Genomic DNA, 249,692 nt, shown 5'->3' with positions numbered 1-249,692 from the left:
CGCATGACTGCTGAAGGCAGCCAAAGCCAGAAAATGTGAACTTTAGGACTGAAGAAAAGGCGAGGGAAAACCTCACTCCTCCCTTGCAATAGGGACACCCTCCTTCTCCCCCCCCCCCCCTCTACAGCTCTAACTATGTACCTCACTCCTGCTGGCCCTAGTGCCCTCCATCACACACAGATCTACTAATATACCCCGTTCCTTCCTCGCAGTGCCTTCTGGTACTCACAAACACACCCCCCCCCCCTCCAGATGGCTTCACATGCAGAAAGAAAGTAGGGCGTCTCATTATTTCTCCAGTGCTGGTGCCAAGAAGCAGACAGAGATTCTGATGTACTAAGGAGCACTTTCTCAGAAGCAAAACCTCCCCCTTCCCCAGGAGTGCAGAATTTGGTTTGAGTTGGGTTTGAACTTGCCAGGGCTGGACAAATTTCTTTCAGTTTGGTCCCAGGTATAGACAGAGCGTCTATTGCCTTTTAACTGGATTCCAAGCCTGAAAACATGTTTCCAAGGGTCGGTCCTTGAGGGGGTCGGTCGGCACGGAGACGGAGAGGTATTAGAACTGGGTCAGATCCCCGACCCACCCCGAAGGACCATTCGCCCCCCTGGCCTCCCCGCACTACCTATGAAGCAGCCGCAGCAGGATCGCGACGTCAGCTATATTTGCGCTACTTAGGAGCTGCTTCCTGCGTCGCGGTCCCGCCCCCTCCTCTGACGTCAGAGGAAGCAGCGCCCAAGCAGCTGAGGGATTGCTGACGTCGCGATCCTGCTGCGGGCTGCTTCATAGGTGTGCTGGAAGGTCAGTGGGGCGAGCGGTCCTTCGGGCGTGGGGGGGGACTGAGCGGCAAGGCCGGGAACACCCCCTCAGGGCTGGTACCCGGGGCGGCCCGCCCCCCCCCGCCCCCCCCTAGGTACGCCACTGTTAGGGGGTCTTTTACTAAGGCACGCAAGCCAATTTAGCACGCGCTAAATGCTAATGGGCCCATTGTATTTTATGGATGTGTTAGCATTTAGCGCACGCTAATATTTAGTGAGCGCTAAATCAGCTAGCGCGCCTTAGTAAAAGATCCCCTTAGTTTAAAGGCAACTATGACTTTCATACCGACCGTATTACCAATAATGTGAAGCCGATAGACCTATCACCAATGAAATCAAGCAACAAAAGAGTTCAACACTTTTACAAAAGTTCAACACTTTTACAAGAGTTCAACACTTTTACAAAAGTGCGGAAAAGGCTTTGAGTGCCGGCTAGCACGTTGAATGCTCTGCGCGGCTCCAACGTTCATAGGAACGTCGGTGCAGCGCATTCAGAGCACTGGCTGGTGCTAAAAACCTCTTCCGTGCTTTGTAATAAGGGGGAGGGGGTTGTTAAATCTTTTTGATTTCTGGGACCATCAGAGACGTGGAAGGGAATAATAAAAAAAAACGTCTAAGTCCCCTTTTGGCCTAAGGCCTTAAACGTTGAAAGTAGAAGCAGGGAAAATATCCATTATAAAAAAAACGTCCAAAAGGAGGGTTTTTTTGATAATGGCTTGCCTCTATGTTCAGCTGTTTAAACACCCAGAACACCACTACGTCTACACTAACAACATATCATCAACCTAAAAAGAGCCTAACTCCCAAACACCCAAAACAAGAGCTTTTAGGTGAAGGAGGAGCCAGTCCTTCGCCTAAAAGCTGGATTCTGTAACCGGTGTCTGTCAAAAACAACACCAGTTACAGAATCCCCCCCCCCCAACATCGGGCCATTAGAGAGCCCAAGCCCTCCTGGCCCCATCGATCCGATCGGGCCAGGAGAGAGCCCAAGCCATCCTGGCCCCACCAGCCGCATCCATCCCCGATGAAGATCAGGGCAAGAGGGAGCCCAAGCCCTCTTGCCCTGCCAGCCACAACCCTCCCCGACAAAGATCAGGTCAAGAGGGAGCCCATGCCCTCTTGCCCCACCATCTGCGACCCTCCCCGATGAAGATGGGGGCAAGAGGGAGCCCAAGCCCTCCTTCCCAGGCAAATCCCCTACCCCCCACCTGCACTAAGATACGGGCAGGAGGGATCCCAGGCCCTCCTGCCCTTGACGCAACCCCGTCCCATGATCGCCCTCCCCCGAATCCCCGATTGCCCCCCCCGCCGACCCATGAGACCCCCTCCTTCCAACCCCCCCACCCCCAACCCCCCTCCCCGTAAAAGATGTCCAGATGGATGGGTCCCAAATCCGGCCGGCAGGCCAGCCATCCCACGAATGGCTGGTCTTAGGGCCTGAGACATCTGGGCCAACCAGAATCGGCCCAGTAGCCTTAGGCCCCTCCTGTGGGCGGGGCCTTAGACACATGGTCCAAACGCTTTGGGAAAATCCAGACCCATGGCCATGCCCCCAAAGACTGTCCAGTTCCACCTCTTTCCCTCCCTATTCTGCCCCCCAGCCCTGCCCCAGATGGCATCCGCGCATGTGCGGACATGATGCAATGACATCATGCGCACGTGCGCATGATGTCACTGCACTGCATCCACGCATGCGCGAATGCCCCTTCCCGACGCAATTATGTCAGGAAGCTTTTCAAAACCCAAAGAGCCCCCCACACACACACACACATGTCCTCAAAAGGAGGACATGTCCGGGAAATCCGGACACCTGGTAACCCTAATCATTACTTACTGTAATAAGATATTTTTGATTGGAACTTAGGGAGGGATTCTAGACTGCAGCTTTGTAGATTTTTATATTTAAATTTTTAATGGGGGGTATATTTGTTTAATCTTGTGTTTTTTTATCTTTTCTTTTGTTAATGGAGTTCCTTTTCTTAGCGTTTAAAATTGTAAACCGTAGAGGGGAGGGGAGGATGGGAGGGGAACTGATTATATTGTTGAAAATGTTATTTCCTGAATGGTACTACTGTTTGTATTTGCTTCTTACTGCTGGAATAATAAAAATCATTTAAACATAAAATTGTAAACCGCTCTGCTGTTATTGCGAAGGGCGGTGTATAAGGACTAATGAACATCAACTATCTTGTTGCTTCGTATGTTTTGCCATGCATACCCAATTTCATTCCCATTTCAGGACTTTGCTTTCTCTTCAGCGCTCTGAGCCCTGCACTAGGTCCACTCTGAGGAAATGGTGGGAAGGAACAGTCATTTCGGCGATCCACAGCAATTTTTTTCTAATCAATAAAAACAAATTCTATTTCTACTTCTCTTGGTGAATATTAGGTTGCTGATGTTCTTTCTGATTACACATCAGAGTTTTCATTAAAGCTGTTTCAAGCACTACTTTATTATAGCTTATGTTGTGAAATCTACTTGCTTGGAGAATTCATATATATATATATATATATATATTTTTTATCACAGTGCCTCAGCATATGGCATCTGTCCGTAAGGGACATGACTGAAATACGCTTTGGAGGAAAGCTACCTGTTCTCAGTAAATCAATGTGTTATTACAGTTAAGAAGTCAGGTTGACAGAATGCAGAGATGCAAGAAAGGGGTTGATTAAGAGAAGTACAGTATTTCTTCCTTTGTGTAGGATCTTTCTCTGATCCCAGCTTGAACACTGGTTTCAGCTTTAGTCTTCTTAGGAAGGGAGGCTGAAGAATTGGAAGTGGAGGCTTGGGTAAGAGAGACTTTTGTTTTCTCTCAACTCGGCAGATGATTTCCGATTTCTTTCCAAACCCTTCCTTTTGTAGTTTCCCTTAATTGTCTCATTTTCTTTCACTTATTGTATTTTTACCTCAGCCTCCTTATTGGTTCTGTCTTGTCCAGTAAGTCATGTCTTTGGAATTTGAACATTGTTCCCCTGTACTGTGTTGTAAATTATTTTAGAATGGTGCATCGCCTTGAATGTATGATTAGGTGGATCAATCAAATTTTAAATAAACTTGAAAATTGAACTTGAAACTTGAACCCAGTAAGAGAGCCATGGGGGGAGGGGAGGAGGCAGTAAGGTGCAGGAAAGAGGCCAAGAAGGACTTGTATTAGGACAAGATTCTAGGGAAGAGGAGGAGAAAGATCACAGGTCAGGACTCCACTCTCAAATTTCTGCTGTGGGCTGTAGCGCACGTGTCCAACATTGGCCATATCATTCTTTAAGTCACTTCTTTACAAATCCAGCTTTAGGTTGGTGCCTTGGGTCCTACAGTAATCACTCCACTGCACTGAATTAGAGACAGATCTAGAACTATGTGGGGCTGATGGCTGCCTAGTCTTGCCTAATGGTTAGGCCAGCCCTGGAGATAGGGGTGAATAGGTAGGGACAGAGTAGAGGGAGAGTTAAGAACAAGAGGGGCCGAGGAAGGAGAGACCAAAGGGCATGAGGGAGTGAATAGAGTAGAGGAAGAGTAGAAACAGGAGAGAGAGATGAGTAGGAAGGATTGAGGAAGAAAAGGTAGGTTGAGGATGAAAAGAATGAGTAGGAAAGAGAAAGAAATGAGTGTGATATTCTATGTGGTGAACAGGAAAAGGAGCAGTCAGACATACCTGGTGTGAGAGACCTTGCATTTCATTACTGTACAAAGTACTGTATGTCTGTTCCTGTCTAGAGATGATATAAGAAGGTAGAGGGACCTCCGATAAAGCTATCATTAGCAGATGGAAAAGGATGCCACACTCCCCACTGGCGCTGCTGTGAGGCAACACTGAAGTGAGATAAGATGACCTAGCAGCAGAACTGGATGTTATAGAAAGGATTTCTGTAGCATAAACCCAGTAATAAAACAACATAACAGAGCATTCATTGACTCAAAGAAATGATATCAGAAAGGTTGCATATGAACAATTATGACGCTGATTTAGTCAGGGTTCAAGGGTAAATATCCAGCTTTAAGCCCATCAGTCTGAGATTTTGGGGGGCTAATCCTGGACTGTGTGATTTGGAGTTGATTTATAAAGTGCAATATGGCACATAGAAATAAAATTCTGAATTTGCATAACTGAAGACTCCTCAGGAGGGACCTTGTGACTGAACTTTCTCTCACCCCTTATCTCCATCTGATGGGGGAGGAGACTATTGCTGGGACAGACAGCATGAAGAGGAGTGAACGGTGCTGCCCGCTGTGCTATGTTAGAGGAGCCCAGTCAGCACATCCATCAAAGGCATAGATGTCCATTTCTCCCACAGAGAAAAATGGGAATTATGGTGTTCACAAAAGAAAGCTAAAGACAAGAGAGGAGAAGGGGAAGGGAGGGGGAAGAAGAGGATAGAATGATAATATAGAAGTGTGGGGAGGGAGATTCATGCACAGTAAGAGAATAAAACGAGTAAGGGAGGCAAAGAGAGGATGGGAAGAAAGGAAGAAAGACAAGATAGAGGAAATGGAGAAGTTAAACATGAATGGAAAGGACAGCACTAAGTTTCCAGCTACAGGTATCTGTGGTCTGTAATGCAAGCCTATTGCATCTTCTGTACCTTTTCTGAGGCAGAGAAACTCCCAAACATAACGGGATATTTTTTTTACAAAAGTTTCTTACCCTGAGCTCTAGAGATCATGCCGTAAAAGAAAGTTCCAAACAAATCTTTAAAATATGACAATATTTAATCTTCTGTTAGGATTCATAGATACTATGGGGCTCATAATCAAAACTTAAACACATCTAAAAACCAGACAGGTGATGAAGGCTAAATATAAATATAATGAGATATGCTCACAATTGGCTAGGAAAGATTTGTTTTGTCAGTGGGCAGTATATTATGGAAACTCGGATAAAGCGGGAAGAATATTGGCTAAGAAAAAAAGAGTAAAGTTTGTGGCTATTACTGATGGAAAAGGAAAAAATTTTACCCACATTTCGGATGTTTTAAAGCAATTTCTGGATTATTATAAAGCTTTATATTCTTCTGAACTATATTCAAATAAAGAAAATGAAGGAAGATAATTTTTAAATTCAATTATTGGGCCAAAAATTCCAGAGCATATAAAGGAAAAACTTGAGGTGCCTATATCATTTACAGAACTCCAGTCAGCATTGAAGTCTCTCAGAGCTGGATCCGCTACAGGTAGTGATGGATTCACAGTGGAGTTTTTCAAATCTTTTCAAACCATACTGTTACCTCATCTTTTGAAATTATATCAATCACAACCGATGAAAGGTCAGATATCAGGTACTATGGCAGAAGCTTTAACAATAGTTGTGCCAAAGCCAAACAAAGTAGGCAGACTAGTTAGACGGAGGGTTCTCGAGTAGGCAGACTTGTTGGGCCATTGGCCCTTTTCTGCCGTCATATTCTATGTTTCTATGTTGGTATCAAACTACAGGCGTATTTCTTTAATCAATGCAGATGGAAAAATTCTAGCTAAACTATTGGCTCTAAGGTTAGCTAAGGCTCTCCCTTACATGATTGGAATGCACCAAACGGGTTTCGTTGCTCATTCTTCAAATAATACCAGATTGGCATTTCATATGCTAAATTTAGCCAAAACAATGGATGATCCGGCCTTCTTTGTCTCTTTGGATACATAGAAGGCCTTTGATCGTGTAAGAACATAAGAACATAAGAAGTTGCCTCCGCTGAGGCAGACCAGAGGTCCATCCTGCTCAGCGGTCCGCTCCCGCGGTGGCCCATCAAGCCCATTGCCTGAGCAGTGGTATATATATATATCTATACCCTTCAATCCCTTTTTCTTCTAGGAATCTATCCAAACCTTCTTTGAAACCATTTAATGTGTTCCTGTCTACCACAGCCTCTGGAAGCGCGTTCCATGTATCCACCACCCTCTGAGTGAAGAAGAACTTCCTAGCGTTTGTTCTAAACCTGTCCCCTTTCAGTTTCTCCGAGTGCCCCCTTGTACTTGTGGTGCCCCTTAATTTGAAAAATCTGTCCCTGTCTACTTTTTCTATGCCTTTCAGGATCTTGAAGGTTTCTATCATGTCTCCTCTAAGTCTCCGCTTTTCCAGGGAGAAAAGTCCTAGCTGCTTTAATCTGTCGGTATATGGGAGATTTTCCATTCCCTTTATCAGTTTAGTCGCTCTTCTCTGTACTCCCTCTGTCCTTCTTGAGGTGCGGCGACCAGTACTGGACACAGTACTCCAGATGCGGCCGCACCATTGCACAATACAGCAGCATGATGACTTCCCTCGTCCTGGTCGTGATACCCTTCTTAATGATACCCAACATTCTGTTAGCTTTCCTTGAGGCCGTGGCGCACTGCGCCGATGCCTTCAGTGTTGCGTCTACCATCACTCCCAGGTCTCTCTCCAGGTTACTGACCCCTAGTGGTGTTCCCCCCATTTTGTAAGTGAACATCGGGTTCTTTTTCCCCACGTACATGACCTTGCATTTCCCTACGTTGAAGCTCATTTGCCATTTTTCGGCCCACTTTTCCAGCTGCGTTAGATCCTTTTGGAGATCTTCGCAGTCTTCCCTCGTTTGAGCCATGCTGTATAGTTTGGTGTCATCTGCAAATTTTATGACCTCACACTTGGTTCCCGCTTCTAGGTCGTTTATGTAGATATTGAACAGGAGCGGTCCCAGCACCGACCCCTGTGGAACTCCGCTCGTGACCCCTTTCCAGTCCATTAGAGACATTTGTTAACTTAAAGACTGACTAATTGATGAGCCTTTAATTCCTTGATGATCTTTATACATATCCAGGGAGGGGGGAATAAAATATTTTATTTATTATCTGTTTGAAGATAAGTGCTATTTATATGTTATTCTTCCGATTGTCTACTTTGTTTGCGCTTTGTATAAGTTTTGAAAATGAATAAAGATTTAGGGGGAAAAAAAAAAAAAAAAGACAGGTCGTCCAAGTGCCAATAATCAAACTGAATTTCTGGACGTATCCAGGGACTTTTTAGGCCTCTGAATGCCAATGTGTGCTCAGAGCTGAAAGGGGCGTATCTGGAGGAGTGGTTAGGGAGGTATTTGGGTGGGAAGTGGACCGACCTAGTCTTAGTCGTCCTGCAGGGATAATTAAATGTTTCATGAGACTTCCTGGACAAAACTTAAACGTTGTGACTTGGACGATGTAAAAGCAGGTATAAGTGGCAAAAAGGTATCCAAAGTGACTAGAGAACCGCTGCAAAGACAAAGACAACGTACAGATCCACACACACTCCCCCAGCGTGGAAGACCCGTTTCAGAATAAAAAAGTACATACCTGTCTCTGGAACATCAGCACCAGAAGGATAATTGGGTGTATAAAGGAGGTGAAAGTGCCTCTGCATAAGTTTCTAGTGAGACCTCATTTGGAGTTCTGTGTACAATTCTGGAGACCACACCTTCAAAAATATACAAACAAGATGGAGTTGGTACAGAGAGTGGCGACCTCCAGCGAACAGCAAACAGCCTCCACCTGGAGACAGTGCAAAAGCTATCATATTCCTATGGCATACCTAAATTATGAAATCAACTTCCTCCTGCCATTAGGGCAATCGATAACCTACTGCCCTTCCGGAAAGCAGTACAGAGACTTCTTTTTGTGGACCAGGTCAATTCTGGTCTCAAACTTTAACAGACCATGCTTTGACATACCGTACCTCAGAACACCTGAGCCTACCAACCAGATATGTTAATACCCATTTGTGACTCTATGGTTATACTTTCTTAGATTCTGCAAAGCATGTGTTTCTTAGTCACATTCTCTAAAAGTTTAAAATTATTGATTCTTTAGCTTTGTGTCTTTGATTCCTGTAGCATGTCATTGACTCTGTAGTATACGTATCTCTGTTCCTGAAAACTCTGTGTATGTATCCTTGTAACCCTTAGGCTCCTGGGGAGGACGGACTATAAAAATGAATAAATAAATGGTTAGTGGTCTTCATCACTTGAGATCTCTTAGAGAGAGGAAGAGGAAGAGATAATGGTTACTGCAGATGGCCAGACTGGATGGGTCATTTGGCCTTTATCTGCCATCATGTTTCTATGTTTCCATCATAAAGATATGGGGACAGACTTAAAGATCTCAATGTATACATACCTTGGGAGAAAGGTGGTTGAAGGACATATGATAGAGTCATTTAAACAACTTCATGGAATGTATGCACAGAAAGCAGTTCTCTTCAACTGGAAGGAATCTCTGGAATGAGAGAGCATAGGATAAAGGTGAAGTCAGGTCTAATCTAAGGAAATGTTTCTTTACACAAAGGGTGATGGATGCATGGAAGGGTGTCCCAGTGGATATGGTGGAGATCAGGACTGTATCTGAACTCAAGAAAATATGGTACAAGCACAGAACAACTCTGAGAGAAAGGAAGGGACCGGTGAGGGTATGGATGGGCAGACTAAATAGGGTTTATGGTGTTTATCTGCTGTCATGTTCTCTGTTTTTATGTTTCTATGGTAAAACCATGGCACCCTGGATCCTGGAACTAGAGAGTGATGAGGAGACATCCTTTCACCAACCCCGCAGTGATGCACATTTTTCACCATCCCATCACTTTTCATCCTCGTCCACTCATTGTCCCTATAGTCTTATTTTTTCCCCCCGCATCTCCCCACTCAAAGCAGAAAGATGATTTTATGCGTCTAAAAGTATAAGACTTAAACTAGCCACCAAATGATACATTTAAATAGAAAGTGTTGAGAAAACTACACTCAAGTTCCTCAGTTTGCCACACAGTTTTTGACGTATGGTAGCTGTCCTCATAGGAACCGGTTAACGTGTAATTTTGTTTTTTTTCTTTTTTTTGTATATAAATAAACAACTTATAAAGTGCTTGTACTTATTTTTTCATGATATAATTGCAATAGTAGCAAAAGTAGCAATTACTTATCTTTTTTATGTATTACATAGCAACTGGGTCTGGCTCAATCCCCACCGACGCGTTTCATTATTTCATCAGGGTCGGGGAAGGAGTACGCAGAGCAGTTGAATATCTTAGCAGAACGCTAAATCCATAGGTATCAATACCTATGGATTTAGCGTTCTGCTAAGATATTCAACTGCTCTGCGTACTCCTTTCCCGACCCTGATGAAATAATGAAACGCGTCGGTGGGGATTGAGCCAGACCCAGTTGCTATGTAATACATAAAAAAGATAAGTAATTGCTACTTTTGCTACTATTGCAATTATATCATGAAAAAATAAGTACAAGCACTTTATAAGTTGTTTATTTATATACAAAAAAAAGAAAAAAAACAAAATTACACGTTAACCGGTTCCTATGAGGACAGCTACCATACGTCAAAAACTGTGTGGCAAACTGAGGAACTTGAGTGTAGTTTTCTCAACACTTTCTATTTAAATGTATCATTTGGTGGCTAGTTTAAGTCTTATACTTTTATAAATTAAGTTTCAGTGCACTATTTTGTCATTGAGTTTTTATGCGTCTAAGGCATTGCAAATAAATGATTTAAACCTGTATTGCGTTTTTTCTACTTTTATTTTTATTGAATGAACATAAAAGTACAGCTTGTGAGGCATGCTGGGTTCTGCCTTGTCCACAAAAAGCCAAAAGATCAACTCAATACCAGTGATATTTTAGTTCAGACAATAATTGTAGTTCTAATTATTCATGCGCAAAACATATCAAGAGGAAAAGTACATAGTCTGTTATTGAGAAAGGCATGGGGGAAGCCACTGCTTGTCCTGAATCAGTAGCATGGAATATTGCTACTCTTTGGGATTCCAGAATCTTAATATTCTTTAGGATTCTGAATGGAATGTTGCTACTCCTTGGGTTTTGGCCAAGTACTAGGGACCTGGATTGGCCACCGTGAGAACGGGCTACTGGGCTTGATGGACCATTGGTCTGACCCAGTAAGGCTATTCTTATAATAATAATAATAACTTTATTTCTTCTATACCGCCAAAATCTTACGACTTCTAGGCGGTTCACAGTGAAGAGAGCTGGACAGTCAGCGAATTACAGAATATAAATCAGTGAATTAAAGATTCCAATTAGTAAAATACAATACGATACAATACAGTTAGTACAGTACACGTATTTCTCAAGTTATCAGCATGGAGTTAACGTTTAGAACTGGTAACTGATTAGGTGATAAATCTGTTGAATAGCGCTGTCTTAATTTCTTTCCGAAATGCGACATAGGTCAGCCTAGCTCTGTTGATGTAGTTGCCTAGCCAGATCTGCTGTTTGCTAGCTTGAGATTTTTAAAGTTCTGTCCATAAAGGATCAATCAGTGATCCTTGGGTAGGCAAAAAGATTGGAGTTTCTGGTTGTCCTACTGGGAATGTGTAGCTTGAAATGTGGTAAGAGATAGGTAGGGGCCATTCCCCACACCAGTTTAAAGCATAAGCAAGAGAACTTGAACATTATTCGTGCCTCCATTGGTAATCAGTGTAGCAGTTTGTCATAGGGGCTAACATGCTCGCTTTTCTTTAGTCCAAAAATTAAGCGGACGGCCGTGTTCTGCACTATTCTTAATTTTTTAAAGTTTTTTTTTAGGTATACCCACATAAATGATGTTGCAGTAGTCCAGTGTGGAAAGGACCAATGACTGAACCAGAAATCTAAAAGATAGAGGGTCAAAATATTTTTTAATGGTCTTCAATTTCCATAGTGCATAAAAGCACTTTTTTGTCACCAGGTTTGTGTGTTCAATCATGGTCAGGTGGATGTCTAATGTGACTCCTAGTATTTTTATGGTTTTTGTTATTGGGTAATCGTGACCATTTAGATGTAAAGATGTTCTGGTAATTTTATCCTTTGGGCTTGCCAGGAAAATGTTTGTCTTGTCTGTGTTTAATTTCAATTTAAAATTGATTGTCCACTGTTCGATTTCAGTCATGATATGGGTAATGTGTTCTAAAGTTTCGTTGGTCACGTTATTCAGCAGAATTAAAATAGAGCTATCATCAGCATATATGTACTATTTTAGGTTTAACTTTTGTAATAGATGACCTAAAGATGAAATATAGATATTAAATAAGGTGGGAGATAGTGGAGAGCCTTAGGGCACCCCCGTAGGATTTTTCCAAGAGCTGGAGTATTTCCCATTGCAGACTACTTGATATGATCTTTTGGACAAAAAAACCTGAACCAGTTCAAAACTCTTCTCAAGAGCCCCAATGCGTCCAAGCAAAGTAGCTTTATTTCATGATCCACTAGGTCAAAAGCACTGCTGAAATCTAGTTGTAAGAACGGCTTGACAAATTACAGCTATACTCACTCGAGGAGCGCAGAGAGAGGGGAGACATGATCGAGACGTTAAAGTATCTTACGGGCCGCATCGAGGCGGAGGAAGATATCTTCTTTTTCAAGGGTCCCACGACAACAAGAGGGCATCCGTGGAAAATCAGGGGCGGGAAACTACGAGGTGACAGCAGGAAATTCTTTTTCACTGAAAGAGTGGTTGATCGCTGGAATAGTCTTCCACTACAGGTGATTGAGGCCAGCAGCGTGCCTGATTTTAAGGCCAAATGGGATCGGCACATGGGATCTATTCACAGGGCAAAGGTAGGGGAGGGACATTAGGGTGGGCAGACTAGATGGGCCGTGGCCCTTATCTGCCGTCTATTTCCATGTTTCTATACATTAAATGATGTATCATCCAGAGTCAGATATCGTGTAACAATAATCTTTTATTGATCATGACGGGAGTTGCCATTCAACATATTACTAATAATTGGAAAGACCATAGCAGACTTAGTTTTAATTTTTGGTGGAGTTCGTTATGTTACCTGTATAAATTGGAAAGATCAATAGTGGTACAAAATGGTAATTATAAAAACTTTATTAAAATATGGGAGCCATTAACATTGTTTTGTCATGATTAGATGCCATTTTTCCTATGGATTTTTCTTAGCACTTTTAATATGTGATGTGTCACTGGTATTTTCTTTTTTCTGTTGTTCGGCAGTTTTCGATCTACTCTGTTTCAAAGGAGAGGCCTGATGCCTCTTCTAGCATATCAGAGCATATAATAAGGGGACTGTGAATATATACTCTCAAACTAAACAGCAGCTGAAGGAGCAAAGTTGCTTTGGCTGAGGAGTGAATAGCACCTTTTCTGGATTTTAATGCAGGTTTTCTGATTTACCCCGTGGCTTCCTGCTGCTAATGGTGCCTTCAGCTTACGGGTTCTAGCCCTGCCTCTTTAAATTGTCCTAAGCCTCCCCCCTCCCCCTTTGCTACCTGTACTTGGGAATCCCTATCTACAACTTTAACTGTAACGCAGGCTGTTTGCTTACTCGAATTTTGTATTAATTATCGTGATTATATCTGATGCTCATCATGGCTTGCTCCTAGGCTGTTTGTATTTGTACCCTCACCGCCTATGTATGGTCTTATGATAATTTTTGTTAATCCCATCGAATACGGTGTATTGCATTATACAAATACATTTTTTTAAAATATATATATATTTTTATTAACTTTTTGTTTTTTACAGAAAGCAACCCAAAAAGAAAATACAACAGATTCACAAAACAGCAAACAATACAGCTAAATACCAAAGAACTTCACATAAGTATACATTGTGAATCTCCCTCACCCAACCTCCCCATCCATTATGGGCAAGCTGTAACATCTCTGTAAAATGCTTTATTACACTTTAATAGTGATGTCACTACACGTTATGACACCATTACTAAACGTGAATCGTTCTGACAACCTTTGGCTTGGCCACTGATTATCAAGAAAGCAGAATCCAATTAAAATTATTTTTCCATATGCACATTGTTCAAAAATGTAAACGAGTAGCCAACACTTGTTAAATATGCTGTCAATCTATCACATAAATACAACAAAAAACAGCATTTTATGTGTTTCAAACAAGTTTTTATAGATGCGTTTATATGTATCTGTTTAAAAATCTTCAGAACATGCCAACCACCAGCCAAACGGTTCTTGGGCCTGTTTTTTCAATTGGCTTGTATATCTTCATCAGACTTGGGTATTATTTTTTTTAGTATTTTTTCTTATAAATATAAACAGAAGATCCCACTCACTATTCACTCACCCATCATCCAAAGATGTCAAACGAAAAAAACTTTATGACAACCTAATAGCCTCCAAAGCAGCTAAACTGGACAGACAAATCACCACTCTGTTATCTTCGACTACAGACTACAAAGCCTTCAGGAGAGATATTAAAACCAAACTCTTCAAAAAACACATAAAACCTATCCAGCACAACCAATCCCAACCCAATATCCAACGCTCTATTTACCCTTAGATCTCTCTAATACTCTTCTATCTACCAAACGTTATCTAAAACCCATAATTTCACCCTATTCTTATCTCCTAAAGACCTCCACTTCCCTTTGGTAACTCTTTACCCAACATATATTACTTTAAAAATTCTATGTCATCGCTTATTCTATTCCTTCAAATTTTGAATGTAATTTTTGTTTTAGTTTGGATGTAATCCGCCTTGAACCGCAAGGTAATGGCGGAATATAAATCACTAATGTAATGTAATAAAGTGCTCTGTGCAATTCATGTGTACAGGTGAAATCACTTCTAAGCTTATAAATAATTCATTGAGTTGCATAGAGCACTTTATAAGAAAAAAGTACTAAAAAAATATAACCCAAGTCTGATGAAGATATACAAGCCAATTGAAAAAACAGGCCCAAGAACCGTTTGTTCTGAAGACTTTTAAATAGATACATATATATAAAACGCATCTATAAAAACTTGTTTAAAACACATAAAATGCTGTTTTTTGCTGTATCATTGTACAAAAATGTCATTTTGAACAAGGCCATTTGAGAGCGACCGAAAGACGATCCATAGGACCTTATACAGCTGTTGGAGCTCAGTCTGTTGCAGAGACAAGGATGTTCACAGGAGTAGGGTAAGACAAGCAAAGCACTATCTCGCTAACCAAAATTAAAACTTTTAGATGAGAGTGTGTGAGCTGGAGGGAAACAGTGGGGGAGGGGAGAAAAGTGAGGCAAGAGAGCCTGCGGGGTTACAGGAGATGAAAGAGAGAAAGGCATATGTTTGAAACAGAAACAAATTCAAAAAGAGTGCATGGTGGAGAAATACTAAGGGAAAGAGGAATGCTAATTAGAAAACTTCAAGGGAAAGGGATAGAGTGGGAAAGAATATGGATACAAGAGGAAAGGTGGTAAGAACAAATACAGAGAGGAAAGAGATTTTAATGAAAATGATAAGTATAGGCGACAATACAATTAGACGATTTCTCAAATTCTTGTAATGTCAGAATAGTTGACCCCTGCTTTCAATATGTTCTATGATGTCACAGCAAGCATTAACAGCCTTTTATATTTTTATTACACACAATGGTGGTATAGTATTGAATAGAAAGGTGTGTAAATCAAAGAGCAGATGCAATTCAAGGCAACCCGCAGAGCAGCTGTGACTACAGCTTGATAATGGGCGTTGGAAATGGAACCAAGCAGAAACATCAAAAGACAGATATCCAGTGCAAAAGAGAGAAAAAAAGAAAAAAAAAATCAAAGTATTCAGATTGAACACGAGCTTTTGCAATTAAGATAACCTGGAATCAATTAATTCCAGTAAATCCATCAGGGAGTTTAAATGCACATCTCAGCCCCTGAACAGGTACTGCAATCTCCTCTGTGTCCTCCAGCAGGAAATGCAGTAACTGCAGCATTCATGGAATGGTTTATCACAGTCTTGCAACATCTCTCTTCATCCCCATGGATTCTTTCAGATATTGATTGATTTATTCAACATTTTCCTGCCAGGCGAACCTTTGGAGAATAAACCATTTCATCTGTGAGGCAGGGGATGGGTGGGGTTGAATGGGGGGTCGAAGATGCTAACAATTAAGCTGGCTGAAGCACATCTTGGCTGTGTTCTCACACATTGCTACACCGGGGGACTAGTCAGCCCTGTCAAAGCTCACATATATTCTCAGTCAGTCAAGAGTCTTCAAAGATGCTGCAACTGGGAAGAAAGGGTGAGGGGCCAGAAGTAAACAAGTGGCATGGGGAATGGAAAGAAGCCTCCAGGAGATGTAGGAGAGGCTGATTGCCTGAGCAGAAGGAAGAAATCCTTTGGCCTGTACTGCCTCCTAGAGGTCTCCATACATACTACAGTTTCTCATGTAAGCATAAGAAGTTAAGGCTTTCTTTACAGCCTAATAGCCATATTGGTCTTGACCAATGGGGAGATGCACAGAACTCTGGTGCTACATCGGAAAACACTGGCTTTCCAGTGATGCTAAATTACCGGCTAATGCTCAAAACTAACAGCATGCAAATTATATGCACACTTATATGTTGAGCATTGGAGGTAAAAGGAGGGGGAATGTGCCTGCCACACGCCCACAAGAGCTCAGCAGTTAGCACAACTCTTGTGCCCCTGCCTAGTAGAGGGTACAACTGTGGTTTCCGAAGCTGCAGAACAGAAGTATTACAAAAGAGCAAAAAATATAAAAATAAAACTGCACAGAGTTGCAACTGAAACCTCTTGTGGTGGTAATAATTTGGAAGTTTGGGGGTGTTTGTTTGTTTTTTTTGTTCCATGACAACTTTTGACACAACTGATACATGTGGGACACACACACATACAACACATTTCCCATTCGTACATGCAGATTTAAAGAAATGCAAGCAGACTGCTCCACCAAGAAGTTGCCCTCACACAACAGCACCTCCATAACCTGCTGGAAAATTTTGAACACTAAAGGTAGGCGCTCCTCTCTGTGCATTACACAAAATGTTCATTTTGATACTAATGAGCTCGTTGTAATACATTTGCTTAGGATTATCGGTAGCTGTTGCTGTGAACGGTACAAACCACACAGAATCCCTTTGTACAAAACACTGCAGTCTGCCTATGATAAAAACTTGTGCATCTGTGACCACGTCACCCAGGCGCTAGCATCTGTTCACTGGCTGCCTATCAAGAAGCGCTGTATCTTCAAAGCAGCTTTGGGCAGCTTGTTCCAAGCATATGGCGAGCAGGGCAGAAGGAACGGAGTCTGGAATTGGCAATTGAAGAGAAGGCACAGATAGGAGGGACTTACCAGCAGAGCTCACGGGGGGGGGGGAGGGGGAGGGGGAGGGGGAGGGATCACAAGGGGAGAAAACCAAAGAGAGATAGTGAAGGGCAGCTGAGTGAGTGCATTTGTAGGGCAGTAAGAGGAGTTTGAATTGTAGTCTGAAACGGATGGGAAGCCAATGAAGTGACTTTAGGAGAGGGGTAACATGTGTATAGTGGCTTTCCCGGAATATGAGTCGTGCAGCTGAATTCTGGACGGATTGGAGGGGAACAAGATGACTAAGCGGAAGGCCTGAAAGTAGCGAGTTGTAGTAGTGTAAGTGCGAGGTGATGAGAGCATGGATAAGTGTTTTGGTAGTGTGATCAGAGAGAAAGGGTCGGATTTTGGTGATATTCTAGAGGAAGAAGCGGCAGGTTTTAGCAGTATGTTGTATCTGGATGGTGAATGAGAGAGAGGAGTCAAAGATGACCTCTATATTGCAAGCAGACAAAACAGGAAGGATGAGAGTAATGTCCACAGAGATGGCTAATGAGGGAAGCAGAGAGGTTGGTTTAGGTGGGAAGATGAGCAACTCTGTTTTAGCCATATTCAATTTTAGATGGTGGTGAGACATCCAGGTGGCAATGTCAGACAGGCAGGCTGAGACTCTGGTCTGGGTTTTAGTAGAGATATTTGGCACAGAGAGGTAGATTTGGGAGTTGTCAGCATAGAGGTGATACTGGAAGCCGTGGGAGGAGATCAGCACTTCAAGTGAGCAAGTGTAAATTGAGAAAAAGAGTGGTCCCAGGACAGACCCTTGAGGTACACCAATCGATAGTGAGAAGGCTGTGGAGGAGGAACCACCATTGCATACACTGAAGGTGCGATGGGAGAGATAGGCAGAAAACCAGGAGAGGGCAAATCTCTGGAATCCCAACAAGGACAGCGTTACAAGGAGTAGGCGGTGATCAACAGTATCAAAGACAGCAGACTGATCGAGAAGGATGAGGATAGAGTAGAGTCCTTTGGATATGGCCAAGAACAGGTCATTGGAAACTTTAGTAAAGGCCATTTCTGTGGAATGCAGTGGACAAAATCCTGATTGAAGCGGATCCAGAATAGCATGGGATAAGAGGAAGTCCAGGCAACAGCGGTGAACAGAATGGATTGAGAGATCCGAGTTTTGCTTTCAAGGCAAGTAAAACCCAGATGTTTCAATCCGTCCTCCTTTTTCTGGAGCCAAATGGTAACCCTATACAAAGTTATTAACAGAATTGAAGAAATGTGACCATGTGACCACTTCTTGCAATAGGAACACTGGTTGCCAGTATCTGATAAGATCTCCTTCAAAATCATCTCACTAATGTAAGATAAACCACTTTGGATCCCCTTCCTCCATATCTCTCCCATTTCCTGAAGCGCTACTCTCCATCCAGAACTCTCAGATTCTCACGATTCTCTAATTTAAGATACTTGTGCTTCGACTTTGTCAGAACCAGGATTTTCAAGGTTATATGTCCCACGTTATGGAACGCTGACTCCATTCATCTTCGTTTGGTGAGGTCCTTTGAGAAATTCAAAACTGAACTAAAAATGTACTTTTTAGATACATTTTCCCACTGAATTTTCAGTTCTTAAGTTTTGGAACCTGACTGGGAAGGTTTCAAAGAGAGTGGTCGCTGGATTGGCTTTATATTAGTACTGCTTTCCTCCTATCCTATCCAGATATGTATTTCTCTTTTTTTCCCCTCCCTATCAGCTTAACTCTCAAATGATCCTTATTAACAGCTCTTAAAGGCTACTCAAGAAAACAAAACAAATCCTTAACTGAGAAAACAAAAAAATCCTTTTGAGGTTGGGGATAGAAATAGAAATATTAGAACAACAGATTCTTAAGACACTGAATACATTAAAAATCAGAACTGCCAGAGTGACTCATGCCATGATTTAAGCAAGCACAGAATGGAGGCAAGCGGTTTCCTACAGCTTTTTTGCTTTTTTTTTGTATCTCATTTCTTGTTCTCCTTTCGAGACCCTTAACGTGAAATTCCAAATTGATATTCAGCACAGAGATTCAAACCTCTCAGAATTCCTGCTCGTTTGTAGGACTGAGTGTTATATGCGTTTCCATCTGGCCATTCATGCATATGCATAAGTCAGACATGCATACATACAGATAAACAGAGATGGAGTCTGGGGGATTACAATACATGCTCAGAGGGAGACTGGTAGTGTGACCACCTCAACCTGGGAGCACAGCAGATACCCAGCAGTGAAGCAGAGATCGACATTTTGCCCCCACAGTTGTAAGTGCATTTGCATAATATCAGTCAAGCTAGCATCAAGTTCCTGGTAGGACTTGTAATCTGTTTTCATAGGTCATCCTATGTATGCAGCCCATTTCTTACTGTCATTGAGAAACCTGCCATGTTCATGGTTCATCTCTCCAAGCATATGCTCAAACCCTATTGGTCATTACCTCAGCCCCCGAGCCTTAGTGGTATTCTCTGCACCCCTCCTCGATGAGCAGAATTCTCCATTTTGTGCTTGAGGAAGCTGTCCTCAGCTTTCTGTCACTCTCCTCTAGAGAAAGCATCCTTTTTATTTTTTTTCACCAAAGAGGTCAATATCCTCTTCACAGATGCCCTTCACCTTCATGAAATGAAACCCGCATCTATCCAATCAACAGACCTCTCTTCCCACTAAAATTTCCCGCCTCTGCAACAATTCAGACTCCGTCTCTCCAGTCACCCAAACTCCACTTCTTCATTCTGGCAGTCTAGTTGTCCAACTGATCAGCATCCAGCCTCAAGGAAGCTGTTTTTCACTAATTTGCAATAAACAGTTGGAAATTTTTTTAAAAAGCAAGTCTTCCTGTGGCTGAATTCAAAAGGGCCTGGGATAGACACATGGGATCTCTTGGAGAGAGAAAGAGATAATGGTTACTGTGAATGGGCAGACTAGATGGGCCATTTGGCCTTTATCTGCCATCATGTTTCTATGTTTCCTCTGGACGTTGTCTTGATTTAACTGGCTGTTAATAACTCTATGACAACAGCACAATTTGATGAGAGGTGAGAGAGAGACGCTGAGGGAGAAATGTGCCTAATTTATGCTACACAGGGAGCCTATATTTTCTATCTACTGTTAATCAACTTGTAGTGGGTTTCTTAGTATTGGGAATTCTCATGGGCTACAATGGGACTCTGTGCTTTATGTGCATTCCCAAATTTTTGGTCTGAAGAAACATGAGCATGTCAGTCCTTACTATCGACAACTACATTGGTTACCGATAGAGGCAAGAGTCTTGCATTTCCTTCAAATCTCTATTCGGTTTGGCTCCAGTTTAACTTTCCTCTCACTTTGACTTGCCTCCCACCATCAAATCCACGCGAAGGTCGTATTTATTTGCCTATCCAACATTAAAATTTTGTCGTTATAAGAGATTTTTGACAGAACACTTTCATTTCAAGCAGGTAAATTGAATGCTCGGCTAAGTCAAACTATTTTACATGCTTCATCCTATTATTCTTTTAGAAAATTGGTGAAAGACTTATTTTTGGTAAATTTGTCATTTGATTTCCCCCTCCCCCCCCCCCCATCGTTTGTATTTCTTCAATATCTGTACTATTCACCGATTGTTCAGTTCTCTTTTTTGTGAACCGCCTAGAACTGTGTGGTGTGGCGGTATACAAGAATAAAGTTATTATTAATATTATTATTATTATATGGCTGCGGTGCAATTATTGTAGTTTCCTTTAAACATTATCTCACATGCCTGTGCCATCATTTTTGGTCGTACTTTTGTTCTCTGGTTTATTCTGATTTGCTCATGCTGTAATTGTAGAAGTGCTTTTTTTGCCTTCTGGTTTAAACTCATTTTTCCTATGCACATTACTCCTGCATATTTTATCTTTTAGATTATTTTTAGCTTTGGTTTTAATTTGTTTAATAGTGGCACTAGGGGCTCCTTTTACTACGGCGTGCTAGCATTTTTTTAGCGCACGCAGGAAATTACCGCGTGCTGCGCTTCTAGAAATAACGCCAGCTCAATGCTGGCATTAAGGTCTAGCGCTGGGCAATGTAACGCATGCTATTCCGCACGTTAAAGCCCTAACGCGGCTTAGTAAAAGGAGCCCTAGGTCACAGTATATTGCATTCTGTTTTTAATTCACTTTCTTTAGGCAGGAGTTAGATGCCTGAATTGTAGGCATTGTTCGCCACATCGATTTAAAAAAAAAAAATAAAAAAAAAATGCATCCCGCCTACCGCTACCATGGCACACCATTTTGAGAATCAGGCCCTAAGTGTTTTTCATTTTTTAGGAGCGTGTCACGAGCGGAGAATGGGCATAAGAGGGCATTTTCTGGTTATTGCGCTGCAATACCGTGCTCTAATCAGCACCTTTGCCCTTAGCACAGGACCACTTATTGCTGTGCATCGCAAAACCACGTGCTGTGGCACACTAGTGTGCTTCGGCAGATTCCATGTGTACCGCGGGAGGCGCTGGCCGACTGCTTACAGGATGTGCCTCTCGTGGCGAGAGGCATGCTCTGTAGTCAGTCAGCCGGCACCTCTCCTTCTCACCAGCGCCTCTGCTCCTTCTCACCTCTCCTCCTGCAGCGCAGCACACCCCCTCCTCCTACCGGCGGGGCTCAGGGCTGCGGCTGGAGGTCATCCGTGCATGCATGGACTTTGACGTGATGATGTCACGCCCCCCCCCCCCACCCTTACTATGCCGCAAGATGAAGCACAGTAATAGCTAGGAGGCCTACTTGAAATGCAGGATTTCATACAATCGGGCCTGTCTAGCAGCCTGCCAAGGGAACATACGAGGCCAGATGCTAGGGCAATGGATGGCCTGATATTACTAGCTATTTAGATTATTAACAATCTTTTTAAGGGAATAGAGGGATGCCAAGTATGAAATAAGTCAGAGAACTTATGAGGAAGAAGACAAAAATCATCCTGGATAAGGGGAGATATTTTGCAGGTGTTTGCAGCTGGAATACATCCTTGCAATGTTGATAGGAATAACTGGATGGGACAGGCGGAGTCAATTAATTATTTTCTGCTGTCATCTACAGTGTTACTATATTTTGTTTTCCAGCACTGGGAAGCAAGTGTACAAAAGGGGTATGTGGTTTTCTGTCCATCTATCTGGGGATAAAATAATTCTCCAAAGAAGGGGTGAAAAGTCACCCGATTTGATAGCTGGAAGAAAAAGGGGAATATCTCAAGACATACTACAGATTGTGAGGTCAAGATTCAGTCAGTGAAAAAGGAAACTGAAGCACACACCATACAGCAACAAAGAAAAGAACCAAGGGCCCTTAAGTATGAGACAAAGGAATTTCTTTTTATTGATGAACCTGACATGTATTTTGGCGCACCCACCTTCATCAGGGGTCAACCTATGTAGTCCATTCATAAATCTGACAACATCCAAAAACAGAATACAGTGCTAATAATAGATATTCCTACTAATGACTGCCCAGAAAATCCGTCAGTGTTTTCAGACTTGGTGGGTCCATCAATAAAAAGAAATTCCTTTGTCTCACACTTGAGGGCCCTCGGTGCTTTTCTTTGTTGCCACTGAAGTCAATATTCAGCACACAGAAAATATACGAGATAGTATCAAATCATACTTTCAAGCACCACTGAATATCCACGATAAGAAGAAGGAGCAAATTCTATAATAGGCGCCTAAAGTTAGATGCCTGTCTTAATTAGTAAGTTGGCTTCATTTATAAGCTTTAACAAGCTCATAATTGAAAAAACGAAAAATTAATTGGGCAATAGGCTCCTATCTCCTTAGGTGCGATTCTACCAAAGATAGGGGTGAAGAGTGACATAGGAGTCGCTAGGTGTGATTCTCTAAAGGACTTAGGCAACCTATAATGTAGGCCTTTAAAATCCTGACCTACATTACAGGTGCCTAAGGGCTATATTCACTAAGCTTACCGATCGTGTACTGATCGGTTTGCGACCCCAACCCGATTCACTAACCTCGTGGCCGATCTGATTCCGATCTGCACATGCAAATGAGGGGAAATGGCATGCACATTAGGAAGGACGTGATTCACTAAACCTTTTTAGGAACACCGACTGGGCTGGCCGATCAAAAAAAAAGCGACTGATGGGAACCAGTCGCTCACGACCTTTCCTGCTCTCTGCTCTGGATTAAAATAATTTCTGCGCAGAGATTATCGTTTTAATCCACAAGTTTGTCTATAGAACCAATAAAAACATAGAAACATAGAAATAGACGGCAGATAAGGGCTACGGCCCATCTAGTCTGCCCACCCTAATGACCCTCCCCTACCTTTGCTTAGCGAATAGAACCCATGTGTCGATCCCATTTGGCCTTAAAATCAGGCACGCTGCTGGCCTCAATCACCTGCAGTGGAAGACTATTCCAACTATCAACCACCCTTTCAGTGAAAAAGAATTTCCTGGTGTCACCTCATAGTTTCCCGCCTCTGATTTTCCACGGATGCCCTCTTGTTGCCGTGGGTCCCTTGAAAAAGAAGATTTCTTCCGCTTCGATGCGGCCTGTGAGATACTTGAACGTCTCGATCATGTCTCCCCTCTCTCTGCGCTCCTCGAGCGAGTATAGCTGCAGTTTGTCTAACCGTTCTTCGTACGGGAGATCTTTGAGTCCCGAGACCATCCGGGTGGCCATTCTCTGAACCGACTCCAATCTCAGCACATCTTTGCGATAATGTGGCCTCCAGAATTGCACACAGTATTCCAGGTGGGGCCTCACCATGGATCTATACAATGGCATAATGACTTCCGGCTTACAGCTGACGAAACCCCTGCGTATGCAACCTAGGATCTGTCTTGCCTTGGATGAGGCCTGCTCCACCTGACTGGCAGCCTTCATGTCCTCACTGATGATCACCCCCAAGTCTCGTTCTGCTACCGTTCTTGTTAGGATCTCACCATTAAGGGTATAAGTCTTGTATGGATTATGGTTGCCTAGGTGCAAGACTTTGCATTTTTTGGCATTGAAGCTAAGTTGCCAGGTCCTAGACCAGTGCTCCAGTAGGAGTAGGTCGTGCATCATGTTGTCGGACATTGAATCTTCGTCCGTTGTGCATTTGCCCACTACATTACTTAGTTTGGCGTCATCAGCGAATAATGCTATTTTACCTTGAAGCCCTTCTGCCGAGTCTCTTATAAAGATGTTGAATAGGGTCGGGCCCAAGACCGAGCCCTGTGGCACTCCACTGATCACCTCCGTCATTTCTGCGAGGGTGCTGTTCACCACTACCCTTTGAAGCCTACCACCAAGCCAGTTCCTAACCCATTTCGTCAAAGTGTCACCTAATCCTATAGAACCCAGATTGCTCAGCAACCTACGGTGTGGTACGCTATCGAATGCTTTGCTAAAGTCCAGGTACACGATGACCAGGGACTCCCCAACATCCAGCTTCCCCGTCACCCAGTCAAAGAAGCTGATCAGGTTGGATTGGCATGATCTCCCCTTAGTAAATCCATGTTGACGGGGGTCCCGTAGATTTTCCTCATCCAGGATCTTATCCAATTGGTGTTTGATTAGAGTTTCCATTAGTTTGCTCACTATTGATGTTAGACTCACTGGTCTGTAGTTTGCTGTTTCCATCTTTGAGCCCTTCTTGTGGAGTGGAATGACGTTAGCCGTCCTCCAATGCAGCGGGACGCAGCCTGTACTAAGGGAGAGGTTGAAGAGCGCTGATAGTGGCTCCGCCAAAACATCACTCAACTCCCTAAGCCCCCTGGGGTGTAAGTTGTCAGGCCCCATTGCCTTGTTAATCTTGAGTTTTGACAGCTCATCGTAGAAACTGCTTGGCGTAAACTCGAAGTTACTAAACGGGTCAACTGAGTCAGCCCTTGTCTGTAGCTGAGGGCCAAGCCCCGGTGCTTCACGGGTGAAGACTAAGCTGAAGTATTCATTTAATAGTTGGGCTTTTTCGGAATCCTTTTCCACATAGTCTCCGTCTGGTTTCTTAAGACGTACAATCCCTCCTGAGTTTTTACTTCTGTCACTGATATACCTGAAGAAGGATTTATCTCTCTTCTGGATGTTCTTTGCCAGAGACTCCTCCATGTGGAATTTAGCCTCCCTGACTGCTGTTTTGACTGCTTTTGACTTGGTCAGGTAGTCTGCTCTAGAGTCCTGTTTCCCTGATTGTTTGTAAGAGATGAATGTCGAAACACGGACCGTGTTGGGTCCAAATGTTTCCAGTGGTTCAGGCCCTAGATGTTTTTATGTGGATTATTTATTTGTTTTAATAAAGCCATCATCTTGGACATCAACTCTCCACAAGCCTCTTGTTTCTTGATCATGTCTTCTTTGTGGAGGAATCAGGGTCAATTTCCTCGTTGCTCTGTGGTCAATTACCATGCCAATAAAAAAAATTGTATGGAAATTTAAGTTAAGCTTCCGTAATTAGGGGGCCCACTGGTGCCTAACCTAGGTGGCATTTATAGAATCAGATCCTTTCTGATTAGCAGAATGGAGAACAATTAACCCTTCACTGCTCAGTTCTGCTTCAGACAGGAATTCTTCCATGTTTATCACTTACCCCCCCCCCCCCCACCACCACCACCACCACCTTTATCAAGCTATGCTAGAGGTTTTTAGCATGGGCTGGTGAGATAAGTGCTCAGATGGTTACAGGAATTATTTGAATATAGGAACGTTTTCCACGCCGGCTTGTACTAACAATCTCTAGCCCAGCTTGATAAAAGGGGCCCTTAATTTCTGTGCTATATGTATGGAGCACATATACATTCCAATTTAGTCTATTTTTATATGAAGGCCTACAGTGTGGCTCCCGAAAATCTTCATGAATAACACAACAATGCATCTATGGGAAAATAGTAGTTAGGTTCCAGCCATACGTGTAATTCCTCAAAACTGCAGAATATGAATAAAGGATCCTATAGGAAAAACAGGGTTAGGTTCCTGCACGGGACAGCATTTGACAAAAACCATAGAGAATGTTCCGAATGTTGCAAGCATTTTTTTTTTTTTTTTAAATTTGCCCATACCTCTTCTCTTCAATTACACGTGGAAGGCTGATTTTTAAATGCGCGGGCCCATTGATATGCGAACGCAGCAGCGTGAACGGCGAATAGCGGTCGCAATTTGCGCACCCACGGGCATGCGAAGTGGGCAAATGTTGGACGCACGAATAGCAAGAATGCACTGCAGATGTGCCCCCTCCCCCCCCCCAGCTGCAGTTCAGCTGCTGTGTCTTTTAATGTCACCTCATGGGTGAGCACTGAAAGCAAGTGGAAATGTCCAATAAGAAAAGGTGCAACAAATAAAGATGTCTTTCAACTCATCTGGACAATCAGGTTATCCTTTATTCTTCCAAAAATACTCAACCCGACATGTACATGTTTCGGCCCTACGGCCTGCATCAGGAGTCTATAGATAATGTATAAAATCATATAAACTCTAATGATAAAAGCATTAAACACATTCGTGATATTAAAAATATTAAAAAGGAAACAGCAAAATACATATAAAAGTTTCTTTAACCAATGTAGAACAACATATACTTTAATAAAACGATACATAAATACAAATATATAATAACTAATATCGTATCAATTTATCATATAAATATCATATAGATTTAAAATCAACCATATCAACAAAAATATCATATAAATTTAAAATCAAACGTAATTTAGATATCACAACAAAGCAAATTGAATATTTTGTATATTATTAATAGAAATCAATATATTATTACTAGAAAAATTATATATTGATAACGAATCAATGCAGGCCGTAGGGCCGAAACATGTACATGTCGGGTCGAGTATTTTTGGAAGAATAAAGGATAACCTGATTGTCCAGATGAGTTGAAAGACATCTTTATTTGTTGCACCTTTTCTTATTGGACATTTCCACTTGCTTTCAGTGTTCTGTTTTCTGTGGATTTGTTTCCCCTGTGTTTTGCGCACCTCATGGGTGAGCACACTCTGAAGAAGGCACAGCTTCACTGTGGGCTTTACCAGGGGATGGAGGTGGGAGGAGAGGGCCTGAAAGGTTGACGTGTGGACTGAGGAGATAGCATGGCTTCAACCCTAAAGCACATCAAGTCGGAAAGGCTTTCCTACTGCAAATGGTAGGTGTAGGCATGATGATGTAATTAGACAATAGGGAGAACTGTTGAAAGCCTGTCTGAGGTTAGGTTGCACTTTTTTTTTTTTCACAGCTATGAATGCAAGGCACCTTCCTTCACTTTCTCCAGGATTATCTTATAAAATAAGTGATCTCTTCCCCCCCCCCCTCTTTTACCAGCTCTGCAAACAGCTCCCCAACCCTGCTGCTGGTCCAGCTGGCTGACAAAGAGGCACAGAGATCACAAATCCCCCCCAGCAAAGTTATAAATCCGAGCAAATCAAACCCTTCGGAGAGAAGCACACAGTACATTAACCGGCATCCTGCTGGCCGAAGCCTCTTTCTCTAGCAGATTAGCAGCTAATGTTTCCCCTTGCATGCAGGCAGCGGCACACAGAAGCAGCATGGAGACAGATTTCATCCAGCAGCCCCTGGTCCCTATGGTGGCGGTGGAGAGCTCGGCCTGCATGCTCGCCATTCTAATCTGGGCCCTCCCGTGTCCCGCTCGCCTGCTTTGCATTCACTCCTGCAGACGGTAATAGGAGAGAGACACTGCTCTATTTCCATATCAATCCTGGCCTCGCTTTTCAGCCTGAAATAAGAAAAGATTAATTATACGTCGAAAGCAGGAGGCCCCCCCCTCCTCATCCGTGGAGTTTCTTGCAGCCTTCAGTTCTTTGGCAGGTCACAGAATTTGACAGATACTGTGTCTGTCTGTCTCTCTGAGCTGCTTCCTAGCATCCTACTCAAAATATTTATTGCAAGCAGGAAGAAAGAAGACACACACAAAATGTACCCATATTTCTCATCCTACTTTACAGGATTCGTCCCGCTTCCCTTTTGCCCTTTTCTCTGCTCACCTAGGTCATGAAGTATAAAAAGGTTTTCACCCATAAGCGCAGATCGGGAGAAACTCAATAATAAATCAGCCCTTGTGAAAAAATAATGTATTCACATCTATCGCCCTTCGGTAATATTTCTGCATAATTTATTGACACTGTCATCGCCGAGAGAGAGTTTGACACCTTGACTGCAGGAATCGGATTCAGTGTGGGACTGGCTGCCATTCAGGAATAGGTCTGCTTTTAGCCTGTAATCTATTTATTTATTTAGTAAACAATATTTAGATGCCACAAAGTCCCTCCTCGAGGGCCGCAATCCAGTCGGGTTTTCAGGATTTCCCCAATGAATATGCATGAGATCTATTAGCATACAATGAAAGCAGTGCATGCAAATAGATCTCAGGCATATTCATTGGGGAAATCCTGAAAACCCGACTGGATTGCGGCCCTCGAGGTGGGACTTTGACACCCCTGCAGTACTGTGTTGCGATACAAAACATAACAGACCCCCATCTCCCAGGCTCTGTTGTTGGCTCTTCTTAGCCAAACGTGTCTTCGAGGGCCTGATGCTAGCGTTCAAATCCTTGCACTACGTGGCGCCAGGCTACGCGACAGCCAAGCTTCCTCCGTACGTGCCGAACAGGCCCCTCCGCGCCCAGGATGAAATGCGCCTCAGAAAGCCCCCTGGTCGTGCCCTTCAGCTGCAAACCGCCAAAACAGCATTGCTACTCCCTCTTCATACTGAGCCGGACTCCTCAGCTTCAGGAAAGTAATAAAAACATATTTCTTCACCTAACTCCCCTGCCCTTAACCCATGGATTACAAAGAAATGTATATTGGTACCAGATCCTGGTATGCGTTACGTTAGGAAAAAAACTTACATTGAAAAATCTTGCACTATAACTTTGGCAAATTTAACCTGTAAACTGTATATTATATATATTAATATTAGACCCCTAATATGGATCATGTTAGGATAAAACTTGCATCCCAAATTTGTATCCCTCTTCTGAGCTCTTGTGGAAAACAGGATAGAAAACGAAATAAATAAAATAAATAAATAACAGATATCTACTTCAAAGCCACTCCTTAAGCTGATTTTACATAGTAACATAGAAGATGACCGCAGAAAAAGACTTGAATGGTCCATCCAGTCTGCCCAACCTGATTCAATTTAAATTTTTTTATTTTTTTCTGCTTAGCTCTACCCGGCACTGTGTTTAGGTTCCAACTCCTGAATTCTCCATCAAAGCTCACTCCAGCCAAAAGGCTTTCCTATTATTTTCCGATTCTAGATCCTCTGTGTTCATCTCACACTTCTTTGAACTCCATCACCGTTTTCCTCTCCACCGCCTCTCTCGGGAGCGCATTCCAGTCATCCACCACTCTTTCCATAAAGTAGAATTTCCTAACATTGCTCTTGAATCTGCCACCCCTCAACCTCAAATTATGTCCTCTGGTTTTACCATTTTCCTTTCTCTGGAAAAGATTTTGTTCTACGTTAATACCTTTCAAGTATATGAACGACTGAATCATATCTCCCCTGTCCCTCCTTTCCTCTAAGGCAGGGGTGGGCAATTTTGGTCCTCAAGAGCCAGAGCCAGATCAGGTTTTCAGGATATCCACAATGAATATGTATGAGATGGATTTGCATGCACTGCCTCCTTGAGATGCAAATCTATCTCATGCATATTTATGGTGGATATCCTGAAAACCTGACCTGGCTTCGGCTCTCGAGGACTGAATTGCCTACCCTTGCTCTAGGGTATACATATTCAGGGCTTCCAGTATCTCCTCATACGTCTTCTGGCGCAAATCTCCTATCATTTTCGTCGCCCTCCTCTGGACCGCTTCAAGTCTTCATACATCCTTCGCCAGATACGGTCTCCAAAACTGTGGAGCCTCACCAATGACCTGTACTCTCCGTGGATGCTGTGCAGCTACTGATACCCGTTGAATCAAACTTACCACAGCCATGGATAAACTGACTGCAGTCAATTGGCATCAAAATCTCTATTGGGAGCTACAAATTTCCCCTCTGATCACAGGTCAAGAACCTTGGGGTACAGCTAGACTCAACACTTACACTGATTCCCCCAAATCCGAGTAACTCTCGATAGCGGCCCATATCATCGGTGAAAAATTGGTCGTCTCTTTCCATACATCGAGAAGGCAAATCTTGTCCCACATCAAACATACGTAGCCAGTGACTCGGACATCTGGGGAGACTACAGAGGGGCGGGACCGGGTGGGGGCTAGGTTGAAGGGATAGGAAGGGCCAGAGTGAAGGATGACACTTACATCAACAGTAAATGGACAGGGTCACTTTTGAACACAGCAGAGAAATACTCTCCACCAGCTGCCTCCCTTTCTGTATCTTTGTTACTGACGGTAACATGTACAATACTCTCAAGGAAATTATGTGTAAAAAAAAAATCAAAAAAAAAAAATCAAACAATGCATTAAAATAATGCAACATATTAAATAGAACAACATTGAAGTATTCTGGAAATATGTGCAGATATTTTAACACTTGACTCCCAGTCAACCCTAGCCCCCCGCCCAACTCCCCCCCTCCCCATCCAACATCTTCCTGTTGGCCATGTTAACTGTGATGTTCAGCAGCACTGTAACAGAAATCCTGCGGTTATTGGCAACTATAACATGATTTGCCTATTAGTATTTTTGGTAGGTTGCCAAATGACTACCAGGCTTCAGATTTATTGTTGAGCTACTCTCAAAGTTAGGAGCATAAATCCTTTAATTATTGAGCCTTAAATTTATACACTTCTCCCTCCGTATCTGCAAATACAGAAAAACCGCAAAAAACTTTTTCATATGTTATTCGCTGTTTTCTATTAAAAACCATCGTGAATATGGTGAAACCGCAAATAACATGGTGGGAGACCTGGCCTGTTCCTGAAGGAGAGGCAAAACACATAAGAACATAAGAACTGCCTTCTCCGGATCAAACCCATGGTCCATCGAGTCCAGCGATCCGCACACGCGGAGGCCCAGTCAGGTATACACCTGATCAGTGTTCCCTCTAAGCGGGCGGGTGTTGTGAGCAAACTTTTTTCACCGTGAGCCAAAAATATCGGGCGCCAGCAAGTTATGAGCCAACTCGCCCGATTCTCCTCTCGCCGCCCTGCCATCTGCCGTACGCCTCTTCCGATCGTGCGCTGTGACGAGAAACGTGTGCGCTGCGATGTAATATTTTGTGCGCCAGCGCACGCCAGCGCAGCTTAGCGGGAACACTGGTTCAAATGGTTTTATTTATTTCCCCAAATTTATTTTTGTTATACGCATTGAAAATATTTGATATTGCGTTTAAATCAAAATCTCAATAAACTTGAAACGAGTGCCCGTGAGATTGTGGGAGGGTTAAATACTCAAAACTTAGAAGTTTTTGCTACGCCAGCTTTCTGGTATCTTTACATACAGTGGCGTACCTAGCATATGTAACATCCGGGGCCCATCATTTTTTGGCACCCCCCCCCCATCTGTAAGAAAAACATGATTTTTAGTAACAAACCACACGTCACACATGAGTACCTAGGAAAAGGCAGCATCTTACATATTGCAGTGAGCAGTACATCAATACACCCATTGTAAAACTAAACAAGCCAGACCAGCACAGATCAATCCTACACCGTCAATCCTAACAGAAAACCATGTCTTTCGAACACACAGAACACAGAAAACACCTTCGCCTAGTAAGGAATATGTAATCACAAACTAACCCCTCCCTCTTTTACAAAACTGTAGTGTGGATTTTAGCTACGGAGGTAACAGCTCTGATGCTCATAAAATTCTGAGCATCAGAGCTGCTACCACCAAGGCTGGTGCTAAAAACGCTTCACAGTTTTGTAAAAGGGGGGATAAAATAAAAATACATAGACAAAGGTTAAATTGAACCAGCAAGAAGCTGGACTCTGCATACAATGCTTCACAGAAACAGTGACACATGTCTCCTAAAGCAATAAATAAATAGAAATTTTTTTCTACCTTTGTCTTCTGTGGTTTCTCCTTTCCTCATCTTCTTGTAACTCTCTTCCTTCCATCCACTGTCTGCCGTCTCTCTTCCCCTATATGGCATCTTCTCTCCTTCTATGCCCCTTCCAGAAACTGTATGCCTCCCCCTTCCATCTCTCCTTTCACCCCATTGGTCTGGCATCTCTCTCCTCGCCTTCCCTCTCCCACACCTCTCCTCATAGTCTGGTATCTCCCCTTCCCTGATTCTCTGGCATCTCTCTCCTTTCCTTTTCTTCCATCTTTCGCTCCCCCTCCATGCTCTCACATCTCCCCCTTCCTTTTCCCTTAGACTGGCATACCTTCCTCCTACGCTCCAAGCCCTGGCATCTCCTTTAATTCCCTCCCTCCTCTTCCTCCTCCCTCCAGCTGGGTACCGCAACACTCTTCCCTGCAGCTCTGCACTTCCCCACAATTGCCATGCTTCGGTTCCTCTTCTTCCTTCCTTCCTCCCCCCCCCCGCGGGACCCTGCGGCACCATCAACTCTTACTCCCTCTAATGTCGGCCCTGCAGCTCCAGACTTCCTCGCACCTTCTCCCCGCCCCCTTTGGATCGCTATTATTTTAAATGTTATAGCCGCGGAGCTGTATCCATCAGTGGAGATGTCTAACCTCGGCCTGCCCCGGAACTCTTACTGCAGCAGACGCCCGTCTAGGCAGGAACAGGAAGTCACTGTTGCAGTAAGAGTTCCGGGGCAGGCCGAGGTTAGACATCTCCACTGATGGATACAGCTCCGCGGCTATAACATTTAAAATAATAGCGATCCAAAGGGGGAGGGGAGAAGGTGCGAGGAAGTCTGGAGCTGCAGGGCCGACATTAGAGGGAGTAAGAGTTGATGGTGCCGCAGGGTCCCGCGGGGGGGGGGGGGGGAGGAAGGAAGGAAGAAGAGGAACCGAAGCATGGCAATTGTGGGGAAGTGCAATCCCCCCAATGCGTCCCCTTACCTTACCGACGCGTGTGTGCGCTGTGAAGAGAAACTTTGCGCTGCGATGTAATATTTTGTGCGCGAGCGCAGGCCAGCGCAGCTTAGCGGGAACACTGCTTGGGACCTGGGTTGGCCACTGTTGGAAACAGAATACTAGGCTTGATGGTTCTTCGGTCTGTCCCAGTATGGCAAATATTATGTTCTTCATAACTGGTTTTATTCTAACTGGCTGGTTCACTCGTACATTTGAGTTCTCTTTGTTTTACTTATTTTGATGTTTCAGATATTGTCAGCCATGAGTCACATAGACATCATATTAACATTAAACCAATGTATTCTTTATACGGGAATGAAGGAAATTTTCGTTGTGCAATAATATCAGTTTTCTGACTGAATGATTTTACCAAGCAATCTGTGTGAATATTGACTGATAGTCACTTAACCCCTAGCCAAACCATCAAAATTCATTAACCATTTCCAGTTCAATGAAGTAAATCGTAATGAATCAACTAAATATTTGTCTCAAGGTGACCAGAAGGTTTTTAAAACCCCATAACATTTGTTTCACTGAGGAACAGTAATAAATTGTTATGCGTCAGCCCATGTTGGATGTGATTAAAATGGGCCCGGAGGGTGAGTTGCAGTGAATCTTCTCCTTCCAAAGCAGATTGTAGGATTGTTTCTGGAAAGATTGTGTTAGTGCTTTGAGTTATTGGGGACATTTATATATTAGATTCTTGCTCTCCATAACTCCATTTTCTTCCCACTCTGTGACTCTCTTTCTCCCATTGATCACCACATTCTCTGTTCATTACTTGCCCTCCAAATGCAAGCTCAGGGGCCATAGATATGAAACCAATACTTCCAGGTTCTTTGTTTGAGGACTGGTCAATGAATCTGCCCTATAGTTTTTGACTCTGTTCCCTTCTGTAGCTTCCACACTTGATGTTCAAGAGTTTGTTATGCCTTTTGATATCCGTAAATGACTTACACAGACCTGAATTTTAGTGGGTGTTCTATAGTGATCTGGGGTCGCTGAATTCAAAACTGACCTTAATTTTTCAGTATAACCCTCTGATTTTTGGCAAAAGAGCTTTATAATGCAAAAATTAACATTTTCACTATATTTTCTAATGCTTGGAGTAAATGTTATTACAATCTCTGAAATATTAAAACAGTTTGCCTCAAATTAGATTTTTAACCCTTTCAGGACCATAAAGATCGTAGGCCAATTTTTGTGGTTTTGACGACATTTTTATGATAAAAAGGGCTTGCAGATGCCAAAAAATTGATTTTTTTTGTGAAATATCATTATTTTTTTTTAAAAAAATCACACTTCTGGCTTATGGACAGTGTGGCAAGTGAATCTTCTCGTCAATCTGGCAACGATGCTAATGAATGAATGTCGGAACCAGTTTGTTTACATAAAGGCAGTATCATATGGAATCCGTACATATCAAATTTAGAACTGTAGACTATCCCAATCAAAATTTATAGGATTTTAAAGTTATGGGACAAATATGTCCCTTGGTCCTGAAAGGGTTAAGCTAAAGCATTAATTTTAATGCTGTAGTGTTAGCGATGAACACAGGGAAAGGTTTCACCAGGACATCGCTACAATGGAGAAACGATATCAGGGCAGATGGAATTCGTCAATTCTGGCTGACTATTGTTGGACATTAATTAGAGGTGCTCCTAATCTCGTTTATAAACGCACTTGAACAGCAAAATGATTCTAGAAAATAATATTTATAGGAACTCTTAAATCGGCGCAATGCGTTACATTATGACTTTTCATGCTATAAATATTTGCGATTTGCTCAAAGACTATACGTGATAGGAGAAAACTGAGGCTATTTTCGTACACAGGAGGTCAGATTCTATAAAGTAAACCTCGTTTTCTTCTTGCTCCAGAAAAAATTTGTTGTGCAGTGTATTCAGCCCACGGCAATAAGAGGCTGGAAAGCCACTTCCAGACACAGGCTGAATTAACCCCAGACATCCAATGCAAGGACATGCGAGGCTTCCACCACTGAATATTCAGGTATGACTACCGACCTGACTAATATAGACCAGTGCCCAGTAAAATCATCACATAAACTCGGGAGAGCTGGGGTTGGTATTCAAAATGATTTAAATGGCCAGGAGAGAGTTCTGGGGATAATCAGAAACAAACAAAAACCAACTGCAGATGTGTACAAGATGCAGGCAGAATTTATTGTGACAAATATAAATTTATAAAAACCTTTTTACCAAACAAGGGACCCGACACGGTCCGTGTTTCGGACAAACCTTCGTCAGGGGTCCAATATGCAAAAAGGTTTGAAAAATATGCCACAAAAAATATTGAATAAAAAATCATAAACCAAAAGGTCCAATACGCCGAGAATCGCCAACTCCTGTAAAGCGTCACACAAAGTAATAATCAGAGGCATTTCACTAAATAGTGCCACTGAATATGACTTTTGATCACCTACCAGGTAGTTTGTGGGCAGTCCAGGGACAGAGTTAGGGTGGGTTTGCCAGATTATGTCCTAAAAAAAAAGAGGATGTGTATTTTTCCTGACATTTATAGAACCACACAATTGAGGAGACAGGCTTTTTTTTTTTAGCTTTTAAATCCCAAGTGTTGGCGCTCAAAGGAACTTTTTTCCTGCAATTCCCATGTAAATGTATTATTAAGATTTCAGAGAAAGCTTATTTTTCTAGACCCAGAACATTTAAAGAATTTCCTGAAATCAAGGCAACCTCCAACTTCTATCGCTGTATCTACTCCCTTAGATGTATAATTTAACACGGATGTAAAATGGCTTTCCGCCTTAGTCCAAGTAAGAATTTTCCTTTATAATTTCTTACCCCCGAAAGAAAGATTACTTGTAAGTCTTATCTTCTCCACCTTAGGTTATTTCTTATTTACCTTGGGGTTGCTGACTGTTTAGTCCCACGACAACAAGAGGGCATCCGTTGAAAATCAGGGGCGGGAAACTACGAGGTGACACCAGGAAATTCTTTTTCACTGAAAGAGTGGTTGATCGCTGGAATAGTCTTCCACTACAGGTGATTGAGGCCAGCAGCGTGCCTGATTTTAAGGCCAAATGGGATCGGCACATGGGATCTATTCACAGGGCAAAGGTAGGGGAGGGACATTAAGGTGGGCAGACTAGATGGGCCGTGGGCCCTTATCTGCCGTCTATTTCTATGTTTATGTTTCTATTTGGCATGTGGGATCTCTTCATGGAGGTAGTTAGGGGGGGTGGGCCATTAGGGTGGGCAGACTAGATGGGCCGTGGGCCCTTATCTGCCGTCTATTTCTATGTTTCTATGTTTCTATATATTTCGGGAGGGGGAGGGGTTCCAATGTAAGAATCTATTTTCCTTGCACAAGTGATATGCTTGTAATTTGTGAAAAATGCATAAATAAAAACACATTTTTAAAAAGAGGATGTGTGCCCCCGCCTCATTCCACCCATGGCCCTGCCCCATTCCGCTCCCTAACCCTGGCCCCAAACAAACCCCACCTCTTCGGGGCCGCATCTGTGCGTGCGCATCATCCCATCACATCCGCACATGCCCTCCGGACGCGGCCCGAGCTCAATGGTTTCCAAAACTTGGACAAAGTGCCGGGTTCTGAATACCCATCCAGATGCCTGGCCATAACCAGTTAGCAGCAGCTTTCAGTCTGCTAACTGGCTAGATAACCGCTTAAAGTCAGAACAAAACAGCTGTCCTAATTTTATGCACGAACCATTTAAATACTTGAATGGTATTAATGCAGAAACAAATCTTTTCCAGAGAAGAGAAAATGGTGGAACTAGAGAACATGAACTGAGGTTGCAGGTTGGGAGACTTAGAAATAACATCAGGCATTGGTCTCAATATTGCATACTGCCCGGTTAACTTCCGGGTCAGCAGTCATACCTGGATATTCAATGACAAGAGCTGCTCATGCCTCAGCATTGAATATTGTATATTGAAAGCTTCTAAACGAATGACTGGGGAGTCAATTCAGAGCAGTTTACATGAGCTTCTCTAATGGTGTCAGTATTTTCTAAGATGGTTTTCATTTATATAATAATCAATCATTCTACATATATATATATATAATACTAGTATCGTGTACTGTGTTCATACTAAATCCTACTTATAATACCTACATAATACCTGTATCGTGTTCCAGGTGTGGCTCAAGGCAATCTGCTGCCTGAGGCAAGGGATGAGCTGGCGTCCCCCCTCTCCCCGAGCATCCAAAATGGGGGTAGGGCAAGGGGATGCCCCCAACTATTAGGCAAGACTGGCCAACTGCCTGTGGCAGCAGCTTCTTAGAGGGTAGTAGCTTCAGTAACACAGTAAATGACAGCAGAGCCTCGCACACCACTCCTTTTAGGCCCAGATCACCAGGGTCTGATTTAGATGAAAAGAGGCCCTAGGCTATTCCACTTATGAGGCCCTTTCACCTCCCATTTTTAAGTTTGTAAATTACATGAGAGATAATAAAATACATCATTACTGTGATATATATCAATATGTTAAATAAAACATGTTGTTCTTGGTACTAACCTTTATAAAAAATGTGACACGGATAATAAATAAAAAAAAGTCGAGAACACTTATTTGGACATTTATTCTCAGCACCATATATGGTACTTGTAACAATAACTAATCAAACATAACACACAACATTGCCCCTTCCTATGTCCATAGTGCTCCCAGTACGTCCTTCCTCACCTCACCCCCCCTCCAATGCCCGCCTGCCTCCCATCCCCCTTCCATTGAACACCCCCCCAATGCATCCTGCCTGCCTGCCTTCCATTAAACCCCCCCCCACCCTCCCTCCGATACCAGCCTGCCTGCCTCCCATCCCCCTTCCACTGAAACCCCCCACCTCCGATGCCAGTCTGGGCCGCCCTGTCCTGATGGATCCACATTTTGCCTCTCTCCCCGTGGGGCTGGGCTTTGCCCAGCTGTTTCCGGACTGACGTCTTTCCCTCCCCAATCCTCCTCCCAGGGCGAGAAAAAGAAAGGGAGAAGCCGAGTCGGCGCCCCGTTGCGGCCAGAGCCGGTTCCGATCCCGAAGTGTAGAATTTCTCCTTATTTTCGGTTCAGTGTTTTAGTGTTCACTGTTTTTAGAATAGTGTAATTTTAATTTTGCTAACAATTTGAATGTAGGCCCCTCTTGATCTTGAGGCTCTAGGCTGAAGCCTAGTTAGCCTATAGGAAAATCCGGCCCTGCAGGTCACCCGTGTTTAAAGCAAACCAATAGATCCTGCCAGACAAACTCAAAGAACCATGTTTCTCTCCATATATACTTTCAACAAAAACACAAAGGAGATAGACGAAGCTCAAGAAACAAGGAGCAAAATGAGAAAGAAAGCAAAAGAAAAGCTCGTTTAACACACTATAATAAAATTAGATATATGGGAGCTGATATTCTACCTCCCCACGACGTGCGGATCAGAACTAGAACATATCTCCATGGAAGTCACCATACCAAAAAAAAAAAAAAAAGAAAAATCCTGATTTTCATGTTATCTGAGCAATAGCAACACAAAGCTCTCCACTACCAGACACATTGTGAAATACGAGCACCACTTGACACCTCAAACACTCACATGCAACCATTTAAGGTTTGTTTTTTATACCACTCATTTTCTAATTAGAGATCATCTATATTCATTCCACACCTCTTTGAAAAGTGTCACCATTTTCATCACCACCTCCCTCGGGAGAGCATTCCAGGCATCAATCACCGTCTCCGTGAAAAAGAATGTCTTGATATTACTCCTAAGTCTACCTCCCTGCAACCTCAATTCATGTCCTCTAGTTTTACTATTTTCTCTTCTCTGGAAAAGATTTGTTTCTACATTAATACCGTTCACGTATTTAAACGTTTGTCCAACTCTCTCTCCTTTCCTCTAGAGTATACATATTCCAATCTTCCAGTCTCTTCTTGTAGGTCCTTTGGTACAAGCCTCATACTATTTTTATTGTCAACCACGTCAAGTCTTTTTACACCCTTAGCCAGATATGGCTTCCAAAAACTGAACATAATACTCCAAGTGGGGCCTCACTAACAACAACTTGTACAGGGGTGTTAACACCTCCTTTCTTCTGCTGGTTATGTCTCTCTCTTTCTACAGCCTAGTAACCTTCTGGATATAGCCTTGTCTCTCTGTTTCGTCATCTTCAGATCCTCAGACACTATCACCGCAAGGTCCCTCTCTCTCTCTCTGTGCATATCGGCCTCTCACCTCATAGCACATATGGCTCCTTTGGATTTCTGCTTCCCAAGTGCATCACTCTACACTACTTTCCATTGAATTTTAATTTTTAACGGTATGGGAGTCAACAATGAAACTACTGTGATAATATTAACAATACCACTCAAATCACAGTTTATTTTATACTTCCTATATTCTATTTCAAAAATAAAATAGCTAAAATTATAAAGTGAAGTGCTACCACTAGTGCTAAACATGATATACACCAGCACGGGTTGCCACCAGAACCATCATTCTCTTGGTGGGGTTGATATAATACTTCATACAAGGGCATATAATACAATATACCAGTGCCATCGGTTCACAATTGGCTTATATTTCCTACCATTCGATTGTGAAATATCCACACTATCATCATGAAGTACATGTTTGCGGTACACCGGGAGAATGATTACATCTTGCATTGCTGAGCACCGTAGTAGTCGTGTAATGGCCCCCCTGAAACATAGAAATAGATGGCAGATAAGGGCCACGGCTCATCCAGTCTGCCCACCCTAATGACCCTCCCCTACCTTTACCTTGTGAATAGATCCCACGTGTCGATCCCATTTGCCCTTAAAATCAGGCACGCTGCTGGCCTCAATCACCTGAAGTGGAAGACTATTCCAGCGATCAACCACCCTTTCAGTAAAAAAGAACTTCCTGGTATCACCTCGCAGTTTCCCGCCCCTGATTTTCCACGGATGCCCTCTTGTTGCCGTGGGACCCTTGAAAAAGAAGACATCTTCCTCTGCCTCAATGCGGCCCGTGAGATATTTGAACGTCTCGATCATGTCTCCCCTCTCTCTGCGCTCCTCGAGCGAGTATAGCTGTAATTTTTCTAACCGTTCATCGTACGGGAGATCCTTGAGTCCCGAGACCATCCGGGTGGCCATTCTCAGTCAAACAACCAGGGGATGTGTCTCAATATTTATTTCTTAAAAATTAATATTTGCGACACATGCACATAAAAAATATAGATGGGTCCAATGACGAATGGGAGCGTAAAGCCCCACACAATGAGATGGTTTGAGTGTGTGGTGGCCCGCTGAGGACCTTAAAATACTGTGAAGTCATACAGAATGAAGTTTGGTAAATCAGTGAGATAACATCTTACTGAAACTGGCTATTACATGAGAATATTCTTCATTCAAATTGATTATATTTAGTGCCTAGCTTTTCAATATTTATTGACAAAGGAGCAAAAGTTTTTTTGTTTTGGTATTTTTTTATCAGCACACCTTGCACCCTTTGGGGTTGAATGCAGGGTGTTCATATAGAGCACGGGTGTGACAAGAGATAAGAGTGGTTTCAGCTCTAGGATAGGCTGGGAGTAGAGAATGGCACGGGGACAAATTTATCCCTTAAAAGATCCCACTCAACTGCCGAGCTCGACTGCCCAACTCTGCTGATGTCACAGTGTGGAGTGGCAGTTAGAGCATTCAGGTAGATCGGATAATATCAGTTTGTTTGTTTTTTTAAATTACCCTGCTGCTCCCCCTGCCCCAGTGTTTAAACAATCCTGGCTAGTACCCAGATATTAGCACCCCACACAAGTACTCCTCTGGGTAACAGCTACCTGCCAGTACTTTTCCAGGTATGGCCAATATTTATTTAAAAGCAACAAAACAACAAAAGAACATAAGAACATAAGAACATAAGAAGTTGCCTCCACTGGGTCAGACCAGAGGTCCATCGCGCCCAGCGGTCCGCTCCCGCGGCGGCCCATCAGGTCCATGACCTGTGAAGTGGTTTCCGACTAATCCTACAACCTACCTCTGCTTCTATTTGTACCCCTCAATCCCCTTTTCTTTTAGGAACCTATCTAGACCCTCCTTGAACCCCTGTAGTGTGCTCTGGCCTATCACAGCCTCCGGGAGCGCGTTCCATGTGTCCACCATCCTCTGAGTGAAAAAGAACTTCCTAGCATTTGTTCTAAACATGTCCTTTTGCTAGGAAGTTCTTTTTCACTCAGAGGATGGTGGACACATGGAACGCGCTCCCGGAGGCTGTGATAGGCCAGAGCACACTACAGGGGTTCAAGGAGGGTCTAGATAGGTTCCTAAAAGAACCAGAGGTCCAACTTCGTCTGCAGTGAAAAAACAGACCAGAGCAAACAAACCAAAACTGCAGACTTGTACACGGTGCAGGCAAATTTTATTTTGACAAATAAATCTTAACTAAAAACCTTTTACCAGACGGGGGACCCAACACGGTCCGTGTTTCGGACAACCTTCATCAGGGGTCCATGGTAATAAAGGTAAAAAGAAAAATATCACAAAAAGAAGCCTGGAAAAATAGCGTTTGGTAGCACACCAGTGAATCTCCGAAATGCACTACAAGTTCGTCACAGTGACGAACTTGTAGTGCATTTCGGAGATTCACTGGTGTGCTACCAAACGCTATTTTTCCAGGCTTCTTTTTCTTTTTACCTTTATTACCCCTGATGAAGGTTGTCCGAAACACGGACCGTGTTGGGTCCCCCGTCTGGTAAAAGGTTTTTAGTTAAGATTTATTTGTCAAAATAAAATTTGCCTGCACCGTGTACAAGTCTGCAGTTTTGGTTTGTTTGCTCCAATATTTATTTAATTCATCTTCTATCCCGATTTCCCCAAGAGCTCAGAACGGGTTACGATTTGCCATAATTAGAGTAGAAGTTTACGATACATGTTTTATCCTTAACAGGATACATACTAAGGGCTCCTTTTACGAAGCCGCGTTGGCGGCTTTATCGCACGTGACTTTTTATCACGCGATAACCCCCGCATTAGCTGAAAAACTACCGCCTGCTCAAGAGGAGGCGGTAGCGGCTAGCGCAGCTCGCAGTTTAGCACGCACTATAACACTTCATAAAAGGAGCCCTAAGTGTCTAATACACAATTTATTTATTTCTTCAGTTTTCTATACCGTTCTCCCAGGGGAACTCAGAACAGTTTACATGAGTTTATTCAGGTACTCAAACATTTTCCCTGTCTGCCCCGGCATGCTCTTTCTAATGTATCTGAGGTAATGGGGGGATTAAGTGATTTGCCCAGGGTCACAAGGAGAAGCACGGGTTTGAACCCAGAACCCCAGGGTGCCAAGGCTGTAGCTTTAACCACTGCGCCACACTCTCCCCCCAGGTTAAATGTGCCAAAGTTATAGTGCAAGATTTTTCATTGCAAGTTTTTTTTTTCCCTAACTTGACACATACCGGGATCTGATACCAATATACATTTCTTTGTAATCCATCGGTCATGGGCAGGGGAGTTAGGTGAAGAGGTATGTTTTTATTGCTTTCCCTAAAATTTAGGAGTCCCTCAAAGGATCTGATCTGCGGAGGCAGTCGATTCCAGTGGCTCAGTATGAAGTGGGAGAAGGACGTTGTTGTTGGTTTGCAGTTGAAGGGTATGACCAGGGGGCATTTTGAGGCATATTTCATCCTGGTCGCGGAGGGGCCTGTTCAGCACATATGGAGGAAGCTTTGCTGTCATGCAGCCTGACGCCATGTCATGCAAGGATTTGAATGCTAGCATCAGGCCCTTAAAGACACGTTCGGTTATGGGCAGCCAGTGAATCAACAACAGAGCCTGGGAGACAGAGGTCACACCATGGAGTTAGAAGTCTAATTACAGCATTTTGTACACGCTAGAGATGTCGCACGTTCTTCGCCGTGGGACCGTTGAATAGCATATTGCTGTAATTCATGCAGGAGAGTACTAAGGTATAGTGAAGTTAGAAAAGTAGGTCCTTATTTTTTGAAGTTGTTGCAGGTAGTAAAATGAAGAAGAGACCATAGGCGATTTATCAAATTTATTAATAAACTTGAAACCTGAGAGATATGGTTGGAAAGCGATAGGTTGCAGTCGAGGAATATTCCTAGGCTGCGCGCTTGGTCTTGTGCAGTTATGTCAGGGGTGTCCAATGTCGGTCCTCGAGGGCCGCAATCCAGTCGGGTTTTCAGGATTTCCCCAATAAATATGCATGAGATCTATATACATGCACTGCTTTCAATGCATATTCATTGGGGAAATCCTAAAAACCCGACTGGATTGCGGCCCTCGAGGACCGACATTGGACACCCCTGAGTTATGTGATATTCAGCAGTGGTATCTGAATATGTCCGGCTCCGCCCCCCCAACCTCCCTAGTGCCATGTGATTGAGCTTCTGGAAATCAGTGGCTGGCCTCGTGGACTGCAGCTATTTGAGCAGTGGATTCTTCTACCCAGATAAATGCCGCTGAATACAGGTCTTCTTTGTTTCGGGGTTACTTTTTTCAGTCAAATCAGAATTTCAAAAGATTTGGTAACCTGGGATTTGGAAATAGCCTAGAGACCTCTGTTTCATTTTCTCTGCTTGTTTAAAACTCTTTCAGTGCAGCACTCCAGGCTTAGTGGATTGTACGTTATTAAGAGTACTTTCTGTAATTGAAGCAACACACCCAGGGAGAGCAATCATTACAGTAGGCTACAGAGTCGGCAGGGTTGTGCCTTGTGTAACTAAGTCTAAATAAATAGACATTTCCTCAAGCTTACATGACGCATTAACCTGCTTTTTGCGCGCCAGGGAGTCAAACATGTTAAAAGGTGTTCTGTAACCCAAAATCACATAACCAGAACAGGTCACTGGCCATTATGTTTTTAAATGTTATCAGCTCTATCTTTGATTCAGTCTATTCAGACAACCTGGGGTTCGCTGTCTTTTGTCACTGTTTTGTAGTTAGTTAATTGTATGCCGACCTGGGTATAATTACTCAACACCAACATTTTTGTGTCACTAGAAAATGGAAAAAGGAAATGAAGAGGCAGGGAAGGGGAAAACCGACAACATTCGATCCACAGGTAGCTGAAAAATAGCCTTTTCCTGTAGGATGCACGGACCTGCAGCTTATCAGCGCTGTTTCTGGAAATGCTTAGCACAATACAATGCAAGACAGTTTGCCAACAAATAAAACATATATAATTAAATAAAATCTTATTTTACAGGATCATTAGAACCCAACAAAAGTAACCACCAGTGGGAACTGAGTCTACTTCAATAATAAAACGAAAGAATTAATAAATGTGTCGTGTAATGTTTGTTATTGTGCATTAAATTGCATAATTATAATCCTATTAAATAAGATAATTATAATTCCATTTAACTATGAATTAGTCCACAAAAGAATGGGTGGCATACAGAAACGATCACAGTGTGTATAATTTAATTTCTGTAGACAAAACACAATAATAATTTTGCAGCTCTGAACACACCACTGAGGAGCGAAAATGTAACCACTTCTCGCAAGAATTCTTGTAGAGAGCCTCATTGGCATTCTTTTGCTCCGCCTCCCATGGTCTGAGCCCTGAAAATGGCAAGCATGGATCAGAAGCAAGCATTCATATTTTATACCAAATTCATATTGTATGAGTGCAGGTCTTGTATATCTCAATGGAGGAGGAAAAAACATCTTGTAGTAGAACTTAGCAAGTAAAATGTAATAATAATACTGGATTGTTAGTTCAATATTGCCTTGATAATGAATATTACTGTTGGGAAAACTGAACGGACCTCACAGGTCTTTATCTACCATCATTTACTATGTTACTATGATTTCCACTGCAGCTCCTTGTGACATTGGGCAAGTCTCTTACAGGGATGTAGCCAGACACCCAATTTTGGGGGGTCCTTGACCCAGGTTAGGTGGGCAGATTTCTCCCTCTCCCACCTAGGTGATCGAGCTCTCACCCCAGGCACTCTGGTGCATCAGGCTGCCCATCTCCCCCTCCCCCCTCCTTCCGGATGATCTGGCCACCTGGCGTCTCAAGTCACCCCTCTCTCTCTGGGCTGTCCTCCATTTCCTCAGCCAATTTAACTGGGCACACATCTTGGCTCGGAGCCCAAATTTGCAGGCCATTTATAGAATCTGGGGGGAACATAAAGGACTCCTTTTACAAAGCCATGGTAGCAGAGCTGCCGCAATAAATGCACTTAAGCCCATTCAATTCCTATGGGCTTTGGTGCATTTACTGCAGCAGCATTGCTACCGCAGATTTGTACAAGGAGCTCTTTATGTTCCCCAGATTCTATATATGGCACAGAAATTTGGGCTCCGATCCAAGAGATGTGTCCAATTAAATTGACTGAGGAGCCAATTAGTGTCAGTAATTGGATACTAATTGGCATGGCTAGGCACCAGTTTGGAATTGGGTGAACATTTTGCTATGCTATAAAAATGTGCAACCCAAAAAGGGGCTTGGCTATGGGATATGCACGGGCTAGCCAAAGGCGTTCCTAAAAGTTATAGAATATCAGGGTTCTACACTCAAATTGGGCACCAGGAATTGCACTTGGTTTCAGCAGGTGTAAATCATGGTGCCTACATTTGGGTCCCAAAATTGGCACGCAATGTTCATCTTTAAGTACCCATTTGTAATAGCACGAGCAAGGATTGAGTATGGACTTGTGCAAACACATCCAGATGTGCTCATAGAAGGTTAAAAAAAAAACCCTCTTTATTAACTCAGAACCCTGAGTCCTGTCACTTCACAGGGCCAAGTACTTGGTGTCTTTATTCAATAGGCAAAAGCCTTGAGATGGGTCTGTGGCTGATAGGACCCAAGACGCTCCATGCCTCAAACATAATCTGCAAAAGTCCTTCTCTAGTCAGGTAACAAGGTGTTGTCCCAAACAGAGTCAGAACATGGCTCACAAGTTTTCAGCGAAAAGATGTTTGGCTTACCTCAGCCAAGCAGAATATCTAGATGCTATAGTCAAGATGTAGGGTTACCAGATGTCCGGATTTCTCCTTTTGAGAACCTTTCCGGGGGTCCAGATGGCTTTTCAAAACCCGGCACTTTGGCTGGGTTTTGAAAAGCCTTCTCTAAACTGCGTCGGGTAGGAGGAAATTCACCCACCTTTTGAAATCTTGCCGGCAGCAAGCAGCACCTCTTCCCCACTACTCATGCCAGCCTCAGCTCTCTCTCTCTGACATCACTTCCTGGTCCTGTGTCCAGGAAGTGACTTCAGAAGGAGAGCCAAGACTGTCGTGAGTGAGCAGAGAGGATGAGTGCCAATGCTGGCTCCCCCACCCAGGCGGCACCCGGGACAGTACGCCCACCCACTCCTCTCACTACGCCACTGAGAGGCCCAATGCAGGTATCACCGAGTTAGTGAAATGTGGGTGGAGGGAAAGAGGTGGAGTCATTATGGGTGCGAAGAAGAGATGGGATGATGGTGAGGGATGGGACTCATAAGAGGAAAGAGAGAGGACTATTGGAGGAGGAGAGAGATGGAGGGGTAATGCATCCCTAGGATTTTAACTTGGCCCACTGCACTCCATATCGCCACGCCCTAGCCACATCGGCCCCATCTAACTTTAGCCTCCCCGGACATCTGAGCCATTGATCGCCCGTGCCAAATAGGTTTGTAAGAGTATTCTGTGGCACACTGGTAAGCCCTTGTGGTGTGACTATGCCTTTAAGAAAAATGGAGCAACGTGCTGTCATTTAATGTAAGTGTGGGAACTTGTGGATACAGACACTGAGCTCTTTTAGACTAATGCCAAATGAAGCAAGCCACAAGATCTCATCATAAAAAAAAAAAAAAAAAAATAGAACGTACGCTTCATTTTCCTTCTGAAATGATCTGTGAGAGCTAAGCTCTTATATGGCATCTTTAGTGATCTGAGATTGTCTAGTGTATAAATTCTTTATGTGAGTGCCTGTTTGATTCAAATACAGATTGTTAGAAATCCTATACTGTACTTGGATGCTGACTTGTATTAAACATTCTGCAGACCATGTTCATGTCATTAAATACTCTTTATTTCAAGTCTAATCCTGTGCAATTGGATTTTTATGATATATATTTTTTCAAAACAAGAAACTTTGCAGTATTAATTATTCATTTGATATTAACAGGAGTTTCCATCCAACAAATAACACATAATTGGAAGGACTGTAGAAGACTGAATTATTGTTTTTGGTGGTCTTCAGTTTGTCATGTGTATAAAATGGAAAGAGCGTTGGCTGTTCAAAAAGGTTATTATAATAAATTTAAGGATGTGTGGGGACCATTATTAAATTATAGTAATGAATAAGTTACACTTTTCCCAATCTTAATACACATGTGGATTTGGGGGGGAAGATTTCTTGTTTTTCCATTAAGAATATAAAGATGATTGTCGTAAGATATTATTTTTATGTGGTATATATTAGTTGTATATGAATTTGGGAGAGGGGTGGGGGTTAAATCTTCTTGGTGTATGATATTGAAAATTTTTCAAGTGATGTATTATATTTGGTTGATATTTACTGTACACTTGATGTAAGTTTAAAAATGAATAAAGCAATTATATTACAAAAAAATTATTCATTTGTTTTGAAATAAAGACTCCATCTTTTAAGATAATAACATTTATTATTCCTTTAAACATATCACAGACTAGCTCTACTTAATATATACGAGATTGACTGTAGATTTGATTATATTTAAGAACACAACCACTTCTTTAAAAATACAAAGCAGACCAACTGTATAAACAGAAATCAATCCATTCTATTTATTTTTTGTCTTTGAAACTCGCTGGAGTTATGAATTTTTTTTTTGCATTTTACCTCTCATCTACTGTACCCACACAGTGAGATAGGTAAGAGTGCGCTCCTGAGAGAGGTGGTGGAGAGGAAAACGGTGACCGAGTTCAAAGAAGCGTGGGATGAACTCAGAGGATCTAGAATTAGAAAATAATAGTAAATATTGAAGCATGGCCAGTACTGGGCAGACTTGCATGGTCTGTGTCTGTATATGGCCGTTTGGGGAGGATAGGCTGGAGCGGTCTTCAATGGCAGGGAGGGTGTAGATGGGCTGGAGTAGGTTTTAATTGAGATTATGGTAGTTGGAACCCATGCATAGTACTGGGTAGAGCTTTGGATTCTTGCCCAGAAATAGCTAAGAAGAAAAAATTAAAAAAATTTAAATTGAATCAGGTTGGGCAGACTGGATGGACCATTTGGGTCTTTTTCTGCCGTCATCTACTATGTTACTATGCTCGAGAAAAATTGTTTTCAAATACAATAGATACTTCTCTGTCCCTTTAGAACATTCAGTCTGTTTTAGTTGCAAAATTAAATGACCCCATTGAGAAGTACTAACAATCAAAATTATGAAAATGAACTTCTAAAAAATAAAATAAAAAACTCTAATGACACCTAATGACAAATATAACCTGATCAGCAACCATATGATAACAAGAGTCCCGAATCCTAGAGGAATCAAATACAAAACTATTCACTAGGGCTGGCAGCAAATGGTAGAATCATTTACTAGCACAATTAAGGAACAATCCCTCCTACCAAAATTGTCTTAAAGGCCTAAAAACCTATCTATTTGGAAAAAAACCTAACCCCCCACACACACACACACACAACAAACAGGCTATGACCACCAGAAACCAAACAAGACACAAACCACCTCTCTTATCTTGATAGATGACCAAGCTCCTTACAAACTGGGAGACACCCATACTATAAAGACTACAACACCAGATATCGCCAACCTTCTCTCCAAACCATATGCCATAATCATACACCTAAGTCAGGGGTGTCCAATGTCGGTCCTCGAGGGCCGCAATCCAGTCGGGTTTTCAGGATTTCCCCAATGAATATGCATGAGATCTAATTGCATGCACTGCTTTCAATGCATATTCATTGGGGAAATCCTGAAAACCCGACTGGATTGCGGCCCTCGAGGACCGACATTGGACACCCCTGATCTAAGTGAACACAAACCAAGTTATCTGTGCCATGAATCCTGATGAAATAATGTAATCCCTGAATATTACCAGGCTCTTCTAAATTGTAAAGCGCATTAAACTCCTGGGGCATATTAGCGATCCAGCGGAGGCCCGGATGTTTTTCAAGTTGGGATGCTTATATTACAAAGTAGCTTTTGGTGCTGCTCCTTCATATCTTGTTGATAGATTTGTTATTATGGCACATGAGAGGAGTAGAAAATCTCAAGCCCTATTTACGTTCCCTTCAGCAAAGGGCTGCAAAGTAAGAAACACCATAGGCATTGCCTTTCTTATCAGGCTGCTTCTTATGTCAAAGATTTCCATCCATTGTTGATTAGATCTATATCTTATAAACATTGCAGAAAGCTTTTGAAGACTTTTCTTTTCTCCAAATTCTTGGCTAGCTAAATTTCTTTGCATTACATTATTTTTGTATTTTCCCATTGCATAATCTTTTGTTAACCACATTGAACTAATGGTTATGAGGTCTAGAAATCTGTTGTTATGTTATGTTAAATAACTTGTACCAATATAAGTATATGTCAGCAATATGTACTTTATGCATATATACGCTGCACAATTAACAAGCATGCATTCCTGCAAATTTGGGGAATTCTATAAATGACTCTACAAAATCAGTGCCAAAGTCACAAGAAGTAGGGATAAAACGTTGGATGTGTCCATTGAAGTCTTGACTATATCACACAGAATAGATCCTTTTTAAATTTTCCTTTGAGCTTTATTGTGACACATCAATTGGACCCGACATAATCCATGTTTAGCAACAATGAGCCTACCTCAGGGGTCCTTGTATCTGTATAATTAAATTAGAACTGGATTTTCCCCTGTAGAAGGCTATGCAAGGAGTTCAGTCCGCAGGCAATCGTTCAAACATCAGTGCCAGAAAGAATCAAAGTATAGGTCAGGAGCAATGATTATTCAAAGTAGGTCTTAAATTTCTTATTGTTAACATTTTTCACATAGTTTGCTGACCCATAAAAAGGGAGGCAAGCTCGTGTTAGGTTCCTGTAAGTCTCAAACCAGTAGAGATCCGGCCCAAAATATTGCATGTTTTTGTTTGAGACCCTAGGGAATATTAACATAAAGTTTTGTTCAATTTGGAGGAAGTCGAGTGTGGATGTTTTTCAAAATTGGTCCACTTGACATGGAATGACCCACCTGTCTGAAGATGTTTGTTGGAAGATGTTTGCTGGAAGGTCTATGGTCTAAAGTTCTGCACTAGACTAGTATGATGATTGGGGTGGCGGGATTTCTGACTGTAACTGTGAATCTGTGCACTTTGGTCATGATGAGAAAAGATAAAGTGGAGGTGTTTTGCAGTCAACTAGAAACTGTTCCCTCTAAGCCACTGTCTCACAAACTTTGCGAGCCGCAGCACACTAAACTGGCGGCCATGGCTTGAGGGCACCCAGAAGTGCACTCACGTTGACATGATGACATCATGCACATGTGTGATGTCATCCCATCGACATCCACACATGTGCGGAGGCCCTCCAGACGGGGCCCTGAGCCGCCTGTGTGTGTGTGTGGGGGGGGGGGGGTGCAGAAAAAGAAGAGGCAGGGAGAGGAAGAGAGATGCCAGAGAGGAGGAGAGGCACTGGCAGCATCTGACTGCTTACAGCAGGGGTACGCATAAGGTCGATCGCGATTGACCAGTAGATCACAAGGGCAACGTGAGTCGATCGCAGGTTGCCTTTGCGTTCTCCCTGCTTCCCCAATGGCGTAAAAGCCAGGCACGTGCAGCCATTGCACAAGTGCCGGGCCCACAAGCCTTTCCCCCACCAGCCCCCCCCAACATCAAGAGGAAGTTCCAGGCCAGCCAGCCAGCGATTGGCTGGCCCGGAATTTCCTCTCGATGTCAGGGGGGGGAGGGGGGAAGGCTTGTGGACCCAATGCTTGTGCAGTGGCTGCACGCGCCTGGCTTTTACAGCTTCGGGTATGCAGGGAGAAATCGGCGGCGGTGGCTTGGGGGGGCAGGGAAAGAGAAAGAAAGACATGGAGTAGGGAGGAAGAAAAAAAGACAAAGAAAGGGGGGCAGGGAGAAAGAAACAGACAGAAAGAAAGGGGGCGGGGAGAGTATTTTGATAAGCATTTTATCATATTTACAATAAATTTGGAAACTTGGAAGAAAAAGTTGGGGGAGAGAATGGAGTGTGTCAGGTGGCAGGCAGGGAAAGAGGAAGAAAAAGCTGAACTCATAGTTGGGGAATGGAATGAGATCTGGAGGAGAGGAAGCATACACGAGGCAGAAAGAAGGGAAGAAATATTGGATGCACAGTCAGAAGAAAGTGCAACCAGAGACTCATGAAATCACGAGACCAGAAAAGTAGAAAAAATTATTTTTTCAATTTATTGATCAAAATGTGTCCATTTTGAGAATTTAGATCTGCTATCTATATTTTGCACTATAGTCATCTTTTACTAAACTGCAATAGCGGGTTTTAGTGCAGTGAGCCTATGAGCGTCGGGAGCAGTGCAGGGCATTCAGCGCAGCTCCCTAGGCCAAAAACCACTATCACGGTTTAGTAAAAGGGGAGGGGGTATATTTGTCTATTTTTGTATAGTTGTTACTGAGGTGACATTGCATTTTTTAAAGTCCTCTGCCTTGACCTCTTTGAAAAAACCCTGAATATAAATTATAATTAACATTTTCTCTGCATACAGTGTGCTTTGTGGTTTTTTAAAATTTTGTTGTTGGTAGATCATTTTGACTTGGTCATTTTAAAAGTAGCTCGCAAGCCCAAAAAGTGTGGGTACCCCTGGTAATTTTCAAGGGTAAAACATTGCTTTATCTGCAGAAAAGAGCTTTTATAAAATCACAATGTATGTCCTACATACTGGTAAAAATAAGCATATGACTGCTCATGCTATAAAGCTAAGAACATAAGACCTAAGACCTGCTATACTGGGACAGACCGCAGGTCCATCAAGCCCTGTAACCTACAATGGCCAATCCAAGTCACAAGTAGCTGGCAGAAACCTAAAGAGTAGCAACATTCCAGAGCTGAGATTGTGATGTCATAATGCCTCATTCCACCAATGCCTAAGAGCCAACCTCATCAGTAATGTCACAATGGCTTCATTATCCTATACTTAAGAACATAAGAACATACTTGACTCACATAAGAGTTGCCATATGGGACAGATTGTAGGTCCGTCAGGCCCAGTATCATGTTTCCAACAGTGGCCAATCCAGGTCACAAGTAGCTGGCAAGATCCCAAAGAGTAAAACATATTTTATGCTGCTTATCCTAGGAATAAGCAGTGGATTTCTCCACATTTCTCTTAATAATGGCTAAGATAGCCTGTAAGAATTAGCACTATCCAGAAAGTGCCAGGGTGATCAGTAAGAATTTTTCCAAAATTTCCCAAAGCTGCTTGGCTTGACCAATCAAGGCTTTAGGCTCCTCCCTCAGCATCCTGGATACAGAGGGAGGTGCCTAAGGCCTGATTGACTCAAGACACCTAAGGTCTTTGGGAGGAGCCTTATGTGACTGAACCAATCAGGGCCTTTGGCCCCTCCCTGATTGCTAAAACCCCCTTTTTTTTTTTTTTTTTAATAATAGCCAAGCCACGTTAGTGCATCAATTGCTTAGCTAATTTGCATGGCTGGATCAGAAAATGGGCTATCGAGAGATGGGCCGTTTTGTGAATTGGGTCAGTAAAAACGATTATCACTAAAGCTGTGAAAACAGGTTTAGAGAAAATCACTGACTTTAGTGCATCTAAGCCAAAATGGCTGCCAAGACTTCCTGTGAATGTTGTAACACCCATTTTGCGATTAGAACCAACAATGGCAGAAGCGAATTCTCTGCACATGCTGGTTCCACTCGGAAAATGACTATTAGGACCTCCCACAGCAGTCATTTAGAGTGGCGCAGGACATGAGGCGGAAATGAGTGAGACTCATTCCTGTCCCCAAAGAGTCCATTAGACCACCAGGGCTTCACTAAGGGCCTACGGGTGGTCAGGCAGTAAGGGGGGGGGGCATGAGAAAGTAATTGAGTGCCGCCTGGAGGGGAGCTTTTATGGTTGGGGGAGGATGGAGTGGGGCGAGCAGTTTACAGTTTCAGACTATTTCAGTCGCAGATTCAGTTTTGGTTGAAAACAAAGATCCTGGGTTCAGCTGGACTCCACCATAAATGTACTAATATAGCATTTAAGGAATATCGTATTCTAGTAGACTTCCGGAGACAGCCAACCAGAGCCCAAGAAGGGAGCCCTTCCAGGATCAGGATATACCTGCACAGCTCTTATGCAATATGGGAACCATGTGGTTCAAACTGAGCCATCTAAGGACCCTTGAATTCACTCAGGCCTCACACCTCATGCTTCATGTCATCAGAAAGAGGACCCTTCCCTGGAACTCAGCACTGAGAGCAGGATATCACCCCCCCCCCACCTCTCATAACTTGGTAATGAAGAGTTAGAGGGACATGCCAAAGCCTAACTGCTCTGCCACTGCATGAAGTCATTCAAAAATCAGAAATGCTTCCCTGTAGGAGTCCAGTACCAGTACCAGCACCATCATATTATGTTATGTATGGTCTGTGGAGACAAAAGCAGCTTCCTGTAAAAAAAAAAAATTACCTTCTTTGACTCTCTCGGTGACCTCTGATTCCATCTGCACCATGTCAAAAAACAGCTTACAAACTAATAATTAGTGTATATTCTGCATTCCTACCAATGACCACTGGTTTTAGTATTTTATTTTGAATAAGAGCTTCAAAAGGAATTTTACTTGCTATAAAATGCAGAATCCATGTCTGAGTCCTGCTGTACAATGAACAGATGACCAATCAAAAGCTGCCTGCTGTACATTACAGCAGCCTTGTGGCAAGCCTTTTCCCTCCGACGGCAACAGAGCCATCAGCAAGGGAAGAGATCAAAGCACAGCTCTATGTTCTGTTTCTCTCTTCTGAATAGCTCCTATGTTGAACATTCACTTTATTTTAAATAAAATAAATGCAGCGCCTGTTCATTGCAGGGTTGTTTTTTTTTTTTTTTTTACACCCAGACCCTAGAACAAGAAATTGTTCTGAACCAAGCCCATAGTGTTAATTGATAGCCTGCTAAGAGTCTTTGCTAATTTTAAAAAAAAACCAACTACTACCAGAAAGTGTTGCTATAATGGTTGCAGCAGCTAAAACAGAAAATTTCACCATATGTTCTGCTCTCTTGAGTTACAAATATAAAAAGTACAAAATTTCCAAGCCATATGTCACATATAATGTCAACTAACACATTTTTTTCCTTATACTGAATCACTAAGAGTGCACAGTGCCCTCTAGTGTAGCCTTTCTATACCACAAAATACACTATTCTATTGTAGTCTTTATTTTTATTCTTATTTATTTTATTAAGAGTTCCTTTTACAGAGCAGGGGTTTCTACCGCGGGCCGGCAAGGTAAATGCTTCGACGCTGAGTGTTGGAGCATTTACCTCGCCAGCCCGCGGTAGAAACCTCTACCAAGGTTTTGTAAAAGTCAGCAAAAATATTTTTTTAATCACCTTTTTGTACAGCTAGAATAAGTCAAACATAAGCAGCAGACAATTATAGCAGTAAAAATATTCAAATTACACCCTCCACAGCTTGAAACTTAAGTGCGATACTATTGTTTGTTGTGGATATTTTTATCCCTTTTTGAAAGAGAAACATAGAAACATGATGGCAGATAAAGGCCAAATGGCCCATCCAGTCTGCCCATCCGCAGTAACCGTTATCTCTTCCTCTCTCTGAGAACCCACGTGCCTATCCCATGCCTTCTTGAATTCGGACACAGTCTCTGTCTCCACCACTTCTATCGAGAGATTGTTCCACACATGTACCACCCTTTCTGTAAAAATGTATTTCTTTAGATTACTCCTGAGCATATCACTTCTTAACTTCATCCTATGCCCTCTCATTCCAGAACTTTCTTTCAAATGAAAGAGACTCGACTCATATACATTTATGCCATATAGGTATTTAAATGTGTCTATCATATCTCCCCTCTCCCACCTTTCCTCCAAAGTATACATATTGAGATCTTTAAGTCTGTCCCCGTACGCCTTATGATGAAGACCACACACCATTTTAGTAGTGTTCCTCTAGACCGACTCCATCCTTTTTATATCTTTTTGAAGGTGCAGTCTCCAGAATTGTATACAATATTTTAATGAGGTCTTTTTCCTTCTAGCCTTACCTCTCCCTATGCACCCTAGCATCCTTCTAGCTTTCACTGTCACCTTTTCAACCTGTTTGGCCACCTTAAGATCATCACATACAATCACACCCAAGTCCTTCTGTCGTCCACATAAGTTCTTCACCCCCTAAACTGTACTGTTCCATTGGGGTTTTGCAGCTTAAATGCATGACCTTGCATTTCTTAGCATTAAATTTTAGCTGCCAAATTATGGACCATTCTTCAAGCTTTGCTAGGTCTTTCATGTTATTCACACCATCCGGGGTGTCTGCTCTATTGCAGATTTTGGTATCATCCGCAAAAAGGCAAATCTTACCCAGGACTGTGGAGTCGGAGACAATTTTGGGTACTGGAGTCGGAGTCGTGGGTACCAGAAACTGAGGAGCCTGAGTCAAAGGATTTATCTACCAACTCTACAGCCCTGGAGTCGGAATTGTGGCTATCAGAAACTGAGGAGTTGGGTCGAAGGATTTATCTACCAACTCCACAGCCCTGATCTTACCTGACAGCCCTTCAGCAATATTGCTTATAAAAATGATAAAAACAGGCTCCAAAATAGAACCTTGAGGCACACCACTGGTTAACATCACTTTCCTCAGAGCGATCTCCATTGACCAGTACCCTCTGTCGTATTCCACTCAACCGGTTCCTGACCCGGTTTCTACCTTGGCTCAGAGCACTAAATACTCCGATGCTCACAGAATTCCTATCAGCGTCACAGCATTTAGTGCCCCAGGTCGTGGTAAAAGCCTCTACCATGGCTTAGTAAAAGGAGGGGGTGAGGAGGGTTTCTATAAAGATATTATAATAAACAGTAAGAAAATTAATAGTGCTCATTTTACTAATATTTTTTGTGGATAAATTTGTTGGTGTTTCTATTTATTTGACCATTGTTGTTTTAGATACTTATTGCTTAGAGTAATTGCATAATTTATACTCCTACCTTTTTGATTTTTGGTATGTACTCTGCATAATATTTATATACCATCTTCCTGAAGGGAATCAGTCAAGATGGTGTACATAAATAATACAACAAAGAAGGAATAAAAAAAAAAGAAAAGAAAAGCCATTCTGCAAAGCACATAAATCAGTGGCTGACCACAAATCAACTGGGAGCTTATTCCAAGCCACTGGCCCGGCAATACCAAAAGCCTTGCCCTCCATTTAATCAACTCCATTTCTGTCACTGCAGGGAGGTGCAAATAATCTTGAGAAGACCCTCAAGGTTTTTGACAGCAAATGGTAATTTTCTGTGTAAAAATAGCTGCTGTCCACTCAGCTGCGGTGAGAAGGGAAGGGGTGAGGGTGGGATTGTGAAATAGGATGCGATTTGGTAGGATTTAGTTTACATTACTACTTTGATGGTCATATGTAATGAGTTAATTTGACATTGGATTTGTATGGTTCATTAACCCCCCCCCCCCCCCCCCTTTTACAAAACCATGCTAGCGTTTTTAGCACTGGTCGCGATGGCTAACAGCTCCGATGCTCACAGAATTCCTATGAGCGTCGGAGCTGTTACCGCTGTGGCTGGCGCTAAAAAAACGTACTACGGTCTTGTAAAAAAAAAAAAAAAAAAAAGGGGGTGGGTAAGTTTCAGGCAACTGTTTTATTATAGACTCTCCTTGTACTATTTATGTGTTTATGTACAATAAAAATATTTTCAACATAAACTAGTTTTTTATTATTTAACACCTTAAAAACTAAAACAATAATATAAAAAAGAAAGTGTTCCTTAAACAAGAGCCAATGCAAAGTTTTCAACAAGGGATGTGCTTCTTCCAATGTCTCCACTTCCAGACTCAACCAAGTCACATCATTTTGCACCATATGAAGGTTCCGGATCCACTGTAGGGACAGACCCAAACAGAATGTATTACAGCAGGTGACTTAGCACAAGACCATACTGTCACCCTCAAGGCGGTAACATCTAAAAATTGACTTTGTTTTACTAATTTCTATTAAAAAATATATATATTCTTCAAAACAATCAACAACTCCCAGTGACCTAAACAATTTCAAACCTGGGAGGTCTATTGCCCTAATACTAGGTAGCACTGGTACCTATAGGGTGGAAAAGGGATCGGATTTGATATACCATATTTTTATGGTTACAATTAAAGCAGTTTACATATTATATGCAGGCACCATGCCACTAAAAGATGCTGTGGAGGCAAATGGAAACTGCTCAGGGGTAAAACATTTGATTTAGCCAGATGCTACAGACCCCCCCCCCCCATCTAAAAGCACTAAATTTGCACAATCCTGGCAAGAATTCACATGAGGAGAGCCCAAGGATTTTCTAGGCAAAATTCAAAGTTTTGAAGAAGTAGGGAGCTGAAGAAAAAAAAAAAGATTGCTAAAAATCCAAGATGGCTGCCAGCACAAAATTCACGCCAAAATCACGATTTTTTTTTTTCACATTTCCCAAACTTTAAAAATGGCGATTTTAGGATTTTTCAGGAGGGGGAACACAGGGGAATATCCAGAAACAGTCAAAACCCCACTTTTCCAACCTCCCCCAGTGTCTCTCATATAGGGTTACCAGATTTTCCTTTGGGAAAACCTGGACCCATGGCCATGGTCCCAGGACTGACCAGTTCCACCTCTGCCCCACCCTGTTCCGCCTCCATCCCCACCACAAGACGGCATTCGTGATTGCGTGGATGCCCCTTCCTGTCGCGATTATGTCGGGAAGCTTTTCAAAGCCCAGACAAAGTCCCGGGTTTTGAAAAGCCGTCCGGACCCCCGGACATGTCCTCAAAAGAAGGACATGTCTGGGGAAATCTGGACATTTGTTAACCTTACTATCACAGGCTGTCAGCGCTCTCACAGTAGCTATATGAGAATTTCACTGCCACAGTGCCGGGAATATCTTCAGGCTGCCAGTCAGACTCCTCTGTCTGACTATACTTCCACCCTTGTGGACCACCGGATGTGCACCATGATGGGCAGAGGCACGAAGATGCAGCTGGCACCCAGCGAGACACCACTAGGCCTCCTAAGGGTGCCTAACAGCCTGCGCTCGACCTCTGCTTAACAGCAGGTGAGCCACTTCAGGGATGACCCTGAGTTCCAGAGAAAACTATGCAGGCTTGCCAACAGGTACCCAAAAAGGGACCGGCCTGTTGGCTCAGACCGAAGTCTATGAATTCTCAAGCAGTCGGAGCCTCAAATTCCCTTCGAGCACGAAATTACCTGAATAGGGTACAAAATTACATCAAAATAAAACAATAAAATGGGGAGAGCAGCACACACAAAACTGCAGTCATGCGTGCAGAAGGTAACATCGGGATCTGGATAGCCCCTTCTGCCTTCCCCCAAACCCCTAAACCCTCTACAATAAATGAAACCACACCAAAATGGAATTTAGCCGCAGCTCAATTTATTATAAATTATATAATATAAACAAATTTATCTGCATAAATTAACATCTTTAACACAATAACTTCATATAACAAATCTGCCAGCTCCTCCCGAGCTACCCGGTGTGACCATCCATAAATGGCCCCCAACCCCGCCATAAACAGCAAGAGTCTGAGGGGTGGCATGACCTCATGCCCCTTTAACCATGTCAATATCCCCCAGACACGGCTCCCAGCCGGTCCTCCGCTCATCGCCGGATGAGCCCCAGCACCCAGTAGCTCGGGAGATCCGCCTCCCCAAGCTACAAAAACCACTAAAAGAGGGCGGGTGGGCGGGAAAAGCCGCCCTGGAGGACCAGAAAAATTCCAGTCCTCCAGAGTCCCGGCTTTAAAACCTCCTCCCTCTCCACCCCCTCTTCCCTAAGCCAATCGCGCACCGTTTTCTTTGTGCGCCTAGCAACCCTGTTTTCTCTTACCCTCCCCCCCCCAACCCCTCTCCTAACTCGTAGGCGACACGGGCTCCCAGCCCCGTGTTACCTTGCGCCCTTCTAGACGGGCTCTCGGGCTACTTTTAACATCGGGATCTGGATAGCCCCTTCTGCCTTCCCCCAAACCCCTAAACCCTCTACAATAAATGAAACCACACCAAAATGGAATTTAGCCGCAGCTCAATTTATTATAAATTATATAATATAAACAAATTTATCTGCATAAATTAACATCTTTAACACAATAACTTCATATAACAAATCTGCCAGCTCCTCCCGAGCTACCCGGTGTGACCATCCATAAATGGCCCCCAACCCCGCCATAAACAGCAAGAGTCTGAGGGGTGGCATGACCTCATGCCCCTTTAACCATGTCAATATCCCCCAGACACGGCTCCCAGCCGGTCCTCCGCTCATCGCCGGATGAGCCCCAGCACCCAGTAGCTCGGGAGATCCGCCACAGGACTGTATAAATACAGGCCCCCCCCCCCCCTTTAGGGAGCTGCGGCTCTCACCGCGAAGACAATACTCTTTCACACCCAGATGTAAAATCATTAAGGAGGAGATCCCAACCCACATCAGACAAATGAACCCCGTCGTTATGAAATAATCCGTTACACGAAACATCCACCCAGTCGTGCAGCAACTGCAAACCTCCCTGACCCATAACCCATTTTCCTACCTGACGATTAAGCTTCGCCAACCCACGAGTCCAGCGACGTGACGCCAAACAACGAGGGCGCGGTATGATGTCCGACCAAATTAACAAAACCCCAGGGAACCAATCTAAAACCACCCGTAAATCATCTTTGATGGTGTTAACCAAATCCTTCCCGGAGCAGGAATCTACATCATTGCCCCCCAAGTGAATAATCAATATGTCCGGATGACGTGGGCGAGATCTTAGTCGCTCCATCAACAACAGTAGCTGAGTCCATCGCATCCCACGTTGGCCCCACCAGGAAACGCGGAGACCCTGCTGACACAAACCAAGATGACGACCACCCGGGCGAATCAACGCCCGCTCCGCTGCCCAGTGGATGAAAGAGTGACCAACAATCCACAAGGAGTAACTGCGCCCACTGGAATCTGCAATACAAAAAACAACAAATGACTACAAACTACCAGGATATAGATCAGGCCTCCCCTCCAATCACCGCGCAACCCTCCCACTGCCCGACTTTGAACCCAGACCCCCCCGACGTATATAACCGCGAAAAGCGTCCGAAACCCAACGTCCCAAACGCTGTATACCTTCGCCAGACATGCCTGCGATGCTAGCACTTGTGGCCGCACCAATTCGAAAGGAATGAGTCCCATAAGAACTCGGGTCCTCACCACAAAATCTCAAAGCCAAGCGCAACACCGCCTGGAATTGATATCGTGTAAGAGGAGAACCATTACCATGTACAAACAAAATGTCACCTTGTTCAGGGCGAACCGCCAGATAAGCCCGTAAACAAGAAACAGGACAAGAAATACTATCCAATACCGCATGCAAAACCACGCTATGACCAACCGCCAATTGATCCGTCTTAGAACTGACTATGTGAAGCCGCACGGTTGATTCATGAAAAGTGACATTAGAAACCCGAAGTCCACGAAGACCGAAGCGCGACGCGGGACATACTAGCAATTCGCTAACTCGCAGCGCTCCAAAAAATGATGTGACAAAAGCGGCCCGAAACAAAACCGCCTCATATGTCGAACTGGTAACCGCCGACAAAGCCGCAAGCAACCGCAGCAAAAGTTCGTGAGTGATAGGTAAACGAGAATCAGGGGGAGAAGGGTGAACACGCTGCATGGCTCTCAGCATACGCTGCACCAGAAAACTTGACAACGGACAAGCCCACCCCAAAGCCCTGCAAAAGAAGGCAAATCCTGCTAAGCGGCCACGAACAACTCCACGAGACAACTGGGCTCTAAACGATGACAACACAAAGTCCGATAATAACGATTCAGACACATCGCCCGGGCACCAGCCCCGAGCGGCCAGAAAAGCTGCCACTGTCCGAAATCCTGCGTTATAATGGGACCATGTGGAAGCAGCTACTGACAGTCGGAGCATCTCCCAGATTCCTTCCTGACCAGGGTCCATAAATGTGCTGGCATCGGCAAACCCTCGACTCGAGCTTCTGGCGCCAACCGGCGAAACTGCAAAAAATTAAAGCGAGACAAGGAGTCAGCAATACCATTTTGTAATCCTGGAACATGACGCGCACGCACATATAAATTTAAACGCAAGCAGCGCAGCACTAACTCGCGCATCAACGAATTCAAGGCTAAACAACGCGCGGCCTGCCTGTTGACAACCTCCACAACTCCTAAATTGTCACACCAAAAAACTAAGCGCCGATTACGAAACGCATCTGCCCACAATTCACATGCTACCACTAGTGGGAACAATTCCAATAATGTGATGTTTTTTGTAATACCGGAAAGGACCCACTCTTGCGGCCAGCGCTCAGCGCACCATTCGCCACCACAGTATAACCCAAAACCCACACCACCTGCCGCATCTGAATACAGCTCCAAATCCATGCTGCTCACCTCCGGCATCTGCATGGGAAGCGTTCCATTAAATTCACGGAGGAAGAGGGCCCACATATGAAGATCCGCACGCACTCCTCCCGATAGCCGTACAAAATGCCTCCGATCGCGCACGCCAGAAGTAGCCGCAGCCAAACGACGAGAAAAAGGCCGGCCCATAGGCAAAACCCGACACGCAAAATTAAGGGAACCCAACAATGACTGAATCGCCTGTAGTGTGGATTTAGGGGCCGAAAGCGCCTGCTCAATACGCGTAAGCAATTGCTGAACCTTCCCGTCAGGAAGCCGAGTCACCATAGCATCAGAATCCAATTCTATCCCTAAAAACACCAGGGAAGAAACCGGACCTTCCGATTTTTCTGATGCCAACGGAACACCGAACGATTCTGCTATATTCTCAAAAGTCCGTTTTAAACGCTCACAATCAGTACTGTGACCTGCTCCTACAAACAAAAAATCGTCCAAGTAATGAACAACCGAAGGTAAACCCACCTGCTGCACTAACACCCAATGCAGGAAAGTGCTAAACTTCTCAAAGTACGCACAAGAAATGGAGCAACCCATGGGCAAACAACGATCATAAAAATAAGAACTCTCAAAACGAAAACCTAATAAAGGAAAAGACTGTGGATGAATCGGCAACAACCTGAAAGCCGATTCGATATCCACCTTCGCCAAAAGAGCTCCATTCCCTGCCGCCACTATGTGTCTCAATGCAGTATCCAAGGACGCATAACGCACCGAACAAAGGTCGCGCGGAATGCCGTCATTAACTGAACAACCTAAAGGTCGCGACAAATTGTGTATGAGACGAAACTGACCCGGAACCTTCTTAGGAATGACTGCCAATGGGGATATAATCATCCGGGTAAAAGGTGGTTCACGGAACGGGCCAGCAATACGACCCAAACGCAGTTCGTCCAATAATTTAACCCGCACTACTTCACGTAACTGCGAAACTGAAACAGCATTTTGAACTCTCTTCGAAACCATAGACCCTTGAAAAGGGATAACGAAACCGGACGTGAAACCCGATTCTAAAAAAAACAGCTGCCTCCCTAGGACGATACCTCCCAAGCCAAGGGCGCATGACATCAATCCGTATAGGCGTCGGCAACAACTGACCGCCATTACTTCCCAATCGGTCCTGATGGGATACTACTCCGTTTAGGACACTTAAGGGCAGGGTGGGACTGGCTGCAGACGGAACATGCATGTCTGAATTTACAATCCGTAAATGGGCAGGAGGACTTGTTAAATTTCCAACACACGTCTGAACCTGGCGTTGATCCACCCCCACCACTCCCGCGAAAGGGCCGCCCACTGCTAACCGAACTCACCCCCATCCGCCCCAACGTCCCCGCCGGAGGTTTGGAAGCCATGTGAGTAAGCCACAAGTTCACGTCCTGAGTGCCCCAGGACATGAACTTGTTTTCTTCCATTTTATCCCGAAACGCCTCGTCATAGTTTAACCAAGCCCATCCACCGAACCGCTGATAAGCATCGAGCACGGTATCCGCATACGACAATAATAGGCCACACTCCTGTGGGTTGGCACGCCCCCACACGCTTGCCAGTCTCAAGAAAGCCCTCATCCAATTAAGAATAGACCTCGCAACTGGGAAAGATTTAACCTCTTTACGATCCCGTTTAGATTTTTTATGACCCCGCCTCTGTGCCCTGCCTTCCATAAGGCGAAATATATCCAAACAAGACCGTTTGCGGATTTTCCGACGCAACGTCCTAGGCACTTTCTCCCAAAGCTCAGTGAGAGCCACCAACGCAGGCGCCCCCCGCACACCACCCGCCGCTACACCACCCTCCCCGCCTGTGGAAGCCTCCGACCTGCCAACACGACCCGCAGACGAAGACGACGAAGCAGTCGAGTCGGACGAATAGGACCCCGACGACGAGGAAGACGACTCGCGGCGCTGGCGCTTACGTTTTCCTTTCTTACCCCGCGCCCCCCCTGTATGAGCAACCTGCATAGGCGCCACATTACCCTGAGAAGAAGACGGTCCAGGATCACTACTTCGGGCTACTGAGACGCCACCGTCAGCAGCCCCCGCTGTGACAGCAGAACCAGAAGTGGAAGCCGAGACGCCTTGAACAGCAACCCCAGGTAAAGCGGATGAGAGAAGAGTAGTCCCAGTAGCGCCACCGCCAGCAGCCACCACACCACCGAGCGCCGAACTGCGCTCCGAACCGGCACCACCAGAACGCTCCGTCACTCCTCCGACGTCCAAGGCTCCAACTTCACGACCGCCAGAGAAAAAGGGGGGCACCTGTGGAAAACAAGGAAAAAAAGAGGCAGGACCAGGCAAAACACCACTAGCCATACCCACCGGAACTCCCCATCCCGGGCCATAGGGGCCCGCGGGCATAAAGCCCATGGCCATCGGACCAGGACTCCCTCCCCAGTGAGACGCAGAAGGCCCTAAGCCACTAACAGAGGATCCCTGTCCCCAACCCGTAGAACCCCAACCCGGACCCCAGCCTGTAGGAAAAACCCCGGACCAAGATCCCGAGGGCCCTGCTACCGGAACAGACCCAAAACCCATGCCATCTGTCCCTCTCCCCAAACCCACCAAACCATGAGCCGACCCAAAACCCGAGCAATCTGACCCTCTCCCCACTCCGGCCACACCAGGGGACCCACTGACCGACAGCCCGCCGAGAACCTGTGGCATCTCAGCAGCAGCCTCAACCTGAAAATGCCCCGATCCAACCTCGAGACTCTGAAAAGCAGAGGACTGTGCCTCCGCTGTCGCTGACCCCCCCCCCGCCCGAAAGTCGCGGCTGGATAAAAGCAGGGCTGTTTGCAACAGGCAAAGCAACCGTTGCCGACGCCCCGCCCACGCACGCGGTACCCGAGCTGCGGCTTGCCGAAACAGCTCTGAGAGAGCTGTTCGACGCTCCCGACTTGCGCCCGGCCTTAGCCGTCGGGACCAACACATTGGGCCTGCCCCCCCGAGTCCCTAAAACACCCGACCCAGTAAGCGCCGACAGCGCTACAACTTTTGACCGGCGCGACGGACGGACCCGCTCAAGTTCTTGCTCCTGACCCACCTGTTCTTCCGTCTCCGCCAAAAAAGAATCACCGGCCAACAGCGAGATCTCCGCCATCTCATCTGCCTCACCCCCACTAATACCGCCTTCCGACTCCATCCCGACAGCAAATCTCAGATGAAGGCCCGAAACAGCAGGAAACCGTGAGGAAAAAACCGAAAAAGCCGCCCTGGAGGACCAGAAAAATTCCAGTCCTCCAGAGTCCCGGCTTTAAAACCTCCTCCCTCTCCACCCCCTCTTCCCTAAGCCAATCGCGCACCGTTTTCTTTGTGCGCCTAGCAACCCTGTTTTCTCTTACCCTCCCCCCCCCAACCCCTCTCCTAACTCGTAGGCGACACGGGCTCCCAGCCCCGTGTTACCTTGCGCCCTTCTAGACGGGCTCTCGGGCTACTTTAAAAAAAACTCTAGAGGAAGCTAAACAGCACAATGAAGTACACCAGAGACAGTGACAAATCCGGAGAGGATGCTTTCTGAAGCATGCGGGTATGGGGAAATAACCCAGCTATCTAGAATGTCTCACCTAATGCACTGGAAACACTTGTTCAAGCACTCCACAACGGAACTGGAGTCACCCATCAGTGAAATTACCAACCTATCATCTGCATAAAAGAAAAATTCAAATTGCCACACCAGTACCTCAAATGGCTGTAAATAAATGTAAGATGATTCCTGAGCAGCAGTCTCAAACACCCGGCCCACGGGCCGCATGCAGCTCTCCATGTGTTATTTTGCGGCCTGCGGTCTGGATGCGATGATCAACTGCTCCCTTGCTGTGATCGACTAAGCAAGGGAGCCGGCCAGACACGCTGCTGCTCCACAAGGAAGGGGAGGGGAAAGAGAAATACTTCTGCTGCATAGGAAAGGGGGACCCTAGGGAAATGCTGCTGTTGCTGCACAGGGAAAGGGAGAGGGAGGGAAGGGGGAAGAGAAATGTTTTTGCTGCACAGAAAAGGGGGAAGGGAAATGCTGTTTCTGTTGCTGCTGCACCCAATTGGGGAAAGAGAGGGATGGAAGTAGAAGAAAGACAAGGGAGAGGAGAGAAACAAGAGATGCCAAGTTCATGGGAGGGAGGGAAGGAAGGAAAGGAGACAATGGAGGGGGAGGAAGAGATGCCAGGGCATGGGGGGAGGGAAGGAGACAGATGCCAGACCAGGGGAAAGGAAGGAAGGAAGGAGGGAGAGAAAGGAAGGAAAGAGATGTCAGACCATGGAAATAGGATGGAAGAAGAGAGAGATAGGAAGGGAAGGTAAGACATGGAAACGTAGATTTTGAAAAGAAAGCATAAAAAATTGAATATTAAGTTAATGCCAAAGATGGATGCAAATAAATTTCCTTTAGAAAATACAGGGGTAATACTGGTTGGAAAAAGAGGGAAGTCAGAAAGTGCTTATATCAAAAAATATGAATTGACCTCGCTTAGAATTAATGACCTGTCTATGGAGAGTGATCAAAAAAATTGTGAGTTGCTCAGAGACGTGAAACTCTACAAGGAAGGTATAGACCCTTCTAGTGTTGGTACAGAGTTTACCTTCCAGTCATTGCAGCTATTTCAATGATGATCACGCTCCAAGCCAGAGTTCAAAAGGAGTAGAAAAATGTCACAGTCTTTCAAAACACTTTAAAAAAATGATGGCGTTCTTTCTTCATATACTTCATCAAACGAACATCACTTGAACTAAATACGTTATGATACTGTAACTTAGCTTTATAGAAGGTTTTGGGGTCCCAACGTGGCCCCGTTTCGTTTCCTGCTTCAGGAGACCCGATTTTAAATGCAATGAAAATCTTTTAAGGCTTTAAACAACCGTTCTGAAATAGTGATGTGTAAACACACCTAGAAAACAAAAAGATATAAAGGAGTCGAGTGTGAGTAAAAGATTCCACTGCTCACACTTCGACAAAGATCTTAAATTAGCTTGTAAGGCTATACTAAAGGGGAAACCGCTGTAGAGTACATACCACTGCTGGAAACCGCTACCAATACAGGAGATTTCAACTGCCAGAAAGACGCCGCGGCTTCTTCTCATTTTTTAACCCTTTCAGGAACATAAGGATCATAGGCCAATTTTTGTGGTTTTGACGACATTTTTATGGTAAAAAGGGCTTGCAGATGCCAAAAAATTGATTTTTTTTGTGAAATATCATTTAAAAAAAAAAAAAAAAATCAAACTTCTGGCTTATGGACAGTGTGGCAAGTGAATCTTCTCGTCAATCTGGCAACGACGCTAATGAATGAATGTCGGAACCAGTTTGTTTACATAAAGGCAGTATCATATGGAATCCGTACATATCAAATTTAGAACTGTAGACTATCCCAATCAAAATTGATAGGATTTTAAAGTTATGGGACAAATATGTCCCTTGGTCCTGAAAGGGTTAAATCAGAGGGGGAGGGATGTTCTGTGTGCGCACTGAGCGTAAGAACGCAAAAAAACATAACTGACGTCAAAATGACATATGTCTAATTCAACTGTTTGAGACTGAGATCGAATTATATGGTGTCAGGGCAAGTGGATACAAAATTCCATTGTGGCTAAGATACTTATATCGCCACAAAATAGCAGACAGGCTAGACACTCAATCCTATTATAATGGGAAACATTGTAGCAAACTATGGTGTTGTAAAGCTTGTATCCTGCCAATAAAGTTACAAAAAGGCTACCCACTCCATCTCACTGTTAAGTCCATGTGGATGTAAAATGTTGAGAGTGAAAATCCATTTTTGCTCTTGTTTCCACAGTATGTGAGCAATGTCTCCTCCTCTAGTGGTGGCTATAACATTAACAGCGGGATCTGGATAGTCCCTGCTGCTGTCCCCAAAAAACCTTTCTTCCATACCCTCCCCTAAATAAAACCAACACACTTATTATGGTATAATAGCCGCAGCTCTTTATTAAATGAGAATAACCAATAAATTAACTTTGCATAAATAACATCATTAACATAATGACTCTTAACTTGAAAATCAACATCAGCAAGCTCCTCCCGAGCTACCCCGTGTAACATTACCATTTGCCCCCGACCCCGCCACCAACAGCAAGCGTCTGAGGGGTGGCATGACCTCATGCCCCATTTAACCCGGGTCACCTGACCCCAAGGCAAGGCTCCCAGCCGGCCCACCGCTCATCGCCGGATGAGCCCCAGCAACCAGTAGCTTGGGATACCCGCCAGCCAAGCCACTAGAGCCACCAGCCAAGGGTGGGACAAAAACCGCCCTGGAGGACCTACAACAACTCAGTCCTCCAAGGTCCCGATTTCTTGTGCCCCCTCAGACCGCCCCTTTTCTTTAAACTAACCTATCCAAAAACCGCTTTTAGGCGCGAACCCCTCCCCTGTACCTATTCTAAATTTTTTCTTCCAACGGTCCCCCCCAGCTTGCCTTGCGGGAAGCACGAGGCCTCCCAGCCCCGTGTTACTATCCGCCCGTAAGACAAGCTCCCGGGCTACTCTTAAGTATTGAAAAAGTAAGATCCGTAACTGCATGTTGATGTTCTTGCCGGTGTTGAACTAGGGGGGGGGGCCTCCTTTTAACCTGTGCGAATCCTGCCGATGTGTTCCCCTTTCCGAGTCTTGATACTCCTGTACTGGTAGCGGTTTCCAGCAGTGGTATGTACTCTACAGCGGTTTCCCCTTTAGTATAGCCTTACAAGCTAATTTAAGATCTTTGTCGAAGTGTGAGCAGTGGAATCTTTTACTCACACTCGACTCCTTTATATCTTTTTGTTTTCTAGGTGTGTTTACACATCACTATTTCAGAACGGTTGTTTAAAGCCTTAAAAGATTTTCATCGCATTTAAAATCGGGTCTCCTGAAGCAGGAAACGAAACGGGGCCACGTTGGGACCCCAAAACCTTCTATAAAGCTAAGTTACAGTATCATAACGTATTTAGTTCAAGTGATGTTCATTTGATGAAGTATATGAAGAAAGAACGCCATCATTTTTTTAAAGTGATTTGAAAGACTGAGACATTTTTCTACTCCTTTGGAACTCTGGCTTGGAGCGTGATCATCATTGAAATAGCTGCAATGACTGGAAGGTAAACTCTGTACCAACCTTCCTTGTAGAGTTTCACGTCTCTGAGCAATTCACAATTTTTTTTGATCACTCTCCATAGACAGGTCATTAATTCTAAGCGAGGTCAGTTCGTATTTTTTGAAAGATGGATGCAAGGCAGAAAGTGAAGACGGAGAGAAAAACAGTCAAAGGACAAGAAGGCCCTGGAAACATAGTTAAAAGCACAGAAAAATAAAGTCACCAGCCAACAAAGGTAGGGAAAATGATTTTATTTTCAATATAGTGATTGAAATGTGTCAGTTTTGAGAAAGAAAAGATATTAAACTTTAAATGTGAGGACTGCAGAAAAAATAGAGTACTTGGAGGGCCGCAGAAAAAATAGTTAATGTCTTATTAAAGAAATGACAATTTTGCATAAGGTAAAACTCTTTATAGTTTATATATCTTTCCTTTTAACTGTTAAAGGAAAGTTTTATAAACTATAAAAAGTTTTACCTCATGCAAAATTGTCATTTCTTTAATAAGACATTAACTATTTTTTTCTGAGGCCCTCCAAGTACCTACAAATCGAAAATGTGGCCCTGCAAAGGGTTTGAGTTTGAGACTAGAGAATGACACGGGGAAAAAATCTGTCCCCGTCACCGCCCCATCCCCGGCCCACCATCCTCTGCACCACCCCGTCACCGCCATTCCCTTCACTGCCCCGTCACCGTCACCGCCATCCCTTTCACCGCCCCGTCACCGCCACTGCCATCCCATTCACCACCCCGTCACCGTCCCCGCTGCATCCATATAAGCCTTAGTACTGTAATATTTAGCTTATTCCTTTCTTATAAATCAAAGTTCCTGCTGCTGAACTAGAGAAAGAGATGTTCAGCTGGCAGGGCTTTGTTTATAAATTTTTATCAACACAACTAATATACTACTTTATCCTAAAGCAAAAAAATAAATAAATAGAATTTTTTTTCTACCTTTGTTGTCTGGTTTCTGCTCTCCACATCTTCTCATTCAATTCCTTCCATCCACTGTGTGTCTTCTCTCTGCATCTTCCATTTGCTGTTACTGTGCCTCTCCCTTCACCCCCCCCCCAATTGGTCTAGCACCCATCTTCTTTCCTCCGTTCCCCCATAGTCTGGCATCTGTCTTCTTCCCATTCTGTCTTCCACATTTCCCTTCAGGGTCTGTTTCTCTCCACCCTCCTTCAATGTCTGTCCTATTCCTTACCACCACCACCCTTCCCTCCCTCCTTTACCATCTATTCCTTTCTACCACCCTTCAGCTCCTCTCGCGTGGCCTATCTATCTACCTTCCTCCCTCTTATTTTCATGGCACGTTACAATGTAATTTGTGCAAGCCACTGGAGCCTGCGAGCTCGGTCCCTGTCCCATCCCCACAAACCATCTCGCTTCTGTGCTCCTATTTTCCCCGTTTCTAATATCTTCCCTATGTATCTGCCATTGCCCCCCCCCCTGTGTCCATATACCATCCCCATGGCATGTCCCCTTTATGTCTCTGTCCCTATGCCACATGCACATAATTTCCCCTCTTTCTGTTACCTTCCTGTGTCCAGATTTCCCCTATCTTCCTCTTCCATACCAGTGTGTCTCTTCTTTTCAACCCCATCTAGCTTTTTTCCCTCTTTCTTCTTCCCCCCCTGCTTCAAGCATCTGGCTCACCTGCCTGTCCTTCCCTTTCTTTCCTGCTGTGGGTTTTTCTTTCTGTCTTCATCCCCTTGGCCCAGAATCCTTTTCCCTTTCACTCCCTCCTTCCAGTTTGAGCCGGGAACACGGGCGATCGCACGGTCCCCGCAGCCCCCACCTGCCTGGACCGCCCCCCACCCTCCCCCACCTTGGTATGCCACTATCTGAACCTCACTCCCTCCCTATGACCAAAAATTCTCCTTTCTTCTATTCCCCGTGTACACTACCATCTCTTTCCCTCCCTTCCTCTCTCCCAAGTCGATGCCTTCTGTGCCAAAAACCCATTCCCTCCCCCACCTCAGCATCTCTTTCCCTCCCTTCCTCTCTCCCAAGTCCATGCCTTCTGTGTCCAAAAACCCATTCCCTCCCCCACCTCAGCATCTCTTTCCCTCTCTTCCTCTCTCCCAGGTCCATGCCTTCTGTGTCCAAAAACCCATTCCATCCCCCACCTCAGCATCTCTTTCCCTCCCTTCCTCTCTCCCGAGTCCATGCCTGCTGTGTCCAAAAACCCATTCCATCCACCACCTCAGCATCTCTTTCCCTCCCTTCCTCTCTCCCGAGTCCATGCCTGCTGTGCCCAAAAACCCATTCCATCCACCACCTCAGCATCTCTTTCCCTCCCTTCCTCTCTCCCAAGTCCATGCCTTCTGTGTCCAAAAACACGTTCCCTCCCCCACCTCAGCATCTCTTTCCCTCCCTTCCTCTCTCCCAAGTCCATGCCTTCTGTATCCAAAAACACATTCCCTCCACACCTTAGCATATCTTTCCCTCCCTTCCTCTCTCCCAAGTCCATGCCTTCTGTGTCCAAAAACACATTCCCTCCCCACCTCAGCATCTCTTTTCCTCCCTTCCTCTCTCCCAAGTTCATGCCTTGTGTCCAAAACACACTCCCTCCCCCCTTTTGTGTTCCGCGTTTGCCTCCCAGCCCATCTTTGCAATTTTCTCAGCAAAACGGAGCTCGAGCCGCGAGGCTTGTCTTCTGTTTCCTGCCTGCCCTACCGCGCACAAATAGCCGACCGGAAGTATTCTCCAACGTCAGCGCTGACGTCGGAGGGCAGGCTTTGCTTAAGCCCTCCCTCCGACATCAGCGCTGACATCGGGGAACACTTCCGATCGGCTATATGTGAGTGGCAGGGCAGGTAGGAACAGAAGATGAGCCTCGCGGCTCGAGATGTATTGAACTCCGCGAGTTCACCGTCCAGCTCTCTCCTATGCACCTGGGGCGGCCCGCCCCCTCCCTAGACTGTGGCCTAGGACCCTGGGGAAGCCCGGGCCCCATGTCAGCTCCGGGCCCCTGAATGCAGGACTGGTAGTACTGCCCTGATGGCGGCCCTGTCTCAGGGTACACTCAGCCAGTCATTTTCAGGATATTCACAATGAATAATCATGAGATATACATGCACTGGGTCCTTAGTATGCAAATATCTGTCATGCATATTTATTGTGGATCCTGAAAATCCCCCTGCCTCAACATAACCCCAGTATCACAGAACTTAATCTGACATAGCTCGTGATGCTATATGGTTGATCTGTGCTAAAAGACCTTTTGTGATTAATTTATTATTAACTGCAGTGACCGTGATGAAACTGTCCATCGGTGACCCATCGGTCTGTCTGGCAGATAAGGATTGTTTATGCAGCCCCACATTTTGGGGGCATATCTGGAAATGACCCGAGAGACATTTCTGTGGCTGGAGACACTTATCAGGCAATAGAAATAGAGGCTGAAGTTGGACCAGCCTGGATAAGATTGCCTAGGAGGGACACGCTAAAAACAGAGGGCTCCTTTTACAAAGCCGCGTTAGCTGCTTTATCGCACGCGCGTTAAACCGCTAACGCGGCTTCGTAAAAGGAGCCCAGAGAGACAAACACAGTCCTAAACATCTCTCCCTCTCATCCTCTATAATGCATGATCTTTTGTTCTCACGTCTAGTTTTGTGCCTTTGCCTTTCCTTTTCCTCTTCCCTCGCATGCCTAATAAAGTTGTTTTTGAAATCCAAAGATCGTTTCCGATTGGAGGGTTCTATTTTTCTTTATGGGGGAATCAGAGAAATAGCTTGGCAACATTACAGTAAGGAGAAGTAGCAAATGAAAAGTTTACACAAACGCAAAGTACTGTAATGACGGTTGTAATAAAAAATATGCCGTAATGCTTAACAAATATCAATCTACCGAAGCGTTAATGTGATAAATGATATATCCCTACACGCCCCTTCGTAAATTTGTTCGCAGTGTCGATTCATTCTCCAATTCTCGAAGCGCTTTAGAGAAGTTTGCGTTCAAGATTCTGTAGCTGGAACTGCCTCTCTACGGAACTGACGTAGAGGCTCACTTGCTGTGTGAAAAGCCAGGCAGTTTACGGGCCGGCGTGCGTTGTAGGTTTTACGTAAACGTCGTAAGGGAGAGTGTTTGAGTGGTCGCGCGCGGGCTGGTGCCGGGGCCTCGTTTCATCTGTGCCCCGGAAAGCCTGGCCAGGATTACCCGCGTTCGCTCGAGCAATTTCCTCTGTCTCCACCCCCGGAGTTTTCTCTCCTGACGTGAAAAGGGCAGCGAACAATTAGAACCGTATAATTCTTGCAGTGGGCACCGCGCAGCTTTTTAACATTTTAAGCTGTCTTCTTGCATTTTCTTAATACCAACGCCGTCAGCTTTCTAACCCTGTCATGTGGTACAGGGCGCTCTGCGTGGCTCTCTGTGCCCTGACGTTGGGGTTTCTGGTTTACCGGGACCCGCAGTTACCCGAATCTGCATTGGGGTTCTTATCCGCCTTTCTGCGCCCCCTCCAGGGGGCGCCCTCCATCGAGCAGACTCTGGCTTCCGCGTGGGATGCTGCAATTGTTGCCCCAGCCAGGCAGTGGCGTAAAGTTGCTGTGGGGTAAGTAGCTATAGGGCACGATTCCAGATTGTTCAGTTTTGATTATTGACTGCTATCCCGGGGGGAGGGTCAAGCTATGAAAGCAATCGATGCATAGCAGTAGAAGCTGGTTCGAGATTTTGGATAGTGTTTCTTAAATAGTCTAATGTAAGCTCAGTAGTGCCTTCGGCTTGTTTGCAGACCGTCCAATTTGGTTTTCGAGTTTCTCATGCATAGGGTCCTTGGCATTTGGAAATGACTGAATTTCACTTAACGTCTTCTGCTAACACGGCACACTTTTTGCATCATGCGTTACATTTTGATCCATTCACTCATAATTTCAAAAATAGATTATTGCAATTCGCTTTTAAAAGGTATATTTCACAAAGATTTGAAACGTCTGCAACTAATTCAAAATACGGCAATTAAGTTAATTTACAGAGCAACAAAGTATGACCACGTTACTCCTCTGTTAAAAGATGCCCACTGGTTACCTATCTCACACAGGATAACTTACAAAATTGCCCTTTTGACATTTAAAACTATGCAGACTAATTCCCCAGCTTTTATTGATCGAATATTGATTCCCTATGATCCACCAAGATCTTTAAGATCCATAACTCAATCCAATTTAAATATCCCCTCCTTAAAAATAATCGGTACACGTCGAACCTCTATTTTCTCTGTAACAGCTCCTACTATTTGGAATGCTCTTCCGCTTTATCTAAAAACAGAAAATAATTTAAAAACGTTTAAAAGTAGCTTAAAATGTTTCCTTTTTAAAGATGCTTTTAATTGAAGTTGTGATTTCATTTTTTTTATTTTTTTTTTTTCTCTTCTTTTCTTTTCTCTTTTCTCTCCTTCTTTTTTTCTCCATTAAGTCCTGCCCTTTTGTTTTTTTCCCTTAATGTCTCTCTCATTTACTATAATTATTGTATTTCCTCCCTTTTTCCTTCATGTATCGTTTGTTAGTGCGTCCTTATTTAACCTAGTACGTGTTGTAGTTCGTCTAATAATTTTGTATTTTCGTTTTGTTTTTTTTTAAAAAAGTTTGTTTTAATGGTAATTCTGTTTGTTACAATGTTATTTTATCAAGTGCTTTGTACAACGCTTTGCAGAATCGATAAAGCGTTTAATCAAGAAACTAATTAAACAATAAACAATAAACTGTGTACGATAAATTAGAGTGGATCTGAGAAGCCAGTGTCTTTATATGTAAAGCAAAGAGACTCGGTGCTAAAGTACTACCTGTAATATGGCTCAGTCATAATCTGATAGTTTGTGGAGTTGTTGGTTTATGTGTTGTTTAGCAAATACCTTTGCTAACTATTTTTGATGAATAGGTATGGCGGAGATTCACAAGGATGTGTGACTATCTGCATGAGTTGTTCCTGGAGTCTTTCTTTAATATTTAGCATTAAGGGCCAGCTACTTTTGTCCTTGATTAACTCTTGGTGCAAGTTCGGAAGCTGAAACTCTACCTCAGAGTTCAAAGAATTACCATGGGCAGAACTGATACTGTTTTTGTTAGATGTCATGCATTCCACCATAGGTGCCAACATTTCAAAATGATTGGGGTGCCAAACACGATATAAATTGCACCTCCCTGAAAGGTGTCAGGTCAAAAGCGTGCCGGGACAAAGGCGCGAGCAGACAACTGAGCGCAGCGCGGAGGTGCGTGCCGAAGAAAAAGACTGTTTTTAGGGGCTATGACAGGGGGTATGGGGGGGAACCCCCCCCCCCACTTTACTTTATACAGATCGCGCCGTGTTGTGGGGGGTTTGGGCAGTTGTAACCCCCACATTTTACTGAAAACTTAACTTTTTCCCTGTTTTTAGGGAAAAAGTTATGTTTTCACTAAAATGTGGGGGGTTACAACCCCCCACAACGCCGCCGCGATCTGTATTAAGTAAAGTGGGGGGGGGGCTCCCCAACAAAAAACCCCATCGCAGCCCCTAAAAACAGTCTTTTTCTTCGGCGCGCGCCTCCGTTTTGCGCTCAGTTGTCGGCGCGCGCCTTTGTCTTCCGCGTTACTGTCTATGAATCCCCTGAAAGAACTTGCTCAATATTGAGGGTGTTCAGCACCCACTAGTAACCACAGAGCTGGTCCTATGTGTTCAAATGCAATACCAGCTTAGAAAGGTGAATGTGAAAGCTAGAAGGAAGCTTGGGTGCATAGGGAGTGGAATGACCAGTAGGAGAAAGGAGACACTGATGCCCCTATATAAGATTCTGGTGAGATTTCATTTAGAATATTGTTTACAATTCTGAAACCCGACCTTCAAAAAGATATATAAACAGGATGGAGTCAGTCCAGAGAAAGGTTATTAAAATGGTCAGTGGCCTTTGTTATAAGGGGACAGACTTAAAGATCTCAATATTATACTTTGGAGGAAAGGCGAGAGAGGGAAAATATGATAGAGACATTTAAATATCTATGTGGTACAAATGCGCATAAGGAGAGTCTCTTTCAGTTGAAAGGAAACTCTGAGGGGGCATAGGATCAAGGTGAAAGGGGATAGATTCAGAAGTACTGTATTTCCCCATGTATAGGCTGCGGCCTATACATCGATTTTGCGAATCAGCCTAGTTGGGGCGGTTTGCTGAAATGGGGCGGCCTATACATCATCTCCCCCCCCCCCCCTTAAATACCTCCCTTGCCGGTAAATACCTTCTGGACGGCCGCGCCTTCCTCCTCCAAACACGCTGTGCAGGGCAGGAGTGATGTTTGCAGTCTCAAGCCTCGCCCCGCGCCCTTCCTGATTGGCTGCCGTTGCGAGAACTGACGGCAGCCAATGAGGAAGGGCGTGGGGCAGTGTTTGAGATCACAAGCATCACTCCTGCCCTGCACAACGTGTTTGGAGGAGGCAGGCGCGGCCGTCCAGGAGGTATTTACTGGTGAGGGAGGTATTTAAGGGGGGGGATGATGTATAGGCCACCCCATTGTATAGGCCGTTGTAGGTTTTAAAACTCTTAGATAAGCCATGGCTAGTAACATGGGGGTGGCTTATCTAAAAGTTTTAAAACCTATATCGTCATTTCCTGTGACCTATACATGGGGAAATACAGTAACCTCAGAAAATACTTTTTTCACAGAAAGGGTGGTGAATGTTCAGAATGGCATGGTGGAGACAAAAAGTGTATCTGAGTTCGAGAAAGTTTAGGATCTCTAAAGAAGAGGAGGGGATAGTAGATAGACTATATGGTCTTTTATCTTCCTTCATTTTTCTGTTTCTATGTTTAACCTCATTGTCTATGCCAGAGAACTTTACTTTAGTCTAGGTTGCTTTTCTACATAATGGTTTACAATTTATCAGTTCATGTATCTGGACACTATGCTATTTGTTTATTGATATACAGTACAACCAAAGTTGTTTACATATTACAGGTACTTTCTTTGTGCCTAATGTGCTTATTACAGTGGCATTCCTACGAGTGTTGGAGCATTTCCCCCACTGGCCCGTGCTAAAAACCTCTAGTGCCATTTAGTAAAACCCTCAACTCTTTAAACTTTTGGAGTCGGATGACGGCGGCGTACCTTGGGAGACCCTTGAGAAAGCACGTTATATGTGCGAAACATGTCGGGTCTGGCTCCCTTGGTTGGCTGAGATAAGTATTATCTAATATATTGAGTTACCAACAAGAAATGAAGTTTGATAATCAAGTTTTATTGATAAAAATTTAAAAAAATAAAAAAAGATTGTTAGAAGAATTACCTACGTACAACAAAATAGTGAAGACAGCCAATGATGAAGCACCACACGTTGCTTCCCGCGATTTAAACTAAAGTTTTTGCGGTGGAGTGGTGGGGCTGAGGCGTTTTCTCTATAAATTATATGAATACAAGCATTAAGGTGATATCCAGTCGATTTATAAGAGTTGATGATTGATCGCGATCCTTTTGGGCTGGATAAAGATTGAACTTTATAAGTGGCCATTATTATTTGATTTAGTAAAACCCAGCATACATTTTGTACCTGGGGCATTGGAGGGTTAAAATGACATGCCTTCTTTTTTAAATTTGTAGTCCTTATATATCTCTGTCTTCTAGCCTTGGTGGTGGTGGTTCTCTAACGGTTTTCTGTTTTCAATGACTGTTCCGTGTCTTCTCCACCAATTGTGTTCTGTAATTCCCTGGCTTTCCAGCCCCTTTAATGTAACATGTTAAGATTATACTGTAACCCATTAATATCTTTTTCTTGCTATTGTGTACTCTACAGTCACTGACTGCTCAGTGACACCTTCACTATTTGTACGCTGTAATTCGCTGATTGTACAGCTCTCTTCACTGTGAACCGCCTAGAAGTCGCAAGATTATGGCGGTATAGAAAAATAGTTGTTATTATTATTAAAGGAGCTGTATGTGCTCCGGCTGCTCGTTCTTGCCTCTCCAGCTGTCCTCTCCTGGGTTGGTGGTTTCCAGTTGGAAAATACCATGAATGACCTGGACCGTGAACCGCCGATCGCGAATGACCAGGGGAACACTGTATTGTTAAAATTAAATTAAAACTTTAAAATTAAAAAAGGAAACAAAAAAAAAGAAAAGTGTGTGGGGGGTATGACAAGACATATAGACATACTGGAATAAAAAGAGAAAAGTGGGAGATGGGAAGAGCTTAAATACAATGTGAGGTTGCTGCCCGTGTTGGCATTGGCACTCTCGCTGACGTCACTTTTGGGACCCGTGCTTAGGAAGTGATATCAAAGGGTGAGTCGATACCTACATGGCATGTTTCTCATGCCAGAGAAGTTAAAAAAGGTATGGGGAAAGGGAATGGGGCGTGCAGGGAGGGGGGTGACGGGAGAGGAGCGCCGCTCACCCTTACTACTAGAGAATGACACGGGAACAAATTTTTCCCTGTCCCCGCGAGTTCTTTTCCTGTCCCTGATCTATTCCTGCAAGCTCCGTCCTCATCTGCACAAGCCTCAAACACTTTAAAATCATAAGTAGCAACATTCTAGAGCTCAGACTGTGATGTCATAATGCCTCATTCCACCAATGCCTAAGCTCTGTCCTCCTATGCACAAGCCTCAATCACTTTACAATCATAAGTAGCAACATTCTAGAGCTCAGACTGTGATGTCATAATGCCTCATTCCACCAATGCCTAAGCTCTATCCTCCTATGCAGAAGCCTCAAACACTTTAAAATCATAAGGGTTCAAGGCTTGTGCGGTTAAGGCAGAGCTTACAGGAATGGGGCAGTGACAAAACTTGCGGGGATGGGAAGGAGAAATTGAGTTCCTGCAAGGTTGGGGACAAATTTGCCCCATTCTCTACTTATTATGCCACTGGTTAGAATATATTTGCGGGGTGCTATTTTCATAATTTTATATCTGTTAACTTTTTGTGTTTGCATGCTATATAAATTCTGAAAACTGTCAGTTGGTGGGGTGTTGGGTTGTTTGTTTTTTTTCCTTTATGTGGATTTTTGGTTCAGTATGTCTGAATATTTATTTTTCTTTAGTGTGGATGACTTCAAAAAGCAATGTGCTAGCAATAGTGCTTTTTTTTCCTTGGGTGATACCTCTCTTTATGTGCTCTACTAATATCCTTTTTCTCTGAGGACCTAGCAAACAGGCCTTAGGTTTCTCTTGTTTTTGGAGATGGACAAGAAAATCACAAACACAAGTCCTCCAGATCTAGCCAGTTCCTGTAAAGGATGTGCTCTGACAGGTAGAAATGATCTGGGACTAAATTGACTTCTGGATAGGACTAGTGCAATGTTTGATCTTTGCCCATTACTGCGTTCCATTTTCTATGGGATCCCGAGGTACCTGCAGTCTCCTATTCAAGTAAAGCAGTTCAATGAGCATTTTTGGAGGAATAACCTAATTGCTGGAGTAGTGGGCTGAGAATCAGGGAGGTCAAGAGTTCATATCCTCTTTCACTAATATTGCTTACAACTTATGATGTATCACTTCATTCTCATAGAAACATGACTGCAGATCAAAGCCAAATAGCCCATCCAGTCTGCCCATCCTCGACATCCACTATCTCCACCTCTCTCTATAGGCTAAGGCTCTTTACTCCTGCCTGCATTGTGAGGTCATAGAGCATTATGGTTATCGAAACATGAAGGTAGATAAGGGCCAAATAGCCCATCCAGTCTGCCCATCCGCGACATCCACTTTCTCCTCCTCTCTCTATAGGCTAAGGCTGTTTATTCTTGCATTATGAGGTCATAGAGCATTGTGGTTATCGAAACATGAAGGCAGATAAGGGCCAAATAGCCCATCCAGTCTGCCCATCCTTGACATCCACTATCTCCTCCTCTCTCTATAGGCTAAGGCTGTTTATTCTTGCATTATGAGGTCATAGAGCATTGTGGTTATCGAAACATGAAGGCAGATAAGGGCCAAATAGCCCATCCAGTCTGCCCATCCTTGACATCCACTATCTCCTCCTCTCTCTATAGGCTAAGGCTCTTTACTCCTGCATTATGAGGTCATAGAGCATTATGGTTATCGAAACATGAAGGCAGATAAGGGCCAAATAGCCCATCCAGTCTGCCCATCCTTGACATCCACTATCTCCTCCTCTCTCTATAGGCTAAGGCTCTTTACTCCTGCATTATGAGGTCATAGAGCATTATGGTTATCGAAACATGAAGGCAGATAAGGGCCAAATAGCCCATCCAGTCTGCCCATCCTTGACATCCACTATCTCCACCTCTCTCTATAGGCTAAGGCTCTTTACTCCTGCCTGCATTGTGAGGTCATAGAGCATTATGGTTATCGAAACATGAAGGTAGATAAGGGCCAAATAGCCCATCCAGTCTGCCCATCCGCGACATCCACTTTCTCCTCCTCTCTCTATAGGCTAAGGCTGTTTATTCTTGCATTATGAGGTCATAGAGCATTGTGGTTATCGAAACATGAAGGCAGATAAGGGCCAAATAGCCCATCCAGTCTGCCCATCCTTGACATCCACTATCTCCTCCTCTCTCTATAGGCTAAGGCTCTTTACTCCTGCATTATGAGGTCATAGAGCATTGTGGTTATCGAAACATGAAGGCAGATAAGGGCCAAATAGCCCATCCAGTCTGCCCATCCTTGACATCCACTATCTCCTCCTCTCTCTATAGGCTAAGGCTCTTTACTCCTGCATTATGAGGTCATAGAGCATTATGGTTATCGAAACATGAAGGCAGATAAGGGCCAAATAGCCCATCCAGTCTGCCCATCCTTGACATCCACTATCTCCTCCTCTCTCTATAGGCTAAGGCTCTTTACTCCTGCATTATGAGGTCATAGAGCATTATGGTTATCGAAACATGAAGGCAGATAAGGGCCAAATACCCCATCCAGTCTGCCCATCCTTGACATCCACTATCTCCTCCTCTCTCTATAGGCTAAGGCTCTTTACTCCTGCATTATGAGGTCATAGAGCATTATGGTTATCGAAACATGAAGGCAGATAAGGGCCAAATAGCCCATCCAGTCTGCCCATCCTTGACATCCACTATCTCCTCCTCTCTCTATAGGCTAAGGCTCTTTACTCCTGCATTATGAGGTCATAGAGCATTATGGTTATCGAAACATGAAGGCAGATAAGGGCCAAATAGCCCATCCAGTCTGCCCATCCTTGACATCCACTATCTCCACCTCTCTCTATAGGCTAAGGCTCTTTACTCCTGCATTATGAGGTCATAGAGCATTATGGTTATCGAAACATGAAGGTAGATAAGGGCCAAATAGCCCATCCAGTCTGCCCATCCGCGACATCCACTTTCTCCTCCTCTCTCTATAGGCTAAGGCTGTTTATTCTTGCATTATGAGGTCATAGAGCATTGTGGTTATCGAAACATGAAGGCAGATAAGGGCCAAATAGCCCATCCAGTCTGCCCATCCTTGACATCCACTATCTCCTCCTCTCTCTATAGGCTAAGGCTGTTTATTCTTGCATTATGAGGTCATAGAGCATTGTGGTTATCGAAACATGAAGGCAGATAAGGGCCAAATAGCCCATCCAGTCTGCCCATCCTTGACATCCACTATCTCCTCCTCTCTCTATAGGCTAAGGCTGTTTATTCTTGCATTATGAGGTCATAGAGCATTGTGGTTATCGAAACATGAAGGCAGATAAGGGCCAAATAGCCCATCCAGTCTGCCCATCCTTGACATCCACTATCTCCTCCTCTCTCTATAGGCTAAGGCTCTTTACTCCTGCATTGTGAGGTCATAGAGCATTATGGTTATCGAAACATGAAGGCAGATAAGGGCCAAATAGCCCATCCAGTCTGCCCATCCGCGACATCCACTATCTCCTCCTCTCTCTATAGGCTAAGGCTCTTTACTCCTGCATTATGAGGTCATAGAGCATTATGGTTATCGAAACATGAAGGCAGATAAGGGCCAAATAGCCCATCCAGTCTGCCCATCCTTGACATCCACTATCTCCACCTCTCTCTATAGGCTAAGGCTCTTTACTCCTGCATTATGAGGTCATAGAGCATTATGGTTATCGAAACATGAAGGTAGATAAGGGCCAAATAGCCCATCCAGTCTGCCCATCCGCGACATCCACTTTCTCCTCCTCTCTCTATAGGCTAAGGCTGTTTATTCTTGCATTATGAGGTCATAGAGCATTGTGGTTATCGAAACATGAAGGTAGATAAGGGCCAAATAGCCCATCCAGTCTGCCCATCCTTGACATCCACTATCTCCTCCTCTCTCTATAGGCTAAGGCTCTTTACTCCTGCATTATGAGGTCATAGAGCATTATGGTTATCGAAACATGAAGGTAGATAAGGGCCAAATAGCCCATCCAGTCTGCCCATCCGCGACATCCACTTTCTCCTCCTCTCTCTATAGGCTAAGGCTGTTTATTCTTGCATTATGAGGTCATAGAGCATTGTGGTTATCGAAACATGAAGGCAGATAAGGGCCAAATAGCCCATCCAGTCTGCCCATCCTTGACATCCACTATCTCCTCCTCTCTCTATAGGCTAAGGCTGTTTATTCTTGCATTGTGAGGTCATAGAGCATTATGGTTATCGAAACATGAAGGCAGATAAGGGCCAAATAGCCCATCCAGTCTGCCCATCCGCGACATCCACTTTCTCCTCCTCTCTCTATAGGCTAAGGCTGTTTATTCTTGCATTATGAGGTCATAGAGCATTGTGGTTATCGAAACATGAAGGCAGATAAGGGCCAAATAGCCCATCCAGTCTGCCCATCCTTGACATCCACTATCTCCTCCTCTCTCTATAGGCTAAGGCTCTTTACTCCTGCCTGCATTGTGAGGTCATAGAGCATTATGGTTATCGAAACATGAAGGTAGATAAGGGCCAAATAGCCCATCCAGTCTGCCCATCCGCGACATCCACTTTCTCCTCCTCTCTCTATAGGCTAAGGCTGTTTATTCTTGCATTATGAGGTCATAGAGCATTATGGTTATCGAAACATGAAGGCAGATAAGGGCCAAATAGCCCATCCAGTCTGCCCATCCGCGACATCCACCATCTCTTCCCCTCCCTATGAGATCCCATGTGCATGTCCCATGCTTTCTTGACCTCAAACACACAGTCTTTGTCTCTACCACCTCTACTGAGAGCCTATTTCATGCATCTACCACCCTTTCTGTGAAAAAGCATTTCCTTAGCTTACTCCTGCGCCTATCGCATCTTAATTTCATCCTATGATTTCTCACTTTGGAGATTCCTTTCAGTTGAAAGAGACTTACCTCAGGTGTATTTAAGCCACGTAAGTATTTAAAGGTCTATCATATCTCCCCTCTCCCACCTTTCCTCCAGAGTACTATAAAGTACATGTTGAATTTAAACTGTAAACTCTTTGGTGAAGTGAAAGTAACTACTTTACCTCAGGTATACCTTGCCTTGAGCTTCAGTTGGAAAAGCAAATAATTACATTTAGGAAGAGCATAAACATTGCAGAATTTACATCCTCAGAAATTATTCGCTTGTATAATTCTGCACATAATCACATTGCATTAGTATTTATGGATCAATAATATGCCCCAGAAGGAGTTCAATGCGATTTTCAATTGCCATATCCAGGGATTTCATTACTTATCAATATTATGGCACCATATACAGAAGCAGCCCCTGGATACCAACCATAACAGACTCTATCTACCTCATAATATAATTCATGAGACAGTATTGGCTCATTTCTCTGTATTACACCCCTTGCCCACATGGTACTTCCTGTAACAGCCCTGAACTATACCAATTATTTCTTTAAGTTACTCTCTAATACAATCTTTACTGCATAGAATATCAAATAGTTTATAATGTACCTCTGTTGCACCCTTGCACTGTACTAAATTGTATCTCCTTAAATTATACTTGAATCTTCTTAGGCATAGCGTGATTTATAAGGATTAGATTAGATTAGGGTTCATAACACTGTACCCTCTCCCCCCACCAGCGCTGAAACATATATTTGGAAATTGATGGTGTTGGGTTGCAAAGCAAAAACGCCATTGTTTATGGACATAGGAAGTAGAGAATGACACGGTGACAAAATTCATCACCATTCCCGTCCCTGCGGTTAACCACGGTAAACCATTTTCATGTCATTCTTTAAGGAGAGAGGGAAGAATCAGAGTATGAATGGCCACAACCACTGACTCGCAAGCTTTGCTTTGCTTTGAAGAATGCTGGTGTAGAAGGACTGAGGCTGAAATAGACACTAAAAAATGATATGGGATTATTTCCCGCGGTTATCCGCGGGGACGGGAACAGTGATGAATTTTGTCACCGTGTCATTCTCTAATAGAAAGGAAGAAGGTGGTGTTGACTTTGCAGCCAGAAAGAGGAAGCAGCCTCAGATTGCACGGGCTGAAGAGAGGATGTTGCCAGCCTGCGCAGGATGGGTTGGAAATCAGTTACAGCAACCAGTGGTTGACAAAGAGGCAGAGAGAGCCTGAAGACAACCGTAACAGCTTCAGAGTTTAGGATTACTACTACTTCTGCTAAAAATAAGCACTGCTAGATGTACACAGCGCCATACATAAAAACATTCAAGAGACAGTCCCTGCTCAGTAGAGCTTACAATCTAATCAAACAGATAAACAGGACAAGTAGGGGGTTAGGGAGTTTCTCAGGCGTGGGTAATATACAAGTGAGTGCGGGTTAGGAGTTAAATAATGTCATTATTTGTGCCTTACTTAAAGAAACAATTAAAGCTAGATTTATATTAAAAAAAATAAAAAGAAAGCCAACTATCAGGAAGGTTAGGAACTTGGAGAGGGGAGGAGGGACAAGTGAGGTTTTGCTTGAGGGAAGGAAAGGAAAAGAGAGAATATAGGAGTCTGACCAGGATTGATAATAGTCAATATGGCATTTCAGGTAACAGCTGTTAGCGGTCTTCGCACCCTTCAATGGCAGTTCCTGTCCTTTTGCCCCTGGCAAGCTGTGTGGTTCCCACATACATGCGTATGCACTCAGGATGCTCCAAGACAGCGTTTTCAAATTCTCGCCTAGTTAATACAGGAGAGGTTATTATTGTAGTAATGCTAATTGAAGTACCGAAGGACTAAAATTACAAGAGCATAAGAGTAATATAATATAAATCAGTGATTCCCAACCCTGTCCTGGAGGACCACCGGGCCAGTCGGGTTTTTGGGATAGCCCTAATGAAAATGCATGGGGCAGATTTGCATGCCTGTTTCCTCCATTATATTCAAATCTCTCTCATGCATATTCATTAGGGCTATCCCAAAAACCCGATTGGCCTGGTGGTCCTCCAGGACAAGGTTGGGAACCGAGGATATAAATGACCTCCACAAAGATAAATCAAGTAGCACGTATACAATGAAAGTAACTTGTACACTTGGCATTAAGCTTTTGATATAAGATTTTATACAGTTTTCTGAATTCCGTACATAGTGTTTAAAAAAAAAAAAATTATACAAAGCTTGTTTTCTGCATTACTCTGTCAAAATTTGACCAATTACAATAAACTTTGGGATATATCATCCTGAATAAATTTGCAATAAGTCTACACCTAAATGGTATTCAGATGCCATCTTGCTCGGGGTGCCAGCACTCTTCCTCCTCCCCTTCCCACTCCTCCCCCTGTCGCGCACACCCCTCCCCTTTCCCCCATACCTTTTAAACTTTGGTGCGAGCAGCCACCAACTTCCAGGCCCGCATCGGCTTCGGCGCTCTCTCCGACATCACTTCCGGGATCCGCACCTAGGAAGTGGCGTCGGAGAGAGCGCCGAAGCCAACGTGAGCCAGCAAGTTGGTGGCTGCTCACACCGAAGTTAAAAAGGTACAGGGGAGGGCAGGGAGAGGCACCACTGCCCCGGGCGCTGCTCACCCTCGCTATGTCACTGGGAGGATCTGATATTTATTATGCGTTTTGTAGCAGGAGAAAGGTTGCAGTTCTAATAGACGGGTGCAAGTGTATCTAGAAAAGAGGTGGTGGAAGAGGGTAAACATAGAATATGTTTTGAAGAAATTGTGAGACATGGGCTCAGCTGATCGCCAGTCAGGATGCGGCAGGGTCCGATCAGTTTGCATTGAAGAAAACATTGTGATAGGTGAACAATCAGGTAATGAAATGGTGGTGTTTAGGTGGGGTGGCCGGTGTGAGTGTAGGCTTCTTGCATATTTGTTCAGGATGATATATCCCGAAGTTTATCGAAAGTGGTCATGTTTTTGGCAAACTTATGCAGAAAACAAGCTTTGTATAGTTTTTCAAACTCGGCGTAGTACAGAAATGCACATTGGGTTTTGCCTGAACTTTCTTTGAAATTTTGGGGAGTATCAATAATGGAAGAATGCTGGGTTTCAGTGTGGCATTTCACGGGTTGCCATTCCTTTTCAGAGTGAACGCCTGCGTGGATGTGGTGGTCTCTGGTGTACAGTTGCTGCAGGCTCTGGGCCTTGCCCCTGGCCAGGGGAAGGATCATAAGGTCCTCCGTTCTGAACAGGATCTGATGGAGACCTTTGTGCATTTCATGAAGAGGGGCGCGGCTGCCGAACGCTTTTTTAGCGAGAAGCAGATCTTTCAGCAGATTGCAAGAGCAGCTGCGCAGTACCCAGGCGCTGAGGTAAGATGACTTTGGTAGCGCTTTTCGTTGGTGCCATGGGCAGTACTGGTAGCGGGGAAAGTTTCTCATTGCTTGCAGGCTGGTTTGTCAGGTCCAGAAATAGATCCAGGAAATGCCAGATGAAACTTTTTCAGCAGAATATATGCAGGCCATTTACCCTCTGTCTCGGTGCTACATCCAGAAATGTTTGAAGCGATTCTTAGATTGGTGGTGGTAATTCAGATGATAGAATGAAGATTTTATTTAGATTAAAAAAAATATTTTTGGAGTCTATCGGTTTCCTCTTCCTTGCCCTTCCACTTCAGTCAGAACTGTTGGATTATAGCACCCTAAGGTTCATAAACATATTTTTAAAAAATATAAACTTTTTTTTTTTTTTTTAAATCATATTAAAAAAAAAATAAAAGTATATACAGTGGTGCCTCACACAACGAACTTAATTCGTTCCAGGAGCAAGTTTGTTATGCGAAAGGTTCGTTATGTGAAACGCGTTTTCCCATAACAATACATGTTAAAAAAAATAATTCGTTCTGTAGCATAAAATATGCTAAGATGACATAAAAAAAGATAAATTTTTGGTTATTAGTTTTATTTAGATACATCTAACAACATAATTGTTTTTTAAAACAACACACATTTTTTAAATTTAAAGACAGACTAAGTAGAGTCTAATTTTACAGTGAGAGAGGGCAGAGTCTCAGCGGCAAAAACTGGGACTGTTCATTTTTTTTTTTTCTAGCATCGGGGAAGCGGCGAGAGTAGCTCCGCCCCCCCCCAACGCATCAGCAGTAGGCGCCGGGCCCCTGCGAGCCGACGGTCCGCCACTGCACAGGGAGCCAGGCGGAGAGAGGGCAGTTAATAGCAGTGCCTGCGCGGAAGGATGCAGCTCGGGCGACTTCGTTGTGTGAAACGAAGTTCGTTGTAGGAAGCAAGACATGAAGTTCGTTGTGCGCAGCGTTCGCTGTGCGAGGCGTTCGTTATGCGAGGCACCACTGTATATATATATATATATATATTTTTTTTAAAAGCACCCTAAGGACCTTTTTTGCAAGGCCACAGTAGCGAGTCCCAAGTGGCAAATGCAAGGCAGTCTATTCAGTTCCTATGGGCTGCGTTACTTTGCTTTGTAAAAGGGCCCTAAAACTTACAGCCAACTCTGTTTTTAACCCTTCCCCTGCTCCTTGTTATTCCAGTGGCACTACTTGGAAAGACCACACAGATTGCTTCTTTTTGTGGAACCTGAGTCAGGCTTTTAGGTTTTGCAGTTGCATTGGACTCATTTCCCTTTCAGTCTCTGGGTCTTCCACAGGAACAGAATGCCTATCTCACATGGCACAGCACTCCCACCATCAGAGTACCCTAAAAACACTTGTGTGCCTCACAGTGAGAAGACTTTATAGAATCCGGGTTTTAGTCCGCTTCTAAAATGGGAAAATAAGCATTCTATGAACTTGCCACACCTTTGTCCCATCCCAGACCCTTATCTCCTGGTCATTTGCACATACAGTGTTCCCCCGGTCGTTCGCAGTCGGCGGTTTGCAATCCCGGTCATTCGTGGTATTTTCCGATCGCGAACCGCCAACAAGGAGAGGACAGCTGGAGAGAGCAGCCGTAGCGCCGGCGAGTGCAGGAAATCACTCATTGTATGCTCCAACTGCCTCTTCCTGCACTAAGTCGGACTTTACCAATCAGGAGCTGCTTTGACATGCAGCTCCTGATTGGTAAGGCCCAACTTAGAGCAAGAAGAGGCGGTCGGAGCATACAGCGAGTGATTTCCTGCACTTGCCGGCGCTCCAGCTGCCCTCTCCTGCCTCTCCCGCTGCCCTCTCCAGTCTCCCCCAAGAAAAACAGTATTCACGTTTTTTCAAGATTCGCGAGGGCTTCTGGAACTTCCCCCCACGAATATCGGGGTAGTACTGTACTTGGGTTTGATACATGCATATTCCAGCTTTGTAGAATGGGGGCTTGGACATTAGTCACTTTCTCACAGCAATGGTCACAAGTCACCAAAAACAAAAAAAAATGTAGGTTTAATGAATTCTGTTAGAACAAACAATTTGTAATGCAACTGTCCAAACCCCCCCTCTTTGTATGTGAAAAAATAAAAAAAAAGTTACAGAAGTTTAAATATGGAACTTTTTCAGACTGCTTAAGGACATGAAGAGTCAGTCATTCTCAACATTTTGGATCTGAGACTTCAGTCACCTTTTCCCAGAGACAGTTACATTTATGCAAGAGAAATGTTTAAGTGCCGCTCATGCATGTATTGAATGCAAAAAGGTCTTGGGGCAAAATCGTGTTTTAGCACAAGCTTGTCAGAACTCAGTCCTTGAGGGCTGCAAACAGGCCATTCATATTTATTAGGAATATCCTGAATGCCTAATTTGCTTGCAGCCCTCAAGGACTGAGTTCTGACAAGCTTGTGCTAAAACACGATTTTGCCCCAAGACCTTTTTGCATTCAATACATGCATGAGCGGCACTTAAACATTTCTCTTGCATAAATGTAACTGTCTCTGGGAAAAGGTGACTGAAGTCTCAGATCCAAAATGTTGAGAATGACTGACTCTTCATGTCCTTAAGCAGTCTGAAAAAGTTCCATATTTAAACTTCTGTAACTTTTTTTTTATTTTTTCACATACAAAGAGGGGGGGGGTTTGGACAGTTGCATTACAAATTGTTTGTTCTAACAGAATTCATTAAAGTTTGATCCTGTATTGACAACGAGGAATCAAGTGCGTAAGATGGTTGGTGTTTTCTTCAAGCTGAAACTAATAATGGTTTGAAATATTATCTTAATGTTGAGAATTTTAGATTGCTTCTCCAAACACTAGATGAACAGTGTGAGGGGCATAATCAAAAAAACCGTCGTAAGTCCCTTTTTGGCCTAAGGCCTTAAACGTTGAAAGCAGAAGCAGGGAAAGTGTCCATAACCAAAACAAACGTCCTTGTGTTGGACGTGTTGGGCTTATGCGTTTTTTGGTTCATTATGGGGTATAAGTGTAGATGTCGTGGGAGTGTACTTGTAGACGTCGTGGTTGGCTGGGCATTTAAAAAGCTGAAAGTAGAGGCAGGCCATAACCAAAACAAACGTTTTTAGAGACTTCTGTGCAACTCTACTAGGCATTCCTATAGCAGGTGCTGATGTTCCAGAGACAGGTATGTACATTTTTATTCCAATTTTTATGGCGGTGTGAGGGGAGTGTCAGTGATCACGGGGGGAGTGTGTGGGGGGGGGTGTCTTTACTTTGTGTCTGCGGTGATTATCTGGTCACTTTCGATACCTTTTGGGCACTTAGACCTAGTTTTAGATCGCCTAAGACACAGTGTATAAGTTCCGTCCAGGCAGCCTCGTAAAACTTTCAATTATCCCTGCAGTAAAACTAAGTCTAGGTTGGCCCACGTCCTGCCCAAATCCCACCCTCACCACTCCTCCAAAAATGCCCCTTTCAGCTCTGGGTGCGCAGCGGCATTCAGAGGCCTAAAATGTCCCTGGATACGTCTAAAAAGCTATTTTGATTTATCGGCACTTGGACGATCTGTCTCTTAGGTCGTTCAAGTGCTAACTTGGGTGTCAGGTCAAAAGCGCGCCGGGACAAAGGCGCGGCCAGACATTTGAGCGCAGCGCGGAGGCGCACGCCGCTCAAAATTACTGTTTTTAGGGCTCCGACGGGGGGGCGTGGGGGGGAACCACCCCACTTTACTTAATAGACATTGCGCCGTGTTGTGGGGGGGTTTGGGGGGTTGTAACCCCCCACATTTTAATGAAAACTTCACTTTTTCCCTGTTTTTAGGGAAAAAGTTAAGTTTACAGTAAAATGTGGAGGGTTACAACCCCCCAAACCCCCCATAACGCCAGCGCGATGTCTATTAAGTAAAGTGGGGGGGTTCCCCAACAAAACTCCCCGTCGGAGCCCCTAAAAACTGTAATTTTCTTCAGCGCGCGCCTCCGTCTTGCGCTCAGTTGTCGGCGCGCGCCTTTGTCTTCCACACCGTTGTCTATGAACCCCAACTTAGACGGGTTTTTAGATGTATTTCCATTTCGATTATGAGCCCCATAATATACAGTTAACAGGTTACATTTGCCGTAGTTACAGTACAAGTTTTTTCAATGCAAGTTTTTATCACACAAATCAATCATCAGTTAAAAAAACCTCCTATAATACGTGCACAGTTTAATAAATTTAACTTGAATAATTAAAGTCTGTACTTTAGCTTATCTGCACTTGGCAACAAGGTAAACTATATTGTAGAAAAGCATTAGCATCGTATCTCTGTTTGAATGTTCTTTTTTTTATTATTATTATTTTTATTAATTTGCAATATAACACAAGTAAAACACTTGTTACAGAGATACAGAAAGTAAAATTGTCAAACTAGGAACAATTATTAACAGTGGAATTCAAATATTTTCTTTCTTAGACCACCATTAGAGAAGGGAGGGGATGCAATAAATCCATGGAGAGGAATACAACAAAGAAATTATTTATAAAGAAAGCTGACTACGAACAACAAACCCATTCAATTATTTTATCCAGCTGATCATCTAATCTATAAATCTCCAGAAATCTTTTTAAGGTCTAGAAAGGCTCTCAATCGTGATGGTAGAAAAAAGGTATATTTAACCCCCAAGTAGCGGATCAAACATTTACAGCAGTGGTTCTCAACCCTGTCCTGGGGGACCCCCAGCCAGTCAGGTTTTCAAGATATCCCTAATGAATATGCATGAGAGAGATTTGCATATAATGGAAGTGACAGGTATGCAAATCTTTCTCGTGCATATTCATTAGGGATATCTTAAAAACCCAACTAGCTGGGGGTCCCCCAGGACAGGGTTGAGAACCACTGATTTATAGGGATACGCTAATAAGTAGGAAGCCCCAACTTTTTAGTTTCATCATAAGAATTATTTCCTTCGGTCTTGTGTAATCTTTGATATATCCGGATAAATCCAGATTCTTTGCCCAGAAAAATCTTGATGGGAATTTCGGAAGTAAAGTTTCATTACTAAATTCAGGTCCTGTTCAAATACAAAGGAGACAAGGAGTGTCCCCATTCCAACATAGCAGATAAAGTCTTTCTCGATTACCAAATTTCCCTCCTCAGCAGCCTTAGTAACAGCACTTGGAATATAATATATCTTATTAAAAGGAGGAATAGCTTGTTGAGGAATTTTAAGGATCTCAATTAGATATTTTTTTTTTAAGTAATCAACAGGATTTAAGGTTGGTGATTTAGGAAAGTTCGGTACTCATATATTGTTTGAATGTTCTAATATAGGCTCTTTAGGTGTTCCATTGCTAGTACAGTGGTACCTCGGTTTACGAGTGCACCGGTTTGCTAGTGTTTTGCAAGACAAGCAAAACATTTGCAAAATCGGTGCCTCGGAAACCGAGCATGGCTCGATTTACGAGCACCCCCCCCCCCGACACGATCCGAACACTCCCCCCCCTCCCCCGACACGATTGGGCACCCCCCCCGCCGCTTCTTACCCTCATCTGGGCACTCTTGAAGATCGGCCCTCGTCTGCTGGGCCTTGAGCATCTGAGCATGCTCAAGGCCTGCGAGTTCACGTTCTGAATGTGAACGTGAACTCGCAGGCCTTGAGCATGCTCAGATGCTCAAGGCCCAGCAGACGAGGAGTCCAATCTTCTAGAATGCCCAGATGAGGGTAAGAAGCGGTGGGGGGGTGCCCAATTGTGTCGGGGGGGTCGGTTCGTGGCGGGGGGTGCCGGATCGCAGGGGGGGTGCCTGATCGCAGGGGGGGCCTTCGAGGGGAGCAATGTCGGTTCTCGGTGGGGGGGGGGGGGAGGAACGCATCAAAGCGAGTTTCCATTATTTCCTATGGGAAAACTCGCTTTGATAAACGAGCATTTTGGATTAAGAGCATGCTCCTGGAACGGATTATGCTCTTAATCCAAGGTACCACTGTATATTGAAGAAGCTAATAGTATGATTCAGAGATCAAGTATTGTCCATACTCACAGGGGCAGAGCACATTCTTTGTCTGCCAGTAGGAGAGGTTAGACTGTGAATTTTCCACAGGAAGATCTTTACCTTCATATAGTATATTACTGCTTGTCTTGCTCTGTTGTGAAATATATATTTTTGTCTGTGTTTTATTCTGCAGCATTACGTGGGAGGAAATGCTGCTCTGATAGGACAGAAACTGGCATCAAATCCCAATCTGACAGTAAGTATCCAAAGGGCTTGATTCTGAAATGTTGGCTGATAATACTCGGTAGGACAGCCAGGCATGGGTCACCGCCTAGCCACTGACCAGGATATTAGAGGAAGCTTGAGGGAATGGGGCTTGGTACCTAGTATAGCCAGGGTTTTGTTATTGCAGCAACAGAACTTTGCACATTCGCAGTTGGCAATGTGAGTTTTGGCTAGAGGTGCTCATAATCTAATCCAGGGGTCTCAAAGTCCCTCCTTGAGGGCCGCAATCCAGTCGGGTTTTCAGGATTTCCCCAATGAATATGCATGCACATAGATCTCATGCCTATTCATTGGGGAAATCCTGAAAACACGATTGGATTGCGGCCCTCAAGGAGGGACTTTGAGACCCCTGATCTAATCTGCATCCTAACCCCATCGTATTGCTACCATCCCCTCGCCTTTCCCGTTCCCACACCCAACTTTGTATTTAAAAGGTTTGCAAATTGAAATAATCATGAAGAGGTAAATTCTGCTAAGGCCTGCCTAACTTAATTGTTTTAATCAACTTTACGTGGCACGATAATTGGTTATGCCATTAAAAGCTGCTTTAAACCAATTAAAAAAAACAAACCAAAACCTAGGTGCCTCTAGCTACTTCCTGGAACTGGTGGCTAACACCTTGGCTCCTAGCAGCGCTTAGTGATGCCGCATGCCTAAGTAGGCATGTTTATGGGCAGAGGTGACCTTAAGTGTCACTAAGTACTGCTAGCTGCAATTCTGTGATGAACCTAGGTGCCGGAAATGACCTGGCCTACATTACCAGCGCCCAAATTCACTGTTAGGCATCAGTAGCTATGATTCTCTTAAGTGATGCCTGAAGGTAATTGACACGCAGCAGACGCCATTTTTCTAGCTGCCACTTATAGAATCGGCCCCAGAGTTCATCCTACAACATGTTAAAATTTAACACACAAAATAGGCTCTTATTAACACTGACACCTCTCTGTTTTTATTTTCTTTTTTTTTAACACGATGGGTTGGTGTTTCAAGTTTCTAAATTCAGATGAGCATGGGCCCCCGTCTCCTCCTGTTCTCATTCACTTCTGATCCATCCTTTCCTATCCTCACAGTATTAATGGATTTTATTTTTTTTTTGTAACTAATACCGTGAATTCCCATGGGATTCCCATTGTCCCTGTCCTTGTGCACACTTCTAGTGGCGACATCTTGTGTCACTTAACAGTATGTGGTTTTAGTCTAAAGATCTTTCTATGTTTTGTTGCCAGGTTCTCCTTTGTGGCCCGATTGGTCCTAAACTCCATGAACTTCTTGATGAGCGCATTGCTGTCCCCCCAGCATCTCTGCAGGAAGGAGATGAGTTCCATCTTATCCTGGAATATAAAGCAGGTACTGCCAGCTTGAGATCACAAAATATCTTTCCAGCTGCAGTGTAGAATAGAAACATAGAAACATAGAAAGATGACGGCAGATAAGAGCTATAGCCCATCAAGTCTGCCCACACTGTTGACCCACCCTTTTAAGTCTACTGACCCCCTTGATTATAATTATACTGCCATTCTATTGACCTGCTCTTTCAGGTCTATACCCCAGTGACCCTATTCCTTTGCTTGACCCTCGTAGGGATCCCACATAGGTATCCCATTTATTCTTGAAGTCTGAGATGCTGCTGGCTTTGATCACCTGCACTGGAATAGAAACATAGAAAGAATCCCCTAATGTGTTCAGTGACGGACTTGAAGGAACTTGTCCTAGTTATGCGATGGTGGAGAAATGTATTGATAGGAAATCTATGCCCTGACACTTGAAGAGCTGCCTGTATAGCACAGTTCTAGCGACTGCCAGTATGGCTGTTAAGGAAGCTGCATGTGTGGCACAGTTTCAAACCTGTCTGTGTGACATCAGATGTTCCAGCTGTCTCTGGTACATTGGATGAACATTTGGAGGGAGTGTGTGGTGCAGTGGTTAGAGCCAGAGCCTCAGCACCATGAGGTGGAGGGTTCAGATCCCACACTGCTCCTGGTGACTCTGGGTGAGTCACTTAATCCCCCATTCTGTATCGCCTGTTAGGCTGGTATAGTCCTTACGAATGGGTAATATACCTCACTGCTACCAGCAGGTGGAGACTGAGAACCAAACTTGTATATTAGGATAGACTCCCCCCTAGCAAATCCAGTCTATCTCAGTCTCCATCAGCAGGTGGTAAGACTAATTCAGCTCCCCTCTTAGTACTGTTGGAATTTGTTTTGGACTCCTGGGGTTCCCCTTTTGTGCCAGACGGAGCTTGGACGGGTCCTGTTTGGGGATCCATTCGACCTCGGGGGGTGTTAAACCCGGCAGGTCTCATGCTGGGTCCCTCCCCCACCTTCCTCCACCTCCCCCTAATTTTTGTAAAGGTGCCTCAACATAAGTGCATATAAATCTACATATACAGACGCAGATAGTCCCCAAAGGCACTGTCACTTAAACAAAATACAGCTAAAAAAATACAAACGTTTGGAGAGTTACCGTGGTCTTTATTCTGCCTGACTGGTCTGATGCTTTCTTATTGCCAATTCTTTAAATTGATCACCGCAGACTATCTTTTGATGTTTCTGCTTTTTCTTTTTATATGCCCTTGCTCCTGTTCCTGATGCTTGCCAGCAGGGTTGTTCAGGAACATTTCTTTGGATGCTGAATAAAAGCAGCATATACACAATCACTTGCAACAGAGATGTTCTGGTCTGTTCTATAGAAAACTCAGTACAATTCATTTGTGAAGATCAATGATTCAAAAGTAGTGGGCAGCTCATCTGAAACACCGAGCCTTCAGACGACTTTGACTTTATATTTAATGATATGACCCAATTATGCCCATAATTCAGTGTACAGTAGGTACATTCTTTGCATTGTGCTACTTTGTACGCAACCTTATATTTTTCTTGTTGCCAGGTGAGAACTGGGGAGCAGTTCATGCTCATACAGCTAACCGCTTTATCTTCTCCCATGATATGTCCAATGGAGCCATGAACATGCTGGAAGTATTTGTGTCCAGCCTGGAGGACTTCCAGCCGGATCTTGTGGTCCTCTCTGGACTGCACATGATGGAGGGCCAGAGCCAAGAAATGCGTGAGAAGCGCCTTAGAGAAGTAAGTGCTCCATACAGTTGCCTCCTACAGATTTCATGTAGTCTACACAGCAAGATTAATCTCTCATTGAAACAACCTAGAGTCTTCATTTTCGGAAAGATTTCCATCTTACTGCAGGGAGAATTTAATCAGCAATCATCTAGAGCAGTGGTATTCAACCCAGTCCTCAGGGACCACTTGGCCAGTTGGGTTTTCAGGATATCCACAATGATTTTAAATGACATAGACTTTGAAAACCTGACTGGCCAGGTGGTCCCTGAGGATTGGGTTGAATATCAATGATCTAGAGCATGGATAGAATTCAGGCCTCGAGTGCTACAAACAGGTCAGGTTTACAGGTTATCTCTGAAGAATTTTCATGAGAGAGATTGCATTCAATGAAGGTAGTATCCATGCAGATCTCTCATGCATATTCATTAACTCAAATTCTTAAAACCAGCTATTAAATATTTAATACAAACAAGTATTATCTGAATCAATTCAATTTTAATCTTATCTCCCACAGTTCATTTCATTACAGTACTTTTACAACTTACCAATACTTAATTTATTAATAAATATCAGAATAATTTAGTCACTGAACCCAATCCCCATCACTCACACTCACATCCCAACTTTCACACACATACTACAGTCATTGTGATTACTTTTATCCAACACTGGATCTTGGTTAGTTCATGAGTTCATTAGTCCATGATCATCTAGTCAGAGAGGCTTCAAACTGAGTTGCACAACAGTCTAGCACATGAAAATCACAGTTTCTTAAACACAATCGGCAGGCCTCCCTGTCCTCATGATGGTCCTGTTCTTCAATTCATAAAGCATTCAGCTCAACACAAGACTGTTTCACCTCCTGGCGTCTTCAGGAGCTGTGTGGGCAAGGCTCACCAACATCTCAACTTCACCAGTAAACTAAGCATGACTCGAGCAGGGACCCAGGGTTCGGCACAAGCTGATTTCCTGGTAGACAGTGTGTTTCCTGCTTGAGGCCTGAATTTCTGATCTATATTCATATCTGTCTAAACCCACTCTTCCCATGTCCCTTCCCATTTGGTGATTGTCCAACCTGTGTATAGAGTGGCTCCATCCAGACCATCAGACCGCCTAGCAGTGCTATAGAAACGATTAGCACTAGTAGTAGAACTCTCTCACCTTACTCATGTATCTTGAGACATGGCCATTTAGTGTTACATGCCATTCATATCTGTCAGCAACACAAAAACTAACAACATTAGAATAACAGGACAACAAAAGAAAAGTCAAAAGTATTTATACCAAGCCCTGTGTCAAAAATGGTTTGGAAATTTATGTATATAGAAACTATTGTGGGGGGGGTTTCAGTCATCTTCAAAGGGCAAAGTTACTCTGTTTTTGATTTGGATAACATTTAACGGTTCATAGACAAAACCGCCGAAGACAAAGGCGCTCGCCGACAACTGAGTTCAAGACGGAAGTGCGCGCCGAAGAAAAAGAGTGTTTTTAGGGGCTCCGACGGGGGGTTTTGTTGGGGAACCTCCCCCCCCACTTTACTTAATACAGATCGCGGCGGCATTGTGGGGGTTTGGGGGGTTGTAACCGCCCTCATTATACTGGAAACTTAACTGTTTCCCTGTTTTTTAGGGAAAAAGTGAAGTTTTCAGTAAAATGTGGGGGGTTACAAACCCCCAAACCCCCCACAACACCCCCACAATGCGGCACGATCTGTATAAAGTCGGAGCCCTTTAAAACAGTCATTTTCTTCGGCGCGCACCTCCGCGTTGCGCTCAGTTGTCTGCACGCGCCTTTGTCCCGGCGCACTTTTGACTTGACACCCATTTAACACTGGACAGAAATTTTGGAAAATGTAAGTGTTCATATAATGGAGGTATATTTTAGACCTGTGATGTTCTTGAGCGTGACAAGGAGTGTAGTTGCTGACCTATTAAAAAAATGAAGTTTCCTTTCCTCCTATTATTATTTAATTAAAAAAAAAAATTTATAATGAAGTGCAGGAGAATTCTATACATGGCACTTAAAATTGTGTAAGTAATTTAATTATCCTATTCGCGCTAATAATTGGGTGCTAGCATTGGTATTAATTTTCAACAATTTGGATTTACACACAAGCATCTTGCTAAGCACTATTCTAAAAAGATGTGTGTTCAAATCCTTTAGTGTGCAACTGAAAAGGGATGTGGCTAAGGGAGGGGCTTGGGATGTACACTGGAGTTCAGTTGGTGTAAAACCTTGCACCAAAAAGTTGAGCACGGATCCTGGCATTTTGCACTGTTCTATAAATGGTGCCCAACTTGGGTGTGTAGTTTACAGAATAGCAAATCAGTCACAAAAAAACAGCATATCTGCCTAAGCAACAAGAAGAAGTAAGCAGCTGACATGCTTATATCTGAGAAAATCTTTCTGAAGCTATTGGCCGTTTCTTGATTATTTCTTTCATCCCTTTAGGCAGTGATTTCTCTCTCTGATATACCCAGCAGCATCCCTGTTCACTTGGAATTGGCCAGTATGGTAGACCATGACCTCATGAAAAATATTATGTATCAGGTAATGACAACCATTCTGCTGTATCTTTTATTTTCTCTCCCCTTTCACCTTAGACAATTTTGATTCTGTATGACTTGGGTTTCCCTCTTTCCAAGGCAAGGTTATAGATAGGTCCCAGGATATCTTTTAGAGTTTTGTATATTAGTTTCTCCCAAATGTTTTACAGTACTCCCCCGATATTCGCGGGGTTCCGTTCCAGGAACCCCCACAAATCTCAAAAAACCGTGAATATGGTTTTTCATGGGGGGAGCTTGAAGAGGGCAGCGGGAGAGGGCAGCAGGAGAGCAGCCGGAACGCCACGAGTGCAGGAAATCACTTGCGGTACGCTCCGACCGCCTCTTCCTGCACTAAGTCGGGCCTTATCCAATCAGGAGCTGCGTGTCAAAGCAGCTCCTGATTGGATAAGGCCCGACTTAGTGCAGGAAGAGGCGGTCGGAGCTTAACACGAGTGATTTCCTGCACTCGCGGTGCTCCGGCTGCTCTCTCCTGCTTCTCCCACTGCCCTCTCCTTGTCGGTGGTTCACGGTCGGAAAATACCGCGAATGACCGGGACCGCGAACGACCGGGGGAACACTGTATACTGGTGTGCATATTCAAACCTTTTATTTTTTTCTATTATCCAATATTAAACAGATATAAGGTGCATGTAATCCTATGTCAAGGATTATAGTCTGAACCAGTGTTGTGATTTTGTTGATGAGCAGGATTCCGTCAGTCACAGAGGTGGGCAATGCCTTCTGGTGCTGAGAACAGAAATGTTGTCCTAGAGCAGTGTTTCTCAACTCAGTCCTAGAGTTTTTGACCTAAGGGCCACCGCGTGGGCGGACTGCTGGGCACGACGGACCACTGGTCTAACCCAGCAGCAGCAGTTCTTATGTAGCCCCTTGCCAGTCGGGTTTTCAGGATATCCACAATGAGTATGCATGAAAGAATTTTGCATATAATGGAGGCAGTGCATGCAAATTTATTTCATGCATATTCATTGTGGATATCCTGAAAACCTGACTGGAAAGGGGGGCGGGTACTCCAGGAATGAGTTGAGAAACACTGTCCTAGAGTTCAGAAAATAGTGTGAAGTTTCTGAGCATGTGTGCACCATCCTGCACAGCAGTCTTTTGAGTTCTACAGTTTTGTGCTTTCCACTCTGTCAAAAGTATTGAAAACAAAGCTCTCACTGTTTTTTATTCTTTTTGACCACTCTCTTTTCTCCTAGTCGTTATCTTGTTCTTTCATTGTGTTTGGAACATTTTCAGAAAAACAGTTTGAGTTCTCTCCCTGCCTGCAGATTGGAGGATTGATCTAGAACTGATGTTTGATTTCTTTGGGCTCGGGTCATAATCAGGCAGACGGCAAGCATTGCTCTAGAACAGTGATCTTTGCTCATTTTTAAGTGAGAATCGTTTTGGGTCCAAAAGGGCTGAAGAAGAGCCGACAAATATCTTCCTGCTTAGGGCCATGACGCCAATTATGTTGCTTGACATTCATTCCTACTAGAACACCTGGCCTCAGTCACGTGTAGAAAGAGCTACATCAGGAAGCTGAATTTTGAAGTCATTTTTTGTTTGTATTTTTCTATTGCTGTTAGTGCAGTGCTTAAGTCCTCTGACACTGCTTGGGGGCGTCTTTTTGATCCAAGGGGTGGTCGGAGGACTTAGGCACTGCACTAACAGCAATAGAAAAATACAACCAAAAAATGACTTCAAAATTCGGCTTCCTGATGTAGCTCTTGCGAAACACAGACTGTGTTGGAGCAGAGACACACTGTCTCGGATAAGTGCTCAATCTTTAAATTATATAGATAATGTAGCGCTCATGTAATGTGCCATGATTAAGAACTTAAGCACAGTGTCGGCGATTCCGTATCGCTGTTAGGCACCTTTTGAAGTATTTATGAGCATATTTAAACTCAAGAAACAATTCAAAAAGTCAGCCATACAGCGGTTCTAAGTTTTGTTGATTTAAGAGTTTGCGATAGGTAAAGGGCTTTTGCATTTGTTCTACATCCATCTTTGGCATTAACTTTTAACATTCAACTTTCTTCCATTTTTCTGCTTCCTTCTATAATTTATCTACTTTTCCATGTCTTCCCTTCCCATCTATCCATGTGCACTATCTCCTCTCTCTTCCCTTCCCTTTCATTGATGTGTTCCTTCTCCTCCCTCCTTCTCCCCTATTCTCATCTATCCATAAACAGCATTTCTTCCATCTCTCTTATCTTCCCCACCCCTACCATCCTTGTGCACGCTGCTTCCTTCTATAATTTATCTACTTTTCCATGTCTTCCCTTCCCATCTATCCATGTGCACTATCTCCTCTCTCTTCCCTTCCCTTTCATTGATGTGTTCCTTCTCCTCCCTCCTTCTCCCCTATTCTCATCTATCCATAAACAGCATTTCTTCCATCTCTCTTATCTTCCCCACCCCTACCATCCTTGTGCACGCTGCTTCCTTCTATAATTTATCTACTTTTCCATGTCTTCCCTTCCTATCTATCCATATGCACCCAGTCCAATAGTTCTAACATTCTTCAGAGTGGCTAGACTCTTATGACCCCCCATCCCAGGTTGAGTAACAATAAACCCCCCAACACTCCACCCCCTATCTGTTAACTAAAATAACATACCATACCATAACCATCTATATCGCAGAGTCTGTTCTACTTTTATAGAGTATTCAAAAGCAAGCTGCAGCCTGAGAAAGGATGTAGAATCGTAGGCACCAACTGGGGGCTGTAGTGACGGGTATAGGCTTGCAGGCTGTTCAGCCAAGGGATCGGAATAGGAGTTCATTGCACAGATTTTAGCATCCAAGCATCCTTGTAAGCCTTCAAAAGCACTAGAGAAGCAAAGGCACCTAAACACTGATCTGAATTAAAGTGCTACGTCATATATCTTGATTTCCAAAAAGCCTTCGACAAGGTACACCATGAGCGCCTACTGAAGAAACTGTGGAGCCACGGGGTGGAAGGGGATGTGCACAGATGGATCGAAAATTGGCTGGCGGACAGGAAGCAGAGAGTGGGTGTAAAGGGACACTACTCTGACTGGAAAGGGGTCACGAGTGGTGTCCCACAGGGGTCGGTGCTGGGACCGCTACTGTTCAATATATTCATCAGGATATTGGAAACAGGGACCAAGTGCGAAGTTATTAAATTCACGGATGACACAAACTCTCCAGCAGGGTCAGAATTGTTGAGGAATGCAATGAACTACAGAGAGACCTGAACAAACTGAGTGAGTGGGCAAATAGATGGCAGATGAGCTTCAATGTAGAGAAATGTAAGGTCTTGCACATAAGGAAAGGGAACCCCATGTATAGCTATACAATGGGAGGGAGGGTACTGGGGGAAGGCAACCTAGAAAAAGACCTGGGGGTATTGGTGGATAAATCAATGAAGCCGGCGGCACAATATGCAGCAGCCTCGAAGAAAGCGAACAGAATGCTGGGCATTATCAAAAAAGGTATCACTACCAGAACCAAGGAAGTTATCCTGCCGCTGTATCGAGCAATGGTGCGCCTGCATCTGGAGTACTGCGTCCAATACTGATCGCCGTACCTTAAAAAGGATATGGCGATACTCGAGAGAGTCCAAAGGAGAGCAACAAGGATAATTAAGGGCATGGAGAACCTTTCATATGCCGAAAGGTTGGACAAGTTGGGGCTCTTTACCCTGGAAAAGCGGAGACTTAGAGGGGACATGATAGAGACCTATAAAATCATGAAAGGCATAGAGAAGGTGGAGAGGGACAGATTCTTCAGACTAGTGGGGACAACAAAAACATGAGGTCATTCAGAAAAATTGAGAGGAGACAGATTCAGAACAAATGCCAGGAAGTTCTTCTTCACTCAGAGGGTGGTGGACATTCTAGAGCTCAGATTGTGATGTCATAATTCCTCATTTCACCAATGCCTAAGCTCTGTCCTCATCTGCACAAGCCTAAACACTTTAAAATCATAAGTAGCAACATTCTAGAGCTCAGGTTGTGATGTCATAATGCCTCATTTCACCAATGCCTAAGCTCTGTCTTCACCTGCACAAGCTTCAAACATTTTAAAATCATAAGTGTTCAAGGCTTGTGCAGCTAAGGCAGAGCTTACAGGAATGGGACAGGGACTGTGACAAAACTCACTCGGACAGGGAAATTGAGTTCCTACGGGGATGGGGACAAATTTGTCCCCGTGCCAATCTCTATCTGCTATTTCAATAACAATATGCAAAAATTGTGAAACCACTTGTGCACTGCCTGGGTTGTGCCCCTGAGTCCATCTACATGTGAGTAACTTAAAAGTACATGCATAATTCCTGGGGTAATTCTATAAACACCCTTCCTTATCCTTGAATTTTTTTCTTAAAAAGATTCCTGTATATATTCCTGGTAGGAAGCTCCAAAGAGGAGAAATCTTTAGAAAAGAAAGCTGCATGGTGAGTGAATTCTAAATGGCTATTCTATACAGGCTGGATCCTCATGAATTGTGCGCCCACTGATTGGATCCGGCGCTCGAGGTTTCCGTGTTGCTTGCATTGTGCGCACATGTCACCACGTGCACTCTACATCTTGAATATTCTAGTAAAGTTCTGGGAGTCATCATTGACTCTACACTTTCCTTCAACGACCACCTCAACTCCCTAGTAAAAAAATGTTTCTTCAGCCTTCACATGCTGAGAAAAGTGAGATCCTGTTTCCATCAAAAACACTTTGCCGTCCTTGTCCAATCCACCATCCTTTCCAGACTGGACTACTGCAACTCTATCTACCTTAGCCTAACAAAGAAAAACCTTCAAAGACTCCAGCGGATTCAGAATGCCGCTGCTAAGCTTATCTTCGCAAAAAAAGCAAATTCGATCACGTCTCACCGCTTTTATCCAAGCTCCACTGGCTTCCGATTATCTCCAGAGTCCACTTCAAATGTGCCTGCCTCACTTTCAAGATCCTACACGGTATTCTCTCTTCCTTCATTCCTCTTTCTTGGAACTCCTCTAACCCCAATTCTGCCAGATCCACCCAAAAACTAAAACTTTCCTTTCCTTCTCTAAAAGGCGTTTCACTTGTAGAAAAATTAGGTTCTTCCCTCCTTTTCAGAATCACTCAGCTCTGGAACAACCTTACCTCCCCTCTTAGGAATCTGAGCTCCCTCCAACTCTTCCGTAAACATCTGAAAACCTGGTTATTCTCAAAAATGTAACTCCTCCTCCCTCTCTGGTTATTCTAGTCCTCTAAATTTTCTCTTCATTTTGCCTCTTCCCTCTACTGGAGTTCCTTTCTACCCTAACTCTTGTTAACTGTGTCGAGCTTTACGAATGTAGAGATGATGCTGTATAGAAACCTAAGGTTTAGATTAGATTAGATTAGATTCTCTTGGCAAAAATCCAAAAAGCAAACCATGAACTTTAGAAAATTTTGTTAACTTCTTGTATCCAGTTCTGTTTAAAAAAAAAAAAAAAAAGAAGGTACTTTTCCAACTAGAAAAATTCTCTTAAATCTGCCTTGCCGGATACGATATTCAAATCAGCAATTCAGACCTCTTTTAGCCTGCTAATTGGACTAGTCCACAGTCGGTGACTTCAGTTGATTCAGCTGTGCCAGCTAACTTGTTTTTGTAATATTGGCAATGCATACTTTCTTCTTTATAATTGTGCTGCTTCTGAACAATGGATAAACTATGGGTAAACTCAGCAGCTCAGCTTAGGAGTCACCCATTTGTGTGTCTGACATAATCCAGCATGTCAACAGGAAAAGCATTGTTTGTCATCTGTAAATGGATGTTTTCCATAGACAACAGGACAGATGAGGCACACAATCCCTCTTACCTCCCTGAGATCTGTATTTTTTTTTCCCCTACAGCTATGGAACTACACATGCTCAAATATTATACTCTGGGAGAGCTGTTTCATCCAAGTTTCCAAGTTTATTCAGGTTTTTGATTAAACGCTTGTTCAAAATGCAAAGCGATTTACAAAATATTAAAAAATAACATATAGACAAATAAATAGTTTGACAAACTGAACATACTTGGCCAAGATAACAAATCTACTAGAGATCAGACAAATAAGACGTACATGACCAATAACAAGAACATACTGGGTAGGTGGAACTGTAGAGCCCCTAGGAACAAATAGGAAGGGGGGGGGGGGGAGAAATACAATCGTTATAGTAAGAAAAAAGAAACAATTAAGGTAAATACAAAAGGGAGTTGGTAAGATAGGAATAAGAGGCAAAAAAAAAAAGAAATTGTGGCACTTTCCCCGGAGGTGTATGTAACCATTCAACATTATTAAGAATCATGTGGTCAGCTGAAGGCATCTTTAAAAAGAAAGCACTTTAGGCTGCTTTTAAATTTTTTGCATATCTGATCAGTTCTGCTGGCTGAAGAGCTTCTGTCACGGGTGAAAAACAATGCTTTTCTTTCATTCTCTAAGACATGGAATTATATAGTCATTCTATAGTCCTAGAAATCGAATATATAAATTTGTATGATTTCTTTCTCTAATGCAGAGTTTCTCAATCTAGTCCTCGGGCCATGCCCAGCCAAGCAGGTTTTCGGGATATCCACAATAAATATACATGAGATAAATGTGCATGTACTACCTCTACTCTATTCAGATCTATCTCATGCATATTCAGTGTAGCTCTCCTGAAAACCAGACTGACTAAGTGTGTCCTGAGGGCTGGGTCGAGAACCCTTGCTCTAATGGTTTCTCATTTGGGGGGATCTGATTCAGACTGAATATGGATTTCTAGGCTGGATAGTCTAAAATGGGCCTTCAAGAATGACATGGGACCTGAATATCCACACCCCGTCCCTACAAATTCTGTCACTGTCCCATTTCTGCAAGCTCAGCCTTAACTACACAAGCCTCAAACACTTATGATTGCAAATTATCCGAGGCTTGCGGGAATGGGACAGAGCTCACGAGGATGGGAATAGAGAGATCCTGCGGGAATGGGGACAATTTGCCCCCTTGTCATTCTCTAAGCTGCCATAATTGTGCTCCAGGAGAAGCTGTGCATGACACTCCAGATGTCAGATTTAAAGCATGTAGGCCAGAGGTTGGCAGCATCTGGTATTTCCCCAGCATGGCACTCTGGCTGGATTGTGGGCTAAGCAGGCAGTGGCTGAAGGCAGACTTGCTGGAGGAGGTCCTTTCCCCAGGCACGTCAACAACTCTTTGGAAAGCGTGAGGTTTGTTTGGTGCTGCCAAAAACATTGGCCCACTGTATATGTTTTACTAGGGTTGCGCATAGATGTATAGGCTGCAACCCAGAGAGGGATGAAAATCTAAGTGAGTTCTTGAGATGATGGCACACAGTGACTTAATGATTTATGATTTATCTTTAATCTTATCTATTGTTTTGCCTTTTGTCTTTGTTTTGTTCTATTTCTATCATTTAAATTTCTCCAGAATTCTACTGTTCAACGGCTCCCCCTTCTGCTTCTATTCCTTTCTTTCCTCTCTTCTACCTTCCAAAGTATTTAGATCAATGCTGTCTTGTTAAAATGTTTATTTTATTTTTATTTTTCCTCTAACTCTACTTTTCACTTCTCTATTACCCTCCAGGTACTTTAGTTAGATTGTGAGCCTTCGGGACAGTAAGGGAATTTTTCAAGTACCTTTCTTATTTCTAATCTTAATGTATATTTTCTGTAAACCGCTTAGAACCTAACGGATGTAGCGGTATATAAGAAATAAATTACATTACATTACATTACATTAATGAAAAGGCCGAGTTACAGAAGTGTGATTGAAATCCTGATCTCTTAATTCCCGGCCTTTTACTCTAATTTAAGGCTTCTTAAGCCTATCTTGGGATCTCCATAATGACTAAGGGCTCCTTTTACTAAGCTGCGTTAGGGCTTTAACGCGTGGAATAGTGCACGCTAGACCTTAACGCCAGCATTGAGCTGGCGTTAGTTTTTCCACGTAGCAGGCGATAATTTCCTGCGTGCGCTAAAAAACGCTAGCGCGCCTTAGTAAAAGGAGCCCTATGATTTAGATAAATTTACATGTGCTGCATCTGCAGTGCATGTGGAACTACTTCCTGTGTATTTATTGTGGAGATCCCGAAAACCTGCCTGCAAGGTACTTGGGGCAGGTTTGGGGAAGCCCTGTTCTCACCATCTCTTCGTTATATCTAGTTTGTGGGATCCTCATTCAGCCGTATGGGTCTCGTTACTTGCTGCTTCTCTTTAAGACGCTATTCTGTAAAGTGGAAGAGTAGCCTAATGGTTATGGTAGTGGGCTGAGAACTAGGGGAGCCAGGTTTAGTTCCCATTGCCAGTCCTTGTGACTCTGGGCAAGTCACTTAACCCTCCTTTGCCCCAGGTACAAAGTAAAACAGATTTGAGCCCACTAGAGACAGAGAAAGTGTTTGTATGTAATAGGTTTATATTTGAGCATATATGGTACATATCTTAATATTAACAGATAAGTTTTCCTCAAAAAAATAGGGAAAATGATTAACTCAAATATAAACTGTGGGTTTATATTCAGGTGTTTTTCTCCTTCCCCTCTCCTCCTCAGTGGTATCCAGCATTTTTCTCCTTACCTTTCTCCTGCAGTTGACTTCTCTTAGGGCATAAGCATGCAGAGGTGCTCAAGGCCCCCACACTGGCTGACCACAATGCTGTCGGCGCTGTCAGTTGTAACACTGGACTTGGTGTCATTGCTGACTTAGGGGACTCTGCTCTTTCTTCCTACGACATCGGCCATGGGATGGAAGATAAGGAGAAAGGCGACATATCAAATTCATGACACGTACTCATATGTTTCTCACTGGGAAGGGCCAGGCATTGAAGTAAAAACAGCACTTTAAAGCACTCTTGCACATTATATTTTCTGTTTGCACTATTTGCACTAGTTGCACAATCCATTAATGCTGCTATTAACGCTGCTATTGACTTTTTGCACTTGTTCCGCCATTTTGTATGGCTGGAGTTAGAAAAAGACAAGAAGATTTATCATCTACTATATGAACTATTCAGCGTTATTGGGAACTGAATCAATATATTATTGTGAAAGATAAGCGTTTGCTTTTTATATACAAGTTGGATAATTTTAAAAAAGAGCTGTGATTTAATAAAGAATAATAACTGGGAAGGGAACATATTAGCTGTATCAGCATTTGGATTGAACCCTATCATGTGTAGGCGCTATTCTATAGAGAACACTCATCCCGGAGCACAGATTTTTCCCAGCGCCTCATTTCACCACCATTTACTGAATCCGGTGCAAAATGTATGAGTGTTTGTATGTGAATGAAGAAGGAAATTAGAGAGTCATTTTGACCTGTGTGATGTATTTATTTATTTTTTCTTATGCAGAGAAACACTATTTCATTTTCTGTTTTGTTAGCAGGTGTTCCCTGTGTTGAACTCTATTGGACTGAATGAACAGGAGCTGCTGTTTATCTCCCAGTCGGTCTCTGGCCCACACTCTTCCCTGGCCTCGTGGAATGGAGTTCCAGATGTCGGCATGGTCAGTGATATAATCTACTGGATCCTGAAGGAGCATGGAACATCCGAGGAGGGCAAAGAATCGGATCTCACGCGCATTCACTTCCACACGCTGGCCTACCATATATTGGCTACTGTGGATGGCTTCTGGGGAAACCAAATAGCAGCCTTGGCTGCTGGTGCTCAGGCGGCCAGCACTCAGGCCTGCGCCACCGAAATTGTCAACATTAACCAAGTCTTTCTGAAAGCACCCTTAGAGTTTGTAACCTCTTGGACAGATGAAGCTTTAAAAATCTCTTTGAGTGCTTCTGAGCCAGTGGTTATCTGGCACAGAGGAGATATTTCATTCCATTTCACTCCTGTCTTAATATGCAAAGATCCGATTCGGACGGTGGGCCTCGGTGATGCTATCTCTGCACAAGCACTTCTGTATACAGAAGTGACAGGACAGTAAGGCATGAAAGCAGAGACCAGCTGTTCTTCCCTGGAGAGCGACCAGAATTCCCATGTGCGCATAGTGGAAATGGAAACCTGAGTGTAGCAGCTTTTTATAAACAGATCAAACTTCTAGTGCAAAAATGTAGAAATATGGAGCATGGCAGTTGCTTGGGGGCAACCCAGTGGTCTTGGCTGGATTTTAGAAAGCTGGGAAATAGGGGTAGTAAGTCTTTCAGTACATAGGCCAAAGATAGCATGATAGACTTCACACAGTCTTGTAAGCTGAGTGGTATAAGCAAGAACTTTGGATTTCAGGTATAGTATTTAAAATCTTGAAGCTGTATTTTTCTCTGTTTTTTTAGGCATTGTGTGCTTCTGATTTTACTCTCCAGTTTCATCTGTGGCAGCTGACAAGAAGTAGGAGGAAGTACTAATTGTACCTCTGCCTCTTTTCACCTTAAACCATATGGCTTTTTAATTAGATCACCTATGTGCAATGAATACCTCGAATCATGATCTCCTGCAGCTTAGAACTACAGGAGCAAACATGCAGAACACTCCTTACTCCTTATCAAGAACTGCTGTAAATATGGGATGAAGAACATACCTTTACATCTTTGCTTGTGTTAAAAAAAAGAAAAAAAAAAGTTGCTATAGATGGCTGCTGTAAGCATTAGCATTAATGCTTGATGCATCCTGCTTGCCACTCCAGTGCACTGATTTGGTTTAATTTAAAATGAAAAACTGTACAGAAATAGAGCACTTAATGCCTTTTAAGGCTAAATAAGTAATCATTCCTACACTTATCCCAAGTAATCATTCCTATGCTTATCCCAGACTGGAAAGTTGTTGCTGCATACTGTGCAGGATTTGAAAGCATAAGACTCGCTGAGCATTAATTGTAAATTGTGGTGTTGAAGAATTTCCAGTTTATACATTCCCTCCTCCCTCATTTCTCTTTCACATCCTGGAGCAGCTGCTTTTCCATGAGTAGCTTTCCATTACCTCCTGTGCAAGCTGGTGTCTATTACCTTATAAATGAGTGGAATCAATCTGGTACTTTCTCCACATGAATTACCTGGTGATACTGCTCTGATCAGGGTTGCACCCAAAGAAATGGAGAGCTGCTAAAGATCTTTTTTTAATGCAATTCATATCTCCATTATTTGAACATCATCATGCATCGTAATTTGCAAATCTTGTACATGGACTGTGCTACAACTTTCTATAGCAGAACTGCAATGAATTCAGATGTTGTAGAGGACATTAGCAATATATAAACCTGTCACAAGAAGCTACTCAAATACAAGCACATCTTTATGACATATACTAAAAAGTAAAATGAGATGAAACATGGGTAGCTACAGTAAAAAGAAAAAGCTGTAAATGTCAGGTTTTTGCTCACAATACAGTAGTAGATATGAAGCGCCATGTAAGTTTTCAGCTTTGCCTTGTTGCCAGGCTGAGTCTGACTTTTAATGTGGAATTAAGATATGGCGCAGTTCAGCTCTCTCCTTGTATTCATTTTGTTGATCATAGAGTGCTGGATGGGACTTTTGAATCCTATTTGAAGATTGCTATCACTTTCAAAATGTGGCTTCATATAACATGTTGTTTTATTCCAGCCTCTTGCAATCAATTTACATTTCTTTTCTGTGTATAATACTTTAGAGTGAGCAGGGGTTCTCATCCCAGTCCTTGGGACACACCCAGCCAGTCAGATTTTCTCAACACCCACCATGAATGTACATAAGAGAATACATTATCTCCATTGTATGCAAATTTGGTTCATAGACAAAGGCGCGAAAGACAAAGGCGCGACAAGACAATTGAGCGCAGCGCGGAGGCGCGCACCGCTCAAAATTACTGTTTTTAGGGGCTCCGACGGGGGGTTTTGTTGGGGAACCCCCCCCACTTTAATTAATAGACATCGCACCGGCGTTATGGGGGGTTTGGGGGGTTGTAACCCTCCACATTTTACTGTAAACTTAACTTTTTCCCTAAAAACAGGGAAAAAGTGAAGTTTTCAGTAAAATGTGGGGGGTTACAACCCCCCACACCCCCCACAATGCCTCCACAACGCAGCGCGATGTCTATTAAGTAAAGTGGGGGGGTTCCCCCCATGCCCCCCCGTCGGAGCCCTAAAAACATTAATTTTGAGCGGCGCGCACCTCCGCGCTGCGCTCAATTGTCTGGGTGCGCCTTTGTCCCTGCGTGCTTTTGACCTGACACCTGCAAATTCATCTCATGCATATTCATTGTGGGGATCCTGACACCTGGCTGGCTGCATGTGCTCTGAGGACTGGGTTAAGAATCATTGTTTTAGAGGATAGTTGTCAGAGAGCCATTTTTGCAAGTACTGTATTTTTCACTCCATAAGACGCACTTTTTCCAACCCCCAAAAAGAGAGTAGAAATGTGGGTGCGTCTTATGGAGCGAAGATGACCCCCCCGCCCCGCCCCACAGTACCTTTTTAAATGCCCCTTAAGCCTAGTGGTCCAGCGGTGTATGGGCCGGCAGGAGCGTGCTTTCTGCGCTACTGCCTGGGCCCGCCCCGCTTTCTGAATGTCTGCGTCACTTCCTGGGTGTGTTACTCATATAAACCACACCTAACTTTAAGTGCAGTTTATAGAATAGTGCTTTTTTAAGGTGCAATATATAGAATTCAGTCCTTAGCATTCAAAGTTGAACACCCAATTTATAGACTAAGGTTGATTGCTTGTGCAACTTAATTTAATCGGCTGTTAATTGGAGTCGGCAACCAATTGGCTTAAATTGGTGTTGGTGTTAATTGGCATCAGTTGGTAGTTGTGTGCGTAACTGACCTTCGTCACTACGAGGGAGTGCTGATAAGTCTTTGGCTTTTCCTATTTCACCTACTTTTAGACTAATAATGCATCTATCTCCAAGTTTCATCCATAGTTACAAGACAGTTCAAAAATCCACAGGATCCTGCCAAAATTGGTCCAAAATGGATTGTGAGGCAACCAATCGATCACACTTCTGATCAGCAGTGAGACTTTTGGAAACCCATTTGGCTAAGAGCATTCTCATGTCTAAAATCTTGTGAATAATGCAGCCTATTCGTTCTCGAGATATCTCCAGGTTCTCTGCTGTCTTTTTAGCAGATATTCTTTGATCATCTAGGATCATGGAATGAATGGCATCCACGTTTTCTGGAATTGTCACTAAAGTTGGTCTCCCAGAACATTCTTCGTCTTAACATGCTCCAGTGATCCAGAGATAAAAACCAATCCAAAGAATGGAGACAAGGTGGTTCCCTATGTCCCAAGAAGATCAAAACACAGAAGTCATCAAGCAAGATTCTGGCATCTATCTTCTGGGACAAAGATGAGAGTTTTGCTTTTAAAGTACCTGGAAAAGGGTGCAACCATCATGGCAAAGTACTACGTTGCACTTCTCAACAAACTGAAGCAGCAACTGGTCTCCAACTGTCGAGGCAAACTTTTGAAAGGCATCTTGTTTCTTCGAGACAATGCCGCTCCTCACAAGTTGGCCATTACAGAGCAGAAATTGAAATCTTTAGTTAGAAATTGTGAAACAACCAGCCTGCTCATCTGATTTGGCTCCTTTTGTACTACAACCTCTTTTTCCTAACCTCATGAAACACCTCAAGGGAAGAAAGTTTTCATGCATTGAGGATGCCACATTAGCTGCGGATGAGTGGTTTGCAGCTCAACCAAAAACATTTTTCTTGGATGGGTTAAAGAAGCAAGAACAACGAAGTCATAAAGCTCAATAGTAAATATGTAATAAGTTCTTGTGCCTAAGGCTAGGGGTGAAACTGAACTTAAGCTAGTAGTCTATAATAGTAATTCTGTGTTTTAGAATTTTTGCTCTGCACGCATAATCATAGCATTTAAATATTGGTGCCATTTATAAAATTTGTCCTTAGGGGTGTGGCTTTCTTGAAAAGCTAACCTCAAAGGATAGGTACTTGCACCTGCAACAAGTTTCAAATGGAAAGTGCATGTGTACTTTCACTTTAAAAAATACTGCAGGATCTGTAAGTAAGTGGACGTTAGGCCTAGTTTGAAAATTGCTTCCAATAAATAATCCAGCTAACATAGGAGAAGACATTTTTTTGAATTATGAGTCCATTGATGTCGTACATTATGAAGGTCATTTTAGAACCTTTGTGTGATAATTACATGTTGGGGTTTTTTTGTTGTTGGTTTTTTTTTTTACAATATCGCTGCTTACTCATATAGATCCTTTAGATTTTAAGATGTGTGGTTTGGGCAGTGCATAAAACTATATTCGCATGCCCCATTTTATAATGACAATACACTTATATTTTAAATTTCCCATTGGCATTTAAACCTGCTGTGAGGCATGTGTTTGAAAACGGGGTCTCCATCAGTGACAAGAGGGGGGGAAGTTTTGTTTGGTGGTGTCTTAACACTTCAAATTTTTTTTTACATGGCTCTTTAATTGGTTACCCTTGAAAGTGCATCTTGCAACTTGATACTTACACTTAAGTGTGTAAAAGCCCCACTTGATGCCAGTTTATTTTTAATCTTGTACAGCAAATCAAACTTCCAGTGTATTTAATAGAATCACGTTTAAAGTAATCCTCAATTCAGGATATACCCGATCCTCAGAGGGTCAAATTACCCAAAGATTCATGTGACAGAAGTCACCGAACCCGATCTTCATGGGATCAACGTGCTTTTTTTTTTACCATATATATTTTTTTCGTTTTAGTTTGAAATTACTATATGTCATTGAAATTTATTACTTAGCTTAAATAGTTTTTTAGGGGAGCGCCTCCACCAACATGGCCATGTTTCATATGCTTTCCTCAGGGTCGAGGCTCTCATTAAATCTAAAAAGCACATAAATACAAAATATTACCCAACGAGAATATCTTATTATAAAAAAACTCATAACGCAGCTTGATAAAAAGGGGCCTTGATTACCTCCTCTTGTTGTATCAAAATATGTACTTAAATTTGTGCAGCTCAGAAGACATCAGCATGGATCACATGCAAAAACAGAAAAGATAAGCAAGGGAAATGATGGTCTTAGATGCTTAGTCAGATTTAATAAAACAAACTTTTTAGGTTAGATTTTTATTTTTTTTTGTCGTTATTGTTGCATTGAGTGTTTAGCATTGTAAAATCCAACATCAGGCACTTTGATTATATCCTTCCTGAAAAAGCTAATTGAAATAGCTGCTGCTTGTGCTTTCTTTCAAACCAAAAGAGGCAACAAAAAGGAGACGACATGCCTGCTGCAAAACCATGGCTCTTTAATCAAGTGTAGCTTGGATATCTTTAAAGATATAGTGGTTTAAGGCTTGCTCTGAGATAAGGATCAGGACAACTCTAGGTATTGGGAAGATGAGGTGAGGGTTGGTAGATCCTGTGTTGCTTTTCGGGTACATAATAGACTCATTTGGGAGTAGCAGGATATTGGGTGGGTTTCAGAGCTGCAGTCAAATATAAAATGATATTCTTAAGAAGTGTTTTCAGCTTATAAACCCTGTTATGGAAAATGGCAATTATTTAATTGTAAGGGGTATGTGTATATAATGGAGGAAAGGATGGACATGTACACTCTTGAAAAAGAATAAGGAACAAACAACACTTTCTAAAAAAAAAAAGGGCACTTAAGTGGATTTTTGTTTTCAGCTACCTGCAAGCAATAGTTTTCTGACTTACTTATTTGCAAGAACCAGTTGGAAATTAAGAAAAGTGAGTCTTTCTTTGGATGTTGGGCTGGTTTAGTAATGCAAGAATATATGTTATGAGAACAGCAAAATTGCATTGCAACTCGCAATCTTTAATGCAGTTAAATTTTACATGTGTATACCTATGTGTAATTTTATAAGTCATTTTCTGTATGTAAAACATAAAATTACCCCCAATGTGTGCACATATTTGTACCTGCCTTGGAGCAGTTGTATATTTGTGTGCTGCTGCAGCTTTATTTATTTGAATATTTAATTTACAGCACTTAAAAATTTACAGAATTGTAGTTTATGAAACATTAGGCCCCTTTTACAAAGGCAATTATCACAGAGGGCCACGATAATCACTCTGCCCATAGGGATTCAGTGGGTGTCGGAGTGTTTCCAGCGAGACAGCAGCTACCAAGTCTTTGTAAAAGGGGAGTGGGAACCATCAGAGTTAGGGCTAGATTCACTAAGGCCACGGATCCGATCCGTGGCCAGGGGGGGGGGGCTGATTCACGAAGCGTCCTCATGCAAATGAAGGTGATCGGAGTCGCACCCCCAACACTGATGAACGATCCTGACGCATGCGCAGACCATCTTCTTTGCCTGCAGATGGTCTATGCATGCTTACAGAGATTAAAACTTTTTTTTTTTTTTTTTAACTTTTTTACTTCGGAAACCTGTAGTTTTAACCCGCAGGTTTGCACTGTGGGGAAGGGCAGGAGAGTCAGGTTAGACAGCAGGGCGGCAAGAGATGAGTCGGGGCAGAGAGCAGGGCAACAAGAGGCGAGTCCTAGCAATGGCACAGTATAAATCTGAAACCCTACATGTTTTATTGCTTTGCAAATGAAAGGAGCTGCAAGTATATCAGGAGAAACACAGGTTTTCAGTCCTACCCATTGGGGCAGTGAATCTCATTCCATGAGCTGGGCTACCCTTGGAATCTTTACAGGAGAAGCAGAATCGGGGCAGAGAGCAGGGTTTTTGCACAAGCAACTGCTTCTCAGCAGTCACTTGTTTATTGATTGGGCATCCCAGTCGGTGTTCCTGAAATTGTTTTGTGAATCACGTCCTTCCTACTTTGCATACTGTTCCCCCTCATTTATATGCATGGATCAGATCGGAGGATGATCGGCTTAGAGGTTAGTGAATCAGGTCGGAGGAAAATCGGGTTGGTACATGATTGCAAACACGATCGGTGGGCTTAATGAATCTAGCCCTTAGAAGCGTATATATTATAATCTACAGTATATGTTAATGCTTCATTTAAATATCATCAGTCCAAATTTCTAAATTTGTAGATAGGCGGGTTATAAATAAATTTTAAAAAATAAAAATAGTGTCCATAAATTAAAAAATACCTATATATCCACCATTAATGTGCAATTCTTTTAGCACAGAATTATAAAACAAATATCTTAGTTTCAATAATTTAACAATTAATAGTACTTAGCTTCAGTTAATTCAATCTGATATCGTATTTTAAGCCAGAAGAACCCTCTGCGGAAAGTTGTTGAGAAGAGAATACATCTTGCTGAAGTTTTCAGAGAAGATAGGCATGAAATATTAACATTTCCAGTGCAATAGGTGAAACATTCTAGACCAGGGGTGCCCACACTTTTTGGGCTTGCAAGCTACTTTTAAAATGACCAAGTCAAAATGATCTACCAACAATAAAATAAAAAAAAAAAACACAAAGCACACTGTACGCATAGAAAATGTTAATTATCATTCCTATTCCAGGGTTTTTCAAAGAGGTCAAAGCAGATGACTCTATGCACTGTCACCTCAGTAACAACCATACAAAAATAGACAAATATACCCCCTCCCTTTTTACTAAACCACGATAGCAGTTTTTAGTGCAGGGAGCTGCGCTGAATGCCCAGCGCTGCTCTCGACACTCATAGGCTCCCTGAGCTAAAAACCTCTATTGCGGTTTAGTAAAAGGGGACTTTAGTGTAAAATATAGACAGCAGATATAAATTCAGACACATTTTGATCACTAAATTTAAAATAAAATAATTTTTCCTACCTTGTCTGGTGATTTCATGAGTCTCTGGTTGCACTTTCTTCTTCTGACTGTGCATCCAATCTTTCTTCCCTTCTTTTAGCCTGTATGCTTCCTCTCCTCCAGACCTCATTCCTTCCCCCAACTTTTCCTTCCTCTTCCCTGCCCTTTCTTTCTCTCTGTCTCCCTTTCATTTTTTTCTGTTTCTCTTCTTTCCTTCTGTCTCCCTGCCTGCCCTTTTTCTTTCTTTCTCCCTGCCCTCCCCTCCCCCAAGCCACTGCCACTGCCATTACCATCGGGGACCAGGACCCAAACACCACCAATAACAGGTCCCAAGCTCTCCCTGCTTCGGCCAACCAGCATTCCTCTCCCCGACGTCAATTCTGCCGTCGGGAAGAGGAAGGCTGATCAGCCCAAGATCGTGATCAACCTATTGGGGGAAATGCTGCCGGGTCCTGCCTTCGCGGAAACTGAAAGTAGGCAGGACCCGACAGCAAGAAGAGGAAATGCTTCATTTACTTGTCTCCCGCCTTAGCCCGTAGCGAACGCTTGCTTCAGGGCTCTCAACATGTGTGTGCGGCTTCCCTTCTCCCCTCCCCCCCGGACATAACTTCCGGTTTCGGAGGGAAGAGAAGAGAAGCTGGCACGCACACTTTAGAGCCCGGAGCATAAGTTCGCTACGGGCTGAAATCTCCAAGCCGGTTTTTTGGGTGGTTTTTTAATGTTCAGCAGCGGCAGATGACAGCTGGGCGGACCACCCAGCTAAAAGGCCCTAGGGAGAACACTGGAGAGGAAGGCTGATCGGCCCGTAGATCAGGACGGCAACACGAGTCTGCGATCGACTCACGTTGCCTTCCTGAGCTACTGGTCGATCGCGATCGACGTGTTGGGCACCCCTGTTCTAGACAATAGGGTTATTTCCCCATACTCTCATGCTCTGCAGAAGGAATCCACTCCAGAGTTTTCACTCTGCCTCTGTAGTACTTCGCTGATCGGTTTAGCACCCTCTACAGTCTTTCCTTCTGCAAGCATGTCTGCAGCTATGTATGTTCTGCTCTCCCCATTTTATTGTTTTAAATTCGATGTAATGTCCCCTTTTTGGGTAATTTCGCATTGGAAGCAATTTTAGAGCTCTGCCTGCTTGAGAATTCACAGACTTCTGTAGCTGACAGACCAATCCCTTTTTGGGTACCTGTTAGCCAGTCTGCATAGTTTTCCTTGGAGCTCAGGGCCGTCCCTGAAGTAGTATCACCTTCTGCAAAGCAGGGGTCACGCGCAGACTGTTTGGCATACTTAGGGGGAATCAGCGGTGTTCCGCAGTATACCAGCTGCATTTTCATGCCTCCTCCTGTCCTGGTGTGCATCCTGTGGTCCACTGGGGTGGAAGCATAGTCAGACAGTGGAGTCTGATCAGCAGCCCGAAGATCAGCTTTGTGAGATTATTCCCAGCATTGCGATAGTGAATTCTTCTACAACTACTGAGAAAGAGCTGTGAACAGGTGGCGTCCAATGTATCAGGTCAGTGAGTACGAGGAGCTGATAGCTTGTGAGAGGGTCACAGTGAGTACAAGGAGCTGACAGCTAGTGAGAGAAGGTGACAGTTTAAAAAGTGGGGTTTTCTGAGTTTCTGCATGTCCCCCTGTGTTGTTCCTCCTGAAAAATACTAAAATTGCCATTTTTGGACTTTGGGAAGTGTGAAAAATATCACGTCATGGCATGAATTTGGTGCCGGCGGCCATCTTGGATTTTTAGCAATCTTTTTCTTTTCTCTCTGCTTCTTCAAAACTTTATTTTTGCTGGAAAACTGCTGGGGTAGAGTCCTTGGGGTCTCCTCTTGTGAATTCATTCCAGGATTGCAAAAATTTAGCACTTTTAGAGCATCTGTGTGCCATGTGGCACAGCTGGGGGGGACTGTAGCGACCGGCTTAGCTTTTCCCTCACAGAAGCAGATGATCAGATGCTTAGCCAGTCTGGTGGGGTGACCTCCATTATTTTTGGGGCTCGGCATGGCTGGTTCTTCAGTCAGCCTGGCTGCGGACCTTCTGCAGTCTAAGACACATGAATTTAAGTCATCTAAGGCACAATTTTGGTACTTGGCTGCATTATACTGGTGGCTTCAGCTAGTTTGCGCAGGCATGTGGGTCACAGCCTTTGGGCTGAGCACTTCTTCGGACCCTTTCATGCAGGGTCCATTTACCCTGCCATTTCCGGGGCTTTTGCTCGTCCGGCATGGCTCTTGAGCACTCAACCTTTGGACATATGAGATGTTCTCCCTTGTTGTTGAAACTCTTCTAAAGTCTAAGAAGTTGTCCAGGGGGTCAGCATAAGCTATGGTGTGGAAGGCCTTCCAATATTGGTGCATCCAAGACCAGGTGGATCTGTATTCAGCTCTGATCTCCCTGATGCTTGCCTTTCTTCCCATGGGAAAGATACTGGCCTTATAGTGGCTTCTTTGCAGATTGCGGTAGCCGGGCTCTCTTACTTAGATCCCGGGACAGTTGGTCCTCTTTGGCGTCTCATCCTGTCTCAATTCTTGCAGGGGGTTCATCATGTCAGCTGGCTGGTTGTCCATCTTATCCCTGCCTCGGACCTTAGCTTGGTGCTGTCTAGCTTTATCTGGGCTCCCTATGGCCTTCTTTCAGATGCTTCACTGTTGGATTTGATGCTGTAGCCATTGTGTCAGCTTTTCATGTTGCTTGGGCAGTGTGTTTGCCTGCCTTTCTGCCGACAGGTTCCTTGACTCAGGACTGTCTGTTGTAGCCTCTGGACATACGCAGGGTTCTCCTGCATGGATGGGAGGTCACTCACGAGTTTCGCCTCTCTGACCATCTGTTTGTGCTGACTCATTTGTTTAAGTGGGGTGCTCCCATTTCTGGGGCCTAGATATCCAGATGGGTCAATAGGGCCATTTCGTCAGTCTACATTCTTTCTGGGAAATAGTCCCCTGTTTTCGTCAAGGCGCTTTCTACTAGGAGTGTGGCTTCTTCGTGGTCCAAAGCTAGATCTGTCCCACCTGAGATTTGCAGGGCAGCAACGTAGTTTTTTATTCCCATGTTTCCAAGTTTTACAGAGTGAATGTTGTTGCAAGGCAGGACTCTGCCTTTGGGTCCTTGGTCTTAGGGGCCAGCATAGCAAGCCCACCCTAGCTGTTTGGGGGGGGGGGGAACTGCTTTTGTACGTCCATATTGTCTATAATGTCTCACCTGTTGCACTGGAAAAAGAGATTTATGTATTTACCCTGGTAAGCTCTTTTCCAGTAGATAGACGAGACATTCTGGACTCCCCGCCCTGGCTTTTCTGAGCCTGTTTATGCTTCTCCAAACTGCTTCTTGGAGGCCTCTCAGCCCTTGAGGCTGGGAAGAATTTATTTCTATGTTAATTCTCTTGGGGAATTGTGCTTCGTTTCTTTGGAGCCTGTGTTGGCAGTTAATGGTACTGTTTCATTACTTTCATCAGAACACTTTGTTGAGCCTGGTATTACAGGTGCCTCTACTTCACATAAGTTTCCAAGTTTAATATGTATTTGATTAGTCGCTTATATTGACTTCTAAGCGATGTACAAAAGATAAAAATATTAAGTTACAATAATCAAAGGGAACAAATTATATAAATAAGACTGACAGGACAAAATTAATTGATACAGAAGGAAGGGATAGGTGAGAAATACAATTTAAAATAGTAAAGAACATATAAGTGAAAAACGTTAGGGAAGAGCAAAAAGCGTCAGAGAATTTAAAAACCAGGGCTCAATCAAAGCACCTGATATAAACCTAATGTCTGGTTAGCAAACCAAACATATTTTATTAGTTGTCAAATGCATCTTTGAAAAGAAAGCATTTTAGATTGCTCTTAAATCTATCCAAGTTCAGTTCTTCTCGCAAGTGAATTGGGAGCAGATTCCATATTTGGGGGGCAGTAATGGAAAAAATAGTTTGGCGCCGTGTATTAATAGTTTTTAGGGAGGGGACAGTCGCTGTTCAGTGGATCTGAGAGATCTAAGGGAAGAGTGGGGTGGGTGCCTCTTGGTGCTTGGGTACTGACTGTAGAGGGCACTAAACCGATCAGTGAAGTACTACAGAGGCAGAGTGAAAAATCCGGAGTGGATTCCTTCTGTCTAGAATGTCTCACCTATCTACTGGAAAAGAGCTTACCAGGCTAAGTACAGTTACGTGCTTCTAATTTTGGTCCTTATTCTCTTAATAATAATGAAAAGTGTATATAAGTTTTACTGGTATGTGGCTGTATTGTACAGTTTTTCATTACTGCCACTGTATTTAGACTTAAGCCTTTAGACAGTTTGGGATATTTTTGTAGGCAATCCATTACAAAATTGCCTTAATCATGGGTATGTTGATAATTTGAAAATACTGGTGCTGTCATTTGCTGGTGTGTTTAGGATGTTTATGTACTTTTGTGCATAAACATCCCAAATACATCAGGAATGTAGTGTGTGGTTAGATTTACACAGCTTCAGCACCCCACACTACTCCTTGTGACCCTGGGTAAGTCACTTATTCCTCCACTGCCCCAGGTACATTAGATAGTGAGCCCTTGAGGACAGACAGGGAAAATGCTTGAAGTATCTGAATGTAAACCGCTTTGAGTGTAGTTGTAAAACTAGAAAAAGGCAGTATACAAGTCCCAATCCCTTTCCTTTTGTTGGTGTGTATCCACTAATATTTTTAAGTGTACTTGGTTCAAGCACCAGTACCTGTAAAGGGGCCGGAAAGCAATACAGGTTTATAAACTTACAAATTAAATCTGTGTTGTGATATGGGCAGAAGCAGTATTAAGTAGACGAGGCTGAAGAAGCAAGGCTCTGCTCGTAGAAGCGAAGTGGGCAGTCTAGGGCAGTTGGTGCTGCCAGGGACACACATTCCCTCCCCCAATACACCTACACTTTCAGAATAGACAAAAATATAGCGCCCACCCACCTATCCCTGTGACTTTGTGGAGATGCACTTACCATTTCTTCTCCTCGAGTCCCATACCTACAGATGTGCTATTTTGCAGCTAGAGCAAAGGAAGACATGACAAGATGGTGCACTTTACAACGTTTTTCTTTTTTTTCTATTGATGCTATATAACCATTTTGCATCTTTGAGATGAAAAGTATGATTTTAATAGAACTATAAGTATCCTCCATTAGTAACTGGTTTGTTTACTAAGATGTCATGTTCTTTTTACAATACCCATAAGCATATTCCGAGACTCCCCTCTGAAAGAAAATAGTAGCTCTTATGAACAATGTCAGAAGTACACACAGCGGCGATTGTAATTCTATATTAGAGGAGCAATTGTAATGTTTAACTGGGAGCTCCATACAGTAGTGAACAAATGATCTTCTATGAATGCCTTCTATATTCATAAGTAGTTAGAGGGCCTGTGTTATTCTCTGAGACATGCTTTGTATAGGGCTTTATCTCAGAGCATTGTTTAGTATCTTAAACTTCTCTTCTTTAAACCAGGATCTCTGCCATTGCAGCAGGAATGAAATTGGACAGAGACTAAGTGGACCCTAGGGTCCTTCTCTGCAATCATCTTCTGTTTTTAAATTGTGGATAGCTTCACTTGGATCTGCCAGTCAGTGGGGATGTTGCATATTCCCAGCAGACTGCCTTGTGCTTGTGTAGGAGGTTTTATTTATAAATAGGAATCTTGATTGATTTCAGAGTTGTAAGTCTGACTCCTGTTACCTTTTTATGTATCAAGTTGTGTAAATCATTGGTACCTGTTTGAATAGGCAAATCCCAGTCCCTTTTCTACTGTCTAGCCAGAAATCTGAACTTTCTGATAAGATAAGGGATGTACATTTATTTTAAATGATGGGGGGGGGGAGGAAACGTGGAGGAGTAGCTCAGTAGTTGGTGCAGTAAACTGAGAATTAGGGGAGCCAGGTTCCAATTCCCACTGTACCTCCTTAAGACACTGAGCAAGTCACTTGCCCCTCCATTACCTCGTGTATAAAATCATAGATTGTGAGCCCTTCAGGGACAGAGAAAGTATCTGTGTGTAATATGAAAACAATTGGTTGTAACAAAAAAGGCATAATGCCTCCAGTTCTTATTAAGTGTTATTTTTCAAAATTTGGAACCCAGATTCATAGGGACATTACCTAAAATATGGAAAAAGGCAACAATCCACCCTAAACTTAAGACCATAAAGAAAATTTGTCAGATAAATCAAACTATTGCCCAATAACAAACCTACCTTTCTTATCAAAACTAACTGAAAAAAGTCTTTTCCTAGATTTCAGAATTCATTGAAAAAACTAAGGTCCTTCTTACAAATCAAACAGGTTTTAGACAAAATCATTCAATAGAATACTCATTAATATGACTGACCACCACGATTCACTACAATTTAGGTCACCATAAATCTGTCCTACTCATCTCACTTAGTAACATAGTAGATGACGGCAGATAAAGACCCGAATGGTCCATCCAGTCTGCCCAACCTGATTCAATTTAAATTTTTTTTTTTTTTTTTTTTCTTTTTAGCTATTTCTGGGCGAGAATCCAAAGCTTTACCCGGTACTGTGCTTGGGTTCCAACTGCCGAAATCTCTGTGCATTCGAAACAATAGATCACCTTCTGTTACAAAAGCCTAGGGTAACTGGAATCCAAGTACTAGGCTGGTTCACATCATACTTTTCCAATTGTTCTTCTAAGATCATTATAAATAGGATCTCCTCTGAGAGCTACAGCTACAACTACGTGTATACCACAAGGGTCCATCCTCTCTCCAACATCTTTTTGGCACCCTTACTTTGGGACAATCTATTGGCCTAATAGTATACGCTTAAGCTGATGATATTCAGCTCAACCATCCAATAAACCCGGAGGACCCAAATGATATATCATAGACATTAATCATAAAATAGAAAAAAAATCAGTTCATAGCTTAAGAAAAATACGCTTGCTCTTAATGCTGCTAAAACAAAAACAATGCTCTTTCCTTACAAGGAAGATCTAACTTTAACACCCCCCCCCCATTCGTCTGAAATCAGTCCCATTACAAATTGTAACTTCCATAAAGCTCCTTGATAACTAACTTATCACCAGCAAATCAATTCCATAGTACAGAAATGTTTTCACCGATTATGGATGATCCGCTCCATCTCCAACCTTCTTGAACCAGCATCTCTAAATATTCTAATATACTTGTCATCTCAAGGACTGACTACTGTAATGCATTATACAAAGGAATAACACATAAAGAACTCAGATGTCTGCAAATTATCTAAAACACAGCAATTAAACTCAAACAATGCAAAAAAGTATGATCATGTGACACCACTACTGGTTTATGCTCATTGGCTTCCAGTGTCCCACAGAATCACATAAAAAATATTATTATTAACATTTAAAACACAATTATCCCACTTGCCGGAATTCATAGACTTTTAATCCCATATGCTACATTGAGATCCCTTCGATCAAACAACCAGCATTTGCTTCAGATACCCTCCTTGCATCAAATAAATACCATTCATATAACAATTTACTCAGTAACGGCCCCCTGAGCACTGGAACTCTATACCTACATACCTATGGGAAAAGACATCACTAGATCGGTTTGAGTCTTAAAACAATCTTATTTAAAGATGCCTATGATCTTTAACTATCTAAAAATCTGTATTCCCTTGATTTTAATTTTAATGTATACCACTTAGAAATTTGATAACTGGGTAAACAAATTTTTAATAAACTTGTATTGTGAGGGTTCATTTATAGCTGAGTCAGATGGGTTTGTAGAGTATGTTAAACTGCATTAAATATCACACCTATAGGGCAACATTTCTGACAGTGCATATGTAGCTTCGGCAGTTGCCTGCAAATTTCTCATGCATATTGATAATTATTTATTTATTTACTCCATTATTTAGCCCGTCCTCCCGAGTACGCCCAGAACAAGATACATGATAAATATTAACTTTGTTTATGAATGTTAACATAAAATTTAATAAAATCAAACATAAGGCAATGGTAGATAACAATTTCAGGTAGATAATCAATTCAAAATCAACATACAGAATTAAATAAGCTTTCAGTGTCTTACGGAATCCTAATAAATCATTAATATCACAGAGAGAAAAATCCCATTCCATAATTAATCACAAAATGAGAATAAGCTCAAGAATGAGCACATTCCAGTAAGAGATCTAGATGAAGGTAACAAAAAGTGTCTCTCACTTTGGGAATGCAATGATCTTACGGTAGTGTAAAGTGGCAGTTTATTAGAAATATATTTTAGTGTCATACCCTGGAACACTTTAAATGCCAATGCTTTTTGATTGGCAACCAATGCAAAGAAAGAAAACAAAACTGGAGAAATATGATTTTTTTTAAACCCAGATTTTTTTAAAAAAGTTGAGCAGCTGCACTTTGGAAATGCTGGAATCTTGCTAAGCTATTAACAAGTAATCCTACAAGTAAAGCACTGCAATAATTCATGCGCGAATTAGATAGTAACTGAGCAAAATCGAATTCTCAGAAATAGACATGAATCTTTCACAGTCACCAAAGATAATAAAAAGAGGTAGAACCTAACAGAGAGATGAATAACAGAAGTCAATCCAGTTTCTAGCAAAACTCCCAGACCATGAACTTGATCTTTTGCCACTATTTGGGGGATGCACTAAAGTCAGCGATCGGCACTAAACCTGTTTTCACAGCTTTAGCGACGTTTGCTGATAACTGACCCGATGCACTTAATGGCCCATTATGTGTTTTTTCCCTCAATCACCCATTTTCCGATCAGATCCGATCCATGCAAATTATTAAAAGCCATGCAAAATAGCCAAGCGATTGATGCACTAATATCACTGGCTATTTTGTATCGGGCTTTACCGATCTTAAAAAATTGCTCTAGACTTGTCGGGTAACTGTGCAAATCGTTTGCATGCAAGCTTGATAGTGCATTGATCGCTGTTGGAGAATCGGCCAACAGCAATCGAGTGACTATCTTAGGCTGCAGACAGATCCTGAATTTGTATGATTATTGTGGAAGACTATAGCCACAATAAAAGTAGCTTTTTTGGGGGGCACAAAATGAGATCTGGAAATAAGCATACTAGAACTACCTAACGTGTTAGAAAAATACATTTATTTTTATTTTAGAGAGATAAAATGTATACATCAGCAGCAAGCTAGCTAATGTTCATTGGCTTCAGAATTTCTTCTCTTCAGTACTCAGGAAAATTCGGTGTTGCATGAAATATTTTCTTCTGCAACTGTCGCTATATAAATCTGATCGTTTTGACTGTTGTGCTATCTCAGAAGCTAATTGTTTTCAGTTTGCATTTGGAACAGCACCTGATAGCTTCTTGTCTTGCATTTTGGGAGTTTATATAGCAGAAGAGGCAGTTGGTGATCTTGCTATTGCTGATTGTTGGTTTGCATACTACACACGGCACAGGAAGCTTCAAAGTTTCCAAGGAAAAGGAGACCTGTATGTCTGAATTATAGTATATAACTCCTGGGAGGGATTTGTGTTTGTCTATAGTTACTGGAAGAAATGTAGCATGTAGTTTCCTTATTTACACCAGGTGAGGATTTATTATTAGCAAAGATCAAATTTAACTGTTAGAGAGCTAAAACTGATCAATGACTGTTTCAACTTCATCAGTATAGATAAACTGTGGTAGATATATTGTTTTTATGTCTTATTCTCTGTTACAGTACTAATAGAAAGGTCATTATGTTGGTTGTTTTCTCATGTTACATTTCATCATCAGTTCTATTACTGTAACTGGGTTTAATAAAGATTCTAAATATATGCTTTTTATAGTACTATATATGCGTAAGTAAATTTATTATATGCTTTTTATAGCACTGCTGTATTGAATGTAGCTGAAGTTTATTAAAAAAAATTGTTGATAAGTGTTTGTTTTTAATAATGGGAAAGCTTTTAGACACAATGTTGTGGCAATCTCTGTCTTGCTTGTTGAGAGTGGCTGCTCTGTATTCGCACTGAAATTGAATTATACCCACGAATCTGCAACTTAGAATGGTATGTTACAGGAGGCTAACAACCGAACTATTGATGGTACTTGCATTTTGGCCTATTTATTTCCTCTTCCTCCAAGTTCCCAGTTAAATAGGAAATGGCCACAGTAAAATGAGCCCTCATTCACAGTGTTCAAGGATTTTCCTCTCCCAATGAAGCTCAGCTATGAGGCAGTCTTATCTGCATATAATGTATGTACAAGAAAAAACTGCAGATCCAAATGTACAAGTTGCAGGCTATGTTTATTTGTACCAAATATTAATGCAGTTACTGATATCACCTTACTACGAACCAAGGGACCCAACAAACCTTCTTCAGGGGTCCATGGTTGTTAAGGTTTAAGATAAACCGCAATGAGAATGGTATAAAACAAAAGCCTGTGTGAATGAAACGCAAGCCGACAGTGCAAGACAATCTGATGAAACCTTCCGCCCAATGTGCGGTGGTGGCCAAAAAAGCAAACAAGATGCTAGGAATTATTTTAAAAAGGGATGGTTAACAAGACTAAGAATGTATAATGTCTCTGTATTGCCCTATGGTGCCAGCTTTAAAAGTTCAACTTCAATCACTCTCAGTAGTTACGTGTTCAATTGCACAACACTTCAGAGACAGAAAATCATGTGACTTTATCTACAGTGTTGAACCATTTGGTGTGAAATCACTTTATACGGTATCCTGCAAGGTAAAACTTTATTAATCCTAATTGATTTTCTTAATAGGACATCAATAGGCAGAAAACTTTCAACTAATTTTCTGATAAAGTTGGCAATGCTTGCTGTGCAAAAAAAGTTTCTATTTTGGTTAGAAGATCTTCCAACAAGTGTCAGGGGTAGCAATGGGTGCCACAATGGCCCCATCAGTAGCTCATTTTTTTATGCAACAATTTGAGACTCAATGAATATTAGATAATCCTTTTGTCACTTAAAGACATGGCTATGGTTTATTGGCGATATACTTATTCTGTGGACAGATCTGCGAGAAGTTTTAGATGCATTTCATACATGGATTAATACTCATTATTGATCTATTCAATTTACCATGAATTGTCACGCTACAGAGCTATCCTTTTTGTATATACTATTTAAATTTTCTCAAGGGAATTTTTCCACATCTATTTTCCACAATGAAACTGACAAATACTTTAAAAGCAGTCATCCTCCAGGATTGAAACAAAAGTTTTTCCTTTCATATTTTTGTGTTATTGCATTTGCTTCGACATACAGGAGTTTAAAACCTAGGCTCATTTTTAAAATGTGTCTACTGCACAGAGGGTATCCTTGAGATATTAAAAATAAGGCTTATAAATGTCAGATTTTTAGATATTGCTCTTGTATTACTCTATGGTATGGCCGCACCTCAAATACTGTATGCAGTTCTAGTTGCTTTTATCTCAAAAAAGGTGTAGCAGAATTAGAAAAGGTACAGAGAAGGGTGACAAAAATGATAAAAGGGAAGGAATGACTTCTTCCCTTAAGCGACTAGGGCTCTTCAGCTTGGAGAAGAGATGACTCAGGGGTGATACGATAGAGATCTATAAAACAATGAGTGGAGTGGATAGGGTAGATGTGAATTGCTTGTTCACTCTTTCCAAAAATACTAGGACTAGGAGACATGCGATGAAGCTACTAAGTAGTAGATTTAAAACAAACCGGGGAAAATATTTCTTCACACAATGTGTAATTCAACTTTGGAATTTGTTGCCAGAGAATGTGGTGAAATCAGTTAGCTTAGTGGGGTTTAAAAAAGGTTTGGATAATTTCCTAAAAGAGAAGTTCATAAACCATTATCGAGATGGCTTGGGGAAATCCACTGCTTATTCCTAGGATAAGCAGCATAGAATCTGTTTTGCTACTTGGGATCTAGCTAGGTGTTTGTTTGGGACCTGGGTTGGCTACTGTTGGAAACAGGACACTGGACTTTCTGTCTGTTTCAGTATGGCAATTATTATGTTCTTATGTTAGATTGAGATTTGTTGTTCAAGAAAAACCATCCATCACCTCTGGTTGGACACCCATCTGTGTCTTAAGGCATTGAGAAAGTAATTGGTATTCTATGTAAACATTAGAAAACTTAATATCTTAAGATAATTTTTCTCCTTCAACAAATACAACTAAGGGGCCTTGATCAACATTTATGGGGACGCATTTGAAATGCAGCAGTTGAGACTTTTGCTAGATTATGATACCTGGTTTTGAGCTTTGAGGCCACAATGTTACAGATTAAAACGTGACCACATGTACAGCAACTCATGTGATAATGTCCTTGTCCTTTAATGTATATTGGTTAAACACCCCATCCATTTAAACACTGGATGGGTGAGCATAAGAGTTGTTTGAAATTAAAAAGCTTGGAAGAACCAGTGATTTAACACTGTGTGGATAAGTCGCATGATTTTCTATCTCTGAAGTGTTGTATAAGTGACCACATTGTAATTACTAAGAGTGATCAGAAATTGGAACTTTTAAAGCAGGAACAATACTGGATCTACACTTTAAATACATAGAAGAACCAAATGGTTTAAATCAGTGTTTTTCAACCTTTTTACACCTATGGACCGGCAAAAATAAAAAAAATTATTCTGTGGACCGGCGGTTGAAGAACACTGGGCTAAGTCGTGGGCCAGACCCCGCCCATCTCTACCCAATCTCCACCCCAGACCCCGCCCCCATAATAGTACTAATTGCACCTTGCACGTCCCGTACCTCATCTGGAAGCCTTCCCTCTGACGTTGGCAACGCCAGAGAGAAGTCTTCCGGTTCAGGCGCAGGATGCCTGTAGGAGCCATTGCCCGTGGCTTTGTGCACTGAATCATTTAGGAAGAGGGAACTGGCTCTAAGATAACGCCGCATCGATCGCACCGTGGACCGGCGGTTGAAGAACACTGTTTTGGGCCTGATGCACATGCTAGCCTTGTGGACCGGCAGGAAATTTCTGTGGACCAGCACTAGTCCATGGACCGGTGGTTGAAGAACACTGGTTTAAATCATAAAATTGTCATCATTTTTATTGAATAGACTAAAATTTGTGTCTCAATATTGTAAAAAATTGATTGGTTATGTTTTTAAAGAAATGTCTTGCAATTTGATTAAAACAATCTGATGGCGGCCTGTGGCCATGTTTGTGAATCACTGAGCACTGAAACTGTGAGGTGCTGTTTACTAAGTCAGTATGACTTAGTTAACTTGTTTTTTATTTAAAGACTGTAATGTTATCTTTTGTTATTTATAGTATGATTTATAGTATGGTCTGTTATTACTCTGACCATTTTTTTCTATTAAGGCTATCTGTATGCATTGTAAGCCACAGAAGAAATACAACTAAGATATTTTTTATTTCTTAAGATTTATAAATTTTTCAGTAGGTTTTTTTTTCTGCCAATGAGGTGAATCTCGGCGAGAGGGAGAATTAGAAGGGCTTGAGCATGCGCAGATGCATGCTCAAAGCTGGCAGAGGCAGGAAGAAGATCTTCAAGTGGCACCGGCATGTCCTGTGGGCTGCATGCCGGTGCCAGACCGGGGGGGGGGGGGGGGGGTAAGTTCAAGTTGGTCGGGCGGGGGGTGCCGATTTGAGCCGTGGGGAGCGATGCCAGTTCTCATGCCGGTGCCAGACGGGGGGTGAGTTAAAGTTGGTCGAGCGGGGTGTGCCGATTCGAGCGGGGGGGGGGAGCGATGCCAGTTCTTGGGGTGGGTGCTCGCAAATCGAGTCAACACTCGGTTTGCGAGACAAGTTTTGCGAGAATGTTTTGCTCGTCTTGCAAAACACTCGCAAACCGAGGTTTGACTGTACTATCTTTTAACTGCCCTCTATTTCATACCCTCTTAAAATCTCAAAACTTTGGTGCTTAAAAGTTTGAATCTTATATATAATAGCTTACTTATCAAAGTTTATATTTAAAAGTTATGGGTTAGTGGTGTTGAATGATGAAGCTCATAATTACTTCAATCTTGGATTTGATCATTGGTATGAGCTAAGTACTTTGAAACTTATCTGTATGCATTTAGATTTTGTATTTTGCATAGCTGATTTGGATACATGTATTATATGGATTGAACCTTATAGTCAGTGGTTGCCATCCCGGGGAGCTGCTTTACATCTCGTTTATTTGATGAACTTTTCTACTTTTGTGGTTCCTGCTGTTGGATGGAAACTTGGATTACTACAGGTTGTTGGTAGAGTTTTTTATTGGTGAAGTTTTTTATGACCTATGATGAACTAAGGGCTCATTCGCTTTGCATTTCTTGCAGGTTTGATAAGCTCCTTGACAAAGTGTGAGGTCTTTTTCTCCACAATGGTTTGTGAGCTGTTTGTTTTCCACCTTAGCAGGAGATAAATGTAATCACTTAATACACAAAATGCTTTATCTCTTCCAGTGGGTTTTGAACATAAGGTTTCTGCCATAGTTTACTGTGAAAGGCCTTAATAGAAAGAATAGATGAGACAAAAGACTTAATCGACCTGTAGCAGCATGATAGGATGATATTACCTTGTTAGATTGAGCAAAGCTTGTGGTTCTTATCTGTGGACTTCAGTGAGGTCAATATTTAATTCTTATAGGTATTGGCTTAAATTAAATGCTAGCGTTTACCCTAATCAGAGTCTGTAAAGGTAATGATACTGAATCTACAGCACTATCCATTTAGGCCTGCCATTTAAGAGATTAAACTAAATGTTTAAAATTATCCATATAAAGGGCAAGTTGAAACCAGGGTACTTTACTTTTTTATTATAGAATACCAACATTGATGTGAGCATGTGTACATATATGTTCAATATTTTGCCTAAGCAATCTTCTGTAATGATGTACTTAGTGGTTGCTCTGCCTATGTATACAATCCCCTTCCACTTACACGCTGTGGCACTAACACATGTAACATATATCCCTGCCTCATTTGGGTGCCCACAGTTAAGCCAGATCTATGGCTGATTTACTTGATACCAAGTTATGCTACTAATCCATAATAGAATCCACATGCACAGATACTGTAATGAAATAGGTTCTCGCTGTGCTGTATTGGGGCACATAAACAGACACACTCACATAGAATTGTCCCTTTCGTGGATGAATAGTGCCACTAGAAAGTTTTTGGCCTCCCCTCCTCCTCTAATATACTGTATAGTAATTTAAATGGCTTGATATTATGCATATCCTTTTAAAATACACAGATAGGGAAATTATATCTTCACCAGTAAATGAAAATCAGCCTGTATGGGTTTTATTTTCTCAAAGCTTCACTAGTACTTTGATAGGAGATTTTAATAAGCCATTGCTGTTGGGTTTGGATCAGTATTGAACTAATGTCTTAACACTCTTAGAAGACCTATGCTGGTGCCATTTTTCTGATGGAACAAACTAAAAATCTGTTCACCCTTCAAATTTCCATGACTACCTATGAATAGAGAAGCTAATCCTTGCTGTTAAGAGCTCAGTTCCAAATTCAGATGACACAAAGTGATCTCTACCTTTTTCTACACAGTTCAATTTCTAATGAGGATGAGAGATCTCCTCCATACTAAAATAATGCATCCACTTGCAAATTCCTGTACACTACACCTACTCGTTCCTCAAATACATTCTTTAGCTAGCCAGAACTCTTTCAAGATTCAACATGTTTATAATAAATTAAGGAGAAATTTTAATGAGTCTTATGGAATCAGACATAATCACATTTAACAAAAGCTGGATGACCTACCTCATAACAAAAATCTTTTATAATTGCAGCATTCATTTTGTAAAGCATTATAAAAATATTCTGCATATCTTATATCCTGTCCCACTAAAGGCAATTACTAGTGCTTTGCACACTGTCCTTTTTATACATGATCTACTACCTAGTAAAGAGGACTCTCCAGTCACTAAGAGTCAGCAGTATCCTATTTCAGAAGGCAGCAACCCACATTAACTTGTACGTGTTCCAACTAGCTCACATTATGCCAACAAATAGGGAGTAATGCTGTTGAAAACTTTACATTTCTGATATTTAAAATGCTGTAATACACATGAGAAATGTATAATTGATGAAGAAAGCAATCGTGCAAGAAAATGAATGCTGAGAAATAGCATCCTCTCTTGCTTTCAGTCACTGCTCAACTTGTAGAGTGATCAGAAACTGCTCAAAGCACCTATCAATGCTGTTGCACAAAAGGTGGAAAACAGCCATGCTACTTATTTTCATTTCACCATTGCTGTTCAGGTTCAGCAATGTTTCTTAGTTCAAGGAATGCATAGAGCTGCCCAGCTAATGTAAACTCTATATTAAGCTTTGAGAGGGCTCTTGTCATTTGTAGATCTTTTTTTTTTTTATCGCAGAATGCAAAGCAAGTGAAATGTTATCTCAACCAGTTTCCAAACCTGCTGAAGAGAGAGTATGAAATAATTCAGCAAAGTTGTTCCAGCTACATTTGGCCATAAACACTCTTCTCAATCAGTTATAACTCTTCCCTCTTAAGAGTGCTTATTTCACATTTCAGCCACCAAGGCCAAGCACCATGCTACTTGGAACTGGTATGGATTGTGACTTTCCTCTTTGGCAGGCATCTCCTAATCTTCCTTTAATAGAAATGAGTGTAGTGAGCTTGTGAAAGCATAGGACTAGTGACATTTGTTTCTCCCAGCGCTAATTCGTGCCTCTCATTTCAGTAAGATGATTTATTCTGCAACAAGCTGGCCTTTGCGTCATTCTTTTCGTCTTTCGTGGTCATGTATCGCTGATGAATTAGCTATGGTCTCATCTGGACCCAGTTCAGGTTCTAGAGGTAGGGAGGGTGGCTTTGAAAACTGAGACAGCCCTACTCCACCTATAATGAAACAACAAAATAAAGTCCCTGTGTAAGATTTCATACCAATTACCACAGGTTAATAATTCAGTCCAGGAACCAGGATTGGAGACTGAGTAAATCCAAACATGTTCAACATTATATATCCCTCAAGAGTACTGCACTGCACTATTCCTTCACTCTGACTTCTTTTCATTATATCTTGCACAGAGTGTCTGACAAAGAAAAGAAGATGGGATTTTTTTAATACTGCACTTCTATGGTTACAATCAAAGTGCAAGTACAGCGCAAGATGGTAAGCACCTCACCCAGGTCAATATGACTCTTAACTGCCATACTTTTGTATGCAGTGTACTAGTGTCTTACCTGTGGGGAGATGCATGATCTTTCCATACCCAGCTGCTGAGGACATGGCTTGGCCGAGTGCTTGATTGGAACCCAGAGGCTGCTGCTGAATGCAGGGTGTAGGAGGGCGTTGCTTTATCTTGGAATCTTTAGATGACTTTGTCCACACTAGACTCTCCCCCACCTGTAGAGCAGCTCCAATTTTCTGACCCATGTCTACCATCTTCTCATGAAAGAAATGCAAATATAAAACAGCTCAGAGAACAAAAGTACAAAGGAGACAGCACATAAACAATGGAGAGTTTAGAAAGTCCATACTAACAATTAGTAAATGAGAACAGATACAGTATAGTACTGTTTATATATAGTCATGACACTCACTTTCCCATTTTTCGCTGAATATCACAAACCCCCGTGTGCAAAGACTCGCTATAACTTATCCCATAATATGAGAAAAATTGGTCATCACTGTGTATGCTTTTTATTAAGTATACTATTTGACAGTGGCATAGAGGGTGAGTGGCGCCCTCTCCCCCCGCCGCATGCATGCCCTCTGCCCGCATACCTGAATAGGTATGTGCGACACACAAATAGAAGATTAGATGAATTTTCTCTGCATGAGCAGCATTATGAACTTGCTGCCCGCATCGTGTTGGCTATCCCTCTGACATCACTTCCTAGGCATGAGGCCCATAAGTGACATCAGAGAGAGGCGACACAGTTGTAGGCAGCAAGTTCGTAATGCTGCTCATGCAGGGGAAATTAAAAAGAGGGAAGGGGTGCATGGCAGGGGGGTCAGAGAGGTGGATGGGTGCCGGCGCCCTTACCAAGACCTCACTGGGGGTGGACCGCCCCCCCCTTACTATACCACTGCTATCTGAACTGTATATAGACACATAGTTTAGTATGAAAGGGAGGTACCTACGAAATCCACTTAAACATCTCCAGGCAAAGCCAGCTGGCAGAGGAGCGTAAACCCATCTGTTTCTGTGCTGGTCTGGAGGGATGCTAAAGAAGAGGTAGAATATCTTCTGAACGATGAAAAAGATTGAGAGGTCTGTGGTTTAGACAAAGTTGTAAAGTATTCCTGTATATTTTTATTTTATGTGCAGCTTTCTCAATTTTTTTCTCCAAATACATCATCCCCTTTGCAAGGTACATTTGAAAGATGTTCTTGAATTGAAGTTTCCAGATCCGAGACTTTGAGCCAGGCCAACCTACGCATTGCACTGCGCATGTTCTAGATGAGACACTGAAAGCATCAAAAGCTGCTTTAGCGATTAACTTTCTAGTAGTGAACAAGTTTTTAGATAATTGTTGAAATTTCTTTAAATCATCTTGAGGAAGGAACTCTTCAAAATCTGGTAATTGTTTTATCAAAGATTTAAAACAAATTGATATATAAAACAAGTAGTTTATAATTTTGTTAAGCAGTATAGATGACTGGAATATACGCTTGCCAAAAGAGTCTAATTTTCTGGCTTCTGTGCTCTAGAGCAGTGGTTGGCAAACCGCAGCTCTTTAGCCACTTGAGTGCAGCTCGCAGCTCATCTAGAGCAGGGGTGCCCAACCTGCTTCCCTTCCCCGTAAAGAGGACGCTGAAGCGCAGGGCCAACCAACTTTTGCCACCCGACGTCAATTCTGACATCAGAGAGGAAGTTCTGGGTCAGCCAATTGCTGCCTGGCTGGCCTGGAACTTCCTCTCTGACGTCGGGTGGCGAAAGTTGGTCGGCCCGGCGCTTCAGCGTCTTCTTTACAAGGAATGGAAGCAGGGAGAGCTCAGAACTTGGCGGCGACCTGTTCCCCGATAGCGGTTTGCGGCAGCCTATTCCCCAACGGCGGTGACTTGGGGGAGGGCAGGGAGAAAGGGGACATGCAAGGAGAGAGAAAGAAAGAAAGAAAGGCATGGAGAAAGAAAGAAGGGGGCAGGGTGAAAGAGAGAAAAAGTTGGGGGAGGGAATGAGGTCTGGAGGAGAGGAAGCATACAGGAGGCTGAAAGAAAGGAAGAAATATTGGATGCACAGTCAGAATAATAAAGTGCAACCAGAGACTGATGAAATTACCTGACAACAAAGGTAGGAAAAATGATTTCATTTTCAATTTAATGATCAAAATGTGTCCGTTTTGAGAATTTATATCTGCTGTCTATATTTTGCACTATAGCTCCCTTTTACGAAACCGCAATAGCGGTTTTTAGCGCAGGGAGCCTATGAGCATCGAGAGCAGAGCAGGGCATTCAGTGCAGCTTCCTGCACTAAAAACCGTAACTTTGGGACTCATACATCAGCCCTTCAGAATTACCACACATATTTATAAATAATAATCCAGGACAATCATAAATATTGGGCAAATAATTGGCCACAGCTTTATTTCATATTATATCAAACATTAATTTTAACAAATTTGTAAACATCAGCAAACTTTACACTTAACCATTTATGATTTCTTCAAAGAGCTAATCGGTATCGACAGTAGCTCACTTATCCCCAACTTTCCTTTAACTCCCAGTGACTTACGGTGTCGTAAAGCCACCTCACCTCGTGGCGGTGCCGCACACGAGGACATATTACTATTCAAAATTGATAGTACTTCAAATTCATCTGCCTCTAATAATGGCTCTGCCCTTAGGCCACAAGCAGTGACAGAATTTCTTGTTACTGCTCCCCCCACTACTGCAGCCAATTAGCCCATTAAACAATTTTGTAACAAATCCTGGATAGAACTAAGAAAGATATTTACCCCAATTGCCGATAAATGTACCCCATCCGGGCGAAAGAGTCCCGGACAATCAACTGAAATAAGGTCATGGATCAAGACCAGACCGCCCATCATAGCAATAAACTTGGACACTTCGGTATTCACTCGCCTGCGAAGACGCTCAATAGCTGCAGGCTTCCATGCACCCTTCCAGAAACGGCGAGGAAGAATGTGTGACCATACCAAGCGCGCTGCCGGAAAGGAGCATGCAATGGCCAATAAATCTTGTTTAATTTGATGAATTAATGCCACCCCTGTGACAGAGCATAGGTCATTACCCCCCAAATGCACTAGTATAAGTACTGGAGATGAGAAACGATGAGCTTGATGCAAAGTAGGCAACAGCTGCTCCCAAATCATTCCTCGAATACCAAGCCAGCGAATCCGGACTCCAGCCTCAGCCAGGCCCAAATTGTGACCCCATGAAGAATCTCTGGCATGCTTATGAGCCCAAAAGATGTGAGAGTGTTCACAGAGCCAGACGCATATATCTGGAGACAAAGGTAGCATTGGTCGAGGATCTGTAAAAGAAACTAACAACATATCAGTAACTACCCACTCAATTATGCCAATTCCCATACATAATCCTTATATTGATTGGAACGCTAATGTCCCACTCTCCGAATCAGCGCAGGAGGTGCCCCAGCAGCCGCTGCAGAAGTGGCTGCCCCAATTCTAAAAGAATGGGTTCCAAATTCCCGGGAATCATATCCTAGGGCAGTCAAACTTTTCTTTAAGAGAGCCACAAATTGATAACGAGTTAAAGGCAATCTATTCAAATGCTCCAACCAATACAGGCCCCCAGAAGGTCGAATCTCACTGTAACGGAATGCCAAATGTATCGGGCACACCGCACTATTATCCGACCTCCGCAACACAGACCAGACTCCTCTACCCTCCTGATCCGTTTTGGACCAACGAAAATGGAGCTTCAAATAAGATTCCCCCAGAATAACATCCTGAACCAGCAAACCAGATTCTCCAGCTGCCCTTTGAGAGGTCGCTACCAACTCTCCAACCCAGCATGCTGCAAAGAAGGCCACTACAAATGCTAGTTGAAACAATAAGATTTCACTCTCAGACGAGCAAATACTGGACAATTGGCCACACAGCAAACCAAGCAAGTCATAAGTAATAGGAAGGCGTCGCAGGCAAGGTCGGTATTCAACTCCCGACCGCGCATAGCCCCTTAACAGTTGTTTAACTAAAAAAGTCCCTGTGACAATTGGCCAATTATATAGACGAGAGACAAATGCTAAACTAGCCATTGACTGCGACACCATCCCAAAGGACCATCCCTGATGAGCACAATATACGAGGAATGCAACGAGTGTCTGTTCCGATATAGGAAAACCACCACCAACAGGCTCCTGGTCCAAAAAGAACATTAAACGCCTCCATCCAGTCGCATAAGATCTCCAAGTGTTAGTAGCTAAGGACCGGTGCAAGAGCTGCTGACCGCCCGCTGGAAGATATCCCATAAGTCCTCCCTCATGGGTGTTGGGAAGCCATCTGCTGCAGGAGCTAGCGCCCTGAATTGGGACCACTGCGAACGAGAAAGGGCATCAGCAATTTCATTGAACACGCCTGGTACATGCCGTGCCGACAAGCACACATTCAAATGCAAACACGCTAACACAATTAGTCTCAGCAATTCTATGAGTCTAGGACATTTTGCCGATTGTCGATTAAGAGCTGAAACCACAGCAGAGTTGTCAGAAAAGATGACCACTTTCTTGTTAGCCAACCGAGCACCCCAAGTATCCAAAGCTACCCATACCGGAAACAGCTCCAGCAATATTGGAGCACAGACCAACTGACCGCCACCAATTCGGCCACTGATGAGCACACCACACCACGCCCCGCCAAAAAACACTCCAAATCCCATCCCCCCAGAAGCATCAGTGAACAATTGAAGATCAGAACTAGACACTGCAGCAGATTGCCAAATACATACTCCATTGAAGGACAACAGAAATGAATGCCACAGTCCCAAATCTTGACGAACCTCCTGTGTCAGACGAACCTTATAATGCGGCCGCTTCAAACCCACTGACAATAATGCCAAACGCCGAGAAAAAACTCTCCCCATCGGAATGACTCGGGACGCAAAATTAAAATGGCCAACCAAAGTTTGTATTTCTTTCAAACTTAGTTTTTTCTTGGCGCGGGCTGCTGCAATTGCCGTCACTAAAAGTTGCACCTTCTGCAAAGGCAGACGAGATTCCATCCGAACGGAGTCCAATTCAATCCCCAGAAATATCAAAGATGTCACAGGCCCTTCACACTTATCCCGTGCTAACGGGATCCCTAATGCATCTGCAATGCATCGGTAAACTCGGGTCCTCCCTCCACTTCAGAATCGCTCAACTCTGGAATAGTCTCCCTTCCCCTCTCCGCAACTTGAGCCCCCTTCTACCATTCCGTAAGCTTCTGAAGACTTGGCTCTTCTCCAAAACGTAACCCGTCCCCTCCCTATTATTATCACACCTAACCTCTCTCTTACTTACTTTTATAAACCCACTGGAGTTCCGTTGCTTCCTAACCATGTAAACCGTGTCGAGCTCCACCTGTTGGAGATGATGCGGTATATAAACCCAAGATTTAGATTAGATTAGATTAGATCTGCAACTGCTTGAAAGGTGGACATCAAATCAGCACATTCCAAGGAATTCGGAGCCCCAACAAACAAGAAATCGTCCAAATAATGGACTATGGAACTACGCCCACTCACTTGCCGGACCACCCAGTGTACAAAGGTGGAAAATGCCTCAAAATATTTACAAGAAATGGAACATCCCATTGGCATACATTTATCAAAATAATATTGACCCTCAAATTGGAAACCCAAAAGAGGAAACGCAGTGGGATGTACTGGCAATAAACGGAATGCTGATTCAATGTCCGCCTTAGCCATCAATGACCCTTGACCACACATCTGGACCAACGCCACCGCATCATCAAACGAGGCATATTGTACTCTACATAACTGTGGATCAATAAAGTCATTGACACTACAACCAACCGGGTAGGATAGATTGTGTATGAGCCGAAAACTACCTGGTTCCTTCTTTGGAATAATACCTAACGGGGAGATCATAAAATCACTGAAGGGAATAACCCGAAAAGGCCCAGCAATTCTACCCAAACTATGCTCTTTCTGCAGCTTATCACAGACAATATCTCTATGCAAAGCTACAGACTGAGAATTTCTCGAGCGATGTTGCAAGGGCGGCCCGTCAAACGGTATCGGGAAACCCTCCAAAAATCCAAAACCTAAAAGATCAGCATCCTCTCTGTTGGGATATACATTCAACCACAGATGTAAAACGATAATATTAATGGTGGAAGGAGCTTTGCCCTCCACTCTTTGCGGCAAAGGAGCCTGAATGTCCGGAAAATTGTCCCCGACCGAACTGCATGCCTCCCGGGCAACGAAAGGCTGGGTGACTTCCGGCACACTAGCTACAACAGTGTCGGAAACGACAGGAGGTACGAGTACATCGGCCGGCATTGAATTGAAAACATGCTGGCGGGGCCAAACCCCCTTTTGGCCCAAGTCCCCTTCATGTTCCCACATCAGGCCCGAATCCCAAAGCTGGGGAAGTCCATCGAGCCCCTCCAACGACCGGTCCCCCATGAAATTGTCCACCCCCCAAATTTCCACCTGTGGTGCCAACAGTCTGAAAAGACGCCCCCCGAGAAGGGGTCATCTCCGCTAACCATAGATCAACATCCCTCACCCCCCAACAATCCGCTTTATCACGCACCAGGCTTTTCCTAAACTGCTCATCATAGTTAAGCCAAAACCATCCACCATAAGTTCTATAAGCCCTCAAAATGAGATCTGCATAACGCAATAACCCAGGATATAAATCAGGACGAGCCTCACCTAAAACACTAGCAAACACGTTAAAGCCTAATAACCAATTAAATATATTCTTTGCAACTCAGCCACCTTTCTTCTTAGTATCATCCTTATTACCCTCTTTAGACTGAGCTCCCGTATCCTCCCTCGCTAAAAGAGTAAACAAATCAATAAACTTGCCCCGCAAAATCTTTCTCTTCCACTTTGGAGAAATATGGCAATCCAAAGGAGCGATAGCACATAATGTATGCCCCTTTCGAGATAATCCCGGCACACCACCCTCACTAGGACGGAACCCCTCCCCAGTCGCCCTTAAATGACTAAGCCGCTCCTCCCCTTCTGATGAAGAAGAGGAAGAAGACTGAGAAGACCCTGTTGAGTCAGAAGACTCCCATACCAACAAAGGATCCGTTCCCACTAATCGCCGCTGACGCTTCTCCCGATCCATGCATTTTACCACATGTCTCAAGCGCTTCAAAAACTTTTTATTACGCAGACTTTTCCGCAGCGCCTTTTTGCCAGAACGCTGCAAACCCGATGACTGTCCAGCCAGCGACGACTCCCCCACCTCACCCCCCCGGCCCTCCCCTAAAGCAGTAAGCAAAGACTGAACCAACTCACCCGATGTCCGCGGTATCGCTGGAACACTGGTACTAGGCACTGCATCTCCTGCCATTCCATCACCGACAGTGGAAGGAACAGTAACTGGAACCACTTCAGGAGCTTGCGATTCCTCAAGCGGTGCACTGGGAGCCACAGCCGGCTGAATGCGTTTTTTGGCTGAGGACTTAGCAGGCCGTCTAGCTCCACCATCCTTGCCCCCTTTCTGCTGCTGCTTATCAGCCTTCCCAGGAACCCTCTTACCAACCCCTGACTTACCCTTCTGTCCCCCTTTTCCTCCCTGCTGACCCCCAGCCCCAGATTTACGGACCCCACCCATTGCCCTGCCTAACTAAAAAGAAAACAACTAGTACCAACCCAAACCCCCTCCTATCTTGAAAACTAACCCTCACAACCTATGTCCCAGATATTCCTTCACCAGTTTGAATCCTCAAAAGCAGACAACCAAACTCAATCCCACTTAATCAATCCCCACAATCCTCCCCCACATAAACAAAATAAAGCACTGTGGCTATCCCAACACACAACCCCCCCCCCCCCCACACACACACACAGACGCTCAAAGAAGCGTCAGCAAGCAATTCCTGGCTGTACAGGGACACCCGACACCTGGCAGGCAGCTCCCAGAGTCCACAACTAAATAACACACCGGACACGCTGCAGAGCCGCTTCAGCCAGCTGCGGGTGAAGGCACCGAACAGCGCTTTCACATGCGCCGAGCCCCACTCAAAACCCCCGTCGCTGTGCTTACAGCTGCCCGCGGCCGCGACCACACTACCCTCAGCGTTGTATTGGCGGTCGCGCAAGCCGCGGGTGAAGAAAAACAACAACTCAGGAACCTGCTTAAAAATCCGACGCACTGCACACCGCTGCTAACGGCCCCGCCCACACTACTCGCTGACAGAAGAATAGCGGCAGAAAAGAACTAGCAGCTCGAGCAGGCCGCGGGCCGCGGATGAAAGGGACGCTGCAAGGAACTGTAACACGCGCCCCAACAGCAAACTTACCCCCCGGGCCCACCACCAGTCAGCCAAGAAGTATCCTACTCCAACGGCCCAACTCGAACAGCCCGACAAGTAAGTCTGCAAAACCGAAAACTCAAAACTTTACTCTCCTCCCTTGCTCTTTCACCCTTACTCTCTTCTCTAGCCCGCCAATTTCTTACCTTCTCACCTCATCCTATGCCCAGCCCCTTTTTTCCTTTCCTCAAATCACCTACTCACAATACCCTCCAATCAAATTTATCCTCCTGTTGCTACCCTTTCCCTCTTCATCCCACCCCCTATTTCACCCCTTTAACTTATCTTCTGGCCTTGATGTCGCTCAATGTTACTGTCCACTCAGATTAACTGTGTGGCCTTTTCTATCGCGGTTTAGTAAAAAGGGAGGGTGTATATCTGTCTAATTTTGTATAGTTCTTACTGAGGTGACATTGCATAAAGTCATCTGCCTTGACCTCTTTCAAAACCCGTGGAATATAAATGATAATTAACATTTTCTCTACGTACAGTGTGCTTTGTGTTTTTAAAAATTTTATTGTTGGTAGTTCATTTTGACTTGGCCACGAAGGTAAGGGGGAAGGAGGGGAGCTGCTGAAAGACATCTAGTAATCCTTGCAGGCTTGACTGTGCAGGGAATTATTTTTGTAAAATCATGTTTTGTTATGTGACTGGTATTATTTAGACTTTAATTTCTATGAATGAATAGAATGAAAATGATATAAAATTGCTTGCTTGTTTTTGTGTGCGTGCGCTGAAGGGAAGTGGAGAGAGAGTGGGCTGAGGACATTGAAGGGAAATGGGGAAGAGAGTGGGGAGAAGACGCTGATTTATAAATTGACAATTGTACAGAATATTGTTTCTTTTTATATTTTAATATAATAAGTTCAGTATAAAACTATTCAAGGCTTGTGTGGATGAGATCAGATGGTTTGCGGGGATGGGGACCGAGCTTGCGGGGACGGGACGGAGACAATTTTTTTTCCCCATGTCATTCTCTAGGCTCTGCCATGAATCAATTTCAACTACGTGTGGGCGAGCGGGCTGTCAGTCGGGTTGACGTAGCCGTCGTAGCGCAAGCGGGCATGGGATAGATATGGCTTTCAAAAGAAATCTTAATCGTTGTGCTGCTGATCTTTGGCTCTTTTGACCGAGTTTGCTCTAGAGCAGGGGTAGGGAACTCCGGTCCTCGAGAGCCGTATTCCAGTCGGGTTTTCAGGATTTCCCCAATGAATATGCATGAGATCTATTTGCATGCACTGCTTTCAATGCATATTCATTGGGGAAATCCTGAAAACCCAACTGGAATACGGCTCTCGAGGACCGGAGTTCCCTATCCCTGATCTAGAGGAACAGAAGCATAAGAACTTGAGCTGCATGAATACTTGAGGGCAGACTCAACAACTAGTGAATGGTGTTGAAGTTGCGTTCTGTCAGATCCAGGACATAACATAGTAAATGATGGCAGATAAAGACCTGAATGGTCCATCCAGTCTGCCCATAACTGATACTCATTTTAAAAAAATACATGATTTGATTACCTTGTCTCTTCTTTGATATTTCTAGGCCGTAGATGGTAAAGTCTGGTATTGGCCTAGGTTCCAAATGCTTGTATGTATTCTGTATATTGTGCCTATTTTCCTAGGAGCTGTTTGGACAGATGAAGGAGTCTTCCAGTTCTTAAAGCATCCTTCATGACTTTGTGTAAAGGTACTTTAATGCACTCATGGTGTTTCAAAGTCAAGGAGTTCAAAAAGTTCTGAATGAGGTTCCTCCTCTCTCTCCATTTTGATGGGCAATACCAACCCATGAAACCAGTGAAAGAGAGACTCGGGCAGAGTTGTGCATCACTGAGGAGGAGGTAAAGGATATACCATAGGTATTACCATAGGCCTTTTCTGCTGAATATTCTAGTAACTCTTCACCTGAGTAGATGGAGATGTCAAAGTACTCCCTCGTAGATAAATTAGGAAATGTGCATCGAGACAATATATGAGATAAATCCTCTATTGATGATGATTGGGGGTGGCATTCAAGTAGGCCCCATACCGACTTCGATGTTGAGGAGATATAGTGGAATTAGAAAAGGTACAGAGAAGGGCAACAAAAATGAAAACAGGGATGACGACTTCCCTGTGAGGAAAGGCTAAAGCAGCTAGGGCTCTTCAACTTGGAGACGGCTCAGAGGTAATATGATAGAGGTCTATAAAATACGTACCCCTTCTTCTACAAAGCTGCGCTAGCGGCTTTGTAGAAGAGGGGGCTTAGTGGAGTGGAAAGGGTAGATGTGAATTGCTTGTTTACTCTTTCCAAAAATACTAGGGGGACATGCGTTGAAGCTACTAAGTAATAGATCTAAAACAAACTGGAAAAAATATTTCTTCATACAATATGTAATTAAACTCTGGAATTCATTGCCAGAGAATGTGGTGAAATCAGCTTAGCAAGGTTTAAAAAAGGTTTGCATAATTTCTTAAAAGAGAAATCCTAGGCCATTATTGAGATAGCTTGGGGAAATCCACTGCTTATTCCTAAAATAAACAGCATAAAATCTGTTTCAATACTTGGGATCTATCTAGGTACTTGGGACCTGGGTTGGCCACTGTTGGAAACAGGATACTGGAGCATACTTAAATCTCAACATGTCTATCCATATTTAGAAACTATTTTTTTTACATTATCCTGTCCCTATGGTTGTTATGGGACATGTGATCACTAACAATGTGTATAGGTTATGGCAGTTCAGTAGAATTTGGCTTTGTCATCTGGACTGAAAAGTGAAGCTGTTGTCATTTTTGGTTTTTGTCATAATTATACCTCTGGATCAAATTCAGCAGTACTCTCCTTCAGCTTGTTGACTTTCCTTTCCATTTCCTGGTACTGGCACAAAGCTTCCTTCTTATCTCCCTGGTTATACATCAGGATAGCAAAGTTCAAATTAACCAGTGGGTTACACCTGTAGAAAATACCATAAAAAGAGATTAGGTTTTTACCTTGCTAATATCTTTTCTAGGAGATAGGTGTATCATTCTGGACAGTAGGATATTCTCCCCATGCTTGCGAGTTGTGCAGAAGGAATCCACTCCAGCTTTTCAACACTCCTCCTTTACTAGCAATAGCCCTATATAGACATACAAAGAAAGAGTTTGGGTACAGGGGAACTCTCCAAACTACAACTCTGTTCTGCTCTGAAAATATAACAAATATGTTAAACATTGTAATTGAACAATTGAAACACTGAAATAATCATACCAATCAGAAGCATTTATGGAACTCAAATACTCCCCCATATTCTTCAGGTCTGATTGACATCCAAAATTTTAGTATGAACTCAAACTTTCTGATTGAGACAATAGGCAGGTACAGGAGACAACTGACAGGGCAGTGCTCCAGAATGACACACCTATCTACTAGAAAAGATATTAGCAAGCTAAGAATCTAATCTCTTTGTTTAGTGTAATAGGTGTGTCATACAAAAACAGTCCCAGAAATCAAGGGTGGAGTCCCCCCTTGCCACCACATCCTCTCTATAAAACTTGGAAAACATAAGTTGAGTGGACCTGGTTGCTGCCCTACAAATCTCCTTGGGTGAAACTGCCTGAGCTTCCACCCATGAAGAAGTCACCCTTCTAATAGAGTATGCCTCCACCGAGACTGGTGACTGTATTCCACAGGCAATATATGCTGATGAAATGGCCCTGTGGATCCATCTGGAAGTTGTGGCCTTGGATGCTGGTTTGCCGTGTTGAGCCAGAATGGTGAGCACAAAAAGATAAGTAAGAACTCAGTAACCTCAAGGTATCGTAGGACTCTCCTCACATCCAACTTTTTCAGAATCTGGTCCTTCGTTGATGCTAGGTATTAGAATGCCAGCAGTCTCACTTCCTGATTGACATGGAAGACTGAAACAACCATTGGCAAAAAGGACGGAACCATGTGCATAGAAACTCTGGTCTCTGTGATTTTGAGGAAGGACTTCCTGTATGAAAGTGCCTGTAATTACAAGATACTTCTTGCCAACATAATGACAAAAAAAAACCCGCCTTGGATTGTAAGATCCATCAAGGATGCGTCCCTTACGTGGCTCTTATGGAGCCTGAGGCTTGCAAAACCACGTTAAGATTCCATTATGCAAACGGGTGTTTTACCAGGTCTGAGCCATAGCACCCCTTTTAGGAATATGGCTATGTTTGGATAAGATGCCAAAGAAGTTTTATGCTATTGAGCCCTGAAACAAGAGAGTCCCGCCACTTGGACTCTGAGGGACACCATTACAAGACCTTTGTCAAGCTAGCTTGGAGGAAAGCTAACACCACCGAGATCGGAGCAAAGAATGGCTCCACCTTCTTAATGCACTAGTGCTGAAATGTTTCCCATGCCTTAGCATAAGCAGAGACTGTCGTAGGCTTTTTGGCTCTAAGAATAGTAGTAATCACTGTCTCTGAGTATTTCTTGTGTACTAACACCATGCACTCAAAAGCCATGCTATAAGAGAAAAACGATCCAGATCTTCTATGACCATTGGCCCCTGAGAAAGAAGGTCCAGCTGTACCTGCAGTCTACCCTGTGCCCCTCTGAAGATGCACTAGATCTACATACCACGGTCTGCGTGGCCAATCTGTTGCCACAAGAATGACTTTCCCTGCAGAAAGGCACAGCTACTACCACCATCACCTTGGTGAATGTGTGAGGTGCTGTCGCCAGACCACAGGGAAGTGCCGAGAACTGGCAATGGTTCTCCAGAACTTCCTATGTTCCGGAAAGATGGGAATATGCAGGTAGGCTTCTGTCAAATCCAAAGAAGCCATAAGTTCCCCTGGCCCCACCACCATGATGACTGACCACACTGTCTCCATGTGAAAGTGCGGAACTTTCAGTGCCCCATTGACGTGCATGAGATCCAGCAAGGGTCTCTAATCTTCTGAGCTTTTCTTGGGTGCTATGAAGAATATGGAGATCTGCCCGAGTCTGAATCCTCAGGCAGTATGCGCTCTGTGGCCTGAATATCTATCAATCACTGAACTGTAGCTGAGATCTTGCTTGTCTTCTTTGGGTACCCCACTGGGGAGTCCACAAATCAGTCTACCAAGTGCTGGGCAACTTCTAGCTTGTAACCACTCCGAATGATCTCCAGTATCCAACAGTCTGACAAGATCTGCACCCAGAACTCCGCATACTCTGAGAGCTGCCCCCTATCTTCAGGGGAATGGCTCTGGAACTGGTATCATTGTACTTTCTTGGAGGCTGAAGTGGGACAAGAACTTGGTTTTGCCAGGATCCTGAAAATCTCTTTCTAGATCATTGGTAGGATCTCCAAGATGAGGCTCCTCTTGAGTACTGCCAAAAACATCTGGAGCCACGAAAATTAGATTGGTCAGAGCCTCTTGAAGTTCACGGTCTACTGTCAGGAAGAGATTTTGGCTGACAATTTGCCGTACTAGCCATAAGATCGTTCAGCCCCTTTCTGAACAACATTTGTCCCTTGAAAGGAAGTCTGCTGAGGATAGCCTTGAGGTGGAATCTTCTGCTCTTTGCCTGATCCAGAGCATTCTGCAGACTGAGTTGGAATAAGGCGAGACTTTGCTCATGACATCGGCCATGTACTCCACTCCTGTTAATAGGAGCTGGGGCAAAGGCTCACCCCTTGCCAGCGCAAACCCATGTAATCAGGTATGACAGGCACATGTCACAAAAGAAGCCACTGCAGCTGCTCTGATTCTCGTCCAGCACTTTGAACTGTCTTTTAAGGATCACATCCACTCTGTGATCCTACATATCTTTTAATACCACACCTCCCTCATTTGGCAGGGATATTTATTTGATTACCTGTGCTATTAAGGAATCTACCTTAGGCTGAGTGAACATCTGCTGGCATTCCTGTGCCATCGGATACAGCTGAGCCATTGTCTTGGCTACCCTTTAATGATCTTTTGTACTCTACTTTCATAAATTGCATTGATTACCTGTGGAGACACATATTATATTTGTTAGGGTGTTTTGTAATAAGGCATTTCCTGGTTTGTTGCCTGGTTATTTGCTGGATCACTTTCTATTTAACAATTCTCTTCATGAAATCTGGCATTCTTTACCTTTCCCCAGGACAGAGGCTGGATATTTAAGAAATTTCAGGGTAGCAAGCTGGGAATCAGAAATTCATGTTTTTTTTGTTGGGGTTTTTTTTTCTTTAAATTAAATTCTACATCTTATCTCCAGTTTAGAAAACTGCTTAAAACCTACTTATTTAAGAAATTTTTAGATGTATAGCATTTAAAATATTCATTTATGATTGCCAATTTATTAATTGTGTGAGTTATACTTGTAATTCACTGTATATGAACAGTTTATTTTATTGTTACCTAAATTGAACTGCAAGGTATTGCAGAATAGAAATAACATTTTATGTTGTTTTTATCTCTGCTAGTTTTGAGGCAAAATGAGGTGATTTGAAGGTCCTGGAGAACTTTAAAAAAAAAAATCAAAATGGCAACCACAGCAGCATTTTGACACCAAACTAAAAACAAGACAAAAAAAACCTCAGAAAAAGGGATTTTAGAGAAGAGGAACCCAAAAGGAGGGGCCAAAACCTTTAGCTTTTCAAGATCCCTCCCCCCCCTCTGATTTTCCTCATAGGCCTTACTCATTCTTTGATGGTCGGTATATTAAAAACCAATAAACTTGAAACTTGAAACTCATTGTGACGTGTGCTGTGGATGTACTGCAGCCTGTTTCAGCTCTTAAAGTAGCTGGATCTGGGAGAAAAAAATCACTGCCTCAATGTGACTGTTCCTTTAACGCTGAAATCTTTGGGCTGCCAGTTGGATGAAGTCTGACTGATCCTCAAACCCCCACATGCGAAATGTGGGAGGTGAAACACAGCTGGCATCCTGAAGAGTCCCGCTGAGCCCCCTATGGATGCCTGATTCTCAGAAGGAGCATGTGTGCATGCATATTTTGGCTCTCCAAATGTTACACAATATGGCTCCTGAGAGAAAAAGGTTGGACAAGGTTTAGAAGAACCTTTTACCAGGAGAGCATTCATACATATTCATTCTGTCCCTACTTTGACAATTCTCTACTTCTTAATTTATCTTCATATGGATACCTGACAGCCTGTGCTCAAGCCCGTTACCCAGTAGGCAAGGAAAGCTTCTACAGGACTGCACCCTGAGCTCCACAAAAGTTTCTGCAGGTTGGCTAACAGGTACCACTGAGGGATTGGCCTGCCAGCTGCAGACCTCAGTCTGCTTCTCCTCCACACAGGCAGTTTGACCCCTGATCTGGGGAGCTCTGAAAGTTGCCAAAAATCTATGAGACTAAAAAAGTAAAGAAAGAAATATACAGAGCAGAGCAGAAAGACTCCTTCCGGTTCACATGCAGAAGGAAAAAACTGAAGGGCACAGTAGAACCCTCTAGTGAAGGAGGAGGTGTTGATAAGCTAGAATAGATTTCTTCTGCATTGCTCATGATCCATCCAGAATGACACATCTATTGCACAAGACTATACAGTTGATTATTAGCTGCAATGTCCCAAAAGATAACTGAGAAAGCATAAAACCTGTACAGTTCCCCCAGTTTATTTTTGAAATATTTCACTTCATACTACTACCACTATCAGTAACATAGGTAAAAAGTACTAAAGTACTGTTCAAAGTGATTCAAGTGATGATCTGCAGTTTGGAATCTAATAGGACAGCTAGAATCTCTGCAGCTTCAATTAGCAGCAAAGACTTCTTCAGCATAGATTGCCATCTAAACACTGTAGGACAGGTAAGACTTCCAATCTTGGAACTGCTGAGCATCTTAAGCCTCATCCCTCACACAACCCAGCAGATAGAACTGCTTTATGCTGCCACATATGACTAAATGTGAAAAATCCAGTGCTTCGTACTATGTAGTTTATGGAACTAATCAAGAATTTTGCAAACTTACTGGTCAAATATCACAGCCTGTTCATAAGACCGTTTTGCATTCTCAGGGTCTTCCAAGTTTGTCAGGGCAACTGCATCAAGGAACAGCAAACAAAAACTAATTAGGATTATCTTATTTTTAGAAATTGACCTCCCTAGTCTTTAGATTAAAGTTGTATCTTTCTGCTATGGTAATTTCTCTGCCTGTTATGAGGTCACTGCAGATCTGTCCTCTAGTGCCTGCTTTCATCTCTAACTGGGTCTCCATAGAGCAGGGGTCTCAAAGTCCCTCCTTGAGGGCCGCAATCCAGTCGGGATTTTAGAATTTCCCCGATGAATATACATGAGATCTATATGCATGCACTGCTTTCAATGCATATTCATTGGGGAAATCCTGAAAACCCGACTGGATTACGGCCCTCAAGGAGGGACTTTGAGATTCCTGCCATAGAGCATATGACAAAAAAAGAAAAACAATCAACTGAATGCTCAGTTTGACTCAAGCAATGAATGATAATAAAATGTGGAGTTTTTGAGACTAAGGATGCGTCTGCACCTTCAAAAAATTTTTTTGAAGCTGCTATGTCCGGAGGATTACAATATTTTATATCCTACTGTGATGCTGAGGTCTTTTCTCCACTTTCTTAAAGAATATCTGTGGCATTTTTCCTATTGCACTATGGCACCTGAATGCATGTTAGAGTTGGTGTTCTCCATAGAGCATGGCATTTTTTACCTCAGCTACTTTCATTCCTCCTCTGATAACGGGCGTATTGATTTTCTAATTTATAACTCTAACCTTAACCCTGGAGTATGAACTGTTATATTGTCTAGACTAGAGGTGTCCAACCTTTTGGCTTCCTTGGACGAAAAAAAAAAATTTCTGGGGCCGCACAAACACTAACGCTAGCTGATTAGCAAAAAAAAGATTGAGCAGGTCCCAAATTTGCAATCACTAATATAGAAGATGTACGTATCTAATAATAAACCTTCATTAAAGGGACACTGTGGAGAGGAATCCAAAAAAGCAGTAATACTTACCCTGTGAGATCCTCCACGTGCACCACTGACAGTGGGATTAGCCACAGGCTTCCGCATCCCCACTCTGATGAGCATGAGCAGGAATGCGTGCTCCTGGTTCTCCCATTCACCTCTATTACAGCTATGGTGAGCCTCTTCAGAGCGGGGATGCTGAATCAGCTGTCAACAGCACATGTCTAGGATCGTTCAGTCAGGGTAAATATTACTGCTTTTTTGGGCCTCCAACTTTGAGCTTAAGCTCCCTCAAAATGAACATCTCCCCTACTGTAGCTAGTAGAGATCCCCAAGCCTCACCAACTGATGGCTACCTCCTCCCCCTCCAACTTCTGCAGCTGGCAGCAATATTGCAGAGCTGCTGCCTTCCCTCCTCCCTGCTCCCCCCTTGACTTTCATGCATGCATGAAAGCAGTGGCAGCTTGAGGATATTGTCATTGGCTGCAAAGCTTGGAGATTTTGAGTTGCCAGACTGGAGGAAGATATGTCTTCAGTTGGCAGGGCTTGGGAATTCCCACTAGCTCAAGTATTTATAAATTGCACTCAGGCAGGGAGAAACTTTGGTGCCCATCCACTAATTTTGGGCTCCAGTCTCTCCCCCAAATCAGCTGTATATAACTATGCCACTGAATATAAAAATAATTGTGATGGGCACATATCCAAAAGCTAACAATTTTTTCTACCTTGTTGTCTGGATATTTTGTTTTTCCATCATTTTGGTCCCAGTTTCTCTTTCTGCTTTTTGTTTATCTTCAACTAATTCTCTTTCCAGTGTCTTATGTCCATTTTTTTCTCCTCTTCTCTGTTGTTCCATTTCCTTCTTATGCCTGTCCCCAACGTATTGATTTTTTCCTTTCAGCTTTCTTAACTTTTTCTTTTCTTTTTTGCCTCTGTCCACTCAAATATTGCCTTCTTTCTCATCCTTCTTCTTTTTAAATGTTGAGCTACCTCTCAATTCTCCATCTTCTCTTAGTCCCTAACGCTCCTCCCATTTCCCATCACACTCTTTTCCCAGCCTCCTATTTCCTCTCCATTACCACATTTCTACCACTGTACTTACTGCTCTCTCACTCATCTTGTCATCTCCCTTTTGACCTCATCCACATGGCTCACCATTTTCAGAATCCCACTCCCCCTCTCCACTGGTCAGGCTATAACTCCGTCCCTTTCGTTCCATCACCTAGCGTCATCTTATCGCAGCTCTCTTCCCTGCTGCCCTCCCATGGGTCCATTTCTCCCCCTCTATCTCTATCTATCCTCTCTTTTCTGTTTTTCTTCTTCCCTCCCCCCTTGATGCTAACATTTCTCCCTCCCTCCCTTCCATTTCCAGATCCAGCTTCTCTCCCTTTCTCTTCCCAACTGCCCATCACCCCATCTCTCCTCTTGCCTGCCTTCCTCCCCCAGGTCCACCATTTCTCCCTTTCTCTTCCCAACAGTTCTCCCTTCAATTATCTCTTTTCCTCTTCCTCCACACCACCCCAGGTCCAACTTCTCTCCCTTCAGACCATTGCCCACCATCTCTCTCTCTGTCCTCTGTTTCTGGCCCCATAAGCTCTCCCCCAACACCCAAACTGGCACTTCTTTTAATACCCTCCCCCCTGTACTTTAAAAAAACAGTCCAGGAGGCTTCCTTGGCCCAATATGTTCTCCCCTTCTCTCCGCACCCATGTATCTCTACCTCACTCCTCTCCCACCACCATGTCCAATAATTCTCTCTCTCTCCCTCCCTCCTCTCTCTGCCCAACAGTTCTCCTCTTTCTTCATCTCTCCATGTGCACCATCTCTTTCCCTCTTGCAGACACCCAATTCTCCCTTTCTGTTCCCTCCATTTTTCCATCCTATGGCTCATGCTCCCCTCTTTCTTTTCCTTCATTCTGTGTCCTAAGTTTGTGCTCCCTCCCTCTCAAGTCCCAACATGCCCTTCTCCCTCCTTCCCTTCTGTGCTGCAGGTGTTTACCTTCAGACATACGAGTACTACTGTTACTATATTAGTTCATAAATAGAAGGTTAACATTAATTATATTATACACACACACACATTGGAAGATTAGGTTTCTACCTATAATAATTTTCTTTCTGTTAGTCCCTGGAGGATTCCATATGCTAGGTGTTCAATCCCAAACCACAGTCCATGTATTGCAGGAATTCATATCTTTTCAAAACACATGGCACTCTCCCCCTAGTGGTAAAATCAGTTCAGTCCCAAAGACAAGCAAATACCTGTAAATCCAGGACAAAGGGGATACAGGGGACAAACCCCATCAACACAAGTAAGTCACGAACTGGTATGCTCTGCAAAATGTCAACAAGTAATAAACAGGCACAAAGGCAACTCAGAAAGAAACATTGATGAACAATGTAGAATTAACTTTCTGTGTGCAATGAGCATCCCAAGAAAGAGCTTTCAGCAATGTGCATACTCACAGAAAACTCCCCACAGGATCCGGCAACTAGCTGGAAAATCTTCAAACCTGTAAGGAGAATAACTGAGACAGAAAGAAGCAGGCTATTTCAAATTACTAAGTGTATACAGAGAGAGCAGGTCGTATGGAATCTTCCAGGGACTAAGATTATCATAGGTAAAAACCTAATCTTCCATTCTGTTACATCCCTTTCGGATTCCATATGCTAGGTGACATACCAAAGCCACGGAAGCTAGGGAGGGACAGAAGAGCCTGCCCACAAACCAAGGTCCCACCAGGTAAAAGTATGAAGAAAGGACCAAGAGCCACCCTGAAAATTTCATCAGGATGAATCATGCAAGATACCACCTACAACAACGCCACCCTTCCCATCAAGAGTGCTGGAAGTGAAATCGGTGGCTGCACGTCACTGGCGATGTAAGTCGTAGAAATGGCCGTTCGAATCCATTGACTTGGATGCCAGCCCACCAAGGTGAGGCGCAGCAGTGAGAACAAAAAAGTGATCAGACAGCCCAGAACTCAAGTTATCTTTTCCAAATAAAAGGAGTAAGATCTTCTGGACATCTAATCTGCGGAAGATCCAATCTTCGCACTCTGAACCTGTCTGAAATGCAGGCAATCTAACCTCCTGATGGATTCGTAAAGCCAAGACCACCGACAAGTATGGAGGAAAACACCCACGTCTATCACACGGTAAAAAGGTTCTCTGCACAACGGTGACCAGAAAAACCATTGTGAATGTCAGGTCCAGAAGAAATACATCCTATAGTGATTCAAAGGAAGCCTCATCAAGGCCTTGTAAAACAATGTTAAGAGTCCATGAAAGGAAAAGAAGAAGCAAGGGAGGTCGTGGACGAAGTGTCCCCCCTCATATACCTGGTCAGATCTGAAAGCTCCTCTGTGTACCTGAAAAACGCAAAGTCTGCAACCTGAACTTTCAGGGAGGCCACTGCCAGACTTCTGGCTAAACCCTCCTGAAGGAAAACCAGGACTACCTAACTGGGAGCCTGCTCAAGCTCCACCTAACTCACAGCACACACACACACACCCACACCCATGAGAAAAGCCTACTAGGCTTTGGCAGAAGAAGCCAAAGTAGAGGGTACATTGAGCGCAAAAGAATCAAGATAATTACCTCCAAATAACCGCTCACCATCAAGGTTGAACGCTCAAGAGCCATGCCGAAAGACTAAAACGCCGTAGGTTCTCCAAGGACACCAGTCCCTGACTGAGAAAATATTAATAAAAAGGGAATTGGAGCCTCTTGTCCCACTAAAGACATCCGAGAACCGCAGGCGGCGAGGCCAAACCAGAGCCACTAAAGACACCAGACTAGAATGTGTTGCTTGTTCAGCAGATAACCTGATCTATCAGAGGCCATTGGGGGAACATCATACAGGAACTTGTGAGCCAGCCAGGGCCAAACCAATACATCCAACCTTAGCTTCCATACTGTTCATTGACTGAAAAGGCGCCCCGGCCTTTGAGATCTCTGCTGAAGCCAGATGTAATAGCAGATGAAATAGCTCCTGTGAGAGGAACCAGGCTCCCAAAACCAGGAAATGTCGGCTGAGGAAGACTGCTGGAACAGTGGCAACTCCAGCCCCATGGGCCGCCGAGAAAGCCAAAGAAAAGCTTCCTCCCAGTGGAATGCCACCACTCTATCTTGCCCAAGAGAAGAGATGGAGAGAAGATAGCACAAGAGCCCTGTACCGATGTACATAAGCCACTGCTGCGGCTTCGAAGAAAACTTGCACCACTGGTCTTTCTGAAGGGGCTGAAGAGCGAGTAGCACCAGATGAATTTCCAAAGCTCCAAACGAAAGGTCCACCAACGTTGCAGACCAGGAGTCCACTACCCATGAATGGATTGGAACCCATAAGGAGCCCGCAACCCACTTGGAAATTCAAAGAAGCCAGCCCTAGCCAAGAGCCACCCACTCAAATTGCTGCTATTTGTCTCTGTCCAGGAGAAGAGAGCAGTCATGAAAGGTGGAAAAACTCTGCTAAGATCATTAAGAGAAGAGGGACTACCGTCAAGGGCTCATGGGCACTCTGGCCTAGGGGATCACCCCCACGAGGCTGCCCAAGTTCCAGAACCTACAGATAAACCCAGGCCAAGAGAGCCAGACAATCCAAGAGAATTCTAATCTGCTGATGAAGGTTCTGTCTACTCTCCCTGAGAAGGAATGCACAACTCCGTCTGGAGACAAAGAGAAGGCCTAGAAAATCCAGAGACTGGGGGGGATGCCCTGCGTCTCTTCTCGAACTTGCCCAAGCCTGCAGAAGAGACACTACCAACCCCAACACATCTTTGTACACCCAATGAGATGGAGCACAGAGCATCCACTGTCCTAGGAAGGGTGGATGTGGACCCCTGCTGGCAGAAAGCCAGCTCTACTATAATCACTGGGATGAAAGGGGTGAGGCCAAGGGGCAGAGCTGCGAACTGGAAATGCTGATGTGGAACATGGAAATGCAGAAACCTGCGATGCTCTGGGAAGATCTAAATATGGAGGAAAACCTCTGGGAGATCCAAGAACACTAGAAACTCCCCTGGAGACAGCAGCTAGCCATGAAGTGGGTGACTTACCGTAGAACAAGAATGTGTCTTCAAATCGCTGAGCCCTTCTGGCACGAGGAAGTATAAGGAGCATCCGCCTAAGTCCTCATTCGGGGTACTGGAAGAGGTTTGAGCATCCCGAAGACCAAGAGGCACTGTAGAATATCACAGACCCTAAACTCTGTTGCTGGTGACTTGCCGGAGTTCAGAAACCAAGCCGGAGGCAGGTAAAGTAAGATGAAAGTCGAATCCACACTGACAAAGCAGAAGACCACCTGCGAGTAAGGAAACCACACCAGCCCCAGGCAACATTGGCACTTTTTATTCTAATTTTTGTGTGGCATAGCCACTGCACAGGAACTTGAGGATGCCTGGAATCAGAACCATGATAACGGAGGCGTAGACCTATGAATTTCTCAAGAAGAAAAAACCTGAATATCCCTGATGACACCTGTGGGAGGAAAGAAGAAGACTACGATCTCCTCCCCATGGCCAGCAAAACTGGATTACATGGAGCAATGTAGGGTGGCGAGCACCACACCTGAGAAGAGGTCATCCTGACCTATACCAACAAGAATCCGGCCTATGAAAGGACGTCCACTGAAGGAGAACATTGAGTCTGCGTCCACATCCAAAGATGGGGCCAAAGAGACTGGCGCTCAGACTCTGCACCAGCAGAACATGTACTGACTCGAAAGAGATCATAAAGTACACCCGGCGCTACAGCCACACCAACCCGCACCAGCGGAGAAAAGGCATGCACTACCACAGAGGACGTATTGTGCAGGGCGGAATGACAGGCAAGTGCCAAAAATGAAGTGGCCACCACCACTCGGCTTTCTGAGGATGCAAGAAAAGAATACTGTGTATCAAAACAGCCTCCTGTATCCTGAGAGACCTGAATACTTACTCACCAGCCCTACGGTGGGCTGCCCACTGGAAACCTGCACCACAGCAGAATCTACCTCAGGCTGTTCAGACCTGCCAAAGAGCAGGATTCAGGTGATAAATCGGAGACATAGCTGCAGCAGATTGTAAAACGCTGTCTGGGATCACATTGTTCTGAACCCTGTCCCAGGATCCATGGATGGAATGGAAAAGGAACAGGAGAATGGACCAGGACTGAAGCCTGGAAAGTGAAAAGTGGAGTTCTTAAAGAACACCAGCTATAAAGAAGCGGACAGAAGCCTGCTGAAAATGCAAAGAAATCCGGACGCTCAGGAAAAAAAAGGAGACCAGTCTCAGCAAAGGCAACAGCTGGATCCAAATTAAATACAGTGGCAGGAGAGAGAAAACCCCCCCCAGAAAATCTGCATGGCAACTACTGCAATTGAAATCTGGCACAGCCAGACAAGAGAGCGCCCAAAAGGAAGCTTTGCCACAGACGCCACTGACTGAAAAAAGCACAACATGCCCACCGACTGTTTCAAACGAGCGGGGTCTGGGGAAACGCCGTTCAGAGGAGCCGAATAAAACCGGGGAAAATGCCCACTCTGCAACCATGGCAGGGCACTGTTGAGGTACGTGTTGCGCGTCAAAAGAGTTCCCAGACTCAGAACGCAGGCGAACTGCACCAGACTCCAGAATAGCACCTAAGCGAGATTTTCTTCAGAAGGTACGGGCCCAGGCCAGTTCTCCAGCCCAGGAGGACATGATGGAGGGTAAGTCCGAAGCTCACGCTCCCATCCCTGGCGCGCTATGGCATGCGTTTCAAATTCGCTGATCCGGTGCAATGTCCAAATGCTGGGGAGTCCATCCCAATCGATTTTGAGTCAAATCGAGGGGTTTTTGAGGCAGAATTTAAAGTTAGAAAAAAAGATCGATTTTAAAATCCAAGATGGCCGCCATCATGAATTCGAGCCAAAATCGGCAAAAATAACAAACATCTGAAAATTAAAAATAGCGATTTGGGGTCTAGGGAGGTGGGGGACCTGAACCCTACCCACATAAACTGAAAAATGGGTTTTAAAACGTTTTACAAGCAGCCCCCGAAGTTCCCATAGGAAACAACAGAGTTACTCACAGAATCTGGTGCCTTCTGCCTGTCAGTGTTTTTTCAGCAGCTGAATGGAGAAACAAGGACTTTTCTGCCCCAGAACAACTCTAAATGCCCAGGAATGGAGATCTTCGGACAGCCAGACGGCCAGAGTCTGACCTCAACCTCCACTCCCATGGATACGCTGCAATGGGGGAGGAAAAGGCAGCCTGTGCCCTAAAACCCGGGTGGGTTTCTATCCAGACGCACTCAGCTTGTACTAGAAATCTGTGACTGTGGGGTCATCAGCCAGCAAACTCCACGGAAGGGAACCCGTGTACTTCTAGAAGGTGGTACATAGCAGGCTGGCTTCACAGGACTGCATCCTTTTCTCCAACAGAGGTCCACTGGGGAGGGGTCTCAACGAACTGAAGCCACCAAGAAATTAAGTTTAAGCGAACTTTAATCGAAAAAATAAGAAACAAAAGCAGAGCAACAGAAAAAGACTTCTGCCCAGACTGCTTGCAGAAATTGAAAACTGATTTTACCACTAGGGAGCATGCTCCATATGTTCTGTAAAGATGTGAATTCCTGCAATACCCAGACTATGGGTTGGGATTTAACACCTAGTGTATGGAATCTGGAAGGGATGTAACAGAATGCATATAAAGTGATATCTTTTCAGTGGACTAAATGAACAGATTTCTCGATTAGCTTTCAGAAAGTAACATGCATTTGCTATAGCAGTGTTCAAACATGTAAGTAAATGCACACAGATTGTACTTAACACGAACAAATAAGAGTTTTCCCACCCTAGAGTACAAGTTATTTGACAATAGCATGTATGCACGAGGTTTGTAAGTCTATAGATGTACAAAAGAGCCTTGTTTATGAATTCCTCCTTACCTGCCAGAAGCATGTAGAGATCTCCCATCTTGGGCTGCAGATTGATGGCAGCGCTAAGAAAGTGGAATGCTGATGCATACTGTTGCATGGTTAGGTGCACCAAACCCAGATTATACAGAATCTTCCAGTCAAATGGGGCCAGGTAATTGGCTCGTTTCAGGCAGCTGATCGCCTGGTAAAAACATGAGAGTATCATAAATTAAAAATTAAGAAGCAGAGAATTGTCAAAGTGGAGACAGAATGAATGTAGTAGTCCCTTCTTGAGCTACATGCTATCCTGGTAAAAGGTTCTTCTAAACCAGGCTTGTCGAACCTTTTTCTATCAGGGACCACATTTTGTAACATCCGGAGAGCCAAAATATGTATGCACATGTGCACTCATGCTCTTTCTGAGAATCATACACTCTAAGAACACACAACAAAATTTGAATTACACATTATTTATTACTTATACAAATGTGTATACCCATTCTAGATGGTGGACTGGGAGAGAAACATTTTCCTTCCACCGCCTCCCCTACCCCCGTGTGCATTAAAATTAGTACCTTTGCTGGCAGGGATGCTAAAGTCTTACTAGCCAAAGAAACTTCCTGTCAAGCCAATCACCTCCTCCTGGAGCTCCTGCAGTAACCCATGAGTCCCAGAATCAGCAGCTGGAAGCACCCTGCTGACTTTCGGGTTACTGCAGCAGTGCCAGGAAGAGGGGAGCAGCTCAGCAGGGAATTCCTTTGATGGAGCTTTTGTATCTCCGCCAGCCATTTAATGGGTTAAGTGCAGGTTTTGAGAAATATGATTATGTAGGTTGACTGCTAAAACCAGGAGAAGAGCCATCAGAATATACAAATGAATTACCTCAACACTAGGAGTTCTCAATGGGAATCTACTCCTATGGAACTGCCTGTAGATAAATAGGCAGATATGAACTTATCTTCATTTATGGAAACTTCTTTCGAAGTGGTTACTGATATAACTACCACGCTTGTAACTCTAGCTTTGGAAAGTGACAGGGAGTTTGTTCTTCCTCTGTATTTCCGTCATATGAATGACCAGGTTTTTAGGCTCAAATGTTAGAATTTTTCCAGATTTATCTCAAAAACCCAGAGACATAGGAAAGAATTCTTGGCCTTGAGGCCAAGAGCTCTGGTGACTACATTTCTTGTTAAGTATCCTGCAAAATGTTATGTTTCTTATCAGAATAAGAATTTTCTTTTTTTTTTTTTTTTTTGAGCCTCAACAACTTTTAGAATTGGTTGGTAACTGTGCCTAATGATATATGACTTGCCATTCGGACTTAGGAAGATATATCTATTGCTGTTTCTCTTGCATTAGTTATTTGATAATTTCCACTGTGGTTAATTAATTTTCTTGATCTCCTATAAAGTGGACTAAATAAGAGTTTATTTTCTTCTGCTTTGTTTGCTTAAATTGTATTTACTTGATCTGTACCAAGTGTTATTGTATGCTTGTAAAATTGAAAATCTTATTTAAAAAAAATTAAAAAGAATATACAGATGAGGAAGATACCAAGGATCATACAAAACAGGTTTGAACTTCATACACAACCAAAGTCAGGGGCCTTCAGACCTGCAACCTTTTATTTCTTCCTAAAATAACTTGTGTGTCTGGGAACATATGTCAAGTTAGGTTTCATTAATAAGAGGTCCAGGGATAAAATCCAGTGAAAAAAATGAAATACGTATTCAAATGTTCTCTTTTTACCCACCACCCTTCACCGCATCTCGATCTCTCACCTGATTACTTGGATGCCTGCTTCCCTGCCACAATGCTTGCACAGTCTCCAACACTTCTTAGTCTTCCAGTATTATAATGACCTTGTGTTTTAGAAATATTTCTGCTCTAAGTACAGATTAGGAGAAATTCATTCAAAGGTAGATAAAGTGTGAAAATGACTCACGGCTACATATTTCTTCTTTCCAAAGAAGCACATGCTTATGTTATTCCAAAGTGGAGGGCTCTCAGGCATGGTACAAGCTGCTACCCTGTACTTCGTAAGGGCCACATCAAAATCCCCATGGGTCTGCATCATACTGCCTGCAGCCAGGATTGCCTTCAAAACAGCAGACATACAAGTCATGCAACATGGGTCAACCTGAGAAATGATTAATTATGAAGAAGCTTGTCTGGCAAACTGGAAGTACAAGAATAAATGGAAGTTTTAGTAGAGATGCAGACATTGAAACCTTCTCCTCCCCATCTGGTAAATTATACACTCATGTCACTGCATTGGGCAGCACACTGCTGTGGTATAATACAATTTGGAAAGGCCGCAGGTAACTAGGAGGCAACAGCCATATCAACACTGGTAGTTATTTAGATCAGTGTTCTTCAACCTTTTGACACCTATGGACCAGCAGAAATAAAATAATTATTTTGTGGACTGGCATCGGTCCACGGACCAGCAGTTGAAGAACACTGGGCTAAGTCATGGGCCAGACCCCGCCCATCTCCATCCAATCTGCGCCCCAGACCCCGCCCCCATAATAGTACTAATTGTAACACCATTTTTTCCCATTCATTTTTCATATATATATATATATATGCACACAATATAATTGTATTAACAACACATAATAGTTAACCACAAAATTAAAATACACAAAGCATACTGTATGCTTCTCAACATTCATTCCTATGCAAATACAGGACCAAAAACTAAAAGTACTAATATATACAAACAAACCCTAAGATGCAAGACTCTGCAAGCAGTACAACCCCAGAGGAAAAGAAACAAATGCATTTCTTCCAGAACAGACAGCAGATGTAAATCAATCACTAAATTAAAAAATAAAATCATTCCTCCTACCATTGTTGTCTCCCTCCCTCCATGCTGTGCCTTGCCCCCCGGAGTTATCTTTGGGCCGGCTCCCTCTTCCTGAGTGCTGCAGTGCACAAAGCTATGAGCAGCGGCTCCTTGCACATCTCGTGCCTCATCTGGAAGCCTTCCCTCTCACATTGCAATGTCAGAGAGAAGGCTTCTGGTTCAGGTGCAGGATGTGCGTAGGAGCCTCTTCCCATGGCTTTGTGCACTGCAGCACTCAGGAAGAGGGAGCAGGCCCGAAGACAACGCTGCGTTGATCACACCGTAGACCGGTGGCTGAAGAACATTGTCTTGGGCCCGATGTGCATGCTGGACCTGTGGACCGGCAGGAAATTTCTGCGGACCGGCAGTTGAAGAACACTGATTTAGATCAAGATGAAGCTTAGTGGTTAGACATGAATTAAAGACAGGATCTTGTATGCTCTCTGCTCAAGGTGGCAATGTACTATAGAGGAAGATAACAAAAATATATTGAATAAGGAGTGGTACCTATAAGTGATCAATCTCAATGGCTGGCAGCTGGATTATGTATAACTCATTTTTATCGTGCACTCATAAAGCAAAATATACACAAATCAGTCAGTTGCACCATCAAAAACATTCACATATGGAAGGGTATCCCCCCCTCCCCCCCAAAAAAAAAAAAATCTGAAATGGTAACAACAAATCCTGACTTTTCAAAATAATAACTTAGCCTATGGTACACCAACTTTTCCATAGAGATAGCTGTTTACACCTGCCCCCCTTCCTCCCCCACTTTCCAGTTCCTGCCCAACCAATCCACCATACTCATACTAACTCAACTAATAATATGCATATTGACTTCAACATTTCAAAATTCTACTCCATGCAGTACCCAATAGTCATCCAAAATGGCTCCCAAATAACTGAAATCGTATGCCCATCAATGAGTTCCAGTTGGAAATCTTACGTCTTTCCACAGTTAATGTAGTTATCATACATGATCTCCATTGTTGCATCAATGCGGTCCATCGCAGAAATGTACACAATCCCTTCCTAGCTGGGGAGGGGGAGCGTACTTGATCCAATAACAATCATGGGGTAGGTTTCAAAGATATGGACCAAATATTAGAGATAAAGGTAATATCTGTGACTAAAAAATTTGCACCTGAATACAATCTTAAAACATGTGGCCCAGGGTTGCTGCCAAAAATGCACATTTCAAACAAGCTCCAGACTCACAAATCCTCTTTGGGGATATGTATAGGCACATATTGACTTTATATTGGCTTTCCCAGTAAGGCATGTGGTCAGCAAGAGTTTGTGTGTTCTTTATACTGGCCAATAACTGTCCTTCCTCTAAATTCATTTCCAGCTACCCTGCCCAAGTGTGCTTCAACTTAGAGAAATTAGAGGCCGGCGCATGATCTAGCAGCTGGAATATATGCTTGGTAGCACTGAATGGCATAACTAGGTAGACTGTATGGACAAATTGTTTGTTTTCTACCATCATCTACTGTAATATGTTGCTAACTTTCTCAATCATCCTACTCAGATATAGCAAAGTTGCTTACCTGTAATGGGGGTTCTTTATAGACAGCAGAGGAAGGCAGCCACACTTGTTGGTGAAGTCCTCAGACTTATCCTATGTCTGTGCTCTTCCCTAGCAATACTAAGCTTTTGGCTTATTGAGCATGTGCAAGGACTCCTGCCTTCAGTGGCTCCTCCCTTTGATACTCAGTTTTGTCTCTAGCTGAAAAAAAATAATATATATATATATATCTTAAGAGGAGAAGGTGGGAGGGGAAGTGTGGGTCCATTCCCCTACTGTCTAAGGAGAACCCCCATTAGAGATAAGTAACTTTGCTTTCTCCAGAGACAAGTAGGGGAGATGCAGACACACTTGTTGGTGAATCCCTAGCTATTCCTTGTAAAAAGGAGATGGAGACAGATCAAGGAGCAGATAGATTGTAGATAACATTGATGAAAATGCACGTCCAGTGCTGTGTTTGGTCTAAGCAGGAAAGGTCAGGAAAGTGTGAATTGAGGACTAGGATGCTCCATATCAGAGGCTAACTGTGGTGGGCCACTGAAGAAGATGTTGCCTGGAAGTGGTGTGTTTCAATTCTGTGAAGAAATGCTTGATGTGTTTTAGAGTAACAGAAACCTATGCAATAATGAAACCATATGGAAATGGCAGTGGAATCTGCCTGGTTTGGGGAGGGGGGGTTGTATTGTGGTTCTGTTTTATCTGGACTTTAACTGCTGCTCCATGCACAGTTATTTCTTACCAGCGGCATGTTCTAGCATAGCTATCTAGAGGAGTGTCCTATGTCTTTTTAACAACAGTTTCATTCGTTGCTCTTTTATTTGGCTGTAATGTGATATAAACATCAGCTGCAAGGTTGACATCTGGTCTCCACAACCTTTTGAGTCTCTAGGTCCTTGCAGATCCAGTTTCTTCTCATATTACCTTTATGCAATAGAGAACTATTTGGGTTCACAAGTGCCATCCTAACATGTGGTTTCATGCCTTTCTATCTTCTTGGGAAGAAGGAACATATTTCCATTTCACAGTTCTACTATCCTGAACTATAGCTGTAGAGATGGCATACACAGGTGATGTCCACCTGCGTAGTATCATTGGTTCTGTCCACAGGGGTGACTTCACACAGTAGCTGTAAATGCCTTTTATACAGGGATTGTGAAGTGATCATATATGATTCCTAGTTGACATTTGTGGGATACAAGAATCGGTATGGTATGGTATATGTATGGGCCCCCAGTGTATCTGTGCAGTTAAGTTTACAGGAGTGGCCTTGTCTGCAGCCAACTCAGTTCAACCGTATCACACCGTATCACTTACAAAATTATTTTACTGACATTCAAAATAAAATCTTCACACTTACCATTATTTCTTCACAAATTACTCATTCCTCTATACTCCTCTCGAATTCTGAGATCTACTAATCAAAACTTCTTGCTAATTCCCTCTATAAAAGAATTTTACTACACACGAAAAATAAATTTTGCCGTATCTGCCCCGACACTGTGGAATTCCCTTCCACAACCACTTCGAGAAGAACAACATCTTGATAAATTCAAGAAGAGTCTAAAAACTTTCCTATTTCTAGACGCTTTTTCTTCTGTTTAAATTTCTCCTCATCATCATACTTTTACATACTATTCCACATCACTTACAATTCCCCCACCCTATTTGTTATAACCCAACCCTTCTATTTCCATTTTCTCTCTACAATGTAACTTTACCCACCCTTCCCCTTCTTGCCCTCACCATCCAGTTTGTCATGTTAAAGTCATTAACGTTCACTACGTATTTAAAAATTTTTATTTTTTTATTTTTTTAAATTTTTTAATTACTCGTACCATTTATTTTAGAAAAACTTTTTAAACTTTATGTAAACCGGCTAGATATTTGCTTGATAGTCGGTATATTAAAATTCTAATAAACTTGAAACTTGAGTAGTGGGTTGTTTCTACAATTGCAGTTATACTGGATGCATTATAATTATTTATTTTAGAACTTACTGGACAGGCCTACATAACACAACTGTTTCTGTTTAACACTGTACATGCATTTAACGTAAGAACATAAGAATTGCCATACTGGGACAGACCAAAGGTCCATCAAGCCCAGTATCCTGTTTCCAAAAGTGGCCAACATAGGAACCAAGTACCTAGCTAGATCCCAAGTAGTAAACAGATTTTATGCTGCTTATCCTAGGAATAAACAGTAGATTTCCCCAAGCCATCTCAATAATGGCCTATGGACTTTTTAAGGAAATTATCCAAACCTTTTTTATCCCTACTAACTGATTTCACCACATTCTCCGGCAACGAATTCCAGAGTTTAATTACATATTGTGTGAAAAAATATTTTCTCCGGTTTGTTTTAAATCTACTACTTAGTAACTTTATCGCATGCCCCCTAGTCCTAGTATTTTTGGGAAAAATGAACAAATGATTCACATCTACCCTTTAAACTCCACTCAATATTTTATAGACCTCTATCATTTCACCCCTGAGCATCTCTTCTCCAAGCTGAAAAGCCCTAGCAGCTTTAGCCTTTCCTCATACGGAATTCATCCTATCCCTTTTATCATTTTTGTCACCCTTCTCTGTACCTTTTCTTATTCTGCTATATTTTTTTGAGATATAGTAACCAGAACTGCACAAAGTATTCAAGTTGCGGCCGTATTTTACAAGGGCATTATAACATTTTCATCTTTGTTTTCCTTTCCTTTCCTGATAATTCCTAACATTTTATTTGCTTTCCTAGCTGCTGCTGAGCTGAGGGTTTCAACGTATCCTCAACAATGTCACCTAGACTCTTTTTCTGGGTGGTGACTCCTAAAGTGGAACCCTGCACCACGTAGCTATAGTTCGGGTTCCTCTTCCCCACATGCATCACTTTGCATGTGCTCACATTAAACATCATCTGCCATTTTGTCGTCCAGTCTCACAAGGTTCTCTTGCAATTTAACAACTTTGATCCAACAGCAAATTTAATTATCTCATTACAGTTTTGTGAATAGCTTAGTTTTCAGACGCTTTTGGAATAGCTGGAAGGAGCCCAGATTCCGTAGTGGGGGAGTAAGGTTATTCCAAAGCTCGTTGATTCTGAAGAAGAGAGATTTCCCTAATTTTCCCGCATAGAGGATACCTTTTAGCGAGGGGATGGATAGTTTAAGTTTTTGGGTGGATCTGGTGGAATCAGGACTCAAGGAGTTCCAAGATAGTGGAATTAGGGGAGGGAGGATGCCGTGTAGGATCTTAAAATCTAGGCAGGTACATTTAAAGTGAACCCTTGAAATTACTGGAAGCCAGTGAAGTTTGGACAGAAGTGTGGAAACATGATCGAATTTGCTTTTTGCGAAGATCAGCTTGGCCGCAGTGTTCTGAATCCGCTGAAGTCTTTGAAAACTTTTTTTGGATAGACTTAAATAGAGGGAGTTCAGTAGTCTAGTCTGGAGAGGATGATAGATTGTACAAGGATGGCAAAATGTTGCTGGTGGAAGCAGGATCTAACTTTCCTCAGCATGTGGAGGCTGAAAAAGCATGACTTCACTAAGGAGTTGAGATAGTCATTGAAGGAGAGAGAAGAGTCAATAATGATGCCTAGAACTTTGCTTGAGAACTCGAGCTGCAGTGTGGCTCCAGAAGGCAGTGAGATGAGGGTGGGTAGCTGTTCTAATTTTGGGCCAAGCCAGAATAGTTTTGTTTTGGACTCATTCAGTTTCATTTGTATTGTGAGGGACCAGGATTGGAGTTTTGTTATGCATGCTGTTATGTTCTCAGAGAGGTTGGTAAGGTTCGAGTCTGTCAAGAGAATTCTAAGCTGTTGACAAAAGTTCTGTCTACTCGCCCTGACAATGCACAACTCTGTCTGGAAATGAAGAGAAGCCCTAGAAAATACAGAGACAGGGAGGACACCCCTCCCTGCAGCAGACACTACCGTCCCCACCACATCTTCGTAAACCCAACAAGACGGAGCCTGGAACACCTGCTGTCCCAGAAAGGATGAACATTGATCCACTGTTGGCGGAAAGCCACCTCAACTATAATCACTGGGACAAAAGAGCGGGAGCCATTGGGAGACCAAGGAGCAGAGCTGCAAACTGAAAATGCTGCTGTGGAACAAGGAAATGCAGAAACCTGCGATGCTCTGATGAGACTGAAATATGGAGGTAAACCTCTGGGAGATCCAAGGACACTAGAAACTCCCCTGAAGACAGCAGCTAGTACAGTGTACTCTGTAGACCACTAGGAAAAGGGAGATTTGCCAGAAGTGGGTGACTGACTGTAGAACCAGAATATGTCTCCAAATCACCGAGCCTTTCTGGCATGAGGAAGCATACAGAGCATCCACCTAAGCCCTCATTCTTGGTACTGGAATAGGTTCAAGCATCCCAAAGACTAAGAGGTGCTGCAGAATATCCCTGGACTCTGTTGCCGGTGACTTCCAGGAGTCCAGAAACCAAGCCGGAAGCAGGCAAAGTAGGATTAACAAGTGTCCAATGAAAGTTGAATCCACTCTGACAAAACAGTAGAAGACAGGCTGCAAGTGAGGAAATCATGCCCACCCCAGGTGACATCAGCAGGTTTTTTTGTGTGTGCATGTGGTGTAGCCACTGCACAGGAAGCTGACGCCTGGAATCGGAACCATGATAATGGAGACTTAGCCCTGTGAATGTCTCTAGGAAGAATAATCTTTTTTTTTTTTTTTATAAATCTTTATTCATTTTTTTATGTTACAACAAGTGTTTCAAATAAACTCATTAGAAACTTGGCTATACACACTTGATTAACTCAAATATTAACATCAAATTTAACATTTCTTTAGAAAAATTAATATTATATAAAGTTATAATATTATGCAAGAAATCTAAATTTATATAATTCTTATTGAATATAATAATCCTACACCCCCCTCCCTCCCAATCAATAATCTATAAAATCAACTTTATTGTGAATTCATTCAATTATTGATAAAGTATGTAATAATCAGAAATAAAATCCCACCCCACTCCCCTCTAATCAAAAATCTTATCATGGGAAAATTTAATCATTCATTACAGAAATCTGTTAACGGTCCCCAGACTTTTTGAAATTTACTCACATATCCTTTTTGTGTTGCAATGGTAAGTTCCATTTTGTATATATGGCATACAGAATTCCACCAGAAATTGTAATTTAACCTGTCATGTTTTTTCCAATTATATGTTATTTGTTGTATTGCTATTCCAGTTAAAATAAACAGAAGTTTGTTGTTACTTGATGAAATTTGACTTCTTGCTCTCATAGTTGTTCCAAATAAAATAGTATCATATGTCAAAGCTACCGGATTTTCTAACATCCTATTGATTTGAGGCCAAATTGATTTCCAGAATGATAAGATAAATGGACAATAGAATAAAAGGTGATCTAATGTTCCGATTTCAACATGACAATGCCAGCATCTATTAGACTTAGAACTATCTATCTTTTGTAAACGAACAGGGGTCCAAAAAGCTCTATGCAGAAGAAAAAAACAAGTTTGTCTCATAGATGCTGACACCGTACATTTTAACCTCCAAGACCAAAGTCGTGGCCATTGAGATGCATTAATTTGATGCTTTATCTCAATGCTCCAAATGTCTCTAAGACCATTTTTTGGTTTTTTATTTACAAATCTGGATATTAATTTATACCACTGTGCGGCTCTATGATCTATTGAATCCACCTGGAAGCATAAGAATTCCAAACTATGATAATTAGTAAGATTTTTCCATTCAGGGAACCCTACCTGAATGGATTGCTTCAATTGCAACCATCTAAAATATTGTGATTTATTAAGATCAAATTTATGTTGCAATTGTGAAAACTCCAGCAACTTACCATTTTTTATTACATCATCCAAAATACGAATACCTGCTATCATCCAATGTTTCCAGATGATTTTAAAACCGCCAATTTTGATCTTGGGATTTAACCAAATCGTTTGAGTTGTTGATTTACTTATTGGAATAGGAGTTAGATTACTTATATATCTTAAAGTATTCCAGGTATCTATAAATATTTTATGCTCTTTATATAACCTTGGCATTTTGATACTAACTACATGACTAAGGCGCAAGGGAAACATAAGTCTCCATTCTAACCAGAACCAGTCTGGAATATTATCAGTGGGCTCTGGGAGGATCCAATACATACCTTGACGTAAAATATAGGCTTGATGATACCTATAAAAATTGGGAAAATTTACCCCGCCCTCCACAATTGGCCTTTGCAACGACACTAAAGCAATTCTGGGATTTTTGCCAAGCCAAATAAATTTTGTCAAAACCCTATTTAATTTTTTATAAAAAGATTCTTGAAAGAAAACTGGTATCATCCCCATTTGGTAACAAACTACAGGCAAAATCATCATTTTAACAGTTTGTACTCTTCCCCACCAAGATAAATGCAAAGGATTCCATTGCTCACACATTTCTGTCACCTTTTGTAATAGACATTTTTCATTAATTTTCATTGTTTCATCCACTGTTTTTGTAATCCAAATTCCAAGATATTTAATAGCATCCTCCTTCCAAACAAAAGAGAATGTATCGAATAAACTTTTTGTACAATGTACATTTAATGGAAGAATTTCTGATTTATTCCAATTTATCTTATACCCTGAAAATTTTCTAAATTTCTCAATCAACTCAAGTAAACATGGAATGGTAGACTCTGGATTCCTCAAATATAATAGTATATCATCTGCATAAGCAGATACCTTATATTCTCTATCTGAATGTGGTATACCTTGTATTTCCTTTACTTGTTGGATAGCCAATATTAAGGGTTCTAAAACAATATCAAACAACAAAGGAGACAAGGGACAACCTTGTCTAACTCCCCTCTGCAAATTAAATTTTTCTGAAAAAGTATTATTAATATATAATCTAGCAGAAGGGGAACTATACAACGTTTGTATTATTTGTATGAATCCAGGACCTATACCAAACCGTTCCAATGCCTGATACATAAAGGTCCATTCTACTCTATCAAAAGCCTTCTCTGCATCTAGAGAAATAGCAAAAGTAGGCTCTCTCATTTTCTTTGTTAAATATAACATATGGAATGCCAATCTGGTATTATGAGATGAATGTCTTTGAGCAACGAATCCTGTTTGATGCATGCCTATAATATGAGGGAGAGCCTTAGCCAATTTTAACACCAAAATTTTTGCTAGTAATTTACCATCTACATTTATTAAAGATATTGGCCTATAGTTTGAAACCAAAGTAGGATCTTTATTTGGCTTTGGCAAAACAATAGTTTTTTTGTTTTTGTTTTTTTTAATTCTTTATTTATCATTTTAAATTTTTTAACAAAATCAAAACATTTTGTACAGAAAGATTGTCTAATCGTTCATAATAATAGAAGAAATTAATTTCCATAATACTAAAAATCTCTAAATCTAACAATCTCAAGTCCTCAAATATTGATCCAAGAATTTATGAGTGAACTTTAAGGAAATCCATTAATAAACCTATACAAGAAAAAGGTATCTAGTGACTGGTTTAAGGAGCTTATTCTATTTATCGAGTCCATTAGTTGTTACTATTACATTGTTGTTATCGTTCTTCCTTCTTTCTCCAAACGTTTCTGCGTCAAGAAAGCTGTAAGTTGAGCCGGTTCAAAAAACACATATTTATTATCTCGATACCTTATAATACATTTACATGGGAAGCGTAAAAAGAAAATACCACCCAGCTGTGCAACTCCTGCTTTCATCAAAAGGAATTGACGTCTACGACTCTGGGTTTCTCTACTAACATCTGGAAATATTTGAATTTTCAAGCCCAGAAATTCCTTATTTTTGTTCTTAAAGAACATTTTTAGTATCCAATCCTTATCTGGCAGCAACGCCACAGATAGTAAAAGAGTTGCTGGTTTAGCCAAATCTTTATCCGATACTTCCAAAATTGCTGTCAAATCTTGTTGAAGATCTTGTGCTTCCTGTTTCTGATTCTCCGTTTGCTGATTTATTACTTTGTTAGGCAAATAATATACCCGAGTGAGAGGGGGTAATGATTCCTCAGGAATATTTAATATCTCAATAAAGTACCTTTTTATCATCTCGCTTGGGTTTATAGATGGAACTTTTGGAAAGTTCAGCAAGCGGAGGTTATTAGTCCGATAATTATTTTCCATTATTTCCAACTTTCTTCTTATAATTTGATTATCCTTTATTATCGTAGTTTGAACTTGTTTAATCATTGTTACTTCTTTTTCAATTTCTCCTACTTTTTCTTTAATAGTGGAAATTTCCTGTTTATGTTCCTCTATTGTTTGTTTTTGAATTTTTATATTCTTTTCTCCTTCTTTAATCTGTTTGGTTAGTGAGTCTCCCAGTTTAGAAACTAGGTCCCATATTGAGTCAAGAGTCACTTCAGCTGGTTTTTCATGTTTAAAGGAAATCTCATGTAAAGTTGAAAAAGGCTCACCTTGACTGCCTTCTGTCTGCAGATCCGAGTTTTCTTCTCCCTATCTCCTATCCGCTGGAATTTTCTCTAGGCTTAAAAAAGCCATGGAAACTTCCCCTTGCTGGCTCCCCGATGTTGCAGCCTCTCGGTCATGGAGTGCTGCTGCTTCTTGCCCACTCCATTCGCGTGGGGAGCTTGCGCTCAGCGGTGGGGGAGGTGGAATCCTCTAGTCGGGGCTCAGAGTGGTGTCTAGCCCTAGGACTTCCGGTTCGGCGTCACTCCACGCCGCGGAATCCAGCGGGCGATTTCCCGAGACTCCAGGCTCCCTCTGCAGACGCTGTAGAAAGTGTTCGATGGTACTGAGAGGGGAGTGTTCAGGGCGCCGCGAGGCTGCAGCGGAGCTCTTACCCCGTCTCTTCGGCATCGAAATAAGAATAAAAAATGAAACTATTCACAGGAAAATGAACAATAGTTCCACAGTGTCTCACCAGACACAGGTACGAGTCGCCATCTTGGATCCGCAAAACAATAGTTAAGGATTCTGCCATAGTGCCAATAATAGAACCTTTATTAAGTTGATACTGATAAAGATTTAATAAATAAGGTAGTAGGAAATTTTGAAATGTTTTATAAAACTCTACCGTATATCCATCATCACCTGGAGCGGATCCAACTCTAAGGGACTTCAAAGCTGTTCCTAATTCTTTTAGTGATATTGGCTCTTCTAAGCTTCGTTTTACATGTTCAGGAATTTTTGGACCCTCTAACATTTTCAAAAATTCTAAACCATCTTTTTCTTTGTCTAAATAAGTCTCGGAAGAATAAAGAGATCTATAAAACTTTAGGAATTGTTTTAAAATAGGCCCAATTTGTGTAAATGTTTCACCATTTTCATCTTTAATGGCAATTAATTTTGATTTTCTTTTTTTCGCTTTGAGATAATTTGCCAATATTCTTCCTGCCTTATTTGAGTTTCCATAATACAATGCTTGCTGAGAAAATAAATCTTTCCTAATCAACTTAGATGAAATCTCATTATATTTGCCCTTAACCTTTAACAATTCTTGTTGAATAGAATATTCCCATTTTTCTATAAGTTTAGATTCTAAAAATTTAATCTCCTTCTCTAAAGTTAAAAATTGTTTTTTAATCTGTTTTTTAAGATAAGCAGAATAAGAAATTATTTGTCCTCTCATTGATGCCTTAAAAGCATCCCATAATATTTCCATAGAGATTTCGTCCTTATCATTCAATTGAAAATAAGCCTTCATTTTTGTTTGAAGATTCTCACAAAATAATGGATCAGCAAGCAATGTATTATCAAACTTCCAAATTGGTCTATTAGTATTTTGATCTGTAATCTGAATTTCAATCCATACTCCACCATGATCAGATAAAATGATTGGATCAATGGCAGCTTGTGTCATTTGATGTATCAAATGATTTGAAATAAAAATATAATCTATTCTTGAGAAAGAATTATGAACATGAGAACAAAATGAAAATTCCCGTCCATCAAAATGAAGTACTCGCCAAATATCTGTCAAATCGCAAGATTGTACAAAATTATCTAATCCCAAAGATTTCATTAATCTTCTTGGGTTTTTATCCAATAGAGGATCCATAACAGCATTGAAATCCCCAGCTACTATTAGATTCGAAGTAGCCAGTGGTAAAATCAGTTGTTGAAGAGTCTTAAAAAATTAATTTTGATTCGAATTAGGGGCGTATATATTAAACAACGTCATGGTAGTATTTCCCATGCTCATTTCCACATTTACCCATCTGCCATGAGTATCCGATGCCTTGAGTTTGAACAAAGCAGAGCATTTTTTATTCACCAGAATAGCAACACCTGCATTTTTCCCTATAGCTGGAGAAAAGTAACAATGCTTGATCCAACCACCTTCTAGCTTAAGAGATTCAATATTTGAAAGGTGGGTCTCCTGTATGAAACATATATCCGCATTTTGCCTCTTTAAAAATAATAATGCTTTTTTCTTTTTTATCATATGATTCAGACCATTAACATTCAAAGATAATAATTTAAGATCCATTTATATTTTTATAATACACTAGCTGATGCCCCGGCGTTGCACGGGTATTTAATTATAGCAATAACACTGTAAATGGATTCAAATAAAGATACTTTATAGTGGTGAATGAAATTATTTTTTTACAGCTTAATAAAAAGTACAATATTCAAATTATAATGTGAAATATTTGACAAAATGAATACAATACAACTAACGCAAAACGTGATTATAAACAACAATTTTAGTTTCACCTCCTGGAGCAAGAACATATAAATTCTTGGGTGAACCCACCCTTGAGCAAGCAACATAGAGTTGTGGGCTGCGAGACCCCCAGAACATATCACCCCAGGTAGTGAGGGATCTGCATACCAAGTTTCGTTCAAATCGGTCAAGACGTTTTTGAATTACTGAGAATGGCAGCTTTTAACATTTTTTCCATTGACATGAATGGGTGAAATCTGATTTTCTGTTTGTAGCTCCACCCATGTGTGCAGGTGGGCCGCGAGACCCCCAGAACATATCACCCCAGGTAGTGAGGGATCTGCATACCAAGTTTCGTTCAAATCGGTCAAGCCGTTTTTGAATTACAGTGAGAATGGCAGCTTTTTACATTTTTTCCATTGACATGAATGGGTGAAATCTGATTTTCTGTTTGTAGCTCCGCCCACGTGTGCAGGTGGGCCGCGAGACCCCCAGAACATATCACCCCAGGTAGTGAGGGATCTGCATACCAAGTTTCGTTCAAATCGGTCAAGCCGTTTTTGAATTACTGTGAGAATGGCAGCTTTTAACATTTTTTTCCATTGACATGAATGGGTGAAATCTGATTTTATGTTTGTAGCTCTGCCCACGTGTGCAGGTGGGCCGCGAGAACCCCAGAACATATCACCCCAGGTAATGAGGGATCTGCATACCAAGTTTCATTCAAATCGGTCAAGCTGTTTTTGAATTACAGTGAGAATGGCAGCTTTTTACATTTTTTCCATTGACATGAATGGGTGAAATCTGATTTTCTGTTTGTAGCTCCACCCACGTGTGCAAGTGGGCTGCGAGACCCCCAGAACATATCACCCCAGGTAGTTGGAATTACAGTGAGAATGGCAGCTTTTAACATTTTTTCTATTGACATGAATGGGTGAAATCTGATTTTCTGTTTGTAGCTCCGCCCACGTGTGCAGGTGGGCCGCGAGACCCCCAGAACATATCACCCCAGGTAGTGAGGGATCTGCATACCAAGTTTCGTTCAAATCGGTCAAGCCGTTTTTGAATTACTGTGAGAATGGCAGCTTTTTACATTTTTTCCATTGACATGAATGGGTGAAATCAGATTTTATGTTTGTAGCTCTGCCCACGTGTGCAGGTGGGCCGCGAGACCCCCAGAACATATCATCACAGGTAGTGAGGGATCTGCATACCAAGTTTCGTTCAAATCGGTCAAGCCGTTTTTGCGTGATCGCGGCACATACACACATACATACACACATACATACCTCCGATTTTATATATATATAGATTTTTCCCAAAATTAAAGAGTAAATAATTTTTCTTAATAATTTTTCCCAATACATAAAATACTTTACAATGTCCCCACCATCACCATCACCCTCACCCAACCCTCCATTATATATCTCCCCCCATCCCCTCCCCCCTATCCCCAATTAAATACGAAAACTTGGATACTCAGATTGAGGTTAGGTATAAATAACTCCCACAAGCTATTACAAAATTTAACTATAATTACTACCATTAAATTTTTCACTATATCAATTAAACTCTTTTTTTTTCCTTGAAACTATCATAACCTTTTCATTTCCCCCTTTTTTTTCCCTTAATCTTATGAATCTCAACCTTGAACATGACACATCAGTTTTACCATAAGAGAGATTAATATTTCCCCTTCATTAATTTAATTATAGACTCCCAATTTGCAATTTATTATTGGGTCCATATCTATGTCTCAGCTTGTATTGTATAGTAAATGTCTTCCTAGTATTAAATTTAAGGGATGTTAAAAAACTTATCATGTATTGGAGGAATCTGTAAGAATTCAAGGTCTATCCCAGGTCTATAAAGGAATCCTCATCTAATCTTGCCCCTTTTTTTTTTTTAATGTCCCGAAGCAACAGAGTGACATGTTCTTGACATAACAAAATTTAAATAACTTTATGAGGTACCAGTATAAAGCACAAAAGAATCATAAAGATGAAGACTAGAATCATACCGGGAGAGCTTACAGGTTAAAATAAGATCACTCAGCATAGAATCTAGTCAGACATGTTTTGAAACGCAAACTTAACCGGAAGTACCTCCTCTAGCAGGAAATCACCCATTTTAACCAATCCTTTTTCTGTTTTTACTCATGACACTATATTTGTTAATATGATTGAAGGATTGCTTTTTTTCCCTTGTAAGTAACGCCCCTAACATTTCAATATCCAATCAGCGACTCTTTTAATATAAGGTCATTGAGTAAATAAAATCGTATCCTGTGCTATATTTCAATCGGATCACTGCCAGCATCACAGTCTTACATGTAAGTCTACTTTTATCTAATAGATCCATAAATGTATTTTGAAGATCTCTTAAGATTTTATGTTCACATCTTGGATCGCTGTTAAGAACGTTCATGCTGTTCAAATTATAGTTCCACCCTCATGCGATTCTATTCTGTTGCAATAAAAGTTCTAAGTCTCAACCGAATTTTCTTTATATAGTTCTGTTAACAAAAGTCAGTATTTATAAATTAAATATAGATAAATGTTAATTAAAAATTCCCTTTAGATGACTTTAAGAGGTCATTGGCTGTTCATGTTGCTCGAGAAATTCTTGTAATTTTTTAGGGTCAGAAAAATTTTGAGTCTTATTTGCAATTGTAACTTTCATTATTGCCGGATAAAGGAGCCCATACCTAGCCCCTAGTGATCTTAATTGGGGTCTCATGTCCAGGAATTGTTTTCTTCTTGATGCAGTTTCTCTCGCAAAGTCAGGGACAATGTGTATTTTCGCGTCCTGACATTTGAGATTTTTGTTCTCCTTGGCTAGTTGACAGATTTCTATTGCTTGTTGGTGTCTCAAAAGTTTAAAAATTAAAGTCCTTGGACCCGTTTGAGAGGTTTTCTTCTGTGTTGGTATCCTGTGTGCCCTTTCGATCTCTAGTGTAGTCTTGAATTTTAATGGCAACACTTTAGGTAGAAACTGTTCCAGGAAAGTTATAGGATCGTTTTTTTCAACCCCTTCCGGCATTCCGATGATTCTTAAATTATTTCACGGTTCCGGCTATCTTCAACCTCTTTCCATATTATTTTGGATTGTCTCATGTCCATATTTAATTGCTCTGAATTGTCTTCCAAAATATTTATTCTATTTTCCGCCATATCCACTCTTTTAGTAAGAATTGCAGCATCATCGATTGCTTACATAAGAACATAAGCAGTGCCTCCGCCTGGTCAGACCATAGGTCCATCCTGCCCAGCAGTCCGCTCCTGCGGCGGCCCAAACAGGTCACGACCTGTCTGAATCACCAGAAGGGGCCCCTTGCCACCTTGGTTTCTCATTAAAGTCCTATCTTCCCATCAAAGTCCTCACCCTCCGGTCTTGCCCATGCACGACCTGGTTGGCTTTCTATACTTATTACCTGGTTAGCTTTCTATACTTGTGTTACATCCCAGCACCTCTCTCAGTATCCCACGATCCCTTTATCCCTCAGGAATCTGTCCAATCCCTGTTTGAATCCATGTACCGTACTCTGCCTGATCACTTCCTCCGGTAGCGCATTCCAAGTGTTCACGACCCTTTGGGTGAAGAAAAACTTCCTTGCATTTGTTTTGAACCTACCTCCCTTCAGTTTCTCCGAATGCCCCCTCGTACCTGTTGTCCCCCTCAGTCTGAAGAATCTGTCCCTATCCACCCTCTCTATGCCCCTCATGATCTTGAAGGTCTCTATCATATCTCCCCTGAGCCTCCTTTTTTCCAGAGAGAAGAGCCCCAGCCTATCCAACCTCTCGGCGTATGGGCAGTGTTCCAGCCCTTTTACCAGTTTCGTTGCTCTCCTTTGGACTCTCTCAAGTACCGCCATGTCTTTCTTGAGGTGCGGCGACCAATACTGAACGCAGTATTCCAGATGTGGACGCACCATCGCTCGATACAATGGCATGATGACTTCCCGCGTCCTGGTTGTTATGCCCCTCTTTATGATGCCCAGCATCCTGTTGGCTTTTTTTGAGGCTGCTGAGCCCTGTGCAGATGGCTTCAGTGATGCATCCACCAGCACACCCAAGTCTCTCTCAAGTCTGCTATCTCCCAACAATGCCCCCCCAATTTGTAGTTGAACAACGGATTATTTTTCCCTATATGCATGACCTTGCATTTTTCCACGTTAAAGCGCATTTGCCATTTGTTTGCCCAGTCTTCCAGCTTGTCCAGGTCCCTTTGCAGGTTCTCACACTCTTCCCTGGACCTAACTCTGCCGCACAGTTTGGTATCGTCTGCAAATTTTATAACCTCGCACTTTGCCTCCTTTTCCAGGTCATTGATAAATATATTGAAGAGTAACGGCCCCAGCACCAATCCCTGTGGCACACCGCTCGTGACTCCCCGCCAGTCAGAATATTGTCCCTTTACTCCGACCCTCTGCAGTCTACCCGACAACCAGTACTTGATCCATCTGTGCACATCCCCTCCCACCCCGTGGTTCCACAGCTTCCTAAGCAGCCTTTCATGTGGCACCTTGTCAAAAGCCTTTTGAAAATCGAGGTAAATGATGTCTATGGGTTCCCCATTGTCCACCCGACTGCTTATTCCCTCAAAGAAGTACAGAAGGTTCGTTAGGCACGACCTTCCCTTACAGAATCCGTGCTGGCTAGTTCTCAGTAGGCCATTCCTCTCGATGTGTTCGCAAATGCCGTCCTTGATCATAGCTTCCACCATCTTCCCTATAATTGAAGTCAGGCTCACCGGCCTGTAGTTCCCGGGGTCACCCCTTGATCCCTTCTTGAAGATAGGTGTGACATTCGCCAATTTCCAGTCCTCTGGTACCTCTCCAGTTTTCAAGGATAGGTTGCAAACATGTTGGATTGTGCCCGCTATTTCTTGTCTTAATTCCTTCAGAACCCTTGGGTGGATCCCGTCCGGGCCCGGTGATTTGCCGCATTTTAACCTGTCTATCTGTTTGAGGACATCCTCCTTACTTACCTCTATGTGCTCCAATTTTTCGGCCTGTTCCCCACTCATGAGCTCAGACATTAGATATGTCTTCACTCGTGAAAACCGACGAGAAGAACGTGTTCAACCTCTCAGCTACCTCTTTATCCTCCTTAATCACTCCCTTCCTATCCCCATCATCCAACGGCCCCACCTCCTCTCTCGCTGGTCGCTTCCCCTTTACGTAACTGAAGAATGCCTTGAAGTTTTTTGCCTCCCTGGCCAGCCCCTCCTCGTATTCCCCTTTTGCTTTTCTAACCTCTCGGTGGCATTCCTTTTGGCATTTCCTGTGCACCTGGTGATTTTCCTCCGTTGGGTCCTTTTTCCATCTCCGGAAGGATACTTTTTTGTCATTTATTGCCCTCTTTACTTCAGTTGACATCCAAACCGGGTCCTTTGACCGCTTGTTCTTGCAGCCTTTCCTGAAACTGGGGACGTACATTCTTTGTGCTTCCTGCAGGGTGTCCCTGAATAGGGTCCAGGCGCTTCCTACAGTCTCCATCCTAAAGATGTTTCTGAGCTTCCTCCTCACCATTTCCCTCATAGCAACATAGTTCCCTTTCCTGAAGTTGAGCGCAGTTGTTGCGGTCCTCCTTACTATGGGTGTCCCCCTTTCTAATGTGAATCTGATCGCGTTGTGATCACTGTTGCCTAGTGGTCCTCCCACTTCTACCCCTCTTGCAGGCCCCCCTAATCCGTTTAGGATGAGGTCAAGAGTAGCACCCCCTCGCGTCGGTTCCTTGACTAGTTGCTCCATGAAGCAGTCCCTCACAGCTTCTACAAATCCTGTTTTCCTAGTGCAGTTGGAGTGACCCGTACTCCAGTCTATCCCCGGGTAGTTGAAGTCCCCCATCACTGTTACACTTCCAGTCCTGCATTCCTGTCTCAGTTCAGCTTCCAAGTCGTGTCCGACTCCTTCTGGCGTACCAGGTGGGCGATAGTACAGCCCCAGTTTTATGTCTGCACCCTTGTTTCTCGGCAATTTGACCCATAGCGATTCCAGCCCCTCTGCCTTTGTCGCCATATCCATCCTGACCGAGTAGATAGAGTCCTTTATATATAGTGCTATGCCTCCCCCCTTCTTGTGTGTCCTGTCCCTCCTGTAGAGCTTGTACCCCGGCAGCGCCACATCCCATTGATTTTCCTCTGTCCACCAGGTCTCTGTAATTCCAATTATATCCAGGTCCTCCCCCTTGGCCACGACTTCTAGTTCACCCATCTTGGCCATGAGGCTTCTTGCATTTGTGTATAAGCACCGCAGGTCCCGTCGTTTTTGCTCCTCCTCTGCATTTACCTCTGCATTTACCTGGGCCGCCTCCCCTTGAGTTTCGGGCAGTTCTCCCGTTCCCTGTGCTTCTGCTTTGCTCTCAGCCTGTACCCTCGTAACTTTCAGCTTCCCCATATTCCCGCCACCCCACTTCCCCGCTTTTCCTCTGGGTTTTCTAGCCCTACTGGCCCTCTCCTGGGCTATCATCCCTTGAACCTCTGTTTGATCCCCCTCGCCTTGTGGCACCTTTATATTGCCCTCAGCTTTCGCCCTCGTGCCACCCAGTCCCCCTGTGTCTTCATGCCCCTTAGTCTCCTCCCAGCAAGCTCCCTTTACCTGATGGTTCCCTCGCTGTCTGATCACAAGATCCACCGGTCCCTCTACTTCCTTCCTGCAGTCAGCCCGTTCAGCATCTGTTCTGGATACTGTTGTCCGAAGCGTCAACATCAGTTCAGCTGTCGGCTTTCCCCCTCTCCTCAGTTTAAAGCCCTCTTGATCTCTTTCCTCACATTGGCTGCCAGTAGTCTAGTTCCCGCTGCGCTCAGGTGTAGTCCGTCCCGCCGGTAGAGCTTGCCCTTTCCCCAGAAGGACGTCCAGTTCCTCACAAAGTGGAAGCCCTCCTCTTGGCACCATCTCCTCAACCATGCATTCACAGCCTGGAGGTCTGCCTGCCTCTTTGCATCTGCCCTCGGTACAGGCAGGATCTCTGAGAATGCTATCCTCCGTGTATTTCGCTTCAGCTTTCGTCCCAGGACCCTGAACTGGTCAGTCAGTGTGGCTATGCTGAAGTTCCTCCGGCTCACATCATTTGTTCCGACGTGGATTATCACCGCAGTCTCCTCTGTCTCTGCTCCGTCCAGGATCCTCTCGATCCTATCAGTGATGTCTCGTGTCTTGGCCCCTGGGAGACAAGTCACTAGCCGGTCCTCCCTTCCTCCGGCTACGTGACTATCTACCTCTCTCAAGATCGAGTCTCCCACCACAATAGCAGACTTCCCTTTCCTCAGCAACCTCCTCTGTCTCAGGTCCGTGTCCTCGGTGTAGAGCGGTGTCTCTCCCTCAGGGTCCTGGTGAGTCGCGGTCTCTTCCTCTTGCGTGGTTCCTCTGCTTTTTGTAGTTTTTTATTGCTGTCTAATACAATTTCTTTAATTTGCCGCAATTCTTCCATAACGTCGGGGCTTTCATCTGATGGCAACGGAACTTTTGAAGGAGGAGTGCCCGGCTCTGGCTTTGATCTCTTATTGCTTCCTGTACCGGATCCTCCAGCTCCCGAATCGCACTTGTTCTGTTTGCTAGATGACATATTCTGACATTATTCAGCTTTTTTTTCCCTTTTAAACTTTAAATTTTTGTAGTATTTTCTATAAATAGAGCTTGTCTGCACAGAGCTACTCTCTCACCCAACCATCAGAATTCACGTCCAAGCCATGCCCTAGGAAGAATAATCTGAATATTCCTGACGACACCTGCGGGAGGAACGAAGAGACCTATAATCCCCTTCCAACAACCAGTGAAACTGGATTACAGAGAGCAACATAGGATGGCATGCACCACACCTGAGAAGAATCCAGCCCTTGAAAGGACGGCCGCTGAAGGAGAACTTGAGGCAGCGTCCACATCCAAAGACAGGCCCAAAGAGACCAGCTCTCAGACTCTGCACCAGCAGAACATGTACTAAGATTCGAATGAGATCATAAAGTTCAACCAGCACCACAGCCACATCAACCCACAGTAGTGGAGAACAGGCATGCACCACAACAGCGGACATATTGCGCAGGCCGGAATTCCAGGCACGCGCTAGAATGAAGTGGCTATTGCCACTCAGCTATCTGAGGATGCTAGAAAATAATATTGTGTATCATAACAGCCTCCTGTGATCCTGAGAGACTTGAAACTTCACTCTCCTGCACTAGGTAGGACTGGAACCATGGCCAAATCTACCTCAGGCTGTTCAGACCTGCCAAAGAGCAGGATTCAGGTGATAAAGCAGATCGGAAAATACTGTCTGGGGATCCCAAGATCTGTGATGGAATGGAAAAGGCACACAAGAACGGATCAGGACCAAAGCCTGGAAAGTGAAAAATCCAAATGGAGCTCTTTCCGAACATTAGCTGTAAAGAGGTGGACAGAAGCCTGCTGAAAATTCGAAGAAGGATCAGCACCTCCAAATCCAGACACTAAGGGAGGTCGAGGAGACCTATCTCAGCATAAGCATCAGCTGGATCCAAATGAAATACAGTGGCAGAGACAGAAGAAACATAGAATCTGCATGGCAACTACTGCAATCGAAAACTGGCATGGCCAGACAAACGAGCTACCGAAAGGAAGCTTTGCCACAGATGCCATAGACCGAAAAAGGCCAGACGCACCCACCGGCTGCTTCAAACGAGCGGGGTCTGAGGAAACGCTATTCAGAAGAACTGAATGAAATCTGGTGATAAGGCCCACTCAGCAACCATGGCAGGGCATTGTTGAAGTACATGCTGCACGTCAAGAGTCCCCAGACTCGGAACGCAGGTAAATTGTGCCAGATTCCAGAACATCCCCTGGATGAGATTTTCTTCAGAAAGCACACACCCAGGCTGGCTCCCCAGCCCAAGAGGACATGGAGGAGGCGAAGTCTGAAGTACCCGCCCCCCAGCGCGCTACAGCACGTGTTTCAAATTTGCTGATCTGGCGCCCATATGGCTCAATCAATGTCTACATCCAATATATTAGGGTCTGGGGAAGTGGGGGACCTGAACGCTACCCATAGAAACTGAAAAAAGGATTTTAAAACACTTTTTAAAAAAATATTATTTTTATTAAGGAGTCATCATTTTAAAACACATTTTAAGCCACCCCCGAAGTTCCTATAGGAAACAATGGAGTTACTCACACACTCTGTAGTGCCTTCTGCCTGGCAGCCTTTTCAGCAGCTGAATGTAGAAAAAAGAACTTTTCTGCCCCAGAACAGCTCCAAATGCCCAGGAATGAAGATCATCGGACTGCCAGCTGGCCAGAGACTGACCCCAACCTCCACCCCCCCATAGATCCTCTGCCATGCAGTAGGGGTGAGAAAGGCAGCCTGCACCCTGAAACCCAGGTGGGTTTCTGTTCAGACACACACAGCCTGTGCTAGAAACCTGTGACTGTGGGGTCACTAGCCATCAAACTCCATGGGAGGGAACCCGGGTACTTCCAAAAAGTGGCACATAGCAGGCTGGCTTCACAGATCCATCAGGGTTTCTCTGTGAAGCTAAAGTCCGGCTCCACAAGACTGCATCCTTTTCTCCGACAGCGAACCACTGGGGAGTGCCCTCAAGGCACTAAAGCCACTGAGAAACAGTTTAAGCAAAAAAATAAGAAACGGAAGCAGAGCAACAGCAAAAGATTTCTGCCCAGACTGCTTGCAGAAATTGAAACTGTTTCTACCAATAAGGGGTGTGCAGCATGTGTTCTGAAAAGATGTGAATTCTGCAACACCCAGACTGCGGGTTGGGATTAAATACCTAGTGTATGGAATCCGGAAGGGACGTAACAGAAAGTGAAGCATTAGAATGACATGCTAAGCTTCAGCATACAGCATTCTTAATACACATGCTATACAAAAAGCCTTTTACTGCAGATGTAAACAACTAATGGCTTCTGTAAAACTGTAACCTCCTCACCTCTTCACAGCAGGCCTGATGAGAACTGCTCAGTTTAGCAGTTTCCAAAGTCAATGAATACATGAACCCCATAGCATTCCACATGACAAAATCATCAACAAGCAACAACTGAGTCAGCTTACACTCTGTAATGATTTTATGGAGATGGTGAAACAATTCCAATATGAAAAGCTGAATCATTTACCTTATAGTTGCTGGAGTCATATGTAAGCGCATTCCCAAGGTGTTCAAAAGCCTTCTGAAACACACCCAGCTTGAAACAAAATGACAGCATATGAGACGTGAGTTACCTAGTTAAGATCCAAAGAGCCATTCTGCAGTGAAAGTGAATACAACTTCTCTAATGTGTACCCGCAATAACAACAGTGCTTGGGCATTGTTGTCTCAGTTCCTCTGATAGGTGCATTTATTAGAAAGTAAAATATTAAGAACTGTCTACAGTGATTATTATAAATATGATGAAAAAGGAAATGACAGCAGTTTATTTTTCAGTATGTGATTCTAGATATAATGCCAATGATTTTCACTATGTCTAACCTCGATATAAATACACGTAGACAAACTTTATTTTATAAATCTTATTTTATTTACCTGCAAATAGAGCAATCCCAGGGTTGTTAACAATTCTGTGTTTTCTGGTGAGGACCTGAAATGTCAAATGCAATGGGTTCAGAAAGTACAATAAGAAATAAAATAAGACCAGAGGCAGAATTATAAGACTGAAAGGTATAAAAGAAGAGGGTAATGAGAAAAAAGCATACATACTAAATAAATACTTCTGGCTAGTGTTCATGGAAGATAAACATAGAAACATGATAGCAGATAAAGGCCAAATGGCCCATCCAGTCTGCCCATCCACAGCATCCACTATCTTCTCCTCTCCCTAAGAGATCCCATGTGTTTACTTCACTCATGCTGCATATAGCCCGAAGAGTGCAGCGCTAGAAAAAAAGGGTAAATAAGTAAAGGGTAAAAAAGGGTAAATAAGGGTAAAAAAGACTCCACTGGGGGAGGGAGAGGGTACTACAGAGATGCAAGACTGTGGAGATGGGGAGGAAAAGGTAAGAAGATGCCAGACCTTTGTGGGAAGAAAGAAAAGAAAGGGAGGACAGCAATGCCAGATCACAGGAGATGCAGAGCAAGGATGGAGGGGAAGGAGGAAAAAGAGATATGCTAGACTGCGAAGATAGGAGACAGATAGCAGACCTTGGGAGCGAGGGAAAGAAAGGAGGGAGATGAACCATGGGAAGGATGAGGGAAGGATGGAGAGAGAGATTCCAGAGAAAGGAAGGAGGAAAGATGCCAGACCACAGTAAGGGGGAGGAGGGAAGAGATGCCAGACTACAGTAGGAAGGACAGGAAGGGGAAAGAGATATGCCAGACTGTGGGAAGGAGAACAGAGTGATACCAGATCATGGGATGGGAAGGACAGAGATGCAAGACCATGAGAAGGGGAAGGGAAGGACAGAGATGTAAGACTATGAGAAGGGGAAGGGAAGGAAGGAGGAGAGAGAGATGCCAGACCACATGGGAAGAGTGGGTAGAGATGCAAGACTGTGGGAAGGAGAAAAGTATGATGCCAGACCATAGGAAAGGGGAAGAAAGAGATATCAGAACACGGGAAGAGGAGAGAGATGGTGCACAGGGATGGGAGGAGTGGGGAAGGGAAGAAAGATGGAAGAAATGCTGTTTAGGATTGATGGGAATAGGGGAAAAAGAGGGAGGAGATGTGCAAAAGGATGAAGAGGAGGGAAAGACACGGAAAAATAAACAGATTGAGAAAAAAACACAAAAATGGAAAAATGTTGAATGTTAAAAGTTATGTCAGAGATATATGTAGGGCAGAAAGTGAAGGAGAGAAAAACAGCAAATGGATAAGAAGGTCCTGGAAACAGAGTTAAGAGCATAGACGGAAGTGCAGCCAGAGACTTGGAAAAGATGATTAGAAAAATAAAATCACCAAACAACAAAAGTAGGAAAAATGATTTTATTTTAAATTCAGCAACAGAAATATGTCAGTTCTGAGAATTTACATCTGCTGTCTATATTTTGCACTGTTCAGGAAAAATTGCATTTGTTTCTATTTCTCTGTTGTACTGCATGCAGAGTCTGGCATCTCAGGGTTTCGTTTGTGTATATTAGGACTTAGTTTGTGGTCCTGTATTTGCATAGGGTTTATCTGCATTGTGTGACCTAGGCCAGGTGATCTGATAGGAATGAATGTCAAGAAGTGCTATTGGCATCATAGCCCCAAGTAGGAAAATACTTCTTGGCTCTCCTTCGGCTCTTTTGGACCCAAAACAGACTTCACTTAAATTTAGCGAAGACCACTGTTCTATGCCCTTTCACTATGGAGTTTCCTTTCAATTGAAAGAAAGTCACCTCATGTGTATTTATGCCACATAAGTATTTAAACATCTCTATAATATGTCTCCTCTCCCACCTTCTGTATATACAATTCCAATAATCACAAGAACTCAAACACTTTTTTGTGCCCTTACTGGGGTTGAATAATCATCATCGGTCTTTTCATGAATATATTATTCAATGCAGGCACAATTGCTTTTTAATTATTTTTATGTGGTGAGTTACTATATTTAAGAAGAGCACTTATCTTTCAGCCCAAGTACTCTTCTTAAATATAGTAGCTCACCACATAAAAATAATTAAAAAGCAATTGTGCCTGCAGTAAGGGCATGAAAAAGTATATGAGTAGTGCCTTGGATGTTTGAGGTCTTGTGATAACTGGAAGGAGAAATTAGGTTCTTACCTGCTAATTTACTTTCTTTTAGCTTCTCCAGACTGGTATAGGTTAATCTTACAAGCAGATATATATCTCTCATCATGACCAGCAGGTGGAGACTGAAACAAAACTGTGGAATAGTACATAAGAGGTACCTTCCCCTATTCCTATCAGTCTGCTGAATAGCCAAGCAGAACTAAGAACTTGAAACAGAAATAAATAATACTCCGAACAGGAGTAATGATTAATATACCCAAATGCTGTTGAAAAATGCAAAGAAGAGATCCCAGAAAGAAAATGTCCCCACATCTCGCCAGCTAAGCCAGCCGAGCCACAGCCACTGTTCTTCAATTCTCCCCAGCCCTAGAAAAATACTAGAACCCGCAAAAAAAGCAAAAAGTGCATGCGCAACAGCCACAAGAACACGACAATAGACAGGATGGGGACCTATACCGGACTGGAGAAGCTAAAAGAAAGTAAATTAGAAGGTAAGAACCAAATTTTTCCTTCTTTAGTACTCTCCAGACCAGTATAGGTTAATCTTACAAGCGGGATGTACCAAAGTAGTCCCCATCATGGGTGGGACCCCAGAAGGGCCGACACCAGAACACGCTCAACGAACACCGCGTTTCGACACGCCTGAATGTCCACATGATAGTGTCTGACAAAGAAACGCAAGGAAGACCAAACAGCAGCCTTACAAATGTCCATGGGAGGCACTAGCGAAAACTGAGCCCAAAATGCCGCCTGACCCCAAGTGGAATGAGCCTTGAGAAATTCCAGAACAGGCGATTTCTGAAGAAGATACACGGACGCAATAGCCTCTTTGAACCAACGCGCAATGGTAGCCTTGGAAGCGCCATCCCCCTTACGAGGACCCGCAATGAGGACAAAGAGATTATCTGATTTCCTGAACTCCTGGGTTCTCTGCACATAAGTGCGAAGAACCCGACAGACATCTAGCTTACACAACTGCTTCTGCTCAGAAGATCCCTCCTGACTACCCAACACTGGGAAGACCACTGCCTGATTGACATGAAAAGGAGAAACTACCTTTGGCAAAAAGGAAGGAACAAGCCTCAACACTACCCACTCCCTAGAAAACTCCAGGAAGGGAGATCTACAAGAGAGAGCCTGCAGCTCCGAAACATGTCTAGCAGAAGTAATAGCCACCAAGAAGACTGCCTTAAGAGTAAGGTCCTTCAATGAGCAGGTGCCCAAAGGCTCAAAAGCAGGGCGCACCAGCCCAGACAAGACCAGATTCAAATCCCAAGAGAGAACCGACGGCCACATGGGAGGCTTGAGCAAGTTGGTCGCCCGCAAGAAGTAAATGACATCAAGAATGGCAGTCAGCCGCTGACCTAGTAACAACCCACGAAAGGCCAAGGCCGCCAGCTGAATTCAGAGAGAGGACCAAGCCAGGCCCCTGTCCAGGCCATCCTGCAAGAATTCTAAGATGTTAGGCAGGAAAGCGTGAAAAGCGTCCACTCCACGCGCCCACCCCAATCCTCAAAGATGCGTCAAACATGCACATAAGCCTGAGATGTGGAAAGTCTCCAAGACCTCAAGAGGGTGGAGATCACTTTATCTGAATACCCCTTCTTACCTAGGCATCCCCTTTCAAGAGCCTCGCCATAAGACAAAAGGGACCCGGATCAAACATAGGAATGGGGCCCTAAGTCAGCAGATCGGGCGAAAGAGGCAGAGGATCAGACACCAGATGTCGCACCAGAGCCGCATACCATGGATGCTGGGGCCAATCTGGAGCCACCAGAACCACCAGGCCCGGGTGATGAACTATGCCCACTAATGGTCAAGGAGGGAACACATACAACAGCCCCTCCATTGGCCATGGTTGAAACAGAGCATCCAGGCCCTCAGACTGACCGTCTCTGCAATGACTGAAGAAGCGGGGTGTCTCATGGCCATCAGGGGCTGACCCCAAGACTGCACTATCAACTGAAAGGCCACATGGCTTAGACACCACTCTCCGGGATCTAGCACGTGACGACTGAGGAAGTCCGCCTGAAATTCTCCACTCCGGCTATGTGGGAGGCTGAGATGTCCTGAAGGTGGGACTCTGCCCAGACCATGAGCAGAGCCGCCTCCTGTACTACCTGAGTGTTCTCGGTGCACCCCCGGACGATTGACATAGGCCACCACCATGGCATTGTCCAACAGAACTCTGACTGACTTGCCCAACAAGAAGGAACGGAAGGTTAACAGCGCCAGATGGACGGCTCTGGTCTCCAGCACATTGATCAGTTTTGGAGAAGCAGGGAGCCTTTGAAAAAAGATTGCTAAAAATCCAAGATGGCCACCGCTAAGAAATTCACACCAAAATCATGATATTTTTCACAGTCAGCAAACTTTAAAAAAGGTGATTTTAGAATTTTTCAGGTGGTAGAACACAGGGGGACATACAGAAACCTTCAAAACTTGGAAATTCAGAGCCCCCCCCCACACTTACAGGCTGACAGCCTTTAATCACTGTGACCTGTGCTGAGAATGTGTTGTAGCCTGCCTCAGCTCTCTTACAGTAGCTGGAATCAGAGAACCATTGCCTCAGGCTGGGAATACCTCATCAACACTGATCTTTGGGCTACCAGTCAGACTCCGCGCTTGACTGCACCTCTACCCTCGTGGACAGACGGACACGCTCAGAAATGGGTGGAGACAAGAAACACAGCCAGCACCCTGCAAGACACCGCCAAGTCTTCTAGGTATGCCAAACAGTCTGAGCGCAAACCTTCGTTCGGCAGAAGGAGAGAAAGCAGAGATGGCCCCAAACTCCTTAGCAGCAGATGCAGGCTGGCTGACAGATACCCACTGGGATTGGCCTGTCAGCTGCAGATCGAAGTCTGTGCGTTCTCCACACAGGCAGAGCTGAAGAATCGCTCCAAGCACAAGAAATTCCAAAAAGGGGACGAAAAAACACTGAATAAAATAATAAAAAGATGAGAGCAGAATAAGCATTCTCCTGCTGGCACATGTGCAGAAGGGAAAAACTGAAGGTGGAGCCAGAGAGCACAGTGAAGTAGAGCAGAGTCACAGAAAAAAAACAGAGTGGATTTCTTCTGCTTATGGCATGCGGCTATTGGGACACAACCCACTTGTCTAGAATCTAACCCAAGGGTCCCCAACCCTATCCTAGAGGCCCACCAGGCCAACTGGGTTTTCATGATAGCCCTAATGAATATGCATGGAGCAAATTTGCATGCCTGTCACTTCCATTATATGCAAATCTCTCTCGTGCATATTCATTAGAGCAAGTCTGAAAATCCGATTGGCCTGGTGGGCCTCCAGGACAGGGTTGGGGACCAGTGGTCTAACCTATTGCACTGGAAATTGCATTCTGAATATGCACATAATAAGCACATGCAAGAAAATATACACACACTTATGTAATCATTGCATATGCATTTGCAGGGGTGTAGTTTGGACAGAGAATTGACAGAGTTGCAATGTATGCATTGGAACAAGTGTAAAATTTGTGTTGACATTTGCCATTTGTGCACCATTGGGGCTTCATCTGGGAGCCTATTTTATAAAAAGCATACAGGCACCTATGCTGACTGTACACCTCAATAGCTCCTCTGAATCATATAGGTGTCCTGTTATGAAATCAGGCCCTTATATAGCTAGAAAGTATTAATATACAAAAAATGAACACTTTTCAAAGAAAAGGTAAAACTCAGGGATATGAGCAATATCAGGAAAAAATTTTTTCTAGAGAAGTATGGAGAAGTGGTGGGGTGAAAAACGGTAATGAATTTCAAAAATCACAGAAACACAGATTTTTCAATGGCAAAAAAACAAAAACAACATTGGGCACCTCAGCTCAATGAGTTTTATGCTTCTAGGAAGGTGGGGGACAGCCTGCAAGGGGCAGCAGTTGCAACCAAAATCATAAGCATGGGGCTGACCTGCATCAGACAGAAGTTACAACACTAACCACCCTAGTGGGCAGACTAGATGGGTTATTTACCTGCTGTCCCTTATTTTACTATTTTCCTAAACAACCCACTACCCTAAGCACTACCGATGTTAAGAAGTCTCCTTACTCCACTGCTCTTTTGTACACCTCAATGGCTCCCTCTATGTCTCCCTCTAGCAGGTGAATTTTGCCAAGCATCATAAAGGTCAGGTCATGGCGATTCAGTTGTAGGGCATTGTTCAACTGCTCCTTTGCCTGAAATACAAATGAAAAAGAGACTCAGGAAAACACACCCTACTGCCAATTCTACAAGCACAACAAAAGGTCCCCAACCTCATTTACAAGAGGCTGGGGATTATATACAGAACAGGATAATGTCTACAAGTGTTTGCAAGGCAAGTTAACTACCTTTGTGAGAGGTGGGATAATTTTGGGTGGTGATCTTAATATAGTGGTTGATGCTCGCTTGGACCACTCCAAGGGGGAGGGGAGTACAGTAAATCACATAAGAAAGCCCTGGTGGACTTTATGAGGCAGCTTGAGTTAATTGATAATTGGAGGCCCCTTAATGCAACCAGAAAGGACATCTTATTTTTCTCACATGCTAACACAACCTGTACAAGGATACATACTATATGGTCCCACAGGTAACAGCTGTGGATATTGAACCCATTCATATATCAGACCTCACCCTAGTGTGGGTTCAATACTCTGATTTAGTGGGCCCTAGAGCTGTCTAATTCAGGAAAAAAATTTTGATTCTATTCTATTTTGCTAATTGAACCAATTTTTCGATTTGATACAATTCAATTCATTTTTTATGATATAGCTTTAAAATTAACTGGTGGGTTTATTTTGCAGCCTCTTCACCCCTCCCCCCTTTGCCGTCTCCAACCCCAAGCTAAAGCTGTCAACTGTAAACAAAACAAACCCTGTTAGATCCTAGATTGTGCTCACTAACACCAGCTCTGGCAAGATACACATTCTCTTTCGCTAGGGTCTCCTGCGCATTTGACATTTTCTTCTTTCACCATGTTCACTATCAATCTTCCATCTCTGTACCTTCACTTCACCCTCCTCCTCCCTGCAGATCCTGCACCCCCTCCCCAAAGGTCCAGTCTTAAGGAAAAATTTCTGCCTGTATCCTCTTCTCAAGTCCTCCCCTGCCCCCAGCTACCCCTGGCAGTTTGTGAGGAGTCAGCATCCTATCTCTCTTCCCTTCCTCCCAGCCACCTCACCTCATGTGGCCAGAACCCTCCCTCTCTTCCCTTCTCTCCATCCCCCCACCCCATGTGGCCAGCACCCTCTTTTCCCTTCTAACCAGCTCCAGTCTCAACCAGTCAAACCTTCTCCCCCCCCCCCCCCGGTCCAGCATTTTCTCTTCCTTCTGGGCCTCAGAGGAGACGCCAATTGCAGTGATGGCGATCTAGTCTCAGTGCATCGATGTTTTGAAAGTGTCGATGGCGTGGACACCCAAGACCATGCATGCCTAGAAGGAGGAGGATGTTTATGGTTCTTAGCTTTTTTATGAACTTCCCCCGATGGAGGCATGGCAGACAAGGCAAAAGTTGATCGATGCGTCAATGACATTGGAGGCTGTCGATGTTGCTGCAGGTTTTTGGACATCGGAGTCGGCAGACATCCTCGATGTTCCTGGAGTTGACCCAAAGAGTTTTTCATATTGTCACTGCCTGGCTTTTAGCGGCCTCTTCTGGAGTTTGAAGCAGAGTGAGCAAGAAATATCACGGTGCTCAGGACTTAGCACTGGACACACCAGCTATGTGGGTCAGTAGTAAAAAACTGTCCTATTACACCGAGTGCACTGCTTGAAGCATTGGACATCGAGGGGAACACCTCTGACACTAGGTCAAAGGACTCTATGGTCTGGGGAGGTCAATGATTTGACGTTACCAGCCTGAGATGGATTAAAAAAAAAAAAAATTGGTTAAAAATTGAAAACTTTTAACCAGGATGAAGGAAAACAATAAAACAAAAAATTATGAAAGAAACTGGATAAAAAAATGAAAAGGAAGGCACTGAAAAATATAAAAATTTTACATGCTTGGAGAAACTCCAAAAACAGCTTCTCAGCTCTGCAGAAAACTGAGAATTGGCGGTCCTGTGAGCCGACGTCAGGCAGGAAGGCATTCGCAAGACTTTTAAAGTGACAGTAAACTTTCGCATTGTCCATACCAGGCTCCATGGATGACATCACCCAAATGTGAGAATATGCTGCCTGCTTGTCCTGGGATAATGGATCTTCCAGGGGCCTCTCTGATAGTCCTCACTGCTCTCTCTTACCCTATCAGCAGAGCAGAGAAAAATAATCCTCTTTGGCAGGGCTCAGAAACAGCAGCTACATCCAGATTAGCTCCTCTAACTGCCCCTCGGGTAAAGCTCCCTTCGGGCTGTGAGTGAAAAGTCCATTAATCCGTCAGCACACTCACTCCATCACAGAACACAAGTTTCTACTGGGAAGAGAGGAATGTCTTCTCCCAGCAGAGCTGAATCACCTTTATTCAGCTCTGCAGTGGTACCACACACCAGTGTTTGCTCTGTAGAACACTGAAGAAAATCCTTAATCGAAGTCTGGGACTAGAAAGAAATCAACATAGCTGGAGGAACCCAAAAATACCTCTTCCTGGGCAACACGAAAAAGAAAGTAAAAATACAGGCAATAAGAACCATTAAACACCAATCAGGCTACTAACCAGCGCACATCACCATCTTGCTCTAGCTGAATAAAATTTAATATTTAAGACTCTGTATTTGATGCTTTGGGTTATCTGTGGATTAACCCCAGATCACTTCTAATAAGTCGGTGATCCTTTATATTCCATAACTGGCATTATGTTTCTAGGACAAGGGGATGATGCTAATTCCTACATGAAATGAAGCAAAGCTTATTTCTGATAGGTAACAAGCCTTTTCTGTTGCAGTGCCTATCTTTTGGAATGACTTTCCTTTGGTTAGAAGAAAATCCTGGTTGTACTGCCCTCTTGAGTCCCCATATTGATTCATCTCACTCCTAATACTGTCCTCCAATGTCTCCTTCCCTCATTTTAAATTTTGTAAACTGCACAGTTGCCTTTGTGGATCTATTGCAGTATATCAAACATTGGAAATAAATAATGTACATGGGTATCAAGAGGCTATAAAAAGGTGGTCTATCAAGTATCTAATAAACAATCATTTTCATTACAAAATTAAGGCTATTTATAATAGCTTCAAAAAGATTTGGGGGCCATTGATTGCATATTCTAATGATTAGACACCTTGGACACCTTTTTATTACAAAGGATTATATTTAATGTGGGGATGGGGAGGTATGTTATGTGATTTAATGGGTTTATTCCTGATGAATGGGATGGGTGGGGGAGGGGTCTTTTTTATATGCATTTGACAATAATTGTTAGAATGTCAAGTGATTTGTACGAATTATTTGATTGAATTTTGTACACTTGTTGCAAGAGTTAAAACTGAATAAAGAATTAAAAAAAAAATAAATTAAGGCTTTTAAAGATTATTATTAGTATAACTTTTGGACAGGGATTTTGTTAGTAGAGGTATGCTGTGATTGACAATGGGACTGGCTTGATCTAGATAGGCTGGACTTTTGATTGTAGATAGTGAGTGGATGCAAGTTGTTTGAATTTTTTATGGACTGTATATGTTTTATGTTGGTACAGCATAGTGCTATGAAGCAAGTTCTATGCCTTGGCTTTAAACTGGGTTTCCAGTATCCACAATTGTCTTCTCGATCTCATAGCATAACTTTGGACCCCTGAGGAAGGTGTGTTTGTCAAAACATGGACTGTGTCGAGTCCAATCTATGTATATGTGGATTGTTATTTGCAACTTTGATTTAACTGAATAACGTCTGCATCAAGAACATCTTCTCCAACAGTCTTCTTTTGTTTTCAGTTTTATATTACTGTATATATGTTTGCACCTCACTGAGTGAAATATGTCAGATTGTCGGGAAATAAATGTTCCTAAATAAATAAACCAACCAACCAACCCATGCCTAAAGACAGTTGACCTAGGAGAATAGGTCCTGCTCTACCAGAATAACAGACTGAGGACTGTTACACTAAGAGCCCAATTGAGATTTTGTTTTACCAGCAATGTCCTTGAGGCCTTTGCCTGGGAGTCTTGAAGTCCTATTGCATCAGTCCAGCATATGCCACCATCTGCTAGAGACAGAAAATGCTGACATACTTTGTCTGCACCATACCCCTTTATCTCAGCATAAAGCTGTGATCCTCCTTCTGTACAACTAATCTAGTAGAATGCAAAAATGCAGAATTATATAGGACAAAAGGTATGAAAGCTTGCAGGGTAGCATTTTGTCCAGACATTAAATCTTGCACTCTGGGAAGTTGTTACAAAGGCTGAATTCCAAAGATGTGGAATTTCTGTGGATAAGGAATGCTTCTTTTTCTTTCTCCTATAGCAGAGAATTATAATTCCTGCTTTAATCTACTTGAATATGTGGAAATAAGCACCAAGCTGTAGGTGATATCTTTTTATTGGAATAAATGTAATTTTGATAAGTTGTCAGGAGTTATTCTGATGATGTTTTGTTGTCTGACTTCCCCTAATTTTATTTTGTACTTTGCTTAGAAAGTTTTTTATAAGCATTTTTATCAAATTCTAAATAAACTTGAAACTTGATGTAAAGAAGATATTTTTAATGTTATTTTTGAAGACAAACATAGAGTACATCATAGAGAACGTTAAAAAATACTAAGAAAGCTTATGTTCATTTTTAAAAGATTACTAAATTACCTTGCCAAACTCCTTTAAGTACAAGTAACACACTCCCAGGTTGTGGCAAATCTCCTGTACATGAAAAAGGAAAGAAAATATAACATGCAATGTTCAATCTTCACATATACTAACTACAGCTAACAGAAATGAAGAATGAACAGATGTGAAATGGAAAAAAACTGAAAAGTGGAAAACTTCTGCCCTCTCTAGTACTATCTACCAGTTTGAGAAGAAACTGATCTTGCAAACTTATGCCTCATACACAAGGAGCCTGTCGTTGCTCCAGCTACTCTAGTTAAGCTATTGCAAGATATCTAATTTATCTGATTATTCATTTCAAAATCAAATACCCATAACATTTGCTTAGCAGTTGTTCCATAACATACAGAATTGTATTCTCGTTAGAATTTACTAAGGGCTTATTTTTCATGACTGAAAAATGAAAGTCAACATCACTGTTCACGTTTACTGATGTTGTCCAATACAGTTTTAACCACAGTCATCCCAGAAGTGTGATAGAATTTTTTCAGCAATGGTATGTTATCAAAATAAAGAAAGGAGCCCCTAGTTTTATATATGTAGAAAGAAAACCTGGCTGCTTCACTGATATTTCACCCTCCCAAGACCACCAGCCAGCCCCTTCCCTTCCACCTGGGCTGATTGCCTCCCCTCCCCACCTGTCTTCTCTATTTAAAACTTCCTCCAAGTGCAGTGTCTTTCCTTGAAACTTTCTTGAGCTGGGGCACACCAAAGGTAGTGGCCATGGCTTGAGGCACCCAGAAGTGCGCGGATGTTGCTGTGATGACATCATGCATATGCACGACATCATCACATCGACGTCCGCACATGTGCAGAGGCCCTCCATATGGGCCCTGAGATGCCAGTAGGGGGTGCCAGCAGGGAAGAGGGCCGGAGAGAAGGAGAGGCACTGGCGTCAGCTGATTGCCTACAGCAGTGTTTCTCAACTACTTCAAGCTAAGTACCCCCTAAGTCTACCAAATTACTGAGTACCCCAACCACAGACCTCCCTAGGCCCATCCAAGCTCTGCCCCAGATCCCATCCCCTTTACTAATTGTAATGCAATTTTTTCCATTCAGTTTTCATATACACACAATATACACAGCAGATATAAATTCTCAAAACTGACACATTTCAATCACTATATTGAAAATAAAATCATTTTACCTACTGGCGATCCTCTGCAGGCTGCTGTAATTAGCTTTAAAGGTGAGACCAGGAGGCTGGAGGGAAGCCGAAGGACACTAGAGAGAAGGGGAAACATGCAGGCCTTCGGCGAATCGGGCCACGCTGCTGCTATACAGCATAGGGAAGTCAGCTAGCAGGTGCCTCTCTTACTCTTCAGTGTGCCGCAGCACACTTAGAATCTCAGGAGGCACACTATGTGCCTTGGCACACAGTTTGAGATACACTGCCCTAGTGTCTAGTGGCACCCCTCTCTTCCCTACACCCAACCAGGAATACAAATAAAATAAAGAAGTCCCTAGTGTCTAGTGGCATCCACTCCACCATCACCCCAACCCTCTTTCCAAGCTCTCCCAGATCCAAGTACCTTGAAGAAGGTAAGAACGATGCCCACTTGTGCCTGTCTAAGCTGTCACATCCAAAATGGCATCTTACATCCTGAGAAGTTCTGGGTAGGTTCTGTCTGCCAAATAAGAACATTTCTTACATATATGGCAAATCAGCCCCACTCAGTATATCCCTATAATGCTTCACATGAGACAGGGACCACCATTTTGGGGATGACAGGAGTGAGTGGGCATCGCTCCTGCCTCTTTCAAGGAACCTGGAACCAGGGGAGGTTTGGAAAGAGGGTAATGGGTGGGGTGGGTGCCACTAGACATCAGGCACTTCTTTTTTAAAATGTTTTGGCTTGGGGGAGGGGTGCCAAACAGTTTTGATTGGAAGGGAGAGAGAAAGGGAGGAAGCGGTTATGTTGGGGAAAGTGCCACAGAGGATTTTTTTATATCATGGGGTGGGGTGGGGTGGGAAGAAACTGAGCTGGGTGATTTGGGGGGCTGAAACAGTGCCGAAGTAGGGCAGAGGAGAAGTTTTCTCTATAAGAATGCTTTTGAAATCTAAGTTTTAGCCACTGGCAATATTAGAAGCTTTTTTACTCCTATAATCAGAATCTTCTGCTTTTAGCCATATTCCCGGTTTTACTTCTACCCCTCCCATTTATTCATACCTTACACGTTCTTCTGTTCTAGAATCATTGTAGTTCTCCCCGTGTTTCTGAGTTAGTCTAGTTTTGTTCTTTTATATGAGTCCGACAATATATGTTATTTTCCCTCATTTTTAATACTGCATATCGCTTAGAAATTTTAATAAGCGATTGAATCAAATTTTAAATAAAACTTGAGATGGTGAATATGCTGATCAGCTCTTTAGCATGCATTTCAATATACAATATGCTGATGTCCACTGCGGGAGTGCAGAAATTTTTTAAATACAGCAGTCTTTTAACGAGCAGGTAAACTGCTCAAGGGCATACTGTAGCTTGCGGTAGCTTTCTGCATTGGTCCCTGTGAATTCCTCAAAGAGTATCCATTTTGTTTACACTGTATCCTATATAATAAATCCCTAAGCGCGCATGTGCACTTAGGGTTTCGTGTTCCCTGCCGCTGTGGTGTGTGATCCATGGCCGTGTTTCAACCCGGCAGCAGGGAACATTGTGGCCACTCACCTCCTCCCACCCTCACTCACCATGGAAGCCAGGCAAGCTCGCTCCCTGCCCGCGTCCTCGGCAGGGAACACACCTCCCGCCCTCACTCGCCGCTGCCACCGCCACTGATGCTGATCCTCTTCTAAAGAGCAGCCTGCGATGGTGGCCGGCTTTAGCAAACCTCGCAGGCCGCTCTCCAACCTCGGTAGCACGTTCCCTCTGATGCACAGGATCGCGTCAGAGGGAACGTGCTACCGAGTTGGAGAGCGGCCTGCGAGGTTCGCTAAAGCCGGCCACCACGATCGCATGCTGCTTTGAAGAGGAGCAGGCCAGAAGACACCGGGATGGAGGGAAGGTAAGAAGCGGATCAATACTGGGGGCCAGGGGGAGAGGGGTGTGCTGGGGGGAGACAGAAGGGGCCATGGAGAGATAGGGAGAGGGATAGGGGGCTGCTTTGAGGGGGAGATGTGCTAGGGACAGTTTTGCTCTGGGGGAAAACAGAAGGGGCCATGGAGAGACAAGGAGAGGGAAAGGGGGCTGCTTTGGGGGGGAGGTGTGCTGGGGACAGACAGCTTTGCTCTGGGGGGGAAGACAGAAGGGGCCATGGAGAGACAGGGAGAGGGAAATGGGGGCTGCTTTGGGAGGAGGGGTGTGCTTGGGGCAAACAGCTTTGCTCTGGGGGGGGAGACAGAAGGGGCCATGGAGAGATAGGGAGAGGGAAAGGGGGCTGCTTTGGGGGGGAGGTGTGCTGGGGACAGACAGCTTTGCTCTGGGGGAAGACAGAAGAGGGCCATTGAGAGACAGGGAGAGGGAAAGGGGGATGCTTGGGGGGGAAGTATGTGCTGGGGGCAGACAGCTTTGCTCGGGGGGGGGGGGGGAAGACAGAAGGACACAGACAGCGGCCAAGGAGAGAGAGATAAAGAAACACAAGACAGACAGAAACATCTATTCTAGCACCCGTTAATGTAACAGGCTTAAAAACTAGTTGTATTATAATTGAAAGGTTTTATTGTCCGAGGGTAACTTTAAGCAAATAATGCTTACCCAGTCCTTTTGATTTAATCTGGCTGCTTCATTGTACACTTCTACAGCTGCTTTGTGCTTCCCCAACAGGAATCTACAAACAGATCCAATTACATGAGAAATTTTTTTTTTAAGTAGCAAGGCACAATTTTATTTGGCATGTCTATGAGAGTTAAATGTAAAATATCTGCTAATAATAACAAGCTTTTATTGATATTAACAGGAGTTGCCATCCAACAAATAACACATAATTGGAAGGACTTAGAAGACTGAATTATTGTTTTTGGTGGTCTTCAGTTTGTCATGTGTATAAAATGGAAAGAGCGTTGGCTGTTCAAAAAGGTTAATATAATAAATTTAAGGATGTGTGGGGACCTTTATTAAATTTATAGTAATGAATAAGTTACTCTTTTCCCAATCTTAATACACATGTGGATTTGGGGGGGGATTTCTTGTTTTTCCATTAAGAATATATAGATGATTGTCGTAAGATATTATTTTTATGTGGTATATATTAGTTGTATATGAATTTGGGAGGGGGAGGGGGGTGGGGGTTAAATCTTCTTGGTGTATGATATTGAAAATTTTTCAAGTGATGTTGTATTATATTTGGTTGATATTTACTGTACACTTGATGTAAGTTTAAAAATGAATAAAGAAATTATTAAGAAGCAAGACCTGAAGCAGTTTTGCTTGCATAAGTCAGCAAAACTAAGGCTCTCTTCTTCAATATGAATAAAGGCTTAAAAGCAAACTGTGGGCCAACTCTAGCAGTGCAGTCAGCCCCTATAATTATGAGTGTAAGCTGCTGGGGATAATGCCAAACAAGAAATACAAATGAAATATATATAAACTTACATGGGAATATCAGAAAAAGAAACAATCATAGCACTTTTTGTTTTAATCTTATCTTCTCTTTATTGAGCTAAACTAAACTAAACTAAACCTTGGGTTTGTATACCGCACCATCTCCATAGGTGTGGAGCTCGGCACGGTTTACAGGAATTGTAATGAGAAAGGAACTCCAAGGAAGGGCTAGATGAAGATCAGAGGAGAGGAGAATGTTAGAGGGCTAGGATGTCAGAAGAGGGGGGAGTGTTAGGTTTTAGAGAAAAGCCAGGTTTTCAGATGTTTACGGAAGGGTTGAAGAGCAGTGAAGAGTGGTTACTAAACATGGATAAATTTACAGTATGGCCTGATTCACTAACCCCGTTTTACTAAGGTGCACTATGCGTTTTAGCGTGCGTTTAATACGCAAGATAACTGCTAATGCATCCATAGACTAGTATGCACGCGTTAGCATTTAACGTGCGCTAAAAAGCTTAATGCACCTAAGTGAAGACATAGAAAAGTAGGCAAGACATAAATCTACATCTAGTTTAACATAATCTGTGCATAAGCATTCTTAGGGGAGTAGTAATGTAAAAAAAAAAAATACCTCTCTACACATTAACCCATGGAGGGGCATAATCGAAAGGAACATCTAAGTCCGTTTTCGTCCAAGTCGTAAGTCGTCTGAAGTAAAAAATAGCTTTGGATACATTTTCGAAAAATACATCCAAATTTTTTTTCATTTTGAAAATCGTCTAACTATACATCCTGCTGATCTGATCGTTCAAGCCGCTAAATTGTCCATCTTTATACCACATTTTTGACCAACTTTTCATCCAAGTCAAAAACGCGTAGAACAAGCCCTGTTGGACATGGGAGGGGGTCTACAAATTGATGGACTGAACACCTAGACATGGCACCTAAATAGTGAGGTACCTTACAGGGCACTGCTGTGAACTTCATAAAAAGGGTGCCATGTCTTCTCCTCACTACAGCCCCCAAACCACTTCCAGAATCCCCTAGAACAACTTATCTACCACCCCAATAGCCTTTATGGCTGCAGAAGTCATTTATAGGGCAGTACAAAAGGGTTTGGCTTTTTTTGGGGGGAGTGCACATGTTTAACCAGCAATGCAGTGATTACAGTGGCTTATGGGCATAGGTCCTCCTCTCCATGGGTCCCTAACCCACCCCCAAGACGACTTAAGAAGCCTCTGTGCAGCACAACTAGGCTTTCCTATGCCAGGCTGCCAGGTGATGATGTTCTGGAGGCACAATTTTCAAGTTGTGATTAATATTTTTATGGGGGTGGGGGGGTTGGTGATCACTGGAGTAGTGTGTGGGGGTCTGTATTATGTGTTTGCTTATCTGGTCACTTTAGGTGGGTTTTTGTGACTTAGACCATGTTTTAAATGGTCTAAGTCAAAACGTCCAAGTTCCGTCAATCCTGTGCGGTATAACTTTCGGTTATACATGCAGTACGACTAAGTCTAAGTCTGCCCACATCCCGCCCAAATTCCGCCCTCGACACTCCTCCTGAAACACCTCATTTAACTATGGTCGTTCAGCGGCACTATGAAGGCCTAGGTCATTTAGAAATACGTCCAAAACCCGGTTTTATTATCAGCACTTGGACGTATTTTGACAATGTTCGTCCAAGTGCCGACTTAGGCCAGTTTTTGGACGTTTTTCTCTTTCGATTATGAGCCCCTTAGAGTACAGCAAAGCACAAACTCAATAAATTTTCATCACATATAGTTATTAGAACATGCTGTACCATCAAAGAGACAAGATAGCACTATGATACTCTGTAGGACTCTCCTCGTTTTTTCTCTGGGAACCTGTTCATTCGTGGCCATGACTCACTTTTCCAGATAGGTAAGAAATTAAAGGGGACCTCCCAGCAAGGTCCCTCACTGCTGGCTGATGTTCCACTGTTGAGAGAGACTACCCCTGAAGCAGTTTGTGGTTGCAGCCAAATCTGGTTTGTTGACTTCTTCAGCTTTGCTGCGTGATTCTTCTCTTGGCAGCATTGAAGACAGGGTTTCTTAAGCCATGTGCAGTAGGTTGGTCCATGGCAGTTTACAAAGAAAATAAAACTATTCAAATCTTGTCTCCATAAGGCTTATTTGTGGCCACTTGGTAAGTCTTACTCATGTGTCAAATTTCAGCTTGATTAGACAATATTTAGAGGTCACCCTAGCATGCACTGTTTGCTTATGTGTTGTGTATATAATTGATTGCGCATAATCTACACCCAAAAACTGGGTCCTTAGGAAGTCAGTCTGTCAGCTGTCAACTACCAGACTGCCATATGTACGGGATGTTATTACTCAGAGCACAGTTTCAGCTGACAGCACGATGACTCAGCAAGGTAACTGACTTGGCTTTGTTAGTCTTGTGTACATTCGACAGTGGAATGAAGTGCCAATGGGAACTAGGGCTCTTTACAATCATGTTGAACTGCTGTCTACTCTCAACACATATCTGAATAAAACTGTTGCAAACAAGCCACTCGCAGCCATTTCCAGACATTTATGATTTCTGTCCAAGTATCTAGCAGCACGTGCCTATTTCAATGACAGAACTGCACCAGAAAGCACAGTTACTTACCGTAACAGGTGTTATCCAGGGACAGCAGGCAGATATTCTTGACTGATGGGTGACGGCACCGACGGAGCCCCGGTACGGACAATTTTAGAGTTATTGCACTCTAAGAACTTGGAAAGTTCTAGCAGGCCGCACCGCGCACGCGCGAGTGCCTTCCCGCCCGACGGAGGCGCACGGTCCCCAGTTAGGATAAGCCAGCTAAGAAGCCAACCCGGGGAGGTGGGTGGGATGCAAGAATATCTGCCTGCTGTCCCTGGATAACACCTGTTACGGTAAGTAACTGTGCTTTATCCCAGGACAAGCAGGCAGCATATTCTTGACTGATGGGTGACCTCCAAGCTAACAAAAAGAGGGATGGAGGGAAGGTTGGCCATTAGGAAAACAAATTTTGCAAAACAGATTGGCCGAAGTGACCATCCCGTCTGGAGAATGCGTCCAGACAATAGTGAGATGTAAAAGTATGAACTGAGGACCAAGTAGCAGCCTTGCAGATTTCCTCAATAGGTGTGGAACGGAGGAAAGCCACAGATGCTGCCATGGCTCGAACTCTATGAGCTGTGACAGAACCTTCCAGTGTCAGTCCGGTCTGAGCATAACAGAAAGAAATGCACCCTGCAAGCCAATTGGACAGCGTACGTTTAGAAACAGGATGTCCCAATTTATTCGGATCAAAGGACAGAAAGAGTTGAGAGAATGATCTGTGGGGCTTAGTACGGTCTAAATAGTAAGCTAAAGCCCGCTTACAGTCCAAAGTATGCAGAGCCTGTTCTCCAGAGTGAGAGTGAGGTTTCGGAAAGAAGACAGACAGAACAATGGATTGGTTGAGATGGAATTCAGAGACAACCTTAGGGAGAAACTTTGGATGTGTACGCAGAACCACCTTGTCATGATGAAAGACTGTGAAAGGTGGGTCAGAAACTAGTGCATGGAGCTCACTGACCCTCCTGGCAGAGGTGAGAGCAATAAGGAAAAGAACCTTCCAAGTGAGAAACTTGAAAGTGGCATTAGCCAAAGGTTCAAATGGAGGCTTCATTAAAGCGGATAGAACCACATTAAGATCCCAGATCACAGGAGGTGCTTTAATAGGTGGTTTTAAATTAAAAAGACCTCGCATGAATCTGGTGACCAGGGGATGAGTTGAAAGGAGTTTCCCATGGACTGGCTCATGAAAAGCTGCAATAGCACTGAGATGAACTCTGATGGAGGTAGATTTGAGGCCAGAGTCAGACAGAGAAAGCAGATAATCCAACAAGGTCTCCACTGCAAGAGACGTGGGATCATGATGATGAAGAAGACACCAGGAAGAAAACCGTGTCCACTTCTGATGGTAACATTACAGAGTGGCAGGTTTCCTGGAGGCATCCAGAACAGAACGAACAGGCTGAGACAAAAGAGTATCATTCGAAGTCAGCCTGAGAGATACCAGGCTGTCAGGTGCAGAGACTGGAGGTTGGGATGCAGAAGGGTCTCCTGACGTTGTGTAAGCAGAGACGGAAATTGTGGAAGTAGAATAGGTTCCCTGGAGCTGAGTTGAAGTAGAAGGGAGAACCAATGTTGCCTGGGCCACCGTGGCGCAATCAGAATCATGGTGGCCTATTCCCTCTTGAGCTTGAACAAGGTCCGGAGCATGAGAGGCAGAGGAGGGAAAGCATACAGGAAGAGATTGGACCAATCCAGGAGAAATGCATCCGCTGCCAGACGGTGAGGAGAGTAGAGTCTGGAGCAGAAGTGGGGCAGCTGATGATTGTGAGGAGCTGCAAAGAGGTCTATCTGAGGAGTGCCCCACTGAGCGAAGATGGACTGTAGAGTGAAAGGATCGAGTGTCCACTCGTGAGGCTGGAGAATTCTGCTGAGCTTGTCCGCTAAGGAATTCTGTTCTCCCTGAATGTAGATAGCTTTCAGGAATAGATGGTGATCTGTGGCCCAAGTCCAAATCTTCTGGGCTTCCTGGCACAAGAGGCGAGAGCCCGTCCCACCCTGCTTGTTGATGTAGTACATCGCAACTTGATTGTCTGTGCACAGTAAAAGGACCTGAGGAAAGAGAAGATGTTGGAAGGCCTTGAGGGCATAAAACATCGCTCTGAGTTCCAGGAAGTTGATGTGATGTTTCATTTCCTGGGCTGTCCAAAGTCCTTGAGTTTGGAATTCGTTCAAATGAGCTCCCCAGGCATAAGGGGAGGCGTCGGTGGTGATGACAAGTTGATGAGGAGGTAGATGGAACAAAAGACCTCTGGAGAGATTTGAGGATATCAACCACCATTGTAGAGACTGACGAAGAGAGGATGTCACAGATATGTGTCGTGAGCAAGGATCCGTCGCTTGGGACCACTGGGTCGCTAGGGTCCATTGAGGAGTGCGCAGGTGGAGACGTGCGAAGGGTGTGACATGAACTGTGGAGTCCATGTGACCCAGAAGTATCATCATTTGCTTGGCAGAGATGGAGCGTTGATGAAGCACCTGCTGACACAGAGATAGGAGAGTGTGAAGACGGTTGGACGGCAGAAAAGCTCTCATGAGGACTGTGTCCAGCACCGCTCCAATGAATTGAAGTCTCTGAGTGGGGATAATATGAGATTTGGGTAGATTGATCTCGAACCCCAGAAGTTGTAGAAACAGGATGGTCTGGTTAGTGGCCTGGAGTACTATCTGAGAAGAATTGGCCTTTATCAACCAATCGTCCAGGTAAGGAAACACCTGAAGGTGGTGGGAACGTAGAAAGGCGGCCACCACAATCAGACATTTGGTGAATACTCTTGGAGAGGAGGCAAGACCGAAGGGTAGCACCTTGTATTGGTAATGACAATGGTTGATCATGAAGCGGAGGTACTGTCTGGAGGCCAGATTGACCGGTATGTGAGTGTATGCTTCTTTGAGATCTAGGGAACATAGCCAGTCGCCTTGATTGAGAAGAGGGTAAAGAGTAGCCAGAGAAAGCATCTTGAATTTCTCTTGTACCAAGCATTTGTTGAGATCGCGAAGATCTAAAATGGGTCTGAGATCTCCTGTTTTTTTGGGAACTAGAAAGTAACGGGAGTAAAATCCCTGCCCCTTTTGATCTAGAGGAACTTCCTCTATGGCGTTCAGAAGAAGGAGGGATTGAACCTCTTGAAGAAGGAGGGAAGACTGAGGAGTGTTCAAAGCAGACTCTCTTGGCAGACTTTGGGCAGGAAGGGTCTGGAAATTGAGAGAGTAGCCATGGCGGATGATGTTGAGGACCCACTGATCAGAGGTGATGATTTCCCAAAGGCTTAAGAAATGAGTAAGGCAGCCTCCTATGGGCTGCGGAAGATGGGCAGAAGGAGGGAGACTGGCTATGTCCTGGAGAACCAAGTCAAAAGGGTTGAGTTGATTTCTGTGAAGGGGGAGGTTTCACCTGCTGTTGCTGCTGTGCTGGTCTAGCAGCTTGCCTCTGTTGTTGCCTCTGACGCCTGGGTTGTTGCTGGGTCTGAGGTAAAGGACGAGCCACAAATCTACGTTGATAGGCCGATTGTTGGCGAAAAGGCCTAGAAGGTGGGGTCTTCTTCTTTGTCTTAAGGAGAGTGTCCCATCGAGTCTCATGAGCTGAGAGTTTCTGAGTAGTGGAGTCCATGGATTCTCCAAACAGCTCATCCCCCAAACAAGGTGCATTGGCCAGTCGATCTTGATGATTAACATCGAGTTCTGAAACTCTGAGCCAGGCCAGTCGCCGCATAGCCACCGACATAGCCGTGGCCCTAGAGGTCAGCTCAAAGGTGTCATAGATTGATCTGACCATGAACTTGCGCAGTTGTAAGAGCGATGAAGAAGTTTGGCGAAAGGCGGATCTTTTACGGTCAGGGAGATATTTCTCAAAAGATGACAAAGACTGAATGAGATGCTTAAGGTAAAAAGAAAAATGGAAAGCATAGTTCCCTGATCTATTTGCCAGCATCGCATTTTGATACAACCTCTTGCCAAACTTATCCATGGCCTTACCTTCTCTGCCAGGAGGCCCCTGTGGATTTCTTTAAAGTAGATTCCACCAGTAAAGACTCATGGGGGAGTTGCGGCTTGTCAAAGCCTGGAATAGGCTTTGACAAGCCTATTCCAAGCCTATTCCTTATATAAGGCTTTGACCTTATATAAGGAGTCCAGTTTGCGGGGAGCTCCTGGGATGGTCAAGGGTGTCTCTAGATTTTTGTAAAATGTCTCTCTTAATATGTCATGGAGAGGCAGTTTGAGAAATTCCCTTGGAGGCTGGTCAAAATCCAGAGCATCGAGAAATGCCTTGGATTTTTTGGATTCAGCCTCCAAGGGAATAGAGAAAGATTCACACATCTCTTTGAGAAAAGAGGTAAAAGAAGTTGCATCAGGTTTAGAGGACGGATCTAAAACAGAAGGATCCTCTTCCCCTGATGAACACTCTCCCTCTGAGAGAAGAGGGTCCTCCGAATCGCCCCACAGATCAGGGTCCCTTACTTGAAAACTGCGGTCCCGGGATTCCAGTGTGGAGGGTTCTAGGTGTCGAGTTTTATGCAACGACTTCCCAGACCTCTGTGAAACGGTACCGGGAGATGTTATAGGCTGTGTCAGCGCCGAGGTTTGAACAGCCTGGTGTAAGGATCTCGGTTCCGGCGCTAAGACCCTGAGGAAGTAGTATGCATCGGTACCGACAAGGTGGATGCCGACAAAGGAGGCTGCTCCACTGTCGGTACCGGAGGTTCAGACTGGACCGGGACTGGAAGGCTCGGTGTCAGAAGAGCAGGTAACAGCTGCTGTAGTTGTTCTTTAAGCTGTACTTGCAGGACGGCGGCAATGTGCTCATCCAGTGAAGGCACCGGTACCGCTTTTTTCTTCTGCGGTACCTTGGGTGCCGCTCTACACTCCGAAGAGGAACCCGATGTCGAGGGGCTTACCTCAATCGGAGCGGAGCGCTTCCGCGGGCGCCTCGAGGTCGGCAGGATTGGGCTCGCTGCCACTGAGACCGGAGGGCGCTCCAGCGGGGAAGGCTTCTTAGCCGGCTTACCTGATGGGTGCGACGCCGGCGCGGTGTTGACGAGGCAGGTGCCGACTGCGTCGGGGTCGAAGTGGGGACCGGTGCCGCCGAATCCAACATCTCGGTACCAAACAATAATCGCTGTTGGATTTGGCGATTTTTTAAAGTTCTCTTTTTAAGAGTGGCACAGCAGGTGCAGGTGGACGCTCGATGGTCAGGACCAAGACACTATAGACACCAGTTGTGCGGGTCTGTGAGTGAAATTGGTCGAGCGCACCGCTGGCACTTCTTAAACCCGGGTTGAGGGGGCATGAAGGTAAAAATGGCTTCAGCCAAATCGAAGGCCGAGGCCTCGATGGTGGCAACAGGCCCCGCTGGGGCGAAACCGAAAAAATGAAAGAAAAACAAATTAAGTTTTGTTTTGTTTTTTTTTACAAAGAAAAGAAAATAAAATGAGGAAAACAAAATCTCCCAACGAGTTTACGCGAGCGAGAAGGCGAAAGAGAAAAAAGTTTTCAACAGCCGTTGAAAAGTGCGTCTTCTTAGCTCCGCGGAAACTAAGAAACTGGGGACCGCGCGCCTCCATCGGGCGGTGAAGGCACTCGCGCATGCGCGGTGCGGCCTGCTAGAACTTTCCAAGTTCTTAGAGTGTAATCACTCTAAAATTGTCCGTACCGGGGCTCCGTCGGTGCCGTCACCCATCAGTCAAGAATATGCTGCCTGCTTGTCCTGGGATAAACAAAGTTAAATTTACAGCATCCACCATTGCCAGACCTTCCTCAACGTCTTATGCGTACAGATAAAATAGAACCTGTGACCTTTGAAAGTCTTGTAACACAGTCATTTTTTGATTTCTGGACTGAAGGAGGATCAACAAAAGTGAAAATATTCCTGAAGAAACATCCCCCAGAGTGGACTGACAATCCAGTTTTCAAGGAATTTTGGAATCGGGCATCCAAACTGAATGTTGTTAATGTTGCAGCAGAACGAGGGATAAGCCTCATTGAAAAATACATAGTAACATAGTAGATGACAGCAGATAAAGACCCGAATGGTCCATCCAGTCTACCCAACCTGATTCAATTTAAATTTTTTAATTTTTTCTTCTTAGCTATTTCTGGGCAATAATCCAAAGCTTTACCCTGTACTGTGCTTGGGTTCCAACTGCCGAAATCTCTGTTAAGACTTACTCCAGCCCATCTACACCCTCCCAGCCATTGAAACCCTCCCCAGCCCATCCTCCACCAAATGGCCATATACAGACACAGACCGTGCAAGTCTGCCCAGTACTGGCCTTAGTTCAATATTTAATATTATTTTCTGATTCTAAATCTTCTGTGTTCATCCCACGCTTCTTTGAACTCAGTCACAATTTTACTCTCCACCACCTCTCTCGGCAGCGCATTCCAGGCATCCACTACCCTCTCCGTAAAGTAGAATTTCCTAACATTGCCCCTGAATCTACCATCCCTCAACCTCAAATTATGTCCTCTGGTTTTACCATTTTCCTTTCTCTGGAAAAGATTTTGTTCTAGGTTAATACCCTTCAAATATTTGAATGTCTGAATCATATCTCCCCTGTCTCTCCTTTCCTCTAGGGTATACATATTCAGGGCTTCCAGTCTCTCCTCATACATCTTCTGGCGCAAGCCTCCTATCATTTTCATCGCCCTCCTCTGAACCGCCTCAAGTCTTCTTACGTCCTTCGCCAGATACGGTCTCCAAAACTGAACACAATACTCCAATACACAATACAACGATACTTTGACAAAAGATGAAGAACAAAAGCAATTTATTTGGCTAGTGGCCAGCTATCGAAAGAAGTTTCCTTCTGCATCAAAGGCGGCTCTTATGTCATAGACCATGGGTGCCCACACTTTTTGGGCTTGCGAGCTACTTTTAAAATGAGCAAGTCAAAATGATCTACCAACAATAAAATTTAAAAAAATCACAAAGCACACTGTACACTGAGAAAATGTTAATTATCATTCATATTCTGGGATTTTTTCAAAGAGGTCAAGGCAGATGACTCTATGCACTGTCACCTCAGTAACAACCATAACAAAAATAGACAAATATATCCCCCCTTCCTTTTTACTAAACTACAATAGCAGTTTTTAACACAGAGAGCTGCGCTGAATGCCCAACCCTGCTCTCGACGCTCACAGGCTCCCTGCGCTAAAAAAAAAAAAAAAAAAGGGGGGGGGGGGCCATAGTGCAAAACATAGACAGCAGATATAAATTCAGACACATTTTGATCACTAAATGAAAATAAAATCATTTTTCCTACCTTTGTTGTCTGGTGATTTCATGAGTCTCTGATTGCACTTTCTTCTTCTGACTGTGCATCCAATCTTTCTTCCCTTCTTTCAGCCTGTATGCTTCCTCTCCTCCAGACCTCATTCCCTCCCCCAATTTTTTCTTCCTCTCTCCTTGCCTCCCTTTCTTTTTTTCTCTCTTCATGCCCCCTTTCTTTTTTTCTGTTTCCCTTCTATCTCCCTGCCTGCCCCCTTTCTTTCTCCCTGCCCTCCCCCAAGCCACTGCTGCCACTATCGGAGAACAGGCCCCCAAGCCGCCGCCGCCATCGGGTAACAGACCCCAAAGTTTCAAGTTTCAAGTTTATTAAATTTTTGATTAATCGCTTTGTCATATTTTCAAAGCGATGAACATAAATACAAATTAATAGAAGTAGATACAAAATTACCTTATTAAAAATAAAAAGTAAAAAATAAAATATAAAATAAAACATTAATTGTCCATAATCATTAAACATATACTATATACATACTTGACAAGACATGAATAAAAGGGAAAAGGGATAAGAAATACAAAATCCAATAAAAAGAGAGGTAGGGGCAAAACATGAGGTTGGGAATTAAAATTAATGCATCACTGTGTTCCTGTTTATAAGTGATTAATCGAAAGCGTCTTTGTAAAGGAACGTTTTTAGGTTGATCTTAAATTTATCGATATCATGTTCTTTTCTTAAATAGATTGGCAAGGAATTCCATATTTGTGGCGCTGTAACCGAAAAGATAAATTGTCTTCTTGTATTTATAATTTTAAGAGAAGGAACTGTAAGTAAATGTTGTTCATTGGATCTCAATGGTCTATTAGTGGAATAGGGAATTAGAGTTTTATAGATAAAGAACATAAGAACATAAGAACTGCCATCACCGGATCAGACCTTCGGTCCATCAAGTCCGGCGATCCGCACACGCGGAGGCCCCGCCAGGTGTACACCTGGCGTAATTTATAGTCCACCATATCTTTATATGCCTCTCTTAAGGAGATATGCATCTAGTTTGCTCTTGAAGCCTAGGACGGTCGATTCCGCAATAATCTCCTCTGGGAGGGCATTCCAGGTGTCAACTTTAAAAGTAAGCAGACATATTTTATATGTTATTCTATGCGATACTGGAAGCCAGTGGGCATTTTTGAGGAGTGGCGTTATGTGATCAAATTTTTTTTTTTTTGTTATTAATTTAATGGCGGTGTTTTGAATTATTTGTAACCTTCTTATTTCTTTTTGTGCAATCCCTTTAAAGAGGGCATTGCAATAATCAATTTTGGAAATTATTAGAGAGTGTACCAGGATATTTAATGATTTAGAACAAAGATATTGCGAGAGAGAACGTATTTGACGAAGTCTATAAAATGAAGATTTAATGGTATTGCTTATATGTTCATGAAAGGTTAATTTGCTGTCAAATGTAACTCCTAGAATTTTAATACTGTCAACTATTTGCAGAGGAATGTTTTTTATAGTGATGGGAGCAATAATTTTAGAAGTTTCTTTCCAAGGAAAAAGTAATGTTTTTGTTTTTTCAATATTGAGGGCCAACCTATTTATATCTAACCATTGATGGATTTGTTCAAGTTTATTATTTATTGATATGATGTCTGAAGTACTATTGGGATCTAATGGATGCAAAAGTTGAATATCATCCGCGTATGCGTAAACATGAAATCCTATTGATTGACAGACTGTCATCAATGGTGCCAAAAAAATATTGAAAAGTAAAGGGGATAAGATAGATCCTTGAGGAATATCATGGGAAGATAGTGAGCCCCAAACAACTGCTGCCACCATCAGAGAACAGGCCCCCAAGCCGCTGCCGCCATCGGGTAACAGGCCCCAAAGCTGCCACCGCCCCAAGCTCTCCCTGCTTCCCTGCGTCGGGCCGACCAGCATTCCTCTCCCCGACGTCAATTCTGCCGTCGGAGAGAACGTTCCGACCCAGCCAGGCAGCGATTGGCTGGCCCGAACTTCCTCTCCGACGGCAGAATTGACGTCGGGGAGAGGAAGGCTGATCAGCCTGGTAGATCGCCAAGGCAAAGTGAGTCTATCACGGAGCCCGGGATGGGCTCCACGATTGACTCACTTTGCCTTGGCGATCTACCGGTCGATCGCAATCGACCTATTGGGCACCCCTGTCATAGACCATTTGTCGAGTGCACAAGAATTACAATATACTGTCAAGTTTAGCGGTAGTTTAAAAAAAACAGTGAGGTGGGGTGACCCCTAAACTTTAAGCAAATTTTTATGGTTTTCATTTTTATATAAAGGAATAAAATTACCCTTGTGGACAAACAAAATGTGTTAATTTTTTTTTTTTTTTTGGAACACCCTTTTGTGCAGTGCCACCCAGAACTGTTTACCATACAGAAGAGAATGAGAAAGGGGTGAATCTCGTGTCGCCTCAGCTGTTTGAGGAAATTCTTCCATTGGCATCCTCTCACATTGTGAACAAGGAAGTCTTGCTTCACCAGCTTGCTTCTTTTCTTTAAAGGTGTGAATAAACATGTGGATAAATGTGAGCTGGTTGACATAGTGTAGCTAGATTGTCAGAAAGCTTTCAACAAAGTTCTTCATTCTCATTTGTTTGGAAAGAAGATGGATTAAAAACACAATAGAGGACACAGTGAAGGAGAATGAAAAACTTTTATTAAGAAAAATAACAGAGATGTGTGAGCAATGGAATCCTTTACATCTTTCGTGGTGGGGGAGAGTCCAAACTATTAAAATGATGATATTGCCTGTGGTTTGTTATCAAATGAGTATGATATCAGGTTTTTTTCAGGGGTCCTTTTACAAAAAGTTACATGGTATTCTTATAAAATTTGTTTGGCTGGGTAAAAGGCCTAGAATTGCTTTAGTATCTCTACAAAAATCAATTGTGGAGGGTGGGGTAAATTTTCCAAATTTTTATAGGTATCATCAAGCCTATATTTTACGTCAGGGTATGTATTGGGTCCTTCCAGAGATCATGGAAAATGTCCCAGATTAGCTGTATTTAGTTTTTAGTTTTAAATTCTTTATTCATTTTAAATCTTAAATAAGTGTACAATAAAATATCCATTAAACTTTCAATATAACACTTGAAATTCTTAATCATATCATCTAGAACAAAAATATACAAAAATATACTTCTTAAAGTAACATAAATTTCTTGAGTCATTTTAAAACAGACAATAAGTGTACATAAATATATCCATTATAATTTCAATACAGCACTTAAAATTCTTAATCAAATCCTCATAAACAAAAATAGAAATCCCCTCCCTCCCACCCTTCTTAAAGTAAGTAAAACAAATTTTCAAATAAAAATTATATCGCCCCCCCCCCAATGTGTAAATATCAAGATTGGCTGTATTTAGAATGGCGACTCATGTTTCCTTTGCATCTTTCTCATCTTATTAGTATAAAAATGCCTAGAAAATATAAAGAAAATAGAATTTTGATAGATACCTGGAAAACTTTACGTTATGTTAGCAATTTATCACCTAATCCAATTTCTAAATCATTAAATCAATCCATTTGGCTAAACTCCAAGATTAAAATTGGCGGATTTCAAATTGTCTGGAAGCATTGGATTATTGCAGGTATATGAACTTTAAATGACTATGTATAGCACTGGAAACCTAGTGTATGCAAATCTCTATCATGCATATTCATTGAAGTTAGTTATGCCTTCCAGGGCATGGTTGTGAAAACACCAATCTATTGAGTAGTATTTTGGGCTCCAGGAATCCCTAAATTATTTTACTGTTATTAAATGAGTTATGGGGGTATGGTCTCCAGCTGAAATGATTGAACTAATTGATAAAAATGAGAGAAAAATCCCAGGTAATTTAAATGACAGCTTATGGTGCCACAGCTCAGTGGTGACCAGTTTTAAGTTATGAGGCCATGGTAGGAGGGAAAACACTCAGGTCAAAAGTGAAAAACAATAAAAAGCCCAAAAAACATAGCTAAAATACTAAGAGGAGAAAAATACATTTTTGGTTGAAGCCAAAAAAATAGAAGTAGCACAGTTCTTGAAGCAGCTGTGGAGCACAGTAAAGATGCATTTGACTGGGTTGATGTCAAAAGGAAACAAAGAGAGGCCACAGGTCTGCCAGAGTGCAGAATGTCCCATAAATATAATAATAATAATAATAGTTTATTTTTATATACCACCAATCCATCAGTTCATGGCGGTTCACAATAATAATGCACTGGGCATTTGGAAATACAAAGTCATAAGGCATTGATTAAGAATGGAAATTGCATAATTCAGAATAAAACATTAAGCAAAGTTTTCAGCATCATAAAACTATTAAAAATAGAAATTTTGCAATTCAATTGGCAGTACAAACAATCAAAAACTCAAATAGGAAGTTAGATGGATTTTTAGAATACAGATTAACATCAATTCTGTATTTCATATTTTTTAAATATGCAGTAGAGATTTAGTTGTTATCAAACAGCAACAAGAAATTTAAATTCACTTGGTGCCATATAACTCACTTGTGTGACTGGAAAACACATTTGCTTTCAAGGAAACCCAGGATACAGTACAAGAGAGATTACTTAAGAAGGAACAGTGTTACTGCATATGCGTCCCAATAATTTTGTTTGGATAAACAAAGCGCTAGCCCCAGGAAGCACTACTGAAGCAATAGGAGAGTAATACTCACAGGGACCTTGCCACCTGCTTCAGATTGTCCACACTCTGAGGACTGAGGATTGCACAAGTCTGGAAAAGTTCTAAAGATTCTTGAATTTTCCCTTCCAAGCGGAATATCAATGCTACAAAATATAACACAAGCCAATTATCCTCAGAAAGTAAGTAATATAGTAAATGATGGCAGATAAATAAATAATAAAAAAAATAAAAGACCTGCACAGCCAATCCATTTTGCCCAGTACAGTCTTAAAGCTTTTGAATTCTAAAAGTGCTGGTGCACTTTTTACTGTCCATACCAGAACTCCGTGAATGATATCACAAACATGTGAGAATATGCTGCCAAAAACTAGAGGGCAAAAATTGAGGTTGCAGAGTGGTAGACTTTTCATGGACATGAAATGCCCTCCCAAGGGAGGTGGTGAGCAAAATGGTGATGGAACTCTAAAACAGCGTGGGATGAACACAGAGGATCTCTAATCAGAAAATGACGGGTATAAATTGAAGAACTAAGGCAGTGTATAATAAATTATCTCCAGAACATCTATATCCACAGTTTTTTTGTTTTTGTTTTCATCGGGGGAATGGGAGGGATCCATGTTTAAGACATTTTTGTTTTGTAGTTATGTTCACCTTGTTGTTTTGACTCACTTATTAGGCAAACATTTTTTATGACGATGATGCCTAGTTGGTAGAACCATATATTTAGTGTCTCACCTTTGACCTGAGGCTTTTTCTTTCGCTTAAAGTGGTCATTTGGTAGAGACAACATATTGTTGTATACTAAGTGGGCAGCAGTACTACATTAAAAAAAATAAAAGTGAACATATTTGGGCTCATTGAAACATTCTATTGTGATTCTATAATAACATAAAAAACCTCAAATGTGTATTAATGGATTTTACTTAAGGATGGGCTTAGTTGTTCATGATTGTGATTTAACAAGGAAAATATGTTTTCTTCAATCTATTTCACTGCTGCATTTTCAAACAATAGCAAATGTCTTCTATTTAGTACTGCAGTAATATAAAAATGACTGAGAACTGTACTGCCTAATTCCAACAGGCACTGATCCATGTTGACAGACTTGACAGACTTGCATGGTCTATGTCCCATATTGGCTTTTCTGTTTGGGATGGGCTGGGGAGGGCTTCAACAGGAATGCCAATAATTTGGGATGGTTTAGATAGGCTGGAGTGAGCTTCAATGGTAATTCCAGTAGCTGGAACCTAAGGACAGTACCAGACAGACTTCTGTGGTCTATGGCCCAGAAATATCAAAGAAAAAAGACAATTTAATTTAATCATGAATTTATTATTATTAAATCTTTTTTATTGTCCTTTAATACTCAAGTTCTGGAAGTCGATATAGGGACAGATTAATGCTATACTCGAGGCATCGATTCCTTTGACATAGGAGGCAGTCATATGTGGGACGATGTTACATCTGAAGCCCTCATTGGATATATATAGAGGGCGGCTTTTCCTTACCATGACCGGGGTAGCCATACAAATGATTACATACAACTGGAAGAACTAGGATCGCCTTAACTTTAATTTTTGGTGAGCAAGTTTATGCTTAAGTTATAGATTTGAAAAAATGAACGCAGATATAATGGGTCATACTAAGAGATTTAAGTTAATCTGAGGCCCTTTGATATCTTTTATGGATGCATTGTAATTATTTTTTTTCCTTTGATCCTGTTGGTATATTGCACACACACCCAGGGGGAGGGAGGGTAGGAGAGGGATATTTATGTCATGGTTTTATTCTCTTGCAAGGTATTGGTTGGGGGGGTTCTTATCTTGCTGTGGGGATTTTGATTGATTATAAATGCATATATGAATAATGTTGTTTGTGTAGATACTGTACTGCATTTTTGTTAACTTTGGAAAATTAATAAAGATTTAAACAAAAAGAAGAACAAACCAACCACAATACAATACACTTTACATTATAAGGAACACAAAACCCATGATGGACAGTACTCTCAGTACCCCCATGGCTATGACATATCAAACCCCCCTCCTCAGTAGAAATCCCTTCCTCCAAAAAAATCCCTCAACTCCCAAACTCCCCTCCTTCCCCATTGTACAAGTATATCATCATAACAAAGCAACTCTGTAGAGGCGTATGCAAATGAAGTCTGTTCAGGACTTGACTCCTACTACAAAAGGATCCTAGTCCAGACCTTTACAAAATCATGACTCCACCTACGAGAATGGGAAGCCATTCTAGCTTCCCACCCCATCAAAGTATGTAATCTATTCCTCCAATACCATATGGAAGGTGGTTCATCAGACAACCAATGGTTCAATATACACTTCTTTCCCAATATATAACATTTACCAAGAAACAATTTTCAGAAGAGGTAAACATGGACATCATAGAGAATTAGAGAATAGCATAAGAAATGCTGACACTGATAGCAGGGTATGCAAAATCCCCCTCAAAAAGTGAACCACGTGTACCCATTGGGCATACTGGATGGACCATTCGGGTCTTTATCTGCTGTCATTTATGTTATTATTCAATGATTTCTATATAAACAAAATTAATTTACCTCACTTAAAAAAAGAAACAAATTTTGTTCAACCATTCCGAGTCTTTCTGTGGAGGTGGATAATAATCGCATGTGGTGACTGTGTATACTACAGTCTGTTAATAATGAGTTGCCATCATTGATGACTTGAATTCTTGTATTGGGGAACAAATGATAAGGCAGGGTTTAAAGAATGATTAAATGTGCAATTCAGGTGATTTGTGGTAGGCATAGATCGGTATATGTACAGATTCAAAAATTCAGGAATAAATAGATATCACTGAAAATATGCAATCTGATAACTTCTCAAAATACAGATATATCTCTTCCACACAGTGATTTTTGCAGCTTTTTTGAAGCAACACTGCCTCTCACCAAGGGGATTTTAAGCAGAATTACATATTTTTGCTGGACTCCGAATCTGGAACATTACCAGATCTTCCTATACTTTACCTTGTACATAGACAGCATATTCACACATTCCTTTGGTCTCATGTAGTTGCTCTTTGATAACTGCCTGATATAGTAAAAAAAATAAATAAATAAAGTTACTTAACAGTAACAGAATGATAAACAGTGAATTTATGCAAAGGCCTACTAGACTTGTGCCTCAAGTAGCATATTTTTTGAAGTTACAAAATTCTTCCCTCTGCACCCTGATATGGCTCTCTGGTCTCCTCCATCTCCTAGCACAGATCTCTAATTTTCCTGTTACCACCCTTCCATTTCTCTCATATAGATCTCTTATCTCCTCATCACTTTCCTATTCTGAAACTCTCCAGATCTCAAAGTGGATGAGGATGATAGATGACAATGGCAGACAAGATTAAATTTGTTTTTACCTGATAGTACCTTGCTAGACCAGTTCAGACTGATGGGTTAGTCACCCTTAAGCTCATGGAGGCACATAGCCAGGGTAGGATTAATTCTTTGTTGGGCCCTAGGCAATCAGGTATGTTGGGGCCCCTCATTGTAATTTAAATTTATTTTAAAGTTCCCACAAATGGAGCCTTGCATGATTCTGAGTTGACTACAGAGGAAAACTGGCAGAGGAAGAAAAAGCAGATAAGAGGCATTACTCGCTGGCTCCCCCTGCTGATTAGAAGGCAGTACATAGGGAGTGAGGAAGAATAGACAGACCTCTGTGACAAAGGAGATTCAGGGTATTCCTTATACAGGTCGGGAATATAAAGTCTCTTCATATGCAGATGATATTTTGCTTTATTTGAGAAATCCTGAAACTACTATTCCAAGATTGCTAGATTTAATTTAAAAATTTGGAAAATTTTCTGCCAATAAAATAAATTGGAGTAAATCTGAGGTTCTTCCTTTAAATGTTCATTGTCAAAAGGGTTTATTTGGGTCATTCCCTTTTCTTTGGAAGGAGGAAGGGATTAAGTATTTAGGAATTTGGATTCATAATACATTGGAAGAGTCAATTAAAATTAAAGACCTCTGTGGTGAACAATGGCTCTGCACCCTCCCGATTCTCTTCTCTGTAGCAGCAGCTAACGTACCAGGGCAAAACTCTGCCTTGACTTACACATTTGAGAGGGCCCCTCCTAAATATTGAGCCCCTAGGCCCAAGCCTAGTTTGCCTATGCCTTAATCCTGCCCTGCACATAGCCTTAATTTCTGTTCCACAATATATAACATTTGTAGCCTGCTTTAATCTTCAATCACATTCTAAACGGATAACAATATTAAAAAAAAAAAAGATACATCTAGGCATATAACAATATTTAAAAATACTACATCAAAGTTCTCAGCAAATTTACAATAAATCAATTAAAATAATGAGCTTTTTTAATTTTTGAAAGATATAATATGAAGAAACTTTCCTTAATTCAGTAGGAAGATAAATTACAAATTTTGGTTCCTATATATTCAAAAGATTTGCTCATCAAAGACTTCAAACAAAAATATTACTTACTAGTGTTTAAGACCGATACATTAACGGGTGCTAGAGTAGATGTCTGTCTATCTGGGTTTTTTTCTTTGTCTCTCTTTCCTTGGACGCTGTCTGTCTGTCATTCTTTCTGTTTGTGTCTCTCCCTGGCCCCCTGCCTGCCTGTATTTCTCTGTTGCGCCATGCCTGCTTGTCTCTCCGTGGCCCCCTTCTGTTTCCCCCCTCCCAGAGCAAAGAATGATTGCTGTCTGCCCCCCCCCAGCACACCTCTCCCCCAAAAGCAGCCCCCTTTCCCTCTCCCCCTGGCCCCCTGTTGTGCATGCCTGTTCTTACCTTCCCTCCATCCCGGCTTCCTAGTGTCTTCTGGCCCACCGGCACGAACCGCTGCTGCTGCTCCTCTTCAAAACAGCCTGCTGAGGTTCGCCGGCCGGCTGTAGCAAATCTCGCAGGCCACTCTCCACCTTGGTAGCACGTTCCCTCTGATGCGATCGCAGGCTGCTTTGAAGAGGAGCAGCAGTGGTGGCAGCTGTTGGTGAGTGAGGGCGGGAGGGGGGAGTAGCCGGCGTGTTCCCTGCCTCCGTGTTCGAAAATGGAATTCAGCACGGAGGGACACATCATGCTGTCAGGGAACACACCGTCCTAAGTGCGCATGCATGCTTAGGCTTTTATTACAGAGGATTGAATAACTGAGCTTCAAAGAATGCTGGAAATGAGAAGCAATCCTACTTACTGGAAAGGATAAAATATTTTAATAAACCTTCAGGTCCCATATCATATAACATTTTATATATCAATATAACCACTTTAAAATTTATTCTCTTCTAGGACTTCTGGTGGCACCGAGGAATGGAGCGGTACCAGGAACACTGCGCTCCTCTACACTACCTTTGGGGGACAGACTCATCCAGTGGATGCTTTCTAATCGGTATTAGTTTGGAGCCTCAATCTGGTGTAATCTCTGTATAGCAAATTCTTTGAATGGCATCAAAATCATCTCGGAAGGAGAGGGAGAAGCCAAAGCCAAAGGAGATGTAGGCCAAGATGGTGGAGGTGAACAAGGCTGCTTGTCCGACGGTGGGATCAGTTTGGATGGCCGAGTTGGATGCAGAAATAGCAACAGCAGTGGAATTGGCTTTAGACAAAAAAACTGCAGCAGATCTTGGACTGCATAGAGGAAGCTCATGAACGGCAGGACAGTTTGGGCCTGGAACTGGATGTGACGAAACGCCGAGTTAGAGCCATTGAAGACCAGACCCAGGCGGCAATGCATATGTACACTGCATTGAAAAACACATGGTGACCCTGGAGGAGAAACCTGAAGATCTCGAGAACAGATCCCGTAGGAATAAGACAATCAAAGACTCTTGATGAGAAGATTTCTAGAGGACTGGTTAGCAAAGACCTTGAACTTTGAAGAGGCGCTTTGCAAACTGCGTACTGAATGAGCTCACCGACTGAGACCTTGGAAAGAAGATGCATCCAGACTCAAGGTGGTTATTTTCATCTTACTGAACTTTGCCCATAAGCAATTGATTCTACATGGGATGTGCACTAATAACAACATGGAATATAATATTCTAAAGTGCTCTGCTTTCAAGACTATTCTTTGGCGGTTCAGGGGCGTCGAAGAGCCTTTTCCTCAGTGTGTATTGCCTTATTTATTTAAAAAAGTGAAATTCTCCTTGCTGTAAGTTGAAAGTTTCTCATGGTGGTCAAATTGATTACTATGACCAGGTTGCAGAAGTGAAAGTATTTCTGGATAACATATCATAGGGGGCTCCAATGTTGATGATGCTGGCTCCCAGAAGAGGTGGTGGAGACAGAGACTGTGTCTGAATTCAAAAGTGCCTGGGACAGGCACGAGAGATCTCTCTGAGAGAGAAAGAGATAATGGTTACTGCGGATGGGCAGACTAGATGGGCCATTTGGCCTTTATCTGCCATCATGTTTCTATACTTATAGTGTTCCCAGTGTGTGGGAGCCTGCTTCCCAGGAGGACAAGACATCCCAATGTTTTTAGTGAACGCTTCTGCGGGGTAGAACAATGCAGGCAGGAGTCTACACAATGTTCAGGGCCTAAATACTGTAAACACCAGCTATACGGGTCAGTTATGGATATAGGCCGCTGGAACCAACAGCACTTTTTAAAACCAGTCAACGGTTTTGACATGGATGGAAATATGGCATTGGCAAGGTTAAACTCAATGATTAAAGTTAAAGAAATGGAAAAGAAACCGGAGACTGAAAATAGACCACCATCTAGCCCACATCCTGTTAACATTGCCAGATTACAAAAGCCTCCAAAGGGATATAAAGACCCTGCTTTTTAGGAACTTTGTCAAGACAAGTTAATACCAAACCTAAGTTTCCCATGCTTCTGAATAGTCTTGTATTTAGTTCCTCTTTTGTAATCCACTTAGAACTGCGAGGTTATGGAATAAAAGTCAGTAATGTAATGTAATGTAAAACGCCTCACTTGAAGGCAATGAAAGCCCTCGAGAGCAGTAGCCCAAGTGAGAGAAAAAGAAATCAATATTGATATTTTTTAATACCTTATACACACAAATATAAGTCGATCCGAATATAAGTTGAGACCCCCCATTTTTCCCCCCAAAAAGGAGGAAAATGGTTGACTCGAATATAAGACAGGGCTTAATATTCAAGTGCCATGCCCTGCCAGGATCTGCACCCAGTGTTCCCTCCCTCATACCCTCCCCTGCCAGGCTCTAAACTCAGCCGCCCTCCCTGCCAGGTTATGCAACCAGCCCCCTTCTCTCCCTGCCCTACCAGGCTATGCAGCCAGGCCCCTCCCTGCCAGGCTCTGAACCCAGTCCCTCTCACTCCCTGCCAGGCTCTGAACCCAGCCCCCCTCACTCTCTGCCAGGCTCTGCACCCTGTCCCACCTTCTTGCCCTGCACCTCTTCCCCCTCTGGTGGTCTAGTGGTAGGCTGGGACGGAAGAAATCCCTCTCGTCTCCTGTCCCAGCCGATTCTAACAATTGTTTTACCTCCCTCCCCCTGCGTACCTTTTTTGTATCCCTAATGGTCCAGCGCTGTATGGGCAGGAGTGAGTTTCCATGCTCCTGCCCCGTGCTTAGCACCTCCCTCAGATCTCGCGGGCAGTGGCAAATGGCGCACCTGGCATGCAGGAGCAAGCTTTTAGAGCTCCCGCCCGGCCCTGTGCTGCTCCCTACATGAGAACTGGTGGCAGCCATTCAGGGAGCGGTGCAGGACCGGGTGGGTGCTTGAAAAGCTCCCTCCTGCATGCTGGGTATGCCGCTTGCCGTTAGATCTGAGGGAGGGGCTCAGCGCGGGTCAGGAGCACGGAAAGCTCGCTCCTGCTCATACACCGCTGGACCACCAGGGATGTGAAAAAAGGTACACAGGGGGAGACGGGAGGGATCCCTCCTATCCTGGCCACCAAGTCATACGGCAGGCTGGCAGAGGCCTGCAGCAAGTCCAGGAGGGGGTCGGGTGGTCACTTAGTGATGGCCTGAATATAAGACGAGACCCCCATTTTTGTGCCATTTTTTAGCCCAAAAATCTCGTCCTAGATTTGAGTATATACGGTAATATAAAGAAAAAAGAAACAGAAAATACAATGGCCAAGAAGAAAAACAAATAGCGGGTCGAAGGCATGCTAACCGGACAAAGTCCAGAAACATACTTCTTCATTCCACAGAAAACGAAGAACTTGGGCTGGAAGGCACTTGCGCATGTACGGTGTAGGCAGTCGCAAAGTTTCTTAAAACTTTTCATACTGTCCATACTGGGCCCGTGGATGATGTCACCCACATTTGAGAATATGCTGCCTGCTTGTCCTAAGATAAGCCACAATGCCATTGTTATCTTTTATTTTCCATATCATATTTTATGATATTTCACAATATGTCCATTCTTAAAAGCAGTTAATTTGGACATCTGATGAACATAATCCGGTTTGCTCAACACTATTGATAGTGGAGGAGGGTTAGGTTGTTTCCATACTTTTACTAGAAGTTGACACTCCCCTTTTTTCCACTAAAAGAAACAGAAAAGTAGGATCTGCAGAACACCTTCCTAAGCAAAATCTCCCATCGGTTAGATATGCTGATATTCAGCCAACTATTTCTATAGTAGCATGATAGACTGTGCATGCAATGCATGGGTACAAATTCACTATTGATGGTTTGGGATTAAAAAGCAAGATCTCCTCACCCCCCCCAAAAAAAAAATACCAGTGAAAGCATTCTTTTCTGTTTAAAGAAAAAAAAAATTAGTACACATCATGGAGTAAAACATTTTCTCTGTACCCTAAGTCTGGAGCTGGCTTAAAACAGTCTCCTTTTCCTCTAGTTCTAGCACTCATAAAAACATAAGAATAGCCATACTAGGTTAGACCAATGGTCCATCTAGCCTAATTTCCTGCTTTCACAGTGGCCAAGCCAGGTCACAAGTATCTGGCAGAAACCCAAATACTAATAACATTCTATGTTACCAAACCCAGGGCAAGCAGTGAATTCCCCCATGTCTGTCTCAACAGCAGACTATAAACTTTTCCTCTAGGAAGTGGTCCAAATCTTTTTTTAACCCCAGCTACGCTAACCACTGTTACCACATCTTCTGATAACGAGTTCCAGAGCTTAACTACTCATTGAGAAAAACTATATTTCCTACTATTTGTTTTAAAAGTATATACATGTACCTTCACTGAATGTCCCCTGGTCTATGTAATTTTGGAAAGAGTAAAAAAGATTGATTCACTTTTCAAATTTAACATTGTCTTAAAAAGTACTTCCATGAGTAAACTAACCAGTCATGATAGAAATATTTGATTTAGTCTGCGATTGAAAGATGAAGTTAGTCAAGAGAAGTACTTACTTTGCAAGTTTCATAGTCCTTGCGAATATAGTGAAGGTGGATCAGCCAGTTTCGCCTCTCTAAGATTGGTAATTCTGGTGCTGTGTGGAAAATAATGCCAGAACAAAGACAATGTTCAGAAAGAATAGGATACAAAACATATAATTGGAAGGACTGTAGAAGACTGAATTATTGTTTTTGGTGGAATTCAGTTTGTCATGTGTATAAAATGGAAAGAGCGTTGGCAGTTCAAAAAGGTAATTATAATAAATTTAAGGATGTGTGTTCACGTTCTCTAGAGAGAATGTGAACTCGCAGGCCTTGAGCATGCGCACATGCTCAAGGCCAGCACAGAAGAGGAGGCCGACATGCCGGTGCTACATTAAAGTAAGAAGAGGGCTCTGGGGGACTTCAGGTTGCGGCGGGAGGGTGCCCGATTACGGCAGAGGGGTACCCGATGGCGGAGGGGGGGTGCTGGATCGCGGGGCCTTCAGGGGGAGCAATGCTGGTTCTCGTGGGGGGGGGGGGGAGCAGCGCTGCTGGCCTTGGTGGGGGTGTGGGAACGTTTCAAAGCGAGTTTCCATTATTTCCTATGGGGAAACTCGCTTTGATAAACGAGCATTTTGGATTACGAGCATGCTCCTGGAACGGATTATGCTCGTAATCCAAGGTAGCACTGTATATGAATTTGGGAAGGGGTGGGGGTTAAATCTTATTGGTGTATGATATTGAAGATTTTTCAAGTGATGTTGTATTATAATTGTTTGATATTTACTGTACACTTGATGTAAGTTATAAAATGAATAAAGAATTTTTTTTTTTTTTTTTTTTTTTAAATTTTTATTTATAAGTTTTCCATTCTTACATTATTTAATTAATATAATATACAATTAATTATTACATTTCTTAAATATTATCATTAATAATACATCATGTTGAAATATAATATGATAACACTTATACAATAATATGTATAATATAAATCCCATTCCCTTCTTATATAATATATTTCATTAATTATTCAAAACCCACCCCATTCATGTATAATTATTTATCCTTGTGCTAAGAACTAATTATTAGAATAATTTGTCAATGGTTGCCAAATTTTATTAAAATTAAGAAGATTTCCCTGTTGTAAAGCTATTATTTTTTCCATTTTATAAATATGACAAACAGAATTCCACCAGAATGTGTAATTTAATTTGGTGTAATCTTTCCAATTTTGGGTAATTTGTTGCATGGCGACTCCTGTTAATATCAGTAATAGCTTATTATTATTTGCTGAAATCGGACTCATATTTCTCATTGCAGTGCCAAATAATATGGTGTCATATGAGAGTCCTACATGATTTTCTAGTAATTTATTAATTTGGGGCCAAATTGAATTCCAAAAAGCATTTACATAGGGACAGAAAAAGATTAAATGATCTAACGTCCCTATTTCTAATTTACAATGCCAGCATCTATTAGATCTAGTACTATCTATTTTTTGCAGGCGCGTTGGGGTCCAGAACACTCTATGTAATAAGAACAACCATGTTTGATTCATAGATGCTGACCTTGTAGATCTTAATCTCCAGGACCAAAATCTTGGCCATTGAGATTCAGAAATTTTCTGTCCAATCTCAATACTCCAAATATCTCTAAGACCTGTTTTCTTTTTTTTATTTAAAAATCCGTATATCAATTTGTACCATTTTGCGGCTTGGTGACCCAAAAAATCCGTCTGGAAACATAGAACCTGTAGGCTATATTGATTATTTAGATTTTTCCATTCAGGGAACCCTACCTGAATGGCCTGCTTCAATTGCATCCATTTAAAATATTGTGTTTTATTTAAACCAAATTTGTTTTGCAATTGTGAAAAACTAAGCAGTGATCCTTCTGATATGACATCATTCAATGTTCTTATTCCTGCATTTATCCATTGTTTCCAGACGATTTTATTTCCGCCAATTCTGATCCTGGAGTTTATCCATATTGATTGAGTTAGAGATTTAATAATAGGTTCTGGTGATAGATTACTGATATATCTCAATGTTTTCCAAGTGTCAAATAAAATTCTGTGGTCTTTGTATTTTTTAGGCATTGTTATGGTTATTAATTGTTCTGGATATAAAGGGAACAGGAGCCGCCATTCTAAATATAGCCAATCTGGTACATTTTCTAAAAGGTCTGGGAGGATCCAATACATACCCTGTCTTAAGATATAGGCTTGATGATACCTATAAAAATTTGGAAAATTTACCCCCCCTTCCACAATTGGTCTTTGTAATGATACTAAAGCGATTCTTGGTCTTTTCCCACACCAAACAAATTTTGTAAGAATATTATTAAGTTTTTTATAAAATGACCCCTGAAAAAATATTGGAATCATACTCATTTGGTAACAAACCACAGGCAATATCATCATTTTAATTGTTTGAATTCTTCCCCACCAAGAAAGATGTAATGGATTCCATTGCTCACACATTTCTGTTATTTTTTTTAATAAAAGTTTTTCATTCTCTTTGATTGTGTCTTCTATTGTATTTTTGATCATAATTCCTAAGTATTTTATACCATCCTCTTTCCAAATAAATGAATATGGGTCAAATAATCCTTTGGTACAATGAACATTTATTGGGAGAATTTCAGATTTATTCCAATTAATTTTATATCCAGAAAAAGTACCATATTTTTCTATTAAATTTAGTATACATGGAATAGTAGTTTCCGGTTTTCTTAAATATAATAATATATCATCTGCATATGCAGATAATTTAAATTCAAAACTGGTAAATGATATTCCCTCTATCTCCTTAGTTTTGTTTATTGCAATTAATAAAGGTTCTAGGACAATATCAAAAAGTAAAGGAGACAGAGGGCATCCCTGTCTAACTCCCCTATGCAAGTTAAATCTATTTGATAAATTATTATTAATATATAATCTTGCTCCAGGAGAGCTATACAATGTCTGAATCATTTTAATAAAACCGGATCCTATACCAAACCATTGTAAAGCTTGGTATATAAAATTCCATTCCACTCTGTCAAAAGCTTTTTCTGCATCTAAAGATATTAAAAAAGCTGGATCATTTATATTTTTTGCTAAATTTAATGAGTGGAATGCTAATCTAGTATTATTTGATGAGTGTCTTTTAGCAATAAATCCTGTTTGATGTACATCAATAATGAAAGGGAGAGCTTTTGCCAATCTTAATGCTAATACTTTAGCCATTAATTTATTATCCACATTCAATAATGAAATAGGCCTGTAATTTGATACCAGAGTAGGATCTTTGTTTGGTTTTGGTAAGACTATAATTATCGATTCTGCCATAGTACCAGAAATTTTTTCATTCTTTAATTGATATTGATATAGATTTAACAGATGTGGTAATATAATATTTTGGAAAAATTTATAAAATTCAACAGTATACCCATCTCCACCTGGAGCGGATCCAACTCTAAGAGACTTCAATGCTGTTTCTAATTCTTTTAAAGATATAGGTTCTTCTAAACTTCCTTTTATATGATCTGGAATATTTGGTCCAATATATGAATTTAAGAAAGTTAATCCGTCTTGTTCTTTATTTTTATAAGAATTGGAAGTATATAATTCTTTATAAAAATCAAGAAATTGTGTTATAATATCTTTTGTGTTGGTATGTGTATTACCTTGTGTATCTTTAATTGCAATAATCTTAGATTTTCTTTTCTTTGCTTTTAGAAAGTTTGCTAATAATTTCCCTGCTTTATTTGAATTTCCATAATATTGTACTTGTTTGTTGAAAATGTCTTTTCTTACAATTTGAGAAGAAATTTCATTGTATTTAACTTTTAATTTTAATAATTCTTGTAATGTATTATTTTCCCATTTCTCAATTAATTTATTTTCTAATAATTTAATTTGCTTTCCCATCTCAATAAATTGTTTTTTTTTTTGTTTGTTAATAAATGTTGAATATGAAATAATATTTCCTCTCATAGTTGCTTTAAAAGCATCCCATAAAATCTCAGCATTAATATCATCTGATTCATTAAATTGAAAGAATTCTTGCATTTTTATTTTAAAGTCTTCAAGAAATTTTGAATCCTCTAATAAATCATTATTAAATCTCCAAATTAAATCAAAATTTTCAACATCATAATTTTGAAGATTAATCCACACACCAGCATGATCTGAAATTATAATGGAATCAATTGCTGCTTTTAAGACACGCTGCGCTATATTATTAGAAACAAATATATAATCAATTCGTGAAAAAGATTTATGGACCTGAGAACAAAAAGAAAATTCCTGATCATTAAAATGAAGAATTCGCCATATATCTACTAAATCACAAGATAGTATCAAATTATCTAAGCCTAATGATTTTATAACTTTACTTGGTTTTTTATCCAATATCGGATCCATTACAGCATTGAAATCCCCTGCTACTATTAAATTAGATGTAGCCAGTGGTAAAAGCAACTGTTGAATTTGTTTAAAAAACTCCATTTGATTCGTATTAGGAGCATATAAATTGAATAAATTCAGGGTAGTATTTCCCAGAACCATTTCGACATGTACCCATCTTCCTAAGGGATCATAATTAATTAATTTAAAATCTGCATTACATTTTTTATTTATTAAAACAGCCACTCCAGCCTTTTTCTTTAAAGCCGGTGCAAATAAACATTTAGAAATAAAACCTCCAGATAATTTTTTTGATTCAATTTCCGATAGATGAGTTTCTTGAATAAAGTAAATGTCCGCATTTTGATTTTTAAGGAACGATAACAATTTCTTCTTCTTAATAGGATGATTTAAACCATTGACATTCAGTGAATACATTTTTAGATCCATCTAATTAATAATTATATTTATCCAATATTTATCCACTATTCTATGATTATTTATATGATTAGTTCCTAGCACATTCATTAAAAATTTATCCCCTATCCCACCCATTAATTTCCCTCCCCTCCCACCCTTTATCTTATTCTGATTTGGAACACGCATTGGTCATGCAAAACCTACAACTCCATCTCCAGGCAACTAATAATTCATTATATTATTTAAAAACATATTTTTGAATTCAATACATTCTTTATATTTCTACCCTTATATTCTTAAAAATTATATTCATTTAATCTATAAAATTTTATAAATATATGAAATTTATATATATTTGAATCATAAATTATATTCAATATGCATACATATAATATAATATTCTTAATAGATAAACATATTTCAAATGTAGCTCTTATTCTCTATATATATCTCTATATATCTTCATATAAATTAAGTATATCCATTTTTAATATAAATATATAATATGAATCTTAATAATAATGTGTTTCAATCATTTTCATAAATCATCTTCATAATAAATTAATTTGAATGAATAATTGATTAAAATATACATTTTATGTCAATACATAAGTTTTATAATAAATTCATATTTTATTAAATATCTATCATTCATTTACTTATTTTCTTATTTATCATAATAAGTTATTATGACTGAATAATTAATTAAAATAAAATATTTATTAGACATCTATTTTGTTAATTATTTCTGTAAATAATCAATTATTTTTCTTATATATATTTCTTAAAATTATAATTTCCTTATACAGAGTTAAAATATTGATTTTATAATAAATTAATATATTTCATTATTAAATCTTATTCTCAATATAACAATTACAAAATTTTTTTTTTTTTCAATATTTAATGATAATTTCTTTGTTACTCATTTATTATTACTTAATCTTAATAATTTAATATGTTATATAATTAAATGTATTATCTAATTTGATTAAAACTTGTATTTTATATATAATTTTTATTTATATTTTGATAATAAATATTTTTATATATTTTTTTTTTTTTTTTTTTTTAATATAATAATAATTAATAATATTGGATGCTGATTTTTAAATATTATTATATTATTGCATCCATTATTCCAATAAATACTATTTCCAGTTAGTAACATTTCTTATGTCTTAAAAAATATTTTTTTTTTTTTTTTTTTTTTAATAATCTTCTTTATTTTCATTTTTTTCCATCTTCATTCTTCTTTCTTCTTTCTTCTTTCTTCAGCTGAATTGTTCTGTTTTTTATATAAACTTAGGATCTTTTTGTGCCAGAAATTCTTTCAGCTTTGCCGGGTCTTGAAAATATATGGATTTATTTCCACTGGATATTCTCATAGTGGATGGATAATATAGACCATATATGTATCCTTTTTCCTTCAGCTGCTGTCTGTATGTGAGGAATTGTTTTCTTATGTTAGCAGTATATTTAGCAAAATCCGGTACTAAAATAAGTTTTGATCCTTTATAATTCAAGTTTTTATTTGCTTTTGCCATTTTTAATATTTCTTGAGCTTGTTGATACCGTAGCACCTTGAATATCAAAGGTCTTGGAGCAGCCTGATTTACAGGCTTTCTTGTGGGGATTCTGTGGGCTCTTTCAATTTCTAACGGCCATTTTGAATTGAGCTGAAGCAGTTTAGGTAACAGATTTTCCAGGAATTGTACTGGATCTTCTCCTTCAATATTTTCAGCCAGCCCCAAAATTCTGATGTTCTTCCTTTTTCCTCGGTTTTCCATGTCCACCATTTGATTTTTTAAAGCTGCTATTTCTTTTTTATCATTGTCATATTCCTTTGTGAAAGATTCAAACCTCTCCACTTTTTCTTCCAGCACAGTCATTCTCAGTCTCTCAGTTTGGATTTCTTGTTTCATGTTAAGGAGCTCTTCTTTTACTTCAGATATTTTATTGGAGTTTTCAGTCAGCATCAGTTTTATTTTATATAGTTCAGTCATTATATCAGCCTTTTCAGTGAGTTCTTCAGTCTCCATCGGGAACGGGACACTCGATGGTGACAGGGGAGTAACTTTTGTTCTTTTTGCTGAGATACCTGATGTCGAGGGTTTTTCAGCTTTCCCCTGCTTCATATTTGCCATCTCCGACGTTGTTTTAAGTGTTTTTAATCGCGATTTGAAAAAGTAGAAATATTATTTTTGTTCCGTTTGTTGCCTGGATACGGGAGCGCTGCAGTTAGGCTGCCATATCGTGCGCGCTCCAAGCCACGCCCCCCCATGAATAAAGAATTTAAAAAAAAAAAAAAAAAAAAAAAGGATACAAAATCTTTTTCAACATGCCATACCAATTCTGATGGTCAAGTGTGAGAAATTTAGACAAAAGAGAGGTGCTCCCACCATCTCTATCCTGCCAGCAACTGTTCAGGAAGTCAAGTAAGAAAATTTCTAGCTCAAGACATGGAAAACTGCAAGATAAACCAGACATCAATGATTGATACAGCTGGGTGTACATGTTTTGTAACAGACTGTGAACAATTTTGCCAAAGCTATGAAGTTGCTTAGTAAAAGGTTTCTAAATGACACTTTCAAATGCAGCACAGGAAATAAAGCATGATCCCAGGACACCTCAGTGTTGTTATTGTTAACACTATACTCTTGAATCCCATTCTGATGCACTGATTTCTATCAAAATGTACCTTATTGAAAGATCTATCAAAATATCATGCTGATATTCTAGGGAAGCTGTGAATAATAATTTAAAGAAATCACAAGTCTTTTTGAATTATGAAGTTGTGATTTGTGGTATACTATTATATGTTAAGGATCACTTAGATAAATATAAAAGACAACTTTTTTAAAATTATGATGGGTACAGCTATACAATTAATCACACGAAATTGGAAAAATTGGGATCGACTTAACTTTACATTTTGGTGGGCAAATTTATGTTTAATTTATAAATTAGAGAAAAGGAATGCTGATCTGTCAGGGAACACAAAAAATTTCAAATTAATATGGGGCCCATTGATGTTTTTTGTAGAATCACTATAGTTTGATTTTTATTGATGTATTAATTTGCTTACCCAGGGAAAGGGGAGGGTGGGAATAAAGATTTTACATGAATTCTTATCTTCCTTGCGAGATTGAGAGGGGGGAAGGATTATGTAACAGTTTCTTAAGGTTTATAAATGTTTAATATGTGGATAAGATATATTTGATATAGAGCACTTATCATACACTAGGATAACTAATGGATAACCTGATGGATAATGAGGGGTAGGGAAGAGGGTTATAACTCTTTATAAGTCATGTAAGGATATTAAGTGTTGTTTTACGTATAAAATGTATTCTTTACTGTTTTCATTTATTGAAAGTGTAAAAATGAATAAAGAATTAAAAAAAACAAAAAACAAGTCTTTTTCAGCTTTGCTAATAATATAAAGAGGGGCATTTTCGATATAATGTCCAAATCAGAGTTTGAACATTTTGCGGAACATATACAAAAATCCAGTAGTAAACATAGCCATTTTAGAAATAGTAAAACATCTTATCTTTTTGTTTCAAAAATGGCCATTTCTCACATGTGCTTGTTCTCAGTTCCCATTTTCAAAAAATACACATCCAAAAGAAAAATGCACAAAACAAGCTATTTTCAGTAGACTGGCCAAACAGACATCCTAGCAGAGCAGTGGAGCACCCTAGGGGGTACTGCAGTGAATGTCACATAAAAAAGCCCAGTTACACATCTCACCATAACTCCCTTGTAGTGTATGCTGTGCCCTCCAAAACTCAAAACCTACTGTACCCAACTGTATACCACTCCAATAGCCCTTATGCCTGCAGGTCTCACCTACATGTAGATAAGGTAGGATTTAGGTGGGTTGTGGAAGGCTCACATATTCCACCATAAGTACAGTAGTTAGAGTAGGATATGGGCCCAAGTCCCATCTCTATAGTTCAGTACACCGTCCACTAGGCCAGTTTTTCTCAAAACGCAGTACACGTACCCCTAGGTGTACATGAGCCGCTTGTGGGACCTTCGCGGTATGGGTCTCCCACTCCCCTTCCTCCAGCAGCATGCCCCCTTCGTCAAAGCTGACCTGGAAGGCTTCCCTCCGATGTCAGCACTGAATCAGAAGGAAGCCTTCTGGGCCAGCTGGGGTGGCCCCACAGTCCGGGCAACACCAAGCTTACTCCAACGATGAAGAGCCCTCCGTCTTCTGCTACCCTCTCACTGCCTGTCAGGAGTCCAGAGCCTTCACAAGGCCCGGCACTGGTACTAGCTTAACTGACGCAGAGCCTTCAAGTCTATCCGCTTGTGAGGCCCTGTTGGTACCGCTCCTCTGACGCAAATGTGTCAAAGTGGGTGGAGACAACAGGACCTACCCAAGCGCGTGGATGTTAAGGCTCATCATTGAAGTTAGCGCCGTTGTTGGGCCCTTTGTGGACTCCAGATTCCGGGTCAGGCAGTGGTAGAGCAGAAGAAGGAGGAAGGTTAGAGGAAGTGAAACACTGGACTTGCAGGTGGGGAGAAGGAGAGAGAGTGCAATGTTGGACTGAGGGATGTGGGGAAATGGAGAGAGTTGGTAAGGCTGGCTGGTTGGTTGGCTGGATGGGTGTGGAAAAATGCTGGACATGGATGGAAGAGAAGGGGAGAAGGGATATGCTTCTTATGGGATGGAGAGGAAGGGAAGAAAGAGGAGGAAATGCACATGGATGGAGGGAAAGGGAACTGAAGAGAAAGGGAAGATATGCACATGAATGAAGAGGAAAAGAAGAGAGAGGAAGGAGGTACACATGGATAAAGTGGAATGGAAGGAAATAGAGAGAGGAGATGCATAAGGCTGGAAGGGAAAAGGAAGAGGGGAAAAGATGTAAGTGGATGGAGGAAGGAAGGGGCATAAACAGGACACAGAAGGGAGGGAGGGACTAGAAAGGGAGAATTATTAGGCATGAGCGTGTGAGTGAGAGGAAAAGAGATGGTACACATGGGGAAAGGAAGAAAGAGGAAAATTGTTGGGCATAGAGATAGAGAAGAGTGAGGTAGAGATGCATGGGGAAGAGAAGGATGAGGGACAGAAATGTTGGATATGTTGTGGAGAGGGAACAGATTGTGGAGAGGGACAGATTGAAAAGGATGCAAGGGGGAGGAATGTTGGACATAGTGGTGGAGGGTGTCAGGTCAAAAGCGCGCCGGGACAAAGGCGCGCCCAGACAATTGAACGCAGCGCGGAGGCGCGCGCCACTCAAAATTACTGTTTTTAGGGCTCCGACGGGGGGGGCGTGGGGGGAACCTCCCACTTTACTTAATAGACATCGCGCCGCGTTATGGGGGCGTTGTGGGGGATGTGGAGGGTTGTAACCCCCCACATTTTACTGAAAACTTCACTTTTTCCCTGTTTTTAGGGAAAAAGTTAAGTTTACAGTAAAATGTGGAGGGTTACAACCCCCCAAACCCCCCATAACACCGGCGCGATGTCTATTAAGTAAAGTGGGGGGTTCCCCAACAAAAACCCCCATCGGAGCCCCTAAAAACTGTAATTTTCTTCGGCGCGCGCCTCCGTCTTGCGCTCAGTTGTCGGCGCGCGCCTTTGTCTTTCACGCCGTTGTCTATGAACCGTGGTGGAGGGAATGGAGGGAGAGATATGGCATGTGCTGGAGATGGGTGATAGAATGAGAAATGTTGGGCAAGGGGCTGGTGGGCAGTATGAAAGATGCTGCACATGACAATCCCCAGTGGGTTTAATTGTTTTACATTTACACAACCAAGCTTTAGTTTTCTGTTTCAGCTGAAACCATGTGGCAAGTTTCTGCCAAAATTGCTACCAAACAGAAAAAAAAATCCAGTTTCAATCAGCCTCTAATTGGAAGTGTGATTGGTGGTATATTAAGTCCTTGCAAATCAGGCACAACCCTATATATATATATATATATAAAAGTCTAATAAGGTCTTTTACTAAAGATTAGCACATGTTATCAGCCTTAAAACCCATTTTATTCCTAGGGTCCTGCTGTAGATAACATTAACTAATCTTTAGAAAAAGACTCCCTTAAGAGAGTAATTTTATAATAGGTCAGTAGCCTATTTTCAAAAGACATGTGGAGGGGCATAATCAAAAGAAATGTCTAAGTCTGTTTTGACCTAAGTCGCAAGTCATCCAAAGTCAGACACGGGAAAAGATCCATTTTCGAAAAATACATCCAGCATATTTTTTTTTTTTTCCGAAAATCATCCAACTATACGTCCAGCCATCTGATCATCCAGAATGCTAAGTCGTCCATATTTATACCCCATTTTCGACAAAAAATTAGTCCAACTCAAAAACGCCTAGAAAAAGACCTTTTGGGCGTGGGAGGGGTCAGAAAAGTAAGGGACTGGACACCCAGACATGGCACCAGAGTAGTGGGGTACCTTACAGGGCACTGCTGTGAACTTCACAAAAAGGGTGTCATATAAACATCTCACTACAGCTCCCTTATAGGTCATGGTGAGGCCCCCAAAACACCCCCAGAATCTACTAGTCCCACCTATCTACCACCCCAATAGCTCTTATGGCTGCAGGAGCCATTTATATGGCAGTTCAAAAGGGTTTGGGGGTTTTCTGGAGGGTGCACATGTTTCTCCGTGAATGCAGTGAATAGAGTGGCTTATGGGCCTGGGTCCTTCTCTCTATGGTTCACTAACCCACCCCTCCCCCCAGACCACTTAAGCCACCTCTGTGCAGCTCTACTAGGCTTTCCTATGCCAGGCTGCCAGATGCTGATGTTCTGGAGGCAGATATGTAAAGTTGTTATTACGTTTTTTATGGGGGTTGAGGGGGGGGTCAGTGATCACTGGGGCAGTGTATGGGTGTCTGTACTTTGTGTCTGCAGTGCTTATCTGGTCACTTTGGGTACCTTTTGTGGACTTAGACCTGGTTTTAGATAACCTAAGTCACAACGTACAAGTTCCGTCTAGGCAGTGTTGTAAAACTTTTGGTTATATATGCAGTACGACTAAGTCTAGGACGGCCAACGTCCCGTCCAAGTCCTGCCCTTGACACTTCTCCTGACATGCCCCTTTTAGCCCTGCTCGTTCAGCAGCACTGTGAAGGCCTAGGTCATTTTTAAATAGTCTAAAACCCTGTTCGATTATCGGCACTTGGATGACTTTTGTTACTGATCATCCAAGTGCCGATTTAGGCCAGTTTTTAGACATTTTTCTGTTTCAATTATGAGCCACATAGGCACCTATGTGGGTCGATAACACTGTCCTTGAAAAGCTACAAAAATCACAGCTAAAATGTGGCTGCAGACATAGGTATAAATGTTCATATGTACTTTATAAAGTACACAAATAAACTGTGCCCCCAAATACACCTTCACAAAAGTTGCGCATTCCTGTCATTACATTTACATCTACTGTACATGTAGAACATTTTTATAGTGGCCGCTTTTCATAGACAGCAGGATAGAAAAGGCACATAACCTCAAGGCAGGAGCTGTGGCCACCAAGCCATTCCTCCTGTGTTTGAACTCTGAAGCAGCAGCATACAAACAAACAAAAACTTCCAGCCTTGGATGTCTTTTTTTTTTTTTTTGCTGCTGCTTATCAGAACTCAAGCACAACCCTATACAGTGTGGCGAAGTGGATTAGTGTTTACAGCTCCTGATGCAGCCCGAGGATGTGGTTTTGATCCTGTGCAAGTTACAATTTTTTTTTTTTTTTTTTAAACTTGCTTGCGAGCTCTGCCAATCAGGAGCTGCTCTGGGCCTGCGCAGAAGATTGATTTGCTCTTCAGCACAGGTGCCAGGCACAGTTCCTCCCCCTTTTACCAGGCTGCTCAACACACATAGTATGCATATAATTTGCATGCTATTTGTGCTGAGCCTAGTCCAGAAAACCAAAATCGCTCCCAACCTAGTATTATTTTGACCAGGTTGCCAGAGCTTTATGCCAAGAGAGCTATTGTCTCTGTAGTAGCTCTAATCTGATGAAACTTGACTTTGGAACCAAGAGGAGTATCTACTTTTTCATAACAGAATTGTATAAAGAGCAAGCTAGTTCGCTAAAGTGCTTTTTGCAAATGGTATACCAGGTCTATAAGGATTGAAGATGACAAAATGGTGAGAAGATTTCCTAAGTGATTCACTTCTTTTTCACTGGTAGGCAAGAGCCTGTTTCTAGAATATAGAGTTTTCTCACAACAATTTAAATGAGTATTTTTAGCACCGGCTGGGGCAGTAACAACTCGAATGCTCATAGGAATTCTATGAGTGTTGGAGCTGTTACCGCAGCAGCCTGCACTAAAAACGCTAGCATGGCATGATAAAGGAGGGGGTTATTTATTGTAGGTATAAAGGTCTCACCACTTTAAGCAAGAACTAGGAATGTATCCGAAGAACCCTGTGATGATGAAAACTGCATGTGGGATTTGCATATTACCAATAACTGATAAGAAAGTGCATACTTGAATGTACCTGGAGAGAGAAGATCATGCCTGTTGAAAGATTCTCCTTCATTTTCTTCTATTGGACTGGTAGAAGGCATCACGCACTCTGTGCATTGCTTTGGCGACAGTAGATACTACATGTAGACATCATCCTTTCTTGGTGAGGGCTATTTTAATGGAGCCCTACCATGAAACATGGGTGTAGGCACATGCCCAAAGGGGCCCCTTTGGAGCCACCTGAGGTGCAGGATCCACAAACTATCATTGTCGCTATAGGGAGGAGGAAAATTAAAGGAAGTGGTGTTTGGACACTAGCAACTGAAAGTGCTATGAACTCAAATGTAAGAACTTCTTGCCAGCTAATCATGCAAGAACTACTTCTTCTATAGAAACTTCAATCTCTTCAGATTTCAGACACTACCTACTCAATCTGTTTATCTCTTTTCTGAGACTGTGCATTTGTCTCCAAATAAAGGGAATCAACATGTAGTTTTAAACTTTCCCTCAGATGTGCAGACCCCACAACCTAATTGTTCTGAAATGGGTTCTACAGTGGTTTCACTTCCCAAGATAGTTTTCTATACCCTTAGAAAGAAAAGATAAGACACATAGTAACCTACCTACATATGGCATTATACCAGTACTAAACATATGCTTCAGCTGTATATTGTCATATAGACCATGGTTTGGGTTTATGTCTGAAAGAGCCTTTGAGATGTGGTTATGTCATGAAAGTAAATTTGCGCAAGTCATTTCAGGAATCCTGGAACTTAAATCAACGAACACCTGCATTAGAGGTAGGATTCTAAAGAATGGAGTCGCAGGACCATAAAAGCAGAAACATTGATATTTACAATGTATAGAGAGAGCTGTTTAGGAGAGCTCTGGAAATTGGTGACTGGCGCAAGAAATGACAGAACACCTAATGAAGAGCAGTATACAAGGCTAACAAGAATATACAGACCTTGCTGGTAGAAAGTCTCACCTGCCTGGTTCATATCTCTATTCTCAGTACTCCTCACCTGTGAGTTCTCATTCTGCTCCATCTTATCAATCACAGTCTACCAATTAACCTGAGAGCTAAGGCCCCTTTCTTGTACTTTCTCACTTCCATAGAGGAAGGGAGAAAAAATAAGGACAAAACGTAGCCGATGGTTGTTATGTAGAAAAATTGTATTGAATTGAATACATCTCAAAATACTTACCTTTTTTCAGGCGTGATTTCCGAGGCTCTGAAGCACCTGGGACTGTTGGGATCTTGAACAAGGGAAATAAACATTAGAATATGATTTAGATAGTGTGGCAGCAGACGTCTGATTGATAGACTGACAGTGCTACTAAAAGCAGCTCCAATGGCTTTTGCAAAACTGTGGTAGAGGTTTCTACCATGGGCTGGTGAGGTAAATGCTCCCACACTCATAGAATTCCTATGAGCACCAGAGTATTTACTTTGCTGGCCCACAGTAGAAATTTCTACCACAGGTTTATAAAAGGAGCTCTTTGTTTGAAAAGTTTAGTAGCACGGAAGTGACGCAAGCAGTTTTACATAGTTATCTGAACTTTTTAAAATATCATTTACACGTCCTCTGACAGTGATAGCTTCCTTACGTCTTTCTAGGATTACCAAATTTGAATCCATTTTTCAACCATCACCCAGTTGTTCTTTTCTTATGAAAATTAGGAGTGAATTGGCTTATATTTATGTAAAAAATTTCAGTGGAATGCAATAGAATAAGAACTCCCAAAATAACAAACATTTCCAAAGAAAATAAACCAGTTGGTTTCTCACAATGCCCATCTACAAATATCTGTATACAGGAAACTAATCAATAAGATTCAGATTCTGTCATAATTCTGGTTTTCACCCTTTACATATGAGTCCATTATACACAGAAAAGCCAACAATTTCCACTGTATATCTTCTGATCCAGGAGACCAGGATAAATACCTCAAAATCCTCACTGAGAGATTACAACCCCCAAATTATCTCCAGGAAAACTGCTTCTTTACTTAACACATTTTGAGAAAACCTACAGCAATAAAAAGAAAAGAAAACCATAGCCATTCTCGTAGTGCCATGGAATTCAGAAATGGAAAAACATAAATCATAAAAGACTTTAACTACTACTCCAGGAGGATAAATTACCAATAGAGATATTCCATGCTCTACCAATATTGGCCTTTCAACAACCACCCAATCTAAAGCAAAAATAGCAAAAAGCAAGCTTCTAACCAAATCTCAAAAAAGGAAGATGGCACGATTTACTGCAATATACCAAGCAGCAAAATGCATCAGCACAGATCACAGGATCCATTTACCCATAAAGGAAAAAGCATTCAACATACTACAGAAGAGGAAGTGCATGAGAATCTATTATTCAGTGAAAAAACTGTGAATGAGGATGAGAAGTTCGAGAAACCGATCAGATGTCAAAGACAAGATCAATTCCCACAAACAAAACATCAAATGCCACAACTGCCTGGAGAGAAGATCCTGGTCCCAAGAAAATGTAGCATAAAGATACAGAAATATTTCCCATTGTTTTGCATGCCACAGGCTTAATCATAAGCAATTTCCAAGCACACCTGAATAGGTTGCATATACTTGTACATGTTAAAGGTTTCCAAATTCCAAAAGGAAGTTCTCTTTGGCACAATGGAAGTTCTACAGTGAGGCCAGGATTTTCTACAGGACGTCAATATTGGCAGCCACCTAAAAAGCGGCTGCCAATCGAATGTCAATCAGATGACATATAGAGAATCACGCCTCTGTGAAAGATAGGGTTTTACGGGCCTACATTTCCGGAACCTATCTTTGTCATGAATCACACCTGCATAGGCGCTTTATGCTACCTAACGCCACTTCCAGCATTAGCCATGCCCATAGTGACATTCAGCATTCTAAGAAGCCATGATTCCAACATGTATGATTTACATAGGTATTTTAATGGTGCTATTTTTTGTTATTTTAAACGGTGTTTGTTAATTAACATAGAAACATAGAAGATAACGGCAGAAAAGGGCCATAGCTCATCAAGTCTGCCCACTCCAATGACCTACCCTCCCTTGATTTTAACCCCCTAGAGATCCCACATGTGTATTCCATTTCCTCTTAAAATCCGGCACGTTGCTGGCCTCAATCACCTGACGTGGAAGATCATTCCAATGATCCACCACCCGTTCGGTGAAAAAATACTTCCTGGTGTTGCCATGAAAGTTCCCACCCCTGATTTTCAGCAGATGCACTCTTGTGGCCGAGGGACCTTTAAGAAAGAAAATATCATCCTCCACCTCAATACGGCCTGTGATATATTTAAACATCTCTATCATGTCTCCTCTCTCTCTACGTTTCTCGAGTGAGTATAGCTGCAATTTATTCAGCCTTTCCTCATATGGGAGAACTTAAGCACTGGTAGGCAACCTAAATTTAGGTGCCATTTCTAGAATTTCCCCCAAATGCTGGCAATAAATTTGAGAGGCTAAGATCATACTTCATGTGTCCTGACTTAGGAAGTGAAGTTCCATCATATCACTGTATGCACAAAATTAACTGTTTAGAGAAATTGCCCTCGAGAGACAAACCGAGGTGTCACCTCTTGGGATCAGAGCACTGCATCAATCGACCTTATAATCAGGGTACAAAAAAGAATACTTTAAAACAATCCAGAAACATAACATGTTTATACTTAAAATGCATTCACGCACCACTATCACACTTCACTCAAAATGGGTTAAACACTATTTTTTGTTCTATTGACAAAACAATATCATAGGACCCTTAGAAATACTAACTTAACTTTACTATCTTTTTCACTTTTTCACTAGGTGGTGGAATAGCCTCAGACGCAGAGAGAATCCACCATAAGTACTGCCTGCTACTTATATGTATATATGCCTCTAAAGAAACAAAGGAGAAAACATTGAAAGATTTTAAATATTGAAAGATTTTAAAATATTTATTGTTTTAAAAAGTAAGAATATATGAAAATATAATTGAATTGAAAAAAGAAGAAAAAAAACTATAAAAAGATAAAAATATAATATAAATAATAAGGGAGGCTGGTGATTGGAAGCCAGTGATTACAAAACAAGAGCGTCCAAAAGAGTTGGATATTAACTCCTTATGGTGGATTCACTCCACATCTGAGGCTATTCCACCACCTAATGAAAAAGTGAAAAAGATAGTAAAATTAAGTTAGTATTTCTAAGGGTCCTATGATATTGTTTTCTCAATGGAACAAAAAAAAAATAGTGTATAGTTAAAATGACCAGATCTTAAAGAGACTACCAAAATAAAACTCCAAATCTTTGTTAGATCCAAACACTTTATAAACCATAAAATTCTACAGCTTCTGATCATCCATCTCTCCCTCCTACCTGCACCTTTTCTCTTTGAAATGCTTTTATATATATTCTAGTATTGTCATCTTTTGTCTATTCTATCTTTATTTGAGGAAGGGGACTTTAGCCCCCCATCCCACCCAGCTAGTGAAAAATGTACTGTTAATCCAATAAGATATCGCCTTTTTTTTTTGTTTGTTTGTATTTAGAAGCCTATATTTACCTGGACTAAAATGGCAAACACACTATAAGATAGTAAGAGAGAAACCTTTGCCTTCCAGAGTCTAAAAGGACTACTTGTGTGGATTCTTATTCAGTTTAAGACAAAAGGCAGAGAGCACTATTTCCTCACAGAAATGGAAAAGTGTGGTGGTCTTTGGTAAAAGCTACCTTGTTGTGATAAAAACAAATATAGAGTTCATAGGTGATTAATGCTTGAAGTTCACTTTTTTGCTCTAATAACTACTAAAAAAAGGGTCTTACAAATAAAATGAAGATGCCCCTTTAGTCAAGAAGTGACTGGACAATAAGCTTCCAGATTCACAATGATGTGGATGTGATAACCTTAGAGTGCACTGATACTGATATGTACTCTGATGGAGGATATTTGTATTTCTGCTTCTTTACATTTATTATTTATAATTGGTATACCACAATTAGTTATCGATGCAGGTCAATGCAGTTTACAATAGAAAAACAATTAATTATAATGAAACATAAGTTCTAAAAGAAAGCATATTTACCCATTCATTAAAAGTAGAGAGAATTATGGAACAGGCAACTAAAAGAAACATACTATACTTATAAATTCTTCAGGGTAACAAGAAGCACACAGAATGCTAAATGGGATGCCCATAATACTACTCAGAACAAAAAGTTAAGGACTTTGAATTTGGTAAGATTGAGATGAAGAATCTCTTCCATTTAAAAGCACAGATACATCTGTGACCAAGATATTTTGCATGGGCATTGGTAGCCCTAGGGCAGAAACTGTTAAGGCCTAGCCATTTGAAATTTGGATTGAAGTAGGAGTCACTGTTCTCCATTATTGCCAACTGACATTTTAAACCTGCAAGGATTAAAAACAACTAAACAAGTCTGTTCAGTAACAAAGCTAAGAAGCCACCAACTAGGGGAAGTGGGCAGGCTGTGAGATTATATGCCTGCTGTCCTTGGGGAACACCTCCTACAAGTAAGTATCTTTGCTTTCCTCAAAGAGAAGTAGGAATAATATTCTCACATGTGAGACTCCCAAGTCACCACGATCATGGCTCTGGAAGAAGTTAAACAATGAATATGCAGGATCCTGGTAAAACCCAAGAGGGTTGGAGGGAAAGTTGGTGCTCAGGAAGCAAAAAGATTCTGCTGAACTGCTTGCCCAAACCGACTATCTTTTCTGTTCCAAACAGTAGTGAGCGATAAAGGTATGATTAGCGTGGGGGCCCTTACTGCCTACCAAATAGATGGTGGTTGGGGCTCACGCGGTTTCTTTAATGGCTGAGCGCTAATGGCAAAATTAGTGCTGGGCTATTAAATCAGAAAATGGGGAAATCAGCTATTTTCTGGCTCAGCAAAAGTGGCCTTAATACCTGTGCAAAGAATGCGCTAAGGCCATTTTTACCATGGCTTTAGTAAAATGGCCTCAAGGTGAGGCACAAAAAATATTCAGCAACAATTTTTTTAAGTTGACCAGCTCTTGTACGTCACCTTTTCTACTGTAAATAACTTCTGAGAAAAAGTTTCAGATTAGGGTGAATGAAGCCCAAAATTCTTTCATCCATTACCCCTCATCAAAAAAATCTAACAAAAAAAAGTTACACTCACTGGAAGCACAGAAAATTCATATCAGAGCTAAAATAGTTTTGGGGGTGTTTTTTTATTTATTGCAGTTTTCCACAAATATAATATGTAATTACATCAAAGAGTTGCTCAAACAGTACTTTTTTAAACTCCCTTCTGACATCAGAGGGTATATATTTAACATAATTTATACTAAAGAATTATTCTAAACTGCTTTGAATGTGTAACCACAAAAAAGGCGATATACAAGTCTCATCCCCTTTCCCCTTATTCTATCAGTCTTATATAAACCAATTTAACACACTCAAAAAAAGTTAAATCATACTGGATAGCAGATAAGAGCAGCACAATCCTATTTACCAAAAAAGCCAGAATGACAGTTAAACTTTATTTATTTACATTAATACAGAAGGCTCAAATAAGAAACGTTTCAAAACTCAATACCACTAACTTCAACCATACAGTAATTATAGAACAAGAAAGCAAGGGACACAAAGTAAATCAAAAGCAGTCAACAACTTGATCGAAAAAAAAGACATACAAAAAGAGAACCACTAGGTGTCACTGGTGTAAAGAAAAATAAAACTACAGTACTGTAGTTCAAAAAAACCCATCTTTGGGCACAAGGAGCAATCTGTTTCCTTGGAGATGAGATTTATTTATTTTTTTTTAATTCATATTATCATTATTAAAAATCAAATACCTACAAATTTAATTTCTGAAGAGATAACACATATACATTTTATGTTCCCTACAGTATAAAGGACAAAAAGTCTAAACATATTTAAGAGTAATCCTACATCAGTACCAGTTTAAATATTCCAAATTCTCTTCGTCCAAGATAAATTCAAAAATAGGTGGAACTGGCCTGAGAAGCAAATTTGACATATGATGATAAAATAGGAGCTATTTCCCGTTAGAATGCAGGACTAAGACCAAAAAAGCAATGTGAAAAACCGAACTGATTCATCTTGCAAATTTTGACTTGATTGACACAGCTTTACTACCAACCGAGGTCTATTATAATGACCAAAGTTTGAAAAAAGAGCAACGTGAGAAGCGTATGGTGGAAAACGAAGAGTGGAGCAAAGCGTTATTGAAATACGGCAGACCAGACGTCCAGTAGGGTGTAGTTTGCCTATTTACTTTCGTATAAGGTGGCGACCAATCCAATATTAGTTTCCGTAATATCTGCCCCCGTGCTCTCCCCAAACCATACTTGCTGGGCTCTGTCAAATACTGTATTCGGCCAGTGACAGCATCGGAACTCTTTAGCCATTGCAAACTGAAACACTGTCAACTGCCGGATACGAAGATAAGCAAGGCCGAAATGAAAACTCCCCCCCCCCCCCTTCCTATAGCGGAAAGGAAAGCGGCAAACCTTGCTTAAATTGAACCTAAGAATACAAATCAAATCAATGGGCGATGGCTACCATAAGCTACTGCGCATCTGCACGTCTGTCGCCAGCCGCTCACCATCAGTATTTTCTCCTCCGCCATCTTCACAGAGCTCCCGCCGACAGCCGGAAGTTGTTTGTTGCCATGACGACCTGCTGCAGGGCAAACGCCTCTGACGATAGTCGGGCGTTTCTTTCCAGGTCCTACAGGATAAGCGTTCCGGCGGGAATTGGTGGGGCTGTGATTCAAAGGTACCACGACTTCTCCTCACTGGGCAGTTGGAGAACGTTGCAAACCCTGCAAATATCGCTATATGTTGAGATGCCAAAGATGACCCATCGCAGAGCTGGAGATTTAGCATTGCTGGACCAATGAGTGAGGGTGTTCTGGCGGTCTAAAACCATTTGTGGCAGACGCATGTTCCAGAAACCGACATGTTCTAAAATAGAAAAATAAAATGACCGGTTAACAAGGGTAGAAACAAAAAAGAATTTTATTTTTCTTTATGTGGGTCCCAGTTTCTCCTTTCCTCTTTCTTCTCTTAACTGTCTTGCAGTCTGCTTGTCTATTTGGCACTGCTTTCTTGTCATGTTTTGCCATCCATCTTCTCTCTGCATCCTTATTTATCTGACTCAGCATCACCTCTGTCTTTCTTTGCCCTTTTAGCAGCACAATTTTATTGTTTACATATTCAACTTACAGATCAGGCACATTTGTTGTGTGTCCTTTGAAACCACCATTTTACGGGACCCCTGCGTTGGGTCACATATTTTGTATAAAGTGCTATATTTGTAAGCAACAATCTGTTTGTTGGTTTAAAATAAACTGCCTGCATCTTCAATATCTGCCTGCAGTTCTTTTCCTTTGTCCTTGGCTCACTGCATTTTTACTGTAGATTTGTTGGATTTCCTTTTTTTTCTGCCTTCTTGCCCTGTTGAGCATATCTAGGGTTACCATATCTCTTCATTTACCCAACCAGATCCTCGTTTTAGAGGACTATCCAGGTGTCCAGACAAATTTTGAAAACCTGGCAGTTTGTCCAGGTTTTGGAAGGCCCCAACTCTGCCAGAGCTTAAGTCTGTGTCTTGAGGATTCCCAAGCATGCATGGATGTGATGCAATGACATCACATACTAATATTTTAAAAACCCAATGGATTTAACAAAACAGAAATGTGAGATAAAAATCTTATTGAATTCTTGTTAAATTCTTCTCAAGGAAAAAGAGCATTAGAAACTGGAGCTAATGCCCTTATTATTGTTGACATGTTCTCCCGATGGCCTGAAGTTTTTCCCACCACAAATGAAACAGCTCAGACTGTGGTGAATATCCTACTTCGCGAAATCATCCCTAGGTGGGGATGCCCCAAACATACTACCTCAGATAATGGTCCTGCTTTCACTGCCAGAGTATGAAAAGACTTAGCTACTGCACTATCAAGGACAAAATCAGGAAAGCCACAGCTGGCTTGTTTGTAAATTGGAAGAAATTTCTCCCTATTCTTCTAGCTGAAATTAGGATGCAGCCTCACTGCACCACTGGCTACTCTCCCTTCGAGATTCTCATAGGATGACCTTTACCCGCCCCATGGGTAGATAACCCCTTAATAGTTCCCCTTGATACAGGAAGAATACGTCCGAAAGCTCATAGGAACGTTAGGGCATGTTGAAAGAAACGTGTCTTGCACCTCTCCTTTTTCTCCACAGATTCCTACCCACTCCTTCCAGCCTGGTGACATGGTCATCATCCAGAAGCTTTCCAAGGATAGGAAACAGACAAACTTCCCCTTTGGACCTCCCACCACTGTGATCGCAGCAATCATGAACGCTGTACTCACTGAGGAGTCTCCCGTTTGGATCCACGCAGTCGCTTGAAGAGGGTTAACCTAAAACCCCAGAAGCAAGCCATCCCTGCGCAGACCTCACTCCTTCTGGTGGAACAGCACGATGATCTCGCTGCAGCATTCCACTAACTTTATCATTCTCCTTCTAGCAGTGTTGCTGCTAGTTTTTCTTCCTGTATGGATCATCTCCAACTGTGTCTACAGGGATGATGTGTCCTGGGTCCATGAAACTTTTTGCTCGTACCCATCTGTAAACGACACCCCAGGCACCTCTTTGTGAACGCGATGTCAAGCTGGAACTTTTCCTCCCAAAGGGGGGCTGCTCCTCAGTAGGAATCCAGAAAGATAGACAGCAAACCACCTTTTGGTTTAATTCCAGAAGTGTGCACATGGCCACCTTCTCCTTTGACTACTGTGACATTAGGGACTGCTCAACAATTGATGCCGCATGGCAGTGTGACTGGTTCCGTGATATTCCTAAAACTAAAGACATATAAATATGTGTTATTAACTCACATTGGGGAGATAAGTGTGCGTCCTGGGGAGTGGTAAGGTGGAACACTGGCACTGACTGGGCTTATAAACCGGACAGTGCTCAGAAAAGAGTGGACCAAAATGGTAAATCTCTGCTTAGCCGCCTGGCCCTGGATATGATCCTTGCTGAGAAGGGGGGTGTCTGTAAACTTATCCCCAGTACTTTATCTTGTTGCACCTTTATTCCTGACAATACAGGTCCTAGGGGTAAGGTTACTATGGCCATTCAGAAATTAGAGGACCTCTCTGCTGAGCTCAAACGTAACTCTGGTTTATCTAATCCTTGGGATCACTACTCTAGTTGGATGCAGGGATGGGTAAAAGACCTTATTATTGTTATAATCTCTATTATTATTTGTACCCATGTTGCTTATGTCATGTTTAGACTGCGTATGTGTTGTAGTGCTCGTATTACTGCTCCTAAACCCCCTCCTCGAGAGACATATCTGGAATATCTCTCCCTCCAAGCTCATGCTGTGCACTTATGATGTCATTTTCATGATGTAAGAGGGGATTGAAGGGGCACATATATTCCTTGTAAGTTTTTCTAGTCCTGCAACAAGAACTGCTGAAACAGTTTTCATTCTGCTGCAAAGCTACAAGGTCATTTTTTCTTTGTGTTCTGAGCTCTGTGTCCTCATTTTGTTCTGTAAAGCCAGCTTGTGTTTAGCTGAGCGATTCTGCTTCTCATTTAGATAAGAAACATTTGCTAAGAAAGAAACATTTGCTTGAACTTAGACAAAAGGACAGTATTATATGCCATAGTTATGAAACTCCACCCCTTATGTTTGCTACCTTTTTCTAGTTGCTTTATTATTTTCTAGTTGCTTTATTATTTTCTAGTTGCTTTATGTATCCTGTTATCAAATATGGTCTTTCCTACAGTCATATGCTGAAAAAACTGACCCATGTATAATGCTATATAAATGAATGAAGGACTCATAATAAATGGACATCTCCTTGAACATGACATAGTCTGTTCTTTCTAAGGAGGTGCACCCAGATGCATCTGTACCAGAGACGACAGAGAGTGTGTGTGTGTGTGTGTGAGGCAGTATTGGGACTAGAACCTTTTCAATGATGATAGAGGCAGACAGTGCAGCTGGACACAGGTTCCAGGGCATTCTTCTTGTGGCTTATATCAAATGTGCAAAATTATGGACTTTACCGGGAAAGATGGTAGAGGCGCTGTACTGGGACTGCACCGGGACTGTACCAGGAAAGATGGTAGAGGCCCTGATAAAGGACCGCATCATTGATCACCTTGACGAACACGGTTTAATGAGGACCAGCGAGCACGATTTCAGCAAAGGTAGATCTTGCCTGGCGAACTTGCTGCACTTCTTTGAGGGAGTAAACAGGCGGATAGACAAGGGCGACCCGGTTGACATTGTATATCTGGATTTTCAGAAGGTGTTTGACAAGGTTCCGCATGAACGACTACTTCAGAAAATTGCGAGCCATGGAATCGAGGGTGAAATACTCACGTGGATTAAAACTGGCTGGAGCATAGGAAACAGAGAGTGGGGTAAATGGACAATACTCGGACTCGGGGTGCCGCAGGGCTCAGTGCTTGGACCCGTGCTCTTCAACATCTTTATAAATGATCTGGACATTGGTACGACGAGTGAGGTGATTAAGTTTGCGGATGATACGAAGTTATTCAGAGTAGTGAAGACACAGGGGGATTGCGAAGATCTACAAAGAGACATAATCAAGCTCGAGAAATGGGCAGCGACATGGCAAATGAGGTTCAATGTGGATAAGTGCAAAGTGATGCATGTTGGTAACAAAAATATCATGCATGAATTCAGGATGTCCGGGGCGGTACTTGGAGAGTCCTCCCAGGAAAGAAACTTGGGAGTTCTGATCGACAAGTCAATGAAGCTGTCTGCACAATGTGCTGCGGCAGCAAAAAGGGCAAACAGAATGCTAGGAATGATAAAGGGGGTCACGAACAGATCAGAGAAGGTTATCATGCCATTGTACCGGGCCATGGTGCGTCCTCACCTGGAGTACTGTGTCCAGCACTGGTCGCCGTACATGAAGAAAGACATGGTACTACTCAAAAGGGTCCAGAGAAGAGCGACTAAAATGGTTAAGAGGCTGGAGGAGTTGCCGTACAGTGAGAGATTAGAGAAACTGGGCCTCTTCTTCCTTGAAAGGAGACAGAGAGGAGATATGATCGAAACATTCAAAATACTGAAGGGAATAGACTTAGTAGATAAAGACAGACTTTTCACAATCTCCAAGGTAGGGAGAACGAGAGGGCACTCTCTAAAGTTGAAAGGGGATACATTCCGTACAAACATAAGGAAGTTCTTCTTCACACAGAGAGTGGTGGAGAGCTGGAACGCTCTTCCGGAATCTGTTATAGGGGAAAACACCCTCCAGGGTTTCAAGACTAAACTGGACAAGTTCCTGCTAAACTGTGACGTACACAGGTGAGGCTAGACTCATTTTAGAGTACTGGTCCGCGTGAGCGGACTGCTGGACATGATGGACCACTGGTCTGACCCAGCAGCGGCAATTTTTATGTTCTTAAGAGAGAATTTGCTTTAAAGCATGTTACAAATTGTTAAACAACTGGGGATTATATATGCAATTTTAACTTTGACCCATAAAACATTACATTCAGGTGTTCCTGATTATCTGGCAACTTTAATTATTCCATATTCTCCATCAAGGGCTTGCTGATCTTTAATAAACTAGTGATCTCACATCCTTTGAACACGAAATGGGAGAGACCCCAAAATTCAGGATTTTTTGCCATTGCGCCAGCATTATGGAATTCTTTACCTGTAAGTTTACATTTAGAATCTTCAAATATTCAGTTTCGTGTACTTTTGAAAACTTATCTTTTTGAACAAGCTTTTTCTTAATTGTGAAAACTAATGGAGAGCACATTTTTGCAGTGGTGGACTTTGAATGTTTTAATGATTCTGTACGAATGTAGTATACTGTTCTATTTTCATTTTATTGATGTATTTTATTATAAACTGCTTTAAATTGTGCTGCAATGAAGGTGGTATATCAAGTTTAATAAACAATAAATAAAAATATATGTTTGCAACATTCTAAATATTCTATGACTTTTTCAAATTCTGTTCCATGCAGGAACCTAACTATATTTTTCCTGTAGGATCCATTATTCACTTTACAGGTTTTGAGGTGCAAAATGTACTGCTGGAACCTAACCTCTAGTTTACCATAGATTAAGTATTTCGTTATTCATGATTCATAGATTTTCCCAGGAACCATACTACCACCAATGCGAATGGGCTGTATTTAATGAAATATGAACAAGGCTGCTGTATTTAAAAAAAAATTATCAAAACAAAGATGCATTATGAAAGTGTGGCTTCAAGCCCTGCTTGTGTTAACTGCAAGTGTTAGAGAAGTCTTCTTTCTGGTTTATTAATTTGTCATATTTACAGTATTTTTCGCTCTATAGGACGCACCTGACTATAAGACGCACCCACTTGTAGGGAGGAAAAACCAATAAAAAAAATTCTGAACTAAATGGTGTGCCCTGTCCCCCCTCTGGTGGTCTAGTGGTAGGTCAGGACAGGGGATAGGGAACGTCTAATGGTAGGCACATGCAGTGGCAGCCAGCCCCAAGGCAGCCATTCGGAGTGAAATGCGGGACCAAGCAGGCACACAAAAAGCGCACACCTGCCTCGTGCACCGCTGTGCCACTGCCAGAAGACAGCAGGGGAACCGAGGCATGAGCGCGGAAAATGCGCTGAGCCACCAGGGTGAGGAAAAAGGTGTGGGTTCTTAAAATATGTTTTTATATTCGCTCCTGAAGACGCACCCTTATTTCCACCCCCTTTTTGGGGGTGGAAAAAGTGCATCTTATGGAGCAAAAAATATGATTCATGTATGTTATATTCACTTGTTTCAGGGTCGTATTGGTATACCCATGTTTCATCACCTGTGATAACATGGCCCAAAACATTGTCTTGCCTTTCCAAAAGGTCTTAGCAAACTTCAACTTCCCTTTGCTTTTATTCATCGGTGAGCGCCTTCGGGACCATTTTTGCACACACCTCTCTCATGTCAAGATTTTCATTTAAGATTTTCTTGTTTTTGTGTCGGTGTTTACTTGATCTGCTATGCTTCTCAGTCAGCCGACAATTTTGACACACAATA

At 42.5% G+C, this 249,692-nt stretch overlaps 2 protein-coding genes across 9 annotated transcripts; one reads left to right on the top strand and one right to left on the bottom strand.

Moving 5' to 3' along the window:
• Window positions 1–72,411: 72,411 nt before the first annotated feature.
• On the top strand, window positions 72,412–109,394 carry ADPGK (ADP dependent glucokinase). Of its 2 annotated transcripts, none has more exons than XM_033921100.1 (7): window positions 72,412–73,024; window positions 85,807–86,032; window positions 92,162–92,224; window positions 93,480–93,600; window positions 95,143–95,339; window positions 97,782–97,880; window positions 107,232–109,394. In XM_033921100.1, the coding sequence occupies exons 1-7, from the start codon at window positions 72,813–72,815 to the stop codon at window positions 107,784–107,786; spliced, it is 1,473 nt and encodes a 490-aa protein (XP_033776991.1). In that variant the 5' UTR covers window positions 72,412–72,812; the 3' UTR covers window positions 107,787–109,394. The 2 variants fall into 2 exon arrangements, with proteins under 2 accessions (XP_033776991.1, XP_033776992.1); XM_033921101.1 differs by having other exon boundaries at window positions 72,413–73,024; window positions 107,235–109,394.
• A 22,349-nt stretch (window positions 109,395–131,743) lies between these two features.
• BBS4 (Bardet-Biedl syndrome 4) lies at window positions 131,744–243,360 on the bottom strand. Of its 7 annotated transcripts, none has more exons than XM_033920291.1 (17): window positions 243,240–243,322; window positions 236,828–236,879; window positions 235,651–235,892; window positions 222,406–222,485; window positions 216,091–216,154; window positions 213,109–213,220; window positions 197,772–197,844; window positions 194,059–194,112; window positions 189,395–189,522; window positions 183,179–183,233; window positions 182,772–182,840; window positions 159,577–159,729; window positions 157,662–157,833; window positions 148,783–148,852; window positions 143,671–143,809; window positions 132,631–132,832; window positions 131,744–132,285 (listed from the first exon to the last, which is right to left on the bottom strand). In XM_033920291.1, the coding sequence occupies exons 3-17, from the start codon at window positions 235,718–235,720 to the stop codon at window positions 132,164–132,166; spliced, it is 1,563 nt and encodes a 520-aa protein (XP_033776182.1). In that variant the 5' UTR covers window positions 235,721–235,892; window positions 236,828–236,879; window positions 243,240–243,322; the 3' UTR covers window positions 131,744–132,163. The 7 variants fall into 7 exon arrangements, with proteins under 7 accessions (XP_033776182.1, XP_033776184.1, XP_033776185.1 ...); XM_033920293.1 differs by lacking the exon at window positions 235,651–235,892 and adding an exon at window positions 229,536–229,655 and having other exon boundaries at window positions 243,240–243,278; XM_033920294.1 differs by lacking the exons at window positions 235,651–235,892; window positions 243,240–243,322 and adding exons at window positions 229,536–229,655; window positions 243,145–243,160.
• Window positions 243,361–249,692: the final 6,332 nt, after the last annotated feature.

Source organism: Geotrypetes seraphini, chromosome 14, assembly GCF_902459505.1.
Source record: "Geotrypetes seraphini chromosome 14, aGeoSer1.1, whole genome shotgun sequence".
In the NCBI taxonomy this organism is placed as follows: Eukaryota; Metazoa; Chordata; class Amphibia; order Gymnophiona; family Dermophiidae; genus Geotrypetes; species Geotrypetes seraphini.
The sequence above is the reverse complement of the archived record's forward strand: the minus strand, read 5'-3'. Positions and strand labels throughout refer to the sequence as shown.

What these genes read in the sequence shown, in the direction of transcription:
- ADPGK (XM_033921100.1), top strand. Translation starts at nt 72,813, where the DNA reads ATGTGGTACAGGGCGCTCTGCGTGGCTCTCTGTGCCCTGACGTTGGGG. An exon ending in TGGCGTAAAGTTGCTGTGGG is followed by an intron (nt 73,025 to 85,806) that starts GTAAGTAGCTAT and finishes ATTCCTTTTCAG; the next exon opens with AGTGAACGCCTGCGTGGATG. An exon ending in GTGAGAAGCGCCTTAGAGAA is followed by an intron (nt 95,340 to 97,781) that starts GTAAGTGCTCCA and finishes TCATCCCTTTAG; the next exon opens with GCAGTGATTTCTCTCTCTGA.
- BBS4 (XM_033920289.1), bottom strand. Translation starts at nt 243,042, where the DNA reads ATGGCTAAAGAGTTCCGATGCTGTCACTGGCCGAATACAGTATTTGAC. An exon ending in AGGACTATGAAACTTGCAAA is followed by an intron (nt 216,155 to 222,405) that starts GTAAGTACTTCT and finishes TTACTATATCAG; the next exon opens with GCAGTTATCAAAGAGCAACT. An exon ending in ATGACTCCAGCAACTATAAG is followed by an intron (nt 159,730 to 182,771) that starts GTAAATGATTCA and finishes GCTGTTTTGAAG; the next exon opens with GCAATCCTGGCTGCAGGCAG.